General features: G+C 44.4%; 4 protein-coding genes and 1 long non-coding RNA gene across 21 annotated transcripts; 1 reads left to right on the top strand and 4 right to left on the bottom strand.

The window, feature by feature from the left end:
* Positions 1-18720: 18720 nt before the first annotated feature.
* Positions 18721-40446, bottom strand: LBHD2 (LBH domain containing 2). The gene is made up of 5 exons (XM_080593215.1): positions 40287-40446; positions 31025-31122; positions 26503-26593; positions 23096-23297; positions 18721-21985 (listed from the first exon to the last, which is right to left on the bottom strand). The coding sequence occupies exons 3-5, from the start codon at positions 26590-26592 to the stop codon at positions 21909-21911; spliced, it is 369 nt and encodes a 122-aa protein (XP_080449341.1). The 5' UTR covers position 26593; positions 31025-31122; positions 40287-40446; the 3' UTR covers positions 18721-21908.
* A 39042-nt stretch (positions 40447-79488) lies between these two features.
* LOC308195858 lies at positions 79489-80948 on the bottom strand. The gene is made up of 2 exons (XR_013951888.1): positions 80720-80948; positions 79489-80039 (listed from the first exon to the last, which is right to left on the bottom strand). It is a non-coding gene; the product is annotated as an uncharacterized lncRNA (long non-coding RNA).
* A 1147-nt stretch (positions 80949-82095) lies between these two features.
* On the top strand, positions 82096-177622 carry CDC42BPB (CDC42 binding protein kinase beta). Of its 3 annotated transcripts, none has more exons than XM_080593978.1 (37): positions 82096-82530; positions 110659-110750; positions 121951-122034; positions 125492-125587; positions 130381-130529; positions 133951-134044; positions 135383-135583; positions 137415-137663; positions 138978-139057; positions 140085-140251; positions 140353-140472; positions 142478-142611; positions 144303-144545; positions 146184-146294; positions 146771-147015; positions 147187-147292; positions 147873-147997; positions 149005-149110; positions 150615-150763; positions 151335-151429; positions 151517-151596; positions 154233-154322; positions 154740-154829; positions 155241-155346; positions 157779-157915; positions 158500-158639; positions 160188-160269; positions 163534-163750; positions 164133-164195; positions 167696-168292; positions 171425-171522; positions 171620-171704; positions 171847-171967; positions 172059-172176; positions 173314-173422; positions 173515-173585; positions 175868-177622. In XM_080593978.1, exons 1-37 carry the CDS (start codon positions 82353-82355, stop codon positions 175997-175999), a joined length of 5160 nt encoding a protein of 1719 aa, XP_080450104.1. In that variant the 5' UTR covers positions 82096-82352; the 3' UTR covers positions 176000-177622. The 3 variants fall into 3 exon arrangements, with proteins under 3 accessions (XP_080450104.1, XP_080450106.1, XP_080450105.1); XM_080593979.1 differs by having other exon boundaries at positions 82098-82530; positions 154755-154829; XM_080593980.1 differs by lacking the exon at positions 154740-154829 and having other exon boundaries at positions 82097-82530.
* A 4770-nt stretch (positions 177623-182392) lies between these two features.
* AMN (amnion associated transmembrane protein) lies at positions 182393-202109 on the bottom strand. Its single transcript, XM_080593981.1, has 13 exons — positions 201958-202109; positions 201566-201700; positions 198803-198921; positions 198630-198674; positions 189769-189856; positions 188621-188856; positions 187218-187355; positions 187005-187107; positions 186128-186210; positions 185605-185791; positions 184842-185016; positions 182826-182928; positions 182393-182691 (listed from the first exon to the last, which is right to left on the bottom strand). The coding sequence occupies exons 2-13, from the start codon at positions 201633-201635 to the stop codon at positions 182581-182583; spliced, it is 1458 nt and encodes a 485-aa protein (XP_080450107.1). The 5' UTR covers positions 201636-201700; positions 201958-202109; the 3' UTR covers positions 182393-182580.
* Positions 202110-208819: 6710 nt separating this feature from the next.
* Positions 208820-281097, bottom strand: TRAF3 (TNF receptor associated factor 3). 15 transcript variants are annotated; one of them, XM_080593946.1, is made up of 16 exons: positions 280670-280939; positions 280402-280493; positions 279696-279751; positions 264764-264905; positions 259749-259886; positions 258793-258935; positions 243011-243267; positions 240164-240215; positions 237778-237882; positions 236965-237132; positions 232595-232675; positions 229800-229874; positions 227922-228014; positions 223118-223258; positions 217899-218073; positions 208820-216669 (listed from the first exon to the last, which is right to left on the bottom strand). In XM_080593946.1, the coding sequence occupies exons 7-16, from the start codon at positions 243250-243252 to the stop codon at positions 216098-216100; spliced, it is 1704 nt and encodes a 567-aa protein (XP_080450072.1). In that variant the 5' UTR covers positions 243253-243267; positions 258793-258935; positions 259749-259886; positions 264764-264905; positions 279696-279751; positions 280402-280493; positions 280670-280939; the 3' UTR covers positions 208820-216097. The 15 variants fall into 15 exon arrangements, with proteins under 15 accessions (XP_080450072.1, XP_080450076.1, XP_080450073.1 ...); XM_080593950.1 differs by lacking the exons at positions 258793-258935; positions 259749-259886 and adding an exon at positions 263636-263690; XM_080593947.1 differs by lacking the exon at positions 258793-258935.
* Between the last annotated feature and the right edge of the window lie 7261 nt (positions 281098-288358).

Below are 288358 nucleotides of genomic sequence, written 5' to 3'. Positions count from 1 at the left end.
TATTATTTCCTGTGCAAGGTTTAACTCAGCCCGATTCTTGGCAGTCCTGATTGGTTTCTGAGCCATGATATTCAGGAATATCATCAGCAGCTGCACTTATTTTCCAGGCTGTTCCTGGGGCAGTAAAGCCGCCCATAGTGATATGACTCTTCTAGCACGTCTCTGCCCGGTATCATTGCAGCAATATTTGTCCATGACCAGATCAGAGCTCAGTAGGGTCCCAGTGCTGTTCCAGTAGACAATTGTTCCCCCAAAATAATATGACTCAACCAGTTTTCACTCAATTTTCATATTCTTCTGACTTACTTCTGTCACAGCATGCACAGAAGATGTGCCTTCATCTCCCGCAGCTTCTCTGTGGCTTCTCTGGGATACTGCCTTCCTTCAGTGCCCCTGTTGCAGTCAGAGCCACCATTTCTCCACACGCCTCAAGCAGGGAATCTTAACTCTGTGTTAAATGTTTCTGTCAAGAGATGTCTTGCACACAAAGCACCTGATTCGTTTCTGTTGCAGAGCGCAAGAGGGCCGTGCTGCGGTTCTGTGATTAACTGGCCCTAGCCCTCTGGCGCAAGTGCGACCACTGTGGTGGGCCTGCAGGGGCACGGAGAGCCTGCAGCTCCTCACACACCTCCCTGAGCTTTCCTGGTGGAAGTTTCCAAACCGAAGCCACAGCAACAGGTAGAAACCAAAGCCTGGATCACCCGTTTCCCTTCACCACGGCTGCAGTGTTCACAAAACCCTCATCAAAATGTGCCACCATCTCCCAGGCACAACCATTGCTGGCGCAGCAATCGCAATGCCCCGTACCCCAGATTTCCTCAATGTTCCCCCAGTGAGGCTTGCTTTAGTGAGCCCAGTCCTCAAAAACAGCTGGGAGAGGTGTAAATAGGGTTGTGCCAGGACAACAGTGGTATCTGAGCCTACGCTGCAGCTTGTCAGACATGCAAGATCACAGGCTGATTTTCTGACACTAAAAAACTCCATTTTCCACTATCTTTTTTCAGAGAGATTGACGGTTTTTATGGTAACTGTCAATAAACTTCAATAAACTTCTTTATGGGTCATTGGAAATGCCCCAATGATTTCTTCATGTCACTGTTAGAAGTGTTTTATTTTCCATTTCTGGGTAAGTGAGGAAAAAATGTGACTCACCCAACTCAGTTTTCAGGTTTGGTATAACACAGTTAATTACTGACACTCTTTGTGATACTCGGTAATTTCAGCCTAGCGTGCTGGAGACATTGCTTTCCAGCAGCTCTAAAAAGATGGATATAATAGAAAGACTGATCTGTTCTCAGCTAGATCGAGGTGAAAGCTTGGTGACAAAACAAAACTTTAAATGTGCTGCTTCGTGTAACTATCCTAGCAGCCATCTGTTTACCACGTGGAAAAACATTTGTAAGATTTCTTAAAGGTTTGTCCATTGTTTTGGGAGCATTTCTGTTTATTTTCATGCTGAATGAAGATCTCCCTCTCTCAGCTCTCGGCCTCATGTAGCTGGAGACTTGGCATAGGTGCTTCTGTAGTAGTTGCACAAGACAAAGTTGTCTGAGTAGCCTAAGGCACGGCGAGGTAGGTGACTGCAGATGCCTCTATCGCCTGCTATTAATTGGCACACCTGTTGCACAGACCTGTTGGTACCACGGGATGTAACAGTAAAAGATGAAATCATGGTAATTGCAATCCTCCTTCAAGCTATCATTTAATTTACATTTTAATTAATTTTATGTCTTGTACTTACAAAATATTGAGGCAATTAAAGGCATGAAGGAAGGAACATCGTGTCAGTTAAGGACAGGGAGTCGAAGAGGAGAATTTGGTTTGAGATAAAGTTCATGCAAACAAAAATGCTTTGCAATTTCTCGTTCAGCCTATGTGACATTTTCTAACCTCTTTGGAAACTTGAATAAAGTAAGACATAGCCTTAGTGTCTAAGACATTTTGAGAGAGAACTACTTTCCTTAGTTTTCAGGTAGGAAAACCAAAGTAGAGTTTGGAAACATCAGTTTCCCAAGCTCCTGTAGAAAGTCTGCAGGGGAGCTGGGAATCAAGCCCTGACCTATTGAGCCATCCAGGTAAGTATCTTTCTTACAAGAGCATCCTTCCTACCAACCCGCAAAAAGTAGTTACAGAAGACTTGTGTGCTTCTGTGAGTGGGGTGGTGCCTTCCTTACACAGAGCTCATCATCTGGCCTTTGGCTACCCAGCTACTTGGGGCGCTCAGAAAATGGCTGTTACTAAAGAGAGTGTTGCTAAGTTTTGTGATTTTCATATTTAGTTTTGTTGTTGTTGTTTGTTTTGTTTTAAAATAACCCACTCCTAGATGCAGAAGCTTCACTTCTGTTTAAATAAAAGTTTCCAGTTGTCACAGCTGTATAAAACATCAAGCACCACTCCTAGCAGCACGGAAACCAGAACATTACATTTCAAAGAACCTAAATGTATTTTTGTGTCACATCGATTGTATCGCACCTCTGCTTTTTTAAGCCACTTCCACAATTCTGTAGGACAGATTTAAGCCTTTTGGTGATGTTGTACATCACATGGGAGTGAGCCTGAAGGTGCGGAGCCGCTCTGAGCAGTGGAGGCCGTGCCAGAGCGCTTTGTCTGCAAGGAGTAGCTGTGGCCAAGGCGGGGGGAACAGCAATGTCAGCTTCTCCTCTTTGGATGGTGTATCAGTGCATAGTGCCAAGCTGAGGGAGGAAGGGAGCTGGGTTTGCTGCCCTGGGAAATGCAAGTCTCTGAGATTTGCCCCCGGGTAAGTCACACAATAGCAGCTAGCACAAGTAACTGCTGCAGCCTGGTGACAGGTCTCTGCCACCAGCAGGCATCGGGTTCAATACGCGCTGAGGTGCAGCAAAGATGTGACGTGATTTATGGGCTTTCCACAAGCAGTTGTCTGCTCCTATGCTAAATTCCCATAAAGCATGTAAGGAATGACACGGGGCAGAAAGCTTTCTTGGTCTGGCCTGGGTCTGGGCAGCTGTACCCCAAGAGAGCAGGGATGGCACAGTGCCTGGCTTGGAGGGGATGGAGGGGATGAAGACAGGTACTCCTCGCATAGATCTGATCTCAGGGTGACAAAAAGTGGCTCTTGAGTTTTACGTGGTTTAGATAGGAAGAAGGGCTAGGAGGGCCCCTTGAAGGTTCATCTGCCTTGAGGCTGGGCTTCCACAAGAGAGGCACCAGGGAGGACTGGGCTGGTTGGGGTGGCCAGGAGCCACATGAGCATCCACCTGCAGAGCCTGCACGGGCACTTCTATTATCAGCACATGCACTTGGGGCATGCTTGGCTGCCCCGTGCTGCACTGCTGCAGGCTTGCTGGGCACAGCACCAGGCCCATGGCGGAGGCTGGGTGCTCATGCTGTCACCAGGGAGGTTGCGGAGCTATTGCTGTAGGAGCTAGCCCACTTTTTCTGTTTTTCCTGACTGCAGTGTAACAGCGGGGAGTGTGTCTCCGTGCTTCCCTGCTGCTCCTTGTCCTGGGCAGGGCTGAGGCCACACTTGGGTGGCTCCACTGGCGCTTGCTCTCGGCTTCCTCCCAGGGATGCCCTCCGCCTGCATGGCCATTGCCTGGACCATGCTGCCCTTGCTGCTGTGACCCTCCCATTAGTCAGCATCTTCACACTATTATAACCAGAGGGATGTGGGGTCCCGGGTTGGGAAGGGGCCATCCTTCACCTCTGCCCCGAAACATTTCCTTCACACCACTGCAATGCAGAAAGCCGCTCACAACATGCGTCTGCGAGCGATGGGAACAGGCGCGAGCTTCCTGCGGGGTGTCAGGTTGTGTCCCACAGCTGGCTGAGTGCTGGAAAACCGGGGCTGTGGCGGCCGTGGCAGCTCCCAGGGACATGTGCGTGGCACCGGCGGCAGGGGTACAGCAGGGAGCAGCCAGAGAGACGTCTGTCTTTGTTCTGGAGGGAGGAGGCCGGGTGGAAAAAAGCGAGAGGTGGGATGAAAACCGAGCAGGAGAGCAAGTTCCGTGGGCCAAGTGTGCCGCAGCTGCCAATGTCATCAACTCCAGGCCCGCGATGCGGCGGGAGCCACCCTTTCCAAACACGGCGGAGGACGTTGGATGCTCTCCCAGAAACAGTGCTGCAAACCCACCCAGAAAGCTCCCAGCACAGGCAAAGAGAAATATTATTCTCCCATTAAAAAATAAAGAAAAGCCTGATAAGATATCCAGAAAGTATCTCCTCTTGGTGCCCGCTTTGAGGAAGGAAACTGGGGGTGGACCGAATGCATGCCCTGAGCTCCAGACACTATTATACTGAGACATAGACACTATTTGAGCAAGCACTGATGCTTGCTCAGATCTGACACTGCACATCATCAAAATGGGAGAGCAGTGTAGTGAGGAGAAGAGAAAATTAATAAATATTCTTTTCATGTTGAAACTATACTTCTGCTCTCCATAGGTTGAGTGATGAAAGAGAGCAGCTGTGTCAATAGCCCATTATGGGTGGGGGGGAAAAATGTTGTTTGCAGACATGTAAACTCACAGAGAGGGTTTAAAGGCTTTGTTTGAAGTTGTGTGTGGCTCCAGCATCAAAGCAGCAGGAGGGGCTGCAGGTGTGCTCAGAGCATCCCCTGACCACGGTGGAGCACGCATAAAAACTCCAAGCAGCAGAAGAACCCCGAGAAGCTAGAACTAAGTGCAGCAAAGGATCAGAGCTCAGGTGCCAACAAAGATTTCCCATCTAGGACTTGCATTGGAATATGAAATTTGCTGATTTATCCTGCTTGTAAAGTGCTGAAGAAGTGCAAAACAGGGCAGATGTCACTGAAGGGGGAAAGGCAAATGTATTGGGAAAGTTCAAGCAGGAGGATTTTGCTTGTGCTGACCAGAAGGTGCTGGGCCATGCATACCCTGCAGAGAATAGCAGTAGCTGCTTGATCCTACATGGACTGCAACCTGCAGAAGGGACCTCAGGCTGCTGACATCCGTCCTGTGCTGGGGAGATGTCTGGTGGAGGAGCAGCCTTCAGCGGGGGCTCCTCCAGGGAGCTGGGCTGTGTCTCTGGGTGGCCAAGCTCACACTGGAGCCCTGCTGCTGATCCATTCACCCATTTTTCACCTTGAACAGCTTTGCTGTAGCACTTCCTTGCTTGTTTACTCCTCCTGCAATCCCATGTGAATAAGAATTGCCTACCTTAGAGTTCACGTTATTTACCCACTGCTTGTCTTGGCAGACAAAGCCTTAGACACACTTGCGTAGGTAAAACTCTGAAGCTGCATATCTTAGGTACGTTGCCAACTGATGCAGAAAGTTTTATTCAGAGAGAGAGATGTCAAACTGAAAATGGCATCCCTCTGTCATCTAAATGAATGTTTTTTTTTCCATGTAATGCCCAAGGTGATTATTTTCAGTTCTCTTGGAAACCTCTCGAGACCCCTGAAGTCACAGGTGTTGCACATAGTTTTCTTTGTATCTTGTGTGGTGAGCCCGTTTCCCTTTATTTTAAACATCTACCTGAAAACAAGATGGACCATTCTCTAGAAGTGTATTTTTCTGTCAACTGCAATGGGAACCACTCGGTGCATGCAAACTGTTGAAGTTCATGTAGCCAAAAAAGCTCAGCAGCTTGGGTCCTTCTACATGCTGCACCACAGGGGCACCTGCCTGCCTGGCTGCTTGCCCTCTCTGGGCTCCTCTTTACGGGTTTTCCAAGGGCTTTCTTGACATCTGAACCACTGGTCTTACCAAATTCACTGAGGGGAAGTTGACTGCTTCACTCCGTGTGTGTATTTAGGGGTTGTTTCTCTTGGGAAATCATTGGGTTCGGAGATAAGAGGGCTCAATGCCTCCACCAGCCTATTTCTGTCGCTCCCTAGGCAGCTGCTGAAGGCACAGTTCTCCCCAGCTCATTATTTCCAGCTTTCCATGCACATCCCATCAGTTACTTCTGATTTTTTTTATTTTTTTTTTTTGTCCTGCCACCAGCACGATTTCAGGCAGCTCCTCGGAGGTGCTGAGCTATTTTTCTGGTAGCTAAGTTGCTCCGGCAGTTAAGTCGGGCTGGGAGAAAGGCAGGATGCCTTCAGAGCAGAATGGCAGAAATGAAGATTGTCTAAGATGGCACTTGATTAGCGGCATCCTTCATGTCCTACCCTCTGCATTTGGTGTGGGCAATCAGGAGAGGGTGTTGCCAAGGCTACAAGATCTTGTCAGTCTGCCTTCCAGGTCCTCTGTGGCTTCCCTCTTCCTTCTTCCCTCCCTAATTGTGCCCAGACTTTCTGTTTAAATACCATCTGCTTCAGCTGCAATTTGCACAAGTGTCCCGAAGGGCTTTGCTCTTGATTCTCTGTAATCTGCCCTTTGTATGCTAACCCTCTACGAGACGGTCTTGTCACACAGAAAATACACTTGTCTTTGAAGAATGATAAAACAGGGATGTGAAGGAACACAGGACAAGCAGGTCAAATCCGAGCTTGGTGCTGTCTGAGCCAGATTCTGCCGTAGATAATTTCCGAAGTCAACCTGCGATCACAGCAGTAAAACAAGGCTTTGTCATAACCAGGGGAAGGGTTAATGGAAGATCCTGTCTGTAACGAACTTTCTGCTGCATATTCCTGCTCATATTTTGCAAGCAAAATACTTATTGGTGTCAGCTGGGGGTTCAGGTGGGGAGCTATGACTTTGCCATGGTGATCCACATCACTGATGCGAATTAAACCAGGTTTAAAACTGGCTGAGTTTTGACGGTTAGAGCTCAGCCAAGCAGGCTGATTCCAACTCCATTGCAAACCAGCTAAAAAGCAGGATTAGTCCCTTCCCAACAGATCCACGGCAAGGCATTTTTCACAGTGTCTGACCAACAAATGTGCACTTCTTGGAGCATTACAAGAGGAATAAATAGAATTGTTAGAATTTATTAATATAACTGGCTTCCTCATTTTCACTGTTTCACATTCTTCCTACACCATTTTTCACAAAGTTTTGCTGCCAGCATCACCTTGGAAATGGCCATTGGCACTGTGCTGCAGGCTGTGCTGCTAGCGCTGCCTCCTAGGGAGGCTGCTGCCTGATGCTTCCCGTTACGAGACCCCTTTCCCACTTTTGTTTGTGGTCTTTCAATGTTTGGGCTGAAATATTAAGAACATTCTGACTGAGCCAGGTAATTCGGTATTTACTGTATGTGTGAAAATGTTAACCTAAAGCAGTGGTTTCTGAGAATAAAGCATAAAAAAAGCATTTTGTTCTGCCCATTTTAAGAAATGCTTTAAGGAATGACTTGAAATTTGATGGACGTGTTGTACCAAGGATGCCTTTCCCTGTGAAAATTCCCCTAAACGGAGCTAAATGTGTGAACCTTCGAAAAAAATCACAGTTTGCACAGGAAGGAGTTGCAGGATTTCACAGCTGAGTTCCCCCAGAGGCTCTCCCTTCCACGAGCTCTGTGCACTGCAGGGAAGACAACCCCGGAGCTGTCAAAGCATTGCGTTCACATCTCCCCACTGCCTGCACATCACCAGGGCTCGGGGACGAGCCCGTGTTGGCTGGAGCTTCTCTTAACACCCAACACTAGCAGATATTTTATCCAAGCCTGGCCAGCAAGGAGCTTTCCTTCTAATTTCCTGTCTTGCATCGTTTTGTCTCCTGCACCCCAAGCGGTATGCTTTGAGGCAAGGCGAGGCAGGGTGGTGAGGGAAATTTTGGAGCTGCATTTCCCAGGTTTTCTCTTCTGAGACCTCATCCCCCAGCATGATCCAGCCCTGCAGGGCCTCGCCTGCCTCCTGGACCTGCCCAGCAGTGGTCCCAGGGGTCAGGGCAGGAGGAGAGCCCGAAGAAGGAGCACATCTCCCCTTTTCTCTGGCTGTCACCTTCACTTGCTCCTGATGTCTCCATGTGTTCAGCCAGCTCCCTAATTTATGAGGTGCCTTCACTCCTGTGTGCTCTGGGATTTTTCTCTCAGCTAAGCAGGAGATGGGAGGAGAGTGAGAAGGAGAAAAGACAGACGGGAGACACTGCGAGGAGGAGCAGTAATGGGCAGGAGACACCTCTGTCACAGCCACCTGCAGGGCTGAGGAAGAGGGCTTTGGACTCGTGCAGGACTTCAAGTCCTCATCCTTTGAGTTGGGACTGTAGGTTTTGCTGTTTCAGCAGGCCTGGAAGCTGCACACCCTGCCCGAGCACAACTGGGAATTGTGCTTGAAATCTACTTTCTCCCACCTGGCATTCAGGCCTGTGTCTGCCTCCGTGTGTGGAGGAGGAAACCTTTCAAAAGACATGTACAGCTGTGCCTGGCTCTGGGACGGCTAAAAGGGTCACAGACATGGGGCAGGTGCTGGCACACACCCCTTTCCCTGGGGGAACAGCAAGTCTTCCCAGGGGGGCTGACACCGCAGCCCCCTCTGCATGAGGCCCGATGGGACTGAAAGCAAACAGCGCTGAACCCAAGCTTAACGCGGAAAAGATGAGAGGAAGGAGGTTTGCTCTGCACACCCAGAGCAAAGGGATTTCTGCCCTGGCCGTTTCTGCTGGGTGTGCTGGAAGGTCAGCAATATTTGAGGCCAGCCAGCCAATAGCTATTTTTGGCTCCTATTTTGCAAACACCACATCAGAAACAAAGAGCTATTTTTGTCCATCAGGATTTCTCTGATAACTTCGCTCGGTACAATGTTAAATAATCAAACCCTGCAGGAATAACAGCCCTGTATTATAATCCCCTATTATCAGATACATAGAGGCACACAAGGGTGTGTGTGTGGAGGAGAGAGCTCAAATCTCCCAGCAAATACAAAGGAATATTTATATTATTCATAACATCTGAGTCCACATATTGCAGTGATTTGGAGTATTGCGTGGGTGTGCATAGAGGTGTGGATTTTTTAAACAAGGGGTACTTGTCCCAACAGGAGAAAATAGTAATAGCTATCGTCCTCACTGCTTTTTAGCAATACCGGTGTAGAACGGGGCTGGTGTGACAAGGAGCAGCTGAGGCGCCTGCAGAGCCCGACTCCTACACATACACTGTCACACGGCTTCCTCCACATCTGTGCTGCGGAAACACCTCCTTTGCCCATGAAAAGCCTGGTGGAAGCGGAGCGTATTGATTTGTGAGTCACTGGTAGCACTGCTACAGCAACCACAACGGAGAGAAAGCCCCAGCTTCTGGCTTTCCATGGTTCATGTCACGCAGGGCACACATGGGACCGGAGCTGTCTTTTGCCAAACACTGTATAGACTCAGGAAAGACAACCCTTGCCCAAAAAAACCTGAAAATGTCCCTAGAGAAGACAGCTATAAGTAAGAGAAAGGGAGTTTTATGATATGTAATTCATGGCTGGAGGGGTTAAGCATGGAGACCTCACGGACCATCTGCTCTGCACCTACCACAAACAGCATTTTATTTTTTTTAATTCTATTTAGATGTCAAAGAAACACCTGTATTTTCAACATGGTCTTCATGGCAGGTGATCACCACATGGAGAAACCTGGCACAGGGATCTTCACTTTTGCCAGGGGCATTTGACCAAGCTTCCTGCCTCAGAGGCAATTGCTCTGTAAAGCTCTAGGGAGCAGTTAGGCTGCAACACCAAGCAGTCACTGGTCTGAGAAAGGAAGAGAGATGCAGCTTGAACCATCTCCTTCCTCTGGACGTCCTGCTGTGTAACCTGGGCTTCCCCACACATATCAGGCTGGATGAAATGAGCAATGCTGCCCAGGCACTAAGTCCTCCCAAGTGCTTTCTAGGGACCTGAGTGCCTCCTTTGGTGTGTCTTCTGGTCTGCAAGACACACAGGAATCTGGCCTGGGGCCCACATCCTTGTGTTTAGCCCAGCGACTGGCCCACCGTCAGGAAGTAGGTTTGATATGGTGGGGGAACGGGGACTTCCAAGGCAGTGTCACTTACTTACGGTTTATTACTCACTCGATCATGTTCTCACATTTCCAGTACCTGGAGTTGTGAGACTACCAGCAAATTTCAATTTGGGGATTTTCTAAAGGATGTTCACAGCCAATTGTGCTGCAAAGAAATGATTGAAAATGCAGTACCTCTCCTCTTCCCCGCTGCAAAGAGCAATCAGGGAGCCCAGATCTACTTCTTTTGAACCTTTCAATTTAAAGCCAGGATTAAACTACAGGATTTCTGAACACCTGGAGCTGACAGTCCTGCAGCCCAGAGGTCCCCGTGCCTGGACCACCCAGTTTTGCAGATATCTGCATAGATACACGTGTCTTCAATTTCTAATGCATTTTGCAAAAGCTGTTTCAATTTCTTTAAACAGGCCCTTGATACCTTGAACGTTCACATTCCTAAGCATCGTGCTCTCCTGGAGTATTCATGTGCTTTTTGTGTGTTTGATGGAGAGGCTGCTGTCACTCGGTCAGAAGGCAGGTAACATATGCAATTGCATATTTGGGTCACTCATCTTACGGAGTGCTGAACAGACTTCCTAAATGATGCCTCAGTCCTTTGTTCAAATTTCAAAATGAATATCACAGACAGGTCTGCATTCTCTGGCTCAGAAAGACTTTCAAGCACAATGAATCAAAAAGGGGATGATTTTTGGAGCACTTGTGTGGGAAATTTATGGGTTTGCTTCTTTCCAAGATGAAAAACCTGATGTAGGCTATAAATTTACTTAGAGGCTTACCTTTAAAACTGAGCTTGTGACTTCTCGTGGGAAACAGAGGACGGGTAGGTATAAATCAACCTGCACTAAATGGAATGGCTAAGACTTCAGAAAGAAAAACCAGGTCCAGAGGACATGCACTTTGTTGTGGAGTTCAGCAGAGCTCAAACCAAGTGTTAAACCAAGCTCAAACTCTGCCATGAGTTTTGTGGCACTTTTTGCCGGGTGAGCTGGCACGAGTAAAGAGCAGAGCCAGCTCGCAACAAGGATGCAGGCTAAAAAATCCTGCTTGGGCCTTCCTATAGTTTACCACCTGTACCAAGAAAGAGGGAGATGTTCTCCTAGTACAGGCAAGAGGAAAGAGCAAGGTAAGTTGGTTTGGGGCAGCACAAGGAGCTGCAGGATGTGTCCTTCAAAGCCCTGGGGTACGGTGCATTGGTGATGCCCAGCATGGCCCCTTGGAGCAGCTCTGCTTGGCCATCCCATGGACTCACCCCCAGCTGTGGCTGACCCCAAGTGCAGCCTGGTGGTCATCCAGCATAGCTGATGTGGCAGCAAATCCCAAACTGCTCTGCTGGGACAGAGAGCAAAAAAGTTAAGCTGCAACGGCAAACCAAACCCATGTTTAATCTTGATTAGTTTACATTGAACCATGGCTGCTGACAGGTTATTTCAGTTAAAAAAAAGCAAGAGCTCATTATGTCCCTCGTTCTGCTGCCTACTCCCTATGGGTGGAGTTTCACTGAAATCAGCTGGAGCCCTTCCACATACAGCACACGGCAGGATTAGCAGTGATGTTTTGCAAATATCCCTCTTACTCAAATAACCTATTAACTAAAATGCTCCATTGAGCTGCAATCACAAGTAGGGTTGTTTCAGTTTGTAGTTTCTATGGTGAGTTGTGTGTTTCTGGAAGCAGGGCTAGGTATTTTTTTTCCTCCGCTTGGAAACATTGTGTTGAAGAAAGAGGAGGTTAAAGGATTTGAAACACGTTCTTCTGCAAAATGTGTCCCTTTTGAATGTTTGGTAATACAACTTCATTTGCATGATGCTACAAGCTGTGGGCTAAATCGCTTGGCTGGATGATTGTTTAGCAAGATGCAGAGATGCCACAAAATTAGATGCACGTTCAGTAAACAACCAAGCAATGCCCAAGTTCGCAGTTCCAGTGAAGCATCACAGATGGAGATGCTTGTGGCGTCCCGCAGCGTGCCGGGCAGTGCTGGGGCAAATCCCACCATTACAGCACAGGATGCAGAGCTGGTTAGCCGTGCCAAAAAGTGTTTTTGTCTGTCCCTCCGCTCCGTAATCTGGGGAGGGCTCAGAGCAGCCCACGGCTCCTCAGCCCAGCTCCCTCTGGGCTGTTCGCATCCAGCAGAGGCAGCTGCATCCTGGAGAGGGGAGCTGGGTGTGTAGCAGCAATCGGGCAACTGCTGATAGGAATGTGGAATATTTGAACTATTCGTCTTGTCATGTAGAAAGCTCCGCATCAACACCAGAAATGCAACACAAAAGAAAATGTCAGAAAAGAGAAGAGGCAAGGACATAACAGCAACAGCTTTTGGTAACCACATTCACATTTCCACCCATTAATCTGAAGCTGTAATTCTTAATTCTTGCCAGTATGTTCTATGCAGACTGTTGCTGTCTCCAGGAGTTGCAAGTAAAAGCACGAGTGTTATACCCATGCTCTTATCTCGCGTATAATGACTCTTGTCCAATTTGCTAAGCAGCAGTGATCATTGTCACATTGTGTAGGCATTAGAAGCATTATTTGGTAGTCTTTTTAATTTTAAGTATTTCTGAAATGCTAGGCATATACATTGCTGCTTTAAGTTTGGGGTGGAAAGAGGGAAAATTGAGAGGAGTGTCACTGCTGTTAATCAGTACATCACCTCGATGCAGTGCCTCAGCAGCACCCCACCGGAGCTGCCCAGTTCTTTCAGAGCTGGCACAGCAGCTCGTGGCGTAGCACACATGCATTTCTTGCAGGTGAGTTTACATCTTATGTGCAAGGCAGCCACATGCCTTCATTGCCAGCCATGGCCCATGGGGAATTCAGAAGCTGTCTACTCAACAAAGCCCCACTGACGAGAAAGTTCATGAATCCCACAGGATTCATATGTGGCTGTGGGTGTTGGATGTAAAAATGCAGAGCGGTTGACTGAGGGAAGGTAGTTGGTCTCAGAAGAGCAAAGATGGAGGGGGTGAAAATTTGGGACTGAACATAAAAGCCTCCGTGAGTGACTTCAGCTCGGATGGGTATATTGGTTACATTGAAGTTTGTGGTGAAACCGGAACCAGAAAAGCAGTCTTGGGACACCTACAACCCAGCAAGCAACAAGCTTCCCCCCGGTTAATCTGTCTTCGTCTGAATCATTTATGGATGTTTGGGGACTGCTGATGAAGTTCAGAGGCATTAGGCTGGAGAAGAAAGCACGGAGAGGCGTTGTGTGTGCTGTCAGCCCCCGGCGGTGTGTCCATCTGCTCTCATGCGCTAACGAAGACCTGCTGCGCCGGGCCTTTGAGGGAGCCCCCATCTTTAAAGACTTTTGCATTAATCTTTAATACGCTCTTTGTGTGCTTGTCATGTAAGAATGCAAAGACTGAAAATAATCTTCTCGGCCAATATGGTGCATATTAGCTGGCTTCTACTTCAGGCTGTGGGACAAATCCACCAGAAGAGACCAGGTTGGGCTGGTGTGCCATTTTGCGATTTTTTTCCAAACAGGAGAGGGAAACCTGTCAGCACCATGAGGGATCTCATCCCGTGTTTTTTAATCCTTCCTTTGTTTGATCTCTCAAGTAAGACACAGTTCATGAGGAAAGTTCACAGTGGAGGCCCAGCAAAGTTGCTGAGAAATGTGTGCCAGGTGAACAAGGCCACGATCACTCCATGGTTTCAAATGTAGGCCCCGATAATGGTCCGAATGCCCCCATTCAGTGGGGGGCAATGCCCATCTTGAAGCAGGTCCACAGTCAAGGGAATTACCTCTATGCGTACCTGATCCCAGAGGAAAATGGAGCTGGAAGTTTGTGAGCATGGATGCACCAGGCCTGACCTAGCAGCACAGACACAGCTGGGGTTATTTTATGCCTTTGTGTTGAAAGATGAGTACCTGAATTAGCTGCTTTTATATAGCTTCATTAGCTGTTTTCATATAGTTTCATTAGCTGCCTTCATACATCAGAGATTCCTGCTCTTTCATGTATATTGTATCCAGAGCATCTTGCTCTGAGTTGGTAGTAATACATTACTCAGAGGGGAATGGTATCACCCTAGGAAAATAATAATAATAATAAGCCCACAAAGAGAAGATCTACCTTGATTACAGGATAATTCAGCACAGAGAGTAATATTTTTTCCTGGTAGACCGTGGGAAGACTGGCACACACACATTTTCTGAGTTAGTGCTGACGTATGCAGTCCTGATAAAACTCAGCTTGTGAATTCTAGTCATGGTCTTAAACTTTATTAAAATGCACTGAAAAGAAAGGTGACATGGTAAAGCAAAATAAATAGTGGTGCCTTGTAAAACCTGAAATATCAACATGAGTATTTGAGTGCAGTGCTATTCCAAGTAAATTTGGAGCAGAAATCAGCTCTTACAGTTTCTTCTGAAATCTTTCTCTGGAGGAGAGCCGATGGTCACTCTAGGAATGTTTAATACTTGATGTTTGGCATCATATGCTCTGTGTCTTTACGTCTCATTCTTTTTCTGTGTGTTTAACTTGTGTAAACTACTCAGCAGTGCTACAGTACTCACAAACCTCCCCACTGCCGTGCATTGCCTGTAGCAGATGTTACAGAAACTCTGGTGTCTATGAACACCCCAGGTGGGATCGCATTATAGTGACAGCCGTATTCTGCTCTGGTGTAAAACACGAGTCTTATCCTGCTTCCTGCATCATGCGTCTACTGAAAACTTGCTAGGAACTTACATCCTGTTGTGTTCAATGCATAAAGAAGCACAGTGTGTGGAAATTATCTTGTAAGTAGGAGTAACTCCATGGGCAGAGAGGTTTTGCCAAAATGCATCAGCATCTGGTTCTCATTCTGGGAATCAGTCATTTATCCAGCTTTACGAGGCTGAGACACAAGAGGTCATATAACTTCACTTCAGGCACCAAGTTGGTGGACCAGGTTGAGTTACACCTCAAGATGCTCTTCTCTTACTTGGACACTGGACTTTACAAAGTGATATGAAACACGGTTTCCAGAATTAATTAGGTATTGCTTGTTTCTTCTCCCATAACCTGTACACACCCGTATGTTAAGACTCTGTAAGATCACATCATGGTGTTTTCCCAAACCTTGTATGTTTTCCGATTAGATATGTGTGTTGGATTTAGCCAAATCCCCACTTAACTGGTGCACTCTGTGTATCTAGGTCATTTGCACACAACAGTTTTTATGTGGAATAACAAGCACAGCTCTTGGCAGAGTTCTGCATGGCAGAAACATTTTATATCTTCATAGAAATGCATGTGAACTTTTCTGGGAAAAAAAAAAAAAGAAAAAGGACAAATAACGTAACTAAGGTTTTCTTAGCAATGCAAGAATGTCTTTGATAGACAACTGCAGAGACTCTGGGCTGTTGCGTTTGCCTTGCTTTTGGGCAGCTCTTGGACCATTTCACCTGGACCCTCCGGCCTCAGCCTGGTCTCGGTTTGCAGTGGGGAAGGGAGCAAGAAAACAGCTGGGTTTGTCTCTTGCCAGGGCCAGCTCACTGTGCCGGCAGCCCTGGAGCTTCTGCAGCTGGTGCTGTGTGGGTATTTTGGGTACAGGGCAACCAGAAGGCAGGCACTGCCCCAAGGGATATGTATGGAGTCGCTTGGAGGGAAAGACTTGGGTCAGTTACATCAGCAGTCATCACGACTGGAGATGATGCTAGGAGCTGGCCCTGCCTGGGACAGGGGCTGAGCATGGTAACAGCCATCACTTGCCGTGCTTGTTTCAATATGTTATGGAGCACATCTATAGAGCAGGGTTTTAAAACACTCTCATTTTGTTCTTTCTTCCCCTTGGTGTTCAAAGGCATCTCTCAGCTGCAGTAGACCCAAAGCCATGCCACCAAATTTATGGGATTTCTTATCAGTGGATCTGCAGACATGGTTTGAGACCATGCATCAATACCTTGTAGCATTTTAATGACTGCTTTTTTCTCATAATGTATATGAAAATTGTACAGATGATTTCAGCTGGACAGCAGCTTGTGCCAAGCCAGCAAATAATTCTCTAGTCTTGGAACAAGACTGAGCTCTGCCTGTACAAACTAGGCCAAAAAAAAAAAAAAAATGGAATGGGGGAAAAGACACTAGGCCCTTTGTCCTCCCTGGAATTTGTTCAAAACCTCAGGGATGAATAAGCCACTTTATTTAACCCAGCCCAGCTATAAATAGGCAGCAGCACCTTAGCCTCTGTGTGAACTGGGAACTCAGATGTGTCACCTCAGTTACAATCAGGCTTGAGAGGTACAGCCTGAATTTGAGATGTGCTCCTATGCTAAAGGGTCGCTGAATATAACCAGGGCACCAGATGTGGTCCAAAGAGAGACCCTGAGCTAAAATGGAGGTACTGGGGCTGGCAGGGGCCAGAGGGCCGGTTTGCTTTTGCTCTTCTTTTCTTCCTTGTGTTTGCCAATTGTGTCTTAAGCATCAAGTTTTCATCCCATGACTAGTTTATTTTGTGCTGCCCCCATGTTTTTGTCACAAGACCTGATCAGACTGAAGGGCTAACCCTGGAGGGCACACGAGGGCTGCCAGCTAGGCTGGGGGAAGGCTGGGTTGATGGGACACATCCCTCTGCTATTCCTTCCTGCTCGAATCGTCACCAGTGAACAGTTAGCAGGGGCAATAATTTATTCTCAGGCTTCCAGCAGTGTGGTACCTGGAGCTTTCCACAGCTCCTGGGTCTGGCTGTCTGTCCAGGCAACATCCCAGTCCCTGGGGTTTTCGTGGCTGCGTCACCCACTGAATAGCGATGCGGGGGAGTGCAGCTGTCAGGGGTACGGAGGACACCTGAGTATGTGACAATATCCAACCCACGTTTCATAAATTAAATGACTAATTCATAAAGAGAGTCTGTCACACTCCGGGATTCTTGCTGAAGCGGAACGCTGGCGTGATTGCAAACATCCATTTAACGGCTGGACTCACCGCAATCACGGGAGCTTTAAACAGATTTCCTACGGAGGGTGTGTGCACGAACCGTCAGGCAGGACGAAAAGATCCTTGTCCTCTGTAGTGTAAAGTCTGGAGGCTGAGAGCGTGACCAGGATCGGAAGGTCTGTGTACCCACCTCCCCCGAGGCCCCCGCTCCCACCTGGGCTACGCAGAGCGGAGGTCTGCTAAGGCTCGGCACGAAGATTTTGGGTGCTTCATGGCAGAAATGTTGGGGAAAATGGAGGAAAGTGCTTTATCAGCATTCTTAAGGGAAAATTGCAGCTTTTTCATGTTTCAAGTTTATTTTTTTCAATGAAAACTTTGAAAAGAAAAAAAAAAGAAACGTTGTTAAAATCCTCATTTTAGAGAACTGCGTGAAATTAAACATTTAAACATTGGTTCACTGAAATAAAAGCCACAGTTTATTTTGAAAGATAAAATGAGGAAAGGTCTCCTGCTGTAATTTGTGGTGGAAGCAGTGCATGTGGGTAACAGCGTTTGTAACATGAACGTAAGGGATGTGCTGCCTGTTGTGGCAGACGCGGCTCCCTGTCACTGTCAGGGATCACCTCTCTCCAGAGAGGAATTCACACAAATACTAGATTAAAAACAAAAGCTGTCAAAAACACAGCTTAGGATGTGGTTTGATTTGGAAGTGAAACTTTTTAGTTTAACACCATAGAAGTCAGTTTCCAGCTCAGATGGTTTAAATACAGGCTAATTCCTCTGAAAAAGTTATTTGCTCCTTTAGACAGGAGCGTTAAGCAGGATACAGCTAAAAGAAAGAATTATTAAGCAGGCATCTGAATAAACTAAATTATCTGATAATATGTTAATGGGAAAACATTAAATGAACCTGAGAATGTCATTGATTGAAGTTTGAAATGTTAGGAGCAAGAGGACGGTGTTCCCATCAGCAGCCAGGGCTCGGCATGGATCTCTCAGCAACATAACATCAGCCCCGCTTGCAACTGTGTTCAGCCGCCAGGCAGCACCTGCTGCATGCTGCTGGGGCTGAACACCACGCAGGACGGCCCCAGAAGGAAGGGACGGCTCCTGCATGCCCCAGGTGTGGGCTCAGACACCCAGGAAGGTGCGAAGGAGGCAGGGTCAGTCTCCCTACCCCCCACCCCTGGGGAAATCTATGCCCGGACCGGAGATTTTCCATGCGTGGCACAAGTGTAACTCCAGTACGGAGTGACGCCAGGCATCAGGTTCGCAAGTGCCGCAGTGCCAAAGCTGGGCCCATCGCCTGCCCCTTGGGGTTCAGAGAATTTCCCTCCCCAGGCCAGTGCTGCCTGCAGGGCACCGCGGCTGGCAGGTCCCCAGCCTGGCTGCAGAGGGGCTGGCTGTGTCCCCAGGCAGCACCCTGTGCCGTGCTGGTGTACCCGTCCCAGCGAGCAGAGCTGCTTTTGCACTGAGCCTCTCGATAGTGGGAAGGGGCAGAGTCTCAGCCCCACTTACCCGATCCCCAGCTTTTTGTTAAGTTGGCATTTCTGGGGAAAAAAAAAATAAAAAATTGTTTGTTCAGCGCAGGCTATCTCTGCCTCTCATCTTCGCTGCCACATGACCCCGCTCCCCTTGCGCGGGTATAGGTTTCTAGTAATGTGAGTTCCTGCTGGGCTCCACAAAAGCCTTTCCAGAAAATGCTAAAAATGCGCATCGCATTAGGGGGGCGAGGGAAGGCGGCCAGCTGGCTCGCGGCACGCGGGGACCGGCTGCCACCCGGGGCGAGGGGCAGCCAGAAACACCCGAAAAGGAGAGGTGAGGTTCAAGCTGAGGGTCGAGGCAGGGCTCGACGGAAAGAAGTGGAAATGGCAAGTGGCGAGGGAGGGGATCTGAATTCAGCTGCGTGCCAGGGGCAAAGGCAGGCATGGGGCAGGCTGCCTTCCCTGCGCCAGCGGTGGGCCAGCAGCTGCCCAAGTGGATCTCTGTGCTTTTAAAGCAAGACGCTGCAGCTACACCACATCTTCCAATCGGTCCATTGTAGGCATTTAATAGGCTAAACGGTGTAATACATCTACAGGACATACATTAGTCGAGTATTATGTACAGGTGGCATTTTACAAAATTAGAAAGAACTGAAATAGAGCAAAATCCAACAATGTCTTACTCCATAAAACTTCCTTGCTGCACTACATGAAATATTCTACAAGCTAGACTAGAAAAATATGACTGAATGTCTTTTTTTTTTCATTTTTAGTTTCTACAAAGCTTTTCATCCAGAAAAAAATACAAAACAACTATTGAGTTTATCAGAGAGACAACACTTGCACACAGACAAAGTAAGTGGACATTCATAGACCTGCAAGTTGAATAAATAGGGCTTGTTTGTATAAAACAAGTTTCTCTCTATCTTGCTCTCCTACTTTGGGGCCTCTGGTCCATGTTCAGAAAAATAAAAATGGGAGGAGGAGTTTGGCTTTGCGTGGTGGTTAAACTGGGGCCACACAGCTTTAGTGGAAAGCTGAAGTTTGAAGCATCCATTTGCTTCAGCTGAAATACTGAGGGGGAGCTGCGTGAAAGAGGAAACAGGAAAGAGGGGAGTAATGAGGCTGGAAGGAGGAAATCTGGCATTTCTGCATGGGCTGCAGCGCTGTGTATTCCAACCCAAAAAAGTAGCGTCCTGAGGCGTATTTTCAGGGTGGATGTAGAATTTTGTTGTTTCTTTGGAAACTTATTTAGGGAAGTGCCATTGACCTCAGGTGGAAATGGGATAAGGGCCATCCAGAGCAGGAAGGGAGGGAGCGTCTGAAAGCAGATAGAGAGCGCATAAAATTGGGGGAAGTGTTCCAAACAACTGGTTTTCCTTTTATAAAGTGAAAAGCAAATCAAGCAACACGTCTAACGTCATTCCTCGCGGAGCTGGGCAGACGCAGGTTAAAGGAAATCACGCAGCCAAAAATACATCGTCATCCTTGCTGCTTCTCCCCAGAGCTTCGGAAAACTTCTCAGCAGCCGGTGCAGGGGCCGCGTTTAAAGAGCACCTCGCACCCGAGCTGCAGCCCCGTGTCACTTCTCAGTGCCTTACCCAGCTTGTTCTCGCTTCCTCGGCTTTGCAGGAAGGCTGCCACCAGCCGAGGGGGTGGCAGGGACAGCAGCCGGGTTTAGGAGGTCTGCTTGACACCCTCCACTGCTCTGTCAAGATCTGGTGCTCTGACCATTCATCCAACAGAATAGTTCTCTGACAGCGTGGGTAATAATGTCTACACCAAAAAGGCAAAACAGGTTGTTATATAGATTGAGAGAGCAAAGTTTAACTTAAGTTTCACGTTATACTACACTACACTGCTTATAAAAAGGGTCCTAGATCCCAAACACCCCAAATAATGAGCTATAATTTTGTACATAAGTTAATGTTGCTTTGAAGTAAAATAGTCTCTTTCCTTCGTATTAAACATTCATTGCACAGAATTCTTTGTAAGTAAATATATTAAATTTGGTTGCTAAGAAGGTATAAACTTATCTTATCAATACATCTGGCCAGTAAATTTTATCCATCATCACACAATTAAAAGTTTCCTTTAGAGAAAATTATTACTGGATAGAAGAATGCACTTGAAAGTCAACTCGGGAGTTAACGCTGGAAGAAATCCTGTTATTTCTTTCCACCCACAGCGAGCGGCTTCTTCCGGATGCAACATTAATTGGAAGTACAGACCCCATCCAGCCCTGCCGAGATGGAGAAATCCGACTTCGTAGCTTACAGGGCACTTGTCACCAAAACAGTCGAACCCTTTTCAGAACATGCATTATCTCCACCGACACTGTCCAAGGGGAAATGTTTTGGGCCGAGATCTTTGCTTCTCCTGGGACGGTGCCTGGCTGGAGGGAGTCTCTGGAAGGTCCCCGTGGAGGAGCAGGCTCACCCCTGTGAAAATGGCCCCCGGATCCATCTCCAGGCAGGGAGAGAAGGAGAATCCAGCGGAGACCTGATGCATGCAGAGACAGCTTGTCCCACCATGAGCTGTGGCCTACCAGAGGTGGCTGTGCAACCGCAGCCAAGGGGGCTGTGCCACAGGTGAGGACCCCCAAGCCATACGCGCTCCCGTGGGCAGCACTGCCAGGGCAGGACAGAGGCCGGTGTGCATCCCACCACCTTAGCCCTTTTCCACCCCTTCCCACCACAGATGGCTCGGAGGGGACCTGGCATCATGTGGAAAGGCTCCGAGAATGTAGAGGAGGTTTGGGCTGTGCCACGGAGCTCCCCTCACCTGCCCCAACCGCTGCCTAGCTTGGGCTGAGGGAGGAAGAGCTGAGACTCTGCACCTATTTTATACACAAAACATACCAAAAGAATAGTCACAACAACTTCTATTAACAAGGTGGGACAAATCCAGCCTTGGCAGAAGCAGGAGCCATTTCACTGGCTTCAGTAGCGAGCTGGACCTGGTCCCTGAAGTGCGCACAAACAGCACGAGCCACCCAACCAAATCTACAACGAATGGTCTCACTCCACGAACACCAGCGACTAGCTATTCCAGCTCGTCAATGTACAGCAAGAAAGCGTTTCTGAAGCTTCAGAGCCTTATCGAAAAGACGGTTAGTACAAGGCTGGTTCATCTCAATTTGCACAGGTTAGCCAAAGGGAGAGAACTGCTCTGATCCGCACCCGGGCGGCAGCCTGGAGATCCTGCGTAGCGATGGAGGCTAATCTTACACTTGCGTCTCTATACAAAAGTTACAAAATCAAATGGTGACATTATATTACATCTATTGTCCATAATATCACAGTGCTAGTTTTAAATGGCTAAAAACAAGAAAGGTTTTAGATTTAAGACATCCCTTCTGGAGAAATGTAACCCCTTGGTCCTGCTGTTGATACCTGAAAGCAGCCTTGCTTAAAAAAGGTAAATCCAATGAAATGTGCTAATTGAAATTAGGAGCATTTTTCCTTTGTAATCTCATGTCTGTGATGCATTTCCTAACATGTCCCTTTTTTTTTTCCCTAAGGAAAAATTAAACAAATAATATGAATCCCAGCCTGAAAAGCAAAATGTTAAAAAGAACAGTTCTAAAGCCCATACACTTCTTACCAGGTACTAACTAAATAAAACCCTTGCAGATTTAAATACAGATTAGTTTGACATGTCTTCAGAGTGTGTTAGCTTGTCAACAACATTCACAATGAAGTTTCACTTCTGAGGCCACGGAGTTCCTACTCATCCTTTTCAGTTCTGCTTTCGAGAGTATCTGTACTGTCTTCCACTTCTTGAGCTGGATGCGCTAAAGTATCTGCAAAGAAATTGTTTGTCAGTATTTTTTCCCCCACGCTGTACATCACCCTTCATTTGACTCCCTGCTGCACGAGGCAGATGATCCATCAGGGTGCTCAGCCTTGAAACTGGTAATTTACTGTACTTGCAGGCCAGCAGCTGAACCTGGAGTAGGGTACTCTGAGTGCATCACAGCCTGACTTCACAGGGACTTCAGACCTCAGGATGGGTATTAATGAGATGAGGTGATGACCCCTCTCATTAAAAGCAGGACAGCCGCCACCGTGGGAGGGCTACCTGCTGTCTTAGTGAATCTGCTCAAATGTTCAGCTCTGAAGACATAACAAGTCCCAGTGTCACTGCACAAACACAACACAGAGGCCGTAACGCACAGCCTGGAGCTCAGGCTGTACGTTTGGCTCATACGTCTTCTTGAGTGATACAACCCTGTGGTTGCCACCACCTAGAAATGGCTGCTGGAACAGCAGAGGATTTGACACTTCAAGATGAGACCTTGTGTCATTGTCCCCTGGAAGGCAAGGGAAGGTGCATCTTGCACCCCACCCTCACTGCTGTCTCTGGGCTTTTGCATGGCAAATGTTGGTGCACTGAAATGGAAACCGTGTCACTCTCTAAGGAAGAGCACTGAGATGAAAAAAAACAGAAACAGAGAACAAGCTACACTGACAAGCTCTTATCTCTAGCCATATTTACCCCACAGTGACACCATTAGTCATATCTACGTACTTGTGAGCTCCTGTTACATTAATGCACTCCTGGGACACCACGATCCTTTGAAAATGCAGAGCTATTAAATACTCTGCTTCTAGGCTAAGAGATGGGGAGGTAGATAGACACCATTGAACGGGGTTATTGTTTCCTAGAGTGAACTGCTGCTGTGCAGTGTGCTGCCTGATGGCCATGCGAGTGGCCAGCGCTGAACCTGATGCGATTGTAAACTCTGTGTCCTCGAAAGCCACAAGGACATTTTCAGCCCACAGGACTCCCTTTCCATTGCAGGTGTTTCTGCACCCACTGCTACTTGGTACTCTGTTGGCCTCAGTGCATGGCATAGCCTGAAACCGCTATTTTCCTAGGGGGAACAAGGATGAAAACTACTCATTCAGACCTTCCAGATCCATCTGCTGCTGCTGCTGCTGCACGCAGACTCTTTGGTCACCATGAAGACCCTTGTCTTCTGCTGATTTCAGGTCATCGGGAGGCCAGCGCAGCTCCCCGCTCTCCACCTCCCCGGACTCAGTTGGCTCCACCACGATCGATGGCAGTCTTTTGGACAGCTTGGGGTATTTCTCACGCGCGTCTGGGAAGGCCTGGGGAGAGATTTGGGGACACGCCTGTCAAAGCCTTGCCCAGGGATCCATGTTCAGAGCAAGCGGGGTACATGCTCCATCTTAGCATCCTTTCTACACCTGACATGCACAAAAATGTCCATCAAAAACCCCCTTCGATCTGGTGCAGACTGACCTGTGTGATCCACTGTGCACAGAGAAAATAGAGACTTTGGCAACAAAATTCACTGTGTTGCCAGACCACCGTGTTTCACTTCTGGTGGGTTTGCAGGACACGAAGGTCGTTGCTGTAATGGTAAGCTAAGAGGCTGCTCCAGCCCTTCTGGCTGTCATCCTTTTGCTCTGATATGATTTACTCATATTTTCATGCAGTAACAGTTTATTAAGAAGCTGCCATGCTGCAGAGCTCTTTTATGTTATGTGAAACTATATTTTATGGTGCATTCAAGCAGGTAGCCCCAGAGATCATCTTTACACAGAGGATAGCGCCAGCTATTATTACATTTGTCACACTGAATCTGCAGGTCAAATATTATGTAGGGATTAGAGTTTGAAGTTGAACTAGGTACTTGTAGTGAATGATATTATAACACATAAAAGTGCTTTCTTGTTTTCAATATAGCTGGCTCATTACAGTCCCTCAGGGTACTTTGTTTTGTTTTGCTTTGTGGTTGGTTTTTGTTTGTTTTGTTTGTTTGTTTTTGTTTGATTTTGTTTTTGTTTTTCCTGGACGAAAACTCATTCCAGGTCCTCCAGGAAGGGGCAGACGAGGGGACTGAACATCAGGGGCTGAGAAAAGAACCATCCCAATTAAACTCCAGGTGCTTCCATGTGTTGGCTGTGTGCTGGTGGAAACCTGCCCACATATTTGCAATGTGTTCACCACTGTATCAGGGTTTCTGGTTAGACCGAGCACTGCTGTTATGAGAGCCAGTCTCAACACAGCTCCTGCTACAAGCACAGGCAGAAACATGCAGATATTCCCCAACCACCATAAAACTGGGCATGTCCCCCAGGACATTGCCAGGGACCTGGGGACTGTAGCGTCATAACGCACTGGAGGTGTTTGCTCTGTGACTTTTGCAATCTCCCTTCATCCCGTGAGCTGCTCCTTTCTAAGAGTTCAAGACTCAGCTGTCCCCCTTGGCACCAGGGCTGGCATGGGGATGCACGCCTGTGGGAAGGGACAGTTCCCTTCCTATGTGTCTGGAAAGCAGCAAGCACATTTCTGTCTATCCAGGATAGTATTGTGGGGATTGATTCATCCCTGCAAATGTACAGGAAGATGAAAAATGTTTTATACTATTGTTAGTCTTGCAAATTGAGACACAGTTAAGGAGTCTTCTATAGGAGAACGTCCTTCAGTGCAGCTAGACCAAGGGAATCACTGAGGTTAAACCTTTTTAATGCTTCCCCGAGCTGCACTCACATGGGTGTAACTTGTCCTGATCAAGCAATGCTGCTCACGCTGCGTATCAGAAAAGTTCCCCCCAACTCCTCATTATACAGCCTCCTCCAGACCTGTTTATAATTTGAAAATAAATTGCCATGGCAGCTGTCTTGACTGGGAGGAATTCTTAAGAAGCTGCTAATATTTCCCAGCTATTTCCAAACATGCGCCACGGTGACAGCACCCTGGCCGGGGCAGGTCCAGAGACACCTCAGAGCAGCTGTGCACTCTTCTTCAGACCCATGGAGGAGCCTCCGCCTGTGATCCTCATGGCTCAGGTGACAGAAAATAGCCAGAAAATTGTGGTTAAATTGCCCTGTTGTCTCTCAGGGCTGCCCATACTGGGTACAGTGACCTGCTCAGTCTGCTTGGGTGGCAGAGGACTGTGAGAGTGCCACCTTGTCCCCAAGCTTGCCCATAATCCCTGGCAGGGGCGACCCAGTGCAAGAAAATTCCTCTTTTTTCCATCTTTCTGAAGACCTAAGAAATGAAACAAACCGGTCTAAAAATGTGCTGAAAGGTGATTGTTAAGGCTGTAACAAAATTTAGGAAAGGCACCTGTGCAGCTTCAGTTTGTCTGTTCTCATTTGTGCTGTTCTCCTGCGGCCTTTCCTCACACGAACCGCGTCATGTTTTTCCCCCGGTGCCCAGCATTTACCACGTCCCCCCAGGAATGAGTCAGGACCGGCAGGAAGCAGCGCGGTGTTTTTCTGCGGAAGCTGGAGTGTGCGACGAGTGGGCAGGAGACTGCAGGAAGAGAAGGACTGGTCTCCTGGCCAAAGGGCTTGGAAGTTGCTGGAAGAAAGCTAGCCTTCCTGCTGAGTCACTGGCTTTGCGTTACCTCTCGTTTCTTTTTGCTTTCTTGCGTCTGCTGGCCACCGCTAAAGTGGGGATTGGATCATCCTGCCCAGAGGTGGGGATAAGCCAGATGGAAAAAAACTCTGGAGCAGGTGAGCAGAGACACCTAGGAAAAAGACTTCATGGAGTTGTGGCTGGCACAGAGTCTGGACAGGGTACAATGACACACTGATGAAAACCAGGGACTGGGCACTCAGTGAAAAAAGAAAATACTGAAAACGTGCTCTGAGAGTGCGCAGGGTCTGTCCTGTGAGGTTGGTGAAGCCAGGGAAGGTCTATGGCGAGCTCTAGCTGCACACGGCCTTTCATTATACGCCCCAGTGGTCTGAAAGGAATTTGCAAATTTTCAGTTCTGACTTCCCCGACTTCGAAATGTTTGACTCTAACCTATAGCAGTTTTCTCCTACAGCAGTTACTCAGGTGCAGCACCGACTCCGCTTGCAATAATACATCTCGTGTTGAGAAGCAACCTGAATCCACCAGGACACGTTGAGGAGGTCGGTCCCCCAGCAGCCACACGCCAAGCCACGAGCACAACCACAGGAACCGAGCTGGGCCGAGGGGGCTGCCACAGGGGTGCCTCGGGACACTGGGGTCCCTCCTGTGGGAAACAGCACCACAAGTGGGCAGCTGTGTGGGTGTGGGACTGCCTGGGGACAGAAAATGTCCTGCGCCCGGCCAGTGCAACTGGAGCCATAGCTATCTGGGTGAATTCTGCAGTCATTTCAGATCATCTCTTTGCTAAAAGAGGGAGCTCCCGTCGAGCCTGGAGCTCATTGCACAGGTGCCTGTGTAAAAGCTGCGGGACAGTATTTGCGGGGTGTCTGCATCATATCTTCATATACACGTGCACAAAAGTTATTATTGCGTTACACTGCTTTTGAAAAGCAAATCAGGACATAGTTTTTCTAGCGGTACCTGGCTGGAAGGGCCTCCTTCTTCCTCAGGAGACTGGCTGAGCGTGAATTCCTCCATCACCGGTTCCCGTGTGTTCATCACCTCTGTCATGCTGCAAATATCAAAACAGAAATGGAAAACTCAGCTCTGTGCTTTGGCCCCATGGGTAGTTTAAAAACAGGCATTTTGTTCTAATAACTATGATGCAGACTGTCCTTTCTAAACAGCCCCCAAAATATTCCCTCGTCTCTTGGGCATGTGTTTGCTGCTGCACTGCTGTGGTCATCAGTGGAGTGACAGCTCCATTGTCCCGCTACCCCTTGTCTTAATCTGCTGCATCTTTTTCCCTAAAAAAGCGTAAATCACAGGTTCAAGCCAACGGCATCTAACGTGCTGCCATGCCGTGCAGGGAGCGTTGCTTGCATTTGGGGGCAAATCCAAGAGCAGCAGCAGCAGTGACGTCCCCCCTGAAATTGAATCTGTGGACAAAAACTAAAAGTTACTGTGCAAATATCAGCCTTGAATTAAATTCTCATTCTGGTTCTTCATAACGTCTTCAATATTTGCTCTTCCCAGATGTCTCTTCCATTTAGTCACGAGCCAGCACTTCTTTTTAAACTGTTAATTCCAGACACACCAGCTGTATCGGTGTCTAAGGGCCAGATTTTCAGTAGTCTTTATTTCCCTGAACGTTCAGAGAGGTGTTGAGTGGGATTTTCAAATGCATCAGGGAAGGTTTGGCACCTAAATTTCATTTAAATCAGGGACTTAAGAGCCTAAGCTGCTTATGTGCCCATTAACCATCCCCCTGTGCTGTTCGGCACCCGAGGCACTGCAGCTCCGGCCCTTGCACTCTCCTTGTCCCGCTGTCAGCATTTGGGCAGCCTGGAGCAGGGGGAGCTCTGGCATGGGCTGCTGGCACAGCCCAGCCCGTGGTTGGGTAGCTGCATCTCTGTGGAGCAAGGATTTTCCCCACATTTGAGATTTAGAGATACAGCAATTACCCTTTCTATTGAAAAACTCAAGTAGGATGCCCACAAACTTGATTAGGCGTAGCAGTGAGCAGAGGCTGAAGCACTCGGCGCGACCTACAGACCGAAGGGGCCACACTCCTTTCGGGTGGGAATACCTCGGCCCTGGGTGGGTTTGGCCCCACAAGTGCCACCGTCAGGGACAGCAGGGGCTCGCTGCCAGGCTGCTGCAGCAGGCAGAACGTATGCACCGGCAGCGAGCCCGCCCCGCAGCAAGCTCCCCTTTGGGCACGACTAAAGGCTGCCATTAATTCTGGTCCCGCTTCACACACAAAAGCCTCCTTTGTCAAGGCTGCTCCTACTGAGAAATGCAAACTAAAACATCTTAAGGATAGCTTGTTTCAGGCTTACATTACCAATTACCCCACAAAACTGAATTTTACAATATCTGCAATTACTACAAAACCCTTCACAATGACTTTAATTAGCCGTAGCACGGAGCAGCGTGATATCGCAGAGACTTTCACTCCCACTGCATCATATTTAAAAAGGAGCATGGCAGACCCAGGAGACACTTGAGCTCGGCTGTGAGCTAGGACCCGACCCCATAGGCATCTGCCAGCTTAGGGAAAAGCCCTGAAAAGCCAGCCTCAGGCCCAGCCAGTGCCGATTTAAGCAGCGTGCTTCCTGGGACACACACAACAGGAGAGAAGAACTGGGCTACAAAACTCAGCAAGAGGCTGGACTGGTCCCTGATCTGGGCATCCCCCAACCTAAACCCTCCCAGATCCACTGCACAGTAGCAGAGGGACAAATTCTGCCTGCTGGGAGGAAGTTTTGTGCTCACTGTCACCTGCAGCCCCTGCAACAGGGAGCACCAGGACACCACAAACCACCCAAACCAGTAAAATGCAGACTTTTTTATGGACACCTGCTTTTATTCCTGCAGCTCCAGCGTGCTGTACCATTGGGCACCTGTGGATTACAGAGCCACAGGATGGGGATCTGGAAGTAGAAGACCCTTTCCCAAAGCCATGCCCTTGGACCCTTCCCTGCCCCTTCCCTGCGCTGTCTCCTCCCTCTGATCACCCCCAGTGCTCCTGAGGCTCTTGCCTTCTTTTCCCATTCTGATCTCTGCCCTGGTACCAGAGGGACCCTTCTGTGTCCTTCCTGCTGCCCCTCCTGAGGCTATAGCTGAACTCTGCTCTCCCACCCCGACCCTCTGGTCATCACCCGCGGAGCTGGTCTGGGGGGGCTGACACACAGCCTGTTAGCCAGAGCCAGCCGTCAGCCTGGGGGAGCACTGGGACCACGGCTCTGACAGTGCCCAAGATGCAGGCCTCTCGTTTTGGCTCCTTTTCAGGGTTTGGTGCCCTATCCCCTCTCATCCTGGACAGAAGGGAAAGGGACTTGGATGAGAGAGCGTGTGTGTCTGCCTGGAAATAATCTCAGAGGCTTTGTGAGGGGCCGGGATTTATGAAGTCTTGGGCTTGGCCATCATGGAGAAGACACGTCCCACCGCTTGTGTCCTGGGGGTCAGTCCCTGCTAGCCAGGAGAAGATTGCTGCGGCTGCCCACAGCTTGCTGGTTTATTTTAGCAGGCTTTCAGTGCATACCGAGTGCGTAAATCACTTCTCTGTCCTTGTTCCATGGGACATCAGAGAGATACAGCCACACATGCACTTTCAAACGTGTCATACGAGCTCAAAGATGTTGTTAAGACCTCATGAAATTCTATTATTGAGCAATAACGGGCTCCGTGCTTCCCAAAGACCACATTACACCCCGCAGATTATTTCTAAATGACAAAGACAAATGGTTCTGGCTAGGAAAATGGTGACAGTCCTGCCAGTGTTCCAGCAGATGCCTCCGTGAATCAGCTCCCAAGCTGTTGAAGCCCAGGCCATTTGAAAAATCTGTGCAACTTAAGGGTTTGATTGAATAGGATGGCAGAAGCGATTGTACTTGATGCATTTCAGAAAAGAACAGGGGGGCATGCAATTGGCAGAAGAATTAGGCTTTAACGGGAACAGATTAATTGTTCTCGGTCTCCACTTAGAAACAGTAAAGGAAAGCAGAAGAAATCTATATGGGCTGGGAAAGCAGCGATGCCTCTAACAATCTTAACTAGGTGTTTAACACTAAAAATAACCAGAAATAAAACAGTTGTGAATGCCACTGCAAATCAGTTCATCTAAAACTTTGAAATCACTTGTAGGACATCATTGATTTTTTTTATAAAGCCACAGAATCTGAAAGGGGAGTTTAGTTGCTGCTTAGGGCTTTTTTTAACTGTGGTATGATTTATGTGCAGGAGAGATTTTACTTCTCAGCCAATTTTGATGGAAAAATATTGAGCCATTTTTACTGCAGCTTTTATGTGACAAGTTCTTACATACAACAGAAAAGTGGCTGATGCAAGCAAATTATTATAAGAACTGTATCTCTTTTAAACTGGGTTTTGCATTTATGTTATGTACGGTAGGTGCTGATATCACCAATGACATACAGTAGCCATAGTGATGCAAAACAAGGCAATAAATAGCATTTACAAACAAAGAATAAATTCTGTTCTGGTGGATGAGTCACCTACTCTGAACCTTAAAATTCTTCTAGCAGTGAATTAAGACATGCATTTACTTCCCCTAGGTTTAATTAAGCTTAAATATACCAATTAGGAAAAAAAGAGCAAAATCTATTCTTGCTTTTCTGTGAGAAAACTACATTCAGAGATGATTATTCTAAACGCAACCGCTACTGTCACAGGACCATGCTATTCTGATCTTTCTCCGGGAGCATGAAGCAAACGAACAGCCCACTTTCTGCTGTTTGTGATTGCACTAAGAAGGTCAATTCCATACAGAGCAATATATAGGTTGACAAGTGCTAAACCACCAACTGTGAGAAACAATGCATGCACTTTTATTTCGGTTTCTGAACAGAGGGCAAAACTGACCTGTGAAATTCCTGGTTGCAAAACGGTACTTAAATGAAGACCAGTTTCAAGACTCAAAACCATGTAGCACTTACTTGGAGAAGGAAAACAGGTGGGTTGCATGATGCAAGCAAAGATTTCCTTAAGAGAAACTAAACCACCTCTTCTCCAAAGCGAGGATCAGAGAGTGGACAAGTGAGCTCCTCTCTGCTAAGATACCCTGAGCAGCCTATTCAAATAGTCCTTTGAATGGAGCATTTGCAGCCTAAATAGTACCATCTCAGGACCTCTGACAATTTGCATGCTGCTCAGACTTTTCAGGGATAGAAACGTGCTATATGCTTGTGCTGACAATAGGCAAGTGCCTTCTGGCAGCAGGACCACATACTGCATGTCACGGCACACCAGCAACAAGCCTATGGCCAACGGGTTCCAGCTTTGGCTGGCTGGTGGGCTCCATGGCCATGTGTTATGTGCCCCAGCCTGGAGGATGCTCACATGCACACCGAACTGAGCCTTGATCCTGTGCTCACCTCCCAGAGCAGGAAAGGCAACAAAGAGGACGTCTGGCCAGAGCAAAAGACTCAGGGTGGGACAAATGACAAGTATGGGGCAATGACAGAAGAAAGCTCATTACCTTCAATCACATAAATGGGTGTCGTTTCCGGAAACTGCTGCAGATGTTCACTCCTGCTGATGAAATGTTCTGCAGACTCTGTCAAATCCTAAAAGTGTCTGAAAGAGACAATACGACAGAGTCAGAGCGTGCAACCACAATGGCAAAGCCAGCAGTGAACAGGGGGAAAGAGTACTGCGGTGAGCTCGCTGCTTCAGAAAGAGGCAGCAGAAACTCCTGCTTCAGAGGTCTGTGTAATTTTCTGTAACTAATGGGAACTGATCTTGCTAAGGATGTAGCTTGTAGCATACCCAGTGAATAGCCCAGGCAATTAATGTTCCAAAACCACACAAAGCTGCAATACCTTGCAATCTGACTCTTTTTTGTGATGATAAACCTTATTCCTTAGTGTAAGCTACATAAAAACTGCTGAAACTGGGACACTCTGCTATTTTCCCATGCAGGAATTTTAATGATATTTTTGAAAGTCGGAAAATAAAGATGTATCCCCTTGTTTGGCAGGATAAGTGTGCTTAGCGAGACGTGGTTCAAGACATATAAGAATGAGATTCTTGCTCTTGAAGTGGCTGGTCAACACACAAAGAAGACAAAATACACTGGAAGAAGGCTAACAGGATTACATTACTGCATGTTTCTCACAGATGTCACAGGAGAAATGATTTTTGCAAAGCTCTTCTCCAAACTGAAGGTACTACTTTGAGTGGTATCAGGACGGGGGAGCCTGGTGAGCAGAGGTGAGGATCCCAGCAGTTCAAAATGTGATTCATTAATTTCTTATGGCTTCCCTGGCGGAAAGTCTTAGCTGAAGAGCTTGAGAAGGTACAGTGCTGAAATATAGTCAGTATCTGGGCCAAAGATGATTTTCTGAGAAATTTGTTTAGCCCTACAGCTTGCCAAATATATATTCATGCCAACCACAGCTATTTCCTTGGATGGGAAAAAGGTGTTTTCAGTGAAATGAATGGCACTAGTGTATATATTTTATATCCTCCAGTGGTTTGGATACCAGCCCAAGTGATTAAACAAATCTACCTGCTCTGGAGGCCTTCCTACCAAGATTTATAACTCTGGATTAGCTGCACACTGATTTTTTTCAAAAACAGAGGAAAATTGTCCATTGCATTCTGGAGTTTCTCCTCATGCCACAGGCTGTGCTTATTGCAAATTAGGGAAGCAGGAAATCGCATCTCCATCCCCAGAATCCAATTCAGGAGGGTTTAATTCTTGTCTGGCAATTTTCCTTCCCAGTGATCAAACCAACTTCAGGGAGGCTAATGTCTGTCCCTTAAAAATTCATGACTACAGTCGGACTTGGTCTCTTGTATGGAAACCAGAGAGCATCCGATACCGTGTTATCCAATACTCTGGGAAGAAGATTTTTATCCCACTACCCATTACAAAACAGCTGCTATTAAACCCATGAAAATTCAGCAAGTACTCATCTACCTTAAATCTCTCCTTTAGAAAAGATTAGATGTCATACGAACAGTTATTGCACTGAGTCATCTCTCAGCGAAAAGACAAAATGGCATACGAGAGAACGAGCTGGGCACATCAAAGCCACCGGCTGGAAGCCATGCCAGGCCGGCTGCTACTTAGAGGTATCTGCGGATGCCTGGCTTTTGGTATTTGAGGATCCATGTGGGATTGAATGACCGAAAACAATGCCCATTGCTTTTCCACTCTCCGTAAAGAATTTCAGTGTTGAACTGACCCAGGACCAACCTCCCTTCCATGCGCTATGGGGCTTGCAATGTTTGAGAGGGGACGTCGGCCCCTGGGGCTCAGCTACTTGGAAGCTTTAATGGAAAGAAAGTCACTTGAGGACTCCCTTCTTCCACCCACACAGCCGTACTTCAAAACAGAGAAACTTCTGCCTAATCAATATTCTTGGAGAGTTCAGTGCTACCAGTGTATAAAGCCACCAGAATGCATTTATTCTCTGAAGAGTAAATACTCACTTTATCTACCTAATAGGTGTGATTATCGTCTTTGGCTGACACTAGAGGAAACATTATCTAATACCCTTCCTTCTACGATACTGCTTAATCTTTTAAAAACCAGGCACAGCTATTGAGGCCATGTGGTGAGCTGCTGGAAAACAACTCTGGGAAAGCCTTGCTCTGCTCCTCTTCTTGTCCCTTCCTACCTTCATACCCACACTTGCTGCTTTGCTGATCAGTCCAGCCCTGGCTACTTGGTGTACTCTGTCCCAACCACCCCTCTCCTGCCCCTCAAATTCACTTTAAAATCCTCATCTCTCCTTGGCCCCATCTTGCAAACCAGCTTCTTCTCTGACCCCAGCTGTGCAGCCTTGGAGGGGACGAGGAGGGGACTTCTCTGAGGAAAGCCCCACGCTGGGGCTGGGCTGGGAACGAGGAGCGTTTGTGCATGAGCCCAGCAGAAGTAATAACCTTTTTCACAAGGCCCTTGAGGTGTTGCTGAGCAGAGCTGTAGGACTGCCCGGCCATGCTATGCTGGGGACTGAAGAGCCCTGCTGCACTTCCCATTAATGAACAACTGAGTTAGGGACTGCTCCAACGAGCTTGTCACGTCCTGCCTCCTTAGTAGCCACAGCACCAAGGGAAGTGTGAGGAGACACAGCCTAGGGAATGACAGGAGAGCTGGTTCCACCTGTGTGACCAAGAAATACCTCCACAGCAGCCCCTTTACCCAGATGAAGGCCCCTCCTGCTTCCACCCCACAGAACGGGATGGATTTCCACAAAATAACAAGCGCTGAAAGGTGCTCTCCAGGCTTCTCTCTCACTTTGGAAAGCACCTAGGGCCCATTGCCTGTTTGGAGCTTCCACGCCACGAGGACACGGTCTGTCCCACAGTCTCATTACCCACAGGATGACAGCCAGGAGCAGAAGCAGGATTTTTCTCAGCTCTTCAGGGCAGCTGGGGTGTGTGGAAGGCCCAGCCCTGCTGTCGCTCCTGGGCCATGGGTGGTCTTGCAGTGGGGAGAGAGGAGACCACCCTGCACAGAAGTAGATGCCTTTCTGTGGGATAAATTCACTGTGAATCGCAAAGGAGACGTTTTTAAGGTGAACGTGCCTCGTCAGCGAAACAGAAGGAAGAACCAGACACCAGCTGCAATCCTAGTGGTGCGCAGCTAGGCCGCTTGATAACGGAGCCCTGCCTCTCGAAATGCTTCCTCGGGTGGGAGCAGCACCTCCAACATGGGGTCACTCGTGTTTGGAGGCGCACTCCACTCATCCCCCAGCTGCCCCATAGCTGGGGACAGCCGGGTGGCACAGGGACACGCCAGGGCAGGGCTGGTGCAAGATTAGCGGCCGCGGCGGGATGGCCTCCTCCCTCCTGCCCTCCCTGCTTCCCGAGTTAATCATTCCCCACGGAGCGTGAATGGAAATATTATGATAACAGCCTAACAATGTCGCATTGAAGGTTCACCTTGCAACAAATAAACGTAGATAGGCGGCAGAAATCGGCCCTGAACCACTGCTCTGTATGCAAGCATATCACTTCTCCCCTTCTTATTTCAATGGGGACATCCCAGGGGCTTTGCCAGCCCCCTATTTAAATTGTGCTGGAGATACAGACCCCCACCCTGCCCCTCGGTGATGGAGGGCATGGCTCCTGGTACTTGGGGGGGCTGTGAGCACCAGGGCCTGGGAGCTTGCCCACACCTCAAACAAATGGGGATCTCAGCCCTAGGCCTCCCCCCACACACGCACACCTCGCCCCCTTACAGGCTCTGGGTAAATGCAAACTTTTCTCCATTCAAGGAGTCTAGTCTTTGTGCTACAAAAAGAAAAGAAAAGAAAAAAAAATCCCCCCTATTGATTACAAGGAGAATTGCCACATGAGAATTATGTCAAACAAGAGAAGCTATGGCCTACTGCTTGATTCTTGCACACTGGAAAATTTTGACAAGTTACAATGAACCCTGCTCAGCAATTCTCAATAAACATGAGCATTTTCCACCCAGCAGAAGAAAGGGTGCTTTATTTGGGCCACTCTGCTGCAGCAGATCAGGCTGGCAGCTCAGCCAAAGTGGGTGTGTGGGTGATCTAGGACAGAGCTGCATTTGTGGACGATGGAGACACAAAGGGGCTGCTCTCACTGTGCCAGAAGGTGCACGCCCCTGCAAGGAAATGTCAGCATTTTCCAGGGCCAGGTGCTTCTGCAGATCCAACTCTTCTACGCCTTGGTCTTGTATCAGTATCCTACGAGGATGGAGTTATGGCTTAGTCCCTGCAATGCTTCAGGCCACATGGGTGGCCTGGACTATGCAGAGACAGGACCACGCGCAGTACATCTGCAGCGGGTGGGATGCTAGCTTCAGCATCTTGGCACAACCCAAACTATGCGCTTACCTCAGTGACACTCCACAGCCTCCAGTTTCCGCATGAGTGCCTACTGAGCTCAGCTCTTGGACCCCGCGGGTAGGAACTTGGACAGCATCTTTGTTTCCCCTGGTTGCACATTTGTAATGGATGTATTTTATGAAGTGTTGTGGGTTCCATGGGACTCGAGAAATGTAAATTACAGCATGGACCACTGAAGATAAATGTGCGTGTGTATGAACTCCTATTTAAACCTCCCACTTCTTTTTGGATGCAAATCTCTTTCCTAAGCAACTGAGAAAAGTGCGATATGTGTCAGAGTCTGGAGATTAGAGATCTGTTCTGTTCCCTCATTTCAGAAGCTCTTGTCTTCGGCCACCCACGCAGTACTTGAGTTCTGCTCTCCGCAGGCCAAAGCTGCCTTCCTCTCCTCGGCGGCGTGTGCTCTACAGAAGATGTCGATCTCTCTCAGGAAGCAGTGAGATGAAATGACTCTCGATGTGGAGGAGCAGGCATTTCAGCATGAGACACAGCACGTAGTTTGGGAGAGCGAAAAGGGGTAGGAGGCTGCTATTTCCAGACCGCGCTGCCTCCCTCCGCTAACTTCGCAGCAAGCTGCAGTTTTTGCTGTTCCTGCTCCAGAGAAGCTACTGGGGTAAATATCACCCTGGGGAATTTCTCAAACACTCGGCTGTGGACTACCAAATCTAGAAAACATGGGCTTGCAAAGGGCACCGTACTGGCAGATCACTCCAACTCAGCTTCTTCTTGTTGCGCAGCGAGGCTGAGGCTGCCTGTTGCTCTCCATACACCCCCAGCTCCCGGCGCGCTGTGACTGCACACAAATCCCAACCTTCAGGTTGTTGGAGCTGCTGAAGTTCCTACTGGCCCCGTTTACAAAGACGAGCTAGAAACTTGACTCATAAATGGCCAAAAAAAATAAAAAATAAAAAAAGAAGAAGGAAAAAGAACTAAAAGGTGCCCATTTTTAACTACCATATTTTTTCAAGTAATTGCATGATTCGAGGGTGAATTTACGGAAAGTTTTCAGCAAATGATGTTTGCAATGCTGCTAGCTACGGGTGCTTCCCTGGTGGGTTTTTCTTTTCCTTTTTCCTAGCTGCTCATTTGCTTCAGCTCTTTGATCTCAGCACTAAACTACCTGAGCTTCCCGGCGGAGGATGCCACCAGGGACAGGCAGAGCACAGGAGGGGAGCGGGGCTGCCAGCCAGGCTGCACGGGGCTGGGGACGAGGAGCAGCCAGCCAGGAAGCATGTGCGGAGCAGCGGAGGGAAGAAGAGGCAGAGCAGATGGGAAGAATGACTAAGCGAGCTCCTCTGAATGCTAGTAGACCTTGGTATCATGGAAATCTCCACAGAGTCCTCATGGAAGTGTATGCCAAGAGAAAGTTTGGATTTTTTTATATATATTTTTTTAACGTTGGATTCGGCAGCTGATTGATATGAGAGGACCTCATTAAGAAAACATCACCATCAAAATTAGAGCTAAGCCTCAACAAGCTACTAAGTGGTTTTAGAGGTATCTCTTCTGGTACTTGTGCAAATACTATCTCATCTGAGAACGTGCTTTTGGGATCCGAAAGTCTGTGCCAAACAGAGTGTTTCTGAGCTCTGCACAAGCAATGAACCTTGAATTGGCTTTAGCTCACGGAATTGGCTTCAGTCTCTCAAAACAACTTTATGAACCCTGCAGCTTAGGAATAAATATATCATTCCTTTTGATTCAGAGCAACCGTTGCTAAAGGGTCTCAGAAAGAAGTATCATCACTTGTGTTTCTGGGATCTTCCCAGGAAGATGGTGATTCTTTGTCCCTGATACTTCATACCACAATTGTCCCTCACCTTACAGCACCTGTGAGAATTAGTGATTGCTGAAATCTGCCTGTGCTATTCCTAAGTATTTCTGGATGGTCCTGAATTCAGGCCACGGTCCCACTAGCAGAAGATGAGTGGGGAAAAAGGTATCTGAGGACATCGACACAGAGCAGGTGATTGTTGGACGGAAACATCCTGGGAAATGGGGTGCGAAATGTCTGATGTCTTTCTGGCACTGTGGAAGAGTGCTCCGGCTAGTCTGTCATACTCTGGTTAGTCTATCACTTCTAGGTAACAGAATAGGATAAGAGGTTAGGTATATAAATGGTATTTACTTAAAAGATAAACTAGTTTTTTCCTTGTAACTTTAGGGAAATCAGAATATGGTGCCATATATTATAATATTGAGCCATTCAGTACAGAACTGAATACAGCCAAAACACCAAAAGAGTTAGAGGTTAATTTAAAAAATAAATAAATAAACAAAACAAAATAAATTAAAAAACCCACCAGCACAACGAGAAAAAAGCAGACACTCCTAAGAGAACAAAGACAATGAAGAGACTTTTAATGTTCCTTATTGGTAATTAACAGCAAAACTGCAGGTGTCACAACACCACAGGCTAACACCAGAGGTGTTTTTCTCTAGGAATTAAAGCTCTCTAACCTTAATTGAATTTCCAAAGTATGGAAAGTTGCCCCAGCCTGAGATGGAAGATAGGAGAACAGTGTGTGTTATCGCAGTAGGGTTGGGCATGACAGAGGGCAAGGACAACGCATAGATAAAAATAAATATATTATTTTAAAAATGCAGTATGGCTTTTTTTTGTTGTTTTTTTTTTTTGGAATGAGTCATTAACACTGAAAGCGTATGTGCATGGATAAGGCTACGTGTCTTTCTGCCAACCAATTAACATCCACCTGAAGCTAGAGGTCTCCTAAATATTTGCATACGGGTAGTTTATATGGGTGCATCTCAGAGAAGCAACTCAGCTGAAAAATCAGGTTGCGTGTTATAGAAGTTGCAAAGGAACTGGACTTGCACTATTCCATCATAGCCCTGTGAGGACATGGGCTCTACTGGGCAAAACGCTGTGGGATCGGCCAGCCCACCCTGACGGCAGCAGGGGCTTGTCCTGCCAGAGCCCAGTTTCCTCCAGCACTGGTGTCTGCTCTGCAGATGCCATTACTGATGGTGCTCTCTCCGAACAGCGAAGGACAGGTGATCGCAGCCCCTACACACTTGCAATCAAAGAGGGACAAAGGCTGGAGCAAGGGGCTGAGAGAAGGTTTTAAGGACCTGTTTGTATTAACTGGTCTTTCTCATTCCACCTGAGTTGTTATTGGCTGGTAGTTTTCCTAGGGCTTGCAATAAAGTCTTCCTTTGAAGAAGGAACATGCAGGAAACTGATTCACTTACAGCTTTTTCCAGAGAACGCACACACACACGTCTCGGAGCAAAGGGAAGGGGCACCGCAGAGAGGCAGATGCTGGGCTCCTTCAAGTCCCAGCAGGGCTCCTCCTGCCTGCCATGAGGCAGGATCTGCCCTGGACCAAGGCTGCTCCGTCTGACCCCTCCAAAATAGACAGATGTGTTTACAAAGGCTCAAACGCAGGGGCATAATTTCAGAAATGAGAGCGAAGTAGCAATTTCAGCCTGTGACACTGTGGGTTTGATACCTGATCTATGCAAAAGCCTGTTGCTTAACACAAAGAGATCATTGTGAGAAGGGAGGGAAAATAGCGACTATATTTGCACATTCATTTCTTCTGCTAAAGTAATGTACCAGAGAGGTTAGAGGAAATTCCACATGATTGACAAATTGTCAGGCCAGATCGGGAAAGCAGGGAAATCAGGTCAAGTCGCTCCCTGTTTGCTTGTTTTCTCTCTGCAATCATAATGTTGACTCTGAAAACATGTTCTTTAAATGGAATATTAATTATCAAAATCCTGAGCTGTGAGCTGGATTCTTTTCTGGGCACAAAATTTGTTGCTCATTAAATCTAAGAGATGGAAAACACTGGCTTGGGACTGGTGGTGTGTAGGCAGATTTCCCCGCTTCACCTTCATTTCCAGGCTTCCCGTAAGGAGGCATTGTGCACGGAGCCAGGCTGCAGGAGCACAAACTTCGGGGTCCTTCAGTACGACACGAACCTACAGCCAGGAGGGCTTCCTTCACTGCACAGCTGACCATAGGACTGCGGTAAAGATCTCGGTCAGGAAAAGGCTAATGGAAACTAATTTCTCTGTTTATTGCTTCTCGTGGCTTGAGGGGTTAATGCTGTACCCAGCCTAGCCTCGCTCCCCTCCGTGACTGCAGCCGTGTTCAGACACCGACAAACACACCTCTGTCCCGGATGAAAAGGGAATTTTTGTGGTACGTTCATTTGGCAGTGGGAAAATATTCACACCCCTTGCTCGGAGTGAAACATAGTCCTCATTTACAGCGGAAAGTAGGCTCTTTCTTTCTCTACAAGTAACCGCATGTGTGGCGCTCGCTACCTGTTGGGAAAGGCAGGGGTTTTGGGGTTCTTTCACCCTGCTCGGCAAGGCTGCGAGCAAAAGCATCATTGTCTTAAACTGGCATTTTGTTACCCACTTCCTCGCCTCGGAAAAAAAAAAAAAAGACAGACACACACCGAAATAAATGAACAGCTGAGGCGATCGCAGCCCAACAACTCCCTCAGTGCCACTCTCATTCATCAGGATTCCTTCACACAGCCTGCGCCTGCCAAGCAAGTTTTGCTTTAAAGGACAACCCATTCTTCGGCGAGTTCTCTCTAACATCCTTTACAAAACAAGCAAACATCTGGAGGGCTTGGAAATAAAGCCGAGCGGCAAGCAGAGGAGCAGCTCCTGCTCCTCCTGCCCCCGTCGCTCGCTCCGCACTCGCCCCCCCTGCACCGCACAAGCACCGGGCTGAGGCTGGGATCGGCTCCCCGGGGTGCCCCCGCCTGCTGAGGCTGGGATCGGCTCCCAGGGGGCTGCCCCAGCCCCTCTCAGCCCCGGGGCTTCTCGGGGTCCCCTCCCGCAGCCCTGCCCCGAGCATCCCGCTGCGGGCAGGGCACCGCCACCCGCCGCCCCCCTCCCTCTCCGCGGCCCGTCCCGGCTCACCGGCGAGGCGAGGCGAGGCGAGGGGAGGCCGGCAGCCTCCCGCCGGCCGTGCACGGAGCCGGCAGCTCCGTCAGGGTGTCCGCATCCTCCCGGGCCGGCCGCGGCACCTCCCCGCCCGCAGACCGGCCCCGCCGCTGCCGGCGAAGGGGAAACCACTCCCCCGGCAGCGCCGCGGGGCGGTGCGAGGCCCCGGCCCCCCCCCTCCTCGGCACCGGCACCGCGACGCCCCCCCACGGGGGTTCGCCCCCAGCACCTTCCGCGGAGCCGGCCCCACGCGTGGGGGGGCGCCTCCCCGAGTGGGGACCCCAACCCCCGTGTGGGGACACACACCCCATGTGGGAACACGCACCCAGGTGTGGACACACACCCCCAAGTGTGGACACCGCCCGCCACGCACACACACTACTGAGGGGTGTGGGGCTGGCACAGGGCCCCCATCTCCCCAAGGAAAGGTTGACTTGATGAGGCGCAAAGTTTCTTTTCCGGGGTTTCCTTTTGCCGGGGGGGGGGAATGTGTGCCCCCCCCCGGACATGCTCTGCTCTCATCCGGAGGTGTGACAAGGGGCAGCTCCCCGCTGGGGGTGTCAGCCCAGACCCTCTGGAGAGAATCATCGAATCACTGAGGTTGGAGAAGACCTCCAAGATCCTCTGGTCCCACCGACCCCCTACCACCAGTATCACCCACTAAACCGTGTCCCTAAGCACCAGCCCAAGAAAGAGGCTGTCAGGGGAGCGTGCACGGCCCTGCCTGTGTCTGTGGTGCCGTGGGGACAGGCCCAAAGCGTGGCAGCGAGGTGACAGTTATGGCAGGAGGCTGGGGAGTAGCAGCGGGGGTGAGGACCCAGGAGATCTGTGAAACCACCGGGGCATGGTCCTCCCGCAGCTCAAGGACAGGTGCTGAGGGCGGCCAGGACCCGCCTCAGTCCCTCTGCACACCCAGCAAATGGAGCTGTGGAGACCTCGGGGTCCGCTCTTTGCTTGGCCCTGGGGGGGTCAGCAGCTCTGTTTCCAGCACGAGGAGAGGAGATCATGACGGAGCACTGAGCAGGGGATGGGTTCTGACCAGGGGAGGCCATCCCGGCGCTTGGCTCGTGCGAGGCCCTGCCAGCAGCGGACACCGAATTGTCGGGAAGCAAGGAGCTCGGCCTCCACTTCAGGGTGATCCATGCCTGGCTGATGGGGAGCAAAACGTCGGCTGCTGCTGGTTCAAGGAGGACACCCGCCTGCTGCTGTGGGCCGAGCTGAAAGGTAACTGAGTTAGGCTGGTAGGGCAGCGCTGGCACAGCTGCGCTCAGCTCTTCATGCACCAAGGATGGCGGATGGAAGGGACCTGTGGCCATGCCCTCAAATCCATTTGGGAATATCCCAATGGATATAGACATACGTACGATTTCTATACAGCGTATCAGTCAGGGTATTGCCCAGATCCAGGGCTATGGGCATTGGCCCTGGCACAAAAGGCACCCAAGAAGTGCTGGAGCCTGCTCTCCTCTGGAGCTGCTCCGGAACTGTGAGCTTTTACACCCCGCCTGCTTTTTACACACTCCTTTTACAGGCATGTGTAAAATAAAGATATCGGTTTAAACCTAAACGTGCAATATTTGGTTTCGGTGTATAGAGACACTGTGTGCTGAGAATGAACTCGGCAGTGGCACAGGGCTGGCTGTTTGCTTGCAGCAGTTTTGTTCCCAGGCTCATAATAATGAGTTATTCTTGTCTGAGGACGGAACAGCTCTAAGGTTACATTTATAGGGTGGATGTTAAAACTGACCTCCCAGGAACATTGGGAATTGCAGAAAATCTTCAGGAAGGAGGTGTCGCTGTGACTACAACCCCAGAGAGATACTAGGCAACCTGTGTACCCCATCTGTGCACCCCAGGTACACTAGTGCAGTGCGGGTAGTGCCTGGGCCGTGGCAGGATCCAGCCGTGGGGCTGTGCAAGCTCCTCCGCTGGATGAACCTGCTGCTGCTGCCCTCCATCCCTTATGGCACCAAATGGAAATCCTCGAGCGGGCTCCTGGAAGCCCATGCTGGTGGCTCCTGAAGCCCAGTGCATTTTCTGAAGTAGGCTGAAGGGGGAAGGCTCTCTAGCTGACAAACAGGGGAAGTGCCTGTCAGCCAGTGGTATTCCTGTGGAATTGAGCTGAACACCGCATGGACTGAATTTAATTGCATGATTATGTCAGGAGACCCCCAGTCTTGGATAGGTGCCTTTATTAAATAAATATGGAAATAATTCTTGGCTTCAAGAGAAGGGTTTTGCATTCACAGAGCCAGAGCGAGCCTGGTGAGGGAAGGGCACTCATCCCACACACTATGTTGAGATGGAAAACCATGGTCCAGAGGCTCGGCAAGCCGTGTTGGTGCTGAGGTCCTGGGACATGTGCCACCTCCATCCTCCTGGAAGGAGACCACGTGTGGTCCCATGGTGCCAGCCCTGCTGCTTCAGAGACCCTCTGCCTTGGGTCTCTGCCAAAATCCGAAGTGTTATAATGGCCAAAGGCACACAGGTTAGACGGGCAATTTCCATGTTGTGGGTGTCCACAGCAGCACCCGCACATGCATGTGTTCATCCTTACTGCCCACAGAACTGTGGGACAAAGCAAGGTTTTTCCAGGGGTATCTGCCTCTTTTTGGTCTGACTTTATGGTGCTCCACTGCATGAGCCCCAAAGTAGGTCGTACAGATGTTATAAATGCTGCCCCAAGTCTTGGTAGACGTGGCCTCTCCTGCCATCTCTTTGTGTTTCTCATCTTGACCTGGAAGCAGCAGAGCTCAAGCTCATGTTGGACTTGGAGGCCAGAGTGTACAGTGGGGAAGCGGAGCCCAACCCAACTGTTTAAAAATGACTATATGCCTGTCTGCCTCCAGGTACAGCGGTGCTTCTCTAACCAGAATGGAGGAGCATCGTGGGGAGATGTGATGGGAAACTTGAGTCACAGTCTTGGAATAGAAATTACAGCTTTTAGCATCTGGGATCTGACTATAGGATTATTTTCTGTCTTTAATTGTTTACCTCCTATATCATCACAAGCTGCTTTTTCAGGCCAATTACTTTAATTGCCATGACAAAACAAGTCAAATCCAGGTTTGCGACAAAATTGGTCTTTCTTTCCCCAAATAAACCCTTGAATGATATTAATCTGCTGTTGGTCACCAAGCCCTACTACTTTAAGCTGCCTCCTCCCTTATTGCCAATACTAACAAATTAACACTAATAGTTACAAACATTAATTAGTAACAGCATTCAGATGCACACGAAGCCCAGACAAAACTCCCACCGTGGGCCATGTACTGTGATGAACATGGCCTCGGATCCCCTGCATCTGCAGAGGGCTGAGCCGGGGCTGCATCAGGTGCTGGTCCAACACAGGACCACGGAGCTGCAGAGATGCTGAGCCGGTCTCCTTGCAGCCCATGAGGATGCCCCAGTGCAGATCTCCCATGCCTGGCATCCTGATGGTGTGAGAGCTCCTGTGGCTCAAGGAGTTTTCTGCACTGAAGTATCCGCCACAAAGTATTATGCAGCTATCATCTTGCTTCCACACGGTGTGCATGCCGCTTTTTTCTCATGCCTGAACTGGTCAGTGCACCAGCTGAGCTGTGGCATCTGCATCTGTCCACATGCACAATGATGTGTCTTATAAACCTCCTTGCTATGGATGAAAAAAAGATAAATTTCTTTTGCTTCTGTTGCACAGTAGTCAGAAATGGGGACAGCCATGCTGGCAGGTGAAGTGAAAGAATTGGATAAATACGCACAATGCACGGCCCTATTAACCTTGTGAATTTTCTGTTGTAAATTCGATCTTTCTTCTCCCATCCCACTCTTCTCTGTGGATTGCTGCTGTCCTTCCTGATGCACCTCTTGTTCTGAATCGTGAGATGTCATACCTTGTTGTTAGATGTGCAGGTCACCTTGTAAGCGCTCCGAGACAATTAATCATCCCAGCCCCAAGATTGACGGAAAGTTCTCAGTCCTTCAATTTTCCAGTTACATTTGGCTGAGTAATGTTTTGCAGAGACAGGGGAGAGAAGAATTTCTAATTCATTTGCAGATATTTGGTTATTTTAAAAGGCATTGTTGTGAAGGATCTTGCAATACATGAAGTCACATTGGCTAAATATCCTGAAGGAAAGCCCAGGCAGCACAGCTGCTCGGTCCAAGCAGCCATGGGCTGAGCTGGCTCAGCTCTCACGTAAACCAGGCACCAGCAAAAGGGATCAGTTCCTGCCTGGTACTGAAGCTGTTGGGTTGGAAAATCTGGTCATGCCATGGTGCTACTTGGAGCAGGGCATGTAAGGTGTATACCCCATACATGGCTGTGTGCTGCTGCAGGGGTCATTCGTGGCATCCCTTATACCTGCAGGCGCTACCACAATGGGGTCCGCCGTAAAACACAACAGGTTCACTTAAATTATTATTGCTTAATGTTGCCGTGATAACAGGATACTGTGCATTACAATACTGGCTTCATTTCCTTCTCCAAATTTGTTCCCTTCTGGTGTCTGAGCAAGGTTGTACCCGTCTGAATCACTGCATTGCCAGGTGTGGTGTACAGGCACAGGACTCCCCTCGAACACCCCGTCTCTCCTGGAGCCCGTGGCTGTCAGTATGGTTGCCATGGTGGTAGCGAGACAATTAAAATGGCTTTATAACCAGCTGAAGGTGCTGACTGTTTCCTGGATACCATACATCCCAATCAATCTCAGCCCTGACAGACCTTGGAGCAAAGCCAGGTCCAATGACAGCAATTGGTGGCGTTTAATACTTTTTTTCTTTTTTTTTCCCTTCTTCAGCCCTCTAAAGTTAGCTTTCCTGCATGGGTTTGAAGTTGCAGTTCAAGGTAAAAAACCCTCATCCTTTCCGGATTTGGTATTTTTCAGTACTCACCCTTCAATTCGGGCAACGCAGCACAAAAATTTATGAAGTTTTCCACTCGCTCCTGATCTTTTGACCATTCAGCAAGAAACTGAATGGCTTCATTGCATTGAGTGATGTGGGTGCTGCCCTTTAGCTCAGCACAGGGAGCGAGGGATTTCTTTGTTGGAGACTCCTCCTACCCGGCTGTGCTGCTCCCCCTGCCAGGCCATTCCCCGTGGGTGGTGGGGGCTGGAAGCAATATGTTGGAAGTCACACTGTATCCCAACAGCTTGGGATTCGGAGCTGTCAAGCAGTGGCTCATTGTTAGCACAACTTCTTCCAGAACGCCAGGAAAAGAAAAGACGTCTTAAGGCTTTTTATGACCTGCTGACACATGAGTCTGGTAGGAATCCGACTGTCTGTGAATCCGAGGGAATGGCTGAGGGCTTCAGAGGTCTGCTGCTGCTGCTGCTAGTTGCAGGGTTGTTGGTCCCTGTAGGGGCGATGTGAGCAGGAGGGCTTCTTCAGCTTGCAGCTGGTTCCTCCAGATGACTAACACGGGTCTACTTTGTATTTTAGGCGTTCTCCTGGGCTGGGTCATCACTTCAGTGTGCAAACAGATGTCTTGCATTTTCCGAGGGCTTCTTGTATCTTTGCCATGATTCGAGAACTGTTGAATTCCCTTTTTGGAGAGTTTCTGACTTATATGTGAGCCTTGAGGTGACTGTAGTCCCAGGTCAGCAGCTGGGCCAGCCGTGTCCTTTAAGTCCAGCTGAGTTTGCAGTGAGGTTACAGCATCGCACAAAATGGAGCTCATGGTTGCTGTTATGCTTCCCCACATTTCTAGAGAACTTGGCTGAATGCAGGGCTCCTCTGTGGGGCACTGGACACTTCCCCAGTGCAGGTGGCACAGTGGGTTTCAGTTTTAGAGCTCTTCTGCCTTTCGTGGTCATGCTGTACGTCACAACGGTCTCAACTTTTCTATTTCTTGAATCCTCACTTACAGACAGAATGCTTAAAACAACCCCAGATATCAGCATTACAATGAAATTAACCTGAACCTATTTGAAGCTTATGGCCCTGCTTGAGCCTCCTAGGGTCATGAAACTATTTTGGAAGCTGCTGGCCTATGTCTTTGCAAGTAGCGTACGCTCAATCACTGCACTTCACTTTAGATTATCAAACCTTACACAAGTCTCCCGATTTTCTGGCTTGCCCGTATATTTGCAGGCTCTTCACTCTCTCTTTGGGTTTAGCTGATCCATCTGCAGCCAGCCTCCACCTTGCTGGAGGGACAAAGCATGAAGGCAGATGCTCCTGCCAGCAGCTGCAACAGCAGATTTGGAGTGGGCTAAGCCTCCAGGTCACACAGTCATCAAAAGTCACAAGGTAAATCAAAAACCTTGTCTGCGGGCTTCTTCTCAATTAGAAACCAGCTACCTTCAAGAATTCCTCAGTGACCAAAGAAAAAGCAGCCTAAAAAAGCACCAATTTTCTAAAAATAAGCAATTTAGCAGTGTAGATGGAAAGTTATGGGTTTGCTTAAAGGCTCTACCTGAAGATACTTTTTCCACGACTCCCCCTTGACACCAGTAGGTCTTCCTGGCTGCTCATTTGGGATGATTTTGTTTCAAAATCTGTTTAGAAGCTTAGGTTCTGACGAAGGACAATAATTACCCAAGTAACAATGAACTCAACCAACCACCCGAGGAGTCAGAATGATTTATGGCTTTCAGAGGAGTTGATGCTAGCTTGCCTTTTGTCTTTCCACTTAATGCCCCTCTAATATTCTTCTCTGGACACAATGACTTTCTGAACTGTTTTTTTTTTTCCTCCCTTTTATATTATTTTATTTTTCTTAAATAGAATACGGAGCCCCTCCACCACTTAATTCTCTGCACACAAAGGAAGATTTAATATCCTCTAAATGACTATAAAGTACAAACCTACCAGATGGCAGACTTAGATGCTCAAGGGGGATACAGGCTGCTTTTCTTGGAGAAGCATTTGAATGTGGTTTTGAAAGAGAGAGTCAGTAGATATGTATTAATATTTTCCTTAGTGGGGTGCTGTGATACAACTCAGGAGAGGTGCAAGGAGGAAATACGGTTCATGACCCAGCAGAGGAAACAAATGGAGCTATGCGAAGAACTGTTTTACTAATTTACTGGGTATCTTTGAGAAACGTGTTAACTATGACCTCGAGCACCTCTGCAGAAATTTTGAGGTGTTGCATTTGCATCCTAAGCATAACTTTTGAGACTCAAAGAAAGTAAAGATTTAAGAAAGTTGCTAACTTCCAAAGACTCCTCTACATGTAAACCAAGGATGTTGTTTACATATATTCAGTGCTCTTCAGCAAGAAACTGTTCTGCTTCATTTTCTTTCAGTTTTTCCTATGCCAGAAGCCAACTTCCTAACAAGATTAATTGATAAAAAGGAGGATTACTGTAAGAACAAATGTTTTGAATCGCAGTTATTTTCCAAGCCTTTGGTTGAATAATTCATCTGACACATAACTGAATAATTTTTCTTCGTAGATTATCTGAGAAGAGATCACAATATTTACATATGGACCTATTGTTCAGGCTTATTGGCTAAATAATTTATTGGAATAATCTGTGCTCTGTGTCTCATTTGTGGCCAGTTCCTTGGGAGATGTTGATATTCTGATGATGTGATATGTTTCTGTTCCCAAGTGGCTGAATGTAACTTTCTGGGATTATTTTGTGAAGTGGTTGTTATTATGAGTTTGAAATGTGTTTTCACGCTACATTCACACTTGTGAGTATTCCTACCAGAAAATGTGTTCCCTAGGATAACTGTAGAAAGCAAACACAAAAAAGGAAGGAATATAGTCAAAGCAAATCCATAAAAAGATTCAGATGAACACAAATGTGTTTGTAGGACACACTTATCTCCGTTGTGAAGCAACGCGATAAAGGAGAAGACCTCAGATTTATAAGGTAGAAATCTCTGTATGCCAACCAGCTCCATATGCCACATGAACAACTTGGAAGACCATCAGCTGCTAGACCTGTTACCAAACAAATATGACCCATAGCTGTTTGTGTGCTTTTGGGGATATAGGACACATAGCAACATGTCAAGCAAGGCAAAATGTGAAGTTACATATCAAATGAAGAGCAGTGAGAAAAGAAGAGAAGGGGGTGTGTCCATGGAATGGCAATGATCTCAGGATGAACAAAACAGAGTATTTTCTATGCCTCTGAACTAACACAACAGCCTGTAGTAGTGGTCACTACCTGACATTTTTAAAACAAGAGAATAATTTCCATCATGGTCTAGATATCAGCTTTCACCCTGAATTTGGAGATCAGATCCTCTTATCTTTGCAAGTGCTACAGGGAGACATGCTTGGAAACAAGGAAAGAACTTAACCTAACAACAGCCTATTCATCCTGGTGCTTCATCGGGCAAAAAGCAAGCATTTATCTGGAACATGAATTCTCTGCAGACCTTTACTTCAAGCCATGTTTGCCGTAAGTCAGTATGTATATTGAAATAGCCAGAGAGAGACTCTGCTCCCAGAAAGCCAACTGAACTCTGTGTTTCTCCCCACTATAAAAAAGTAGATTCAAGTGGAAAACCTGCCACAATATAGTCTTATAACTCAATGGTGAAAAACACCTCTTCCAGATTTAATCCCAGCTACTGATTGGGAAGACAGGTTGCAGTTTTCTCTCTCTCTCTCTAGTATTCACATCTTTCTCTGAATTTCAAAGCATGTCTTTGGACCAACTAGATCAAACACTGAATTTTTGAGTGCTTTGGCCATATCTTTACAGGTATATTTCTCTGTGTATACTTATATATCTATATATTGCCTGCGCTATATCAAACTTCTTTGTCCTCCCCCCTTGTAACACTATCATAATACTGTAAGGTGCTCCTCCTGCCATTCCTTGTGCACACACTGTTCAGTACTTTGGGAGTTGTCCTGAGGTCCAGTGGTCCCTTGCTCTGTTCCGTGCTCTACAGACTTACTGGCAGTACATCGTGGGGTGCCTATCAAACCACAGAAATACTGGTCTGGAGGGGTACGTGTATTAAATTGCCAAACTCCCGTGATTCACATCCTTTTCTGACATCCATTAATGTTCCTGGCACCATTTTCAAATTACTGTTGGGCAGCAGATGGAGGACATGCTGCTAAGTGCTATGATTATGAGATTCATTAATATGGATGGGATTAGGCACATGCATTTGTAGTTGGGCAAGCAGAAGAATTTGCATCTGGGGTTTCCTAAGGCATTTGATACTGAGGTAATACAGCTGCAGGAGATGATGCTACAGGATCGAATCTGGCAGAGCACATATTTAAAGAAGTTTTACTTGATAAAACTTTCTTTTCCAGACTCGGAATAGCAGCAATGACTGGTAAGACCCAGGTAATGGTGCAGAACTGGATGGCTGCTGCTAGTGGCAAAGCTTTTGGATGACAAAGCCCAACTGCAGATGTGAGCAGAGCCCAGGGCTACAAGAACACAGCCACAAGTGTGCCCAACCAAGTGAGCAACCACGCTGCCATTAACTCTGGCATTTTGCTGCTGATCAAGAGCTCACCAGCTGGGGTTGGGAGAAGAGTTAGAGAAAATGTTGTCACGGGGATTTGAAATGGGGAGGTTTCTCTTCTGTCACGTCACAAGCCTGGAAATGCGTAAGAGTTGGTGCTGGCTTTAAAGAGCTGTAAATGAGATAGGCACATAGGCCTAGTCTTTGCCAACACAAAAAAGGTATTTTCCACGGGTTAGCAGAGGCCAGCTGATCACTATGAAATACTCTCTGACATTAATGTGAAATGGAAACGTCTGTGATGCTTTGCAATTGCAAAAATCGGGACTGGTTGAAGGGATGGAGAAGGACTATTTGCTTCCAAAGAGGGTATGAGCGTTATGGTTCCTCTTCTTGTTCCGGGCATCTGGATTCAGTGTTTGCTGTTTGCCTGGCCAAGGAAGCTCTTTGTTGGTGGTTTCAGCAAGAAGGAAGAATTATTTGGCTTTGTGCAGAGTAGTTGCAGATGATCGCTGGCATGTACTTCAGGAAGATGGATAGGAGGGAGGTGGCACTTCATGAGAAGGGTAGGTGTTTCTCATCGTGATGTGCCTCATGTGATAAGTGCCTGCAGTTTTTTGCACATCCGTAAGAACAACAGAGACATCCTGAAGGAAATATTGGAGTGGGAACGTGGGTGGGAGCAGGAGGCAGAAATTTAATATTTTAGGCAGATGAGGAAAGTATCTCTGAGAAATGACCAGAATAGTCATGACCACAGCATAATGGATATTTGGTGTGCTGAGGACAGAGAGTGATTTTTGGCCTATGAATGCATTGTAACCAAGGAAATATCTTCCTCTCTGATGTATTGATGGTGTGTGGGCATGAGCTGTCATTTAGGGGTTGAGCTGGATCTACGTGACCTTTTCCAGTCAAATGCGCCAAACTGAATTTGAGTGGGGAAAGTGATACATGGCTTGTTGGGTAAAAAAACAGACCTCGGTGAGGAAACACACAAACACAACAGCTATGAAAGAGATGTCTGGTTGGAGTGAGGATGTGTAGGACCACTGGAAGGTCCAGAGAAGCTGTGGGTGCCCTGTCCCTGAGGGTGTTCAAGGCCAGGTTGGACGAGGCCCTAGGCAATGTGATCTGGTGGGAGGTGTCCCTGCCCATGGCAGGGGGTTGGAACTGGGTGATCTTTAAGATCCCTTCCAACCCGAGCTGTTCTATGTTTCTATGACTCTATGAAGGTGCCACAGCAGGGCTGGCAGTAACAAGAGCCCCAGGACAGTACATGCTCCAGGTTGCATGGGGCTCTCTGCTCAGCTCTTGTGCCAAACCCAGTGCCCCCCAGCTGTCTCCCTTTGCATTGCCCATACAATCCCCCTTTCCAGAGTCCCCATTCCTTCGCTTTAGGAGCCCCCCCGAAGTGCCATCTCCCCTGTGTCCGTGCAGCCCCTCTGCTGGGATGGATTCAACAGGCCCTGGCACAGATTCTCTCACGCATTTTTTCCCATTCAGGTATTTGTCAGTCTCCCTGCGTGTGATAACACTCCTCTTCACACAGGTTGTGTGTTACAAGTGCTAAGGGAAATGATAAAACCCCGGAGTACTTATTGTCCATTCCTAGTTTCCATGGCAACCTTGATTAAATGTTTCTTTTCCCACACTTCAGGCATGCCATTCACCTCCTCCCTTCCCACTCTCCAGCACCCTTCGGGAGGAGGCGATCTCACGGGGCACCTCCCCAGGCCGACCCCTACAGCAAATGCCCGGGCAGGAGAAGTTGGAGAGAATGAAGCAGCACTCAGTAGATGGGGGACATTACCTGGGTACAAACTCCAAATAGGTCTTGTCTGGAGAGGCTGTGGGCATGCCAGAACTAGCTGGATGCTGGTACCTTTTCTCACGGCTGCAGGAGTGGGAGCAGGTTTGCCTTGCAAGGACGTGCTGTGCCCTATGGACTTCAATTTCCTTCACTCAGGGCCTGTAGATCTGCAAAAATAAGCTGCAAAGTCACTGGGTCCTCCAGCAGTCTTCACAATACCTCGAAATCCACGTGTGCTTTGGCTAGCCCCTGTAGCTTGGTCAGGAGCTCACTGCTGGTACCTCACCTTTTAACCAGCAGACCCCTCTGAGACCTGGGGCACTTCTAAGGTCAAAAGTAATACTGGGGAGGGATAATTTTGTCTTGCTACTCAAAGGCAACAGGGTGGTTCTGGAAAAATGGTCAATTCCACCACTGCTCTACCTAGCAGCCTTATCTATACAGCACATCTGTAATACCAGGAATGGTGTCTGCAAAAATATAGTCCAGTTATGCAGGGGCCCCAGTAAGGAGCAGTATCACTTAGACAGTGTTTGGAAACCTACCAGAAATGCAGCATTGCTACCAGAGTGAGATGAATAGCAGAAGTACTGGTTCACAAAAAGTAACATTTCTCTGTTTCTGCTTTTTTTTCTTCAGAATTTCAGCAAATTAGAGCTGAAGACCCATAAATTCAAGGCTTAACAGACTTCTTAACAGACTTTCCAAGTACACCTTTCTGACCCCACAGTTTGCAATAACATCCTGGGGATGTCAGAAATACATAGGAAGGACTAGGTCCAGAGCCTGGCCTCAGATTTGGTCTGCTGAACCTAACAATACTCCCATTAAATATTCAAGATTTGAAGAGTGTACCTGTTGGGCTGAAACTTTGCTAGAAAGTTTCTGGCCAACCACAGTGTGAAATGAGCCTTCGTGATCCCTGGAGACCAAACAGCCTCACTGCAAAGCCACCCAGCACCCATCCACAGAGATTTCCTATGGGTCCATTGTGCCAGCAAATGAAAGGCCCCAGGTGCAGGCCACCATCCCTTGCTGTTTAATCATCTTGCTGCCTGGCCTGGCCCTGGCTGGTGGCAGCTCGTGCCCTGACATTCAGTGCCAGAGCATGGCCTGGAGGGCAGCGAGCCCCGAGGAACAGTCCCAAACCAGGCCTTGGCTCATCCTCCCGACTCACTCCTCCACCCGTGCCGTGCTTCTTCCACACTTCAGCGCATTCATACACGCCCTCATTTGCACTCTGAAAAATATCACCCTGATCAACTGCAATGCATTTGTAGCTCGTTTGAACAGGAAAAAAAATAAATAAATACTAAGAATATCACATTAGGACCACAGGAGCTGCACATGGGGACCAGATGAGCCCCAGAATCAGATGTGTTGTAGATTGGAAGAAGCTAAGCTGTGCCAGTTGGCTTCAGGGCCAGACAAAGGTCCCTGGCCTGAATTTATTCATTATTTCAGACCTACACTGACTGGCCAGCAAATTTGGTATAAAAGTGAGCAGCATGAGGACACCAGATACTTTTAAAGCAAACTAATTAAGTTACTCCAGTGTAATGTCTCCTTAATGGAGGTTTTCTGGAAGCACCTGGAAGTACAAATGTGTTGTTTTGCCTACCTAATAGGTTCATAAGTGTGCTCAGGATGAAGCACGCTACACTAGAGGTTCTTCAAATTACCAGGGTGACCAAAATACTCGGAGCTGCCCAGCTCTTCTGTATATATTGATTGTGATTTCAGTGGTGCTGTTTATAGACTGCCCGTAGTTTGCCAAATTCTTCACAGACCCATTATGGGACGGTTTCTTCTTGGATTTGCCCCCTACATGGTTGTTATACAGAATGGGAAATGGAGCTCATCCAAAGGTGGGGGTTATTAACTAACATTTCAGATTTTCCCTTCTCAGGTTTGTGAGTAGTTCTTTGTAAATAAACCTGGAATTCCTAGGTCTGTTGAAAGAAAGGTATAGGAAAGAAGGACTTGAGGAAGATGGCTAAAGAAGGGACTGGCTGCACATCTAGTTCTACGTCGTAGCCACGAGCATCTCATCCATCTCCCAGCCTTTCCCATTACATTTAAGTAGAGCTGTTATAATGAACCACTGAGAGGTGACAGAGGGGGTTAATGTACTACTCTGTTACTGCTGGAGATATCAATTCCAATTTGATGGAGGTCACATATGAAAATAAGTGTGGTTGTCTCCACTGATTCTTCATGGCACATCTGGTGGCTAATTTTCCTGAAATCTCTTGGTTTTGCATTAGTTAAGAATCTGCATGAGACTTTGAGAGAGGAGACTGTGTTCGTACCCTCTTGGTTTTATTTAACATTGTATTCCTTTTACCTAGAGTTTACTCCTCCGGTGTGATGCATTTTCCCCTTTCCAGGTAAAGCAAAGTAATAGCTATCCAGAGACCTGTAAAGCATACAAATGGGGCTGAGGTAGAAAGGTCAGCCCTACAGATATGTTGGAACATACCAAAGAGCAAGGCGAACAGATTAAGCTGTATAAATATTTAAAGAGCTGTAATTAGGACTAACATGGCCTCACTCCCAAGGTTCATTATTATACATGCACATGGCAGAAAAGTAAGTAATCATGACCTTTTTCCACTTGCATTTTGCATACATTTTTGGGCATTTTTCACACCTTAAGATGTTTCTGGCTGGCACTGACGTCTAGGGAGCGGACAAGACAGTTGTCACAGCTTTCTGGGAGGCCAGGAGAAAGCCCGGAAAGGTTTCTGAAGCCAGTAAGGGGGAGATATTGGCTTTCACCCAGGCATCACTGAGCTTCTGGGGGCTGAAGCAAGGAGGCAGAGGTTTCCCAGCACGGTGGGGGCTCATATCCAAAGCCCAGTGGGACTTGAGGAGCCCTAAGCTGCTAAGGACACCAGCTGTCCCATTGTCACACAGACAGAAACACCCTCCTCTTGGCTGGATGACTCCAGCTCATCCTTGGCCTCAAGACCATGTATTTGTTACTAGTAGACCGAGCTGTTACAACTTTCCTCAAGGCACGCAATCTCGCAAGCTAAAAAAGCCCTAGTTGGTACAAAGCACAATATCCTCTTTGCTTAGCAACACGTTTCCATGAACACCTCACGCCACGATGCTTGCTGCTGCCTCATCGCCCATCAGCTGTGCCTGATGGAAGGTCTCCAGCCTCGGACGGAGGTAACGGGTGGCACTGCCTCGCCCGGAGGGAGTACAAGGCTGCTCCCCCCTGCTACCACGGCCTGCAGCAGCAGCCACCTTCCTGTGACGCTGAAAGCAGTGGGACAGCCCAGGGGCACAGAGGCTGAGCCACCACCACCACGGCAGCTCTCGTGGGCTTTAGCTCCTTGAAGCACAATGGTGACTCCGCCCTGGTGCCACCACCTCCGGGCAGGGAGAGCACAGGGGACCAGTAGCTGAAGGGGAGTTGCTGGTTTGCAGAGCTCTGAGCTGTCTTCCTCGGAGAAGAGGGTGGGTGGAGGGTCAGAGGGGCTTTTTCTGAATTGCCCACAGACAGACCCATGTGCTGGGTGGGGGACAGACTCATAAATGCTCTCTGCAGCATCACGCAGGGGATGGTCCCAGCTGGGGCCAGCAGGGCTGCTGGTGCGGGTCAGGGCTCAAGTCATTCACCCACACAACAGTTTTAGACCTCCTGCCTTCCTAAACATGGTGTTTCGAGTCTGTCCCTTCCCACCACATCCATGGCTCAAGAGGAGAAGCCAGAACTACCAGCTCTCCGGCAAAACAAAAACAGGCTTACCTCTTTTAAAACCAAACCTGATTGTGTTGGACAACATCAGCTGGAGCAAAGGAAAACTTGTTATAGCTGTGGAGCAGTTTTGCTGACATTTCTGAAGGCTTGCTGGTCATTGCACCAAAATGAAAGTAAGAAAGAGAGGCAGGGCAAGGGAGGACTTGTCCCCAGAGAGCCTGGAAGCTTGCAAGCATACCTCTGCTGTGCAGGCCAGCAGCCCACACCCAGACGTACAGCTTTGCAAATGCCCAAGTAACAAGAAAATACACACACATGCACAGGAAAAATAAAAAAGGAAAGAAAAAATCGTGTTTGCTGCCCTACTCTTCCCTGCAGCAAAATTAATTGGGTCTTACTCCTGCCGTCTGTAAGCCGGCAGTACTCCCACAGCACTGACTTTAATAGGAGTGCAGATTGCAGGATCAGGCCCACGGTGTCTTGGAAAAGATGAATAATAATCACTATGTGGAGAAATACTGCAGTTTGCAACTCAAAGAACACTTTAAATCTGCTTAGCAATTTGTAACGCCCACAGAAGCACACTGTGTAAAGCTGCAGTTATGAGACAAATCACTTCTCCATTAAGTGTGGCTCCGGAATGTGCCTGGTGCCAGCCCGCACGCCGAGTGGGAGCGGTGGAGGGAAGGGGGAACAACACGCAGGGCAGTGCGAGAGGCAGAGAGGTTTGCCACGCACGGGTACAGTGGTGTAACCCAACAGCACCAGCTGCACCACCTGCAGACCCTACCCAAGCTGAACCGGGCTGGAAAAGCGTCGGGATACAGCAGGAGAGGAGCACCGGGAGTCCAGAGTGGGGAGTGAGGAGTATTTTTGGTAGTGAGTCTATTGGAGTTACACCTTGCAGCTGTCGTGGGAGGGCTGATTCTGGGGAGTGCGTGCGTCTTGCAAGTGAGGAAAGTCGCAGCAAAGGGAGCCAAAATTAAAGACGTAGCACTGAGAAAAGCCAAGAGGAGACAAAGGGAGACTGACCCTGATGTTCATCCTCCAAAGCAGGTAGACAGGATACCATGGCAAAAAGTCCTGATCAGTGGGACTGAAGCCTGAACACATTTTCCCCAATGACCAGCTTGCATCTCAGAGGTCCTCTCAGATTTGGGGTGCAGCAGTAAGGGGAGATCTTCCTTTCTAACCTGTGGAAAGGGAGCAGAGCTGCTAATCCTGGGCCCAGCAAGCCCTGCAGCTGAGCACCCATCACGGCTTTAACCCACCCTCACCAGCTCTGCCACCCCTTCCCCAAGCTCCACCAGGCACAAGGAGCCTCCACCACCCTCCGGTTGTGATTCAGCAGGTACCAGGTGACGACCACAAGCACCAGCAGTGGTGCCAACTGCCTGCAGCACAGTCAGCGGTGGCAGGAGACCTTCTACCAACAAATTCCTCACCGAAGGAATTGGTCCACTTCACCTGGCTGTGAAGCACAGAGTGGGCAGCTGAGGCTGCTGTCCTACCAAGCACCTCAATCACACCGGAGATTAAAGTGTGGATGAAATACAGGGAGAGGGAGGATGGTGAGCTATCACGAAGCATCTGCCGGAACCGTGCAATGACATTTAAGCCTGACAAGGCCGGTGAGGAGAGGCAGGCAGGCTGGGGAATCAGACAAAAGGGCCAGGGTTTGAGTGTAAGCCTTTATCTCGCTCCTGGGGAAGGTGTTCGGAAACCTTGAATGAGAAGAAAGGGTAGGAAGATAAACAGAGCCGACAGCTGAATCCCTTCAAGATTTTGAAACGATGATCAAAGGAAAATGCAAAGGAGGAACATGCCCTCAGAAAGTCGGAGGGAAAAGATTCATAGCTCAGTGGTGGGGAGCAGGTCTTAGAGGAGGCATTTCACCCTGCCCAGGGAATCCAGCCTGTTGTGGCCCAGGAAAGCGCATGCTACTGCTGCGGGGAGAGCGTGGGCAAGACTGAGCAGAAATGCCACATTTCTGGGATTACAGGAGGTGCTACAGGCCCTGAAAGCTGGATCTGGGATGACATGGGAATAGGTCACCTGCAAAGGCTGAGCAATCTCCACCCTTAGAGATTTTCACAGCTCAGCTGGGAAAGGCCCTGGCTTAATTTTGGAGTTACTTATGCTCTGCATGGGGGGTTGGACCAGATGGCTTCCAGCAGTCCCTTCCAACCCAAATTGTTCCACAACTCTGATCTGAAGTGATCTCCAGGTAATATTTTAAAGTTTTAAAATGGTTGCCTGCTGTACTGGAAACCCAGAGGCTCTGCAATACTTGTGCCTGGGGAGCTGGAAGGGAGCTTACAAGAAAACATAGGCCATCCACCAGCTCAGCAAAGTCTAAATGAGTCCTAAAGTGACAAGTGACTCTGACAACCAAAGTGGAACTTCTCCAGTTTTCTTTCAGACTGGGCTTGAATGCATGTCTGTGCTTTTGTTGTGAACGTGAGGGGTTTTATTAGCAGCATTTGCACTGGGTATTTGTGCATCTCCACTTGCAAAGGAGTAAAAGAGCATCTCTACTTCCTGCAAGCAGTCGGATATTTCTATTTCACATCCCATATCCTAAGACACATTTTGGTGCTGGGTTTGGGTGGTGCTGTGTTGATGGGAGCAGGAACATTTCATACACTCAAGGTCTCTGTGCCCTCACCCTGCCAGCCTCAGGAGACACCGTGTAGCTGTAACATGTCTCGATCAGCCTGCTGGAAAAGTAAACCACAGTTCATGAACCCTGTAGCTCTGACTCAGGGCAGGAGACAGAGGCTTGAAAAAAACAGGGAAAAGAAAAAATCTATCCCAAGGCACAGGTCACTTTTCAGTGACTCCAATGGCAAAATATGCTTTCAAGATGTTCACGCCCGGCATGTCATGTTGTGGCCAGGATGCCTTATCGTGCAGCTGTCACTCACCCAGGACCAAATACAGCAAACAGATCACATTTGATCATTATTTCCTCAGCAGCACTTCAAGACTTCACTACAGGATGCGCACCCTACAGAGCTGGGTATTATGCACACAAAGTACTCACCCCCTCCCTCACCATCATAGTGAAATTTCCAGTCCATTTTCTCCCTCGACCCACATTTTTGAAGCAGGTGCTTTTAAATGAAAGGAAGAAAATGAGAAGCAGCTGCTTGATGGCTGCTGAAGGGTCTGGGATAGTAGCAGCAGCCTGGGCTGAGGAGGATTAATAGGCAGTGTGCATGTGAGGAGGTCAGAGGTGGCGAATAAATGCAGTTTATCAGAGAGTTACAGAAATAAAGGAATGAATCACATTGCTCTCATCACCATAGATGAGGTATAAATAGAGTTAATCAGCACTGAATGAAAGCATATTAACTCAAGGAGAATTATTCATGCACTGCAGGTGTTTTCCCAATCCCTGTCCATGCAAGTAATGAGTGAGAGCAGTAATTGGTGTCCAGCCCATCTCTAGCCAGCAGCTATTGCCCCTTCTGGACTGAATTAATCTTCCAAATTGCTGTGCTGCTTTACAACACATATTTCAACATAATGATCTTTTACTTATTATTATTTTTGGTAGCTAGTGAGTTATCGAGATTGATAGCATCCTTTGCAAGAAAAAATAAAGCACCCTACGGGGAGCTGATAACTCATTGAACTTTTGAACTACCTCCAAGTCCCCTCTCTGGGACTTCAGCATTATGATGTATTATTTATCCAGCCCTGGCTGTGCCTCTCGCAGCGTGCTAGGAAGCTTCGGGAGAGTAATAACAACGCCGGCCCTGTATGCTTTCCCTGAACGCTCGCCGGAGAGAGCCTGCTACTAATTTCCCTTTCAATAAGGGCTGTATTTTTCCTTCGCAGCCACTTTTCCAAGCAGCCATGTCGATGCGGCAGGTTACCCGCGCGGCCTCGAGGGCCTCCCTGCCTCTGCCCAGCTGAGCCTCAGCCTCTGGGTGCCGCAGAGGCCTTCAGGTGCCACAGCGGCCTCCCAGGGCTGCTACCACTGACATCTCCCCGCAGTTTAGGCCACCACCACAGTTCCCTCAGCATGCTGCCCAGACGCCTGGGTGCATCTCCCCTGGGTGCAGGCCTCAAGGTGCTGGGCTCTGTGGCCCGGACTCAGCAAAGCACTTGACGGAGGCACACGGCACGTGCTCGCCCTCCTCGCTAGCTTAGAGCCCAGGGGGTCACCCAAAGCACCAAAATGAGGCAGATGTGCATTATTAACCCCCTGGGGGCCAAGCCCGGCACGGTGCGGGATGGGTGGAGGCCGGGATGGGTGCGAGGTGCCCGGGTCCCCCTGCGGAGCCCCGCAGGCGCCGGGGCGCGGCGGAGGCAGCGGCCTCGTTTCCTTTACTCCTGGCTCCCTCTCGTGGGCCTCCCCCAAAAGCACAGCTTCCTCGGCTGCTGCCCTGAGCCCCACGGCCCCCGGGATGCCCAGAGCCTCTCCTGGCTGTCCGCAGAGGGTGGGTAGGGAGTGGAAGTGCTGTTGGTGCCCAGCCGCAAGCATCCTTGACGCTGCAAGGTCAGGCACGGCAGCTTGAGTTTCCAGGGTGTGCTCGGCTCCACGGCTGTGCTCCTGCCCCCAGCTGAGGGCAGCTGCTCCATTAGTGCTCTTGCTTTCACGCCCTGCCATCTGGTATGGGGACAGATGTGCTTTTTCCCAAGGAAAAAGGTCACCCGTGATTGTCAGTTCTCTGCCCTTCCCTGCACGCCCTCATCCAAAAGTCTGCAGCACCGGTGTCCCTGGCAGTGTCACTGCGTTTCCATTTCCATTGTTGCCCGGAGAGGTTGTGGAGTCTCCTGCTCTGGAGATATTCACAACCCGCCTGGATGCCATCCTGTGCAATGTGCTCTAGGTGATCCGGTTTCGCAGGGGGGTTGGACTAGGTCATCTTCAGAGGTTCCTTCCAACCTCGGCCATGCTGTGACTCTGTGATTTCCTTCCTCTTCTGCTTCCCACTGCCCCATGCCTTTGGGCCCTCCTGCCTCTGCAGCATCCTCCACCTACCCCACGACCCGGCTGAAATCTTTACCCAAGCCTTCAGCTTACAGCTCTCATGGAGACCTGCTGCCTCCCCCCTTGTTCCCAGCCTGTCTGCCAGCTTTTCTGCCATTTCCTGACCCACGCCACCCCTGCCCTCACGTCCTCTCACCAGCGGTGGCCCTGTGTCTGCTTGGTGGCCCTCCTGCCCCTCTTCCTACTTGCTCTGTGCTCTTGTCAGCACTGCTGTCTGCCTCTGCTGCCTGACCTCTTCTTCCATCCCCGTCACCCCAAGTCACCTGAAAATGCGCTCATCCTCCTTCACTGCTTCCTTCTATTCTTTCCCCTCTTATGTTTTTATGTTTCGGCCCCAGCTGTGTCCCTTATTCCGGCTGTAACTCATTCTGAGATGCAAAGAGCGAGGAGGCATGCCTCAGAAACCTGCTCTGGGGACGCGGAACTGGCGCCAGGCTCAGGACGTGCCTGCAGCTGCGGGGCTATGAGTTTGGGTCTGGTGCTTTGTGGCATGAACTGAGGTGGGTGACTGAGCCTTCCTGTGCCTTTCTTTCCCTCTGTCATCTGTCCTCTGTACCGCAAACTGGAGCTGCCGAGTGCAGGGCTGCTGTTCTCGTGCAGCGAGGTGTCGGATTCAGAGACCCTAATTTGTGTGAGAGTGCAGAGCCTGATAACAACACAAATAATAGCAGCATCGTACAGCTTGTACAATAAACCACTGGCAAAAGGATATCTTGCAAGGGAAGTGATGCTTGCTACATTTTACACATTAAACACCCATGAGCCTGCAGCTACCTCTAGGATAATTTATTTCAATTCCACCTCATTTTCCACTTGTGAGATACTCCATAAGACCTGGTGACAGTATGTGAAAAAGGCACTAGAAAGCATTTCAGTGTAGAACAGTCGCTGAGCCATCCAAAATGCTTGATGTGCTTTATTCAGAAATATAATCCACCATTTAGTGAAAATGTATGGAGAGAGATACCACTGTGTTATTCGGTCTTGCCCTTCTCACTGGCAGGGTTTCTCTGGACACCCTCAGCAGCAAGGAGCGTACCCTGCTGCAACCTGGCCTTCCATGCCCCAGGTTCATTAATGTCACTTGCTCAGAAAATTTATCAAGGATCATGTGTGCTAGGAATGCCTGAAGTCTTTGAAAAGCAAGAGAAGGATATTTCTGAATGATATCGTTCAAACCGGTGGGTTCCCCCTGCAAGATGGAACTGTTGGATAACAAGAAGACGTGCTGCTGGGAGAGGAAATCATTTTTGCTCTGGCTGGTTCAGTGCCTTCCAGCCTGGTCATCCAGACCTCAGCAATGCCGGCTGCACATGGCTGGCATGGGGTTAGAAACGCCTTTGTGTTGACCTCATTCATTAACCATTGAAAGGCGCTGGAGGAAGCCTGAGCCCTGTTCTGCTCCAGCACACCCGGCATTCAGCGAAAGGCAGGATTTCCTCCGGGGCTACCTCGGGTGGGGGGAAACAAAAGTCCTTGTGCAGAAAATGTCAGAGACAGACATCGGTTGCTCGGCAGGAGAGCTCGCAAAGTGGCCACCCCCGCTCAGCCCAACATGCTGGGAACATCTGGTCCCTCTGCTCCAGGTGCCCTCAGTTTCGCACTTCGATGCCCAGCCATGCCAGAGACCACAGACCGACCCTGTGCAAGGCAGTGCTGAGCTTCCCCACCTAGCCCTGATCCAAATTCCTAAGCCTATGTAGTAGATGTGTGGAATAATTGCTGGAGATATGTCCACCTCTTAAGAGAAGGTACAGTGTTGAGGAAACATCCAGGGTGAGATGTGGCAGATATGCAAGGAATCTGTTCCACGATAGTCCCCGTGGCAACAAAACCTGCAGCCTTAGATGTTGGCAGCACCAGGGGAGCTTGGTGTGCTGACTCTGAGAGAAGTAGCACAGAGGGTGGAGGGGAGTGGAAACATTATTTATAATCCCAAAACACACCTCCATCCCAAAGGCTACCTGCCTCCAAGGTGCGACTACCCCTCACTGAACATGTGCTCTGAATTTCTCTAAGCCTATACATTCAAGGCAAGGTGAGAAGATTTTATACCAATCATAACAAAGGTATGTATGAGCAGAGTCACTCAAGCTCCACCTGAAAGTAAGAAAATAGTATAAAAATGTCTCAAGAGGGGAAGAATGTTAGGGAAGACATCATCACAGACCAGCTGGGAGGACATCGCTGACTTCGGGGATCAGTTGACGGACTGAACCTCTCTTCCCCCTCATTCAAACCCTTGGTTATACGGAGTGCTTCCCTGGGAAGCCTAACAGTCCCTGTGGAGTTCCTTCATAAGTTAACTCCTTTGCAGTCGGCTGTATTAGTCATATTCTTGGCACCTGCACGTGCTTCGCAGACAGGGCATTTATCACCGGCAGTCCAAAAGAACCTGTACTCCTGTTGCTTCAATAACCTGCACCAGTCATTAACCTACCGGACTGAAGATGGGTCGCGCTCGTTGTGCATCTGTAATCACGGTCGTTCACTATGCTGAATGAGACCAGAGTGCCAAATGTGGCATCACTTAGAATTTAAACCCAGCGGCCCCAGGCCCTCTGATATCTGAGGATAAGCTGGGGTGCAAGAAGGTTTAGGTCCTGCCAAGCTTCTTTCCCCTTTGACACAACAGGATGTCAAAGGCTTTATGTGCCTTTAGTCTTGAGCACCCTGTGGGACCCGCCAAAATCTGAGTGGTCAAATCTAAAGTAAAATTTGATTAAAATTCAAGATAAGCTTTATGGGGAGTAAAAGCACAAAGCAACGTGAATAGTAACATGCTAACATGATCGTAGCTTGTGTTCCCATCACATCTCAGCCTTGTCTCTCTCTCTGCCACATCTCTGGAGGATTGCTCCCAGCAGCTTCATGCCACCAGGCAGCCTCAGTCCGGAGGAGGCAGAGATTAAGAGAAGCTTTCCTTTCATACCCCTGCTCAGGCTTTTGCATGGCTTTAAGCCCTGGGCCTGCAGGCACCAGGAGCTAAGCACTGAGCACCAGGGGTGCAGAGAAAGCAGCTGCACCACCTGTGCCAGCACACCTGGGGGCAGGAAGGTGAGTGAGCTGATCCTGAGCCGGGGGCAGCAGCGTGCTGGGCAGCTGGTGGGAGATTCCCCTGCTGGACCCTGTGATGTCCTCCCACAGCACAAGCCGGTACTTGCACACAAAGGTACATAAGCATGAGGACTAGGGCACAGGGAAGGGCTGGGACTTGATTTCTGGATGGAGCCTGGGGTCTGCCTGCATGGCAGCTTCTGAGCGGAGAGGCAAGACAGCCTTGAGAGTATGGCGAGTTTGTGATGCAGCACAAAAGTTTCCTTTCCATCCTTTTTTTATTAATTTTATTAATTAAATATTAGTTTGTTGATATTTACTAATATTAATTAGCAAATTATTGCTAAATTGGTACTACTCTATTACAATCATTTTACAATAATTTACTCCTATATCTATGGTGGTAAGCTGGACTGCTGAATTTATAAACTGAGGAGCCCCTAGAAGAGCCCATGGCTGCAGGCTGGGTGCCCCACCAGTCCCCGCACTAGGGACACATTGGTTTGCGTGAAGCTAGGAGCAGCCCCATGGCTTCATTTGCAAAGGTGCTGAGCACGGGAAACTGATTAACTCAGATTAACGGGCTGCTTGTTTGGGAGAGCGTTTGCAGTTAGTCAGGCTGCAGAACTACTGTGGCATCTTATTGCTCAGCTCATTTGTCTTGCTCGTTTCTGTCAGAGAAGAAGACACGTCCTGGAAAGACGTAACGTAGCATGCAGAAAGGAGCCTTGTCTGCACAGATCCTTACTGTTGGGTTGTGCTTACGGTCCGGGGTTACGGTCACAGAGCCCATCCCGGTTACAGAGCCCATTGTGGTTTCCCACCGCAGGGAGCAGGATCTGCAGCAGCCACGGCGAACCGGCCTGTGCAGCATGGATGCTGAGCTGCCTGGCTTGCTCTGAGCACGTAGGTGAGGCAGTGTAAAGGCCACTGGATTTGGATTTAAGATAGGAAAAATAGCCCTCTAAATAGAGGGCTTGTCTGGAAATGATGGATAAATACTATCACGGGCTTTTGTCCCCTCTCCGGGATGCTGCCGGGGTGATTTATGAGCTGGTTTATGGGCACAGGCATGCAACAGTGATTGCCCTCTCCTCTCTGCAGCGCAAGGCAGGCTGCAGCTGGCAGCGTCCCAAGGGCTGGAGGCTCTGCTGAGGTCCCTATGGTGGGACTGCGACGGGGTGCTCCTCCAGGACAGCACCTGGCCCCATGGGCACAGGAGTCACGTCCTGGCCTCTCATGGGCAGCCAGGGCTTGAAAAATGGTATTCGCAAGGCAGCTGCAATGTTCCAGGCATCAGAGCTGCAGGGATGAGGTTTTATAAACCAAGTGCTGCTACTGGCTACAGCTTCACAATCAGAGGTCCTGGGGAAACAAGGGATTTCGTCTGGAATTAACATTTGGGGTTTGCTTTATGGTTGCAAGTCAATATGCTGAAATGCTTTGCAAAAGAGTGTCAGAAAAAAAAAAAAAAAAAAGCTCTGCAAACCAGTCATGCATTTAAAAAGCCTCATCCTTCAGCGGACTAAAGCCAAGTAATAATCCACTCAGCTCTCACTTAATTTAGGCTCGTTTTTAAAACAAAATGTGGAAAACCATCAGAATACTTGGATTGCATTGGATGATCCAAGACCTCTGACTGCACAGGTCGCAGCCTGCAGACTCTGCAGAGGCAGGGTTACGTGGCTGAACTTCTGGTCACCGCGTCAGTCCGTGCTCCGTTTCGGCCTAGGATGATCTGCTGTGACAAATGTAATTACAATCAGCACTACTACCCTGGTTATTTATTACTGTTATTTGAGTTGTTGTGATAATTTTCAGTCACATGAGAGCCTCTCTCTATTCCTCCCCTGACTTGTCCCTGTAAATGCATCCCCACGCTAAGGCAAGGAGCAGGTGGGCTCTTCGCTGGGGAACACACTGCGATGCTGCAAATGGAGGGAGGTGCCAGCATCCCGATGAAATATAAGAAGTTGCCCAGGACAGACGCGCTCCTCATGCAGGGAACAGAGCTGGCGAGGGTGGATCTCTGGCCATCAGCACTTAGTCTTCATTCAAAGGGGCTGCCAGTGACAGCGCCGCGAGGAACATTGGTCTGTCACTTTATAACTGGTTTCCATGGAAAATACTGCGTCGCGGGGGGGTATGGATTCCCGTCAGGAAAAAAAAAAAAAAAAAAAAAAAACGAAGGATCGGAGGGAGAAGCTGGATCCTGGGGGTGCTGCAGGGGAAGGAGCGGGGTTGGGGTGCGGGGTGCCTCAGTGGAGGTGGGCTTCCGCTTGCCGGCTGCCGGCACTCAGACGTAGCTGCCCCGGCACAGTACGGTGGCAGGGCTGTTGTTACCAACGCCCACCCTCGCAAAGGCCCGTCAGGGGTCTGCCTCACCCCCAGTTCCCCGCTTCCCTCAGCCCCCACCGCCCCAAGCCAGACCCGGCACCCGCGGGTCCCCCCAGAGCCGGGCACAGCCCCAAGCGCGTGTCACTAGAGGGCACTCGGGTTATTTTTTCCGGCGAGGCTGCGGTGTTGGTATTCCTGACACGCGCCGTGCTCCTGGGGCGGATCGGCGATGCCCTCCTGTGGGGCTGGGAGGACTTTCGGGGGGCTGCCACGGAGCGGGGCGGCGGTGCCAAGGGGTGCTGCTGGCGGATCCGGGAGGGCGGCGGGCCCTGCGTGCCACCAGCCCTGCTCCCGCATGCCAGCCCTCCGGCTGGCCCCGGGGGAGCCCGGGGGAAGGAGAGGGGCCCCAAGCCCGGGCTTTCAGCAGGCCACGGCTGCAGTGAGCTGAGCTTCAAGCAGAACAAGAGCACTGGCACCGCCAGCACTCGGTGCTGGGGCTGCAGGGGGCTGTGGGGCCGTGACGAATTCCCTGGTGGCTCCCCCAGCCCCGGAGCAGCCGTGTGGGAGAAGCACCCGCCGCAGCCTCGGCCTCACCGCCAGCCCCCAGCCCTCGCCAGGAGCAAAGCGCGCCTCCCTCCTCCGGCTGTGCACGTTTCCCTCTCGCAAATGACGTCTCATTAGCTATAATGCCTTGTAAGCTGTAACTGGTATTCAAATCAAGGAGAAGGAGCGTATTTTCCCTTATTTATTGCCACTTTATTTGTAGTGGAGTAGCAGCTAGGGGCTCTGATTGGGACCCCCGTGTGCAAGACGTAATGAAAAGATGGTCCCTGCCCCAAAGAGCTTCCGGCTTAATTACCAAACAAGAGACAACAGATGGATGCCCCATACAGACAGGGAGGAGCACAAGGTAACAGGGAGACAATTATGATTAGCTTAATAAGCCGCGGTCACAGTACAACAGCTGCCTGCCATTGTCACTAATTGTCACTCCACTTGCTATGAAAGAATTTTTTCAGTTTAATCAAGAAATGTGCTCCGTCACCCGAGGGGGAGAAAGCCCAGGTATTTCCCTCTGCCTCACATCTCACTTCTCTGTCCCCCTGAGCCCACAGATCCAGGACACGTTGCTTCGACAGCAGCACCGGTGCAGGGCTCTCCCTGCCCCTGCTGCCCCCAGCCTGGCCCTGGGACGTGGCACCAGTTCCTGCCCCTCTGCTCCGGTTCCCGCGTGGCCTCGCGGTGAGTTGCTGGAGGAGCTGGAAACCATCGTGCCAGCAGGACGAGGAGCGAGCAGCAGGAGCACGTACTGCTGCTGGAGGTCTGGTGCCGTTCCACCACAGCCTGGCGGCTGAGCCCAGCTCTCTTTGTCTCTGTCAGTCTCTTTCTCCTCGCTGCGGTTCAGCCACGCTGTAGGTATCCACTTCCAGCATCTTTCTTGTGCTCTGACACTGCGACTGTCCTAGCAAAAGACCAAATCGCTGGCCCTTTCATGGTTGAAGTAACCGTCAGGTTTTAAGTGGTGTTTAATTCAGTGCTGCTCCCAGCTGTAGCTTTCTGGAGTAGCCGTTTTCCATGTCTGCTTCTCCCGGGAGAGCTGCACTTTCTGCATGTCTACCCAGGCCGTGGTCTCGGATTAAGCCCAGGCTGCAGCAGGCACAAATGCCCTGTGCCCCCCATGTTGTGGCCATCGTCCCTTCCCCTCACTGTGAGGAGCCTGGGGTGACTCGGACCATCCCACCTCCCCTCTCCACATCACACACCCCACCTCAGCCTGGAAATAATGAGTCGTGCCCTGGAGCAGAGGCTCTGGAGCACCCCAAGAGTTTGCAGCCATGTGCTTGCAGGGCCGTGCCAGCCCTGGGTAGCATCTCTGCTTCACACCGGGCTTGCTCCTAGTGAGGGGACAGGGCTGTGAGCTGTTTCCCTTGCTGGCCACAGGCTATGGCCTTGCAGGGAGCTCAGCCCATCCTCCCACACCTCTGCACAGCCACGAAGCTGGAGGATCAGACTGTGCCTGCCCACACACCCACCAAATGCCGCAGGCAGCTGTGGGGTAGGTCTGGCTGTGTCCTGCCTAGAAAAGCTGTTTCGGGGCACTTTGGTTTGTTTGTAGCTTCTTAAGAGCAAGAATCAAGCCACTTCTGCCTCGCCCCTCAGATCACTCTGCATCTTTGGCTACTCTCATCCATGCAAGAGTGGACTAATTGTCCAGGCTGCTTGCCTAGATACATCACTTCTGTTAGAGCAGTAAGCTGCCAGGTTTATGAGCATTAATAGCTCCATATTTATTCCACTATCACAAAAAATATAATACAAACACTCAAAGATTTTATGGTAGCTGTTGCTGAATCATTGCAAAGTGGAATAACTTCTTCATTAAAAATTAGTCTGTCGTGTTTGCTTGCTTGGTTATCCAGGGTTGTATTTCTTTCCTTTTCCCAGCTGGTAAGTATCAACACGACAGGTACAAGCAAGACGCAGGATTAAGGGTGAGTGTAATTTTAAAATAAAACCTTCTGTGCTGAAAACTGACAACTGTATGGCAGTCAATCTGCTGCTGCTCCTTTCCTTCAGCTGAAGCGGGTATAAGTCACTAGAAAAGGAGGATGCCACAGGACATAGCAATGTGCTCAGTGCAGCCAAGGCCACTGAAGGAGGTCTCTTGGGGCCTCGTAGAACTTGATGGTTGGAAACGATTTCCCCATACACATTTTGCACCACGTGTCCTTGCAGTTGAAGTACCTACGAAGCGTGCCTAAGCAATGGTACTCTGCCAGGATGAAGGTTGGTGTTCCTCAGCCTTTCTGCAGCTCTGCTGAGGGGAATGGTTGCAGAAGCTCTGGAAATCTGTTGGTTTTCTACACCTTGGGAACGCAGAGCTCATTGCATTGCCAGCCAGCCCAGCAAAAAGGTGATAGGCATCGCGGGCAGCTAAAGGAGAGCCAGCGTAGATTTTGCAGAGTTCAGAAATGCTTGAACCAGTCCTGTCAGACAATATTCCCAAAAGACAAATACAGTCAAATATATCCCCCCCAAACCAACATAAACATGTATTAGAAAGAAAATACTGTTCTTTCTGAAGGATGCAGTAATCTATTTGAGACAGGGCTTGATAAAGCAGCGCTTCAGTGCCTTATTTACAATGATGAGACAGACGATGTGAAATGATGAGAAGTCTTGCATAACTAATTCACTGCAATGCTTCAAAGCTGTTAGTGGGATGATAGTAAGAGAAAATAGAGTGGATATTTTGTGCCAAGATTTTTAAAAAGCACTTCATAAGGAGAAAAGTTAAAGATTAATTAACTATTGGCTGTGTTATGATAGTGGAATAAAGCAGCCACTTAGATAGACAACTGGCTTAAAACAGCTTATGAGGGGAGGCTAGGACATGAGCAAACCAGTAAGCATTTGATTTTAAGACTTTAATAATCTGTAATGTCTTGTATTTTTAAATTACTAGGTTGGAATATGAAATATTAGTTACCAAAATTTGCAGGTTAAGACAACAGTCAGGGATTTAATAAGTAGGAAGGGAACTGGTCTGTGTGCAAGGCAGTTCTGTTCTGAAAGGCAGTTGTGAAAATTACAAACTGGAATTTTTTGCATGGTTATGTTTCATGTACAAGCAAGTGACATCTCTGTAACCACCTGCTTTGCAAACTGAACTGGAGATCCATGAGCATCAGTGGGAATATCTGTAGAGTCGGGTGCTTCTCAAAGTGAATCAGGGCATCAGTCCCTGACCCCAAGCCAATAAAGGAGAGATGTGCTTTAATGTTGATGACTAATGTGGAACGATAAATCAGGGAGAAATGCCAAGCTGCAAATAGCACTGTCATGCAATGCACTGCCAAGTATTTGGGAGTCCTATTCAGAAAAGTTTTGAGCTCATCAGCATTGTATGTAGCTGCAATAAAACTGGGAGAAATAAAGACATCACTGGTGGTATTGAATGCAGAATCTGCGCCATATGGTCAGTGGTAAGTGCATTTTGCTGATATTACAGCATGAAACAAGAGCAGTAGTTCCATAAATACTGTTTTAGGACTGGGCTAAATCTCATGAGCTATGGTAGGCTTATATGCTGCTCTTCCATTTAAGGGATCTTTAAGATGCAGTAAACATATGTTTCATATAGGGTAGGCTGCTCAGGAATTTGACTGTTCTGGCTAGCGTGGTTTTGTCTGGGTACTGTTTGAGGCTGAGTGACAGGGGTTGGGAGACAGAGAAGAAACTCACAGGCCATGCGGAAACAGGCACAAGAAGATACATTAAAAACACAGCTATTGCAGTGGGGGAGGAGAGCAGAGTGTATATCTCTCTCTGTGCCCAGCCTGAACCACAACAGCTGTGCTTTTGGATCAGGGCACTGCCTGAGGGTCCTTCAGGGCTGTAGGCAGCAAAATCATCTCAGGCTGTCTTGATTCCTGGGCTCTGGAAGGGCTGACTATGTCCCTAGTACTGGGGTCTGCCTCTCCTGGGTGTTGCAGTTAGATCTCGCAGTCCTTGAAGGGCAGGTTCCAGTGTTCTCACACTCTCATTTTTTTGCTTTCTCCAAACTGGGCATGCAATTTAGGTCACTGCCAACCCTTCCATTATTGTTTCAAACCTCCAAGCCAATAAAAATAGCTCGTAAAGGCTTTCATTTTATCTCCACCACCCATTTTTCAGTAATTCAGCAGGAACAGCCTGTGCCCTGCTGCTTTGCTGGTCCTAAGTTTCCCAAGTGTCTTTCACATCTTCTTCAAAATTTCTCAGCAAAGCAGGTTGGCTGTCTGGAAAACAGCTGCTCACTCTTCACCTTTGCCCATCTCTCTGTTGAGGAGCTCATTAAAGTCTTCCTTCTGTCTTTCTGCAGATGAATTCCTCATAACTAAAAGCTCCTGTTTTGTTCCTTATTGGGCATCTGCTATCTTCCCTTCACTGCCACTTTTGAAAATGCTCACATACTGCTAGGACTTCTACTCTGCCCTGTCATCTGCAGCAATCCACAAAATAAATGCTTGTGCTTTGTCCTATCAGACTTTTGCCCTCCCTTTTGGCTTTATCATGTTCCTCTGTCAGAGTCTGAACTGGATTTTGAATGCAAACTATCCATCGTGCTGCATGTTGATCTTCCATTGCTTTTGTGCCACCCTCACCAAACATTCCCTGTCTTGTTTATATCTGGAGATGCTAACATCCTTCATAACTCTCCTACAACACTCAGTCAAAACCCCAAGCTCTTCTTAGCATTTCTGTGATGTCCCTATCTAGAGTTGGGTTCCTCAAAGCCTCTGTGGTATTTCTACAGCTGTCCTTCATCTGGTTCTTCATCATGGAGGTATTTCTGTTATCAGCATTCCTACAAGCCACTGTCAGAGCTCTCCGACGCCTGGTGTTCTGGTTGTTTCTTTTGTCAGCCTGAGTTCCTTAGCAACCTGTCTTCTGGTTATATGTCAGTCGTTCCCCCTGCACCAGCAATTACTGAACTCCATTTCTACCAAATTTGGCAAAAGCACAGAAATAGCAAAGACGCTGTCTGCCTGCAAGTTCTGTGAAAATGGGTGATTTAGTAAAGGAGAGAGGTTCTGCTTTTGTACCTTCCCAGAGAGAGGGGCAGGACTGGCTCCAGCCCTCTCCTACCGCCTGGCAAGCAGCACGGCCTGCCCAGCTTGCCAGGATGAGAGCCCAAAACAGGTAGGTGGGAGACAGGAGGGGAGCTGGGAGTATTGTGACTAGCCAGGAGGAAGTGGTAAATGCTTTGGCACGTTGCAAGGCTGGAGGATACAGGCACGGGAAGGGTGGATACTCCAGCTGGAGTGCTGGAGGGGGGGCAGAGCTGGCTATGCTGCTGCGGAAATGCTATAGACGACAAGCAGAGGAACGAGCATTAGTGTGTGAATCCAGGCCACACATCCACTGGAAAATGTTTCCTGTGTTCTGCTGCTCCCGAATCCTTTCTATCTTGGATCAATATTGACTAACTGGTTGAGGTGATTAATAGCAACCTGGGCTCTGGAGTTGTGTACGGCCAGGCCACAGCTAGCTGGTCTGATTCCCTCATAGGTATTCATAGCACAAAGACTCTTTTACCATCTGATTGGTTTCTTCCTCTATTTTAGCACCGCAGTTCTCTTGCCCATTTCTTTCAACAACTTTGAGAAAGCTGTGATACGTCAGTACAGTTCATAGACTTCACAGACTGCTATTTTATCACTCACTTCAGCAGTGACTACTGACAAAGCAGATACCGTGCTCTCTTTTGTGTCCTGAAACAGCAAATTTATTTGCTGAGGGCTTCCAAACCAAGTGACTGCTAATAACCCAGGCTCACTATAACACATGCTCACACTGCATATTAGCTAACTTTCTTCTTCTGTAACACAGTGGGTTCGCTCATATTTAAAAGACAGACTTCCAGCTCCCTTACCTTTTGTATGGCTGGAATACTCCTCTAGTTGTGATGACTTGTTTTGGAGGCAACCTGACCTATATCAGATCAAAACAGTATATGTTCCAAGTATTTATTTCTTTTCTCATCATAAGCCACTTAATCACATTATAGCTAGTACCTTCCCAAGGTATATATGAGTTTCTTACAAATCACTTGTTTTATAAGAAAGAGATATTAAGCACATGCCCAGCCATAGTCTAAAGGACCACTAGATTGCTTCTTAGCTGGCACTGTCCTTCAGTATGACAGGGGAAGGAGTCTGCTAGCAAAACTCGGGGAAGTTTAGCTGTGTGCCCATGGGAACACAAAACCCTTTTGCATGGTCATGCAATAGCTAGAAAGGGCCATTTAAACACAATTACAGCTCATACTTTGTAATGAATGAGGCCCACAGCCCTGCCTCAAGGTAGTGAAAATGAAGTAAACATTCACTGAAGCCTAAGGAGTTATTCTCCAGGGGAAATCCAGTAGGCAGGAGGAGACGCAGGCAGAACAGGAAAAGGTGTTAACTTGCAAGACATCTGGGCTTAACCTGAGCCAACTGCATAAAAATGTCACATCCTGTCCCACGCAGACAGGACAGCTACTCACAGCAGCACCGACAAGCCAGAGGGACACGGCCAGTCTGACCAGGCCGTGCCTCGGCAGGTCAGGGCCTGCTGCAAAACGCCAGAGATACGTGAGGCTGCTGACGTGGTGCAGGTGTAAAAATCCTGGGATAGGTGTCCAGGGCTCAGCATGGCTCTGACTGGGGCTGCTGCCCTGCATCCCGGGTGTGTGGCATCACACAACGCTGTCCTTGTGCTTTGAGGGGGCTCCAGCAGGATCCCGCAAAGGAAACTGCGTGTTGCCTCATGCAGCAATGGCTGCTCCTCTAACAGGCTCTCTCAAGTCAGATGGTTTTGGAGTAACATAGATGGGTGTATATTGCCAGTGAGAGACTGACAAAGTGGTTAGCTTAGCACACTCTTCATTATATTCAGAGGAGAGGATGTTTCAGCCCTGCTGAGCAGTGGCTTATCTGGTTCTCTAACTCTGAAGCCTGGCTCCAGGGGTGACATCCTCTCTAGTCCCACAACAAAGCTGGTTTCTCCCAGAAAAGATGACAGATACATAGCCAACAATGTGCCCTTGCTGCAAAAAAGGGCTGCATTAGGCAAAGTATCACCAGCAGGTCAAGAGAGGTGACCCTTCCCTCTGCTCAGCACTGGTCAGGCCGCACCTGGGGTGCTGTGCCCGGTTCTGGGCCTCCAGTACAAGAGACCTGGGCACACTCCAGAGAGTGCAACAGGAGGCCCCAAGATGCTGGAGGGCCTGGAGCACCTCTCCTGTGAGGGGAGGCTGAGGGAGAAGAGGAGCCTTGGGGGGGGGGGGGGGGGGGGGCGCGGATCTTTTCCATGTGTATAAATACACATGGAAAGGGTGTAAAGAGGATGGAGCCAGGGTCCTTTTGGTGGTGTCCAGTGCCAGGAGAAGAGGCACTTGAACTCTGGAACACAAGAAGTTCTGTCTGAACATGGAGAGGCACATCTTTACTGTGCAGGTGATGGAACACTAGAATGGGTTGTCCAGAGAGGTTGTGCAGTCTCCCTCCTTGGAGATCTTCAAAAGCCGCCTGGACGTGGTCTTGGGCAGCCTGCTCTGGGTGGCCCTGCTTGAGCAGGGGTGGGACCAGGTGGCCTCCAGAGGTCCCTGCCAACCTCAGCCATTCTGTGGTTCTGTGGAACCACAGAAGATCATGCATAATACCCAGACTCCCAGCACTGTCAAAAAGGTGACCTCGACTTTCTATTATGACAATGAGTGATTACATTTGGAAGCCGTCCCTGAGATTCTGCTTGAGCTGAAGCCTGCTGTGAGTACTTTGCATTTACTCTTAGAAACTACACCCAGCTGGATGGTTCAGGGAAAAAATGTATTTAAATTAGGCTTGTGGATTTGCATCTTAATCGTGTTATCATGATTAAGTAGTACCTCGGTGTTACCTGAGGCAAACATAAGCTACACACCTAAATGAAACCTGAAACAGTCAACCCCCTTCTGCTTTACATATATTATGTCAGTTCAGATTTTCATATCCGCAGGGCAATTCATAGATTGGCAAGTGGCATCTCAACGATTGAAAGAGACAGCCTTGCCCAGGACAGGCACCAATTAATTGCAGTAGCGATGGATGCTTCGAAATAATGTGTCCTGTTCCTGGACTGCCACAAAATTAAATTTAGGCCTTGTCCTACTCCCAGCAAAATCAATAGCAGGGTCAGCTGGACATCAGTGGATTTCAATGAAGTTATGACAATTTCTACCAGCTGAAGATCAGCCCTGGGGAGTTTAGTTATTGACATCGTGAGCCTCTGCAGTTTGCTGCTGACTCCAATGAAGCCATGACAATTTATTGTAGCTGTGGATCTGTCCCCCTCCTACTTAACATCAGGAAGAGAAGAAGCCTCTGTTTAACCATTAATCCTCTTAGAAAGAGCAATCATGACTGCATGCTCTTCTGGGTTGTGCAGCCTGAGCACTCCGCCTGTGGCGATGGCCACTGAAGAGTCATCATTTCTGCACTTAGAAACGTCCCTGTTTCCCCATCACAGCTAACAGACTCGGAACAACAAGTAATAACCACAGCAGCTGCCTCCTCGGATGCTGTATGCCTGCCCATACATCTTGCATGGGGGAACAGCTCTCTGAACCCGTGACTGCTTGCAGAATCCCTCCCTCCTGCTCCTCCCATGGCCCCTGATGGCTGGAGGACCTCCAAGCCACGGATTTGGGTTCCTGGTACCATGTCGGATTTGGGTTCCTGGTACCATGTCGTAGTCATTACTTGCTCTTTTGTCACTGAAAACAGGGCTTTGGTAAAGTATGTGTGAAGCAGTAAAGCGTATGTGTGACATTGTCACACAGAGGATCAGATCAGACGCTGACTCAACCCCACGTTAGCAGGAATTGCACCCACACCCAAAATGGAGAGACTGCAACGCTGTGTTTAGTCATGTCTGCAAGTTAAAACCCCACAGACGCAGTTCCTTATGGCCTGTAGGTCGTTTCAACATTGTTCTGTACAGAGACAACTATACAGAGCATCTGAAAAGAAAAAAAGATAACGTGGGGACAGCAAGATGGCATTTTATTGTCGAGTGGTTGAGGGCTGATTACCACAGAGCCAGCTGGAGGCCAGTGCAGAACTAGAAGTTGTCCTTTCCTTCTCCTTCGCCAAAGTTAGCGAGCAAAGCTGGCTGCTGCTCCTTCTGAGAGGGGGTGAATGCACTCCCACAAGCACCACCAGCCACCACACAACCCCCAACCCGAATTAGCTGATGCATGTCCAGCTCTTCAGGGTCTCTCCTAGCTTTTTGTCTCTCCTTCCCCTCCATCCCTGCTGGCAGCGTGACCCCTACAGACCCCTGCGAAGTCCCACAGGGTGCCACCAGCATGTACCCGAGGATGAGCAGCTCATCGCCAGTCGCTGTGAGGAGGCAGCTGTGAGGAGGGCAGGCAGGCCAGGCCAGCACTCACATTCACCTGCAGTGCTGCGAAGCTTGGATCTCTTCTGAATCGCTGTCAATATTGCTGGAAATTGTGGAAACTGCTGGCATAATGTGTGAGATGGAGGGCTTCTGCACAGCTTTGTGAAGACCAGGTAAGCCAGAAGCCAAAGGTAGCAGTGTTGGTGTAAATCCAGCCGGAGTGCCTCTGGACGTGTAAGGGTGCTGCTAGGATCAGCCTACAGCTTGGGTGAACGCTTTGTTAGAGCAAATGAATAGGAGCAAAATGTCTTTTTCGCACATTGTCAGAAAAAAGTCATTTTGTTTTTGGAAGAGGCTCTATTGAACAGGAAAGTGAGAATTACCCAGAGATGCCTTTCAGGGTATTTGATACTGAAGATAGTACAGTTATTTTCTTCACTGCCCCAGGATACTGTGAATAAATTGAAGCCATTTTGGTCCCACCTCTGCCTTTCTGAACAGTGCCTGGAAATTCATAACAAAACACCAGCAGCCAAAGGTGGCTTGCCAGGTCACCATTACCGAAGAAGTAGAAGTGTTTTCCGCACAACATCTCCTGCTGCTTTTTGGACATTGTATAACTGTATTTTTTCCTGAATGCTGTTTATGCTCTGCCTCTTACAAGCAGATTGGAATATTTTCTGATTTCAACTTCTCATTACCAAAAAAATAAAAGATTATCTATGGATTCTCCATTGTGGAGAGGGAACCAGGGAAGAGAATGCAATAGAACTCACTTTTTATTATTATTATTATTATTATTTTGATTATACATTTTCTGAAAATCAAAGAGCACTCTGTCATAGAAGAATGAAGTATGTATTAAAGTAACGTTACTTAAAATGCAAAAATATTTCATTCAAAGCAGACTAGTTCTTTTCCTTGTAGGTAGATTTAGTTGTGCTTATCTCCATGGGAACACTGCTATTAAAGTCAGTGACATTTTTTTAAAGGTACAGAAGAGAAGACAGACTGAAGAAGTTTTTTCTTTTTTTTCTTCTCCAGCCATTCTTCTCAAGACATTAAGAAAAAATAAAATAATAAAATGCAGCATTAATTTAAAATGCAATATGAAAAACTCTGCTACTCTCAGCAACCCAAGGGAACTAATCCTATAGATTAGCTAAGAAAAAGGAACGTATTTCTTTTTTGCATATATCACCTAAAATTTCTCTTATTCTCCACAAGGAACAATACTGCTTTGTGCTTGGCTGAACCATGGTGCCAGCGTATCTAGCAAAATAAATCATTAAATAAAAATCCACAAAACAAAATAGGATAATCTTGGTACAGCATCTACTCAGGCGCAAAAAATTGCCTCTAGCAACACGATGCTTTTCACACTTTGAACAAAGATTGATCTGACTGAGTCTGGCAGATGTGAGGTTGCAGTAACACAATACTATTAAATGACAAAATGGCAACTATACAGATAGCAAAACATGGTGCTGCTACTTGCAAGATGTCGTAATTGTTGACAAGTACTTGTTGTTGTTGTTTTTTATCATCCCTACTGCTTCCACCTCCTTTGAAGATCCCTGAAGTAGCATGAGTCTAACTGGTTTTTGTTTTGTTTTGCCAGTCTTTCAACATTATCACGTGCCTAAACAGACTAGATCACGGAGCCAATGCTTTTCTTGGGATATTGTGGACTTGAAATCAGAACTGAAATAAAATTGAGCTGTTGTGTTGCCTAAATGTGGTGATGAAATTCTGTTCCAGATGTCCGCAACAATGACCTCATCTAAAACCGCAATTCCCTGACACTTCAGTCATTTTCAGTCAAATTCTGAAAAAAGAAAAAAAGAAAGAAGAAAAAAAAAAAGAACAAGTGGCCTCATAATGATTTTGATGGAAACAGCTGCCCACTTCAGTTAATGCTACTCTCAAGACGTGAATGGAATGAGAAGCCAGTTAATTTGATGTTATCCATTTCAGGCTCCTTGTATTAAACTGCCTGTAATCAGGAAACATACTGATCAATACCCATGATGGTTTCCTGAAATAGCAGCAGGGAGGCAAGTTCCCTTCTTTCAGGTGAACTTTAAATAGACATAAATTACTGAGAAAGAAAACAATATGAGTAAGAAAAAATATTGAGGAGGAAACAATGTGTTTGGGAACCTGCTGCATCTAGACTGGAAGAAGTGACAGGTTTGTATGGTTTCTGAGCCTGTGACAGCTTCTTGCTCATTAAATCCATCAAAGCAAACCAGGCAGAAGTGACATATCCCTAAAAGAATCTACCAATACATCTAAGGATTTTTTTCTTCTTTATTTTTTTTTCTCTTTAAGAAAGCACCCACCAAGTGCAAAATCTTTTCATATCCTAGTATACCTCACCTTCACTTCAAAATATTGTGTTATACTATGACTGAATTCTAGGTACGTACAAGAGCAAAGCAGAAGCACTGCCAGCAAATGCACTTAATGGCAGAATGCACTTAGTAGAAGGTGGCCTGCCAAATGGCTTTGCTGCTATTTTTTTTCTTATTATTGTTATGAGAAAGCATTTTAGTGAAAATTGGAAACGAACAGACTCTCAGCTCTTCCCAGCACTTCTTCATGAACAACTTCCCTTTCTTTCCTCCCACTTCACTCATCATCATGTGCAAAAGACAAGAGCATCTGTGAAATCCCCTTGCTAAACTAGTCCATTAGCAGTGAGCTGAAGCAGACAGAGCTCCCTGGAAGATGAAGCAGAGTTCTAGCATCCGTCATCCTACCAAGAGACGTTGTCTTGAGAAATCTTGTGCTCACTTCTCACCATTGCTAACCCCACACAGTCTCCAGTGGCGACTTAGCTGTTGTATTTAATATTGACTATCTTACCTCAGTGCTCAGGCTTACATGATGAAATGTCATCAAATACAGCCCCCACTGATAGATTATTTTTGGCACCCAGTCTGGATGACAGCTGTAGATTCACACTGCTTTTGGCAATACGGAATTTTTTAGAGTATTGCCAAATACAAACAGTGATGGAAAGGTGACAGTTTCCTAAAAAATAATTCCAGGAAGGAAACTCTATGATAACAAGAAGAAATAAACCAGTCATGTTGTTCTTAGCTAGATTTAACTCCTTATATTCTACTTTTGGAATTTTATTACTATGAGCTTTCTCTGATTTCAATTTAATTATATTTTGTATTCTGAATCCTTGGAAAACTCCCTTGCCTCACATTAGTGAGCTTCTCTCTCAGCGAGAAATTCCATCTAATTTCCTTAATGAGTAGAATATATTTACGTCTTCTAGCTAGGTTTTCTAGCTGTTCAGAGTCTCCCCTTTGCTTATTAATGTAAAAACAATTGAAACAAAAAGCAAATAAAGTTTGCAACTTGGTATTTTTTACTCTTTATCTAGAATTCTGTCTCAATGTGAGAAAGTAGGTATTTGTGATGCCTTCACTTTTTTTTTTTTTTTTTAGCATGAAGGCCTTAATTTTTAATGAGCAATATTTGCAATTTCTGTCCATAGACTTCCCTATTTCTTTATTCTTCTCAATTCCAAACTGATCTGTGGGTGGATTTTCCTGAAGTCATAAAGCAGTGACACAGCTATTTCCTGTTGCCATCAAAATTCTGTAACAGAATTTCTCCCTCTAGTAGTTACTAAGTTACCTGGAGAACAGCCAAAAAGAAAAAAAGAAAAAAAAAAAAAAAAGAAAAAAAAAAGGAGAGGAAAGAGACTTAAGTTGATTAGTTCTGAAGGAACTTTTCGGTAGCCATATGGACTTTTTGCCTTCAGTTCTGCAAATCTGCAATGATTTCAGAAAATGTATGTGAGAACCCTTTTGCTTACATTTTGTCTCACAAAAAAAAAAAAAAAGAGGATTTTTAAAATCAGAACAGTCCCAGAAAAGGGGGCTGTATTTTTCCACTGAAATATACCACAGGAAAAAGGAACCAGTAAGATGGATCATTTAATTCATTTTAGCCAGATCACATTTATTTTTAGTATATGGAGTTGGCACACATGAGTAACAGAAGTAGAATACCTTCAGCTACGTTTTCAAGCTTACATACATTTTTTAATAAATATACCAAATGTCACTTTTCAGCTAGGTAGTTTTTTTTTTTTTTTAACTGGAAACCTTGCTGTGAAAATCCAGCTTTATTTACAATACACAAAACTTGTAACCCTTCACAAGATTTTTTGAAATCTTTCAGCTAATTCTGAAATAACTACAGAACGACTCATATACCTTTTCACATGCGGGTTCGATACACTAAACCTTCCCTAGTTGTTAAAGCAGGCTTCAATATCATCTGCCATCCATCTGCTGTCTTCCCAGCATAGGACCTGATTCTCCAGTGATCGGTGTAAGTCAGCAATAGCTCTTGAAATCCCTGAACCCTACTAATGTAGAACAGACCAAGGAGACTGGTAGGCAGAAAACGGCTCTGCCTTCATCGAGCTGCAGTTTCCTTTATACTCTCTTCCTTGCTGAAGGAGGTTGTGATAATCACCATCTGCAGGAACAGATAAGAAGGGGAAAGATAGATATTATAACTTTCTCTTCTACTATTGTAACAAACTACTGTACCTTTAGAACCCTGCTTCATTGCCCTGATCAGCTGTTCAAAAATGAGTCTCCAAAGTGGTAATAAGTGGAAAATGTTAAACTCTCATTTTAAATAAAGCAGTAACACCAGGGGAAAAAAATGGGATTGTTAAAATGCTAAGAATGCTGAAAATTAATGCATCTATGATATTAAACAGTTTGAGGTCAGGTGAAACAACTGTCACCAGGGAGAAACAGAGAGGGAGAACAATGAAAACTTGTGAAAGAATATGCTGTGAAATATTTTTTTTCAAGTAGATTTTTGCAGAAGGAAGTACAAAGATACAGAAGTAATTTGGAAAAAAAAATAAAAGTTAATCCACTGTGGCTTTTCTTTGTTTTAAAATTATATGTTCTCAGTAAAAAAAAACAACTGTGATTCACAGTATCCTCTTCTGAACTGCATTTTTTAGAATTAACAAGCCCCAACATGCCTATACCTTTTTGATCCAGGTAGTAGGTCCAAATGCACAGCATGCTGTTGTTATGACCCGAATAGCTTTCAGATACAATAGGTATTTGGTGTCAAAGAAATATCAGACATGCCTGAGGGGCAACGGCTCCTAAAAACAGTATTTCTGTAATCACTTGCTGGACCTCCGTCATGTTGGGAGCAATACCTTCTGCTCCATAATGCCCCGTCTAGCTCTGTCTGGCTGTGCTCCTGACCTCTTGAAAAGGGCAGCTCCCTGTCTGCAGCATTGGCTGGGTCTGACCCTCAAGGTGATGGTCGAGATCATTCAGGTCTTTCAACAACTTCACACATCACTTTCTGACCATGAAGGACCCCAGCAACTGCAACTACTGCCACGCAAACCCCTGCCTAGCTCCAGCTCCTGGAGGCAGGAGGTTTCCTAGCTCTGACAGACCCAGCGCTGAGCTGCCTCCCATCTCCATGCGATGATTTCAGGATGGAAATGAGGAGACATTTCTCCTCAGAAAGAGCAGTCAGGCATTGGAATGGGTTGGCCAGGGAGGTGGTGGAGTCACCGTCCCTGGGGGTGTTCAAGGAGAGGTTGGATGCGGTGCTTAGGGACATGGTTTAGTGGGTGGCATTGGTGGTAGGGGGGTGGTTGGACCAGATGATCTTGGAGGGCTTTTCCAACCTTAATGATTCTGTGATTTTCAGCACACCTCACTCCATCTAATCACCTGGGGAGATGAGGAAGGAAAAGGCATCCTTCCCAGTACAGTTTTGCATCGGGACCTGACTGGCTGCATTCCTAGAGAGGTAAACTCCCATCACGCTATTCAGCATCTTGCCTTAAGGTGCTGCAATCTCCAGAGAGAACAGTTCTCAGAATAAATTGAAATGCAAAAAAAAATAATATATATATATATATTTAAAAAAAGGCACTGCAGAAAGCTTGAGAGCCTTGCACCCAGCTCCTCCAGGTGAGCGTGGAGAACAGCTGCTAAGGCACAGGTCTGCCTCAACCACCGGCAAGGCAGGGGGCTGCCAGAGGTGCCAGTTCCTGGTGACACCAGGGATGGACAAGAGGGAGTGACACCAGGGGGTGACAAGAGAGGTGACAACGGGGGGAGACAACGGGGGTGACACCAGGGATGGACACCAGGGGTGACCCCAGGGGGGGACCCCATGGGGTGACACCAGCCCAGGGGGAAAACTGCTGTCCCTCGGGGGAAGCCGTGGCCTGGCAGAGCCCAGGTCACCCCCCCAGAGCACCGCACCCCGCCAGCAGTGCGGGGACCCCCTCCACAAAGCCCTACAACGGCAGGCCACGGGGCGACGAAAGTGCTGACGAGAACGCGCAGCCCCCCATCCCCGTGGCGAATCTGCGGGGACGGTTCCACAGACCGAACAACCCCCTCCTCCCCCCCGCAGCTACGGCGCGGCGCAGGGACCAGTCCCCCCTCCCCCCTCCCCGCGCCGCTCTCGCGGCGTTCGGGGCGTGCCCGGGGAGGAGCCGAGCGCCGCCGAACGCAGCCGAGCGCCGCCGGAGGTTGCCGAGCGGAGCCGAGCGGGCGCGGCCCTTCCCGCCGCCGGGGCGAGGCCGGAGCGGGAGCGGCCGGGGCGCGGCCCATGGAGCGGCCGCGCCTGAGGCGGAGCCTGCGGAAGGAGCCGCTCGGCCCCGGCGCGGCCGGGAGGAGGCGGCGGGGCTGAGGGGGGGGGAGCCCCGTGTGTGTGGGGGGGGTGGTGCCGGTACCGGTGGTGGTGGTGGTGGTGGTGGTGGTGGTGGTGCCCGGGCTGCTCGGCACCATGTCGGCCAAGGTGCGGCTGAAGCGCCTGGAGCAGCTGGTGCTGGACGGGCCGCAGCGCAACGACAGCGTGCTGAGCGTGGAGACCCTGCTCGACCTCCTGGTCGGCGTCTACGCCGAGTGCAGCCGCGACTCGCCGCTCCGCAGGGACCGATACGTCTCCGACTTCCTCGAGTGGGGTGAGCCCGGCGCCGGGGGGCGGCTGGGGGAGGCGAGGGGAGGGCCCCCCGGGGGGGTGCTGGGCCTCCTCTGCCCCTCAGGGGGGTGCTGGGCCTCGCCCCTTACATCCCCCCCCCCCCCCCCCCCGCGTTCCCCGTGTCCTGCTGTAAGGGGCTCTGCCTCCCCCCAAACGCCAGGGCATTGCCTCCCGGCCCTCCAGGGCTGCTGGAGGTCCTCGGGGCTGTGTGTGTGCCCCTCCGAGGGCCGGCGGGTGCTCCTGGCCCAGCGCTCCGTAATTCGGGCATGCCCCCGCAGGCCGGCGGGGCTGCAGGCGGCCCTCGTGTGACACCTTTGTGTGGTGGCGTCGGGGCTCTGGGGTAGCAGGAACCCGCAGCAGAGCGGGGCGTGCTGACAAAAGGAGACGTGGGCACCCGGGGTGAGGCTGAGGATGAAAGTTGGCTGTCCTGCGTGGCGCGCGGACTGCGGAGAGCCTCCCCCGGTGCGTGCTTAAACGAATTTATGTTCAAACGGCCCGTGGTGGCCGACTGGTTTATTCAGCTGAGTAAGTTATGAATAATAATTCACGGTGAAGGTGACTTAACTTCTCCGTGGAGTGGGAACTGGCGTGAAGGAAGGAGAGAGCGTTGCTCACGAGGATGTTGTCCCGTTCGTCAGCTGTTCCGTGCGTGTACAGTTAATTGGGCTCTTAAAGATATCTGTTAATAAGAAAAAGAAAAAAAAACCAACAAAAAACACAAAGGATTTCCTGAGGGAGGGGGAAGGGCGATTTACTTCAGGAGATGCAAATGTGTGTCTTGGTCCTGCCGGCCACAGCACTAAAAGGGAGGGAGGGAGGGACAGCTGGTTCTCCTTAATTTCTGTGGGGACCACCACTCTTTGTCATACACTAACAAACTAAGAGGATTCACTTCCTGGACTCTTCTATTGACGTCAGTAATGCGATTGCCAACTGAATAATTAACCACTCTATCACATCTGCCCTGCAAGGCTGCAGCCAGGGGAACATCGATTATTTGTTTTGTTGGGGGAGCTTTGTATGTCTCCTGCAAAGTGCAGGCTGGTTTTGAACTTGTTTTCAAGCTGGTGGCTTGGATAAGTGAGCATCTACGGGCTGTGGAGTGTGGTGGAGCAGGGTACGGTGCTACTTCTAGGGTAAAACTCAAGGGCAGGATTTGGGGCAGGCCAAAGAGTAATATGCTTTTCCTATAGCACTGTTGGTGGTGTGTCTTACAGCACGATTCCCATGTTGTCATTTTCCGTGTGATGGAGAGTCCAATTATCTAATTGTTTATAAAATTGCTTTTCCAAATCCTATTTATTGTGTTCATTGAATGTGAAAAGGTTACTGACTTGATGAAAAGTATATCTCGCAATAAAAACAGTGTGCAGCTCTCTCTGCAGTGTGGGATTACCCTAGTATAACAAAGTGCCTATTCAATAAATAATTGAAATGTATGTGAGCTACCATCTGGTGCTGCAGAGTGGGGATAAAAGTTTATAATCCAGTCTCTCCAAGGTAAGGGGATGGGCCTAAATCTGGACTGCTGTGTGTTCCGGTTCCATCAGTAAGGAATGCCCTGAAAAGCAATTAAAGTCCATCCCGTGTGTTCCTCCCTTTCCTTCAAGCTGTTAAAAGCAAGTCAATGCCAAGGAGGAGACACCTTTTATCTGTGTCCTGATGCCCTCACAGTATGGTTCCACTGACAAGGAACTTGTTTCTGCCTCCAGCTAATAAGGAAGCTATCATGCCAAACACGCTAATCTTCCTCATGTCATGATGTGCAGTCTTAATTACAGCCTGCTTCTCTGTTAGGAGACATTCCGGATTGATGTGCACAGGTTCTGCGCGCTGTTATGTGTCTGTGGCAGCATGAGAGTGGAGCTAAATATTTGGCAAATACTTTGAAGATTAGCGTGTTTCTTTATCGACTGGAGACAGGAGGAATTTCCTTTTGACAAAATGGAGACTTATCGCCGACAATGGAAATCAGCCGCGTAGGTATGAAGGGTAAACCAAACCGAGCCGTATAACAGGCAGTCCTGTGCTATTTTGGGTTTAAAACTGGGCACGAGGTATCAGACGCGCAGAATTCCCTCCAAATGGTTAAGTGGAATTGTTTGCACTCCTGACTGCCAAGAGGAAGCCGAGTTCAAGCACGGGTAGATGAGGCAGAGTTGTTTTTTTTTTTTTTGTCCTGGCTGTGGGAATGCAGAGGAGATGTTACAGCGCGGAGCGTGGCTGCTGGGCGTGGGGATCACTCTTCTCCGACAGCAGCACACCGCTGCTCGGCTTCTGGAGCTGGTGGCTGGGAATGGGGAGTCAGGAATCAAGCCCCACGTTCATCCCGTGAGCCTTGTGCCGGCTTCTAGTCAACACCTGCAGCAGCTTTGCACCTCGTGCAGAGCCTGGGGAGCCCTGGGTGATCGATCTCATCGGTTCTGTCCTATAAACCTGGCTGCTGCTCCCTGCCACGGGCTTGTTTCTTCCAAATCTTCTTCCTGTTTGCTAACCATAGAAGAGCGCAGGGCGTGGCCGATTGCCCAGGGGCAGCTTGTGGCTTCCATCTCTTCAGAAATGTAGGAAGAATCTGCCATTTTAACCTTGGCAGTTGTTGCTTTCCCATGGTGAGCGGAGCTTTGAATATCCTCGATTTTTTTTTTCCCTGTACCAGAAGTATAATGCACATATTTTTATGCCGCATGTCTTGGAAGAAGAGCTAGCTGAGCTACAAGTGAGGATTTTGAAAGTCGTTTTCTTCCAGTTCCTCGTATTTATAACTCCTGTTGAATAAGGCCTCGCCGCTGTATTGTTTATATAATAGATACTGAAATACCGCTCAGCGTTCTTGCTGGGAGCTGACTCCAAGTCTGTAACACAGCAGACCCGTGTCTTACATGTTCAGCAAGAATTTGCCAAATCTGTGCTTAGTGTCATTTAAGCTGTTGCTGCATATGCTGCTTCTGGAGTGAGAACTAATGAGGAATCCACACAGCCAGCCCTGTTTATTCTAGCTCTGCTTCCTCGTTCCCCTCTGAAAGTCCTCGGTGAAGCTGGCCTGCTGCTGCCCTCGTGCCTCTGGGGCCAAATTCCTTGACCATCTCTGCTGGCCCTCGTAGCTCAGTGGGACTGGCATCCCGTGAGGCGCTGGGCTGGGCAGGCTCCCGGTGCCCTGGGAAGCCCATAAAGCAGCCTGCATGGCCCTACAAGCCTGTGGCCCTACTTCCTTGCTGAAGCTGCCCAGTGCCGCTGGTGAGGACTACCTGAGGCTGCCAGCAAGCACAGAGGAGGGTTTGTGTGGCCTTTGGACTCCCCTGGTGGATCACACTGCGCGCTGGAGCTCGGGAGCTGCAGGTGGTGCGGTCCGTGTGCTGCGGAGAGCCCTCCTGAGGGACTCTTCCTGCAGCCAGCGCACCCCTCTCCCTGTTGTGCATGGCGAGGAGAGCTGCAGGGGTGGTGAGCTGGCACAGCTCAGGTCTCCTGCATCTCCTCGGGTCTCTCAGGACATCCATCCCCTGTCCTTTGGCTTTCAGGCACAGCGTGTTCTTCTGCACAGAGCCCGTGCTTCCCTCGTGCTGAGGGATCTCAGTCTTTCCTAATCCAACGCCAGCTGTACGGGAGCCCTGGGATGGCTGCTCCCAGGGCGCTCAGCACCGCGTTGGTGCTCATCTGACATCACCTTGTTTTTCAGGAGTTATCTCAGCGGGCTGTGGCTGCCGCTCGCTGCCCCTTGCTCCCAGCCAGCAGGGACTGGCACAACCGGCTGCTCCGTTCTTCAGCAGCTTCTGTCACGGTTTGGAGCTGGTAGGCAAGCGTGTTCGGCGGAGAGTCTGACAGGAACGGGCCTTATTTGTATTCAGAGAGCTCTTGGTGCTGCACGGCCTCTCGCTCCAGCCTTTGTTTCCCCTGGCTGTGTTCCGTGCCGCTGGCGCACCGCGCTGGGCAGGACGGCGCACATCCCCACGTGGCTCGCCCGGCCTTGTCTCACTCCTGGACTATGCACCGGCTAGCTTTCCCTGCGAGATCACCTCCAAGCCCGTGTCGGAATAGTCTGATGTGAAACGCAGTGTGTGTTTTCCCCAAAGCGGGCACACAGGGTACCCCCGTGGGCTGCTCCTGCTGCGAAGTCAGGAGCTGTTTGCACGCTGGCCTTCCGTAGCGCCGCTTCGTGCGAGGTCTGCTGCCCTCTGAGGCTGGTGTGCTGCTTTTGTCTTTTTTCTGTGTTGCTGCTGTTGGTTTGGTTTTGTTTTGCTTGTTGTTTGTTTGTTTTTCCCCAGAAGAACTGACTTGGAGGGGGCCTGAAGCTGTGGGGGAAACAAAGAGGACTGCAGGCGATTAGCACAAGGAGGCCAGCTGGGCACCTGCTGCCAAGCCCTTGAAGACAGCCTGGTGTAATAGGCAGGCGGTGGGTGCTGCTGTAACAGCTGTGTGCTCCTGCTCTGGGGGAAAAACGTGTGTGCAGAGCGCTCAGAGCAGCTTCTCTAGCCCAGCCTCAAGCTGCTGCTTCTGGGTGCGTGTCTCTTACGTTTGGGGCTGGGCCACAGGTGGAAAACTCACGGGAAGGATGACCAGAAAGGCGCTGCCGTGCTGCTAGTGCCGTGATTCACAGCTTCGGGTCGCTGCAGGGACTGGTGCGTCGAGTTCTGCACCTCGCTGCTGGTGGGGGCTAAACCAGGAGGCTGTGACTGGGCTTTCCTTCTACTCCCAGCCCTACTTTCTTCTCCTTCCAGCTCTCCTTAAGGAGGCATGTTAGCATTTAATGGGTGAAGTGAGAGTCTTGTGGAGTGGCCTTTATGTCAGCGGAGGTTAGAGCCTGTTCTTTCAGCTTGAAAGCGGTTGTATTCAGATGTGTGGATGTGAACCTGAGGAAAAGTCACACTTCCTCAGCCTACATTAGAGCAGCTTCGAAGCTTGCTGCGGGGTAGACGTAGTCCTCTGACTGCCACAGACACTGATGTACTAGAAAATGCTCTGGGTAAGGGTGAGGACACAACGTGTGGCTGATGTGGTGCTAGTATAGGAGGCAGAAACTGTCCTGAAGTGTTTTGAGATGACCTTATTAGAGCTGTCAGACTTTGAGCACTGCTTATGAGGATCTTCTCTATGGCCTGTTTGGTTTACACCAGGAAAAAGTATCACTTAATAACACGGCCTGCTTCTTGGTGTGAGGTTTGTTGGTTTAAATTCCTCTCTCGTCCTCTTTACCAATTCTCCCCATGCAGCAAAAGCAGAAAGAAGGAAGCCAGGAAGTGACGTGACCCCAGCCTCTCCTAACATGAGCGATGTCCTCCTCTGCCAGCAGGAGCTGCGCAGCGCCTGATAAGCCTCTTGGGCACAAGAAAGAGACAGCTTGCTTGGGTAGGAAGACAGCTGATGGCCGAGAAGTCTGGATTTCAGTCTCTGGCCCGAGTCCCTCTTCTTCCATCTGACCGATAAAGCCGTTGTGGTCCGTTGTGCTGGAGGTAGCAGCACGAGGGTGTGGGTGAGGGCCCGTTGGGGCAGAGTGAAGCTACAGGTGCCTTGCAGAGGTTCTGGAAAGGCCAGTGGTGGTGGTGGCCACGGTTTCTTTGTGCACACTGCAGTGTGGATGCAGCTGGAACCCTTTCCTGTTCCCTGAAGGCTTTCCTGTGGTCGGAGATGGGGCGCTGTAGCCTGGATCGCCTGGGTAAGGAAGCCTTTGACGGTCAGCTGGCAGGCACGCGCTGGCATGATTGCCGAGCCCAGATTTCCAGCGGTCTCTGCTGTCGAGTAAACGGTTTCTGTTCTTTTAGAAAATAGATGTTAGGATTAGTTTGTGGTGGAGCAGCAAAAACTGCCACGTTAGCTTTGATAGCGTTGTAGTCAGGGCTAGTGATCTGAAGGCATGAGGTTCAAAGCTTGCTGCTATGTGCATGATGGACCCTTTACAGTGCATCTCTTCTGATCTGCAATTTTTAGATTGAGTAGAAGATCTTTAGAATATCTGTCAGTGACTTTTTCTGTCCTATTTTGTTCTGTGAAACACTGGCATTGGATGCTGAAGTCATGTTTTAACAGCGTGAAAGTAGTGTTGTTTGGGGGATGAGATGCACATTGGCATGAGCTGTTGAAATGACAGCCATCCTGGGCAAAGCTGCTCTTTTGTCCCATAGAAGGAAGTCAGCATTGCTTTTGTCCTGTGCGTAGATAAAGTTGCTAATAATGAGCAGCCGTCTACCGAGGGCTTGAGGAATTGTTGTTTGTTAAAGGCTGTGACCTATTTTCTAGTTAAGTTTTGTTGAAAAGTCAGGATGAGGTAGGTAAGTCGTTGCTAAATTTGTCTTCATATAGAGGATGTGCAGCCAGTACTTTCTCACTCGTGGCACTTGATAACATACAGAATGCAGAAGTCAGGTTTCGTAAGCATCCTTAAATTTAATATTTCTCAGTATTGTTTCATTTAGAAACAAGAAAATCATTTGAAATTCCTTTTTGCAGGTAATATTAAGCTAAAATATTTTGCCAAGAAATATTTCATTTGCATCATTAAAACTTCTGTGGTTGGCACCAGTTTTGTGCTCTCAGTGCAGAGAAACTGCTTGGATGGTGGTTTAGTCAGCACATTCAGTGCAACGAGCCCTTATCATCTGAAGCTGAACTAACCTTTTTTCTTCCAAATAATTCACATGGGAGAGTGAGTCAGTTTCTTTTACACCTACGAGAAACAAATGGCTTCAACTGTGAGTCAGAACTGAAGAGACTCGTTTCGTTGGCTTTTTTTAGCAAGTTGATTCTGCTTTATGGTTATATATTTTCATGTATTGGTTTTCAGAAGTGCTGATCTCTAGCCGAGATCAGTTGGGAATGTGAAACTACTGTAGGTCCTTCAAACTTAGGAAGCTTGCATTTTGCTCCTTGCTTACAACTTGAGGTGGTTCTTGGATGGGTGTTACCAAAAGGAAGAATTGTAAGACTTACCTAAGCAGTTGCAAATGTATCAGAGCCATTACTCGCGTATAGTGCCCGGGATTCAGAGTAACTTACCCGTGTCTGAAAAGATGAATAGGGTGATGAACCACGAGCAAATTTGTTTGGGAAAGTGGAAAGGACTTATTAAAGCTTTTTATTAGATTCTTGCCTTGATAATGCTTCAAACGGAGGTGAGGTTTGTTTTCTAAGTCTTTTGCAAGGTACACTTGAGAATTCCAATCTAGTCTTGATGTAGCTGCCAAAGAGCTTGTATCACACTTACTAATACATCTGACTGAAGCTTTAGCATTAAAAAAAAAAGTAACTTGATTTAAAAAGCTTTTTGAGGTCTAAGAATTTCTAAGTGCATTTGGTCTGTGGTTCGACGTGATCTGTTCTTTTTAACTGTCTCCTAACACTAAAATCTTCCACTCAATTTTTTCACCAGCGTATGCAGATCGCCAGAGTGCAGGCTTTTATTTATAAAGACCTTTGTTCCCTACAATGAATATAGCTTCCTTCAGTAGGAAACTGCACGCTGTTTTCTTAAGCCCTGATTTTGCATAGAGCTCAGTAATCGTGTCTGTAGATATACTTAGGGTGCACTCAGCTTAATGCGTGCATCCCTCGTTGCCAGCTGAGGCCTTAGGCACCCTCAAGTGCCTGAGATCTTAATTTCTGCCGTTCGTGTCATCAGGGTCTTAGCGCTGAAACCTGTGGTTACTTAACCATGGCCTAAAGCTGCAGATGTGATAGTGCCTCTGGATGCCCAGCCTGAGACCTCTCTGAACGTCTGAGCTTTGGGAAGCGGTGGGGGTGTCTTCGCTGAGTACTGGGTATTAAAAATGTGTGGAGTTCGTTAATCAGGTGTGCGTTAATGAAGGCTGAGTGCTGTCCTTACCTTGCTCTTGTGCAGTGCCACTACGGACCAAATATATTTAGCTGCCTTTCCCAAAACAGCCAGGAAGAGAAATGCTCAGAAGCAGGGTCAGTTCCAGATATATTCCAAATTCTTTTCACATTTATAACCGTTCTCCCACCTAAAAATAAGCAGCAATAATTGCTTTGTGAAGTCCAACTTGAAATGTATTTATGCCAGTTTAGAGAGAGATGCATATTCGGCATTTTTAGAAAAGTCTATAAAAAAAGATCTGTCTGGATATTTAATCCAACTTAAACATGGGTTATTTTGTTCCAGTTCCCATCACAAATTTCAATGAAAGATAAAGTAATAACTACGATGAAACCAGTATTAAACTCACTTAAGTTTATATGTGGAAGTCAGCCTCCTGGTAGTATTAGGACTTTGTATGTCAAGGGACGTGGATCCATGCTTTTTATAGAAGGTGTAACTTTACCTAAAGTACAGCAGCCATGACAGGAGTATGTTTTTATTCTTTTGTTATTTTTTCTGAGTATATTATGATTTCCTGACTAGTAGCAGTCCCTTAGCCCAGGAACCAAGCTGTATGGCTACCCTGCATAGGTGAGACTTGTGGAAAAGCGTTGGGTCTCTAGAGGTTCTCTGAAGGTGCATAAGAAGAGTTTATGCTCTAAATTGGTTTAAAACATGGAGTACTGGAAAAAAGACAACAAATATTCTCCGCTACCAAAAAACCCTTTTGTTTTGTTGTAGTTGAAGGTGTTACAAACTTGAACCATTTTTAGAGCTGTGCCAAGTGTATGTGTGTGAGGGAAATGGAAGCAAGGCAGAGGTTTCCAGTGACTTGGTAACGCTTCCTGGGCATCTCAAACCTTTTTTCCTGCTCTTTTCTGATTTTTCCAGGAATCCCTCTGCCCTTGGTTTGCCCTTCCTTCCAGAGACCCCTTGGGGTGGATGGGGATCTTCTCTGTTACCTGTACAGCTTTGAATTTGCCCTGCTGTTACACCATGACTTCTCCTATCTTAATTTTGCACATTCTTTCCCCAAAGTTGGCTTCTTCGTGGAGCTTTTCCGTGTGCCCCTGGTTCTCTTGCTGCCCGTGTGACTGGGATTATCAGTGCTGAGAGCCGGAGCGCTCTGAGTGTCCTTTATTTTCCTGTAATTAAGGCAGACTAGAAACAGCAGGAGGGTGACTTTAGGCACGGAGATCCTATTAGCTTTTTGAAATATGTTCCCAAGGGTTTGCTTTTTAGGATGCATGGGTAGGCTTTAAGTTGAGCTCTTCTTGTGGCAGGGTCAGTCGTTCTGCACCAGCCCCAAATTTAGTGCCTGATGGCGGTACTCTCCTTGTCTGGCATTGCGCTAGGGGACGGGCACGTATGGTGTGTGCTCTGCAGGCTTGGTTCTGCGGGCTTCTGGCTGCTCTGGGACTGGATCCAAAGAGAAGTAGCATAGGCCTTTTTTTTTGTGTATTCCTGAGACAGATGTATGTATCGAAGACTTTAAATAAAGGAATTGGGTTGCTGTTACCTAGTGTGCCATCTTTTGAACTGTGTCCATGAGTAAGATGGGAGTGTAATTTCTGTTTGGATTCTGTCTTTTTAGCTCGCAGTTCTTTAAGGCAAGGGTGGGATCTCACCGTGCCCTATCAGTGGTTCCTTTTAGGATGACTTTGCTGCCCCGGAGCCCTCTCAAGTTACTCACCCAAAAAAGGAAGCTCTGTTGTTGTGATTCAGAACCTCACCCGATTTGACTTATTACAGGGGGCAGGGAGGAGAGCAAATTACATGTGCAAATGGCTAACAGTGATCTAAAGGTCCTAAAGAAATGACTGCTAGCTGGCAACCACTGGCTGTTGGGTTATAAAGCGGGGGCAAAGGCTAGAGTTCGTGGTAGGTGATCTTTCCATCTTTTTATGACTAATATGGTATTTTTCCTGAATTCACAACATATCATCTTTCGGAGGAGACTTCCTGGGAAGTTGCGGATAAGTTGGCCTCTTGTGTCACAGGGAAGAAGTACAAAACCTTTCCTTCCAGACCAGCCTTAACTAGCAAAATGTCTCAGTGGTTTGCTGTGGAATTGCTGCACAGAGGAGTTCAGTTTGACTTCTCTTACGTAAGTGAAGATTTGCATTGCTAGTAAGTTCAGCCTTGGGTTTCTCGGACACTTAGTCCAAATTTAAGTTTGGAATGCTGACAATATCAAATTGTTTTCAAACTGTGGTTTCTGCTGCCTGGGTACTTCAGATAAAATAATACAAGGCAGTGTGCAGTGGAGATACCTGACCAGAGACTCTGTCAGGCCCACGGACTCTTTATCTCGCTCTTAGAAGCTTTTCCTGGTTATTAAGGCAACTGAGCTGTGGCTGTGGCTCTGTGCTTGTTCTTGAGAACCAGCAGGATTTACTGGGCTGGGCGTAGCGCTGTGCCAGCAAGGCTCGACCCAGTCATGTCTATACCCATGGCTGGAAATAAGCAGTCCGTGTGCATCCTGAAATTGACTGCGTGTGATGTGAATTCTTAAGGGGGAAAAAAAAAAAAAGGCTCATGCCTGGAGTAGAAGTGTCCTGGTAGACTTGGACAGAATCAGAGCTGCAGGTACTGCAGTTACAAACTTCCTGTTCTTGCAGGTAGCATTAAACATGGCAAAGGTTTTGTTTAATGGTTCAGGCCCTTCTGGAGGGTGGGGATAGCAGAGATTACATTCTCTATACTTCGCCTTTTGCATACCAGCATTATTTTTCCTTTACCCTGTGAACCTCACAAAGTTCAGCACAAGCACAAAGTCTCACGCTGCGGAACTGTAAAAGCTGGGGAATGACCAGCCGGGGAGCAGCCTTGCAGAAAAGGTCTGGGGATCCTGGTAAACACCGAGCTGAGAAAGAGGCAGTGGTGCATCGCTGCAGAAACGGGGGCTGCCTGCGTGCTGGACTGTGCCAGCAGCTTGAGGGAAGTGGTTGTTCCCTTTGCAGCACTTGTGAGGCCAGCTGGGGAGTGCTGCGTCCAGTTCTGGGCTTCCCAGCACAGAAAACACATGAGCAAACTGGAGTCTTGGAGAAAGCTGGGGCTCAAAACACATGATGTGCGTGGAGAGGCTGCGAGACCTGGGCTGGGCGAGCCCAGAGAAGGGACAGCCAGCCACTGTCTCCAGCTGCCGGGCAGGAGGGAGGATGAGGAGGCAGACCCCTGGGAGCACAGCGGGTGGACAGGGCGTTCCCCCACCAGCTGCCTGGGCTCTGGACAGGGACCCAGAGAGCTGGCAGAGCCCCCATCATACAAGGTCCCCAACCCACAGCTGGACCAGGCTCTGAGCAACCCGGCTGAACTTTGACGTTACCTCGCTTCTGAGTAGGGGGCTGGACTCTGTGCTCTCCAGAGGGCCCTTCTGAGCTAAAATTATCCCGATTCTGTATTACTGATTTATTTTTTCCCCCGCATTAGTAAATTTATTTAACATCGTGGCTGCTTGAACACAAAAGAGTTGTTCTTCAGGCCTTTCAGAATGAAAACAGAAATAAATGAAATCTTTTTTTGTTGTTGTTGGCAGATAAAGTAGTTCAAACAACTTGTATGAATGTACCATTCATTTTTTTTTTTGTAATTTAAAGTGTTTACCATGATGGGTTGGCATTTTACCATGTAGACTGAATGTAAGTATTGACAAACTTTTAACTAAATTTTAGGCTTGTAAATGATGAGAAACTGAACTAATTTTTGTCTGTGGTGTTCTGCCATTTACTTAATAAAAGCAAGAGCTTCCTTGTTCCTGGAACAGAGTTACCAGAACAGGTTTTAAGAACTTTGAACCTATGTTTTATGTCGATTGCTTTTCTGCGAGTATGGTTTCCTTATGTCTAGCTGTTAGTCTTGATAGCAGCTGAAGTATTTTAAAGCCTTGTAGCGTGTAGCTGTGAGAAGCCTGCAAGCCCTACGTGGGCATGAAGATTACAGGTTTAGCTGTTTTGCTGGCTGTGAGAGCTGTATCTAAGGGATCTATATGTCGTATTCCTATATCTGACCAAGCTAGCAACAGGGTGAAATCTTACCTCAAAGCTGTAAAGATCTAATGGGAGATGTCCCCTTGTTTCAGTTTTCCTCTGTAAAATAAAAACCTGTAAAACTTGCATGAAGTTGGACTTAAAATATGTTTTTTAGTGCTGATACTCTCAGTGGTGGTGCATCAGCAAACCCAAACCCACAATAACAGTTTCAGTGTTAAAATCGTATCACTGTATTGAAAATAGCACAGTAAGTACTGTCGGTGGGAAGGATAACAATGTATAAATAGGCCAGAAAACAAGAATGGATTCCTTTATTAGTGATGTGGTGTTGGAGTATACTAAGTGGTGCTTCACTTTCCATACAGTGAATTTATATCCGTGTTTGTGAGTTAGTTGCTTACCGCTGAGCATGTATGGACAAAGGAAATCTCCCCCAGCTCACAGGAACATGATCGGATTTCTCAAAATACGCGTGATTCCTGAATGCCTGGGAGCCTGGTAGGCGTCCTGATCAGCGAATGTGTGCTGTCGTGTATGTCGGGGGGCATTCCCTGACAGCACTGCGTGATGCGACGTGATGCTCCATTACCCTTCTGGGGCAAGGGCTGCGTATGTATGTGAGCAATTTATGCTGTGTGTTAATCTTTCAGAAGAACCTTTTAAAAAAGTATTGTGTGGCTGTTTCAGATGCTGTGGTTCAGAGTTCTCAGCTGTGCTTGTGTTTGAAGCACAGAAGTGGTCCACGCTGTTTTAGTTTCAATGTACAGCTTCTGTGCTGGGATGTACCTGCACGCTGTGCAGATACCCTGGGGAAAAACGTGAGTGAAGTGATGATAATAACATTTCTTGTGCCAAGTCTTGCTGCATAAAACTGCTGAGAAATGTCATCTTCCTCCCCTCGTGCCCTTGATTTCCTCTTCTGTTTCATTGCTGGGAATTTGTATTTCTTGTTTACTCTTTGCAGTTAGAGCAGCCGCCGTGCAGGGATGTCTATAAGACAGCCCCACATGCTCGCGTACACACGGCTGCGATCGTGCTTGGCCTCGCTGATCGTAACGTATCATCGCACGCGTTGGTGCTGATAGCTGTTACTTGGAGTGCGTGCATGGTAGCCACAGAGAAAATAATACAAAGACTTCGCTGGCAAATGTGCCCCAGTAATTCATCTTCAGAGCTCTCTGTGGAGCTCTAAAATGGGTGACAGCTGGTGAGAGATAATGGATTATCTTTCTGCAAGATAGAAGCATGGGCAAGACCTACTTCTTACTTCAATCTCCTTGCCCTCATCTCTCCCTTCCCCCTCGTGTCCCGTATAACAGTTAAGAAGCCATCCACTACATTTTCTGAGGGGTTTAGGTGGGGAGCGTTGTTATTGCTTTTGTGTAAATGATTTGTTGGCAAGGAAATAAATTTAGCTGTGTGTAACAATTCATGGAAGAGGAAATCAACGCTGTCTACTTGCAATCTTTTAACACTTGTCCAGAAATAGATTGCCGAGGAGTCGGAGTATTTGAATGAAAAATTGCAGTGTTTGGATTAAAATAAGCAGGTACCTCAATTAGAAAGGGCTGGGGAAAGCACACTCAGTCTGTGGATCAATACACTGGGAACAGTGGTCAGTCCAACCATCTTTATCACTTTGGGAAGTACCACGTAGTCTGGACTTTAAGGAAAATCTTAAATTGGGATGATGTACTAAAATATCTGTTAAATGAGACTTTGAAGGAGTGAGATGAGACCGGTGATACTCAAAAATAGATAATGACTGAAAGATTGTTACTAGGCTTCCGAGATTTTTTGGTGTGCTAAGATTTGTTCATGTAACAAGGCTGAGACTCCAAAATGACTTCTTATTTCTTTGAAATTTTTTTTTATAGGGCAGTCCTTCAGAAAAGACCAACTTCTTAGATTTTAATTTCATGCAGTAGAGCTGTAAATGTTCCTGGCGTCTCTTCCTCCCTCAAAGTACATCTGAACAGGCAGGGGTGAACTGCTGACAGCAACTGCACAAACTTCTCAGCTCTTAGGAAATAGTTCGCGGAACAGTTCAACACATAGCTGCTCCTGGTACTTGTTTTTAAAGATTTCATAGAGCTAGATTTTTTTAAATGATGCTGATAGGAACTTGTTTTTAAAATTCAAGTCATATAGGAAAAAGATTTAAGCTTCAAGAAGCTATGATAAAAGTGAAAATTGCCAGGCTGCTAGGGTATAAGCTTTACCAGAAGAATAGTCCTCAAGACTTGAAGTCCTTTACAGAGGGTTTGAACAACAAAAATGTGAGCTTTAGAAATGCATTCTTCCGCTCAGTGTGCCATGGTATCTCTTTAGAGATCAATGTCATAGCCTTGTGGTATGTACCTGTCTGTAAGAACTAGCTTAGAGCTTTCATGTTATTTCAAAAGCCATGAAACTGTCAACAGGTTGAAAACAGTGTTGGTAATATTCATGTCCTTGCTGGATTCGCAGTGGCAACCTGAAGGTGGAATGGTGTGTTGCCAGATAAGCAGTTCCATGCATCTCTTTCACGTAGGTTAAAAAAGGAGATGGTAACTGGTATAAATACCGAGAATCGCAGAGTTGGAAAAACTTAAAATCATACCTCTTCCAGATCTCTTTCCATTAGAAACTTCCAGATATGTTTACGGAACAAAAGGGTTATGTAGCCTCAGCTCCACAGTGCTAGCATCAAAAATGAGAGTCTGAGCTACAGTATCAGGGATGAAAAGTTTGAAAATCTTTAAAAGATTGTGGTTTGGGACTGAATGTTTTTTTGAAGTGAGTCAATACAAGTGGAAAAAATTACTTAAGAACTAAAACAATCACTGAATGGGCAAAGTAGCCAGGGTTTATTTAGATGACATTGGAGATAAATTAGCAAAGGAAAATATTAAATTCCGTGTGGAAAACAGAGGAGAAAGGAATGGGGTATTGCTAAAATGTCATATAAAGAAGGAGAAAGCCAACCATTTGGTTTTTCTCTGCGTAAACAGTTGACTTCAGTGTCTATACTAGTTTGTTCTTCCTTCACAACATCTTAAAATATTTTGAAGATTGGCTGAAATCCCTTCTTGTTCTTCTGCTTGTGGTCTTGTCTTCTGCTTATGTTCTCCTCGGAGCCCGCATTCTTTGTCAGATTTCTGGGAGGAAGTTAATGCGTCTGTGCTGTTTCCTACTGTGGAAATATTTCTATGAGCACGGCTACACGGGTAGGGTTTCCCAACTGCCTCTGTACTGACCTGCAGGTGCTCACCCTGCTTTTGCACTGGAGCACGCAAGGTTTGGGTTGTTATTTTCAGCTATTTGTAAATGAAGAGGTTGGAAGCCACCAAAATAAAGACTGCAGTGTACATAAAGATTTGAGATTACCAGCCTAGCACAAGCTTGTTCTGGACATCCGGTACCTGATTTCGAATTTTCCAGATCAAACCCAAGTCCAGATGGGTTGTAAGTGGGGATGGAAAGGCAATTCCCTACTTAAATGTGTGGAAATAAATCTTAGGACAAAAGGATTTAGGATGCAGTGCTTGCTAAACAAAGATGCCGTGAGAATAATCTTTTAAATTCAAGTAAAGGGAAGGGTTGAAAACCGAAAAGTGGCATTTGAAAAGATAAGCTAGAAGCAGAATGTTCTTTCAGATGCTATGTCTGTCATAAAAGCTTCTGGGGCTGATCCTTAATTGATAGGTCTGCCCTGAAAAGCTGAGGAGCAGGGCATAAAGGATGGCATAAGTGATATTTACAACTGTGAGTGTGATGATTGAAATTCTTTTCCTTTTTTAATGGATGTAACTTTGGTATCAGCTAAGGACAACAAACAGATTTTTGTTTCCTACTTGCTTCAAGCATACACAAGAAAGAGGGAGATCCTAGAAGCCAGCTGCTGGGGCGTGCAGCGATGGGAGGTCCCTTTTGGTTTGGAATGGCAGCAAGGAGCACGTAAGCTTCCAGGAGCCTACGGGGAGTTTGGGAAAGCCTGGAAAGATGTCCATGAACCAGCGTGCTGTGTGGGCAGACAGTCTGCTCAGAAATTATCCGAAATCATGAAACTGATTTTAAGAATTTCTGAAAGATAACACAGCAAAGATGTTAAGAAAAGACGGGGGTAAAAACATTAAACAAATGCAAAAGCTTGTGTTTTTTGGCACATGCAATATAAAAGGAAAGTTTATTCAGCGTATTGTATGTAAATTGTGAAAAAGAAAGTTGTGTAGGAGTAGGTGCCAGAAATGCACAACGTGGGGTAGAGAAGAAAGAAAATCTTCTCGACTCTACTAGAGAGAGCTAAACTTAGAAGGCCTGGAGACTCTGAAATGTCTCTTGAAAAAGGCATGGTGTTCTTCTGTTTTTAGATCCTTGTTCTGTATGCTTTGCACATGTATGATATGTTAAAGCTCTTCAGTTCTAGAACAGATTTGAAAAATTCACTTTAACTCCAGGATTTGACTTCTCTGTGGGTGACTATCTGGGTTAAAGGACACTGAGAAGTTTTGAGCTTGTGTAAAATGGTATGTGTCTAATGTTCCAGGTTCTTGTTCATCGAAAATGTTTTCTTTCAGAGCTCTTTAACAAGTATTCAGAAACAAACAAACAAAACCTCCAATTCTGCAGGTTTCTCAGTTTTCTGTTGTCAATTTTTGGCTTTTTTGAGCCATGAGCACTTAACGAAAAAACCCTGTTCTCTTAGTGGTCCACCTCCATTCCTGGAGATCAAGACCTAAAGCCAGATGTAGCATCTCCTTATATGTTTCCAGTAGTTATTTTTCCCCGCGATATCCAGATTTCTCAATTCCAGTTTTCACTGTAGCATATGGAATGCCTGCGGATAGCTGTAGACAAACTTGAAAATGTGCTGAGTCAGATTTGGGCATTAAGGAAAAGTTGCTTAGTGAAATCAGAAGTGGTGCTCTTCCTAAGTAGCTTTTGTAAATAATATGAATTATTTACATAAGATAAATATTGTCGTCTTTGGGGGAGAGTAGGATTGGGGAGAGGACATAGGAGTGTTGTGTCAGAGGAATGCATTTGTAAGGCTTAAAAGATGCAGAGGTTTTCATTGTGCCTTGCAAGTCTAGAAGAGTTTTGCTCATCCCTTTCTGCTGCTGTTACTGGTGCTCTTCACCATGTCCAGCCAGAGGTGTTGGAAGCGGTAGAGCGAGGCAGAGAGCCTGGGGTTTGTGTAGCTCTGCAACCAGCTAGACATTACAGTCTGATGAGTTTAAATACTCGCCATTTATGCTTCAGAGCAAGAATAGCTCTGGCTGTAGAGTTCCTGCCCCAGAGAGGGCATGTTGGGCTGTGGGGTTAGTGTAAAAAGGAGATGAAGAAAAGCTACCTATACATAGTAAAAAAAAAAACAAAAAAACAAAAAACAAACAACAAAAAAAAAAACACCTCTCTGAACCTTTCATTATAATGCAAAGCAAGTCTTAGCACGAGACTTTTTAGTATTCTCTGCAGATTTAAAGGTAATCCCCCTCTTCTCTGCTTCGGAGAAACTTCAGGTACTCATCCCTGGCTCCAGCAATTGCTTGGCACGCGTCTTCGTCGCCTTTGCGTGCGGCAAAAGTTTGACTTCCATTGACCTCTTAATGAGATCTGGGGCTCTAAGGACATCCTGATCTAGGGTGAGTAATGTTGGAGAAAATGTCCTGTACGTTGCTGCCGTGTAGAAGGAAGTGATAGGAACAGAAAGCTGTGCCACACCTGTGCTTCACGGAGGTGTTGTCGTCCGCACTCTTTGTATTGGAAAGCACTTCAGGGTGGTTATGTGATAGCACTGCAGCCATGAGCCATCAAAAACAAAACCAGCCCAAACCAGGTGCAGCTCTGTAGCACTGTGAGCTGGATCTGATGCCTCATCCCCTTGGTCTTTTATTTCCCTGATGCTTGTGTTGGTCTGGATGAGAGCTGAAGCGTGGCAAAAAGGGTCACTGTGATCCCTCTGCTCCCTCAACCAGCCTAGCATGCAGCACCAAGGCTGCAGCCAGGGCTGCTGGACGGACGATTCATCTCATCTCAATCTGTGCCATATAAGATGATGACCTCAGGGAAAAAAAAAAAAACCTTTAACCCTTCCCTTTTCTTGCTTGTGCTGCTGTAGCAACCCAGACCCCTCAGCGGTGACGACTCAGTTCGCTCAACTACCTGGAAATGGTTGCGCTGAGTTTCTCGGGAGCTTAGCTTTCTGCTGGGTTAGTGAGCAGAATCGGATGGGTGAGGTGCGACCTGCCAAATTTGTTACAGCTAACACGAGGAGGAGCAGGCTTGTGCAACTGCCCTCTGGTTGCAGGGCTCTGTGATCGCCTCACTTGTTTCACTGAGCTACATCTGAAATTCACTCTAAATTTATAGGCATGGAAAAGTGGTACCTGGTAAGGTGGATTTCTCTCCTGTTACTGTAAGTGTGTGCGTGTGGGTGCTTTGTCAAGGAGAGCTTATTAATAGAAACATCAAACCTTTATAATAAGAGAGGTGGCATGTGGTAGATACAGAACCGAAGTATGAATTTTGCTGTTACGTAATGTCTATATGAAGTTTTCGGTTACTTGGAAGAGCATCTTGTGTATATCTGGAGAAAAAAGATAAGTATTTTACTTGTAAGTAATAAGTGGTAAAATGCTGCTTGTCTTGGTAGGGTTTCCCTTTAAGATGAAATAAAGCATGCAGTTGGAAAGCTCAAACTTTGCTTGTATGATGATGTAAGTGGTAGTTTCTTAACGTGAATGTGTAAGCTTATATCACAGTGTGGTCATCAGGTTGGAATTTTTATTTCTTAGGAGGGTGTGTGAGAGACTGGGTTCTGATGCAATTTAGTTAGAATCACTGTTGAAATTTGGGCGAGCTCAAATTTGAGATGTTCTTAATCTTTAGTTTGAAACCATCAGAAAAATAAGTGAAAATTTCCAAGGGTTTTTCTGAGTAGTCATAACCTACTAAGTATTCTACAAAACTTACTCTTAACTGGTATTTAGATCATTCATCATGCAGGAAAATCAGTGGATTTTAAAAATATTTGCAACTTTGTTATGGAATGAGGGAGATTGAATCACTAATATTTTACTGTTTGGAACTAGTTACTTGCATTGAAGCATGAAACATTTTTTTCCATTACTGATGTGCTTCAGTATGCAATCTCAATCTGCTGTGGCTTAAATCGCCTCTCCCAGCACCTGCAAAATCCGGCCTTGGACTTGGAGCACAGCACCGTTCAGGTACCCAAACAAATAAAGCTATATTAAGCCGAGGTTGTGTTCCGTAGTGTTTGTTGTCACCCGTTTCTTACAGCGTTTTGACGTGCATCTTGGAAGATCCCGTCCTCGTGCGCTGTAGGTTGGCTGGGAGCAGCCTTGTGTACCAGATCGGAGCTCTCCGCGGTCGGAGGCAGATGCCATCGCTTCCAAAAAAGGCCATTTTGTCCTCTGCAGCCTCTTCCTGCAGCCTGCCGCGGGCTGGTGCTCCAGCGCTGCAGCTGCGCGTGAGTCACAGGGGGCGAGCGGTGCGGTGGGAGGGGATGGATGGACAAGTTAGCTTTCGCCTGGAAACGTTTCCTGGTCCGACGTGCCACGTGAGCACTAGCGATGAGCCAGGCAATAAAAGCAGAGCGCTGGTGGGAAGGAGGGACTCCTCCGGCAGCAGAATGGATTTCCTGGATTAAAGCGGTCGTGCGACTCCCCCGTCAGTTGTCTCAAATGTCTGGGAGGTCAGAGAGTTAGTCTCTGGGAAAGTATCTAATTCAGAGAGCTTGTATATGACTCAGTGTGCATGTGTTTTCTGCGCTGAATCTGATCCTCCTGAGGAAAACAAAGTGAAGATGAAGCTTAAGAAGGTGTTGGTATTAACAGCTGTTTAAGAGCAGAACAGATACTTTATTGTGGAATAGTTATCTTTTCCTCGTATTTCTTTGTAATGTTTAAAAGGAAGGAAAACACCATGCTTGAAAACCTCATGAAATTCAAGTACGAAGCAAAATCTAGTCTTTCATTCTCAGAAAAGCACAGCGTGCAGACGTTACTGGGCTCCTGCACAGCAGATCAGTCGGTGAAGTCTCTAAGGCTGAGGAGGCCGATAGACTGCCAGGACAGACTCCCATCTGTCCGCTGGGAGAGCTGGGAACCTCAGGGAAAGGTTAGGGAGGCAGCGGGGCTTCCCTTCTCCCCAACTGCGGTAGCTTGGAAATAGGTATGAAAGACTGGAAACTGCAGTTGGGAACATGATTTCTCTAGGAGCTTTAAAGTTCTCATAAGAGAGTTGGGATAGAACTTAATCTCTTACGCTACTGACTGTTTTTTTTGTTTGTTTTGTTTTGAAGTGCCCTGGTTATTACTCATAAAGGTGCAGGTTTCCTTGCTTGGAATGTGTCACCCTGTGTAGAAAGGTCTGTCTGTGTCCTGGTACATGTCACGCACTGTGCAGCTGCACCAAGCTTTTGTGGATGTTAAGTCTCTACTAGGTTTCCCAAACTAAATGCTCTGCACAACCATATTTTTCTTCAGTCTTTACACTGGCAGGTAGAACTGTTAGTGTTAACCTTAGCACTAGAAAGACCCCTGCCTGATTTGTAGCATTAGTGTATGCCATTACCTTTAGGTCTGATTTGCATGTGGCTTTTGTTTCACCTGACCATTATTCTGTAGGTAAGCAACTGTCTTTCTCTCTCTTTATATATATACATATACATGTATATATGTAGCAAACGGTCACTAGGTGTTTGCTCTTGCACGTGTAAGCCAGAGCGTGTTTCCCCTCTAGCCTGCGAGAGCTCAGGTGCTGCCTGGCTCTCCGCGGAGCACGGCTGCGCTGGCAGGAGTTGTGCTGGCAATGCCTTCTGTCACTTGGACCTCTCAGAAGGATCGGTGTGCTCCTCAGTGCTCGTCTGTACAAACCTCAAGTGTTATCCTTGGTGTCCTTTCAGTGTAAGCATGAAAGGCGGTGGATGGGCCAGTCGGGCAGCGAGCCAGCTCTGAAGTGCTCCTGGTAACATTCAGCAGCGAGCTGGCAATGGGAGCGGGGTGCTGCCCGTGGAGTCCTTCTGTGTGGTGCTTGCTTTTGGGGCTTGCCACACAAAAACTGTGCTGAATGAATAGCAGTGACCACAGATGAGGTTTCAAGGTAAATGCCTGGCTCTTCTGCCAGCAAATGTAGTGACACTAATAGGGTCGGAACCAGTGCTGCTACTCCTTTTTTTCCCCTTCAGAACACTTCCTGATGCCATTATCCTTTAGCATGGAGGATAAAGCAAAAACCTTTACATCTTTCATGTAGATAGTTATCCCAAACTAGTATACGAACCCTAAATGCCAAGATTAGTTCTGTGACTGATGAAGCCACTCCTGGAGCATCCTGCAGAAGCTCTGGTACACACAGTTTTGGTTCATGCCCCAAAGTAATGACTGCTTTGTCCATTTAAGTCTTTGAGGATTTTGCATGTGATTATGTAATCCAGATCGGTCTAAATGCCACCAAGGTATCTGACTGAAACTGTTCAAGCACCCTGTTTTATGTACGTTGGAAGCCTTTCATAAAACAAAGCAAACTCCATAATTACAGCTCTGTAACTTCGTGTACTCCATCTTCAGGAAAGAGTTTCTTTTGTATGCTAGTTTTGAGTTTCATAACACAATCTTAAATTCCTTAATAAACTCACCGCTTATTAATTCTCATGAAAAGTACTGGCAGTTGGCCTCAAGGAGATTCGGGCTTCCTTGGTGTTATATTAGCACACGCACTTATTACGAAGTGCTGACCAGCCAGGCTCGCCAAGTCCTGGTGGCCTTGCGGGGGGACCGAGGGGGCTGTGGCAGCGTGCGAAGCAGCAGGAGGCTGTCCTGCGAGGGCTGCGAACGCCCTGCCGTGGGTAACCAGCTTTGCTTCGCAGGTGTTCAATCCAGTGGAGCTTGTGTTCGTTGATAACCCAAGTCTTGCACCACTGGATTTGTTTGTCTAATGAATGTTGAGTGAGCGATGAAGAATCAGATCACCGAGCAGGAGCCAGGCAGGATAAGCGATGTATGTGTGTGTATACAGCGCGCGTTAGAGACGTGGGAGGGAGGGCATGGCAGGGGTGAAACACCCAGCAGAAAATGGCAGAGAACACAAAATGTGCCGCCTTTGTAAGTAGAAGTTTGGCTTCCCGTCTCTTTGGGATCTGCTCCTTTATGAGGCTGGGTGGAACAAGCCCTTGCCCTTCCCGCTGTGCTGCCTTCCCTTTCCTGATGCGCCTTTCCTTCTTCCCTCCAACGTTTCAGTGTCATCCTGCTGTACCTATAGCTCCCTCCGTGACCGGGCACAGCAAGGTATGTCTGCTCTGCGGCTCAGTGTGTGCTCGTTGCCCAGCTGTACGCCTGTGGCAGCCTTTCCCATCGTGGGGTGACGCTGTGGGCGTCTTTCCTATCACCATCGGTTTTTATAGAACTTGGTGTCTTTGGACAAGTTAATATCCCCTTTACCAAACCTCATTAAGTGTCTTAACAGGGATCAAAAGTTGCTGAGGAGGAGGACTGGACTCCGATTGCCGAGCAGTGTGCTCACATACCTTATTTCCTTAGGAAACCAGGCTGACAAAAGGCACTCACAGGGCTGGCTGATAAGAGGAAACACTGCACAGGAAAAGGGAGGCAAGGATCTGCAACTGGAAGAAATTAAGGCTGGAGTCAACAAAGGATGGAGGAATTAGCAAAAATTTACACTTGTGAAATAGAGGGAAAATCGCACAATCAAGCGTCGAGAGGATGGTACTTCTTTAAAAGGCGAAAGTGTGGGTTGTGGCAGGTATTTATCAGCCCCGGTAAGCTGGTTGGGGCTACCTGGGTGTGGGTATCTCTCAAGACAGGTATACGAGCGCTAACTTGTTGAACCTGTCAGCCTGCTGTTTTAGCAGCAATATCACAGGAATGCTGCTGCTTTGAGGAGGGTGCACAAAGGGCAAACAAGTTGCTTGCTTTCTAGAACGTAAGTTAGGAGGTGGTGGAGGGAAACGGTAAAACTCGCTTCTCTTTCGTGTTCTTCCTCCAAAGAAAACATCATCTTAAGTGAAATATTGGATCTGTCTGGTGGGAGTGGGGCTCCACAGACAATTATCTGCGACACCTTGTTGTTTCCTTGACATTAATATTTTGCAATTCACACGGTTTCCACCGTAACGTTTTGCGCAGGGAGTGAATAGATAAAGGGAGTGTGATGGCAGATGAATTTCTGTGTAACAGATGGTTTGGACGTGCCTTCTAGGCAGGTCTACCTGAATGCTATCATCTCATTATATAATGGCTTAAAACCCAAATCACTCACAAGATCAGTTCTGACCTATGAAGCTCTGGTGCAGGGCAGTCGGGTATATGGATAGGCTGTCCAGAGAGGTTGTGGGATCTCCGTCCTTGGAAGTGTTTGAGACCTGACCAGAAAAAAAAAAAAACAACATACCCTGCTCTGAAGTAAACAGAGAGTGACATGAGCAAGGAGGTTGGTCTAGAGACCTCCCGAGGTCCCTTTCAACCTGAGTTGTCCTATGTTTCTGTCTGTTAGTTTCTTACAGTTGTCACATTTATTTAAAGCTTGAAGTTGCCAATGATAACAAAACATCAGATGTTCCTGAACGTTTGGCAGCTTCTACTCGGTGATTTTTGTGAGTCTGGATTTCTGGGATCTTGCACTGCCAAACAAAATATGCACGAGTCCTCAAACTGGAGCTGCTGGACTACTCCACCGCTGAAGCAGGAGTTATCACAAACCCAGGGTAGTTTTTTGTCCACTCCAATGTAAAGGTGCAAGCCTCTCTGTTTCCAGAGAGTAAATTATTAACACAATCTACACAGTTCAGAATCTGAGCAGAAAGTACAAATCCAAAACATATGTCAACACTTTTCATTCTTAACCACGTTCTAGCTTGGAGAAAGTAGCCCTATTATTTTTGAGCAGGATGTTGACAGTACTACCATCCTTCCCCAAACCTCCATTTGGAAATGAAATCTTTGTGCTTCTGAGCTTGGTGGCGGTAGCAGAGCAGAGGGCACCTCACCTGTCACATCGGATCATCTCTCCTGTCCTTTCCTGCAGCTTCTGGTCCTTCAGAAACAGTTCCACCTGGAAACGTCTCCTATCAGGTGGCATAATACAAAGTGACTGCGGTATAGATGTACATAAGAGACCTAAATCACAAACCTATTTACCTATGACTGGGCTTCAAATTATATTTTCAAATTATTCAAATTGATGTTTTCTTTCTGTGCAAACAAAACATCTTAGTCCCATCTATCAGGCAAAGAGGAGAATGATTGGAATATAATTTGTTTGTGCGTGGAGAATTTATGCCTTTTGTACACACCTTGGTTTTCAATGAAGAAATAGATGTTGGCATTTCACTTCCATTTGTGAATATTGATCAAAACATAGACCGTTAATGTTTGGTATTACGTTCTTGAAAGCAGACGTTTCTTGGCTCCTTAAAAATTAGTTTTTTTCTTCCTGTGTGGCCTTATGGAGAACACCCTTCTTCCAAGCAAGTGCAAATACAATAATGCAAAATCAGCTTGAGAGAAAAGACGGTGCTGCATACAGATATGCAGAACGCCTGTCCCAAATGTTGATTAGAGTCTCAGTCGTGAATAAACAAACTCATGCAATTACTCAGAGCTAGTGTTGCCCTGACAACAGTGTATATATAACAAAATTTAGTAGTGGCTGCCAGTAAAACCCCCAGTACAGTTAATGCTTCTGTTTGCCCAGATGAAATACTTTCATTAAGTTTTATATCAGTTCCAAATCATAAGTCCTGCTGTTAATATTGGGATCAGAACTAATCAGTAAAATGTAATTATTCCAGTACATGGGGAGATCTTTGCTTTGAGTTCACTATTTATAAAATAGTGATGTATAAAAAGAAAAGCTTGAGCCCTTAACCGGTGTTATATAGCAGTGGGTGCATCACTTGGCATCATTTTGGCAAAGACAGCATATGGGGCTCTTACACACTTTCTGGAGCAAGTTTCTGTTCCCTCAGTTTTGCCAGTTGTGTGCATGCTGCTAATCTGGGTATTGGATGGGTAAGGAACAACAGGAGGCCTGAGGGGAAGCAGGAAAGCAGATTGGAAGCATTTTGTGATTTCACTTACTAAGAGGTAAAAATTGTACAATCCAGTACTTGAAAGCAGCAGGCTACATGCTGGTACAAACAAGGTTCTTCTCCCAAATGTCAATGAAGTAAGTATCAGTTTGACAATTACTGGTTCATTGCCTCCTCTGGGCTCTGATTTGCTGCCTAAACTCCCTTTTGGCCTCTGTGATGATGAGATTCTGTGGAAATTAGGTTCTATTTTCAAATTTTGTTTCCTTTTCAGAAACCTTAGATGCCTTGACAAAGACCTGAATTTGTCCTTTTTGGGGGAAGTGCTATCCAGTTTATCATCTTACTGTACATTCAGTTGTTCATGTCTGGTGCTAAACTTTCCAAGACAGTTGCTGCTGAAGTGGCTGCGTTTCTTAACGCCAACATTTGCTAAATAGTAAAAGTCAACATTGATGAAGTGCACAAATACTCTGAAAAATAGTAACTTTGTTTTAGGAAGAAAACCTTCTTTTCATTTGCATATGTTAAATTAATTTTGTTATGCAGGACTTCCACTGACAAATGGAGATGAAGCAGTAGGACTGAGCTGGGACTGGTGGTCTTTGAGTTGAGGTGGAGGTGCAGGGGGTGAGGTCTGCTTGTACTGCCGGCTTGAAGGATCCATCGCCTAGAAAGACAGGAGTAGTGCTTTTCCTTTGCAGACACTATTTCTTCTTTTTGTGTGAATTTAAGTCCAGTTTATGCTTGATACGTCATTAATATTTATTTTAAAATAGAAAGCTAATTGAATTCACTTGCTTTAGTACAATTTAATGCATTTCTAAACTGAATCCCAATTTTTAGCAAGATGAAATTTGGAGTATTTCAAAGCAAGGGAAACTGTAGAAAATAACAGCATCACCAGTTGACAAAGTAATGAAAATGTAAGAAATAAATAAGATTTTTTTAATGTACAAGACAGTAAGCTGAAACTTGTGTAGGCTTGTCATTCTGCTTTGAAAATTACTTGCAATTGATTTGCAGTGGCAAGGTTTTTTTAATAAGTACTTGCACCAATTATGTTGGTTTTCTGTTTAGTGACTAGAATTTTCACTAAAATTGGATATTTAAAAAAAAAAAAGTATTGGCTTAGTATCTTCCACGAATAAAACTACTTGATTTCATTCCTACTTCCGTTGAATTGTAATAAAAACCAGAAGGTGGTGTTCTGCTCAGTTCGTGTAATGACCTGCGTTCTGCAGTAGCAGTCCCGAACTTGTGTATGAAATGTTGACACTTATTTTGGATCTGTAACTGCATTTCTTCAGTCCCTCCTGATTTGATGGGGGGAGGAAGGAGGCAGAACCACCTTGCAAATAATTAATGTATAACATGATCGTTGGTAGTGGTGCTTCGTTGTACAGATGTCAGATTGGACCAGTTTGGTGGGTTTGGGATGATAGTCTCAGTTGTCCCGTGGGAGAGACTGGTGGGCATCTCTGCCCTAAGGAAGTGGAGGATCGAGTAGATTCCCCATTAAACTTCACACTTTGGAGAAACGTGAAGCTATCCAGTGAGAGGGGAATTGCTTTTGGATGAAACCTTTTCTATAGCAGTTCTGTCAAGAACAGTGAAGAAACGTGGCTGTTCCTTAGTCCAGGTATTTCTTCATTGTATTGGCTGCTGCAAGTTTCTGCTGACAAGTTTTCAGGCTTTCTTGCTTTGACTTCCTATAGAATCCGCAATTGAGTTCAGACTTCTGCATCTCCTGTGTGTTTGTAAGGTTTGGTTTGTTTGTTGTTTGTGTCTGAAATACACTGTCCCTCTTTTATAGGAGTTCTGTTTGGTTTTAAACTCATTGGTCTATAATCATAATGCACGGGGAGGTAACGTGGAAGTCTGGGTGGATTTACAAGTAGTAGTTCTGTGATATTTTACTCTGCTGCAAATGGAAAATATGTGTTTTAAAAACTTCAGTTGTCTTGGTCTGGGAATGTTTGTGATGAGGTGGAAAAGAGCAATTTTTTGTGCTTAGTTAGATGTGTAAGCATTCCCTTTGTAGACACCATACTTGCTTTTGTGCAATTTAGCTTGCACCACTGTTTTTTCTTACTCATTTGGTCTCACAATTCACTATTTATTCTGATTATTAATGATTATTGTAGCAAGTGTTGTATCTAAACAGTAATACGCTTTGCATAATACACTAGAAATAATTAAAATTTTATGAATTGGGGCTAGAGAGGAGAAGATGGATGGCATCTGCAAGTACAGCGGAATTTATTGGCTAAATGCTTTGAGAAATGTGTGGAGTCCAGCAGGACCGCTATTGCAAAGTAAATGTAGGTCAGTTAATTGCTGGACACCTTTCAGGCTGCAGCCCTTCAAGACTTGTTCTAGCTGAGATCTGGCAAATGCGATTTTTGTTTTTCTGTTTTTAAGAGGAAAAAATAGTTCAAAGTAACAGATCTTGTAGAACATGGATTCATTGGTATTGAGCAGAGACCTGTCTACTGAAAGTGAGCTGTTAAGACTTCAGTTGGTAGTAACTGAAGAAATAAAGCAATGAAAGCTGAACGCTGCTTAAGAGGAGAGTTACTCCAGTGGCTGAAGGATAACACAATTTTTTTCTTTGGGGTTCGCCCATAATGAATGAGCTCTATCCCAGTTTTATGGTCCTTTGCTGACTTATGAAACCCTAAAGAAAGGCGGGGTGGCAGATCAAAACCTCTTTCTGAAGGTCTTTGCTCTTTATTTGATGGCAGAATCCTAGACTGAGGTTGATATTGGCCATCCATATGTTAGGGTGATTTAGTAATGGAATCTATAGCTTTCTGCTCACAAAATAAGGGAACATCAGCTTATTTGTCTGTTTATCTCATGCACAGTCCTCCTTGACTGCAGCTCTAGAAATTTCAAGTCTGTGTGGCCATGTAATCACTGCTAGAGTACTTGGGTTGTGGCTCACAGCACAGTTCTTGGTGGTGGATAAATACGGCAGATAAGTTAACTGATAACAGAAGGTGGAACCTACTAATCTATACAGTCATAAAAATACAGCCAAAAGTTTCAGTATTCATAGGATTAAACTTTTTTAATTCTAAGTGCTAATTGCATACTGTAATGAATGTTTTTCTACTATTTGTACATTCTAGCAGTAGTTGAAAAAGTGCACTAGATAATGCTGCAAGTACTTCAGACTTCTGTTTTATGGATTAGTTTGATTTATTGGATTTCTGTTAATAGAGTTTTCCTTCTTTTCTTTTCCCTAAACAGCAAGACCATTTACGAAGTTGGTAAAGGAGATGCAACTTCATCGCGATGACTTTGAAATTATAAAAGTGATTGGAAGAGGTGCATTTGGTGAGGTAAGATAATTTTGCTCCCAGTTGTAGTAATATAACTTTCATTGCTTGTGCATCTGATTTCTTGGTGCAGTTGAATTTGTATTTGTCCTAAAGACAGAAGATTCACACAGATATATTAAAATACTTGCAAATGTAGGATGCTAGCAAGGTACTGCTAAAGGGGGGTCCCTTTGAAGCAGGGTTTCTAGTGTCCAGTTCTGCCATCTATGTGACTAGCTAATTTTGACTTCAGAGTAGCAAAACAAGTGTCTCTTCAATATGTGTATGAGCAGGGTGGTCCCACCTAGCAGCTGCACAGCTGAATTTGGGATCTCTTCTCCCACTTGCCATATGTACTCTTCTGTACTGCTATAATTTAACACAGAGCTGGGCTGCTTCGATGGTAGGAACGCGGAGGCTGCTCCACCCATCTGCCTGTCTCTGTAGCAATCTGGTAATGCAGAAAGACGCATTTGGCTGCCTCAGAGGCTGTTCCTTGTCATCTTTGAAGATCAAAGGCTGCTGGATCTGTTTTTTGGACAGCAAGTTGAATCATGCTGGGATGATAGGAACGCCTTGTGTTTTGAGGACTCGCCAGGCCCAGGACCCTGGACTGAAGCTTTACTTCTTAATATGCTTAATGAAAGTCTCATCGGTCACACAAGTCTGAGAGGGCTTGCCACTAGCGAAACCGTTCACGAGCGTGCCCCCTGTAGGAGGCGTAGGACGCTCCTGGAGAACCTCAAAGGCAACCTCTCAGCATTTAAGTACACATAAGTAAAGCTGTAGCTGTCAGCAAAAGAGGTGATTAAGTAGAGGATTTCTGGAAGCAAGGAATTTAGATTTCTTTCAGGAAGCTTCTTTTAAGTAATACCACACTAAAGTCAAATGCAGTGACAGCCATTAAAGGCTCACTTGGGCCCATTAGCACTTGATTACAACTTTGCTGCCGGTGGCAAAGGCTAGGCTTCCTTGTCTTCATCTGGTGTCAGGAACAGGAGGATGTGCTGTGCAGGGCTTTCGTTCCAAGCACGGTGTGCCCATGACATGTCAAACTTTCTTTCGCAGAGGGTTTGATTGTGGAAGGGGTATTGTAGTTTGATTGTGGGACAGTGGTATGGTAGGCAGACCAGAAGCTGACCTAGAAAAATGCCAGGCCCCTACTCAGCCTGGGTTCAGAAAGCAGTGACGTTTCTGTGCATTGTGAGATGAATGGATAGAACAGATCCACATAATTTTAAGCTACTTCAGGGACTGCTTTTGAAGAAAGTGGACACCTAAGGTAGGCAGAAACAAATGTTTCAGGAACATCTCCTAATCTGTACCAGCCTCTAACAATGTGATGAAATAGTTCGTGTGTAGTCACTGTGGACATAGCTACTCAAAGAACTTGGGAGTTTTAAGTAAAATGTCCAGATAAATCCTAAGGTCTTGACCTGTAAAACAACAGTCCACTTTCTAGTGGATGTTGAACTCCATGAGTTGCAACATTCGTTACAAAAAAAAAAAAAAAGGAAGTGTTATCTTAGGGTAGTAGAAATACTGCATGACAATCGGTTGTTTCATTTAAGTGTTGTGTTTTATCTGGAATATGTTATTTGAACATGGCTTTTAGGCAAGAATAGTTCTGCAAAGAGTTCACAGGAAAAAACAGAAATGGGAAACAAAATTTGATAAGTCCAAGGCAGGGCTGAAAGCTACAAATTAAGTCTAGAAAAGAGGTCTGAGCAAAAAGTTTTATGGCCAAATAAAGGGCCTAGAAAATCAAGGCAGTAATAGGTAACTGTCTACATCGCTATTAGTGCTTTGATTCAAAGCAGTAGCATAGCATACTTGAAGGCAGTGCCCCCAGTTACTGCAGAATGTTTTTGCTGTGTGTAAGTTGGATTTCTTTTGGAGGAAGTTAAATTAGAACCTGTGTTCCAGGTGTGCACCAAATGTGCTTCTGGCCCCAGTGAGTATATAAGAATCAATCATTGTTTTCAACTCTTCTAGCAGCTTCAAAGCGTGTTTAGTCCAGGAGACCAGACTAGATACCCTCTGAAACAAAATTCCTGAACCGCGTACAGTATAGATTGTAAGGCTCAGCACAGGCTACTTTGATGTGTTGTTCTGGTCCTGCTGTGCCAAATTACTAGCTATAAGTGGCTGCGACCGCTGATATCTAAAGAATTTTAGATTAGTGTTTTGGCAGTTTGTCTTTCGGTGGGATTAGAAGTGGTTTCTGGATCTTTTCAGAACTAGACTTGTGAATGCTATAGCTATCAAAATGATTTCAGGACAAGGGAACCCTTTATAGTGGCTTGCATATGGAGCCAGTATTAGGAATGCCTTTGCCAGAATATTCCTCTTAATCCTAAAATCAATGAATCTGTAACAGTAAGCTCTTTTCATATTGCCCTGTAACTTGGACACAGAAATGGGACACATTTCCTGATGCTTATTGAAGGTTGAGAGGAGTTTTGATCTCTAGCAGGAGATGGACTGCGTCTCAGAGTGTTTCTGCAGACAGCCTTGGACTTAATTTTTAGACAAAATGCTCGTACAAATGTTGATAACTTACCTGATTTCCTTCAGCATCTCACAACAGTTTATTTTTAAATTATCTCTTCACTTATCTTTCTTTTTTGGGGTGTTTGCAGTGGCTTACGGCTTTTGGGTACAGAGGTCAATGCCTCATGTGATGATCTAAAGTTTTGAAGCCTTGTTACAACATTAAGGGAGGACAGTTTTTTATAGTACTTAAATCTGTTCTCTTCATAAAGATGCTCTTCTTCACTTAGGGATTTCCCCAGCTGGAAATCTCAGTACAGCAGCAGATGAAGCGTTTGTATGAACTTTTCAGAGATTTCTGTTTATACTTGTTAGGGGCTTTAGGGTGACCTTTCTTAGCTTTGGATCAAGAGTTTTAGGGTATATATAAATTTAGAAATTCTGGGTGGAAACTCAAGTTAATGCTGTTTGGGGTGCCTGAATCAACAACATCTTTCATATTCTTTCATTTGGAAAAGCATGAAATGATCAAAGCAACTGGTAAATTCTACACCCCCCACCCTCCACCCCAGTGGAAATGAAATTTCACAGAAGGGAAATGATAAAAAATCTTAATTTCATCCTTCTGTCACAGCTATGAGTAGTTACAAAGTCAGAAGAGTTGGTTATCTGTCGATATTGCATTGTCATTTTCATCTTTTACTTAACAGGTTTGTGTTTGTGCCAGCTTGAAACTTTTTGATCAGTTTAAATTATGCAGGATCATTGATTTTAAGTTCACTGTACTTTAATCCCACTTGCCAGAGAATATTTCACGCTTTTTGCTTATGAATGAATCCTTTGACCCTTGTGTATACTACGGTGCTATAACTGTTAAATATAGGCATTATAAAATAGTAAATATGTGAAGGTTGATATTCCATAAGTAAGAAAATAAAATCTAGGTTCTTTAGAGGGCCTTGTGGCATCTGACTTGTGTAAAGCAACACTTCAAAACACTGAATGGGGGTGCTGTAAATAATTTTGCTATGGTATGTTCATACACATATAAGAACTGTTATAAATTAGTTGATGAGATTTTAGTGTTATTTATAAGGTTACTCTTTCAATCTTGATTAAAACAAAACCAACATCAAAAACTATACTTACAACATATTTGTTGAAGTGCATAAAGAATTTAATCAGAATTAAACTAAGCATATTCCTCATAGAAATAAGTAGTTTAAATTAAAAAGCTGAACAGCTAAACAAGCCAGACTTCAAAAAGATTGAAAACGACATTCCATTCTCCTGAATGTGTATAGCAGCTATATCCACAGTTTAGCTACTTTAGACTTCTTTGAGAACCCCAGGGGCTTTAGTCTTACCGAAGAACTTTTGCATAAATCAGTAGCTTTGAAGAAAGATGGCTTAAACAAAATGAAGACATTGTATTAGACAGGATCGGTGATTGATTTTGCCACACAACACATAAGACACATGCTCCTTGACCAGAAAGTGGATTGAGATGGCATGTGAGTGTGTCCTTATGAATACACCAGCATCTAATTTAAGGCAGATTGATATAATCCCCAGTGTGTAACTTTACTGTGAGTGCCTTTTTCTTTCCTTTTCCTTTTCAAACCAGCAGAACTCAGCCTGATTCTTTACACTTTTTCCAGCAATATGAGAAGAAGAAAACAACTGGTAATCCAAAACCACCTGAGTGAAAGTTCTTAGAGCAAAGGAGAACTGAGAAAGCAAGAGAAAAAATATTTCTTAAAGTTCTCATTATTATGCTAAGACAAAAATAGCCTAGCTCAGGACCTAGAGATTTCTTCTGTAGCCACCTGCCAAAACATGCAGTTCTCCTTTTCTCATAAACTTAGCCAGCTACTTTGCATGCATGGTAAACTGAATGTCTGAATATCCTTTACAGGAATATTTAAGGCTCTGAGTCCTGGAGTCACTGGCTTGAGAACATCATTACATTTTTTTCAGAAGTTTCGTAGTTATGAAGAGAAGTTTCAAACGTTCTTTGAATGCATACTATTCTTATGAAGAGTATTATAATTTGAAATGTTAGCTATGAGAAGAATAAACTACTAATGGTTCTTGCCCATCCCCTACAGTGTACACACCTGGGTGTACACCCAGGTGGCTGGAACGTTGTCATGAGTGCCCACACATTGCTTTCACTCTGTTTTTTGGGATCATGTAGGCAGATGGCTCAAGTGCAGAGGGGCAACCTCCATAAGGAATAAAATAATAGTAGCAATAATAAAAAACACTCCGAATTAAAATTGTAACTAAAATGAATTTCTGTAATCTTAATTCTGGGTTCTATTAACAAAATGAATGTGGTGTCCTGTCTTGATGAGCAAGAATGAGTATGCTCTGTAGGGTGAAGTTTTTGTTACCCACTGAAAACACACCTTTCCTAGGAGAAAATCTAAATAATACAAGAACAGAATGGAAAACTCCCCCAGTTTTTAGACTTGTAAAAATGCATTATATCTGTGGCTTGAGATTTGCATGTGGCTGGCTATTCCTTCTGTCTAGAAACACTGCAGGCCATTATTTGAAAGGAAATCACATCCTGAGATACTGGGCTTCGTGGCATTGTGCCTACCTGAGAAACTCAGGGCAGCCTTAGATCTGCTTTCCGTGTGCTTGGCTTGTATAATGTGGCTGACACCTCCTGGAAATTTGGCAGTACGGGACTGAAACAATCGCTTTCCTTCCCTTGTTTATTAGTAAGGACTTGTTTCAGTGAGCAGCACTGCAGCGGAAGGGTGGAACCCTTTGGTCTCGCTTAGCACAAAAATAGCTAATATTCTTAAAGTGCCCTGCTTCAGTAGGATTTAGCTACTGATAGGTTAGAAATACCTTTCCTATAAATGTTGCTGCGTGTAGACTTGATCCATACAGTGTTCAGTAATAGTACTTGTTACCTCTACTCACTGTGCTTAGTCAGAGTCTTAGCTGGAAGCGAGACCTGTAAAAGTGTTGCCAAAAGAAAATAATTCATTGCTGAGAGAAGAGGATAGGAGCGATCCCGTGTACCACAGGTTTCTGATGAATTACGTGATTCCTAGTGGGAAATGCACTGGCTAAGAGCGCAGTTAGGCTCAGAAGTGAACAGGGAAGAACTGACCTTCCTGTTGACAATTATCCTTGGCAGCGAGACGCTGTGCTGTTAGGGCCTTGTCCATGTCGTAGTCACAGATTTAGGGTACTAAGTGTAATGTTTTTGTCTACATCTAGAAATTAGCGTGGGACATGGTGAGGCTGCAGCTGAGGCTGTCTCGTCTCTTCAGATGCTTTGGTAACTGACATTGGGAACCCACGAGGACTGTGCCTTCCTAAATTGTAGATTAACTGACCTCATAAGCATAGGACACAACGTATGACACTTCTCACCTAGCTGCTCAGACTCCAAGCATTTAACACACGATGTAGAAGAAATGTTTAATGAGCTTTTCCTCTTCCGTGCCGTGCTCTTCACAAGCTATTTTCTGAAGTGGAAATGGACAAAGAAGCTGCTTGGTTTTGAAAATGCTTCTGAAAAAGGCTGCTGCTCTTTGTGAGCCTCTCCAGCTGGGCGGCTGTGTGGTGGCAGCACCCGGCTGCTGTGACAGAAAGCTGGCTGCAGGGAGCTGGACGGACAGACCGGACAGACAGACCTGCCTTGGGCCGCTGTGCTTGTGTGCCTGCTGGCCGCTAAGGAGCGAGCCTGGGTGTTGCTCAGGGCCACCTTTTGCAGAATCTTTCTTGCTGGCACTTATTTCTTCTCTGTACAGCGTGAAGATCTATTCTTGGTGATAAAAACATTACTTAGTTTGGGAAATGTGAACTGTGGAATATGAACCCTGCAAAGATACTGCTGCTCATTTAAAATGTAAAATAGACATAAAAAACCTGATAAAGCGGTCCAGACCAGTTTTTCTCCGTGATAACTGTTAACTAATGAGCTATGTATCAAAGACTTCTCCTGTCCAAGAGTATTGGAAAGATAAAGCAGTTCCTGCAGTGTGTTTTCAGTAGGTATCATCCAAGGTATCAATTGCATGAGGCAGAAATAGGAGTGTAAAAGTGGTGTCTACGAGCTTTAACTGAGGGAAATGTCTATAATATTCAATTACGAGTCTGGTAATAAGACATTACAGGTAAATTGTTTACATCTGAAATGACATTTTGTCTCTTCTGGTTGAAAGGCTTGTCTAAAATCCCCACTCAAATTTCTAAAGACATTCCAAGTTCCTGCCAAAGGTTAATTCGTGCAATTTTACATCACTTTATCCATGTAATTTTATTGTCCATTAGCCTAAGCAGATCTCTCATCATCCTTGTTAGCGGTGTCCTTCCTTCCAATTTTATTGGTAGGTAGCAATCATAGCCACTTTTTGCCTTCCTTATTTTTTTTTGAACAAGCAAAGCTTTTTCTATTCCTGTGTTAGTATGAGATGCTCTAAATATCCCTCCTTCATACCTGCTGCATGTGAAGTTTCTCTGGGTTGTGGCTGTGCGTGGAGTTTCCAATGATTTTGTATTTCTACAAGGCAGTAACGTTTACCTGTCGCTATACCTGTCATTACGAGCTTGCAGAAGGACTGTTAGCTGTATGTCTGGGTCTGTCTCCTTTTCAGGTGAGAGCTTTTTGTATTTGAATTTCACCTTGTCCTCAAGGGCTGAAATTTTAGGATTAAGTTTTACATGGAAGTTTAACACGCCATGAGCATAAGTAGTGTTAGGTAGCTTTTTTATGTTTGTCTTGAAATTAACGCCAGCATGGTTTCCAAGAAGATGAGCATCAAACAATCCATAGGTTCCCAGTCGAAAGTCTTTTTGTTAACTATCTTAATTGCTTTCTGGAAATTCAGCCTTGCATTTAAATGATTTCTGCAGTTTCTTACATCATGCTTGCTGTTTACATAAAATTTGTAATTTGATGCTGTTTGCTAATGTTGGTTATGTCACTCGGAGGTCAGAGTACAGGACTAGGAAGTCTCATGTTTGTTGAGGCTGATTTGGCTCGGATTCCCACCCTATAGGCTTCGTCGGGGCAGAAGAAAAGCTTTGGATAGCTTTGCACATTACAGTCGTAAATGTCAGTATCAAATGGCTTTGGAAGATCAGAATGCAGCAAAAGGCTTTTATGAAACAATTTGAGAAGCAAAATTCTAGCTCTTGCCAAAGTCTAAAAAGGTTATTTCAGCTATATTGGTTCAGTTTTGATTTTATTACAGTACAAGGGAAGCAGAGCTTTGAGGCAAAAAGTCCTGGAAGAAAAGGGATGGCAGAAATTAATACAAATCTGATGAGCTGTTGTGGCATGTGGTTATCGTGCTGGGCTCTTGCTTACACTTTAGCTCCAATTCTCATACTTTTTTTTCATAAATGTCTTAAGAATACTTAAAAGAAAAAAGGTTGTACTAGCCGTGGAAATAAAGGGTAAGAATCAAAATTAAATCCAATTTCTTTACAGTGTGTGCACGAAGTAAGCACTTGTTTGGCCAGTAAAGTTCTAAACCTATGCTTAAGGTAGCAGCAATGCGTTTGTTGTTAAAGGAGGCGTTTGTACAAATCTGTGTCCTTCGGAATACCTCTGAACATACCTCTGAAGATTTCTCTTATGATGTAGTGAATTGGTGTGTACTACAGAAGCACTCATATTTCAAATTTGACATCTTGCATGGTTCGCACAATTGCAGTGTAAGGGATTTTTGTTTGCTCATGCAGAGTAGTCATTGTGGTTATTTTAACTGCATTTTAGATATGCCAGAGAAAGAAGTTATTAGAAAAGCAAGAAAAAATATATGCTGCAGCATCTCTGTAGCAACCGAAGTATTGTATCATGAATACAATCTTAGAAATACGAATACAGTCTTAGAAATATTGCTACCTGATGACCAAAGTAAAAGCTTTTCCTCAAGTTAACTTCGTGCTTTATGGAGCAAAGGCTATAAGTTTGTTTTTGTGTGTGTGTGTGCAATATTATTTTCAGACAGCAGTGAGGTTTTGGTGTCCTAGTGGTAGTGTTTTTTATCTTAAAAGGTAAATAAATCCTAATGATTTGAATGAACTGCAGAGTCAGGTCTAGTCAGGCCAAAAATCTGTTGCTTCTCTGAGGTATCTTCTTTACCTTTCAGGTTCCTTTTCCTTGTAAAAACACCTGCTACTTTTTCATTTTCTTGGGGATTTACCCATTTTGCTGCATAGTTCAACAATTTTTTTCTGCAGGCACAAGAAGCTTCTTGTCCCACTGCTCCCTTACAACTACAGCATCAGCGTGTTTACTGATGCCATCATCTGATAACCACTTCGAGTGAAAATGTGAGAGTCAACTCTCCTTTTATTAATTCCACTTCTTCTTCCACAGAAAACAATTCTCCTCCTCCTGAAACTTTAGTCAGGCTGTTTTAAGCAGTCCTTTCAGTTGAAAATGATGGCACTGATAGAGATGGCAAATGGGGAATTGCTGAGTAGATCATACAGATTTGACTCCCTTTTCTTTTTTCTTTTTCCAGGCTTGTTCTCACTTACTGCTTTGTTTTAATGTTTGCACAGCTTCTCAGTGCCCTCTGCGATGCCAGGCTCGCGTCACACCTTACCACTTCAGCCCAGATCAGTCTCTAAGCTTCCGCTGCCCCGCAGTGCTTGCAGACAGCGATGGCCTTAGATAAAACGCAATAGATGTGTATCTGTCTTCTGCTTGCTGCTTTGTACATAGATGCCTGAGCGATTCGAGCGTTGTGGTTTAATGAAACTTGAATATTGCTTCTTCAGGGCTTGCAAAGCTCAACTTGTAAATCGCTTCTGCCCCAGAGCTTTTGTTCTTTGCAGCAGCTGGTCGCGTTCTGCTCTGCTCTTCTCCTCCGGTGCAGACAGGGGTATTTCCCAAATGGAGACTGGGGTATTTCCCAAACTATCGTGTTCTGTATGAAACAGAATTTAATGTCTATAGAGACTATGTCAGCATCTTGCAGTTTCTCAGAGCTTTTAATGTGTAGTTTAACTTACACCGTATCTTTAGCTGTGTCAGGCAAATGATTCAGTTCATTGTAGTTGGAGAGACTGTCACAATAGGTTTGAACTAGAAGGCTGTGACAAGGCTGGGAATAAAGCTAAACATCTTAGGCCATTACCAGCATTGCAGGTCAGCACCGAACCCCTTTATATGTGCCCAAGGAGTCTCATGTTCAGGCAAGACTCTCATTTGTACTCCCCCATCCCCTGCTGTAGGAGCGGTGTCTGCGGGAGGTGTTTGCAGACCAGGAGAGGTTGAGGTGCTGTGTGGCTGGGGATAGTTTACATGCTGTACAGAAGGATTCCTCTTAGCACTGTATTTAGGGCTAAATTCCCATGTCTTCCCTGTCATAGATACCTGCTGGTCCTTCCATAACAGATTTCCATTGCGTGACTGTGCAGCTGTGTACTAGATGGAGCTCATCTGTCAGCGTGAGCTGGTGAGAGGAGCCTCACGCACCGAGGGGTGGGAGGCTCAGGTATCCACCTGCAGAGCCGAGCGTCTAAATGAGGGTATCTCATCCCTCTGTTACTGGAAGGGCAGTCTCCCACTGTCCTTCATCTGGAGTTATTTTAGGGTAAGTGGCAGGGAGGAACTCTTCCCTCCTCAGGTTTTGTGTCGATCTGCTCGGTGCACTATTCCAACCTTGTTTTATAGTTAGCATCTTGTTGGAGTCTCTGCATCTCCTGAATCCCTTACAGATAATGGTTATAAAGCAACAGAAGAGGAGAGCACGACATGACTCTTGTTACTTCTCCCACTGCTACTCAGAGCTCTGATGGAAGCAATGAAAGCCGACTGCTTTTATGCTTCTGAAATAGACAAAACAAGTAGCAGCAGAAATACTCAAGCAGTCCCCGTACAGTCTTGTGGAAACGTTGCTGTCCTAGTTGTCAGTCTTGCTTTTCTTTGCCAAATGTAAGAATTTTATTGAAATAATAGCTTTACTGCAAGAAGAATTAGTTTGTTCTTGCTCTAAATACAGTCTCTGCATTCCTAAGCCTTGAAGTTTTTGTATTCTTCAGTTTTTCTTCCACTGTTCAGCCATATGAACAACTGTTTGTAGTAGGCTGGTCTAAGAAGTGACTAATACACAGGATGCATAGCAAAATGCTTCAAGCAAAATGATGATTAAGTAAATGAATGCTGTTTCTTTGCTTCTTTTAAAATATCTTCATATAGTACACAAAAGCATGTTAATTTATAAATATCTTTCAAGTTTCTGAAAACAGCAATGTGAAAACAAATGAGTCAAATGTAGTGTATTTCTATTGACAGCGGCCTTTCTTGTTTTCTAATGTTGCCCTTTTAAATGTTTCCTGGTTGGCTGAAGGCACAGTGTTAGGAGCATTCCCTGTTCGTGGTCAACAATGCAAAACAATTTATGATGCATCTTCCTAGAAAAAGCTTCATACCCCTCCTGTATCATCCCCAATGTACTTGCTTGTGAACGGTTGACCACACAGGGTGTGTTGTGCATCAAGTCCGTAGTATTAATGGGAGAGGAACGTGGAGGGAGCACAGAATCAAGCTGTAATTTGTTGGTGTGAATTGATTGCTGATGGCTCTTTAGTAATTTACTTCATTAACACTGTGTGAACGTTAAGCTGTTTAAATACTGTATTTCTCTGACAGTGCTTTTGTGTGAAAATTAAGCTGTTTAAATATTGTATTTCTCTGACCATGCTTTTGTTAAATGAGGATATCTTATTATTGCAGGTTGCAGTTGTTAAAATGAAGTGTACGGAGCGCATTTATGCCATGAAAATTCTCAATAAATGGGAAATGCTTAAAAGGGCAGAGGTAAGTAATACGATTCTCTAAAGCAGAGAATTTTAAAAATGTCATCAGGAAAATTACACTGAAGCTCTTCCAGATTAGGAAGAATTATTTTGTGAGCCTAGGAGCTTCATACTTTTTTTTTTTCTTAAGCTGTTTTAATGCAATCAAGTCTGACGGTCCCTTCCAGGCATCTGTTGTTCTCAGCATTACCGTGTATTCGTTTACCAGACAGTCTGCCCTAGTTCTTACCCTGAATTTATTGGCCAGATTTTTGTTTACAGTAAAGGCAAGTTAAAGACTACATGAAAGCTGAGATCGGTGCTACTGTGACATTCACAGCTGTATACAAATACATTATGAAAGGATCTTTTTTTTTCCTCTTGTATTCAGAAAGCATATATTAAGGAGCTTTGCATCCTGCAGTTTGTAACAGGATTTATGTAACTGGTAAAACTGTAACTAAATACTTTGAAACCACAGATTCAAATTGTAAAACAAATGTGTTAAGAGGGTAAGTCTGTTTAAAAAGGGTGTTTTTGATGAAAGGAGATGTAAGTTGTCACAACAAATTATGTAAATGCGAATGTGTACTTCACAGATTAGGCAAGGACCTACTGGGAATGCGCCATAACTGGCGTATTCCTAGAATACCTACTCTTGCATTGTAGTAGGCAAATGTAACGTTATATAAATCAGCAGTTAAATGAGCAATAGATCTGAGGGGAAAATACGTATATTGCATCACTCCTTGTAGCAGTTTTATTGAGGGACAAAGGCTAGCTGCTTGCTGAGGACTAAGCCTGCTGACACTTCCCTATCCTATTCTTCGGTCCCCTTCCTGACACCTCCTCCCCCTCCCCAGCCTTCCCTTCCTCGTCTCTCCCTTCCTTTCAATGAGTCAGTTCCACCTCTTTTCCTGTGAATTAATCTCTTGGCTCTTGTTAAGCCCTGTTCGCCACTGCATTTGGCTGATTTAGTCACAGTCCGTCCATCAGCCCGTCCTCTCCTCGCAAGCAGCGCAGCCGCTGCTGTTGGGCTGTTCTTTGAGCTGTCAGGAGTATTCACGCTCCTGGCTGTGCTGCATCAGTGGTTCTGTATTAAGTCTTTGCCTGCACCGGGGAAATCCGGTGCCATTTCAACGTAGATTTTAGTTGGGCTAATTCATTGCTCAGTCTAGAATCAGTTTAAATCCTAAGGTGCTTTTAGGGGGTTCCCAAACTCTGATGGAGATGCAACTAATGCTGGCTTACTTCTGTCATTTTTAAAGTGTCATTTTTTAATTAAAAGGTTTAGTTAAATAGCTGAAACTTTATGTAGAGATGTTCTGAGGAGAGAGCTCTTTCTTTACAAATTGTTCTCTTCAAATTATGTGACTAACTCCTCTTACCTTGTCAGGCAGGCTAGGAGCTGGAAGAGTGTTATCTACCAAGAAAGAGCTGTAATGAGCAATAGTTTTCCCAATGCACAGTTAGGATAAGTAACAGTCCAGCTAAGTCCTTTTCCTGCTGATTTCCCCATCTACAAAGAACAGCAAAGGCAGCTGTCTGCTTTGCTGTGCCCCTTTGACATTTCCTGTTCAGTTTGTTGGCTTTTTTTGGCTTTCCTGGGTAAGCAAGAGCTTATAACCTGCATATCAAGTTCATAAAATGTTTGGGAAACTAAAATTTCACGGATGTGGTAGAACTTGTTAGTTTTTAAAATGAAACCTGCAAGTATACAATGGCATCTTAAGCGGGCAGTTCCACTCAAAAGCAGGCTTGAGGTGTTTTATTATCCGCTGTGTGAGTGGTCTAAGAAACGCGATGTTATGCTGGTTTATGTAATATGAAGCATTGTATGACATTAAACATAGCAAAAAGTTATCTAAATACTGGGGATTTGTGTACTGGCTGCAAGAAAAAGCATATGGTTGGAAGCTACTGAAGTACAGGAGAGATTAGCGAATATCAACTGACATCCGTAAATGGGCTGCAAGCAAAAAATAGCATGCCATTTATGTTGATGAGGTGGGCCATTTGTATTCATTGTTCTGACAACAAAATGCATAGTCATTAGTCTGTTACCGCTCACAGTTCCAAATAAATCCTGACTAGCTAATTAGGTAGCCTGTCATGCTTTCTCGAGGCATGTCTCAAGGCATTTTAAGCCAGTGTAAGCTGAAAAGGATAGTTTTATACTTTGAATTCAGGATGCAGAGTGCTCAGAAGCATTACTGGTTTTGAAGTGTTCATAACATTCCCTCACTATTTGAGGTTGCGCAGTGAACTGGATCAAGGAACTGATGTCTTTGAAAATAAATAAACTAGCTTTCTGCGTTGGCAGCCTCCCCAAAGAGCGGTGCCAGAACAACTGAGAACTGCTGTGCCGTGGTGCTGAGGGCAGGGGATTGGATTACTTTGAGCTGCTGTTGCTGCCAAACTTTTTTTTTTTAATGATACTTTGACCTTGCATTCGTAAACCTTAAAATCACTCTCAGTTAACATTTAATTATAATACACATCTCTTTGCACCAATAATTACTAACTTCACAACATGACCCCAGCATGACCTCGTTCAGTAGAAACGTAAATTGACTTTTGCTTCCTTAAGGGGAAAAAATGGTTAAAATAACTTTTTAAGATGCAATTGATATATGGTGAGGCTTCGGCTTCCCAAGAATGTTCCTTACATAGTGCGTTTTCTATGACATCTAGACAATTGGCAATGACAAAAAATGAATTCTCATCTAAAACCCGAACACCTGAATCTGCAACTACTGGTTGTCATAATAATGGCTTTCTGAATCGACAGTACTGAAAGAATCCCAAGGTCTGCTTCTTGATAATACTGATCTGATCCAATAAAAACATTATTTTTATTAAGGAAGACTCTCTTGAAGGTTATGAAAGGTGGTTTTATGTAAAGATGCTGAGAAAACACATTACACTTGCTTCCCTGAACTGTTGCAGTATGCTATTCGAAGTAGAGGAAATATTCTTGGAATTGGAAATGTATTATACTAGGCAAAGATAAGGTAGTAAACTTTGCTTATTTCCTGTAGTGTTTGCAGTGTCTATAGCTGGAACTGCAATCTAAGAAAATTAAGATTTTGATATATTTCCATATAATAACATTGTGATATATTTTCACAAAGGTCTTTTTCAGAAGAATCAGATTTGCAGTGACAAGTTATCATATTTTCTAGCTTTTAAAAATATCTTATGGAACAAAGATTTAGTGTTGGCTTCGATTGGTTTGTGGGTTTTCTTTTTGGTGTTTTTCTTTTTTTTTTAAGGTCGCAGTCAGAATTAGAATGACTGAATGCATAACTACAAGCCTGCAGAGTTTCCTTGGCTTGTCACTTGTGCAGACTAAATTCAAATGAATTGAGACCTCTGTTCAGTAATTTTAGATAATCTCATAAAGCATCCATATATATTCATCCTGTGAAAACTACTTGTTGATGTTGACAATGGCTTTTTCTCCTTTCTTCCTTTAGACAGCCTGTTTCCGAGAAGAGAGAAACGTCTTGGTGAATGGAGATTGTCAGTGGATCACTACATTGCACTATGCCTTTCAAGATGAGAACTATTTGGTAGGTTTGATTCATCAGCAAATAAAAGCTTTATGTTATGAAAGAACTTTATTTTTGGTACAGTTAAGGGTATTGCAATAAATCAGTCTACCTCATGCCTTCCAGCAGTATTTTGGCGTTTTCTTCTTGAAGAAAGACTTCAAAGGACTGACTGTAACTGTAACAGAGTGAGAAAGTCATGTACTGTGGTCTACAGGAGTTTAGCTAAGCAGCCTTTTAATTAACCTACCCTTGCATAAAATGTATCATGTTTAAGTTTATATTTTTGGATAACTTTTTAAAACTTTTTTTAATAATTTTTTGCAATTAACTAATTTAAGAGAGATGTTAACTCTGTGAAGGTAAGAAGGATCTTTGTTTTATTGTTTATTTTTACTTTCAAAATCATGGTTTTGTTTAAAAATGGCAAAAGTAATTTAACATTTTTTTTTTAAAAGCTGTGATATCTTAAAAGCCTCAGGAAACGAAAAGTAGCCAATTTCATAAAAGTATTTAAATGTTTTTGAAATCAGTAGATTGGTCATCTCTCTATAGTTTGAGAGATTATGGCAACCCTTTGTAAAGAAAGTAATTGCTCTTATTACATGTAGTAATGATTACTGCATAACTCTTGGTCACTAGAACTGTAACGTAGAAGCTATATTTCACTTTGTCACAGAAATCAGGAAAGTGCTGGTCAGTGAAGCTCCTACACACTGGAATATAGTGAAACATCCAGCTTCCCTGTGGTAACTGAGGCTGCGTTAGAGAATCTGCTATTTCTGTAGCAAAGAACATAGTTGTAATGCGAAGGTTTTCAGCATCTTAATGCTTTCTAGATGGCACAACTATCAAGTCATGACTATAAATAAGAAAAAAGCTTACCAATGAAAACCTGCCAGGGAGTTCAGGAATGAAGTGTAAGAAAGAGTTAAATACCCAACAGTTTTCAGAGGTGCTGAAACAAAAAAAAATTATTTTGATTATCGTCTTACACGTAATTTCACAATGTCAAGCACATTTTAAGCACACTGGGTCTCTGTACCCTCATTTACAGTCTATTTCCATTTAATAAATACTTCGATAGATGCGGATTTTTCAACCTCTCAAAATTTAGTTCTCTGACACTTTCCCAGAAAGATTGCTCATAATTTCAAATTCCTTCAGAACCAAACAGCCTTCAGACTTTTATAACAATAACCTACAGCACCCTATGTGCTATTTCCACTTACCATCTGAGAATGGAGCTACCTAAGAAAAAAATGTTACCTGTAGTAATAGCTAGTAATAGAAATGACAGTACAGAGAGGGATAGAGTGTTGCTAATACCATTTCATGAAAATCTGTTCCAAGTAAGCTATAGCAGTATAATATGTTTCTTTTCCCCACGTTCTCAAAGGCATGGAGAACAAAGATGTGGAAGTTTCACTTGACAGCAGAATTTAGACAGCTAGCATCTAATTAAAGATCCAGAACTTAGAAAGCAACAGCTCGGTGTGGCAGCCAAAGTCAGCAGCTTGCCAGCTTGCCTGAGGTCTGGTACCGCATGTGCTGAGCTGCTGCCTTCCAATTCAGTCTGTTACTCAGCATCCACCTCATGTAAATGTCTGGTACTAACAGATGAAGTGTATGTGCATCTCAGTCGCTCTATTGTAAATGATGCATGAAGAAAAAGTGAAGTTGACAAAACACATCAGGAAGTGGCTTTCATCCAGAAACCTGGGCTGTGGTCCAGGTTCTCTTCCATACCGTCTTAGTGGTTTATTTGTCCAGGGACTAAAAGATCTCTGTTCAGTCCTCTGCTCGGCTTGAACAAGTTTATAGCCGCATTTTTCCACATCTCAGGAGAGTGCTGTCATGTTACAGAACCTGGACAGGTTGGGCTTACTTTTTGACTTTGCTGCTTACCCTTGATCTTGTAAAATGGAACGCAAAGCTAAGAAGAAAATGAGAACAGACAACAGAGCTTGGTTTCCCAACCTGGAGTGGACATCGGTCCTCTGAAAGGGAAATCTCTAGCTTCTTTGTATCTGCTCCCAGTGATGTTTGTGCATTATAGCTCATGATTCTTAAATGCAAAACCACATAAGGTTAACCCTAACACAGAGAGAGAATGTTGGTGTCTTCCCCACACCTAGGGCTTTGCACACCTAGGACTTTGCCATCCTCTTCTGGCTGCATGAAGAGAGACTTTACAATGAGAGAGAAGATGTTGAGATAGCAAAGCAGTAGCTGCTCTTGGAGAATCTAGAAATACTTGGGGCTGTATTCTGTCTGATGTTCGTAGAGCACTTAATGATGCAGAACATAAATATAAGCATGAAACAAATTCAACAAAAAGTACATGTTCTGAGTTTCATTTTCTGGTTCTGCTCCTCTAGTTTTACATGTTTGAGGCAAATGTATCACATTGTAGTGTGTTCTGAACAGTCAAGTCTTAAATGACAGTGTGTTGAAATGCTAGCATGGCTTTTTCTGGTTCGTAGAAAGATTTTTGCAGAGACAGTTTGAGACAAGATGGATTAAGTAAGCCTTTGGTGATTCTACTGAAATAGATAGGGGGTAGGTAAGACGTAGTCCATGCATATTTTAAACACGCATGAGACCTGAAGTTCATAATCTATCCCAGACTGAAATCTGTGAGTTTTCCTGCGATTTACCAGAAATTCTATCAAGAGGGAAATTTTTATTTCCCAATCTCGTTCCTGAGTATTCATAAGAGTATTTAGATGCCTTTTTTTTTCACCGCTGATTTCTAACTACTCTTCCTGTTTGATACAACTTCTTCCCAGGAAGAAAAATATGTGTAAATGTAAGTGTCATAATACCCTTCATTTTAACCCAATGTGAAGAGCGAAGTGCCACTGGGCAAGAAGGGGAAGATGTGGAGGATGAATAAAACTTGATATTTGTTATAGAATAGGTTCACTGTGTTCCCCTGATCCAGGCTCCTCGTTTCACGGGTCGGCTGAGTTCTCACTGCATTACGAATGCTGTGGGAGCTGAGAAGCAGGCAATGATGCCTCTTTGACAGGCATTCTATTTCAGATCCCACAGAAGGCTCTATAAGCTCTCTTAGCCTTGAATTTAAGAGAAAATAGTGTAATACAATATCCCTCTTAAAACATTTCTGGTTCCTGTCTGTAGCCTTTCCTTCCCAAACATAATTGTTGTGTGCATGCAGTGTTCCAACAAACGTTTAAAATTCTTTGTGGCGTTGTGCAATACAGGCTGGTTGGTTTCAACATAAATCATGAAATTTGCCTGTCAAATTAAGCTGTAATGATATGCAGAACAATATCAAAGCGTAGGCCTTTTGGAGTCACTCTTGTAAGGCACAGCATCGTAAGGAAATGGATAGTGGTGCACTTACTGTTACTTCGGATTCTTATCTTCTTTATTGTGCTTCTCTGGTGGAAGAAGAATCAGTAGCAGCAACACTAGATTCTAAGCTGTTTTACTTTGATGAGAAAAATCAGATGACTGCTTTGGAAAGTTATTTCCAGAATAAGTAAAGTTACTCCTAAAATCATATATCAAGGAGTGGGAAGCATGGAACAAAAAGGCTCAAGACTGCTGGTACTAAATGTAGTCAATATATGCTGAGTGATGGTCTGGATTTAGGTGCGTTTTGCTAGGAAATAACTGAGCCTAATCCCTGTTTTGTGGTATGAAAACCAAATAGCAAGTCCAAGCCCGTTTCTTTCACTTGTTAACTGTATCTGTGTTGGTTCTTTCAATAGACAGAATAATGGTTGGTTGGCCTTGGAGGCTATTTCCTTTTTCATTGAAATACAGTCACAAGAACCCAAATGTTTGATTCTTAAATTTCATGCTGCTGTAGTGCCTCTGGCTTGTCATGAGCCTCCCTGCCACAGTGTCATGAAGTTCCTGCCAGCTCTGTTACGCATCCGTGGTGTGGCATGTGCCAAGATGAATGTTAGAGGATGGTGGTGTGATAAATCGTACTTTTGGAACCTCAAGTAGTATTGAAATGGTACCAAAGCTAAAAGTAGTAATGAGATGTTTATTTTAGACTGAGCTGCATCGATCTAATGAGCGCTAATACTTTCCAGAGAAGTTTTTAGTGAAATTTTAATCAAAATAATGTGTGGAGGAAGAGTGCGTATTGTTTATTGCTTCTATAAAGAGTTTGCCTCAGCAGATGCTTATATTATAAAATATTATATCTTAAGATAAATATCCTATGTTCAGTTGCATGCTGCTTCTCACATTCTAACACCTGATAATAAATGTGCAAGTCAGGCAAAAAGCCACTTGCATAAATTAAACTTCAAAATATTAATCCTTATTGTTTCCCATTCAAAAATCGTTCTATTTTCTAAGTGGTATTATTATTTTCTGTTCATGTTAAGTGTAATACTAATATTCTTTCACTTTTTTTAACTATCGTTTTTAATTATTTTTTCTTACTATCCCCTCTGGAAATTTTTCAGTTTGTGTTGATGACCTACGTTAATTTCTGGTGATACTGGATTTTTTTGGTAACATTGTAGTTAATACAGAGATAAACTCACCCTGATTTACTTGATTGTAGTTGCTTTCTCTCTCTATAAATTTATGATAAGGGTAGAATGCTGATGTATCATTATTACTGTAATTATTAAAGGAATATGGTATGTTTTTACACTGAACAAACGTAACACAGAGGATTACTAATTTTAACTTCATTTCATATGGATAGAAAAAAATAGTGAAAAGGTTTGTTTTCCTAGCAGTTAACTGATAAACTTTATTTTTTTCCCTTAACAGCTGTGTCTCAGTACATAACTGCTTTCTTTCTCCCTTTCCAGTATCTAGTGATGGACTACTATGTTGGTGGTGACTTGCTGACGCTTCTCAGTAAGTTTGAAGACAAACTTCCTGAAGATATGGCAAGGTTCTACATTGGTGAAATGGTGCTTGCTATACATTCCATACACGAGCTGCATTATGTGCACAGGTAAAGTGTCATCTCGCTTGAGAAAAAAACACATTTACATCTATATGAAATTAATCTTAAAGCTATTACTACAAATACAAATGGGCACCGTAGCCACAGGCAAGCTGCTGTGGGCACATGCTGACTACAAACTATATTATAACTGCTATAAGACTTTAAATACCAAATTCTGATGGACTGGTATTAAAAGCAGTGGTATTTATCTGACTAACCTTTTACTAAAACTTTTAGTTTGAATCAGACTTCTTGACTTACTCTCAGTTCTCTTCATGAAATCTACCTGTCATAAGGCCATGGTAACAGTGAATCTGTTTACCTCAGCTTATCCTCAAATTGATGAATTTTGTGATGAGGGGGCATGTGCCTGTCTAATTGTTTCTACAACACAGGATGCATATTCCAGATCAGTACCTACAATTGTGGTAACTTAGGTTGTGTTCTGAAGCAGTTAAAAATATAACATTCCTTATTCTGAGTAAGAGAAAATGGGTCAGGCAGGTAAAGCACACTTCTTTTTTGGGTCATCTCTCGGGCTGACTGTCTCAGAAGAGCTATTAGTAGTGCAGGGGAGATGTTTGATAAATATTGTGTCATTTCAAGAATCTTGAACAAGTGAGAATTTCTATCCTTGGTTTTGTTTTCAGATTTAGACACTGTGTGTGATATATCAATTAGAAAGCAAAATTTTAATAATACTGGAAATCTTTGTCGTTGTATCTTTATACACTGACCTTACAGCTTAATTTCAGTAACAAAGAAGTTAGAAAATATTAAGCGTGAGAGTAGTGGTGTTTTTTGTCTGTGTGAAGTCTGCTTATGGCCATACGAGCAGGTTCCTGAAGTCCTGTCTCAGGAGAAGTGGGCTTCATACTATTTACTTAGCAGGTAGATCTTGACCACCAAGTCCCTTTACCTCTTTATGCCTTAATTTGTAACTCCATAAATTGTAACTCCATAAAATACAGACAGTAATACTCCTGTGGGTAAATGTGGACAATATGTGAGGATGTTAAAATGGTACGGATTTGGAGAAGTTCACCAGAGGCACTATTGCACCCATTTCCGAGGAGTGGAACCTGACCAACTGCAACTTTGCATGGGTTGAATGAATGTCTCTTGTGGCAATAGGAATGAACGGTTCCAAGGCCAAAGCATAGGATGAATGGGAGATGTATGAATGCCCAAGAAGTTACTGCTTGGCAACTGCAGTGGATTAGGAAGAAGCATGATTGCTCTGGGGAGGATTTCAAGGACCCTTTAAAGGCTTATATGACCTGTTAGCTGTAGATAGGAAACAGTGGGGCTCAGAGATGAGGCATTAAGCCTTTCTCAACAGAAACAGTGTTCCCTTAGGCAAGCGAGACCTGAATGCAAAGCAGAAAAGCAGAGATGTGGTGGATGAGATTGGCTCATGCTTCGAAAGGCACTGTGAATGGTGTTATTTAAACAACAACAACAACAAAAAATCCTTGCATAGTTGTGTATGTTTTAATAGTCCTCTGCTCCTACTGAGCTCAACTCTAATTTGTGGGACTATAAGGGAAATCTGTACAGGCCTTAGAACTGAAATGCATGAAATAAATTTAACAATAGAAAATTACTAATAAGTTTATTGGGAAACTGTAGTTGAAGTGGTCTAGTTTTCTGGGTTAACAAATACTTTTCTGTCCTGTAACAAGTAAATATGCATTTAATTTATGTTGATAGGCATACATTAGCACTGATATTTTGTCTTAATACTGCTATTAGTAGCAGTATTGGTGAAGTTTCGATAATAAATTTCAAAGCATTAGCCCTTGGTTAAAAAGTAGCAATTCAATTTTGTGTTGGAAAAATGTATCAGGATTTTTAAACATATGAGGACCCTTTGTTAAACCCATTTTGATTTTTTTCATGTCTGCCCAAGTGTGAAATAGTAGAATTCAGCAGCTGAAAAAGCAGACATACATTGTCAGTATCCACCTCTATGCAGCAGGGTGTTTTAGAGCATGTTTTTTATCTTGTTCCTACTAATTCAAGTCTCTTCCCCTCAAATTAAGCTTAAGCTAGCGTACAATTCTAAAGTTTTTGGGCGGGTGTGCTGACATTTGGAACTTCCCATTTGAAAAGAAATTCCGCATTCAGTGATGCAACAGGATTGGTGGGTTTAACGTAAAGCACATGTTCTATTTATTAATAATACACATTATTATTGGAATATATATGGTATCTAAAACAAAAAACACAGATTTATTGGTTTGGTTATCTTTTTCTTGGCTAGCTCAGTTAATATTTCAAAATGGCATGGTGAAATGCTGGCATGTTGTGAGCTGATCCAGGGTGGTGTTGGCTAAGGAAAGGGAAGGACACTGGTGCAAGTTAGATTGCAAGGCTTGAATATTCTCATTCTTAGCCTGCAGAATTGGTGTGTAGCTGGGTTAGTTCTACTTTCTCCACTTGCTCATCTCTCTTCCTTTCTCAACATATTGACTTGGTGCTCTGAAAATAATGCTGGATATTTTGAGGCTATCAATTAAAATTATGTGGTGGGCATCAAGACTGTCATATTAAATTTGGATGTCTGTCCATCTTTTAGTTTTGAGCACAAAGAAGTGAGAGAAAACGTAGTTGGTGGACTAAATTTAGTTTACATGCTCTAAATCTTTTTCGGCTGCCTTCTTGGTATCAAAAATAATATTAAGTAATGAGCTGCAATGAAATGGAAATCTTAGTTCCATGTCATGTAGTAGCTTTAGCATGCTGAATGCCATCTATAACTCGCTGTGTACATGTATGAATAGGAATGAAGTGGTTGATCCAGGAGACTTTCTCCCATTACTGTATCCTGTTGAAATGGCATTGCCTTGATCCTAGAGCTAGGGGAATTCAGCGCTTTGTAGAGTAACTGCTGTATGTACACAGGATGCAAGTGTCTTTAGGTACCCATAGAAGCAAATGTGTTATGCGGTAGTATATAGAAAGATGGTCTTGAACAGCAATTGAAAAATACTGGACAAAATTTAGAGAAACAATGAAAAATCTTTCTGGATAAGAAGCTGTAAGTTAGTTATAAATCTTAGCCAAAAAAAAATCAAATTAAAAAATTGCCTTTTATCTTTCTTGCCCCTCCAAAAGCGTATTAGGATGCATATAATCTTGAAAGGAGGTTGATAAGGTAAACTACCTATCTGTTAGTTGTATCATTCTGTGTAACTGTTCTGTTTGATTATGGGAGCAGAGCTCAGCTTTGATGAGCTGAAAATTTGATGTAATCTGAAGCTTCAATATTGCAGGCAAAGTTTTAAGTTCATCAGGAAGAAAGGGTCAAAATAATGAGTTTGCATCAGTGGGTATCCAATGTAAAACTGTAATTTTGATGCAATTTGTACAAGTGCAGCTCGTACTTTGTATTTAAATTTTTCACTTCTTTCTGTTATGACAGGGACATAAAGCCTGATAATGTTCTTTTGGACATGAATGGCCACATACGACTGGCAGACTTTGGGTCCTGTCTGAAAATGAGTGAAGATGGCACGGTATGTATGAAGCAAAATTAAATTGCATTGTTGGTAGTGGTACCATTTATGTGAGTTTCTGATCTTAAATTTATTACATGTTATCAGTGTGCACCAAGGAGGTGATAGATTGCAAACTTTATGACATGCTAAAAATTGAGGGAAATGTGCAACACGTTTATATAAAACATTTTTTCACTCTTCTTGTTTTACAGGCTGCATTTAAAGTTATTCTTTGCTATGTTTTTCTGTCTTTCACCTTTTCTCCTACTACTCATTGAGTTCTCATGAGATTTTTATGAACTGTCCAAAGAGCCTGTGCTAAAAAAGGATAAAAGTCTGATGTTATTTATGCACTAGAATCATGGGTGACCAGGAACCTAACGGTCATGACAGATTTAAAGTAAAAGTAATCCAAAATGAGGACATACTTTCTAAGCAGTTTATTTCACATGCCTTTTACAAAAGAAACAGCAATACTGTGGTAATTTGCCATCTTGTGTACCAGATAGGATACACCCCTAAGAGTTAAATTGCTCGTGAGGTTTTCTGCTCTCCCTAGTTTGAGGTGCTTCTAGGAGTGTCAATTCTGCCAAAATACGGCATGCGATATTCGCCGGATGTGGCACAGACTCCAGGTTTTGGTGACATTCTGCAGTCATAGAATGCCTGTTAAGGATTTACCTTATTAAAAAACAGAATAAATTGGATGGAGCCATTGTAATTCCGTTAACCCTTAGAATGTATTCCTAGAGATTACTTTTCTGCCACTGCCCTGATGGTCAAGGCTTCCCTACTACTTGGACACAACAAAGCTAATTACCTTAATTCCTGTATTTTATCCACAATTAGGCTATATAAGTGTTAAACCACTGTTGTGAACATAGTAAAAATAGGGCACTACTTGCCCTGGAACCTTGTTTTGCTATCTTCAAATGAAACTGTAAAACTCAAGCATAGAGCGTGAACTTCCTGCTTTTTAATTTTTCATTTCAACTTCTGTCAACCAATTGCAATTTTTAAGTACAAAAATACACACACACACATAAATATATATATATATATATATAAAGGGAAAACGTTTTCCTGTCTGTCTGAATTCTGAAAAAAGCTATGACTATTTTGAGTTTTTACTGTTTGCAGAATAAAATGTACTGATGTCATGCAGAAGTGGACTGAATTATAGTCTGTTACTTTCTGAATATCATCTTTATTTTGTTGCTGTCATTTTTTTAATAAATCTCTTCCCTTCCCAGAATAATGTACTGATGTATCTGTTTGCAAAAGTACTAGTGTATGAGTAAATGTTGCTGAGAGAACCTGAAAACTAACCAGAACGATGTTTGCCTTATTTTTAAGGTGCAGTCCTCAGTAGCAGTGGGTACACCTGACTACATCTCCCCTGAGATACTGCAAGCAATGGAGGATGGAATGGGAAAATATGGACCTGAATGTGACTGGTGGTCACTGGGTGTCTGCATGTATGAAATGCTTTATGGTGAAACACCCTTTTATGCAGAGTCCTTAGTGGAAACCTACGGGAAGATTATGAATCATGAAGTAAGAAATAAATACATTTATATTGATTTTTAACATTTACGGAGAGACTGCTGTCACTGCAAAATACTGATGTGGGTGGTAGTCTATTGCTTTTTTCATGATGGTTTAGAACAATATCTAACTATGTAGATCTGTTAGTTCAGTTTTTAGGAAAATTGGCATCTCTGAACTGCAGAAATCGAATTCTTTGTTAATTTGATTTTTTTCCTAAGTGGTGATGTTCTTGAAAAATCTTAAACCATGTTCATGAAACAAAAATTAAAAACAACTCTTATTTTAGGCCGATTGAAAGTTTCTTCTGGACTGTGCAGGAGAAATGAAGTAATACATTATATACGCAGCTGTGCACGTTTTGTCACACTGCTAATCAGTACAAAAAATGGAAACAGACAAGTCAACCAGTGTGGACATGAGCTGCATGAAGAACATGAGGCCAGGGGAGAGTTGCTCAGAATAGAAGTGGCAGAAAAACATGAGCTTTTGAGCTGCATGAAGAACGTGAGGTCAGGGGATTTTGTCCAAAGTCAAAGTAGTAGAAAAGTTTTGAAACTTCTGTGTGCCTTGTGAACATTAGAGAGTAAGAATTAACCAGTTAATGGTGTCCTTTTGAGAGGTGTGGTAGGAGTATGTGATTTATGGACGTCCTCATCTTATCTAGCCAGAAGCTGTTGTACAGGGAGCGCTGTTGCATTTTCTTCTTCCCAGGTTGAATGTACTGGTGTTTACAACGCTGTGCTCTCATAGTGAAGCAGTGATGGATAAGACATGAAATCCTTCTTAGAGCTGACACCCTTGCAGTAGTCAACATTAATCTCTCTTTTGCTTTAATTTCTTCAATGAACTAATTGGTGGCAAACTTTTCTGTATTATGTTAGAAATATGTAACCAGCTTGTGGGTAACTGCTGGCTACCTAGCTGTTAACCTGCTTTCAAGGATGTTTAAAGCTGTTGTCCTGCAGATTTAATATTGCAATATTATTTGGACACAAAATCAATGTGATGTTATGTTTTTCAATGGGCATTTTAAATTTTAATTTGAGTTATGCTATTTTGGACCCTAACAGTCTCATTCTGCCCTTGAAAAGATGTATTGTAAAACGTTAAATATTCTATAGTCCTTTATTGAAAAAAAGACAAACAAGAACCTTCAATATTTTAGCTTACTACTACTTCCACTATATAGTCAAGAAGTTTTCCCAATTTTATTTAGAGTAACATTATGTGTTAGTGGTAAGTACATTTTTAGATTTTCTGTTTATGCTAATATAAATCTTAGTGAAATTATATTTTAATAGGAAAATTATAGTAATATTAGTAATTATTTTGATAGGGAAAATGTATATATTAGAAAAATACATCCTTAATTATAACAGTGTTTTGTGGGGGATTGACTAATATTGTGGGCCATTAAGAGCTGAAATAAATAAAATCTCAAGGAGTAGATCTTCAACAGATCAGTGGATGTATGTCTAAGAATACCAGTGAGTGTATGTCCTTATTGCATGATCTTTAATGTACTGTAGTGTGTCAAAACTTCTGTCTGGCTTCCAAAAAAGCCTGATTTTCATAGGAGTTACTGTACTCACAGCTAGTTTCAAACAGGTCTGTATGAAAGGAATCAAGAAGTGATTACTTGGCCTCAAAATCCATTTTAAGACAACAAGTCTATTAATGAACGTATAGTACTGTGCTGCTGCTCACTGGGGCTGGAACAATGTCTGCCTATTCGTTTCCAGTTTTATTGGAGTGATTTAGCACTTCCTTTTTGAAATCACTGTTGAAAACTGTGGAACGGATTCTCTTTAAAATTTCTCAATTTGTTTTTTTGTAGGAAAGATTTCAGTTTCCATCCCATGTTACAGATGTATCTGAAGAAGCAAAAGATCTTATTCAGCGACTTATCTGCAGCAGAGAACGTAGACTGGGACAGAATGGAATAGAGGATTTTAAGTCTCATGCATTTTTTGAAGGACTTAATTGGGACAACATCCGAAACCTAGAAGCACCTTATATTCCAGAAGTTAGCAGTCCATCTGACACCTCAAACTTTGATGTAGATGATGATGTTTTAAGAAATCCAGTGAGTCTTTTATTTTAACATTGCTACTGCAAGTATGCAACTTTGCTGCACTGTAAGGTAGTAGTGAGAACTTAATTTCCAAATTGATGCGTGCTTTTTGTTTGTAATTTTTTAAGTAAAAGGAGCAAATAGTCTGTTAATAAGCTGTGCAAATGAAATAAGATATCTTATTATTTTGTTCTAAATTCTAAAAAGCCATGAAACAGGTTCCTGAGTCTAGCAAATTTAGTTGTACTTTCTTATGGATATGCACTGTGGTACAATCTTACAGGAACGGGTAGTATTCTTATTGCAGTTGTAGTGACATGAATGGTCAAATGAAAATCCACAAGCAGGACTGCTCTGAGAAATTTCAGAAGAACGAAATCCCACTAAACTGTTGTTATTTATATCAGAACTGACCCAGTTTGTCAAGTGTTACCGTTTAGAAAAGAAGCTCACAATTTCTGAAAACCCAGAATGACAAAGGGATGAAATTTTTTTAATATTTTTTTTTTCACGTTTGGAATGACTTATTCAATGCTAAAACAAGAAAAATAGCACGGTCAGCCAAAATTAAAACGTTTAGGTAGGAAAAAAAATCTTGTCTTTTTACCTTTATAAGAATTTTAGATTTATTTATTTATTTACAAGTATTTTGTTTTATTTGTTATCAAATATGAATGTCTGTCTTAAAATACGCATATATTCTTCGTGCAGCTTGTCATAGCAGCTGTCCAAGTGAGAGAACTCAAATTGCTGCTACTTAAGTCACTTAAGAACCAGGAGGCTGTTTGGGTGTGGGGGCATTGATGTTCTGCTCCTCCATTTCTGTTGTGTTAGTAGTTTACAAACTCCTATCAGGAAGAGTAGGGAGCTTTCGTGTTAATTTGTTCATCAGCTTGCGTTCCAAAAAATGAAGAGCTTTTTTGGCTTGGGTTTTGATTACCTGTCTAGCAGTAACAAGAACACTAAAGAAAACAGCATGCGTTTTCAAGCCAGGTCACTTTTAATTAGGAACTTGGAAGTTTCGGGTTTTCTTTTAATGGTTGTATTGTGCTTTGAACTTGTTGAAACGCTGCCCTTTCAAGTGCCAGTTCACAAAAAGGAGGCTCCTAAATTCAGGTCATTATATTAAGTGACCTAATCTGAAATAAAGTTCATACAAGGACAATGGAAGGCTGTGCAATGAAGCATAATCGCCAGTTGGGAATTGGTGTGCTCTAAGAAAAGGCTTTCCATCAGCTGTTTCTTCTAAACTATGTGACTAAATCAAATACCTTTAGTTCTGTATGGGTTCTTTTTTGGTTTTTCATGCCTGTTGTTTTTATGCAGGAAGTGGTGCCACCAAGTTCTCATACAGGCTTCTCTGGATTGCATTTACCATTTGTTGGGTTTACGTACACAACCGATAGGTAAGCAAAGGATATGTTGTTCATTAAACTTGTTTCCCAAATACAGCTGATTCTAGGAAGATGTCATTTTTATAAACAAGTAGAAAGATTGATGTCTATGTGTCAGTGGATAAATCTTTATCCCATTTTTTTCAAGTGTCTGAACATGTTTTGATCATGCTTGCCAAGATTAAGTGCTTTAGTATTTAATTTCCTTTATTTGAAACAAATGAAATTTAAGGGACTAGATTTGTCATGTTAGGTGGCAAACTTGCTCTTAAAACTTGCTCTTCCTGCCTTGAGAGGCTAAAAGCAAGTTCTTGTCCATGTTGCGTGTCCGCCAGAAACAATTCAGGATTAGTTTATTGCTCCTAAACCTTGTTGACAGGCAAAGTTAACATAATTTAGTGTTACTCCAGTGCAGGTTCCTGATTTTCAGATGGTTCTGAGCACAGACTAAGATAGCTCACTCTTGCCAATCTTTGAAATGGAAGTAAGCCTCCATCTGTCTTCAGAGATCCCTCAAATATATACTTGTGCCTCTGATTGTGAGGTTATTCTGTCCTTTTTGTTATTCCCATGTTTCTGTTTGCTGAGATTTATCTCCACGATACTGTTGCAGAAAGGACCCAGTGCACTCATCTTTTTCAGGGTAAAATCACATGGCTTAACTAAATCTATCCAACTTCTGGTTTTCTTTCTCAGTTGTTTCAGTGCAGGTACACATTCTATTCTGCTTCCTTTGCTGTCAGGCAGTAAAGTTTGGCAGAGGAAGTTAATATTTTTAATCATTCAAGTAGTTTGTAAAGTGAACATAAATCAGCATCTTTAAGGTCATGAACGCAAATATCTTAATTCTACACCAGCATACACAGTAGCTAGGGAGTAATCACAGTATCTACCCTGACTGTTATCTCAACAGTAACAACTACTGTGCTAATTGTTCTTGTAAATTTAAGGTGCGTATTTGGTGGAATCCCAGCGTTTTGCTGCTGTAGACTACTGTGAGTATTTATTAGAATATTCTAACTTACGTATTTGTTTTCAGCTCTTTATCTGACAGAGGCACTTTAAAGAGTGCAATGCAATCTGACGCTGTATCCAAAGATGTGGATGTACAGCGTGACTTAAAGAACACTTCACAAATAGAAGGTTATGAAAAGAAAATAAGGAAATTAGAGCAAGAAAAGCAGGATTTGAACCGAAAACTGCAAGGTTAGTGGCTTACGTTTCTTTGGGTTCTTAGTTCTTCTCATTAGGAAGAATTGGATTGTATTTTATTGAACAACTTTTTTCCTTCCTTTTCTGATTTTAAGAATCTACGCAGACAATGCAGAGCCTCCAAGGTCCAGTGTGTGTTACAGTAAATACGAACCGTGATAAGGAAATAAAAAAATTAAATGAAGAAATTGAACGGTTGAAGAACAAATTAACAGGTAAGACTCTAGCATGATTAGTGGTAATTATAGCAATGCAGCTTAATGTTAACAGTAGTAGCAAAATATATCCTTTGGTTTTGCAATAATTACAATTAATGTTATTGGGGTATTTAAAAAAAAAAAAAAAAGGTTTTAAAAGCCTTGTTCAAAACTAAGAGGCATTTCCATTTTTCCAGGCAGGCACTTAACTTTTTCTTCCACTTCCTTGTCCTGATAGCATATACTAGTGTGGGGAGTCTAGAGTACAATGTTAATTTCCGTAAAAATGTTGGGAGATCCTCTTCCCTTTCTTTTTTTTTTTTTTTTGGGGGGGGGGGTACACTTTTGGAGCAGTTTTACTGGAGGCATATGTAAGAGAGAACAGGGAAAAATGATTAGCTGCCCTTTAGTAACATAGGGGGATAGGTTGGGGTGGGGGGTTGTATGATAATTCACATTTAAATATTTCTGAGCTCCTGCTCCCTTTGTGTTTCTGTCTGGTGATGCACTAATTAGGAAGTGTTGCAGAAAAACAAATACTGGCATCTGTCCTGAGAGAAGGCTGACTCATCCATATCACTGAAAATCTGTTGCTTGACAATGCTATTAGTTTATGCATACAAACCTCCTGTTAGTGTCTGATTTTTTTTTAAGAGGGAATCAGTCATAAACTAAATGGTAGTTTTGAATCCTGATGACTTGGCTGAGAGGTTTATAGGGGCCTGTAGTATGTAGTGAGTGAGTTCAGATGCCAAGTTGCTGATGCCCAAAACCTCCAACTGTTGTCTTCCATTCAGGAGGACTTGGGTTTTTTTGTTTATCAGTCTTTTTTTTTTTCTTGCTTCAAATTCCTAATACAATCTTAATTCATTATCTTGTTTTGTGTGTCAGTTCATTGTCTGTCACAACTGATTCTTTTTCTTACAGTTTGGCAATATATACTCCCCTTTGTAAGTACATCTGCTGTGAAATCCGTGTTGCTCTGAGTGCTTCCCCCCCCCCCCCCCCCAAAAAAAAAAACAACAACAAAGCACCATCAAAAATCTATTCTTATGTATTCTGTAATAGGTTTGTCAAAATGGTTAGATTAAGGTGCTGCTTCTGCAGCTGGGTTAGGTTTTTCCAGTTCTTCAGCCTATTGTGTGCTGTTAAATACTGAAAACTAGCAGTGCAGTCTGGTTTAAAAAGAAATAGCATTGGTTCATGCAGAGTGGGAGGGAGGTTAGCACAGCTTTGTACTAAAATCAGAAAATGAATACTACTTTAATCATTACAGCAGTGCTTGGGATCTCTGAATATGTAGGTCTAATTTCCTGTTCTGCCACAGATATCAATGAAACTTAAGTGATACAGTTATTCCCTGTGCAACTTCTTATTTATTTGTTTAAAAGAAGTAGTAATTAAAACCAAATGGAGAATGGCAGTTCAATTTCTTACCAGTTCTAAGACTGAGCAGAAATATAAAAAGGTGGTTAGTCTTCTGTGCTTAAAGGTGATAATTTCAAATCAAATTTGTTTAATTATTTTGAGACTAAAGGGAGAACTGCCAGGAGAATATACTGGTAGGAATGTGGACAGTTAGGTCTCAAATCTGCCTCATGCTGGATGGTATTGCCTTCCCAGATCGTTAGCTCTTATCTACTCTCGGAAATAAATAGTCTTTTCCTGTCTTGCTGGATGCACTAATAACTGTAGTCTTACTTGTCATACAATGAAAACTATTTAGGAGACAAATTACTAGGACTGGAATTCCAACAACTGAAAAAAAAAGCCTTAGCAGAGGGCTTTTTCACCTCAAGAGATAACTGTCTTTGGGTGGTGTGGTTTTGTTTTTTTTTGTTGATTTTTATTTTAATATGCTGAGAAAATTACGTGGAGCTGACAATGCACTGAAATTACCTTAAGCTGTCTAAAAATGGAATGGAGAAGTTAATTTTCCAAGCAAAGTTATGCCATTTATTTAAGTAATGTTTCTTACTTGGTATAAATTTAGGACCAGTTGTCTTTATTTATTACTCTGCAGATATAAGTAAACTGGAAGGGCAGCTTGCAGATGCAGTGGCTTTTCGACAAGAACACGAAGACTCTATACATAAGTTGAAAGGACTGGAAAAACAGTGCAGAGTACTGCGGCAAGAAAAGGAGGACCTTCATAAGGTGAAGGATGAATATGTTTGGAAATGGTCATGTAAAATAGTTATAGAACAACTTTGATTACGGTTTCTCAACATTTGTAATGTTGCTTTTTAAAAATATATTGAGATGTTAGTGAGCCTGTTAATCTCGTTAGCAATACAGTTGTTTTCCCAGGTGGCACGCTTTTTGAAAGTTGATTGACATCTTATTAATTTTAATTAAGGATATTCTCTTAGATGGGAATAACACCTTTTAATACTGACTTGTTCACTATGTTTATATCTTTGAAGACACTGCAGGTTACGTACCCAGGTAGTCACACAAAAGCTAACAGACTAATCACAAAGCTCAATGGGATCTGGTTTGCCCAAGAAATACTTCCGTTAAGTTTGAAACTGCTTGGGGATGGGAGGGAATTTTCTAAAGAATGGCTTTAGTTTAACTATTTTTTTCTCGAGATACTTCAGTATACTCAGGAGTTAAATTCACAGATCTATGGCTTGTTGTCAGTTTTATAGATGCTGAAATATATGAACGAGTAAATAGAGCTAAGTCACTGTGCCAGCTTGAGCCCACTTATTCTTTGTAATACCAAAAGGTTAATTATTGCTTGAGGATGACTTCAGTATCATTGCTAAGTATACTTACTGTTGTGTAAATTACACCTATATTTGCTTCCTAAAATCTAACAGTATGCTATGTTAGGTCACCAAAATATTTTACAGTAAAGTAAAAAGGAGCTTTGCATATACTACCTACTGCTTTCAGTAAAGCCAAAAAAAAAAAAAAAGCTACCTGTATTCAAATACCTGGTTTTTAAAAGATAGAGCAGCCATATTGCTCATGTGGCATTTAGGCAGACCAAAAATAATCCATGGGCCAAAACCTATGGGGTTTTTGTCCACTAGAATTTAACAGTCTCTCTTCTGTTTGTTACCACTGGTGAGGGTTGTTTTCCAGAGCATATGAGTAGCAGAGAAGGCAAATCTGTTCCTCCTGGGTTGTCCACATGCCTTTTTGGAAGTCAATGAACGCTTCTGCAAGACTCCTACTAATGGCAATTTTTTTTATGTCTCTTGGCCTGTATACCTTTCTTCTGTTGTCTAGTTTCATGCTTTTTTTTATTTTCACTGGCAAATAATTTTATGTAAAGCATTTAATTTGTATTTTAATCTCGTTAACTTATGTTAACTATTTGCTGTAAAAAGAAAAAGCTTTTATACTTTAATTGAAAGTATTAGAGCTTCGCAGTTTGTTCTGAGGAATCTTCAGTTTCCTTAAGAACTTCACAAGATTTTCTGCAGCATCTCAATGCTGGTAACTGTTCGACAGTTCCCCTGAACGTGTTGTCTCCTAAAACATTCCTTTAAGAAATACTACTATTGTGCAGGTACATGGTGGTAACCTGAAATTACATTTCTTAAGAGTTGAGAGGGGTTTGTGAAGAGAGATTTGTATCACAGACTTGTGGAATAGCAAAGGTCCTCTTGGAACTGCCATCCTAGAAGCAGAATAATTGCTATCCTGGTATGCTATTGCAGCTGTCTAGCCAGAAGAAATTTGTGTAAATTAACTATTAAAAATCATATTTAGAAGTTATCTGAGAGGCTTGAATTTTCAAGTTGTGCTTAATGTAGGTTCACGTCCTTTCTTCTTGGAAAGAATATATAGAGTGCAATTTTTTTATATATGTATTTATTTATTTAAACCAGCAACTTGTAGAAACCTCAGAGAGATTAAAGACACAATCCAAAGAATTGAGGGATGCCCACCAACAAAGAAAGCTAGCTGTTCAGGAATTCTCCGAGCTCAGCGAGAGGATGGGAGACTTGCGGTCGCAAAAGCAGAAGCTGTCCCGGCAACTTCGCGACAAAGAGGAGGAGGTGGAAGTGAGCATGCAGAAAATTGATGCTATGCGACAGGACATCCGTAAATTGGAGAAAATCAGAAAAGAGGTAGCTTGATTAAAATAGCTAAGAACAACATGTTTCACCTGCTGCTTGTCTGGTATCTCATCTGTGATTGGATTGAGAAATCGGAATCATAAACAGTAATTTACTTTGTCTATAAGAAATTGCTCTGGTAACTCTTCCATATCACTTCACTAAAGTTCACAAAATACATCTTGAATTTGTTGCTGGATGTTTGGCTAATACATCGGGAAATGAACTGAATCTTCTATTTTGTTTGCACTCAGGGTGATTTTAATCTGGAGGAAACTATTCTTGCTACATGCCCAGCTTCTTACTACTTTACTTGTGTTTTGCTCCTTGCAGGCTACAAGTCATAGCTTGAAACCTAGAAAGCTTAATGCCTTGATGGACTTTACTTTGGAGTATTCTGACTTCCTTTTTATTTTTTCAGATGACTTTTTCTCTTTAGCTGAAAGGAAGAAAGGTGATACAGCCTACATAGGTGTTTTTTCTTACTCTTTTAGTCAGTGTAGAGAGTATCTGGTTAATATCTTGTAAGCAAGTAAATTTCTGATTACTATTCCAGGCAATTTATGGTTTTAAATAATCTGAAGTGGATAACTAGAAGAATGCATAAGAAACAACTATCATGGTTAACATAAGGTTTTGATCACTTAAAAACTGTCAAATTTTACATGTTCTATGAATGAACTTTTGAAAAGGAACTTGAGCTTTATAAACACTACTAGAAATTTACTAGCAAATTGAAGGGCAGACTATGAAAATGTAGTAAGAGGTGAAGTTTCTCAGACCTATCTGTGAATAAGAAGTGGTACTTAACCAGAAAAGGCATAGGGCTGCAGCACCATATTGGATGCTGCATTCTGCCCTTCTGTCTAGAGCCTATTCAAGTGTTGTTGCTTATTCAGTTAAATGAAATGTTTCCATGAAGGACTTGATAATGTCTCTATCCCCCCTTTCCTAACGTATGTATCAATCTTCTATTCAGAATATAACCTATAAGTTCATTTTCTTGGTCTACAATTCTACATATGGTGCTTTTAAAAACAACTTTCTTAGTTGAGTTTGAATGCAGAAAAACAGACTTTATTCTGCCTTGGCTGCATAGTTGCCACTAAATTGTCTTTCTGATACAATAAGCTTTTTGAAGTGGATAAATGGATGATCAAGCTTATTTTGTTCTGTAATTGCAAGGTACAAGTGTTCAATGTCCAGATTTGAAGTATTTCACAATAATTTGGCTCAAAGGTCAAGATTTTTAAATCTGCTGCCTTAGCAGATACTGAAGCGTGGAGCTGATCTGTAAATGTGGGAGGTTTTCTTCTTTCACAACTGCAGTGACTTCCTAGTGCTGTTTCCTTCTCTTAACATTGATGGAAGCTGTGCAGTTATCCCTACATATAGCCGGTATGGTTTATATCAATACAAAAAGCCATTTGGAAGTAGTTCCACTCTGAGACAGATGGATGCCTGGATCACTGAAAACAAAACATGACATTCTGAAATCATTGTTATAGCGGTGTAATGTAAGATACAAATAAGAAAAAATTTGATGTTTTCAAGGCCCCTGAAAGTTCATTCCTATGAGGAGATTAAATGAATGATACAGATAGCAGTATGTTGTGTTGAAATGACTTAAAAATGACTTTGATTTTATAGCTAGAAGCCCAACTTGAAGAAGTTGCAGCAGAAGCATCAAAAGAACGCAAACTTCGTGAACACAGTGAGGCCTTCTCCAAACAACTGGAAAATGAACTGGAAGCTCTGAAGGTTACTTAGGGGCTTGGGAGGGATGGGACATTTTTACTCGTGACATAGGAGCTGCAATATTTTTGCTCCAACTGTTGATACCTGTGGGACAACTACAGCATTACTAGAAACCTGACCTACCTAACCTAATTAGATTTATTTGCTTTTTTTCCTTGGAATACTTTAATATTGTTTAATATCTTGCTAATGTCTTCAAAATGTCCAGTTCTTATAAATTCTAAGCAGCTATTAAATCAACACGGTCCAAATTTGTTATCTCTGCAACAGTATTTAATCTCCCTTTCATGACCCTAAGGGTCATGAAAGCAGAGCAGTTACTTAGAGGGCTAAATGCTTGAAGAACCTTTTAGACCACTCAGACTCCAAGCAAAATTTTTCCCAAGTGCTACCAATTGGATAGTTCTATTTAAAATAATGATCCTAAAATATAAAGATTGTAGTATTTTCCTGATGGTTTCTCTCCTCCTTCTCTTCAGCTGAAGCAGGGAGGCCGGGCAGCAGGTGCCACACTAGAACATCAGCAGGAGCTTTCCAAAATGAAGTCTGAGTTGGAAAAGAAAATCTTATTTTATGAAGAGGAGTTGGTCCGGCGAGAGGCATCACACGTTTTGGAAGTAAAAAATGTGAAAAAGGAAGTACATGATTCAGAGAGCCATCAGCTTGCACTGCAGAAAGAGATCATGATATTAAAGGATAAATTAGAGAAAACAAAGCGAGAGAGGTATGTTTTGGGATGGGATTGTTTAATTGAGGATTTTTTTTGTGTGTACTGTGTCGCATGGGTAACTGTACAGGATGATATTTCACCTTAATTCTGTTTATTCCTCTGAAAATCCCTGTCTACGGGTTCAGCAGTGTTACAATATATGTTTCTATTTCTTGTTGTCCTTAGGCACAGTGAAATGGAGGAAGCAGTAGGAACAATGAAAGAGAAATACGAGCGTGAAAGATCTATGCTTTTGGAAGATAACAAAAAACTAACAACAGAAAATGAGAGGGTAATTATTTCAGGAAACACTTTAGCAAAATATAATTCTTGCTTTGCTACTTTCTGATGTTGAAAGTGTACTTATTGATCACAACAGGATCAGTGAATCTTCAGGCAATATCTGAGTAAAACAAATGTGGTTCTGGCCATATAAATGTCAGAGATCTGGCTAAATAGTAGCTTTGTTCTTTGCAGAATTGATTCACACAACTCAGAGGGCACCAGGAAGTGGGCACTTCCAATTTCTGTGAGGGCTTCACGAAGAGGGAGGCATTTACAGTAACTGTCTGTCATTCTGATGGCTTACAGTTAAGCCTTATTCCTCACAACAGCCTCTATGCCTTTTCTTTTTCCCTCTCCTTTGTTTTGGATTGTTTTGTGTGAGCTGGCAATATGTTCTTCTGTGCTCTGGAGCTAGTCTCCAGTTCTACAAAAAAAAAGAATTATTTCCTGTTCTTGGTCTGTGTTACAACTTCCACATAGCCCAGCACAGTGTTATTTGTTCAGATTCTGCATGTGTGTAGACATACACATATGAAAAAACTGTGAAACTGACATAAGACACAGGTGAAATTAATGTTTTGTTTCAGCTTTGCTCCTTTGTGGACAAATTAACAGCACAGAACAGGCAGCTAGAAGATGAGCTCCAAGACCTAGCAGCGAAGAAGGAGTCTGTTGCTCACTGGGAAGCTCAGATTGCAGAAATTATTCAATGGTATGTACTGTTTAGAGATCCAGATGGCCACTTCCAACTTTTGAAGTATTGATTGGGCTTTTTTATGTTTTGCCAGGCACTTTCTGTGTGTCTGGGATCAACAAAAGCATGGTGCTTCTGAGTGATGATGATGCTGTTTCTCTTTTTGCTTTGCAATATAGCTGAGTATATTTAAAGCATTTAGTCTTAACTTCTAAATGAAATTGTCAGATACTGTTAAGTGCAAAGGAGATGGTTTTGGTATGAACTTGCTTCAGGCTCTTAAGTGATTATTAAATTGCAAAGTTTGGAATATTTCGATAGGCCTAATCAGGAATGTGATTATGATTTTTATGATTTAAAAGGTCCATGTTAACATATAGAACCTCACTAGCTGTACAAAACAGGCATTTGCATTTAATTCACAGGTCAGTTTTTCCCTCTTATTTTCTGAGTTAGCAAGCTGTATGCAAGTGTTTTCAGCATGCAAGACGTGGTCGTCTGTATGTGTTTTCTGCTAGATGAAGTTGAATATTGTAGGCTGGGCTTTGGAGAACAGTGATTTTTAATGAGATGAGTTATTACTTGCTGGCTAATACTTGTGTGGAAAGGCATTTCAGCTACTGAGTAGAGAGGAGCAAGGTGCAGAGATTGATAGGGTACATGTGCTTGCCCTTCCAGCTGTTAAAGGAGGTCTTGATGGTAGCCACTATAAAAACTGAGCAAGTGATATACAGATCGTTTTCCAAAGAATAACAGTGAATCTCTCTAGAACTCTTGCTGATGACAGGAGGAAAGCTTCAGTTTCCCTGGCAACTGCCACAATCAAGAGAATTGGATAAGAGAGAAAAACTAAAGCAGGCCATCTAAGCTGTATTCAGTTTTCTCTGCTGGGAAAGTTTTTCCTGCTCTGTCCATATCTGCTATGTTCCTAAATCCTGTGCAAATGCTAATTATTTGTTGGCATGGTATTTGTTGCTGTGAACCATGAAACTGTTCGCTAACAATTTTTTGTAATTGCACAATAGGGTAAGTGATGAGAAAGATGCTCGTGGCTATCTCCAAGCATTAGCTTCCAAGATGACAGAAGAACTAGAATCTTTGAGAAGTTCCAGTTTAGGATCACGAACACTGGTAAGAAAATAGCAAGCATTTGGGCTTTTCTGGGTATATCTAAGCAGCTATATTTTCAGTGTCAGCTACGTTCTCATCAATATCTGTTCATAATCAGAATTTGTTTCTAATAAATCCTCTCTGCTATGAGTTATTAGTTTTATCTATTGCATGTGAAAGCCATTTGGGTCATATAATCAGAATGTGATATTTACAGCAGTGTTTCCTACTAGCATCTGCTATCACAAACTGCTTTACACAGTACAGAGAAGAAACAATAGATTAAACGCTTAGAGGGGAGTGTAGAAATGTACTTCACCACATTAGATGCAAGTAAATATTTTTAATCACCATTACAGTGAGATTAAAAAATACCTTATTTTGTACAATTATTTTTGTACAAGTTTTAACTGGTTAGTATTGTTACAAACTAGTGACATGAGACATTGTAGCTTTATGTGCATGTAGAACACTGAGACCTTCTGCCATAGTTTTTTCCCACATAGTAGTAACATGGTTTCCCAAAATTCTGTAAAAGAAGAGAGGCGAAGCCCTCACAAAGTATGGCTTCAAAGACAAAACTGTTTTGCCTTGGCAGGCATTAAATACCTGCAGAGCCACTTGCAGCTAGGCTCAGAAGCCCACATTCCTAAGCAGTGTCAGTCAGCACAGTCAAACTGCCATGCAAAAAGTCAACTTGCTGCTGGTTTATATAGATAAAAGTTATTCATCACTTCCAAACATATGAATAAGAGAAAATAAGAGAAGATTGGCTTCTTATGAACTTTCTGTACATCTTAGAGAGACGATCATTATGTTGATAGGTTTAATAGGAAGAAAGATTGGATCAAATGCAGTTGGCCCAGAATAAAGAATGTTTTCTGTTCTTTGTATTACAACTGGTTTTGTAACTTCAGCAGAACCTGATCTAAGGTAATTATTTCTTAACATAAAAAGTGGCTCTCATTTTCATGAGTGTTGCTTGCAATTTCATGTGTGACTAGAGAGAATATCCATTAGAAAACACTGAAAATGTAGTCCACATTGAAAAATGCTTGGGAAAGCTTGGAAAATTAGCTTGTGGTGGAGAGGAATTGCGTAGTGTATGCAGAAGCATAGTGCATGCTGCTTAACAAGTGTGTGAACTGTTTAGTTAAATGTTCTAGATTCTTAAGACCCAGGTTACTTCATTTTCTTTACTTTTTTGCCACTCTTGTTATGTTTTAGGTTAGTGTGTTTGACATTAACTATTTACATTCATCTCAAATTTGAAAGTCCAGTATGTCACCATGCAGATTTTATACTCTTTTTAGCATAACTAAAATTAGCCATTTTCAGTGAGTTCTCTGTTTGACAGTCACACTTGCTGATCCTCCGTTTGGATTTCAAGCATATTGTTTTGGTGGCTTAACTGTTTAAAAAAAAAAAAACTGTTTATTAATTTTTGTGAAATAAAATCTGACGATTGAGTTACATGTATCAGGAATGATGTTCATAATTAATATTCAATAACTTATTGCAACAGGATCCACTTTGGAAAGTGCGACGCAGTCAGAAGTTGGATATGTCAGCTAGGCTGGAATTACAGTCTGCCCTAGATGCTGAAATTCGTGCCAAACAACTAGTTCAAGAAGAGCTACGAAAAGTGAAAGATGCAAACATATCTTTTGAAAGGTAATCAGGGCTTTGGTTCTGTTTGAGTTTTAATACGCTGCTCTAGACTGCTGGTTAGAATAGTAACAACTTTTTTCCAATAACCCCCTTGTGCCTGGGATTTGGACTTTTCCGGAAAGACCCTACTCTATAGACTACACATTTCTTACATAGTCAAGTGAGAACTCTAACAATTTATTTACATAAAGATTACACTGCTCTGAATATCTTGGGAATAAAATATGGATCTTCAGCACCTGAGGTAAAAATTATGGCTAAGAGATATTTTTTTGTAGACTAACTGGAGAGTAGAGATATCCTTGGGAAGAAAAGACCAAACTAGTATTAGAATAATTTTGTTTGGCAAATATCTGCAGTGTTAACAGGAATCTTAAGTGCAGTTTGCACTATCTAGCCACATACTGAGGTGCCTTACTAGTGAGATGAAGAGGGGAGAAATAAAATTAGAATAAAAGAAAAATATTTAGCCCTTCACGCACCTCCAAAAAAGGTGTTTCCTAAAACTCTGAGACTGACATTTCTGCGTTTGAAATGTTTGAGATTGTATTTTGATCACGTTATGTTGCTTTAGTAAATTAAAGGAATCGGAAGCAAAGAACAGGGAACTGTTGGAAGAGATGGAAGGTTTAAGGAAAAAAATAGAAGAAAAATACAGAACAGATTCAGGTAATTGAAGTTACTGTATTTCAACAGAATTCTGACACAGCCTGTGGTGTTGCATTTTAGCTAAGTCTGTTATGTTTTGGGTTTTAGGTCTTAAACTTCCAGACTTCCAAGATTCCATTTTTGAATATTTCAACACATCTCCTCTTGCACGTGATCTGACTTTCAGAGTGAGTTATTACACAAATTAACTACAAAAATGTGATAGCCGAGTTAAATTTTTATTACCGAAAAGTAACTCTTGGGCTCTATGTGGCAAATTTGTATCTGGCCTGTTAGCCAAATTAGTGGGACGTAGAGTTGGATGTCCAGTAGATGCTGGATTGATTGGCATTTTGAAGAGAAGCTAGCACCTTTGGGAAATACTCCCAAAAGCTCACATTGATTATCTCTTATTCTACTTTCTTTCTTTGTTAAACTCAAACCTTTAGCTGAGAAATACACATTCAGCTTGTTTTGGAAGGGCTGGCACACCCTATTACAAATAAGGGATTAAGCGCTTTACTGTTGGAAAATACTAGTTAATATAAAGAAAAGTATTCACTCAGTTCAAAGGGCATTTAAACAGATATGTAAAATTGTTGGCTCCAGATCTTAATGGAGTGGTTAGAGTAGAAGGGACTGGAAAGAGAAATCAGAGGACCCACAGATGTTGGTATTGTAAGTGTATTGTGACACACCCTCTGATCCTTGGAAAACTAATCATACAAATTGCAGCTCCAACTGGGTGTTTCACTTAGAAAAGTTTGTGCATTCCCTGAGGAAGCAGCTGTTAGATGCAGCATTGAATCACATTTCCTTACTTCATGAACTCTTGATCCTTGAGGATTTTCTGGGATTTTTTTTTCTTCAAAACACATGGACAGCTCAGGGTAAAACCAAGAGCTGGAACTGGAAAGAATAATCTTTTATGTTTATGGAGCTGAGTCAAAGGAGCTGAGGTTAAAACCTCATCAGTCTGGTTAGATACTCTATCTGAAATGTGTGCTTTCTGTGTCTCTTTTCAAATTGTTATTGGTGCCAAAAAGAAAGCCTATGGACATGCTGTGGTATTTGCATATGCATACTTCGTGTATGCACTGTTCCCAGTTACAAAACATCCACGCTGTTTTTTTTGCTGAAGCAGCAAGATGAGCTATGCGGATGAGGTGGAAGGAGAGAGAGAAACATGATATATACTACTGTCTGGATAATAGCTTTTATCTACAAACCTTAATAGTTTAAAACATTGTTTTAAAAAGCACCAAATACTCTTCAAATAGTAACATGTAGAATATCAAGCCCATAACTAATCAAGATTCCATTCTACAGATCCAGCAATAAATACATAGTCTGTGGGAACACAGGTGGCGTTTTCTGATGAATTGCATTAAAATTCATGATACTGTATTTAGTGATATCCACTAACAGTTTTTTCACATGTACATGTAAAGATAATGTCATGTGATCTGGGTTCATTTAGTTTGAATGAATATCATTGGGCCATATAAAACATTTTCTTTAGCTAGCCTACTAATATTCCATCTGAAGTTTTTCTGTGGGTGATAAGTGATCGTTTTTATCCCTCATATCTGTTACAACAAAGGATTCTGTTTCTTCTTCGTCTACATCTTCTCTGCTAGCCTTTTGGGAAGAAGTAAGTTCTTGCTGGTAGTTTTGTCTCCTTATTTTGTTGTGACCTGTCATAGTAAAAATGGCCTTCTAAAACTAGACATTTTGCTTCATTAGTTTCTCTATAACTTAATCCACTAAATAGAGCTAGTTTAGTTCTCTTTTAATACTTTTCTACAGGCTTATTATTTTAGAATCTGTTTATATGACTAAAGCTAAATCACGCCTTGCATTTTTAAATTGTTCATATTACATAATGGTATAATTTGATCTTCATGGCCCAGCCCTACCAATCAATTCATAACAAAAAACAAACAACAAATATCTGAATCCATTTAGTGAGCTAACCGAATTCGAGCCATCTTCCTGTCGAAACTGGCTGGGAAGTGAGTGATTCATTACTCATTGCCTTTAGTGCTAATTACATCATTTATGTGAAGTCTAATCTGATGTTTGTTAATCATGATTTTCACGATGTCCTCAGAGTACAGTAATACAGTACCCTGCTTCCACACCCAGCTTCTTCAGCTGTGGAATTGTAGCATGCTTCCCCCTTGTGCTGGCAATTAGTAGTTGCTAATGTAAGTGTGAAATTAAAGCTTGTAATGGATGCTAGTCTTAAATTCTAGTGAAATGTAAGACAATATGATTAAGACAACGTGGTTATTTTTAATGATACAGGTGATAATAAAATTAGTGGCCATTTTCAAAAAAAAAATATTAAATTTAAAAAGATTGTATGGTGTTACTTGAAGAATTTTTCCTGTGGTGAAATTGGTAGCTGCTGTCTGCCAGAAAAATCCTAGAGTGGTACCAAGCTACCAAGAGAAATGAGCTATTTTATGGATTATTGCCAAGCTTCTCAGACATCATTCCATACCCTCATGCAAGAAGATAGACATAGTCTTTCTGAGAAAAGAAGGCTGTTAAAGGATTTATGCTGCCTACTACTGGGTTTTGCATTTCAGTGCTTCCAGCTTTACAGCTTTTCCATCAGGTGGCAGGGTTTGTTTTAAGGAAAGGTTTTTTTCAGAGTGGAAAGTTGTTAGATGTGTGCATATAGATATATTTTCTCGATGTATTTTTTACAGTGAGCTGTTCATAGTAGCTACCCTGAAATTCTAATCTGTTGGCATGAGAACACTTCATCTAATCTGTGGTATCTAATTTATCATGTTTGATGTCACTTTTGCAGACGAGTTCTATTAGTGAGCAGGAAACACAGGGTCCCAAATCAGAAGTTTCACCATCTACTTCAGTTGTAACTGCAGAGCAACAACAAGAAGTAAGGGAACCATTATTTTACCCTGAAGAGTAATTCGGTAGAAAGTCTCTGTCTTGTTCATTATAAATATATATTGCAGCATTCATTTTGAAGAGGCAGAATTGAATGTTGTTTATGTGTAACTTGTCAGTGTTAATTGCATCTGCTTTAAGGACGGTTGCAAATGAAACCTTTTTGTTGGCTCTGTGTATGTTGATGTACCTCATTTTCATATGTTTTCTGTAATGCTGCTTGTTTGTTAGTGTGCAGGCTTTCCTGTGAGTGCTTTAAAACACAATCTGTTTGTGCTAAATCAGAATGGCAATGTTTATGACAATTAAATTTCCAATAATTTTTGAAAAAAAAATCAGAAAATGATAAGCTTTGCCACCCCAAGATTAAAACAAATTCTTGAAGCCTCGTTTTGCTCAATTACAGTTTTTTGTGATTCAGGAACCAATTCCGCTTCAGAGGATGCCTGCAGCTCCTTCCCCCACCATTCAATCCATTTCTCTAGCTGTACCAAAGGTAGGGGGACTGTACTAACCTTACTCTGAAGAACTAAGGAAAAATTACCATTTGTAAATTAGCCATCTGTGTTTGTCCTGTTTGGGTTTGTCATATGTTGTTTCTTTGTTAGGTCTCTGGTTTTACTCAAGTGTTACCAAATGCAAGTTGAAGGGGTTTGATTTGTCAAAAGGGATGACAGAAAAAATACTTGGTTGTAGGATTTGGTTTTAGTGTCTTCTGCAATTTGAAATAATAAATACTGCTGTTGTCTTGCAGCACCTTTTACGAGCTACAATTATTTAAAAGCCCCAGTTTCATAATATGCGCTCTGATACATTGGAGGGTGGAGGGTGAATGGAGATGCTTGCATTGTATAAGTACAGAAGTTGAACGGTTGTTTTTCTTGTTTGTCCTGAATGTATCTTTCAGCCTAAAGCTCACCAGCTCAATATCAAGTCATTCACAAGCCCTACTCAGTGTAGTCATTGCACCTCTCTCATGGTGGGATTAGTTCGTCAAGGTTATGCCTGTGACGGTGAGTCAGTTAAACTTTCTGCTTTTTCTGCAAGTTGTCCACCCAGACCCACAAAATTGTCCCAAAACACTAATGTATTTTAAGGCAATCATTTCCTTGGAGAGGGAGTGAAAGAGAAGGGGTGGCTATCACTGAATGTTTCTCATTTTCTTTTTCTCCTTTTTCTCTTTTTTTCTTTTTCTTCTATCATTCCTTTTTTCTTTTTCTCCTTTTCTTTCTTTCTTCTATCATCGTCAAAGAATTAGCTTAAGCTCTCATGGTTCCCTTTCTATCAATCCTGCTACCATTAGTGATGTAGTGTGAGTTGAGCAGGTAGGTGGGAGTGTTTTCTGTCTGTATAGTGAAGCAAAAAGATAACAGGAATGCTGTGGTAAGGTATGCATCCTGATCATAAACCCTGTGTGCTGGGAAGAGTATTTGCTAGGCTTTTTGGTCTATAGCCAGCCTTACTGTCCATTAGGTTTATTTAAAGTGCTTTCTCTGATGCGTGTGTCACTATTGAATTCCATGTTTTAGTATACGGAGGTATTGTTATTTGAAAATGCTTCTCTGAATCATGATGAGACACATGAAGTCAGTGAGAATTCCACATATCTGTTCAAAATACTGTGAATAGTTTTACTGTATTTCTTTCCCCAGCTTTGTTCTTGCTATGACACCCCCTCCACTGACACTTGCAGCATCATATTCAGATTGTATCGTCTGCCCTAAGGTGCTTCTTTCCTGGCAGGTCTTCGGGCAGTTCTTCCCCAGAAGCACCTACTGCTCTGCTAGCACTTGCCCTGGGGCTGCCTTTTCTCTCCTGCTGACAGTTCTGAATTCTTGTTTTGCACCTTTTCCTTCTTTTTTCCCCCCCTTAGTGTATCTATCAATTTCACTCTTCGATTCTCGTGTGTTTTGACTAAGCAGTGCATCATTAGTTTCTCGTTTGCCTCCTCTGTTCCAGGTCTTGATAGCTACAGAAAAAACTAGAATCACCTTGACATAAGAATAGAGATGACTCCAACAGAACAAAACTTTTGCCATGTTCCATTCCCAATCACTTGCTTTTCCCAATTCCTCCTCTTTTCTATTGCTGGAGAGTGCAGTAAAATACAGCTGTACTTTAAGAGCCTTTCCCTGTTCTTCAACTACTGTGCCTTGGCTTGCACAGTCCCAATAATTATGATGCCTCCTGAGAGAGCTGAATTTATTATCTGGTCATGAGCAGCACCTACAGTGCTTTGTGTGCTTGACATTATGGTAACCCTCGGAAGGCAGTGCTCTCCCTGGGAGCAGGCTGCATCTCAAAGAACAAGCCAAGCAGCCTGCCCTGCCCTGGGCTACCTGCACTCCTGCCTATTCCCAGTGGCATCATGAGCTGGTTTGTAGGCCAGTCTGGTTCCTGCAGAAGCACGTTGTTTCCGGCTGCCATATTTTTCTGGAGTCTTTTGACCCTTGGTAATTACAGGACTAGAAGTGCACAGGGTATTTGACGTACTCACTTCTGAGAAGGTGGTTAGGAGGAAGCACAGAGAGGATAACAGCGCCGTGCTGCTGTCCTCCTGCCTTCCATGCCTACAGGGAGAAGCACAGTCGTTGGGGCAAAACAGATGAAATATCTGTAGAAAGACCTGGCCCGTAAACTGTGGGTCAGGTGCCTTGCTCTAACATGTTAACTCATCCGACAGTTCCGAAAGTCTGCCTTAAGTGTCATATGTGCTGGGCTTTTTTTATGTAGTCCTTCCAGGTGAGGTACTGTATAGACAGGAGTCCGTTGTCCCTTGCTGGTGTAGCACAAAGTGGTGTCAATGGCAAGAAAGGATGCAAGATTAGTATAGCGTACATTTGCTCCTCATTTGAACTCTGAAATGTATATATGCCCCTTTCATCATACAGTATTTTAGTTGTTGCCCCTTGGTTTTTTCTTTGGTATGCATTCAAGGCTGTTGCCTGTTTAATTCTTTAATGATTTCTATTGTTTGTCAGTTTAGTTTTACTTTATTTTTGTATGAGTAGACTCTCTTGCATACTTATATCCAGTTAAACACCTACTATGTTTATCTTGTCTCTTACCACTGTTCAATCATTTTTATTCCTCCTTTATTAATATATATTCTCTTCTGCAACTGGGTCGATTGCTTCTTAGCACCACTGATGCTAACCAACTCCTTTTCCTTCTGGAAAATGCTTTTATAAGTGACATTGGGGTGCGAAGTCACTTTCTGCCCAAGGAAGTATCAGGTTTAAAAGGGAAAATAAAAGCACCTTGGAGCGTCTCCTACAATATCTAGGTGTGTTCACTCCTTTAGCATAGTGGGTTCCTGCTATGTTTGACTGGCAATTTCAGTGTAATTAATTAATTTGCTGCTTGTAAGGGTAGACTATGTTAATCTCCTGTTATGATTCACTCATACATGCGTTTCACTGTGGATTTTCTCTTTTGTACTTAGTGTGTTCATTTGCATGCCATGTTTCCTGCAAGGATAGCGCGCCTCAGGTCTGCCCTATACCCCCTGAGCAAGCCAAAAGGCCTCTTGGAGTAGATGTGCAAAGAGGAATAGGAACTGCCTATAAAGGTTATGTCAAGGTAATAGCCTTTTTGGTCTTGGGGAAGAGAACAATACCACACTTCACTTACGCAGCTTGGAACCTCTGAAGTATATTTAAACATATCTCCTAAACTGGGCTAAAGCCTTAAGGCTTTATGTGCCATCTTTGTAACTTATTTAACATTAGTTGCATTAGATGTGGAAAAAAACAGTTGATTTTACTACAGGAGCTAAAGGTTAGTAGCTAACCTGTTCCTAAGTCCCGGGGGGTGTAGGGAGGAGGAATTTTAAGGAAAAATTTCTGTCATAGTTGATGTAAACATAACATAAAAGCTAAACTGCCCTACAATTTTGGCATTTGTGTAATACACAGGCCACATTGTTTATCCTAAAGCTACATAATATATTTATTAAACTGTAACAGAGGATGTTTGAGCTTAAGGGGAAAAAAACGATTGCTTGATTATTTGATGTTTTTCACTCCATTTTGAAGGGCAAGTAAAATGTGTTCAGCTTCCATTGATCAAAATATTGGCTTTTTGAAATGTCCCTGTTTTCTGTGTCTACTGCATGTGCTTAACTTTAATAAACAAGTAGCTATTTATTATTTATTTATACACAGGTTCCAAAGCCTACAGGAGTTAAGAAGGGGTGGCAGAGGGCTTATGCAGTTGTCTGTGACTGTAAACTCTTCTTATATGATGTGCCTGAAGGAAAATCCACCCAGCCTGGAGTTGTTGCAAGTCAAGTCCTGGATCTCAGGTTTGTATTTTTCTGATAGGGTAGAAACCCTCTTTATTTTTTCTCTTACAAGAATATTTATCTTTGGTATGCAATAAACTTTTGGATCATGGAGCTCTGGTCTGAGAAAACTCTGTGTTCTGGGTATAGATGCCAGCTAAATTTAGGCTGAAAGAATTGGCTCAGCAACAGTAAGTCACTTAAGTGCTTTATAAGAAGTCACTTGTACAGGCACTAATACTTACAGTATTAGCATGCTTCCTCCTAGAATTCCATATTTCCAAATGGAAAACAAATAGGCTTTGGTGGATTGGTTCTTCCCCTGCACTCAGACCTAAACAGTGAGTCACAGATCGTCCCATAGTCAGTAATTTCATGAACATTAGAAAAGCTGAAGCAGCCTGCAGAAAGCATCAATTAATTTATAATGCAAGTGGCTTTGACCCCGCCTTCTCACAGGAGTCATTTTTTCATGGTGAGCCATTTGTAACACTGCCTACAAAAGATCTGAGGCTTTCATTCATCAGAGTAACAAAGTTTTTAAATTTTAATTTATGGAAATATTAAGTATATTACCTTGTATTACAACACACTGTCTCTGATTATAAAGTTTACATTCATAAGCACATTGATTTTTATTTTTTTTTCCAGACAGCAGTACCATGGGGTTGCACCAGTACTGCTGTTCTGTTCTCATGTTTATTCTCTGAGAACTGTCAGCATCAGTTCTCTGACATGCTGGCGGCAGGAGCAGAAGTGTGGATCTATTGAAAATAACAGCATTCACATCAGTACATTGCTTGAAGCGACTCAGCCAGATATTATACCAACTGTCCTGTGCTTTATCTGTTCATTGTAGCTGCCTCTTTGAGGCTGTCTTCTGAAGGTTCTTAGATGTTTTAACAGATGCTAACTACCATGACTAGGAATTCTAGCATGGGCAAGTTTCAGCCATTAGTGTCATCTTTACAATAAAATTGGCAATTATGGTGATCAACTTGGTCTTGGCACTTTAAAAAGGCTTGTGTAGACAGGCTCTCTGGGGTGGAGCACTCTGAAATGCAGAAGTTGTTCTGTTGTCTGTTTATTTTACTGTAATAGAGAATAAAATCTAGCTGTTTTGAAAATCCTTATTTGAATCCCACAAACTATAATTATGTTGCCAAGAGCTTTTTATGTGATTTTTCTTTTTTTCCAAAGGCCCCTCTCTTGCTACACATTGAGGTATGAATTATTCATTTCTAATGTGTCTGCTGGGCTGGAAAAGCAATATTCTTGCTGCTAATTGTAGAGTAGGTGTGGTTTGTAAACCAAAACTACCCAAGGCCAGCCCACTTCACTTCAGGTGGACTGAGTTACATGTACTGAATGTTGTAGAATCCTAACTAAAGCTTGCAAGTTGTTTAGGTTGAGGACAGTTATAGCATAACAAAGCAGTGCTCCCAGTTGTGACCTCTGTGCAGTGTTAAGAAATTGCATCCCATTGAAACGGTTGTGATGCCAGTTAGATTTTGCTGAATATTGTTAGTGGGTGCATATATGTGATTCTCTTGTTCTCTTTCTTACTAGAGATGAAGATTTTTGCGTCAGCTCTGTCCTCGCGTCAGATGTAATACATGCAACTCGTAAAGACATCCCTTGTATATTCAGGGTATGGCTATCAATTTTTACTATTAAAGACAATACAAATTAAACACCAGTATTCTCTTTTTATAGTGAAGTATGAAGTATTCTCTTTTTATAGTGAACACATTTAATGTTTATTAAGTTATGCAAATTCTGATTTTCCTGATTGCAGAAGTATAAGGATGTATAGGAATGTGTACAAAACAACATGATACTCCTATTATAACTGAATTGCAAAGAACAAAGTTCTGCTTTTAGTACTTCCTTGTGTATAAAGTTTGACATCGTTTCTTTTTACTTAATTATAATTCAGTTGCTTTAGTATATTCATGTATCATATTCCATTGGTATTACTGGATCCTGTTTTTTTTCTTATTAGATTTGAGGGACTCTAGCTTTGGGAATTGATGTTGTAACAAAGTAGGCTGAAGCTGGGTAGTGCTTGCTGATTTTATTTTACAATGTATTATATTAAAAAAAAAATCCAAAACTTTTTTCTTTAATTTCATTTTTAAGTATAGTAGGGAAGTACTAAAATAAGAGGAAAGAATTCACTTAGATAAACTAATTGTTGACGTACATTCACTCTGAATGCTATATTTATTTTTAAACAACAGGAACTTTTTTCTAATTTGTATGTGAATTATACTCAGTCTGGAATCTTAAAATATAGGGAAAAGTATGTTAATAGCCAATATCTATAATCCCTTGCATTTGAGTACAGAAACTCTCACTGTTTTCAGCATCTCTAAACCTCAGTCATTTGGAATCCAATCAGAGGAACATGCAAGCCAGTTACTTGGTCCTGTAGAGTTTTATTTAGGAAATATCTTGGCTACTTGAATGCTACAGTGGTTTTGCTTTTTTTTTGGCCTTTTTTTTTTTTGCACAAATACTTTCTGCAGTGGATTTTTCATCCTTTAGTTTACAACCACTTGTACCTTCCTTTTCCTAGTTTCTAAATGTTCTGTTTTTATTCATGTCTGCCTGCTGTCTTTTCAAATTGCAGAACAGTGCAATCATTTTAAGAAAAAGGTTTCCATACAGCTTAGCTTGCCTGACTTGCTGCTCTATTTTCTGCTTGTACTTTTTCTTAAATATCATTCCAGCTAAAAAGCTTTTGTCAAGTAGTCCCTGTATAAGAATACTTGTGTGGATGGACATGATGAAATGTCTCTGGAGTTTGATCAGATTATCTCCTACTAGAGAGATTTGAGGAATTAACTAAAAGCCTGCTGGATATGCAGGATATGTATCAATTTAGATATCCTGTTGACAGAGACCGGAGAAGATGCTGACAATGTCCACCTCTTTTCTCAGTTTTATTGCCTTCAAAAGAGGGAATTCCTACAACTGAAAACCATTGATACCTACTGCAAGAGAGACACGTTTTCTTAATTTCATTTAATTCACCCTAAACATTATGTCTCTTAGACTTGCATCAGACAAAATGTCATAGAATATTATTTCATGTGAGACACGGTGATATTGGTGGCTCACCAGAAACACAGACTTTTGTTTTCTGTTGGTGGACAACCCAAAAAAAAATAACAGATTGCTGCCAAGCAATAAAATATTGCCACCTCTAACCCCCCACGAAATCAAGAAGAGAAAGAACACATCTCAAACTCCAACCATCTGTCCTTGGTAACTGGTTTTAAAGCTAGATGCTAGGCCATCCCAGCATCCAGACATTGCAGTAGAAGTGCCTTCCATCATCAAGAATTTTATAACTTAAATAATAGTGTCTCTAGTGGAGTTCTTTTATAAGTTAGTGGCTTGAGTTGAGAAGACTTGAGTTACAGAGCAGCTACTGGATTTTTGTATCATGAATAATGCTAGGGGTAACTTCTATTTTTTACATTTGACTGCATGAAAGATGCCACCTTGAAAAAATTGAGGAGTGTTACATGACGGTATTTCAAAGAGAAATCCTAGCTAAGTCTGGTGTGGGTTGTTTTTTCTTCAAATTTAGAAATATTGTCCACTATGTCTACGTCCATCTTTAAAATAGCCTGAACTGTACTTAAACAAATGTGTACAGTTTGCATGTTCATCAAGCTGTTGAGCAAATGCAAACTAGTCATTTCTTTACCTACTGCTCTTCACTTTTACCTTACTTTTGGAGTTCTGTCTTTGACATCCAATTATCCCAAGCGTGCTTTCGGATGATTTTCTTTACAGTGAATGTTCTTGCTTAATCTACTCTTCCAGGAGGTGTATGTTACCTAGCTCTACCACATCATCCGTGTTTTTTTGAATTTTCTCATCAAGGCATGTAGGCCAGAGGTGTTTTATTCCGTGTATGCATAACCTTCTGTTTGGCTCTTTTTAATCTTTTGCTGCTTTTTTTCTGTTTAACCATTGTTATTCTACAAGTCTGTTGTGAGGACTGGTACTGGCTGATGCCCTCTTTGTGACTGAAAGCATAGTTCCATGCTCTCACAGTTCATATGATGTCTTCATAACAGACACAAAACTAATATTAAGAATGAGTAAGTGCGTACTTTCTTCAACAGAAAGTTCCTGGATAGTTCTCATATTCAGGATAAATTCTGCTTAGAGATCTATAGGATGGTTTCCCTGAAAATTAGGTGAAGCCATGGTGATTTTTGTTTAACTTGGTACTTCTGAAATACTGAGAATGAAGTACTTGTGCAGTACTTCGTTCTGAGAAAAAGTATGTTTTCCTTCACAGCCTTTAAGGACGGTAAATACTTGAATACTTGTCTCTGGATAAGTATTTTGAAAATTAAATGGCAAAATCAAAATCTAGAACTGATCATAACAATGTCATTGGGTTTAAATGCCTCTGACTCAGAAAGCATGTGTTTCATGTTTGATAAGTTATTAAAAGATGATGGGGAAAGGGTATGGGACAAATGGTATGCATCTAAAAGTCCATTTCAGAGAAGGAAGGAGCCTTTTGCTTGCATCCGTTGGTCGATGTGGTAAAGGAATGTAGAATTCCTTGCCTGTATTTTAGGGTTCAGAATGATTAAGCAAGACTGAGTGTTTTTAAACAAAACCACTGAAGCTTGTGTATTTTTTCAAAGTGCTGTGGCCATGTTAGGTATGTGCTGGGCTGCATATTGCTTAGGTACATTATGGCATTGTTATAAGTGTACTTTACTTGCATGGTTCTGGGAAGCAAATAATACTGACCAAGCAGTTACCATATAGGTCAGAGTAATAGTGACAAAGTTTATGTATCAATTTATGTATGAAGTATATAATAATGACAAAAAGGACTCATTACTGTTATTAATTTTTCTTTGTCTGTTTAAAGGTGACAGCTTCTCTCTTAGGTTTGCCATCAAAGTCTTGTTCTCTACTGATCCTGACAGAAAATGAGAATGAGAAAAGAAAGTGGGTTGGAATCCTAGAAGGGTTGCAGTCTATCCTGCACAAAAACAGACTGAAAAACCAGGTCGTGCATATTCCACAAGAAGCCTATGACAGTACACTGCCTCTTATTAAAGCAAGTTTAGCTGCTGCTATTGTAGGTATGTTTGTCTTAACTTTTATAAGTGTGTGAGAGTAGCTGAAGCTTTTAGGTGGGCTTCTGTAATTAGAGCACTGATACCTTGAATTCCTCAGCTGAATACTTTCATAGGGAGGTATGGGGAAAAGTGCTAATCTTGCACTGATTATTCAAATTTTTCCATCCACTTGGGGGTAAATAGTGATTGCTGAACAGATTGTTTTAGCAGTATATATCTTGTACAGCATACTTCTGACAGACTACATAAACTAAAGCAAAATTGATTTGCTGTTGAAAATCTTTGTCCATAAATGTTTCCAGCTGTTCAAACAAAGCAGTCTACTTTAAAGATATGATTAAATATAGCTGAATTAATAGCCTTTTTCCCCCTTTTCCTCATTTAGATCGAGATAGAATAGCAATTGGTTCAGAAGAAGGACTGTATGTGATAGAGGTGACCCGTGACGGTAAGTTAGGCCATAATGCATGCAGTAATTATATACAGAATAATGAGCTCCATAACTTTTAGTGCAGTTTTAATATAGGTTACACAACAGCCCTTCAAGTACGGTAAGTATTAAGCACTGAGTTAATTGATGAGAATCAAAAGTGAATGTGAGATATAAACACTAATTTGGTCATTATCATTATATTCAGTTGACTGGCTGAAGTTAAAGAGACAGGTTAGTGGTAATATTCTGACACATTCTCACCTTAACTGTGTTTCCACAGCAGGTAGTGAAATGCTTCAATACTCAGAGCACACAGCAGCAGTTGATGGACAGTGAATTATCAGTCACTTACTAAATAGAATTTGAATCGAGTGAGAGAAGTTTGGTTTGGAAACTTGTCCTAATGTGCACTATCAGACAGCTTAAACTGACATGACGTAGAAGCTAAGCAGTTAGTGCAAGCAACCCAAGAGAGTTTAAGACTTTGGCCATTACAAGATGTTATCCGTGCCCATGGAAGGGGGGTTGGAAGTAGACGATCTTTAAGGTCCCTTCCAACCCAAACCATTCTATGATTCATTAAAGCCACTGTGTATCATCTCTTTCTTCCAGCTAGAAATTTGACAACTGCTCACACTATGTTTCTGACCAGTGATGGTCAAAGTAAATTCCTTGCATGTCTTTCCATGATCCATTTTGTTCCCTCACCACATGCTTCTTGCTGAACCTGCTCTTTTCCTTTCTGTTCTTAATAGACTGCCCTCTACTTTGGGAAAAAAACAGTATCACTTTTTGCCTGTTTTATCTGAAGGCTTGCCATGTCCATTCCAGAAATTCACACAGATGTGTTCCAGTTGCCACAGTGGAGTGAATGCTGCTTAGTCACTGGTCAGCACAGGCTTACCCCTCCAACACTGAATTACCAAGAATCACGGATAGGGAGTAAGGGAAGCGTTTTTCCCTTTAGCCTGATATACTGAGCACAAACACAGATAACTGGGAGACATGCCTTGGTATGGTGCGGAAAGCGAAGAGGACTACTAACAAATGAGCATGGGGATGGTTAGGTGTTAATCCACATAAAATGTGATTTTAAATTTGGAAAAGTAAAGAATGTCTGGTTAATTTTGCAGTGCATTTTCTTAACAAAACAAGACACTCAGTGACTTCTTACTGCAGTATAAAACGAACAAACTATTTGAGTCAAACTGAATATATAGAAGTTATATTTCTAACAAGCAATGCAGATTTAAATCAATCTACTGCTATGCTATCTATCTTCTTCTAAGTTACCATTGGAAATATTTGTTATTTCTTTCTCTTTGCCTTCAAAAGCAGCCAAACATACCTTGTGATATCCATACTTCCTTGTGATTGCTGACACATTCTAAATTCAGACAGTACTCTAAATCCTTGCTTTTAGTGATATAAGAACTTAAACAGCCTTGGCTAACTGGTAGGATTGTCTCTAACAAAACGCCTAATGCTTTCTTCACCTATATTTATAGCCTCTGATCTTAGGTTCTTCTGTTATCTTTAACCTTCTGGGAGTTAATGATGGTGAGGTTGGTGATACAGATTTGTAAAATGAAAACTTTGCAGCTCTGGAAAAATGACTGTGAAACTTCTGAAATATCCCTTTGACTGTTTTTAATCATTGTCTTTCAAATCCCCAAAAACATAGTTCTTTACATTTTGACTTGATGGAAGAATGTGATTTTCCTTTTTCGATGCAATTTAGTTTGGCTTGCGGTCATGTGAAAACTTGCATTTCAATGTGAAATACAGCAGTGAATATGGGTTTCTAAAGTCTTACTTGACTTTCAAAATAAAATGAACTAAAAAAAAAGCCAGAGATGTGGTTTTGAGGCAAAAAGGCAAACTGTTATTGCTTCCTCTTGCTTAGAATAAGCCATTGCCCAATTCTAGGAGAAACTGCTTTGCACATGGAGACAACAGATATTTGAAATTCTTTTTAGCAGTAATAAATGCCATTCCTTTGAGTAAATTTCCAGTGGTCACCATTCTGTAAGTACTTAGATATAAACATAACTTAAGATGCAAGTAATTCCAGAGATTCCAGTCTAGCTTCTTGCACAAAAGAAAAGTATACATTTAATTTGAAAGGTCATTTCATAAAGAAACAATTATCCGCATCACCATGCCATATGTAAATATGAATTGCCGATTTTGTTTTTAAGTTAAAAGCTGTTTTCCATGAGTTTTCTGTGGCCAGTTCCTGCCTGTAATGGCATTTTTATAAATAGTAGTATCTTCGTCCGGTTATAGCGATTGAAATTTTCAGTGTTAATTAACTGCCAGCTGCTTATATCGAAGGTCTTTGGTCAGGATATCACTTAGCTTTTGACAAATAATCTAAACTGTAAGTTGGAGTTTGAACTAGGGAAAAAGAACTTTCTCCATGGCAAAGTTCCAGCAGTGGGTTATTTCATAGAGCATTTCTTCAGACATATCTGTTTGTGCAAGTGTGGGGGGAAGCCACACAGCATGAGGGTTTGTAATCTAAACAGCCGAAGCCTTGCTGTAAATTTACAGAATTCAGTAATTCAGCTAGGCTACTCGACTAATACTGGGAAAAAAATGGAAATAGTTTCCAATTAATATTTATTTTTTATTACCGCTCACAAAGATTTTGAATTCATTCAGCTAACAGAAGAATAAAAGTGATACTTTGATATAATTGACTTAGGCATGTTATGTAGTATGCTTCGTAGTTTGGATTTTTTTCTGTTCTGTTTGTACCCCATGAAATGCTCACTGCTTTCTTGAATATGACGATAGACCTGTGATCCCAAAAGCAGAACAAGTTGTACCCAACCCCCTTAGATGCTACTAACCCAATCTTAAAGTGTGCAAACAATGAAAACTCCCCAGCCCCAAAAGGTAACCTAACCAGTCTCGATGGTGAGAAAGCTTTTCCTAGTGCCTGTCCTAAACCTTTCTTGCTACAGTTTATTGCTTGTCCTTTCTGCAGCACACGCATTTTTTGCCTTTCCCTATAGGTATTTAACACCGATAACTGTATGGCTTTTGTATTTGGATGAGGCATTTGCCAACACTACAGCATTCTGTATCCCAAGGTCTCACCATTCAATACTTTATATTTCTTCTGTTTGTGTTCTGCTAATTTAGTTTTACTCCCTAATTTACTCAAGACACTGATGTTTTTCCTGAATGTGGAACCAGTTCCAGAAGATGTACTGCCTTGCAATGAGTAGACAGTACAGATATATACTTTTTCTGAAATTTTCCTATATTTTAAGCAGCCTTTTCCTGCAAAGTGTTACTGAGACTGTATATCAATAAAGAGAGTTACAGGAACACTTTCGTTCAATGTTTGTTCTGAGAATTAACAACAGAGCATCAAATGTGTATAATAAGTGCTCTTTCTTATCTGTTGTGTGTCTCTGTTTAGATTTGTTTTCAGGCAGCAGTGCGTAATGGTGCGGTATTTCCAGGCCTGATAGTTTTATTGTTTCTCGTTTCCTTTGCAGTGATAGTCCGAGCTGCTGACTGTAAGAAGGTGTACCAGATCGAGCTTGCTCCCAAAGAGAAAATCATCATCCTCATCTGTGGTCGGAACCATCACGTTCACCTCTACCCCTGGGCCTCTCTGGACGGATCAGAAGGAAACTTCGACATCAAGCTTGCGGAAACTAAAGGCTGCCAATTGATTACAACTGGAACACTAAAGAAGAGTTCTGCAACTTGTTTGTTTGTGGCTATCAAGCGACAGGTTTTTTGCTATGAAATTCACAGAACTAAACCTTTCCACAAAAAATTCAGTGAAATTCAGGCTCCAGGAACTGTACAGTGGATGGCAGTGTTCAAGGACAAGCTCTGTGTTGGCTACCAGTCTGGGTTCTCTCTGTTGACCATCCAGGGAGATGGACAATCTATAAACCTGGTAAATCCTAATGACCCCTCGCTTATGTTCCTCTCACAGCAGTCTTTTGATGCCCTTTGTGCTGTGGAGCTCAGTAATGAGGAATACCTGCTTTGCTTCAGCCATATGGGAGTATACGTCGATTCGCAAGGTCGAAGGTCACGCATGCAGGAACTAATGTGGCCTGCAACTCCTGTTGCCTGTAGTATGTATATGTTTTTCTGTTGCCATATCCCTGTTGCTGCTTTACTTGTCTAAAAATAATCAGCATGTATTCTATTTTGCTTTGGTTTGTCTTTAAATACCTACAGTTTAAGTTTTGAGTTAACGGGACACGTATCCTGATGGTAGCTTTGGACTTGGCAGTCTCTTGGGCTGAGATCCTGGAAGCTGCAAGAAAACGAGCTCTGTCTTGGTACTGGACACAGAAGAACTAATAATGGCATGCAAAATAACTTTTACAGAGAATAGTCCTGGATGCAGGGCAGTGTAAGACTGCTGCTTCTGTGAAATTCTGTAAAGGTTTTTGCTCTAGAAAGCATAAATGTTTAGTCGTCTTTAGGACGTCTTCTGTGTCCTGTATTCAAAGTATAATAGAAAGTTGATAGATCAAATGTGACTGCGACTCTAAATGTTCGTAAGGATAACAAAACAGGAGGTGAAGATACTGCTTGTGGCAGCTGGTTGCAATTTTCTTTTTTTTTGTTGTATTTTGAGGGGGGAGAATTTCCAAAAATAATATAGGCAAGTGAAGGGTAATTTTTCACCTGCTCTGTTCTTTTCAGGAGCATTGGTTTATCAGCTAGTCAGGACAGAAGCACATGTGGAACATTTCTCAGTAGTCAGAGGCAGGTCATGATAAAACCCAGCTTTCTGTTTGGAGCACAAATAATAATTAAAGTGGTATGGGATGATTGAAGGCAAGAAATATCTTTTTGTTTAAATAGTACACAGAGCAATTAGGTGTTCATTGGTTTGATTAGGTCAGGTCCAAATAGCAGTTTGTTTAATTTTAATTGTCTTGAACTGAAATTGTTTGCTTGCTTTACTCTGACCTAGTTCTGTACAGAAGTCTGAAGCGAAGGCCCAAGGAAACAATGCAGTTGCAGATTTACTTTAAAACACCATTAGCCAAAGCTAATGTTTCCTTTTCCTTTATCAGCTTTACAGTTTTTTGTATTTCAGCAGACTAGCTGTGCTAGTTAATTGTTTTGTCTGTTATTATTAGAAGCTGGTCTTACTGTAAACTATTTTATAGCATTCTTGTATGCACAGTCCCAAGTGGCATTGGCCTAGGGTGTTGTTTTTTTTTAAATAGAAGTAGCAACGTTGTCCACTGCCAAAGGAAACTGGATTATTTCCCTTTTCATCAGCCTTGTCCTCCTTCTTCAGTTCTGGTGTCTGTCACTAGTGATGGTGATTCTTTAATCACAGAATTGCTCGGGTTGGAAGCGGCCTTATAGATCATCTAACTCCAACCCCCTGCCGTGGGTAGGGATGCCACGCACTAGATCAGGTTGGCCAAGGCCCCATCCAGCCTGGCCTTGAACACCTCCAGGGATGGGGCACCCACAGCTTCTCTGGGCAGCCTGTGCCAGTGCCTCACCGCCCTTACAGTGGACAACAGGAAGAAATTCTTCAATCTAAATCTCCCCTCTTTTAGTTTAAGACCATTCTCCCTTGTTCTACCATTATCTACCAGAGTAAAGGGTCCTCCTCGGTCTTTTTTTATAAGCCCCCTTTAAGTACCAAAAGGTTACAGCTAGGTCTCCCCGAAGCCCTCTCTTCTCCAGGCTGAACATCCCCAGCTGAACATCAGCCTTGCTTCATAGGAGAGGGGCTCCAGCCCTCTGGTCGTCTTTGTAGCCCTCCTCTGGACTCGCTCTAACAGCTCCACATCTTTCTTGTGCTGAAAGCACAATAATAAATACGAATAATAATAATAAATTTTATTTATTTTAAACTGTCCCATCAGCTCATCAGAGTGGCGGCAGTTCTTTCCTTGCTGCAGCTTCTGCTGTAACAAAAGGACCGTGTTGTAGAGAGCTTTCAGGATGTGCTGGAGAACGTGGCTGTAGGGCATTCGGTCACGTGTTAGGGGAGGCTGAGGTCTGTGTTAGCCCAGTCGGCTCCGTTCTTTTGGGCAGCCAGCTAAATGTGCTGGGTTTAGGCGCGCGGGGCTTGTTAGCTGGAGGGTGGTGCAGCACAAATGCTCAGCGCCAGCTCAGGTCTCGAAGCTGCAGCCCAGTGCGGTCAGGAGGTGCCAGGTCTCGCTGGGAACCAGCTGAGGACTGGTCAAGCCTACCGGCGGCGGGCTGCCCGCTGGCCTTGGATGCGAGCTGGCCAGGCAGGTGTTTCCATCGGATGCTCTGTGGTCTACCTTTTTTTTGGACATCCAAGCCACCCGTCGCCCCATATAGCGAGCAGCTGACCCTAAGTCCCTTCTGGGATACATATATGTGATAGCTGTTCAAAAACTTCTGTGAATGAGTTTTAAAAGCAGCACTAAAACATCATTTCAGTTCTTGTAAGGAGATTCTCAGATGCGCTGTGTCCTATTTGGGTTATTTTCCCTTTGTTTATTGAAGCAGCTCTTGGTATATCTTTTCTCTACTAAGTCCCATAAATTCCTAGTAACTGTTCTTTATATCAGGACACGGTCATTACATGAGCAAAAGCATTTGATATGAAGCTGTAGGGATCTCTGCTTTTGTTTGACCTAAAGTAAACTTGTCTGCGGATGCCTTTTATGCTTAAAAAAAAAAAAAAAAAGACATGGAGTGTGAGCTTTAAGCATTGTGACATTTTTATGTTAACCTGATGAAAGCAACTCATACATGAATATCTAAAGCTAGATAATTGTTAGCAAAAGAGGAAGGAAGTTCAGAATAGAACTGCATCATGACTTCATGACCCACCTCACAGATGGTGACCCTCTTTTCCCCTGCGCACAGCAGATGTATGGTTAGTTTGTTGCTTCCGAAATGAAGTAATCTGCCTCTATAGAAAATCTGGCCTCTATCCTACCACGTAACAAATATATATGCATCTGAAAACTTCAGATGGCATTCTGCAATTTCATGAAATCATAATTTGAAGATTAAAAATACTGCAAGGGTCAAACTTAAATCTTCCTGTGATGCTGGCGGTTGTTGTTAGCAAAGCTGTTATTGCAAAAATAACTGTTCGAAAGTGGGCCTGAGAAAAAGAATGATGTTTTTAAAATGTATCTCACAAATAGTGGAAACTTTTGACTGTTAAAATTTGTGTAAATACATGTCAGGTATGGACTTCTGAAACCACATTAGGGTTTTCTGTTTGTTTTTAATCTATGCAGGTTGCAATTCCTCATATGTAACAGTGTATAGCGAGTACGGTGTTGATGTATTTGATGTTAACACTATGGAATGGGTTCAGACTATTGGACTGCGAAGGGTAAGTACTTTCCTGTGAATACAGAACTTTAAACGAGATGTTTCTTCGCAGTGTATGCTAGGCTGGAGATAACTTTCTGCCTCCTTCCTCGAAACAGATCAGGCCGTTAAACGTGGACGGCACTCTGAACCTCCTGAACTGCGAGCCACCGAGACTTATATATTTCAAGAACAAGTTTGCAGGTGAGTACTGAGCAAGGGGAGAAGTGGGAAAATCCATCCGTCTGGATAATTTTAAGCAACGTCACCTTTGCATGAGATGAAACTGGGATACTTCTGGATCAACATGACTCTAAGTATATAAAATTGCTTTGTGATATTACAGCTGGAGCTGTTCTCAGTGTACCAGAAACGTCTGACAATAGCAAAAAGCAAATGCTTCGAACCAGGAGCAAAAGAAGATTTGTATTTAAGGTTCCCGAGGAAGAGCGATTACAACAGAGGCGGTAAGAATTCAGTCTTCGTGTATAACAGGTTGTATATGATGACATGCAAAGATTGGGAGTGCTAATAGTAAAAATCACTCTGCCCTTTTAGGGAAATGCTTAGAGACCCTGAGTTAAGGTCAAAGATGATTTCTAACCCAACGAATTTCAACCACGTGGCACATATGGGACCAGGAGATGGAATGCAGGTTCTCATGGATCTCCCACTGGTAATGCACGTTTGAAGGGGTGGGAGATGTATGTGCATTTGTAATTGCTCGGGAAAAAATACAAAAATGAGCTGTGTAGGGTTCAAGTATTAATCTGTGTACCAAATTCTTCTAATCATTTTGAGAAGGGTAAACCTTCCTTATGTATCCTTTAGATGTTTCTAATTCCTGTGCAGAGAGATGCTATTAGCTAACTTAAGAATGAGACACCGAAAGAAACAGATATCGCTGCCAGGAACTTATTAGTCGTTTTATAAATAATCAGTCTCTCCTCCTTCCTTTTTCTTGTTTGTCATCTTAAAATAACAGAGTGAATTTCCTCCCCTCTCATCCTCTCGGCATTCTGGTCTGGTATCACCTCCAACAGGCTTTGAGCACATCTTTCACGAGCCCTGTCCCTGCTGATATCCTTCTCCGGAGTCACCATTCCTCACTGCAAGGCTTCCCTCTGCTTTCTTCCTCTTCCTGTCCCTCCCCCGCTTCCTTAGTGAGGGTAGGAGTAGCTGCACACTGTTAGAAACTGGATGGTGTGCTTGTGGCACTTGGACAATTCTAGAAGAAAAACAAGGAGGGGGGTGAATGCTTTGGAAGACAACCAAAACACGTGTAAGCCGTGGCATTTTATAGCATTAGTTTTTGGTTTGCATTTAACAAATAGAGCATTTTGTGAGCTATTTGAGAGCTAAATCCACAAGAGGAAGGTGCAAAGGTACGCTTTTATGCTGTGTACCTTTCATTTTATAGCTGCTAGTCAGGCTTTTTCTTGTCCTCCTCGGCTAGCTCTGATGAGGATAATGCATTCATCTTTCAGCAGGAGGAGGAAGGAAAGCAGAGCTATTGGCACGGTCACTGCCCCTTCGTGCCAGGGTTTGCTGGCTGACAGGTTCCGGTGGCTCCTGTCTCCAGCAGGTGGGAGGAGTGTCCAGTGGCTGCTGCGGGGCTTAGTTCTTTCTCTGTCTTTCTCAGGGTTTGTGTCTGTTTCTGAAAATATGTGGATGTAGTCAAGTAAGTTCAGAGTTTTTTCTGCCAATACTGGGTTGTAATAGCATCAAACGCACAGTAGAGTTTTTATGAGTAACAGCCCCTAGTTGGATAGCTTTGGTTGTTGGCTAACAAGGTGTTTCATTTCGTCTGTAGAGTGTCTTACCCGCTGCACAGGACGAAAAACCATGTCCATCTACAGCCAACCTCTCACGGCAGCAGCAGCAGCAGAGAAGCAAAACCTATATTTCTTGGCCCTCATCAAGTAAGGCTGGGAGCAATCTTGTCAGCTCTAGGCTGTAATTGGTGGCTTCAACAGGAGATGTAAAACTGCCATTTTTGCTCCTTTCTCTGCAGGTGGCAGTGATGTGGGAGGAGCCATGCCTTCCCGAAGCATGTCCGATCCTGACCAGGAGTTTGACAAAGAGGTAACGTAGCTTTTATTAAATGGAGACTGACAATATCCTGTTGCTGTAGATTTTCTTCTCCCAATAAATTAAATAGCTCAGAAAATACTTCAGGAAGACTGTGTTCTTTATGGAGATATATTCCCTCTGCAAATGTTTTCTCCAGCATGTAATAGCTGATTTTATGCTAGATAAGCCAGCACTAAAGCAAAGCTGTGAAAAAATCTTTTTATGGTGATATTTTAAGATGTATTGTGTCCTGTATTAAGCTTTGTAGACAAGGCAATTTTGACTAATTGATAAAATGTCCTCGAAGCTCCTAGAAATGTTCTCTGGGCTATTAGCATAGAATGGGAAAGTAATACCACTCGTTAAATGGTTTTCTGTGCTCCCTTAAGGAAGACTTTTTGTCTTGTAACTTGAAAAGGAATAATATTTTAAAATATTACGTAATCTGTTTTTAGCAAGTGTGAAAGTGTGCGCTGGTTGGTAGTCAGCAGCCTGAAGATGTTCTGGCTGCACAGAGCTGGTGTCCCTAAATCTGTATGATGTTTTTCCCCTTGGTTTATCGTGGGTGTAGCTTCTTGTAAGCTTTGTTTAAGTACTGTCTGTGCAAGATAAGTGTTAGGAAGTAACACTGGCAAACTCCTGGATCAAGATCTTCCTTTTTTTTAGTGTTCTTTGGTGCCCAACTACAGCCCTCTGTAATGTTCTGGAAGTGTGGCTACCTAGCCTTTTCCTGACACCAGACCTTTACAGAATGCCTTCATACATCCCAAGTCAAAGTGTTTGCCCAGACTTCTGAGCCACGCTCTGACTTCCTTTGTCAGAGCATTAAAAGAACGCTTTTCACCATTAAAGCAAGCATGTTAAAATGGGAATCTCTAAATATGGGCATTTTTAAAACTCTCTTGATTTTCAAAGGTGCTTATGACAGACCCTGTCAGTTGATTTTGTTGTTCTGTGGCATCCTTCCCAAAGTCTGTTACATTTTGCATTCTAATCGCTGTTTGTAGGCACCAGCAGTGGTAGATGGAAAGGTTTTTTACATTTTCTTTTTTAGTAAACCTTAAAATTTCTTGGGACATCTTAAATTTCAAAAATAGTAGTCTATAACTTGGAGGATCTAATACCAACTTCTAGTTTATACTGCTTTTCCCAATGGTTTGTGACTTGGTCATAGCATGAGCTGGTTCGTGTTAAGATAATCTCGTTATAAATGGTCTTACTATTGCTTGAGGCGTGCAAAACCTTGTAAGCAGCGTTCTTGTAGGATGTTGCCTTTCAGTATATTTGCTGTATATATGTTTCCTTTTTAAAAAATAACTTGCTGTAGTGGTACCGTTTTTTCCTGTGCGTAAGCTGTGAATTTGTTCACTGCTCAGTGTTGTAACTCCTCAAAATAGTGGGAAACTTGCCAGCCATGTTGTTGAAGTGAGACCAGCCTGTGAAGGCAAATATCCAACATCCAATCTAATGCTGGGAAAATAACAGTGGATAGAGTGCCTTTGTTAGATATTGACGTAGGGCAGCTCCAGTAAGTATATTCTGTTTCTGGATCTCCAGCCTGATATTTGGCAACCTTCACTCTTTTGTCAGGCACTGCACATGCTTGCCTTTGTTGCTGGTACTGTTTTGTAAACAGTTTGTGTGCTTGCTTCCTTCCTTCTCACCAAGCTGAAGATGATTTGACTGTAATTGTTTACACGTCTATATGGGCAGACAAATGTACTCCTTTGCTATAAAAATTGCTTGAAAAAATCAGGCTGGTAAACGCAAACTAACAATGCACAGATGGATGCGTTCTATCAGGAAAGTTTTCACAGAATCACAGAACTGTAGGGGTTGGAAGGGACCTCAAGAGATCATCGGGTCCAACCCCCCTGCCAAAGCAGGTTCCTTAGAGCAGGCTGCCCAGGTAGGCGTCCAGAAGGGCCTTGAGTATCTCCAGAGAAGGAGACTCCACAACCTGCCTGGGCAGCCCGTCCCAGTGCTCCGTCACCCTCACCGTGAAGAAGTTCTTTTGCATGTTTTGCAGTGGCTGAAGTAGAGGAGCCTGGATTTTAACAATTCCCACATACTTTGCCATAATTCGTGTTAGGTCAGAAGGTCACCTTCAAGACTGCACTAAGACCCGTTGAAGATAATGAAAGTATTTGCATTAGTGTTTAGCTATGAAATGAATATAATGTGTGCTGCTTTGTAGGCCTTGCTCTCCCTAATTTTTCGAGTGCTTTGAAAGCTTTTGAGTGTAAGGAATTGATTTTAAAGAAGTGTAATTTTTTAATGTTTCTCGTTAACAGCCTGATTCAGACTCCACCAAACACTCTACTCCATCCAACAGCTCAAATCCAAGTGGTCCCCCAAGTCCCAACTCTCCTCATAGGAATCAGCTGACGTTAGACGGACTGGACCAGTCAACTTGTGATGCATAACACTACAGCTCTCACCGTTCTGGCTTCGACCATCTACTACTCCATGGAGCATTCAAGAGCAGGGCAAAGCTGTCTCAGATGCTAGTGCCAAGACTGACACTGAATCTCTAGTGTTGTACAAGAATAATTATATATCCAGATTGTAGATACAAACTATTGAAATGAAGAAAATTCTTTACTAAATAGCGATCAAGCTTTTTATGCAGAATTGTTCACTGTTACGGTTGATTCCTTTCTGCACAGCTGTGACACAGTTGTATTGCATAGGAGCATTTAAGGCCACCAGTAAATAGTCTTATTCTTATGCTGAAAAAGAAATAGAGAGAGATACTGATAATGTTGCTACAATATCAGGAATATTATTTTTCTATAGAATGATGTAATGTCTCATTAGCAGGAAATCCTTTTAGACACAGTTTGGACCTCTGAATAGGAAATGCGAGCAGGTCTAGTTACATCCTCAGAAAAAATACACTTTTCCCTTTTTCCCATAACAGCTGGTTTCGTAAATCTTAAGGAGAATGCTAGGAAGCTGTAGGTTGTTCCCAACATCGGTAAGAATCACCAGGAAGTCCAATAAAAGCTGGTTATAGTTTTGTGGCCTTTTAATTCATTTAGCCATTACATATTCAGCTGCATAACAGTCTTTCTACCTTTCTACCGACTTTTTAGTCTTGTACATAGGACTACTACCAGTTATCTTTTACCCACACCCTGCTTTTTAGTCCTCATCAGTCAGCCATTAGTCAGGGCTTTTAAAATATTGGTAATTACTGCTGTGAAGAAAATTTTACTCCTAGTTCCTGCCTATCTCCTCCTGAGAAGTTGTTTCTCTTGTTTTTTTGGTGTAAGGACGCACTACATTGTTTAGCTAGCAAGCCTTCTTGCGGACACACTGCCCTTGAAGTCTGCTTGACCTAAGGGACTCTATCACACTAAAACGTCAGTCTGTTTATTGGTTACCAAAGTGGAATGTGAAGGATGTGTAACTGGGGGTGCTGCTTTTCTCATTAATTGTATCCTCACCTGCATGAAGACCCCATGATTATTAATCAAGTATTGATCATGTAGAAAAATGCACAACACACTCCTGTATATTTTGCTATGGCCCACGTGCAGTGGTGATGTTTTGCGTGTATATTTAATCTCATGCTTCCATGTATTATACATTTAGTAATCAAAGGTTTGTGACCATGTTTCATTAAAAGCTTGTAATTAATTCAGTGGCTGGCATATCCAGTTTGTCATTGTCACACTAGTGTGCCTTCTGTGCCAATTTTATGACAGTTGGATGTCACTTATTTAAAATTTGGTTTAAATGGGCTAATGATATACCAATGGCTAATGTTCTTTTCTGAAACACTGTATAGGACGTGCACTTATCTTTAGTTTAAACTGAGTGTTCTAGTCAACATTTAATCCTGTTACGTTAAGTGTTCGACAGTACTTGCTCTTTTTCTCAGATTATTGATAAAGGGGCTCAGTTAGAGCTGGACACTACTGCTTTGGGGGTTTTCTGGTTTTTACTTTTTTAATGTAAGTCTAAGTCTTTGTAATTATTGAATTGTGAGAACATTTTTGAACAATTTACCTGTCAATAAAGCAGAAGAGGGAGGTTTTAAAGTTCATAGTCGTCTGTCTTGACATCTGAAAACAGCCCCACTGGCACTTGCTGTCGTCTTGTGGTAAGTTTGCTTCCTCTACGTGAAAGTTTTATGAAAGTTTCTGAACTGAAAAATACCTTGAAGCTCCATTCCTGAATGGATTCTTCCTCTCCTACAAGAAAAGTGTGTTTCTGCATGCAAACACATGTTCAGGAGCAATGGCAGGCCTTTTGGAGGATTGCAGTGTTGAAATCGTGCCCCCAGTTTGTGCTGGAGTTGCCATTTCATCAAGGCAGTGGCCCTGTTGATTCATTTTCAGTGATTCAGGTCATTATTTCCTTACGGCCAAAGCACAGTGAGGAGGCTGCAGGATCCCAGAGCAGCACTTCGGAACATTTCAAGGACTGATGTACAAACGGTGCCCCACACACAACACAGAGGGTTTGGGAAGCTCCCCGCGTGCTCTATAATTGAGCACTGTGGAGCTCACTGCAGCTAGATCAGAGCCAACATCTCCCCTAGTGTGACCTGGGTGAGTGTCCCCTTCCCCTTACAGGCTGCCCAGGTGCCTCCTGGACGGACTCTTGGTGTCACCCATCTTACTTCAGGTGCACAGAGAAGGCCTAGCCGAATATTTCGGACATCGCTGCTCCTTGTTGGCCAGACCTGGGCAAGGCCGGCGGGCCCGTTGGCTGGGGAAGCGGTGCTGGCACTTTGCTCCGGGGAGGTGGGGGGAGAGCTGGCAGCAGGCTCGAGGTCTGTGTGCCAGAAGCCTTCCCACAAGCATTCATGCTAATCAGCCTTTGACTTTTAAAAAACGTTTCTACTGCTCTTGAGCTGATTTTTCTCCGCACAGTGAGGACTTCAGATGACAACAAAGTCTTTAATTATGGGAGTATTAAATCATAGCACTCAGCAGTGCCAGGGCTTGGTTATAATTTAAGCAGGAGAACGTTTCTAGAAAAATAAATGAATTGCTCAGTATGAATACATTATTCTTTTTTTTTTTTCCCCTCAAATCTGTCTGAGCAGATTCCTCTCTGAGGCCCCCACCACAGCCCTTTTCACATCTCCCGTTCCCTCAGGGCTCCTGGTTCTGGTTACCTTAAGAGTCCTCCTGAGCCCTCAGGAGAACTTTTAGTAACGTGGAAATTCAAGACTCGATCTGAAACGTTCCTCTGACGGTGCACTTTCTTCTCCCTGGAGGCTGCCAGTCTTGGTATCACAAGTAAGGAATTCAGTTATGCAAGGAATGAGGATAATTCGGTCTCTGCCTGTTCCTCTGCCAATTCCAGTTTCCCGGCGGCATTACATCAGGTCCTGCTGGAGGCGGTGACGGACCTGGCCCTCACCAGGACACTTTGGTCACTTCTAGCACAGGCCCTTGACACACGAGGCTGTGTCTTTTGGCACACCTTCTGGTGTCACTTGCAACCCGGAGCTAAACGAACCTGCCAACACCTCTACAGCACAGCTGTGCTGAGAGCAAACAGCTTCCTAAATGGGTGCAATCTGCTGGGGTGTGTGTTTGTAAACACTTGGTGTTTGCGTGCTGCGTGCCTCGCACAGCTAAGTCACAGGGAGGGGACTTCAGCAGGGAAGCGAACATCTCGCTGCTTTCCTCAGAGCCAGGTCGGGCAGCCCTGGCAGGAATCAGGCGCACAGAAATCTTTGAGAGCTGGCAGCGGCAGCCTACAGCGCTGGGAAGCAGGGAAGCCTTGGAGGGAAGGGAAGAGCGTGGGAACTGAACTGCACCCTGAGGAGAGCCAAGCAAGTAAGTTAGGGGAAGGTGTCACGGTGTGACCCCACGCCCTGTGCTGGTGCTGAGTTTAGCCTGTTTTCAGGAGCAAAGAAAGAAAGAGCTGGTGTTCTTGAGTCAGAAAGTAGCGCTCACCTGCCTGGGTCTGGCCTTGTGTAGAGGTGGTCTCCTGGTCCACTTTCTCCTGTCTGCTCATGTACCCATAAACGTGGCTCCCCTCTCCCTTTCCCCTCGCCTCCCTGTGCAGCACCCTCTTGCTCTTTGCCTCGCAGCCAAAAGCTCGGGCTCGGTGCCGGCTGCCGTGCAGGAGGCAGCACGCGGCTCCCAGCACGGAGCAGCCCTTTTCCGAAGGCCGGAGAGCTCCTGCCCCACGGCCTTGTGCTCAGAGCCGGCAGCGCGGCGCCGCCTCGGTGTGCCAACCTGCTGCAGGTGTTCGTGGGGCCCTGGGGTGACAGCAGGAGCAGCCGCCGCTGCGTGACGGCCGCGGGACGATGGCGATGTGCTGGTTGTGAGGGATGCTCGGCCTGCCCGTGCCGGCGGGGTGAGCTGAGGACAGCGTGGAGCACCGCGGGACGTGCTCCACAAACGGCAGCTGCAGTGCTGCAGCCAGCCAGGGGAGGAACACGAACTCAGAAATCAGCCCTTCCCCGGCCTTGCAGTAAATATTTTCCCTGCTCCCCAATAAGACGCAGCACTTTTTTTTGTCACCTGACAGCACGGGGGAGGCAGCTTTATTGGTCGGTTTACCACAGCCGAAGCCCCCAGGTTTTTGCGGCACCGCCTGCTTCCCAGTCCCTTACGCAGCCCCTGCTCTGTATTCCTGGGAGGAAGAGCAGGAAGACCCCTGAATGCTGATGAGAGATGTCCATCGCGCTGCCGGCCACGGCAGCTTCGCCTGCTCCTTCCCTCCAGGGGTGCCAAATCACACCCCTTTAGCTGCTGCTACCCCCTACTAAATAAAATAAAATAATAAAATTAAAACAGTGCATTGGGTCTGGACTGTTTGCGTGCTCTATGACATCTTGAGAACCAGCGCCTGAACCCAGAGCTGCACAGCTTTTGGGGGCTCCTGCAGCAAACCAGAGGTGGGCACAGCCAGACGAGTTGGTGTCCGTCAGCACTGTGCGAGCTGCTTTTTCTTCTAAAACCCCGGGGACCAACGACTCGTGAGCTCCCACCACTACCACTAATGCGTTCTGCATTAACATGTCACAGCGGGGACCCGGCCTCTCAGGACTGAGCACAACAAAGCCGTCAGGTACTCAGCTGTGCGGCGCACAGCCTCGGCAGCAGAAACCACGGACCTAAGGCGCTGGCGGCCGAAGATGCCTGCAAATTAAATTCCGTGTGTATGCAGGGTCCCAGGAGGGACTCCCACATACCGAAGCCTCTGCGTTCCCCCGCCGGGGCTGCGTGCGTGTGCCGGTGCGGAGGACGACGAGTCGTGACAACACCTGGCTTTGCAGCCCCGCTGGCCCCCGGCGTGGCAGCGCGAGCGGCGCTTCGTGCTCTGCAGAGCTCCCCCTCCCCGCAGCGATTCCGCGCGAGCACGCGGACGTCTCTCCTGAAGGAAAAGTACAGGATGTGCTCGGCTCGCGCACTGACAAAAATTGATCTCTGCTTTAATTAAAGCCTCTGTTGTAAGTGACCTCGAGCTGCTAATGCGTTTTAAGAATGAAGCCTGGCAAGTAGCAAATCCATGCGCCCAAAAACAGAGGGCCGAAGGGGCGCAGGTCTGTGCTGAGGGCAGAGCCCTGCACAATTTCCGTTCTGTGGCATCTCTGAGACCCTGCCACCTCGCTGTGAACGCCTGCCCAGGGCTCCTGTCGGGATTCCCGCAGGCACCGGCAGGACACGGAGTTAAAATGCCCCCGCCACCATCTTGTGCAGCGCTCCCTATGGCTGCTGGGTTGTCGCTTCCCTCCCTAGTGCATGGCCACTGGGGCGCCTGCCGCTCACCTTCAGCTCACGTCCCGGGAGATGCAGCCACCAAAAGCCCTTGAGATGCTGGAGTGAGGGGGCCCCAAAACAGCAAGGCCAGGGGGGCTGCCTTGGGACGGTCCCTAGTCCCTGCAGAACAGGGCAGGGGCAAGGGGCTGCCTGGTGCAGCGCTGCACTGACCTCAGCTGGGGAAAAACCCAGCTAGAAGAGCTTCATTCACTTGCAATGAACTGATGTGAAAGGGGAAAAGAGCACAAAAACACTCCGAAGCACAGCAAACGCCCCCCCCCCAGCAGCGAGAACAGCCGCGGTGCACGGGCCGGCAGATGCTGCGGGCGCTCTCCAGGCACCATGGTAACATCGCAGCCACAAACCAGCACCGGGGCTGGCTGTGGTGTGCCGTGTCCCCACTGCCCCCCCTCTGCAGGGCAAGGATTTGAGTCAGGGGTGGTATCTGAGGGACCTGCGTGTGCCCAGCCTGCCGGTGGCAGCCACCACAGGCAGCAGGCGATGGCTTCATCAGAGCCAGCTGCAGCGTGTTTCATCGCCTGTCACCCCATGTCAGGGCTCCAGTACCTCTCATGATGCCTTCCCAGGCCTTTGAGAAGGGATTATGTCTTCCAGAGACTTGAAGAAAATATAATAAACTTAAAATAGCTACTTCCTTATGGAATATGCCAACAAGCCCTACTGAAAACCCAGCAGAGTGCAAATTTGCATAAATCTGCATCTATTTCCATAATTTCAGGCTCACTCAGTAGACCCGCTCTGGAAGGAACAGGTGCCTGACGCTGTGGACACCTGAGGGTACGCGGCACACCGCAAACACCACCAAGGCTCCCCCCGTGCCACCGCTGCCCCGACCCATGCTAGCGAAGGGCCCCGTCCCCTCGTCCCTCCTGCAGCAGGCCATGTGCCCCGGGCCACATCCAGCGTGGGGCTGGCCCAGGCACAGGGCACTCAGCACCCTGCAGAGTCAGACCCACCTCGCCAGGTGCCACACAAGACCCAGAGCCCAACGCTGACCAGCGTCATGGCACCAACAAAACGTGTGTCATGTGAACAGAGGTGACACCAGGAGGCCGTGCCTGCGTGGCCGAGCACTCACGGTGAAGGTTTGCTGCCATTTCCTTCACCACACGGATGTTTTTATTCAGGTGGGCTCCGCTGCTTGTGGTTTAGATCCCACCAGGAGCCGTGTGAGGGGCGGAGGGGTGGCGGTGTCCCCCAGGAGGCTGCGGCTGCCCTCCTGGCTGCCTGGGCACCGGGCCTCGCCGTCAGGTCTCGGTCTCGCTTGGGTCGTACAGGGGGTTGAGGTAGAACATCGGCGGGGCTTTGGGAGCCAGCTCCTGCGGCGCCTCCTCCACAGAGCCGGCGTCCAGCGGTTCCTGCAGCAGCAGGGGAAGGAAAATCAAAGGATGGGGAAAAGGAAGCAACACCCCCAGCAAAACCCACCCAGCGCAGAGCCCTGAGCACCCCCACGTCCCCAAGCACCCCGTGTCCCCGGGCAGGGGCCACTCACCACGTCGAACATGGGGTTGTCGAAGCCTTTGTCACTCGCTGGCTCGGGGGAGGCCGGGTCCTCCTCTTGGTCCCAGAGGCGGGGGAGGCGCAGGGGACACGGCCTGGGGACAGACATGGTGTCACCCTCTGCACCCCAGCCCTACAGCACCCTCCCTGCGCACCCCCAGCCAAAACGCTGCCGATACAAGAGGTGGGTGGGAAAGAGGGGCCAAAGGTTTGGGTGATGGTTGAAATGGGACATTCGTGCCCCTTCCTCGAGGAAAGCTGCATGTCGATGAGCAGAAAGCAGTGGGCCTGCCGCTCCGGGACCTGTACCCTGCCAGCCCGCAGAGAACCACGTGGTGCTCATCGCCTCAGAGCCATCGCTCGCCTTTCCCAGGCTAAAATGAATTGCCACAGAGCTGCCACCTGTTCCCACTGCAATCTCAACAAGCACTAATTACTTTTTATCATTACTTTTACCATGTTATCATTTCATCACCTTAATCACTACCATTGCTTTCATTAGCTTCCTCATTACTCTTATCCTAAGGGTCCCGGTCCCGAGCAGTGTCCCCGTGCCAGGTACGAGGCTCCACACGTGTCACCGCAGCCCCCGAGCACCCCCAGCGTGCTCACATACACAATGCAAGAGTGCTGGGGTCTTTCTGGTGGGAACAAGGTGAATTTGTTGGTTTGCTGGTGGCCGGGACGGCTCCGCTGCATGGAGCCAGACGTGTGCAGCCTGTCCAGCAAATAACGCCCTCACGGGGACTCGGTGGCTGCTGGAAGAAGACATCCAGGGCCAGGCTGATCATTAACCCACAAGCGTAGCAAACCCAACCAAAAACACGACGTCTCTGTGGCCCTGCCTCCAAATTCACCACAGCCCAGCAGGGCAGCCTGGGGGAGAGCAACCCTGGGGTCACCCCACCCTGGGGGGAGCACCCCTGGGTCACTGGGGGAGCACCCCCGGGTCACCCCCTCCCCAAAACCCCACCGGTGGGTGTTCCCCGTCCCGGAGCCGCTCAGGGACATGCCGCAGGAGCAGGGCGGCTGGGGACACGGGCTCAGCCCATCTCTGGTAGCTGCACACCCTTCCCTCCCGCTGCTGACAGAGCGGGTTTCAAAGGCCTGTCCAGCGTCCAAGGAAGTGTCAGTGGAATATAAATCATCAAGTAGCAATTACGGGGCTGGGAGTTTTATTTAGAAATTAAACGGAGGCTCTGGTTTATGGCTGGGAAGCGTTATGCCAGCACGTGCCACGCGGCAGGGGAAGCGTCCCCGGCCACCTGCTCCGCTGTCAGCCCATGACACAGCCAGCAGCAGCCCTGGCTCCGCGTCCCCTGGCGGGTACCAGCGCACCAGGCACACAGAGATGCTCTCGATGCCCTCAGCATTATAACATGTTTGGGGTCAATCCCTGCTGCCTGCAGTCAGGGCGGTGGGGCGAGCCATACCGATAAACCTGCAAATCACCCCTTGCCTCTTCTAATCCACGGGGATGAAATGGGGGTGCCTCTCTCCCTGGGGCAGCAGGGATTTGGATGCTGCTGGCCAAGGCTCTGCAGGCAGCCAGAGCCTGCTGTGGGCACTGCCCCGTGCCCACCCCGCTGCCGAGTGTCGTGGGGAAGGGGATGGAGACCCAGGTGGTGCCCAGCACGCTGCGCAGCGTGCAGGATGAGGGCACTGGGGGAGAGCCGTGGCTGCTTCCTGACGCTGCTGTCCCCTCTCAGGGCTGTTTCAGAGCTGTTTTGCACGGCTTTGATGGGGCTCTATTTAGAAGCTGGCAGCTGCAGCTCTCCATCCCCTGGCAGGCTGCAGGCAGAAGGCTACAAGGACTGGGAGATCTCCCCAGGCAGCAAGGGCAGCTGTGCCCAGCAGATCCCTCCTGGCTGCGGAGGAGGCTGGGGCCATGAAGCTGCCCTTCGGCCACCTCAGACCTTCCCAGCGGCCCTGGCTGGAAGCCAGCAGAGCAGGACACAGCCTGCAGGTTACCATTAGCTGTACGCTGCTGCAGAAGCCCTGTCCCTACCTCAGCTTTCCCTTTCGGTAGAGAAAGAGGACCCCTCCCAGCACCAGGAGACCGGAGAGCAGCCCCAGGACCGTCCCCGCTGCGATCCTCCTCGCTGCGCGGCTTCCTGCCTGCCCGCTGAGGGTGCTGCCGGTGGCCACCTCCATTCTGCTGCTTGAAATGCCGAGTGCTTCACCTGGGAGGGAGCAGAAAGAAACGGGTGCGGGCTGGAGAGGGCAAGATACCTGCACACCGCCCCGTTGTGCACATGGAAGAGGGGATCGGCAATTGGGCCTGGCACAATAGGGTCACCCATTTTAGCCCCATTCCCCGAGGATGGGGTGGGATAAACATCTGGGTGGACTCAGCCAGGATGGGTCTGTGTGGGTCTGGACCCACAGGGCTGGGTGTGTGGTGCCCCAGCTGTGATCGACACACTTTCCTGCCTCTTGCAGGGCTGCATTCACTCACAGCATTCTGGCCAGAAAGCAGCTCTGCAGAGAGGGACCTGGGTCCTGCGGGCACCAGGCTGCCCACGGCCAGGTAGGTGCCCTCGGGGCAAGGATGGGCACAGGTTGAAGCACAGGAAACAGGAAAAAATAAGTTTCATTTCATGGTGCTCCACTCGCACTGCTATGATTAAAACAGTGAAACTTTGGGATAAGCAAGGCTCCCTAATGAAATGGTGAGAAAAGCAGTGTGTGTGTGTGTGTGTTAGGCCCTGGTGGGGGTGAGGCAGTTTGTGAGTGCCTCGGGGAAGTGTCCTAGAGGATGGCAGAGTTACCGTGCTGTGCTATGTCGCCCACGAGGTCTGCGGCCAGCTGCTGTGCCGCGGTGCCAGCCTGCTCTCCAGCCCCGCCGTCGACCAGCACGATTTGGATGACAGGCGTGGAGCCCCGCGGGAGGAGTCCCAGGAAGGTCTGAGCTCTGTGCACCTTGGAGATGGCCATCTGAACGCCTTCGTACTTGGGCTTTCCAAAACACAAAAGTCACATAAAGCCCGTGAGAGCGGTGGGCAGAAACAAATCCCGTCCGCAGACAGCCCTGATGGACGTACCGGTGAGGACCACCACCAAATCTGCACGTGAGCCCCAGCACAGAGCTGCCATCCCTGCTGCTGCCTTCCCAGAGGGAAACCCCCTCCAGCCAGCCTGCAGCTGAGGACGCAGCTCAGTGTAGCACCCCATGGGATGGGACCTCAGCCGCACCAGCCCCCAGGGCAAGTTGGCACGCCTGAGAGGCCGAATCTGGGAGGAGAAGCCTCCCAAACGGTGGGGACCGAGACACCCCACACCCCTGGGACGTACCAGGCTGAGCCAGGCTCGCACCACTCTGTCCTGGTACTTCTGCAGGTCAAAATCGGGTGTGAAATCCAGGGTGACAACAGCTCCTGCGGTCCAAAAGCAGACAGACAAGCAGTCACAGCCCAAAAAGAGCAGAGTGCTGCAGCAGAGGCACGCCTCCGATCGCCCCAGATGGCACCCAGGGACCCCAACACCTCCAGACAGCTGGGTCACACTGGGCCTGGGGAGTGGAGCAGCATCTGAGCAGCGCTGCCTGGAGAAACCATGCCTCCTTCGCTGTCCTTTTCAGCAGCTGCTTCGAGTGAAAGGCTTTTGTTTGGTGTTGTATTTCCAGCGGGAAGCTCTCCCCTGAAAGCTTTCTCCCGCATACACCCGCGGGAAGCTCTGCATTTAGCGGGGTCTCAAGGCTGCGGTGCAGCAATGCTGCCGTGCCGTTGGAGGAGAGGCACAAAGGAGCGGGTACTCGTGTGCCCTCTGTCGCTGCCCTGCATTCATCGATTCAGGTATTTTCCTCGGAAACAATGCAAGCAAACATTTGGTGAAATATGAAATTCCCCTAATGGCTTTAAAAGGCTGTGCTTTTAGGAGTATATCAGAGAAACATATGGTGCCTTTTTAATGAATTCGGTGCGACGTACCAAATATCCAGGTACAGGCACATATGAAAAATTGCCCTAAACAGACTGCCAGGTAGATTAACAAATATGTGCCCACAGCCAAGGGAACGCTCTCACTCTGCAAGTTTTTATCTTAAATGATGCAAAACGAACTTGCTGTTGGAAAGGTGCAAAAAAGGCACATTTCCCTTGCTTGTTTTGCACTGCACAAGTTTTCCTGCCGCGCTGTGACCCCCGCCAGGACACTCCGGGCCCCCACTCACCGCAGACCCCGCAGCAGTGGCCGAGGGGCCGCAGGGGGCTCTGGCAGGGCAGCGCCGGGCACCCCGCTGCCCCGAGCAGGGACGCGCAGATGCGGTGTCCGTCCTAGAGGAGAGCAGGGCAGCGTCAGTCCCTCGTCCCCCAGCTCCTTTCGATGGGGAGGAATCGCCCCTCGCTCCCAGAGCGCTTCCCCAAATTTCCCCGGGGGGACTCACCTGGGTGTTCCCACAGGCGCAGCCGGAGCTGTGGGGACAGCGGGTGCCTGTCACCTGCAGGGTGCCATTGCCGTGGAACTGCCGCGGGGCCGAGGGGCCCCCCAGGTACTCGGCCCAAGCCTCGGCGCTGCTCAGCTCCTGCCCGGGAGGAGAGCAAGAGGACGATGAGCACCTCCATCACCGCCTCCAGCAGGCAGCCTGCGGCAGCCACACAGCAGGAAAACCCTGCAAATCGCCCGCTCCGGCTTTTCCACGGGGCCAACAGAAAAGTCTTTTCCAATTTATTTGTTTTTTTTAAAAGACCACAAATAAATCATGGGAATTTTCTTGTTCTGCCTCTTTCTGCTGGGCCAGGGACTCAGTTTATGTGGTTTTAATTAGAGGGGGAAGGGACTGGGTATGAGGTGTTTGCCTTCAAGCTGGGGAACATGTCAGTGGGCTCGGCTCAGCACATGCAGAGCTGGACTTCCCAGCCTCGTCCTGCACAGCCACCTACACCCTGCACCCGCCGCCTTCCCCGGGAGGCCCTTCCTGACACATCAAGAGGATTTCTTGGTCCTTGGGGTGAAAATACCCTGCAGGCAGCAAGGAGTGGGCTGGATAGAAAGGGACAGAGTTGTCTTTCATTACAAGGTTGGATTTTGAGAAATATGAGATATACACAAAAATACAAAGCGTTTTCTCTTTCCAGCTCATCACTCAGCAGCTGCCTCCACTCCACAGCACTGCAGCCATCAGGGGGGTTTGGTGGTGCAGGATTGCGCCCCTCAGTGCTGGGGGGGATCCCAGGCATCAGCAGGACCGGCACCACTCCAGCACCCAGGACCATCCACCTCAGCATCCCCTGGACCCCACAGGTGAGCTCCATCGGGGTGCTGGAGCTGCCAGCGTGCTTGTTTCCTGACGCCTGGCCCCGAAATGGCTGATCCCAGGCAGCACAGCAGCAGAAATAATAAATCACTTGTGAGATGTCTACCGCATCTCCCGCTTCTGGAGGCAGCGCCTGTATGCTGCCGCAGAGGCTGTGATCTTCAGCTCTTCCGACCGCGAGGGACGGGGATTGGCATCTGCCTGGCCCGAAGCGCAGCAGGCTGCGAGCGTTCCTATAATTATCCCCCCGATCAATTAGAGAGCGGTACGGAGCCAAAGCCGGGAGACAACTGTCAGCCCGCGGGGCACATCCAGGCTGCGGGTGGGAGGCAGGCGTCCCGGGGGGGCCCTGAGCACAGCGGTGGCAGACACGTGCCTGGGACAGGGGCAGCCCCTTGGTGGCACAGAGGGTGCTGGTGGGGAGAAAAAATTCTCCAAATCTCTGGATCGTCGTCTGCCTGATGCTGCACCTCCCTGGGGATGCAGTGAGGAGGTGCTGAGGAGGTTTCCCCCTCCCCCCGGCTCCTCGTTACCTGTCCCATGAGCGAGATGCTCCGGAGACGGATCGCTTGCCGCGATGAGTCGAGGTTCACACGGAAGGAGGTTTCGGGCTGGAAGATAACATCGTCGTACTGGCACGGGACTCGCTCCTCATCCACGGAGAAGATGTGCCCGGCTGGCTCCTGGTCCCCAGCGGGGGACACGTCCTGCCACAGCGCAGGGTCGAACCAGGAGCGCTGCTCGGCATCAGCAAACCTCAGCACCGTGCCTGGGACAAGCGAGAGGAGAGGTGGAGAGGGAGCTGGACCCGACCCGCAGCCTCTGGGCGGGTAAAAGAGGTGGCCACTTGGCCACAGGGCTGGGGCGAGGAGCCTGCTGGCATCGCCTCCCCCTGCAGGGCTTCCTGCCAAGGGCGGGTGGCAGCAGCAAAACCCAGCTTCTGGCTGCAGACCCCCGGACCCAGACCCCAGGGGATTTTTTTCCCCATTCTTTAAAGCTGAACCTTAAGGTTAAGGGGGGAAAACAGCCCAGTGCTGCAGGCCCCTCCAGCAGCCCCACGCGTGCTGTTGTAGCCGACACTGTCCTGCGGCTGGACTACACCACCACGTGCCACCAGACGTGTTATTTGGCTCCAGGACAGCAAAAGTACATCTCCGGGGCAAGCAGCGTTGGGGCAAACAAGTGGCACTGCCCAAACCAAACCGCTGCCTCGCTCGCTGCGGTCTGAGAGCCGCGGGAGGCAGCGGGATGTGCCGAGACACCCGTGCACACGGACGCCCGCGGGGCCGAAGGGCAGCGCTCCCAAACGGCTGCAGCTCGGTGCTGGGAGGCCCGGGTGTGCAATTTGTAACCAGTTTTCTTTAGAAACACCGTGGCAAAGCAAAACGAGGGCTTTGATGTGGCTGCATGCTTAATAGGCAGGGTGAAACACAAACAACATTTACCTCGCCGCTCCGACTTCAAAGAGCCCCCTGGTATAATTACTGTTTTAGAAGACAGGTGATGGGGCGGGAGAAACGAGACGCGACGTGGGGGAAGCCATCAAAGAGTGGGCAGGGATTCAGAGGGGCTGAGTCACCCCGCGACGAGGGGGGAGAGCAGAGGCCTTGGTAGCGCTGCCGCTGCTGAATTCGTGCGGCTGAGCGCGTGGCGTTTGGGCGGCCAGCCCCGCACGAGGTACCTGAGCCGCATCCCGCGTCCCAGCTGCCGTCGAAAGCCGCGAATCCAGCGCCAGGTGCCAGGAGGAGCTCTCCGTTCAGGGGGAGGAACTGGAGGAAGGGATTAAGAGCGTTACTGTGGCCCCGCTGCCAGCCACCCAGGCTTGTCATCAAATAACGCCGCTAATTATCAGGATGCCGATTGCGCTCCCCATCTCCGAGGCACTCTGCAGTCATTAGGAGCTACCCTCACTGTGCCCTGCCTGATGGGAAGGCATCGTCGCCTCGTTTTACGGACGGGGATGCTGTGATGGGGTTTCACTTGGTCTTGTAGCAGCACAGAAAAGCACGAAGCATTCAGGGAAACAAGAAAAGCAGAAAAGCCAGGTAAGCTCTTCCCACGGCTCCCTCCTCCTCTGCCATACACAAACACTCCCAGGGGCTCCAAAATGGCTCCATAAATTCCTGGGCCATGCAAAACCCAATTCCTGTCTGCAAGCGCCCAGAGGTGGCAGAGCAGTGGGCTCCCAATGGCTGCCGGCTGGGCAGCGGGTTTATTAAAGGTTAAAAAAAAAAACAAAACAAAACACAGTGGGTTTATTAAAGGATGAGAATTTATAAGGATGCCCTACACTGGCCCACAGACTAGGACATGCCTCTGTGCAGGCATTGCCCGGTGGGTGAGCATCTCACCGTGCTGGCTCCTGCCACACCGACTGTGTTTGCCCCTCAGCGGCAGATCAGCAGAAATCAACCAGGGAGCCCAAGCAGGTGTCAGATGGAGTGGGTTTGTGCGGGGGGCGAGCCGTGGAAAGCAGGCAGCAGCACTCAGCACCGCTTGCCGCAGCCAGACCGCCTCCTCGCACCCCCTCGGGCAAACAGCCCGGCCAGGCCAAGCTGGTGGCACCAAACTTGCCTGGTTTGAGAGGGGTCTGCGGGACAAACCCTGCCCAGCCTGGAGAGCACAGCACTGCCCCATTTCAGCGGGGAGCCGCAGCCTCCAGCCGGCGCTGCCCACCCCGGGGCGGCCTGCAGCAAGCGGCCGACTCACTCACAGCGCGCCGCTTATTCAGCCCGGCTCGCCTCATTTTCCACGTGCAGCTTGCCAAAGGAAAAGCTGGGTTTTCCCCCAGTATTTCCACGCGCCAAGGGGTGAGTCATGCGCGAGGCTCCTCCAGCTCAGTCCATCGGGGGCACAGCCCCGCTCCCACCGGCTGCTGGGAGCCCTCGGGTCCGCGCTGGGCCCGTGCAGCTCGGAGAGAGGCACGCTCGATGAGCTGGTGAGGTTTCGTCTACTTAATTGGCCTTTAAATATGCATGAGGGTTGGAGAAAGCGAGACCTGGGACTGGCGGCAGCGGGTGGCTGCGACAGCTCTCTGTCCCGGGGGAGGCCTCGCCTGCGGGTGCTCGGTCCCACCGGCGGCCCCGCTGCACAGACGGAGCGAGGAGGCCGATGCCTGGGCTCTGGGCTCCTCCTGCCCCGAGGCACGGCGCCTCCCCACCGCCCAGAAGGAGACATTTGCCCACGGGTGCTGCTTCACGAGACCGCAGGACGTGCAGTGCCTAACTGGGAACCGCACCATCATGTCCTCCAAACCTCTTTGCTCCTGAGTAAAGCCAATTTTTCCAACACGGAGAGAGGCTGAAAGGTCTGCCAGGATGAGAATGGCAACGTGCCCTCTGCCTGCAGATGCAGAAGCCACGTCTAGTGACATTTTGAGGCTCGGGACTTGGCCTGCTTTGAGCTGGCCAAGCTCTATGCTACCAGCCTCCTTTACCAAGCGAAGCACTGTGGCTCGTTTTCGACAAGCCTGCGGGCTGCAGCCCTGTGTGCCTGCGCCGAGCAGGGAGGGAGGTGTCTGACCCCCCGTGGCTTGTCACCAGCTGGCCCCTGGTCGCTTTCCCAGGCTGCAGAAGGTGCTGGTGGTGAGTTTTGTTGCTAGGTTGAGACCACCAGGTTGGGAAGTCCCATCTCTGCCCCCTGCCTGACGGACATCTCTCTCCCCAGTGAGGTTACCTAGCCCTTTGGCTGCGGCTGTGGATCAGAGCACCCCAAACACCCCGAGGCCATGCAGCGAGCTTTTCTGTCCAGGGGTTTGTTTGTTCAGAGCTTCACAAATTAATGAGGGGGAGAAAAAAGCTGCAAAGGCAGCACTCAGACAAGTGTGTCCGTACATTTGTAATCCGCATTACTCACACTGCTCCCGGGAGCAATGCAAGAGCATTTTGTACATGCGTTACGCCCGGAGCAAAGGAAGGCAGCCAGGTAAGGACCTTGGCTGGTTGCAGATCCACACACAGATACACAAATCCAGTGACCCAGCAGGTTCAACGTCACAGCCCCCTTGCACATGAGGTGAGCAGCATCTGGACAGGGTCTGGAGCAGCTGCAGGGTCAGCAGCATGCTCTGCTCACGTATGGCACCACTCGTGCCCACGGGAGAGGTGGAAGAATGTGCCCCTTAGCCTCAAACCCAGCCTGCCCCACACCTGCAGAGCCTGTGTGCCGGCTGGGGTTGGTCTGCAGCCGCCGGCCCCAGGGCTCTCCGGAGAAGATGCAGCTCCTCCAGCAAGCACAAAATGCAAGAAAAGCCCTGCACTTTTGCTTCCCAGCAGGAGTTTCCGAGGCTGGCCCCCACACCAGCAGCTGCATCTACAGCTCGCTGCCCACCACTGCAGAGGTGCTGTACACCCACCACTGCCAGCCTCGTGGGGAGGCAGCGGTGGGGCCTCTGCTGTCGGCAGCAGAGCTGGGCAGACCCTCCCGAAGTGCACACGCTGGTGTCCGGGTTTGTAAACGATTTGCACTTTGTCTTTTCCTAGCAGAGCAAAGAGTTAAGCAGCTCGGCTCACTGCAGAGGACGAGTGGAGACGCTGGTTGGGCAGTGGCTTTCTGCATTTGGGAGTTTGTATAGGAATTACATATAGGCTGGGACCCTCTCCAAGTACATTTTGAACTGAGCAATGACATGTACCAAAGGACCAGAGCCAAAAAGCTGGCAGTTTCATCTGTTTTCCTCGGCTCCTGCCAACCCGTACTCCAGGGCCATTAATACCATGAGCTTGGAGTCCCACTAGTGACTTCCCACCCCTGACACTGCTAAATGACTTATCTCCTTGGTCTTCATTATCAAATGTAACGACAACTGAAACGCAGCCATAATTTTTCTAATCAAAGTCAGAAAAAAAGACCCAAAAAGACGACAGGAAAGATCCCACCTCGCTCTCAGCCATGACACGTGCCACGCCAGCACTGTGCCGCGGCACGAGGTGCAGTCCTGCTGCCCCAACACGTCGGTGAGAACAACACCAACTGCAGAGGTACAAAAGGAAGTAGAGGGGAAGGCAGGGCCGGAGCCACCTCCTGCATTTCTTTCCTGCAGAATGACCTGCAACTATCCTAGCCCAAAGGCAAAGGCCTGAGAGGGCAGCTTTTGAGATGGGTTGCACCCAGCCTCTGGCACATCCCGGCACTGCTCTGGCAAAGGTTTGAGGTGAGCAACAGGAGCAGTGCCACATCCATCAGCACAGGGAAAATGCGATGCATCTGCCAGGGGGAAAGGCAGGAGGCGGGCAGGAGAACAGGCAGCCTCTGGTCCCTTCCTGCTGCTGCCTGTGGATGGGAAATACGGGGGTTTTCCCCCTGCCCTCGGGGGCTCTGAGTGCCGCCAGGTGTGCGGGCTCTTGGGTGGGATCCAGCAGCAAGGCACGGGGCCAGATTCATCCACAGGTAAATCCCTGCGACGGCTCTGGAGCGCTGCCAGGGCTCTGCTTGCCGTGGGGTTGCTTTGGTTTGTTAGGGGCTTCCTTTGCGCTCTCTCCTGCCCGGATGAAGCTCACACCTGCATCCTCCAGCTCGCTTCCAAGCCCAGTGCTGCTGGCTCCATCCTGACCCCGCTCCTCCCCCTGCCCCTGCACCTGGAGCATCCCAGCACCACTGGGCGAACGGCTGGAAACTGCAGAGACCTCGCTGCTGAGGGAGCAGGGGCGGGAAGGTGCCACGGCCACGGTTAGCCTGACATCCCTCCGTGAGACATGCCCCCCGGGAGGAGCTGGGCTTCGCCATCCCAAGGAAAAAGGGTGAGATGTGCACTTTTTTTCCCCATGAGAACGCTGCTCAACGAAGATGCACTCCAGCCCTCATCGGCTCCCTCGAGTACCTCGCCCTTCTGCTTTCACCCAGGGCAGCAGCAGGGGCACGGGTGGCGGAGCAGCGTGCCGGCGGGACGTCACCACTCCGGCATCGTCCCCTGCACGTTATCGAGGCACTTGGCTGCTCTCCCCTGCCTGCACCCCTGCTGCCCCCCTGCAAGGCAGGGTGATTTGGCAACTGTGCTCTCATTAACACAGGATCAGGTTCCCCTGCTGTGCCCACCGAGCTGGCCTCGGCACCTCGGGGTCCCAAAACGTAGCGTGAGGGTGATGGAGTGGCGAGGCTGTGCTCAGGGGGCAGCTGAGCCCCTCTTGGCTGACCCGCAGCTCCACCTGACTCGAAACACTCTGCTGGGGTGCACTTTATCTGCAGCACCGTGATAAAATGCAAACCAACAGCTTTTCCTGGCCCTGGGGGGAAGGAGGTCCTGACAAAATCCTCCTGAGGTCAGCAGGCTGCCAGCCTTCCCCCAGGGGACCAAAGCCCTCCCAAAGTCCTGCTGCACCAAGCAGCTCCTGGGCCATGTGTGGGTGCTGCCTGGGGGCTCAGAGCCTCCCTGGGCAGAAATTGGGTGTCCTGGTGCCTGGGCAGAGGGACGAGGGAACGTCGGGAGCATCCTCACTGTTTTGCCCAAGAAGTGAGAGCAGGGACACAGCTCCCGCACCGAGCAGCCGGTACGTGAAACGTTCGCACCTGCGGGAGTGCAAATCAGGCTAAGGCACTTGAGCTATGGATGCAAACTGCAAACAGAGGCTTAGAGCTATTTACAAATCTACTCGGGATTAGTTCAGCTCATTTTTCTGAACTCCTCTCTGTGCCCAAGGTCAGAGAGAGACGGAAGGTGGCTGGAGGTGCTCGCCGAGGGACGGAGGCACAGAGCCAGAGCTGCCCCAGCACCCGCCCCAGCCCGCGAGCCCCCAGGGTGCTGGCACGCTGCTCTGCTCACCACGGGCTTTGCAGCTCCCTCCTGCTGCAAACGAGTCTGCAAGGATCAAATAAAGGCAGGGAGGTGTCAGCATGGACGGCTGCAAAAAGCTGCTTCGCTGCACCCCTTCCTCAGGCAGGCGAGCTGCCGGAGAACAGCCCGCAGGATCTGGGCTGGTAATTATGTGTCGTCACACACACGCACACGCGCGCACACACTCCCGTAAAATTTTTACCTTCATCTCGGGAAAAGAGAAACTATTCCCTTGCCTGGGTCTCGTTAACCTGCGTCGCCGCGATTTCGGAAGCAGGGGGAGGGGAGCGGCGGTGTGTGGGCCGAGCACAAACCATTGCAATTCATTAGAGCCAGCGCCCCTGGAGAGCAATTGGCATTTCGAGATCAATCTCTGCCAGGAACCAAGCAGGAGCATCCTGCAGCAAAGCCGAGTACATTCTGCTCTCACAATTAGGCAGCTAAAAATAAAACGCCGAGAGATGAGGACCCGCTTGGACCCCAGCTCCTGACCCTCCCTGGGGCTTAGGGCCCCGCAGCGGGTGGGCAGGGACAAGGTTTGGGCAGCTGGACCTCAGTGAGGGTGGGATGGGCGCTGGGCACAGCTCGGTCCAGCGGGCAGTGAGGTCCCCAGGGGACAATCCCACCCCGTCACTTCCCGGACACCTCGGGGTGGGGACGGGGAGAAAATTGGGTGTGATGAGCGGCCACCAGCTCGGTGCAGGTGGCAGCGCCACCAGCCATTAGGCGTTGTGCAAACTGGGCAGGGGGCTCCGGGGGCTGAAGGCACCCGAGATGCCCAGGACATCGGTGTTTTCCCCCCAAGCAGGGAGCAGCAGAGAGCAGAAGGTGATGCTTGTGCTGTGCCCTGACCCCGAGACCACACGAGGCTGCGCTGCCCACGTGGCTAAACCTGACTCCTGCCCCCCCAGAAATAGCAAGTGGCATCATCCCTGACCCCGCGGGCCGTCCCTGGCCCCGGCTGGGGCACGCACTGCTCGAGGGCCCGTGCGGGCTGGGGGACGCCGTGCCCGGCTTTCCCGCGGGGAACGGCTGCATTGCAGAGCCTGCAGCCCTTCAGGGCCACGAACAGGGCGAGCACCCAGGGGTGCAGCTGGACCCGGGTCACGGCACCCAGCACAAGACACAGGAGCAGCCCCGCAGCCGCGAGCAGGGTACGGGGGTGCTGGGTCTGGGTCCCCTGCCCCTAGCCAGGTCCTGGGTTTTCGCTGCCTTGCTGGCACATCAGGCACTGCCGCGCCGAGCACCTCCATCCTTTTTTTGCAGATTTACCCTCAGGCACCTCTGGAAGCCTGCTAAATACTTATCTGCATCTTTAGGCAGCTAAAGACCATAGAAAATCCAGCCTAATAGTGATGGTTACGCTTCAAAGTCACTTACGCTTAAGCTGGATTTGGATTTAGCGTGTAGCTGAATTAGAGACCCGCTCTAACCTTCAGAGCAGACAAGTGACAAATCGGACAATGAAGGTGCTTCCCTTGAAGCAGGGGAGGTGGGTTTTGTGGGTTCGTGCCCCTGCAGCCCCGACCTGATCCCGACAGCTCCGGGGGGCTGCGGGGCGCTGGGCAGGGGCCGGGGGCTGCGGCTCGCCCTGGAGAAGAGGAGCAGCGAGCGGGCGCTGAGTGCGCAGCGGCATGCAGGAGGGGAAAACAAGAGGGAGGGGAAAACAGAAACGAGAGGAGGGTCTTGTAACAACGGGATCGGGTCTGATCTTGCCGCTATCCATGGGCACACACACACAGGGGCAGGGGACGAGCAGTGGGAGCGCAGCAAACAGCCTGTTTGGGGGTGAGCACGGGCATTTTGGTGTTTCTCACACAGGGGGCATGGGGGGGAACAAGAGTCCTCGCACCACCTCTCCGCCAGCCCTGCACCAGCCCCAGCATCTCCTCCCCTGCGCAGTCAGCACCGTCCTCATGAAAGTCAATGAGAGCCGAGCCCCTTCCCTGGCCACAAATTCCCTTCTGTGATGCTATAGCAAGCATCGCGCGCCTGTTTTTTTATTTTATTTATTTTTTTTTCTGGCCAAAGGCTGTATAGCATCTCCATGGCGACTCCAAAGCTTAATGTATTCCTGCTGATTTGAGTGATTAATTCTGCGGCGCGGCGAGGCCAGCATCCGAACAGGTGCAGCCCTGCCTCACTGCAGAAAGCCTCAGAACCAATTTGCCTCCGAACGACCCCGTTGCCAAATTTCACGCCGTCCCCAGCTCAGGTGCTGGATTTCGTTCTTTTAAAATCCCTCGTCTTGGCAATCCCCTTATCACCTGGTGACCACAGAGCACGGCAGCGCACGGCAGGGAGAGGGAGATGGTGGAGGTGAAATTAGGAAATTGATTAGCCAGGTTTGGGAACTCAATGGGACAGCGCACTGCAAACGGTGATGATCTGAGGAGGAGGGAGCTGCGTGCTGGGAAGTCAGCTGCAAAGGGCTCGAAACCCCCACCAGAGCCTGACCTGGTGCTGGGGAGGATTTTGGGGCCACTCGGGCACCCTGACTCTACCACCCGTGGTGGAAACCTACAGCTGAGCGCCCAGAAGAGGTCGGCGGGGCTCTGCTGCCGCAGGTGGGGTCGTTGGCGTGACGCTGGCCTCTCGCCTTTGTTCCCAGCGCATGGCCAGCCCTGGGTCTTTTTAATTTCGGCTCTTTAGCTTGTTTTTGAAAGGCTAATGCTGTAATGAATAATGCTGCTTTGCAATTATGCACTTCGCAGTCCTCTGATGAAAGTACTTTAGAAATATTATACATTCATCTGTAAGTAAAATAAAATCTACTGGAGTGATATTTTGCTCTTTTCTTCTCTGGGTAAATTCCACCTCATTTATTACATTATATTTGTACGTATTTCCCAAGTACATTCTTTCCTTCCAACATTCATATTTAAAATGCCACGTAAATAAAGTAACTCCTCCAAATATTTGTAGAGGGATTAAATGCGGCGCATGGCGTTATTAAAGCATCAAAATTATTAGCGGGGTAGACAGCCCGCACAAATCATACGACGTAAATTTCAAGGGCCCGTTCAGACTTAATGGCTGATAAAAGAGCCAAACCCCACCTCTGACTTTTTTGCTGAGCCTAAAGCCCAGAGAGAAAACTCTGCCGCGGCCACATCCCGTTTGGTGGGATGCCCCAGCTCAGCTCGCTGTCGGTGTCAGGATGGGCTTCTCCTCCCCATCCCCTCCTCGACGGTGTTTTTGCAGCTCGAGCCCCCAGCCAGGACCTCCCGTTGCCCCCCCCAGCCCCCAGCCTGCGCTCGCCCCTCGGGGGCATCACAGCTCCGTGCTGTGCCCGTCTCACCGCCTCTGGGATAAGAGCGCCCGAGAAAAATACGGAAAGCAATGGCATTTGAAAGGAAATTTCTTGAGCAACATTTTGGGATTTCCCCGAATGGTTTGTTTTCATTTCAAAGTGTTTTCCTGTCAGCTTCACTTAGCCTCAGCCCAGGGCTAGTATCTGTTCTGCACCAGCCGCGCCGTGAGCTGGTGCTTCCCGAGCAGGCTGCTGCAAAGAGCTCAGTGGACAGGGGTTTTTTTCCTTCCTTTTGGGAAGAAAATTTAATTTCTTCCAATGGGCTTTTGGGATGTTTCACCCCCTACTCCCCCAAGTGAAAATAAATAAATAAATAAAACATGGCAATGGGCTTTTTGCTCCAGGCTGCTTTCTGCACGGAGCAGCACAGGATGCTCGAGCAGCTGCCCCAGCTGAGGTTTCTCCGCAGGTTGCACCAGACCGGTGCCGCCCACCCGCCCACCCGTGGCACGTTGCTCACCATGTCTGTCACTGCGTGGGGAGACCTGACGAAGACCGAGAGCACCTGGAAGGAAAGCGAGAATAAAAAAAAAAAAAGTCTCAGGGCGCTTTCCATGGGCAGGTAAAGGGCTTGCCAAATGCCCAATGTCATTTTGAAAAAAAAGAAAAAAATAAGAAACTCAGCACTGATACCTTGTTCTTCTCAAAATGAATCACGTCGCTGGCACACGGGACCCGCTCTTTATCCCAGTTGGACGCGGTTTCAAAATTGGTGTTGGGAATCCACTGCTTGTACGCAGCCATGGCAGCAGCTGGGAGGAACAGGGAAGCAAATGTAACCCAGGACTCTGGGGAGATGTCCCAGCGTGGGCCAGGCCCTCAGAGGGCATCGCAGCCTCTGGTTCTCCTCAGGTGGCCGCAGGGATGGGTTTTGCAGCCCGGACCTCCGCACCCTTGAAAGCCAGCCCTGCGTGCCGCACCAGCTCACCACCGCCAGCCTGGGGCCCGGGGCTGTGACTTCGCTTTCCTCTCCCCACCCTGCCCATGCCGCTGCGGTGGCACCATTCGTGCTCACCCCAGCAGCGGTGGGGTGATCTACCAGGCTCTGAGGGACACGAAGGAAGGACGTTACCCTAGCACTGGCCATCACAAGGGTCGTCGGTTCCAGCTCCTTGCTCCGAAAAGGACCGCCCCAAAATCAGCCCCTGTGTCTGAGAGCGGTGTCCAAACACTTCTTGAGCTCCACCAGGCTCGGTGCCGTGACCACTGCCCTGGGGAGCCTGTCCCAGTGCCCAACACCATGGGATGCTCTATGGGATTCTTCGACCTTTCCAAGCTGGATCTGGGGATTTTCTGCCCAGGATCAGCCTCTGTGTGACTGCAGTTCCACAGCCCCCATCCTCCTGCCCCTGCCTCCTCTGCAAAAGGGATTTTTTGGCTGAGTGATATTTTTTTACCCAGCCAGGAAGAAATACAAATAAGAGACAGATACTTTACACAAGAGACAAGGCAGTAAAGGCCTGCAGGCAGTGGGTAAGAATGATATATACAACCCGGTACCTAACCATTAAATTCCTTGTTTTCTGGTGCCGTTAGGGCCCCAACCCATGAGGCATTAGTAAAATACAGAGCCCCTGCCCTTGGTGGTTCCAGGAGGTAGGAGGTGAGCACGCGGAGCCAGCAGTGCCAGGAGGAGAGGGCAAGAGGAGAAAGGGGATTTGGTATGGCGTGTAGCACAAAATATTGACCGGCATCACATGTTTGGGGCTCAATAGTGGGGATTTGCTTGCGTCCTAGTGCCTGAGGTCCCACCAGGCTGGGTGTCCCCCAGCAGCTGTCCCCATGGGCTGCCAGGACCCCGATGGTGCCGTGGTGGTACCCGCTCGTGACACCCCCAGTGATGGCCCCGCTCGCTGAGCAGCAGCCGTGGCGGAGGCTGGTTTCCACCCTAATCCCCTCTGTTTGTACAAGAGCTCCGGGAGCATCTGCCTGCGAGCCTGACATTTCCCAGGCTTGGCTGGGAAATTCGCATTCACCTGGAGATGATTCTCAACAGCCTGAATTAAATGGCTTCGGGAAAGTGATTTATGAGACAGAAAGGAGGGGGGAAAAAAGGTAAAATAAAAAACCTTTGCTCTTAATAGGGTTCATCTTTTCCTTAGGAAAGGAGAAAAAATAACAACACTACAGAGTACATTCAAAGTAGGTGGTGGAGAGGAGTGGGCAGAGGAGGGGCAGGAGCATGACTTGGGGGCTGGAGGTGGGGTGGAGAGGTACAGAGGGGCCATGGGGACCCCAGCTCGGAGGGAAGGGGTCTGGATGGCTGTGGCTGGTGGGGAAGGTGTGCTGCAGAGCGCCTGGGACCTGCTAGTCCCAATGACCGGGAGGAGAGCTGGCTGGTTGTGCTAAGTAGGCTCTGCAGAGGCTTTATCAATGTGTAATGATCGCCTTCGGAGCATAATTGCAGACTTGCACTGGCTGGCTCTGCCAGGGGCTCTGCTGAGACCATTTATTGTACATAACCATGGCCGGATGAAGAGGAAAAAACATGGTTTTAACCTGAATGAAAGTCATAATGCACTAGCAGGCTCCGGAGCGTGGCCACGAGCAGCTGGGGCAGGAGGGGAGCAGAGGGGCTGGAGACACAACTTTCAGCTGCCTCAGGATGGGTGGGAAATGTCCCAAGAAACAGCAAGAAAACTTTCCATTCCTAGCTGTCAAAGGAAGAACAGGGCAGATCTGAGGTCCTCACTGGCTTGGAGTCAAAAAGGGCTTAAGAAAGGAAAAAGCTCCCAAATAGCCATTGCAAGCTGCTCTGTCCATGCTAGGGACCCGTGTCCTTCCCACCCCAAAAAGCCGGGTTAAAGCCGTGGCAGGAAGGCTCTGCCAGCCCCACTGTACACACACCTCATGTTCCCACAGCTGCGAGGTGTTTTGTGGAGCGAGCCCACGCTGTGTGCCTGCCCGGCACGCTGCCCGCCACGGGGCTGGGGCTCAGGGGCCGCAGAGGTTAACCTGCTCCTGCACAACCCTCTTTTCCCCATACAGCTGTGCTGACGCATTCCTGCACCCTCCGCAGCCCGGGAAATATCAGCGTGGTATTTAATCAGCCTTGTCTCCAGGGAAGCGCAGTCCTTGAACATCAAAGCGACATGCATATTCAACAGAAAATGGATCCTGCAGTGCAGAGCTGCTGGCTTCGAGCGAGAGCAGGAAAACCTGAGCTGCAGAGGTGCGGCGAGTGCCACACACAAATTGGAGCCTGGCCTCCCAGGCTCGTTCTCCTTCCTTCTCTTTGTCCATCTGGAAACGCATTTTGCTGTTCGCATTACGAACACACCGCAAGTGACACTGCAGCTCTGCTCCGAAACAGGATTGCTAAAGGACACTTGAAATGGGGAAATCATCCCTCGGCCAGCCCTTCTCTGCACGCAGCCAGGCCCTGGGCGTACTCACCAAGGAGCTGCAGCACACTGAGGAGGAAAATCAGGCCATCCATGTCACTGCAGGCTTCTGGTGCTTGCATCCACAGCCCTGCCCGGCCGGACCTTGGACTGTCCCGGGCACGTGATGGGCTCAGCCCGCGGGAGGCTGCAGGGAGCGCAGCGGTGCGGGAGGCAGCCTTCCCCCAGCACTGACCACAGCCTCGGCCAGCCCTGGGAGCCAGTTTGCTCTCAGCTCCTCTCCCAGGCTCCTCATTTTCTTGGCATCCCCGGGGAGCCTGGAAGAGCCATTGGGGAGTGAGGCGAGGAGCTGAGAGCAGTGGTGGTGGCTTCTGGAGCGGGGGCGAGAGCAAACTCACCCCATGCGCTTCCAGTTCCCCCCCTCCCGCAGAACCCCGTCATTACCATAATGGTCTCCGTGTATTTTCAATTAGCTCCCTTGGAAGAGAGCAGCTTCCAGCAACAACTTGTAATTGTACTTTGGCCACCAGCTGACTCGCTCATTACCTGGCGCGCGCCGCGCAGCCCCACGCTGCTTTTGTTGAGGCTGCTGGGGGTCGAAGGTGGCAGCGGCGCCAGCACAGGAGGAGGATGAGGACAAAGGTCCCCACCATACGCAGTGCCCCTACTGACCCTGAGCAACTGTCATTTTAAGGAGCCACAAAGCCTGTGGATGGGTTTCTCCTCCAGCCTTGCTGCCAGCCATCCCCGCTGATGGGGGTAATTTGGTGAAGCCACTCACCACTCCCTGGAAATATCCTCTTTTCCCCCAAACCCGTAACCCTGTGAGCGGAGGATTGAGAAGAGCGGCAGGCTTCCCACTCCCCAGGTGCCCCAGCTGATGCACTGTGCCCGGGGAGGACGGCACTGCTGTCCCCACGTCCCCGTCCCCACCGGTGCCACAAGCACGGCCCGCTGACTCGCCGAGCGAAGCAGCTATGGAGCAGCAGCTCCCAGCCTGGGCATCAGCCCAAACGCAGTCAGCACTTTCCACGTAGGGAGCTGGATGCCAAGAGATGTCCTCGAGGTGAAAGGCTCCCACACTCATTACCGCTCACAAATCACTCCCTGGGGATCTCTGGGTGATTGCTGGCTGCGCTGAAATCTGTACTCTAACAGGCAAAAAAAAAAATTTAATCAGCGATGCTCAGCAGGAACAGCTTGAAGGAAGGTCCACAGTGCGCAGAGGGCAGGGCGCACGCTCGTCCATGGCCTCAGCATCCCACAGCATGTCTGAGGCAGGTGGGAGAGGAGAAACCACTCAGTCCCCATGCCCGAGAGGTGCCGCAAGACATCAAGGCAGGGTGGGGTGAGCCTCCCCTCGCACACAGTCTGGGTTCACACACCCCTGTTTTTGCTTTTTTGTGCCCTGTTTTCACCCAGCAATCAGGCAGAGGTCTAACATACCCAACCTGTCCTGCGCTCATCAATGGGAAATCTTGCCCACAAAGGGACAGGCCCCGTTCCTGCTGCTCTGATAGGATGGGACAGGGCAGTTACAGGAATCCACGTGAATCCCCTGGTATCGGGACAGCTGCAATGTGGCTGGGAGCAGGGGGACAGAACAGCCTAGGACAGGACAACCCAGCTTTTGCTCTGTGTTTCTCCTGGGACTGGAGCGTGCCCCCCTCTGCCCCAGCTCGTGCTTCTGCTGTAGCACCACAACGCAGCTGCTCCCAAGGAGCAGGCAGTGCAACAGGAGGCTGAACGAGGGCGAGGCTGGGGTCAGGCAAAGGCACAGAGAGAGAAACAAAGATGAAAGGATGCAGAAATCGATCTCCAGAAATGAAAGCTGCTGCCCCAGCCCAGAGATTAGCACATTTACTCCTTGCTGCCTGCCAGTGCAAGCGCTAACTGCCTGTGATCATCGGTGCTCTCATGAGACCCCACCTGGAGCACTGTGCTCGGCTCAGGGGCCCCAGCGTAAGAAAGACATCGACCTGTTAGAGCAGGTCCAGAGGAGGCCACAAGGATGATCGGGGGCTGGAGCACCTCTTCTAAAGAGAGGCTGAGAGGGCTGGGATTGTTTAGCCTGGAGAAAAGAAGGCTCCAGGGAGACCTTATAGCTGCCTTCCAGTACCTAAAGGAGGCCTACAGGAAAGCTGGGGAGGGACTCTTTGTCAGGGAGCGGAGTGACAGGACAAAGGGGAACGGCTTTAAATTTAAAGAGGGTTGGTTTAGATTAGATATAAGGAAGAAATTCCTCACTCAGTGGGTGGTGAGGCACTGGAAGAGATTGCCCAGAGAAGCTGTGGATGCCCCATCCCTGGGGGCGTTCAAGGCCAGGCTGGATGGGGCTTTGAGCAACCTGGTCTGGTGGGAGGTGTCCCTGCCCATGGCAGGGGGTTAGAACTGGGTGGTCTTTAAGGTCCTTTCCAACCCAAACCACTCTGTGATTCTGTGACGCTGCAGGGAGGCCAAGCACATCAGCACTGCAGAATGGCAAGCCACACACAGCAGAGGCTTGACTTACCCAGCACTGAATTATAAACTGGTATCAGAGCCAGAGGTACTATTCACTTTAGTCATTCAACCCAGTGCCTCTCTGAATTCCCCTGCTGGACAACCACATCTCTTCTTGCAGTCTACAAGTCGCAGCCTGTAGCAGAAATAAGAAACACAGGGAGCTTCTCCTCCCACAGCAGTCCTCAGCAGGCACTTCTGGCCTGGGAAGGGAGCCCAATGATTGCTGAGGTGGCACGAAACACCGATGGTTGTGACCATTGATCCCTGAGGTGGGTGATGTGGCCCCGACTCCCTGCAGCCCTCCAAATGGCCAAGCTGCAATAACAACATCCCCAGAAAACCATTTAGGACAGAGGAAAATTACTCTGTGATAAAAATAATAGCGGGGGCAGATGGCACAGGATGAGACACCATGTGAGATTCTCATTTATCTGAGAAAACATTAATGTCACAGGTGTGACAGCACAATCTGCATCGCCACAGCCCATCCCTGGTGGCAGAGGAGCTGTGCAGCAGCCAGCCAGGGAGCTGAGGCTGGACATTTGGCCAGCCCTGGAGCCCAGGCGCTGTGGAGCTCAGCTGGCTGGTGTGTGCCTCCAGCAGCCCCATGGCCGCCTTCCCTGTGAGGTGCGGGCAGGAGGAGCCAGCCAGAAACAACGTGCTCTCTGATGGTGTCGAATGAAGAGGAACCATCCAGCGCTTCGTGTGTAATCACAGAACATCCCAAGCTGGAAGGGACCCACAAGGGTCATCGAGTCCAACTCCTGGCTGTGCACAGGACCACTGATTTTTATCAGCCCACATGCCTGAGCGTGGTGTCCAAACGCTGCTTGCACTCTGACAGGTTCGGTGCTGTGACCACTGCCCTGGGGAGCCTGTCCCAGTGCCCGACCACCCTCTGGGTGCAGAACCTTTCCCTAACCCCCCGCCTGACCCTCCCCTGTCCCAGCTCCATGCCGTTCCCTCGGGTCCTGTCGCTGTCCCCAGAGAGCAGAGCTCAGCGCCTGCCCCCCCGCTCCCCTCGTGAGGGAGCTGCAGGCCGCCATGAGGCCTCCCCTCGGCCTGCTCTGCTTGGGGCTGAACAAACCGAGGGACCTCAGCTGCTCCTCGTACATCCTCCCCTCCAGACCCCTCACTATCTTTGTAGCCCTCCTTTGGACACTCTCTAATAGTTTTATGTCCTTCTTATATTGTGGTGCCCCAGACTGCCCACAGTGCTGGAGGTGAGGCCTCACCAGCTCAGAGCAGGCCGATCCCTCCCCTCGCCCGGCCAGCAGTGCCGTGCCTGACGCACCCCAGGGTACAGTTGGCCCTTCTGGCTGCCAGGGCACGCTGCTGGCTCACGTTCAACTTGCTGTCGACCAGAACCCCCAGATCTCTTTTCATGGGGCTGCTCTCCAGCCTCTTGTACCCCTGTCTGTACAGATATCCAGGGGTGCCCCTTTCCAAGTGCAGAATCTGGCACTTGTTTTTGTTAAATGTCATACTCCTGGTGATTACCCAGCCCTCTAATTTGTCAGGCTTTCTCTGCAAGGCCTCTTTACCCTTGACAGAGTCAACAGCTTCTCCCAATTTAGTGTCATCCACAAACTTATGGATGGCACTAGGTAGACAGCTTGTACATGATGCACAGAGACAAGAAGCCTGAGGTGAGCAAAGGAGGAGGCTGGCACCTTCCCCAGGGACGTGGTGGAGCATTGTGCTCCACTGGGGGAGTTAGAGGGGCACAGACTCTTCCAAATGTCACTGCGGGGAGAGCAACACCGGAATGTGGGTGATGATGGATCAGCTATTTCACGAGGAGGAAGGACAGGTGGGATGCCAATGACCATCTGAACTCAGAAGTTGCACATGCTTATCTTGGAGCCTCAAGCAGGAGATCAAATGCTCTCTGCACATGGGCAAGGAGCAGCTACAGAGCTACATCATGCGTGGATTTGGGATCTGAGCAACCTGGCTTGTTTTTCAAGTCCTGAGCCAATGCTCTGCCAGACACTTTAACCAGCCCACTTCATCCCCCTGCACTCAGAAAAGATTTCTTTTTAAACCCTGATGTTACAAGCCTCTACCTTCTGCCCTGGGACACGAGCTAAGGGGGCAATAGCTGGGGACCAGCTCAGGCCTTGCCTGCTGGCAGTGACAGGGGCACGCTGAGAAGCACCTCACCAACCGCCCTCAGACAGATGCTGTTTTTACCAGCCAGGGCTGATTGAAACAATCTCCTCTGCAGGAACTGCTGTTTTGGCACAAAGCAGCAGTCGAGTGTCCATAGCAATGTCTGCAAACAACTCCTGCCTCTAATCAGCTCAGCCATGCTGTCAAAACACAGGTTTCCACCAGCTGTAGCTGGTACCACAAGTTGTGGCCAAACACCTCTTAATCCAATTTGCAGTCCCTGTGGCGAAATCCATTCTCATGGAGTCTCATCCACATTTGTCAGCCTGGCCCATGGGCACTCAGCTCTCCCACTGTCTCCCAGTTTGAGCCATTTTCCATTTTCATGAGCCCATGGGACACACAAGAGCAGGAAGCATGTTCCAGCATCAGCTACTGACAGACCCAGCCCTGGTGGCCACGCCAATGGACCAAAGAGCTTGGGTGGACTTGCCCTCTCTAGGTGCCACTGTGACCTTACAGTTTGCCTGATCAAGGGTATTTCTACATCGTGATTTCTCCCAGGGTGCTTTCCATGCCCAGCTTCTGGAAAATTAACAGCCACAGCAAAACTGTTTTGCCAGTTTGCTTGGTTGAGTCACCCCAAGGCTCCAGTTTTGGTAGTTCTGGCAAACTTCCTTCTGGCAAACTTCCCAAAGAAGCAGGTGATCACAAAGGGTGGCAAGAGAGGACATGGGCCGTTGCCTGTTTAGGCAAAGAGCAGAAGTTTGGCACCACACAGGGACAAACCAGGAGCTATGCGACAGTGACAGCCTTCAGGCCTCAACCCAGCTGCGCAGGAAGCAACCACACAGCTGACTCATGGAACAACAGCTTTGGGGAAGGAAGGGGGTGATCACCTCTTTCACCACTTCTTTTGACCACTGGCTATTTCAGCCTTCCTCAAACAATTCCAGGACTTTGACACAGCAAAGCAGACAATCCTGGTGAGCTGGGGAGTTTTCAAAACCTTCCGCAGGGCCAGGAAGTCAGAGGCTTTGAAAACATTTATCTTTACCAAACAGTAAGCAAACCCAAGGCTTGAAATGCTAGAAAACTTATTAAATTACATTAAAAAATAATAATTCCCCTGCGGTTCTTGCAAGTGATGACCCCAGCACCCTGTCCGGGTCCAGGAGATGTACACGACTGCACAGCACCCTCTGTAGACAACACCAGGAGCTCTTCACTCCGCTGTCACCAGCTGCTTCATGCTTCAAGAGCTGGCACACCACTGCTGTCACCCGAGGCAACGCATCACCTTCCCGGGGAAAGCACGCTACAGAGCTGGAAGTTGCCTTCCGTGACCTGTTGTGCAACAGAAAGCACCTATAAAACCTTATTCTTGCCAGGAACAGGGTAGCATATCACTTCGATTATAATTCATGGCTGGAGGAAGGAGGAGGAGGGAGACGAGGAGAGGATCGGTGTTTGCTTTTGTGTTTAAAGCAATTCGCTGCTTCTCCACCTATCCTGCTGCACTGTAACAACATCAGGGTCAAGTCTGAACAGCACCAAACAAAAAATTTGGAAAAAGAATGAGCTCTGGGGTAGCAAAGATTGCTCTTCCTTATGAAGGCTCTGCTTGAAGGTAACACACTAAGTTAAAAGACGAGGAGTCTCGCCCTCTTTTTGTGCTCCACAGCAAGGTAAGAGCTTTTACTCAGTGTGGCCTCGAGTGCTGGCCATGGGAGCAGGAGTGGCAAATGCGATGTGCAGGGCAGGGCACGCCAGAGCATCCAGTCACTTACAAGTGACTTCTTTCAGCAGCAGAAGGGAATGTACACTTCAGTCCCGCTGTGCGCAGCCAGAATTGCATTTCTTAGCCGCCCTCCCCTCTCACCCTGTCCACCTTCCTGTGTTCGCCTTTTGCTTGTTGTCCCTATTTAAAAAAAAAAAAAAAAATCTCAAAAAGAGCACCCTGGTGCTCCAGGCTTTCCATCACATTTAAACTACCTGCCACCAATGGGGGTAGCTGCTGGGTGCGAAGACAGACCAGCGTAACACACAGTAGAGATGACGCGCTTCATGCACTACCCCTGGGAATCTGCTTCCACCACCATGCTGAATGTGAAACGTGGTGGAAATATTATTGCTTCAGCCACTTCAAACCACCATTGTACTTTTGCAGACTGCACTGTTACCCATGATTTCATATAAACCCACCCCCACCCCCCTTCGTTAAATACATTTGATGAAAAAAAGAAAAAAACACTAATGACACGGGAGAAGAATAAAAATCTATGTTTTAGGACATTCAAGCCACACCATCTCTCCCTTCACTCGTCTATTTGGGAAAGCAAAAGGCACAAGGGCATGAAAAGCCATTTCAATTATTTCTACTCCATTTGCTTGAGGACTCTTGACATTGATGTTAGAATGAACACCATCGCCTGACTTACTCTAACCGAGTTATCGCATGGAAAGTAGGACTCTGATAACATTTATGGCAAATTTCCTGCAAAGAGGAAGGGAAATGTCATAAGGCTGATCAGGTGTGCAAAGCACTGAACAGCCACGGTATCAGTGGGTACACAGAGGAGAAATGATGTGTCTTTAGACCCTGTCTGCAAGGCAACACCAATCATTCAAATTCAACACACCAGTTTTTTTAAAAAATATGATTTCCTACTTAGATTTATTTTTCCTTTAATAACACAGTTTAGCATTTCAGAGTTTGGCATTCTATACTCTTACACACTGTCCTTGTTTATTAGCATTTAAACACAAAAAGACATAGCAAGACCTCCAAACACAAATAAATACAAAAACACAATATACAGTAAACTGAAATACAACATAGAATAATGCTATTGGGAAATTAAGACATGTTGCTAATTCTCTTTTTTTTTATTATTATTATCTTAACAACATGGTTATTGCTGAGCAATAAATTATACATTTTAAAGTTGTTTTTCCCCCTAAAAGAAAAGGACGAGAACCACTGGTTACCAGATCACTTGCACTGTATCCTTACAGCTATTGATAATTAAGACAGGCAGAATATACACAATCAAATGAGGTTGGCCTTCTTTGGTCTTTGTTTTTGATCATAAAACTGAACACAAGTGTACCGTTCACTGAAGAGTATGAGATTAAAGAAATGGTTACACAAGTTTTAAACACGTTAATTTGTACATTGTTCTTGATCACTGATGTCTTTTCCATAGATATTTCTTACAGAATTTCTTGGAAACAAATGTCAGCTTTAGTTTTCCCGATTACTATGTTGTTCCATGCATCTTAAAGGTTATCCTACTTGTTTAAGAGAAATGGACCTATGTCTAGTCCACCGTCTCCTAATAGGGTATTTTTCACAGCTCTCTAGTCACAACTAAATCATTGGAGTTTTATAGCTTGTAGAAAAAATCCTGAACTTTGCTTTTTTTTTTTCTATAAAACTGAAAAAATATATTAACTGAACAACAGCTATAAGAAAAACAAAATAGGTGGATCACATGATGCATCAGCAACAATGGAAGCTTGTACCTTCCCATTCCACAAGTACAGATTATACAACTCTCTGCCAGTGACGCAGGTCATAGTTGGAAGATGTGTCCTTTCAAAGGTGAGCTATTTTCAAATCCAAAGCTCAGAACACTACGCAAGAAAATGACCCTTACGGATGGATAATGCTGGTTTATCTCAGTAACCCTTAGACAGAGTCAAATTTTATCACTACGCATCGCACTGCCAGCAATGGAGCGTGTGAACACCGGCATCGCTAAGAAGTTAAAAAGTCCTTGCAGAACTGGCAACCAAATTAAAAGCTTAGTTCCAAAGGACCAGAAACACAAACACCACACAGAGACGACAAACCCTTCCCTGAATGGGTAGGTAAGTAAGCCACAGAGTTGGGATCCAGATCTGAATTTCACATCAAGTATGGGATGTTTGGATCCAGGATTTTGGTTCAGGTGCTCCTCTGTGAAATTTAGAACTTATTTGAACCCTAAGGAACTAATCCTAACTTGGAGGGAAAAAAGATAAAATAAAACAAAACACAGCCTAGTATCTACACTAAGATCATGAAATGGAAGACAGAAGCTGCAGTCTTGCCTATAAATTAGAAGAGAAATAGGAATAGTCAGATCCCTTATGTCTCATGTATCTCTAACTCTTCCAAATCTTAAGAGGATGTCCCTGAATTGGTATTCCAAAGTTTTCCACAACCTTCATTATCTGGTGCTTCTCAGCAAAGGCCTAGATTAAGAGGCAGGAAAGATCAACTAAGCCCTCCGTAATTTGGTTTAAAGAAAAACAAGAAACCACAAGAAAGAAATGGTCAGTCACACTACAGGCTGGCAGAACAAAGATGAATCCACTTTCAAATGGTATTGTTCTCCCTCCTCAGCTGAGCGTCAACTGAGGCTTTGCTGGGCGATTCTGAACAACCAGAGCAGGACACACGTTTGCTGCTGTTACTCACACGTTGTGCTGGCCTTCCCCTCTGCAAAGCAGTCAGGTCACTAGCAATGTCTGGGCTGCCATACACACACAACCCCAAATCATGACAGCTTGTATGTTTAATTCTAGCCCTTACTGTCTTGATGTGGGCCTTTAAGGTACATCGACTTGTTTTTCTGTTCCTTTGAGGGGCAAATGCATTAATAATTAAACCCACTGATTTGAAGATGACACCAAGGAACTGGAACCTCTCATTTAGCACTGGCTCCAGGAGATCCCTTTCGTCACATCTCATCCTCAATTTCCTTTTTCCAGAAGAGGAACAGTACTTGCTAAAAGAGGAAAACGTTTGCAGATGCAGAATACTTACTACCCCTGTACAGAGCACTAGAAGCTACTCTCAGACAGACTGAATTCCAGAACTGAGCAGTTTTATTGCAGTAGCTAAGATTCCTAGGTCAACCAGAACATAGAGGCATTGACCGAACAGGATAGGAATTTGAAGAAGAGATCCAGCTTTTTTATTATCTTTTGTTCCCAAATTAAAAAGAAAAATTGAGTTTGCAATTAACAAGTTGCCCATCTCTCTGCTAGTTTAAAAAACAGGAATCTCCTAATTAGCTGAGTATGAGGAAGGACGTGTCCTAGATGACATTCCAAGGTCTCCAGAAAGGCTAAGCAAATCGCTCATTTTCCCAGTCAACAAATGGTTTGTTTGCTATGCGCAAGCCTTCAAACCTGAAAGATGGGAATCCAAAGTTTGCCCTTAGCCCAGACCCTCCCTTAGCAGCAGCAAGTTATATTTGCACCACTTGATCAAGTATAAACCGGGGGAAAAGGGTTTTGTTTCATCACTTCTACATAAAGAAAAGACTTTGCATATATATGTGCATGCATGTCTGTACGCATATGTATGTACCTACACATGTATTTTAAAGAGCAAGAACTAAGAGATTAGGTATACAACCCAAGAATTTTTCCCCCTCACCTATTTGTATATTTGCATAGTTAAATCATAACAAGGCATCAATACTGCAGTAACGTTTTTCATTCTTTTGCGGTGCAGGCAACTTTTCTTGTCACTCCCTACACGCTTCTGTCTTGGACCAAACAGCACCAGTGTTTTAAAAACAGAACAAAAAGAAAAAATAAAATTAAAAAAAGTATCACACAACAGAAACCTTGCATTGTTGGTGAACTGCCTATTACGTGTGATGGAATACAAATAGGTGGTACCTTTTAAACTCAACAAGCCAAAATCGTGGCAAGCCGAGAAACACGAGCGATACAATCACAACCTAACACTCATGGGTTCAACACTTAAATTACACCTAACACAAATCTCTATTATCTTTGCATTTGAGAAATTCACCAGGCACAGAAACAGGCACATATCTTCAACTTTCCTTTTCCAAGTAGGAGAACCCACTGGAAAAGGACATAAACCGTTTTTCATATTTATAAGAAAGCTAGCATGTTACCCACATTTTTCGTCAAAATTACGCCACCTTTCCCATTTTCCTATTGCACATTCTCTTTGTGAAGAACATTTACAGTACAAGGCTGAAATCCACATTGCATATTGTAAGTCAGCAGTTGAAGGTGTACCATGTAGACAGTAACTGAAACAAGACCCCTTTAGTCAGATCAGAGAAGTAATGCAGACACGGTCAATCATAATAATTGCGGATTGGTCTTTGAACCAAAATAGTTTCATCCTGTTTAGAATTCGAGACTTTCTAAATAACAGATGCGTGCCCCCGTGCTGAACAGTGCACAGGAAGGGCAACATCCAGATTCTCACTGGCATCTCCCTAGAGAAAGCTGGAAATGAAAGGAAAGAGGCTTGCACATCACCTGGAGCGTCATCATTAAGAAAGAACACTAGCAAGAGACTTCGGTTGTGCACTGCTAAGAACTACTAAGCAGAGGGAAAAAAAGGTTCCACTGCAGAAACACTGTTCATAGTAATGGAAATACTCTGGGACCCCTTTATGCAATAATGGCACACCACACGAGTTGCCACACAACTTGCCAGGGGTTCAAGAGTAGTCTGGGGGCAGACTGTTGCCTTATGAACCATTTTGAATAGACCTTCCCTAAAAACCTTTGGATATCTGGGTCAGAAACACATAGGAAAAAGGATAAAGGGCATTTCAATGATAGGAAAAAAAAAAGATAAATAATTTAAAGTGTTGAGTAAAGCACCAGGTATCTTTCCTTCCAATTTAGAGAATATACAGCGGCCCTGTTTTCACAAAATGCTACATACTCCTTGCTGGAAAGCAGAGGAAACTGATTTCTATGTACACAGTAAGAACTCTGCAGAGATGGCCTGTGAGTTCTGCGGACAGAGGGGTGTTACGGTCAAGGCTTTGGGTATTCCACAGCAGGCGGTGTTTACATTTGTGTAGCAAGATCCCGGATTTCACAGTACGCAGGGTTGGCAAACTGGAAATTCTCTGGCAGCTTCATGTAGTTTTAAAAAGTAAGTGCAGTAGGCCTCCGTTTTATTAACTGTGATAAAAAGCATATATGCAAAAATATTTTTATATTGATAGCACATTACTGCATTATAAAAGCTGCCCAAGTGAAGCTGAAGACTCTGGCAGCTGGTGCTTTTGGCACTTGGGAGATGTGGAAAGCAGCATAGAGATCTGTGAAATAACAACAGTGACTGATGTTTCTGCTACAGTGATCGGCATTAATAGAGTTAGCAGTGTTCATATTTGAACTTCTCTATGAAGTTTCTGAGTCAATATCCCGCTAAGAGGAGATATTCAGATCTCTTAAAGCTACTAGTTTAGGCTGTGTGCAGACTCAGGAAGACTTCCCTATTAGTTTACACTTTTCACATGTTTCAAAGTCCTCTTTCAATCATAAAGGCTGGAAACTCTTTTTTTTTCCTCCTCTTTTAGAGCCTGGATTTAGAAGCGCAATTCTGTCACAGGAGCTGGAAACTTTAGTCACAAATCTGCAGAATATGCTGGGCCCTGCTTACACCAGAAATCTCCTCCAAGTCCCAGATTGCAACAGGATATAAACTGTTTTGAGATGGCCAAACGTTTTCATTTAAGTTTGCAAGACATGCATTAGCAATGGGAGGAGAGTCCTTTGGACATTTCCACTTGGGAATCCTGTTTTCAGTAAAATTCTGTGATGCACAAACACAAAAGCTCAGCTGCCTACATTCACAATTATTAAAATGACACGAGTTGAGCGAACCTCCGCCCGAAAGCGTAAGTGATGGGTTTGCTTGTGCAGCCTGCATAAAACTGCAAGTGCCATGTAATTATATCTACAGATATAGATGCAGGTATATCTATAGATATTTATCTCTTGTGCAGAACGTCCTCCTTCTGTGCTAGAAATTCAATGCTAGCACGTGCCTCCATATTTTAGCTTGCACCTGTTGACAGCTGTGTACCATAACGGGAATACAGTACCGGGACAATGGAAGGCAAGAAAAGGAAGACAAATTGCCACTGACGGTCGTGACTGTCAGCAGCAGGCAGTATTCTAGCAGGTGCCTGGAAAACCCATGAAGACCACTTAGCATGCATTGTATATTCATAAATACTTCTTGCAGGCACTGTGTGTGAAGGCACAGCCAAAAAAGACAAGAGCAAAGACAAGCTGAAATACAAAGGCATGAATTCAACTGCACCTTAGACAAAAATTGTGACTATGCCTCAAAAAGCAGAAAGCTGATACGACCTGACGTTAAAGACTAAGATGCACCATCTTCTTTCAACAAGCCCATGAAGGCTTAACACAGCGGTGCAAGCCCGCTCTGCTGAAGCGGTTCTTGGATTTTAAAAAGCACCACGGTCAGGCTATGTCACTAGACTTGCTTGTCACAGGCTATTAAATAGAAGCAGATGAACACAGCAGGTTGCAATCAGCATGTTTCAGTGCTAGCAAATGCTTTCCACTAAAGTTCAGGCTGTTAGAGTAAAGAAGCCTGGGCATTCCCTGTTAGGATGCTCGTCTACCATGAAAAGCTGCCATGAGCATATATATTCACAGCCCCACAGAGTTCTCGGATGAGTCTGTTTAAAGTGATGCCACCTTACGACCACAGGCATTAGAGGAAAAAATGTCGCCTTCCTTCACGCTGGCCATGGAGACTGTCTAGTCCGAGCTCCATAGGAGCACTGGGCATAACGTTTTGGCACCTGAGTACGGTGGATTCTGCAATGGCCAAGTCATAGAAGCTCCAGAAGCCAGAGAAATCGGTTTTGGCTTCGATTTTGCACATCACAAGGTGCCTACGGGCTCTGAAGACAAGGCTAAACATTATGCCTGAAGTCCAATTAAACTACCATTTCAGATATCAGAATTAATCTGAATAAAAAGCTATGGTTTATAAGCAGCACAGCACACCTAAGGCACATGTATGCATGCAAGCCACCATCACTGTATTAAGACATGGCTGATTTGTCCTTAAGAAGCAATGGCTGCTAGTACGGAACAAACATACAGGCTTTTTTCAGCACTAATCCTCCTCCCCAATACTGAATATACTATATACTGCTGACAGCATAATGTGCAACATATATAGCTTGATTGGAAAGCATGGGGCAGAACTTTAAAAAATGTACAGGATTCCGTTTAGAACTCCAAAGTTCAACAAATGCCCTATTTTAGGGTGAAAACAATTATAAATCTGATAATGATGCACAGCATCCATGAGTGATTTTTCCTTAATTTTGAAATAGTGTCATTAACTACGACATATATTGTAGGTTTACATTTCTAAAGAGAAATAACAGAATTGAATAGTTTTTTTTCCTATCACAAGTGATAACCAGTGTTTGATTTCTTCTATTTTTCTTCCAAGAAATATCAGTCTATCAACAGTTTTAAAATAAAATGTTTTCTGTAACAATAGAACTTTAAATAAAAATATGATTTTGATTCAGATACTTTTGAGAAGACATGGATACTTTTCCAAGATCTTCTGACAAAGTAATTATTAAAACAGAGACCAGATGAGGCCTTAAAAAGACAATATACTATATTTCAGACAAGATTGCACCTCAGTTTTTCAAATAATATAATTGCAACATTACTTCATTTCTTCTTTTAACATGCTGACAATTTCCAGCTAGCCCACATGTGAATGTTTTTTTTTTTGTATTCTAGCTTAAAGAAATAAAAGTCAGTAATTTATTCAGCACATACTGTATATGTCTTTTCACCTCCAATTGACTAGATCATTAATAAGTTAAAAACAAAAACAAAAACCCTCTCTGACCATAATCATTATCCTCATGAGGGATAAATGATTCTTCAGAGTTTAAGTGTCGCTAGTTCTATTAAAAAATACACCATGGTATGATTTCTTAATGTGTTGCTACTTTCGCAATTGGACCCTATGCAGTTATGCCTTCAAACTCTTCCGTCTGTTCCACAAGGTGGTTCTGTGAGCTTTAGGACCTCTGATTGAAGACAAACTGATACAAAACCCCCAAACGGAGTTGTCTTCTGTTTAATCTGCCTCCCCCATCGTATGTCAGGGGTCTGGTAGATCCGATGTATCCACTATGACTTTAATAAAAATAGTATCATCTTTAATATACGTTCCATTCTCTAGAACAGTTTGAGCCACAAAGACTGGGCAGCCAGACGCAATGTTCATTTCTCCAGTTGGCTTCTTGAAACTGCTGCTGTTGGGATCTGGCTTGAAAGCATCTCCTAAGTGGCGTCGGGACGGTCCCTGATCCATTAGCATTAGAGTCACTTTCTGCTTAAATGGCCAAGGAAGCAATGCATCATATTCTCCACGCATTATGACGAAAAACAGTGACAAGTGCGTCCCCTTTCCCATGCCATCTCCGTTAAGGTAAACTCTGGCACACATCTTGTAGCCAAAGTATCCAGTATAAAAGGGTTGGCTGTACAAGGACAGAGTCTTCCCCATGACTGCCTCTTGCTTCCGACGTTTATAATCTCGAATTTTCCAAATTAGTACTCCGTTGTAACTGGCAGTTTCTAGAACTTGGAATCGGAGGTCCATGTCAGCCAGCCGAATATCATGAACACTCAGCATCTGATCATGCCTGTTCAGCTGTGTCTCTAGCAGGCCTGTTAGAAAATGGAGAGGACTGGGGTAAGAGAAGAGTTTTTTCTCAAGATTATAAAAATCTATCACCAATACTGCTATCGTATATGCAAACGTTTTCTTCCCCAAGAACCAAACCACATTTGGTCACTTTTGGAACAATTTCCACAGCCAACAGTTTGCCAGCCAGAAACCAGGTTAATTGGGATTTTTACATCCATGGGTATTAATGATGCATGCAGTGAAAGTCCAATCATCTAACAAATTTTGTCAGGTCAGTGAGCAATGTAACTACAGAGGCTTCCATTTTTTTGGAGAAAAGACCTGGTAGCATTATCTGTAGGTTATTATTGGCAGTGAAGGCCTTGGAAGGAGTCACAGATCCTACATAATCCCTCTGAAATTCAGAAGCACCACTGATTACTCAAAATGTTCTTCTCACACACTACTCAACTGAGAAGTGTAGTGCCTTTACCTTGTCTCAAGTTCATCATAATAGAACAGAAAATTCAAGCTTAGCTCTGCATTATATAGTCAGTCACTTCAGAGGAAGGGCTATTTTTAATGTCTCCTTTCCCCTGCATGAGAAGTAACATTACTCATTCTCTCTGCATACTGGCAAAATTGACCGACACGAAATACTGAGAAGCAGATGCATTTGTAAGGTAGGTTTTGTTTCATACACATGTGTTTAAATGTCAAGTTGCTTGCCCTTATCATTTAAAACCTTATGAATGTTCTATGCTATCTTCATAAACTCCAGGTTTTCACTTCATTCAACAAGTATGGCAATAACCTTGTTACTCAAGCACATCCCGCAGTATTCTTTGGGATACAAACAGACCTCTGTAATAGACAGCAGAACAGGTGATTTCAAGTGGGTAACAGTAATGTTGATCTATTCATGGGTAAGAACAGTAATAAGAGACGACTTGTCAATACAGATACAGCATTCAAAGAAGCTGCTGAAAGCTATTAGCTTTCAAAGATCAGCTGAAGAAGCATTTATAATGAACTGAAATTATAATCAAGGCAAGGGTCAAGAAAAAATAAAAAACAAGAATCAAGCCTAAAAAACGTCATGGAAGCAATGCCACATCATTAACAAACCAACTAGTTTCCTATTCATGAATCAGAAGGATCAGCATTTTTGATGCTCTATAAGGAAATGGCAATGGGAGTGGCATTCAAACTGTACCATTTCTCCTTTGACAACGCGCTGAGTGCTTCAGTCCCTTCTGCTTACACTTACTTGTATTTCGAGCTCCTTGCCCTGCAGTTTTGTCAACACTTTCCAGCTCAGTCACTCTGTTCTGAAGGGATTCTACACTGCTCTTCATGCTGTCAGCCTCCTCCCAGTTCTGTCGGAAGGGACGGATTTCCTTGTCCAGTTCTTTCAGTTTCTCTGCTTGACTGTCTATCACTCGCTTCATGAAACAGTAAGTTGGAGTTAAAAGAAAAAACTCAACACAACAAAAAGACATAATTTATTCAAGATAAACAAGGATAATATATCCATAGTAAGATGCATTTCCGATATAAAAGTGTTTCACTTAGGTCAAATACTGAAGTAAAACAGAAAGTCCTGAAAATTCAGAGGAATAGCCCAAGTATTTGCAAAACACCTCAAAAGCCTTTCGTGCTGCGTAGATACTAATATTAGAGCACTATTAGAATTGTCAACACAATCACTTAAAAACAAAATTGTTAGAGTGCTCTTGTCTAAAGATTTCTTTTTTAAAAGCCTTTTGATGCAAGTACAATATTCTGAATGCCTCCATATCGGTCTTACGGGCTGGAATTTGTTGGGTTTCATTTTAGAGTACTTAAGCAACATAGTATGGGCACAACAACAACTTACCATGGTGTGAATCAAGTGGCTGTTAGCGTGCATGCTTTTATCATTGGGTAAAACCAATGTAACTTACCCCTCATCAGCACTCCTGCACTCCACACGGAGCAGGACTATGAATATGTGCAGATACAGTGGCATCAGCAAGCTACAAGCTTCTATAAACCAGCTATCAATGCCTAAGTTATTTTGTGCCCATATCATTAGGAGCAAAAGCCCTAAAGCGCATAAGCAGAACTAGCACTTCTGACCCCTTAAGCACCTTTGAAATTCCCACCCTCACTTCCTAAATTGAATAAACCACATGTCCTGAAGGTGCTTGCTAGTCAAATCTTTTCAAGAAAACAAAGGAAAAAAACATAGTTGATTTTGGAAAGCCATTAAAAGCCACAGTCAAGAAAAAACATATACAGAAAGACTGTTTTTCCCAGAAAGAGGAATATTGCAAGCACCTCAGTAAATATAAAGGACAACATACTCCCCAGTCTACCTCGTATCTGGTGTACGAAATACATAGTACTTTGTTGTCACAGCTAATTTAAACTAGCAGGAATTTTAGCCAGAACCCCATATTCAGATGTAAAGTTCAAATGATAATAGAAACATTTGAGACAAGAAACTACTTTTGCTACCACCTACAGTTAAAAGTCCAAGTCTAACTTTAGAATTTATTATCATATAATGCCAACACATGTAAAAATGACTTTTCATTTATTTAAAAACAACAAAAAAACAACAAAAAACAGTAGTGGCATTTGAGAACAAACCAAGAAAAAGTTATTTTGCATTTGCCTTCTGGTTAGCCATGTGGATTCAATGTTCCCCACTGATGGGGAAAAACCTTCTGCCTCATGCAACCTTCATTTCCCTTTTTAGGCATTTGCTTTTTTTTTTTTTTTTTTTAAATCATGTGGTTTCGGTTATACTGGAAGTCTGTAATGCTTAATTGAAGGTTGTCAATTTGACAAGCCAGTTAGCAAAATCATGTTCTAGGAGTGTTTTATTTTGTTATGTCCCAAAACCACGAAGTAATCCAACATATTTCAAGATTAATTACTTATTTCTATGTTGGTGTTTTTAAAACAAGCTTATATAAACTTATATATATTGCAAGATTAGGACTTTGTGAAGGAAATCTGTGTCTTAATCTTAAACCAATGGGCTATGGTTCCATTAAATAGAACAAGCAACTTTTCTGGACACGCTAATCATCAGCTACCGACACAGTCGCATCCTCTCTTTTAGACTGACAGTAATCAGAAAATAAAACAGGGAACAGCTGTTTGCTATACATACAAAAAGAAACACACCAAGGAATGGCCTGAATGAACACTGTGACAGCAGAGCTACAGGACTTGGCCATTAAGTTTACTACAAACTACGGCGTGCCTAAGTCTAACATTTTTCCAGTACTCACACAAAACAAACTCTCCAATGCAAGGACAATTAACATGCTTTTGGCTTTGTACAGTGTCTCACACAGAGATGCTCTCATTTCCTGTTGGGACCTCTTGGCACTAACACAGCATCACTCAAAATAAATAAATTTTTAGATGAATTGGGAGAGCGTCAAAGATGCAGAAGAGTGATAAGCTATTTTCCTTTTAGAAGAAAGCTTTCTCAAAGTTGTTACCAGGGACCAACTTCCCTCCATCAACCTGTCTGCAATGTTCTGCTTTTGTACGTGTACCACCAATTTGGGGTTTTAGCTTCTTTTTAAGAAATGTGTAGCCTTTAATCTCCTGCACCTCCTCATGTGATTTCAAGATACAAAATCATCTGAAATAAACTTGTATCCCATTTTTAAAAAAGCAGTGGGATCTCTATGTTTTTCACCCTACAGGGAGTCAAGTCTCCCTCATGCTGGGAGATACTGATGTACTAAATCTGAACTTAATGCAGCAGTTGAGAATCTTACTCTCTCTAATTATGCCATTAGAAAGCACACAGATGTCTCATACTGTACTCATAAATTTTCAAGTAGATATCAATTTTCTGCATGAACTTTTTATTCCAGCAACTGACCTCTCCAGATCATTAATCTACAGAGCTATATACCTGAAAAACTACTCTTCTAGACATGGATTTTCATTTAAAGTTTTGGTTTGTGTAAGTTATTTTCTGAATTTTAGCACTATTATTATTAAAAGAATTCAGCAAATTTCATGAGGAGCTGACAAAACTGTATTTGCAGTTTGCTCTCTTTAAGATGTTCCTAGTGGACCCTTCCATTGCAACTGATAGAGCAAAACTGAACAACAAAAGAACACACCAGAAAAGGAACCAAAGGTACTACTTTACTGGGAAACAAATTACATATCCTTCCTCCTTTGAAGGGATGTATTATCTACCAAAAAAATTATGTTCATAAGATCGTTGTCTTTTGTCTTACATATTTCATGTCCACACTCAGTTTAAGACTTCGCTTACTAGTACGGTTCTGTATGCTCATAAAGAAACTGGATACTGGATGTGAATGCTCCTTTCCACTAGATACAAGTTGAAAAAATATCATATATCCTCTTGGTAAAGCTAGTGGAACTGCGCTAGAAAAAGCAGCAATTCTTTCCCTAGACACTAGTATATAGAAAATTAATGTGAATCAAAACATCCTAAGGCCATGTACGAACCCATTTTAAGAATCCATTTATTGGTTCATTTCAGTGCCCATAAACTTTTGATGCTTTTCCAGTAGTTGTGCTAAAATGCTTCACAGTGCAGATGATGCCAGTTTTGCTCAACAAAACAGTTCTTGCCGTGCCACAGAAGATTAAATGACAATACTGAATTTCTACTGGCAGTTACTAGCATGCATAGGATGTGGGGGACTACTCATGTAACAATTCTCCAGACCTAAATTTGTTAGCTCTATTCTGGAGCTATCTGTGGCTCTGCTACAGTCATGGCTGCTCAATGCAATTCAGAATATTGTTCACACCAGGTAACCAATTCCTTCATCTCCTAGTAGGCAATAGAAGGAGGCCAATCAAGTTGTTCAGGGAACAGGAAATTGAGGTGAATTTCCAGGATGGCTTTAACAACCTGACTGAACCAGGAAGTTCCAATAAGTGGAAGGAATCAGGCAGAAAACGCTGTAAAATACAGCTTGGCTTAAAATAACTAAACTAAAATAACTGGCAAAAAACAAGTAAAGAGGAGGAGGCAGGAAAAAAAAAAGCAAAAAACCCACACCCTCTCCAGTACCTATTACCCATCAAAAACACCTGTTGCAATCTGCCAACTATATTTGTTTTGTTTTTCTAAACATAAACCATTTGAAAATTGATTTTTGTTAACACTCTTATGGCTTGGGGAAATCAAAGACATTGCAATCAGTCATCAAGACAATCAAGAAAAACTGTGCTATGTTTTCTACATTTCCCTCCTCATCACTGGTTATTGAGACAGCATGTGTAAAAACCCAGGCTTACAAATTAACTTACCTCCAGGCAGATTCAATCAGAAATATCAATACACACATGGATTAGCTTCTCAATGTCAGAACAATACTGTAAGCATGCAGCCACATCCCAAACTATCATCAGACCAAGTAACAAGAACTAAGGCAGGCTAGACTGGTTACCATGTGGGCAGAACATGGCAAGAGTAAGTGCTATAAGGAGAAAAGTTGCTGTTGCTGGACTTACACTATAATTTGGAGACTTAGATCTGTCCTGAGTATGAACTTCTCTAGTTCAATATAGGAAGAGAACAGTAAGTGAAAACAGTAAGTGAAAAAGCTACTTTTATTTATGTTCCTTTTAAATGGATGATAAAGCAGATATTTGATATTCTGGCAGCAGATGTGCTAAAATAATGTGTAAACAATATGTTCACAATAGCTTGCTAACCCACCTCCTGAAGTTCCCCTACTAGTGGGTAACATCACGCATGCTAACACAAACTCCCGGCATCCACATTCCAAGTTAGGTCTGAACACAGAGCAAAGTATTTCAACTTGGGCTAAGCACCATGCTACTGTACCCAGAGGGCTTCTACTCTGACAATGTTTTGTGGCCAGGTGATTCAGACCACAGAATAAGAAACTCAGACCTACTGGCAAAGGAATATATAAACGTATTTTTCTCAGAAGGGTCAAAGGACAAGAGAAAGAGGGATTTTTTTTATTTATTTTAAGTATTCAAATACATCGTACTATCTTTGGATTAATTCTACCCCAGACTGATCTCACTCATGATTAATACTTTTTAAAATACCAGCAAGTAGAAAAGAAATATACATTAAGTTTATGGCAGTTTTAAGGTGCTAAGCTTTTCCTCTAGTTTGACAGTAGTTCCTCAAGCAAATATTTTTCACAGAGTAAAAAATAATTATGATTGTTCTTCAGATATTTTTAACTTTGTTTTTAATCATTTTCCTTTTAAAATGGGGCTTTGTTTTAACATAGGCTCATCAACTGTGGTGTTCTAGTGAAGTGTCTTCCTCCAACAAACACAACAAACCAGCTGCTGACCAGAAGAAAAAAAATTTAGAATACCTTTAAAATAAGGTAAACTCTCCCCCCATTTTAATTAGAACACCTCACTTCACAAGTGTAAAGGTACAGTACAGAAGCTACTACCATTTCTGCTTTAATGGGGATATTCTAAGTTTCTTACCTGTAAATGAAGTATTTTAGATTCATTATTCCGCAGCATTTCCTTCTGTCTTTCAATTTCTATTTCAAAGCTACAAATCTGATTATGTAAAGTTTGTATACTCTTGTTCTTTTCCAAACTTTCATTCTGGAGCAAGGCCACCTGGAAAAAATTCTACAATTACTCCTGCCAGAGTTTATTAAGAATACCTGTAACTTTATTATTTTTAAACTGTCTCGCATACATGAAAGGGAGAAAGATTTTACTAGGATCTCCTCTACGTCTTGCCAAAAAGTAAATATAAAAAACAAAACAAAACCAACATAACAACCTTCTAGTAGCTACTTTTCCACTTCCACAGAGTGGTACTGGTACAACTTTGGCTAATAAAAGTACAGATGGGATACACAAACAGCAATAGAACTTGTGTCTAAGCATAATCTTTCCTTTAGTTTGTAATTTCAGGGCTTGGTTTCCCAGTTTCCACTAACCAGGTAGTGGAACCATGACTACCTTGTTAGTGCAACAACCATTGACTTGGTAGTGGCTTGGAGCTGGAAGAAACAACCTGAGCCCTCACAGACAGGGATACCAAAGAGAAGTTGGACAGATGAAAATCTAGTTAGGAAGGGGAAACATCAATCTTATTCCACTTATTCCAATCTATTCTGATATATAGCAAATTTAAGTAAAAATGGCATCTGAATGGGATTGGCTTGGCTTCACAGAATGCGATGGTGATGAAGACTCCTTTGATGAACAAATATAGAAGGGATCCATATATCTGAAGGAAAATCCAATGGTGTCTACTAGCAAAAAAAAAGAATAAAGAGCTACAGAGACAGACTGATGATTATATTCTCTCTCTGTATTGACATTTTATGAATTCATTCATTAGTGCCTCATTCTGATTTTAAAACATGAGCCTTGTTACAAGAATCATATAATGTATCTCCTTGGAGATGAAAGTAATACAGTAAATATTCTCTGTTACTGCAGGTACACACTATTTTGTGTTCTGTTCATTAATGTGGTTTGGAGAAGGGTGGTGATAGGGTGCCTTTTTTTTCCCCCTAATCTCATTTTCCCTAGGTATGATTATTCAACAACAAAAACATAGAAAACAAACCACCAACCCAAAATAACATTTGGACATGGACATTTAGGTGGATGGTTGGACTAGATGATCTTAGAGGTCTTTTCCAACCTTAATGATTCTATACCCCAACTAATTCCACAATTAGATTTTTAATGTGGATGAGAAGCAGCACTGTTTTCGACCTGCCAAAATCTTTTGATAAACATTCCACATTAAGACCAATTACTTAGATGCTTCATGTTCGCCCCAAAACCTAACCCCCGCCTCAACAAATACAGTTTGGGGTCACACCATTTTTACCTCTGATGTGGATACCACTGTAAAATTCCACTACCTTAGCTGCCCTCTAACCAGACACAGCTGAATTACTTAAGCATCACTGTGTTCCCAGACTCAAGAAGCTAGCCTGTTTAAAAAGGTAAATAATTCTCATCTCTGTGCAAGCCTAAACTGCGCAAAAAAGGACTGCCAGAGTCCAAAGGCATTCAGCATGTTCATTGAACGCAGACCCAAAAATATACAGAGATCATACTTCGTATTGTAGGTTGGTATCTACCTTTCCATATAGCATAGCATGTGTATATGGAAACACAATAGCTCCACCTTTTATATATGGAACACTAGCACAAGAGGGTTGCTCACCAGCAATGAGACAAAGCTAATTTCACCAGTGCAGAGAAACAATCCTGAGGCTACAGGAATGCATTGCCTAGGTGTCAGAAAATTTTCAAGAACAAGTGCAAATTTAAACTAGCTCCCCTGCCTCCCACTTATTTCAGATCTGCTGGGGTAGCCATTTTTACATCCTCCTTTTCCTTAATGAATCAGAGTTCTTCAGTTAATTGTGATCTTTACATTCCCTCTCACTTTTTCCTGCTCAGGCCTCCCAGTCGTAAGGCAGTAACACTGTCACTAGCATTACATTTCCATTTTTGTACAAGCCATAATACGTGGGTTTATCTTGTACCAAGATTTTCCACGCAGTTTTACAGATCGTAAGAGAAACAGAATTATGTCCTGCAGTCTTTAATCATAAAGAGCTGTCGATGCTAACTCAGTAAGTGTACTTAGGTGCCAATTTGTGAATAAGAAATCTTTTAACACTAAATACAGTTTCATAATTACATTTGGCATAAGTCTTTGGAACTTAGGTTAATTAAATGAAAAACAGGGTAAAGGAAACAAGGCATCCATTTACAAACTGCATCAACCACCAGCTTCCTTTACTTTTTGGTCATATTTGAAAAACTGCTAGGATAAAGCGTGTTCTTATTTGGCAGTTTTTCAAATAAAGCTATTCTTACAGCTATTGATTAGTTAAAAAAAAAAAAGAATGGAAGTAACCCTCATGCCACAAAGAATGGGATTAGAACAGACAGGTCCCATATTTAAGTCACACATTCAAAATAAACTGTTTCTACCAGATTTCTTTAAGTACGGGACAAAGCCACAAAATCGTGTTCAAATCATTACTTCCAGCACCATAAAACCTATAGGAGTTCAGTCTGCAAGTCTGTCCCGTAACAGAGCAAATAGAACACTGAATTTTAATTCATCCCACAAAGCTGTGATTCAAGATTTTAAGTCTGACCTCCTCTTATCTATTTTTTGCTAATAAGACCATTCAAATACCTAAGTCGTAACTCAGCACAACCTTTGCAGCTATGAAGGCTTTCAGCTCGCATACTCCACATCTCTGTTAAAGAACACAGTGACTGGGAGAAGGCAACATTTCCTACCCCCTACCATAAATTTCAGTATCCCTAATGAGATCTTTACCCTCCAGAAACCAGTGACAAGACTTCCACTGACTTCAGTGGGACCAGGATTTCTGTGATATTCATCAGCCAAGTTAACTTTGCACTGTCTGTCTTCAGTGCAGAGCATTTTTTTTCTCAGAGGACAACAAGGAAGTTACAAATTTTATTACCCTTCTCTAGAATAAAGTCACTAACATATGATATGTGGTTAGCTATTCTGGTAACTTGGCAATGTCTTGGGATTTCCAGTGATTCAACTCTTTATTATGAATAGGAAGAAGTCTACAAAGCAGGAAGTGAAAAAGAAAAAGGACAAATAAAAAAAAGGACAAACAATGATAAGCAGTTATGTCCTAAATGGAAATTAAAAGAACTACCAACACATTAAAAAAAACATAGTAAAGTGTATATTGTCTTAGCTCTAAAAGAGACAGACACAGAACTGCTGAGCATTTTGTAAATGATGAAGCACCTCTCAGGACACTGACAAAAGGCAGGAAGTGATCTATTCTGGAAGTCACAGGGAACGCTTTTTCTTCCCCAATGATGCAAAATAAATTGCATAGTTTTGATCAGACTAATGAAAAACAAAACTAAGGATATGAATTGGTATCTGTTAAAACCAAAAATGCACAGTTCCTACATTAACAAAAAGATTCAAGTGCAAAAGCAAACTTAAGTATTGTTATTGACCAACAAACTAAAATTTACACACTTAGTAAAAATTGTATGTGAAAAAAAATAAACACTGAGCTAGACCTCTCCCAGGCTCAATAGTTTTCCTTATAGGGCTTCAAGTTCAAAAAATTGCAATCCATGGACTAACGTGCTAGGGACAAAACTGTATTTTGCTGCTCCTGTTAACTTCTGCTTTATAACTGCATTTCCTGTGGCTGCAGGACCTTGCTGGAAACCCACGCATGACAGAGCACTGTGCTAGACCAGCAGAGGAAAGCGCTTTCTAGACAGAGCTTGCTAAACCATTGCTAGCAGTCTGCTGGGAGATGACAGAAGTCACAAGCCACACATATCCAAGTGCCACTGAGCTTACGCTGGGATCACTACTCTCATTTAACTCACTCTAGAAAAATCTGAAGGGGCTCCTGATTCTTCTGCCTGCGTTTCTAGAACAGTTCTGATAGTTCTGGGGTCCCCACTACCACCAAAAAAAGCAACAGTTATTTTAATGGTTACGTAGAACCGTAAGAAAAGTAACCTTTTCCAAAAGATGCAAAAAACCAGCAACTTGTTCTGAAATTTTGCATTTCAAAAAAAAAAATCAAAAGCTTAACCATCTGCTCTCCAAATAAAAATTAAGTCATTTAAACTATTCACAAGATCATGGCTGTTCGTGTGATTTCCAAAATCTCCCAAATCCCAAACGTTCTAAAATACTAGGAAACTCAAGGATGCACTGCAACAAGAACTTCACTCTGGTCCAACACTAAAGAAGAAGTCATCATGCCCAAGAGTAACAGGATGTTTAATTTAATTAACCCTTGCAGGTCATTAAGTTTGGAGAGCAAGAACAAAAATAAATGAAACGCAGTTTATTACACGCTATTTCTAATACTGTTACCCCTTGAAAAATACTGAGGTAGCAAAAATACCGCTCATAGTACTGCCATAGCTTTCAGAACCCTCTTTTTTGTAAGAAGGCAGCTCAGAGAGGATATTTAATATTGGATATTATATTAAATATTAATGTAGTTTATCTAAGTGAACGGAGTGTTTTAACTAAAGCTACCAATGAGGAAAATTGTACATGGAGTTGCGAAGCCAAGTTTCTTATAACATTCTATTATAATACAGGTACAGTTACACTATGTGGCTTGAATGCTTTTGGAGCCTACTAGTGCTTTAGCTGTACTGTTGAACAGCTGTTAAACAGAAAAAAGTGCTTCTTCCAGTACTTTTAGATGATTTAAAGAAATCAATGAAAATTAGAAGTGAGTAGAAGATATACCTTATTTTCTAGAGCATTGCTCCACTCTTTCAATAAGTTAACATGCTGCACTGCTGAGCTGGCTTCGTGTGCTTTAATTTGTTGGTTTGTTCCCTGTGACAACAAAGAATTTATACATTTTAGCCAATTCCACTTCTTTTAAACCTACAAAGAAAGAGTATATCAAGACATCGAACCAACACTATGTATTTTGGTTCACGGATGCGTGTTGCAGAACTGTAGAGAGAAGGGAAATCTACTTGAGAATTTACAAAAGTCAGGAAAACATTTAATATAGCAAGTGTTTTATACAACTGCCATATATCTCCATCCAATAAACTCTATACGTCAGAGACAATAAAGGCGAGCAAGATTTACAAAATGAATTGTATTTCAGAGTCTTCTGTGTAGCTTTACACTAAATAAAGCATAATAAAACTCTCGAGGCATACAAAACCTAAAACGTCCAATTCCCCGAAGTGTAATTTAAACTTGTGTTGTATTTCATAAGCAGCTTCAAAAGCACTAAATTTACCCTCAGTTGAGTATTAAAGACAGATATTTAAGACAAATTCATCACTGGAAACTGCCAGCTTTATAAACTACTTTGAGAGATATTCCAATGACTAGTTTGTCATCCTAAGATGTTATCGTGATAGCTCTATGATATTCAAATATGCTGCCTCTGCACAACCTGTAAATGCTGTTACAAATAATCACTATAGAAAAAGTTTACAGAACACACATAGATCATATACAGAGTACATAAGATGCGGACCATATTACTTTGTTTGTATTGTGTTGCATTACACCTACTTCAGTAAGTGTTTTGCAATGCAGAGTGTATTCGCATCGATGGCAGATAAGCTCCAAAGAAACTGAAGAGGTTTCAATGATCCTCAAAGTATGTACTCTATATAAAGTATTAAAAATATATATGTGGATATATGTACATATATGCACACATATACATACATAAAATGAATGGCAATACATACGACATAACAGTGGGCAGGATTATAGCATTGATCAATTCTACAGCTAAGAGCATTACTGTTAACACTTAAAATGATGAATGCTCATTATTTAAAAAACTGGAAATACCTGCTGGAAGTAGTTTATTGAGAAGTGTTGCTACTTACAGTTCTTGTCTCTTTAAGCTATCATGGACTAACAAACGAACGACACTATCTGATAAACTCAATTTTTTCCTGTCAGCAGTTTCTGAAATTTCCTGAATAATCCTTTCATTATATAAGCATACAAAATCGCTACGATATATGCTATAGGGAGCAGAACATTACAAGTGATTGGAATACTACTTCTGAATCCAGTGTTGGATTTTATTTTTATCAACATCACAGGGAGTGCTAAGATTAAAATCTAGAACATTTTTTAAAATAGATTTCAGCTATACTTTGATTATACACCTATGTGCACACAGACATATGAATGCACATAATACATGTTTTAAATGAGCTCATCTATGTTTAAACTTAATAAAAATGCTAAGACAAACAAATGAAAGAAAATATAAACATACCTAGGTTAAGAAAATACTTTCATAGAAACAAGTGAAGTTACTGGTTTACTTTCTGAAGAACAGAAGTGACATTACTCTTATTCTAACTTACTAAGTTCTTCAAATATGTCAACCTCCCTGTTTCAACAAAGATGTACCTAACAACTGAACTCTCAAAGCATTACAGGAATGTACGGGTTTTTTATATCATTTACTTTTAAAATGGAAAAAAACAATCATGTGATGCTTAGTCATTTGGTGCAACTGGATGACTTTTTCTTAACCAAGACTAGAGAAGTCCAGAACTTTCACGTCAAAGAGTTAAGTTCTACTTGCAGACTTTCATCAATTGGGAAGTATAATTGTTATATACTGACCTGAAATGTGCAGCCATAACGCTTAAAACTACAGGTACTTGGGGCATTAATACATTCTGACAAATGTGCATTCAACTGCAATAGGAAAAAAATGTGAGTTTTGGCAAAAGACGTTTGCATGATAATGCTCAAAACATAAAGGGCACAGGTTATCAGATTTGTAGTGTGCCATTTGCAGAACATACAATACACGTGTGTATATTTTCTCCAGTCTGAACTAAAGTGCAAATACTTTATATACACATGTAAACCACACGCACATGCCAATACAGTATACAGTGTGATACATTTAGTATACAGTGAAACTTCTACTAAAGACTATTTCAATAAGCAACCCAATTAAAAAAGCAAACAAGAACAGTCTACAATTATTCATATTATTTCATTTGACTTTAATGAATGACTAATCTTTGCTCACCAAGTGATTTTTACTGGTGTTCTGGTTAAGTCTTAAGATCAGTTTCACTGTAGCAAAGTACATCTTTTCTAACTCTAATTGCACGAGGAACCAATTTTTCAAAACATAACATGCAATTCTCAGTGCCAAAATTAATGGTTATATTACACAAAAAAAGACTAAACAAGTACTGCATGAAACAGACAGTTTTATAATAGGTACAGTTAAGTAACTTTTTAAAATGCAGTACACGGGACTAAAACTGATTAGTAAAATGCCTGCATTTTTCACAGATTGAGATTTATTCCAGTATTTTGGATTATTATGAACACAGACCACTTTTCATTTCAAAATAAATCAATTCACAGAAGCATATGCATACATACAGACAACAGCCATTGCAGCACAGAGGGCAGCAGCTGGATGCAAACTGCCTAAAAGTTGGAGCAAAGAGCCATTTTTGCAAAGGATAGAGCAACAAACACCCTCTCTTCAAAAAGAGGATCTGCAATTTGTATTTCCCACAAAGCAGACAGGAGCTAGAGTCTAGCTCCTCAGCTGGTACCACTCTTTTGGCTTTCAAGATGTCATGTGAAATTCCCACACAATAAGTCCCATATGACTCAGCTCATCCACCTCCAAGGAAAGAAGGGGTGAACCAATTCTGCTTTGAACCTGTAGCTCTGGAACAGACAGGACAGGCTTTACAGTCTGATACCGAGATGCAGTCAGTCACTCATCTCTGATATACACCTATTACGTTTCACTATGTGTAGAAATTCATACTGTAGTTTCAAAAGAAACACACGGTTCAGAAAAAAGACTAAATAAGAACGAGACATGTGGTATAACAGGCTTACTAGAATGCCACATTTTCAATTTCTCCAAACTAGAAGTCTGCCAAAGAGTTATGAATTAAACATGAAAAGCTGCCATTTATTCTACAGTTAGATAGTCACTTTTTGTACACTACAGAATTTTCTCAAACTGTTAGGCAGGCATTTTTCCATTTTCGGCATTAGAATTGTTGTCCCTAACCATGCAGCTAAGTTATATATACACACATATATATATACACTGACGGCATCAGAAAAAAATTAAGCAACATGTAACAACGGATGATGCAGGGCAAGATTCAAGTTCTAATTCTACCAATGGTTTCAGAACTAATTTCTGGCTATATGTGCAATGAAGTGATAAAGCCTGGGTTATGTCATGCAAATTAGTGGGACAATTCTCTTTAGCAGTAAGATATACCTCTTCACAAAATAACTGCTCAAGATTTAGCTATGCATGAGTGCTCTAGAACCAGGGTCTAAACTCAGAAGTGTTTAATTCAGAAACTTGCTGACAGAATTGGCCCGGGATATATACTTTCTCTTTTCTTAGCAGTTTAATTTCTGTTAATCTAACATACATGTTAGATTTATTTATCCTAAGGGAAAATGCTGCTCATGTTTGGGAGGCACCTTGGGTACTGTGATATATGATTAATAATTTACAAGTGTAACTGAAGAAAAAATCCAACCGAGGAGGTATAAGTAGAAAGAGATAAACTGACATCCTCAGATCAGAAACTTGACTTTCTTTAAATGAGGTTTACAGAGTGCTGAAGACTTAAATAAGCTCTTCCCCATCCTCAAAGTTCTATCTGAGGAAAAAAATTAACGTACATCTACTGACAGAAGCTACTTATGCCTGCTTATTTATAAGAACACAGATCTGTTCGAAGAAGACCCTTCATGTGTTTGGGTTTTTATTTTGTTTGCTTCCTTTAATCTGGTCTATATTATCACTGTAAGTCTCTATGCATTAAGAGAAATTTTTATGCATTGTTGCATCTGGCTGTAGGCGTGTTGTATTCATGTTACCTTGTACGTCATGCTAATTCTCCAAGCATTTGTTATTTTTTCCCCAAATTTGATAACCTTACTTTACATTTTTCCATAGAATGATTCTGCTTTCTAGCAATTCACTTATATTTTTCTAGCCTTTATTAACTCTTGTCAATGTGCACTAAAGTTTCATTCACTCATTCTATTTTAGTACAGACAAACTATCACTACCCTGAGATGCTGCTCTGTTGTGCTCAACAAATGCTTTAGACTAGGGTAGGGTGGAGGGGGGATGCTGTTAAAAAAAAAAGCAGGAGAGACATGCGCTAGCCTTGAGTAAGCCAAGTGTAATATAGACACAAAACTAAGAAATTATTTTTTAAGTAGTTTTTCAATAAATCATTAAAGATACTTGAGTGTTATCACACTTAACTGTGTGGTAGAAAAAGCTTTTCTTTAGATCTCACATTTTAATAAAGGAAATGGCTTCTGGCAAAATTCTTGCGAGATCTTACTAAAAAGATATTTGATTTTCCAGCACAACACTGGGCAAGACTTCTTACCTCGCTCCTCATGAGTGTCTTAACACTACATTTATGAGGACATGAAACCATGACACATGGGCAGTCTGTATCTTCATGTTTCTACAGAGGAAAAAGCAAACAAACCACAAATCAGCTTGTACTCTGAAGTTAATGAGCACTTACCTGCAAAGAAAAGCATCCTACAATAATTAAATATGCACTTTTTTTCCCCAACATTAATCCTAATTGTGCAGAGTTACTGAACTGCTATTGCCGAAACATCCTTTTATGCTTTTGATAGATTCTGAACCAAAAATAAACATTTTCTTGTTTTTTTCATTAGAGTAAATCTACTTGCTTACTATTTTGTTTTTACTCAGGAGCAATGAAACAATAATAAAAATCAAGTTTTCTCCCCCAAGAATTACTCACAAAAATCAAGCACCTTTACAAGTGAATAGAACCACTGCAGATGTCTTTTTTTTTTTTTTAAGAATATACAGTGCATGGAAAAGCTCTCCAACAACATGCATTGCACCATCTCAGATAAGCTTTCCTTCCTATATAAGGATATTTCCCTTCCAATGTTTTCTAACTTTTATTCCCAAACATCTGATACTGAGTCTCATTGCTATACATCCAAAGTTCAAAGAGATGAAATTTATCACAATGCTAGGCAGGCATTTTGATCTGAACCTAGCTGATGACAGATACCTTAGTATAGCTGTCAAACCAAAACACCATAGAAAGGGAAGAAAATCAGGCCCAGTCTAAATGAATTTGCATTTCTTCTCAGTTTTTCTCAGCAAAATGAAAAATCTGGAAAAAAAGTTTTCATTTTGTGTCAAGGAAAGGTCCCATTCAACTTGAAACACACTGTTTCATTTCTGGTACTTAAGAAAAGCAAAGGAAACAAAGGTTTAGATTTATAAGCCCACTAGAAAAGTAAGATGATGTAGCATGCCACTTTTGCCCAGTACAGACGTCTATCTTTGAAACAAAACCAAGACAATGGAGACGCAAGCTCTGAGATGTGAAAGGTCTTGGTTCAGAGCTCAGTCATAAATCTGTGAGCATCGGAGAACGTATACGTCCTCGGTTTTAAAAGCAGATCGGGCATGCCGTTCTGCGTGAAGCAAGTCCATCCTGCGATCCCTCTGACACGCACTAACTCAACTTGGTGTAGCACACACAGAGACAGAAAGCAAGAAAGCCTAGGTTGCTTCTTAGCCAGACAGCCGGGACAGCCTCCTGAAACGTGGAAGGAGCTAGGTTCAGGCCTACCCCAGCAGGACATGGCTACCCAAACAGGCTCGGTGCTGGCACAGTCTGAAAACACCTCTCCCCAGAATAACTTCTGTCACAGCGACTGCAGTATTCTTCTGATAAAGAACAGCTTTAGGACCTTATCTTCTGACAGACTTAAGAACTGGACCTGGACCCCACTCATCCTGAGCACACCATGTCGCTGTGTTGAAGAGACATCACACACTACCATGCAGCTCTGGGAGCCTACTGTGCTACAGACTTGTCCAATTGTTCGGCAAATACAAAATTTAATATATATATATATATATACACACACAAACACACACACTCCCTTCTACCATCCTTTCCCTAATTTTAGCTCTCTTTAACCTACCTAAGCTTTCTGACAAAGGTCATGAAATAAATGCTGAAAGTTCCCTCACAGCTGATAACAAAGGCCCTGTGCAACTCACTGACAGCCCTCTCTCCAGCTCCTCTCCCAAGGCCCACCCAGTGAAACCAGTGACCTCAGGATACACCAGACTAATCTCATTCCCGTGGCAGAACCTCTTCCCACCAACCAGCTACGTTCACATGCTGCCAAGCACACAAAACCTAAAACCAAGGCAGCACATCACTTGGGTAGCACCACAATGGGGAGCATCGAGCACAGGTGAGGGAAGGCAGGATATTAACACGGCTCTCTAGAGAAGCTGAGGCCACATTAGGGACATATGTAGCCCCAAGAGCAGCAACAAGGGAGCAAGGTCTCATGCCTAGCCCAGTGGCCGGCCCAGCCAGCTCAGCTCTATTTCCAACTACTGACTGAAGTTCAGATTGCCTTGGCAGGGGCAGGGAGGTAGCAAAGAGCCTAGGCACCAAGTAATGCTGTCCTTCCAAATCTATATCATAATACTACCCAACTATAAATTTTATAGGACAAACATTCAACTAACTTTGTGGATTATCCATTAAAAAAAGTATAGTAATTCAGAAGGATGTCAGGTTACTAGTTTGTTTTAAATTACAGTACGGAAAAGGTAGATTTGTGACAAGAAAAAAAACTAATTTCTTTCATTTGAACCATATGCAAAAAGTTAACTCACCTAGCAACAGTACAGGCAAGACAAATGCAATCTAAAAAAAGTGAACTAACTTTGTTAACTAGAGAGTCTGCCTTCAACAACGGGGATTTCCTACCCCCCAAGATCATGGGATTCTATGAAGACACGAACCATATGTACTCCGGTAAAATTATTTTTGTTTCCATTTGCATACCTTTTTTCTCAGTACGCTCCCTCTATCTCCATTTTCAGTTCAAGTCACTGAGACCTGCTTCAGTCATTATTACATTAAAAAAAATTAGGCTACAGAAGCTAGAGATGAACTCAGCCTCTGGATGACAAAACTCTAATAGGTCAAAAGGAGCCTTTCGTTCAAATGTTCAGTCTCATTAAGCTTCTAATTCTTCTCATTACCAAAGTACAATGAGGTAACACAATCAGGTCATAAAAAAACCAACAACAGCAGCATTTCTATAATCACTGAATTTTTGAAAATCTAGGCAAGGATCTGGAGAAGATTTTGGAGGAGAAGAACAATTACTTGATTTACAACTATTCTTTTCTGTACTTCAGTGTAATATGTCATTCTTGTTTCCAACATGAATACATTAAAGGTGAATCATTGAGTTAAAAACCGGTAGAAAAACTAGTCTCAGCTTCTGAATATCTTGAAAGCTACCACTTGTTCAAAGATTTCGTAAGTGTTAAATCCACCAATATCTGGTGAAAGAGATTTCTGAAACCAAAAGAGTTTTATGTTCCTCAAAAGGTAAGGATGATTTCAGACTCAAAAATTTAACAATGATAACTACATTGCCCCAATAAAAATCAGTTGTTCACAAGGAACCCATGAGTATGTTGGTTAGATATGGAAAACCAGTTGCATAACAAGATACATCTAATACTCACTGATTTTGTCCATTAAGACTGAACACATTTTTTAGTGTCATTCTTTGTCTATTATCAATTCCCAACCTAAAGAAAATTCTGGGAGAATACCAGCCATAATGTAACTAAACACACTTTCACATTTGCATGTGCAAGAATAAAAAAGGTACATACAATATTCTTTGCCTTTTTTTTTTTTTTTTTTTTTACATCTCAACCACCTAATGCTAGGTAATTGCACAATTACTAATTGTACCGAACCTTGCAAATATATACTGAAATATGTTAAAGACAGATACTTCCAAACTTGGCAAACTTCTGTCTATGCTTTTTTGTAACAACATATCTGAGCAAAGAATGCGTCTCATCACTGTGAGGATTCACTTAACAATATACAAGAACATAGGTATCTATAGATACGACCACTCTTAGTATACTAAGACGGCTGAAATCTGAGACTGTCAAATTATAGAAACTATCAAATTATAGAAATTATGTAAATAAAATGAGCTATCATAATTACAGCTAGAGAGATTCAGCATAAAATATGGGAAATAACGCACACACTCAGCTTACAATTCTATGTGTAAAAAAAAGTATGGCGCTCTCATTCTCTGCTCTGTACTTAGTAATTCACAACAGGCTGCTTATCAGGCAAGCTACTTATATGCCAGAACAGCAAGAATTTGGCCTAGGCCTGTCCTGTACCATTAGTGGTCACACTAAGACATTCTGTTACCACGTTGCTGCCTTCCTTCCTCTCCTAACAGTTCACACTGTACCCAAGAAGGGTTAGACAAAAAAGATGTTATTTCTCCAGTCAATAGCTAATGCATATGTATTTCCAGTATAACATTTAACTGTTGTGATAGGAGTTTGATTTATTATATCAATTTAAGCAAAAGAGAAAAGGAAGGCAGAAGTTACTGTAGTATCATTATCAGGCAGTGAATCTAATTTACTTATTTATTTTTTAAAGTGCAGTATCTGAACATCAGAACTAACACAGAATACATTTCCCAGTCACTGTAGTAGCTGGTGCCTTCACAGCAAAAAAAAAAAAAAAAAAAGGTGTTCTGAAAGACAGCCTATTTTCTGTTTTGAGTTACTAAGTCTGAGAGGACAATACTGCATTGGCAGTTAAACATAACATGAAGAGTTATTCCTCCATATTAACATATGGAATCTTGAAACAAGAAAATACCGCACCTGCAACATAATCATTGGGACTTGGCTTTTACAGTATTTACAAGTTGTCTCCCGGTATTTACAGGTCTTCTCTACATGGTCTGGCAAATCTTTTCTTAGTATTTTTTCTTTGCAATCAGCACGAGGACATGCAAGTTCTTCAAATTGACAATCAGTTTTCAAATGCATCTGGAAGATGAAAAAAAGTCAAGCCGACTAAGTTTTGTGCATTTCTTCTCTCCTTTGAAGAGATCCCATGTTAAACAACTTCAGAACCAAAGTAACCTTAGGATCAAAGTAAGCAAAGTTACCTTGTGCACTTTAAATACCCACACAGCTCACTGCAGACTGCTCTATAACCATTCCTTCTGACTTAAATTACTAGATTACTGTTATGCCTTTGTGAGACAAAGCTGCAAGTTCTATATGAGTCTGGTGAAGCCAAAGGTTACACAACTCCATGCATAAACCACCACTTATGTCAGAGGATTAGCATTGGTAATAAAAATAAAAGAAACACACCAAAAAAATTCACATTTTTAAGGTATACATTAGGATTTTTCCCGATTTTTTTTTTTTAGTTCTCTCTCTAGTTCCTGTTTTGCACTTTTACATTTCAGAGCTTTAGTGTCACACAACCACATTATTTTTTACCACAATCCCTCACAGCATATCAAAAAGATGAATTCCAAAACAATCTAACTCTGTTCCAACTTTATAAATAAGCAAATTAATCACCAGTGTGAGCAAGACACTGGCCAGGGTTTTCATTTGCAAGATTTCTTCTCATTCTTTAACTCAAAAGAAGGCTTATGACTATGTTTGATTACTTACCAGTAATTGACCCAGAGACAGTTGTTCTTTGCAGCCCTTGTTTTCATTTCTGCAGTATATCTGAAGGGCAAGAAGTTCTCTCCTGCAACAATTATCCTTAAACACCTGAAGGGAAAAAATGAAATAAGATCAAAGGCCATTTCGTCTTAGAAACTTAAAACCTTTCAAGAATATGCAAGTTCAAAGAAAGAAGTCGCGCAATTCAGCTACAGCAATGTCATTTAATTTTAACCTTATGTGGCAAAAATAAAACGCTACCATTCAATTCTTCATGTGCACATCACAGATTTCTCCCCTGTGAAGCAGCCCAGTGACAGAAGATATTTGGACAGATGCTCTACTACTATTCCACCTTTACTATAAATACAATAAAGGGGAAAGGTAAAAGAAAAGATTATGATTTTTGCTATTTGTTTGTCTATAGAAGGTGTAAACTAGAACTCTTCATGTTATTTGGGAAGCTAGTATATTAGATACAATACCATAAGACCAAAAAAAAAAAGAGTTGAAACAGTGGTTTAAAGAGAGGATTTCAAGAAAGGCAGTCACACAACAACCAGCCTGGTTTGTCTGAACACCTATTTACACCTCTTAGAATTTCTGTAAGTATGTATTATCAGAGGTCTTAGTTCAGAGGAGGTTTACTATTTCACTGATAAGAAGGCTTTAACCATCTCTCCATTTTGATGTTTGTAAGCCTTTCCGGCATTTTTGTCTATAATAGAACTGCAAGAAGTTAGAAGTAGAGAGCTAAGGGGGTTAGACTTTGTACCTTTCACACATGATATCCCATTTAAAAAAAAAAAAAAATCTGTTTCAGAGACAATGTAATGACGCTACCAAGAAGCCCTATTGCTAGGGGCAGACACTGGGAAAGAGGACTTGATGCCGTTATGGCTGTCCTTTGCTGTTCTTAAGTGCAAACTGAATGGATAGAAACTTCTAGTTAGTTGAAACTGCATCCATGGCCATTTAGAAATACCAAAGACCAAGTCCAACCATGACTACTTCACTGAAAATGGGGTTTTGTGAAACGTATCCCTACAGCTTACGCAGTAACTACGGAACTGTTCTGCATGCCAGCATTTAATAACAACAACAGCACTGTCCACAGTGTCTATGAACCCATCCCCAGTAAAGACAAAACTACTGCAACCAATCTGACACAGGTCACTGATTTTTATTTACTTTTCAGATGCACATGTGAAGTTTAATGAATCAGCAAATCTCATTTAAATAACCAATTTTCAGCACTGCAGGTCATCCCCCCCCTTAAGTAATACACAGTGCTACTAGGCACAGCTTTGCCAACTGAAGTTAAGATAAGAAGATGATTCTTGAAGTTTTGCCAAGACTGTCTAAAAGCTCTTTAATGATTTTGGACACCAACATTCTGTGGGAAGAGACAGGTTTCCAGTTTCATGAAAATCACCATCTGACTTGCACACTTTGTCTAACATATTTAATATATGCTGCCCTTCGTGTCATCCTCCTATTTTAAAGATATTTGAACTTTCATCATAAATGTACATATTTATGTGTATTGGGAGCTAGAAAGGCAGAGCTGAAATGATGAATAAAGTAGACATCGTGATTACTGGTTTGAGCTCCTCAAAAGCCCATCCATGTCAAAACTGAATTAAGCACTGTTCAGAGAACTACTCTGTGTTAAGACAAGAAGAGACTAATGTACCCACTAGCATATTCTTGAAAATCGTTACTATTAGAAGCATTTATTCAGGCAGTAAAGACTACTGACACAAAGAATTTACTAAACACTTCAGGAAAGTCTAATGTAAAAAACGCATAAAGTCAAAAAGAATTTTCTCTACCCTCAACCCTTCAGAGGCAACACAAAGTTTTCTTGTGAAATACAATAGAGAGATTATCAGTGAAGTAACTTATCCAAATAAAGTCTCCGATTCTATTACACTTACTGTAACTCCACACTGTTTTGTTTCCAGTGTGGTTCACAGAATACCACCATGTAAAACAGAATTAGTCAACAAGCAGACATGATCTAGAGCCAAATCAGGAGTAAGGTTTGCTTAGACCTGTCACAGCCTCTGCATACCTACAGTAGATGCAATATTTGTTACCATCATCCCAGCTGATGAGAGAACTGCAGTATGTTGCTGCAGCTTCCAGCTATGAAACAACACCTGGATAGAGCATTAGGAATGAAGCCAGCACAGTTTTCTGCCATGTAGTTAACAGCAAAAATAAGCTGTCTTCCTAGATAAAATACATAGCTCAGATTCTAGAACAAAACTATGTTCTGTAAATAGCTTATTAGGCTTATGAAGTAATTGCCACAAAGCACTTAACACATCTTATGTACGCTATGCAATCTGATACTTTGAAGAAGAAATAATTTTAACAATACCTTGTCTTTCACTATGCTTTCTTGACAGGCTGTACATTTTGGACTCGAAGAACTGCAGAGAAAAGAAAAAAGCTGTATTTTAACTCAACTGAATTTTACAGTATAAGAACTTCAGACTAGTTAACTACTTAGTTAAGGTTGTTCAATGCTTTTTTTTAACTGTTAAAAGTGAATACAGTTTATTATAATGAGATAACATGATGTTACTTCAAAAATTTGGACAGTCTGGCATTTCCAAGGCAATAAGACCACCATGATGCCTCTGGACACCTGCACAGTGGTTTTCTTCAAGTCATCAAAATTCATCCCCTATTTTACAAGCCTGCAACTGATCCACAATTCTTGTTCCTTCTCTATCACTGCAAACAGGCAAAATATTGCATCTTTCAATTACCCAGATATTTTTCAAACAACACACAATTAAACTTTACTCTCTCTGACAGAATTTTAAATATTTTTTACCGTAAAAGGATACGTGTCCATCTCTCTCAAATCTGTTCTGGTTTTAGTAGCTGTTACAGTTCCCTGCTCCCTTTATCTAGTACAAATCCCTTTATTTCTTTGCAGCTACTTCTCCCCCAAGTAAAATGGGGATAACCATACTGATCTCCCTCATAAAGCACTGAGATCTGTGGATGAAAAGCACTGTTTAACAGCTAGGTACGTTTTTCTGTAAAGCATCTCACCGACAGACTGTGCAAATTGCTGCTGTTTGCAGCATTGCAGATCAATGTAGAAGACTGAATTGATTTGATTATTTTATACAATCAGTATAGTTCAGTATAGTTATTTCAAATCACCTCACTGGCTTCTACTCATTGAAGTGACCATTCTATATGTCTTAACGTACTTCAGAGCATCTTCACTGTCTCGTAGCTTAAATATCTGTGATATTTTTCTTAGGCAGAAACAAAAAGAAAGGAAGGGAGGGAAACTAATCTACTTGAGGGCATAGTGTTTAATACAATGTCATCCTTTCCTCGCTTTTACTGAATTCACTCAAGCATCCTACTTGCTCTTTTAAGCTACAGCTGCATATTGAGCAGACTTTTTTTTTTTGTTATCTACACTGACTCCCAGTTCTTTGTCCTCAAATAACCCTGGAAAGGAACCTGCTAGCATGTAATCAGTGTGCACAGCAGCATACCAACACTGAACGAAAAAAATTGGTGCCAGATACAGGAACAATTTAAACTTATTTTGCTTCCTGTTTTATGGCACACTTTTTATTTCTTAAAAAAACTATAAATTTAATTTTAAAGGATTTGTTTGCAACAGGCACTTAAATATGGTGAAGTAACTACAATGACAGAGTAGCGTGGTAGATGGCCCTACCCATGTGTTCTTTTCAATAACAGACTGGTTAAAAAACAGGAAGGTAAAATTACACACATTCTAGCTGCACTGTAATAAGCACATGTGCATGTCTCGCAGCAGGGAAGGAAAACTGCCCAGATTCCAGCAGTGCCAGAATCCTTACTGCTTAGATTGTTAAGGGTCTGCTCTGTCCATCTGTACACATCCAAGCATGCCAGGTGTTTGCTTTTCTGCAGTCACTGCTATTAACCATGTAAGAGCCTTCCAAAACATACATTCAGAAAGAAATAACTGCATTTCTTAAAACAAGCTACACCTTAACTGAAACTGTGTATTGAAAGAAAAGCTTTTTTCCCACCACCCTCCTCAATTTGGCATGCTGCAGCATAAAACCTACAGGAGCTGATCAGTGCGCTGCAGGCACCAGTATTTCCCCTGTACAGATCTTATTCTTTAACACATGACAGGGTAACGTAGTGTCCTATAACCTCTTTTGCCATATTGCATGTATTCTTAATTTGCACCTTCCCAAGCTTACAATATCTCCAAGTGAAATATAGCCTACTGCCTAGAATTAAAATGGTTACAAGAAGTAAATGGGAGATCACCAAAAGCTTCCAAAGACAAATCCTCTCTAGATTAGTAGTCCTATGTGTAATGTCCAGCGAGCTCATTTTGTTCTGTACCTCTGCTTTCGCAGGAGTAAATGGAAGTATTGACTGCTTAGTTACACCAGGAGATTAAAGCTTGGACAATGGTCTTCAAATATCAGACCAAGTGTCAAAATCACACTGCTGAATACAATCCCTGGCAATGTACCAAAGTTGAGAGGCAAAGAAATATACTTCCGTTGATGCATAGATATTTCTTAAAAGCTAGATACTCCTTCTTCAATAGCCACACTTTTATTCTTACCTACACTGGGAAAGATTGCATCTCTCAACGTTTATTTTATGTCTGCAACATACACTCACATATTCTACACTCTGGACCAAACATCTCAGCAACAGAGCAGCCAGCATCCACAAAACAAAAAGCCCCAGGCCACAGATGTAGAATGCTTGTGGAGCTTCATTTCCCCATAAGACATGACATTTACCCAAGGGTCCCACCACTCAATTGCAAAGACAGGTCCACAGGTAGGTCAGGTACTATCACCAATGAGCCTCTGCAAGGCTCACTTCCTCACACAGCCACAGCTCCAGATTATTAAATGGGTTCTAGACCGAAATAGCTACCCAGTCTGCACTCCAGGCAATGCAATTTTTACTTAATTTAACACTGCATGGAATTAAAACACATTACCAATAGTTTCAACAATATTTATGGAAAGTTTAATTCATCTTCACCCAGCGGAGAACACAAATTACTGTGCCAGCATATAGATAAGAAATAAGCAAGCAAGCGACAAGATGAAGTCTACTTCCAGCCCCGGGCATTAGCTTAATGTATGCATAGAACTATGGTGGTGTTCATCCTGTTTTCAGCAGTTCACAAGTTTTAAATATGTTTCAGTACAAGAAGAGTTACCTTAGCAAGACATTCATGCAGGTCTCACAGAATCTGTGTCCACATTCAGTCTGTTTAGGATTGCATAAGATGAGGTGACATTTTTCACATTTATACTTATCCTCCACAGCATTTACGAATTTCTCTTTGTAGCCGCCTTGCTCTGGAACATAAATTGATGCTGAAGGACTGCGATCGGGATTGGCCCTTTGTTGTACCATTTCTACAGATAAAGGAGGTTCTGTCTTCTTACTGGCATCCATGCTCTAAGATAATTTCTGTGAAGAAATAAAATAAGAAAACCTCTGAGAAATGAAGGCTTTTTCCATTTAAATAAAACAAAACATATCCAGCATCTGACAGACTATGTAAAAACAGAAAGCGCTAAGAAAGGTGTCTCCACACATCACGCACACAATACACATATAAAGTAAATATATCCGCACAGGTGTATTAAGCTTAACAACTCTGTAAAGTATTCTACATTTTAAAGGCTCTAGAAGGTGAAGAATTAAGCCCTATTCCTGAAAGGATAGCCTTAGTTATCTGTGGGCATTGCTCTGGGAACAAGGAGGAAGAGTTCTTTTTATTCTTCTATCCCTGTCACTGAAAAACGTCAGTAATATTGAAGTCATACCATTAGAGGAAGCAGCAGGGTGTGCGGACGACAAGGCGTGCTGGTACAGTGCCATGCTCAACTTTGCTTACATGCTACTGCAAAAAGCACACGACCACTACTGTCCTATACGGGGTATCTGGAACCTACACAGCTCCATTGCAAGCTCCTCCTGTCTATCTCATGCAACAGCAATGTGTAAGACGCACCGTTCTAAGCCTGTTTTAGAACAAAACATCAGGTTTTTACTCATTAAACAGCTTTCCAACCTCTTCATCATACATTCCCACATGAAGAGAGCAGGTGACACAACTCTAATTGGCAGATGAGATACGTCGACATAACATGGCCACTTGATTAATTCACTAGGATGAAGCACAACTGACAGGCAGCTGAGAAAATAATTAATGCAGTTGAAGACTGAATTACAATAGCTATTATCCTGGACTGTGATACCTCTAGGTCAGCACGCAATGAATTAGCAGAGCAACAGAGGAAGAACACTGCATATTAAATCTGAAAACCTGCTTTGAATAACTTCCTTGCTTATAGAATCTTAGAACAGAAACACAGAATCGTTTCAGCTGGAAAAGACCTTTAAGACCACCAAGCCCAGCCATCACCTAACACTACTAAGTCTACCATTAAACCATGTCCTTAAGGAGCCACATCCACGTCTCTTACATACAGCTCCAGGCATGGTGACTCCACCAGTTCCCTGGGCAGCCCGTCACAATGCCTAACCACCCCTTCTGTGAAGGGATTCTTCCTGATACCCAATTTAAACCTCCCCAGCGCAACCTGAGGCCACTTCCTCGCATCCTGTCATTTGTCACCTTATCCTGCAGTCAAAAAATCTACGGATTCTTAAATACAAAAACAAAACAAAAACCCGTCACCTCAGCACATGAAGGATCAAGCATATTTGGAGGATAAAACCCCTATTTACATAAGAGAAATACTTCACTATTTACAAGAGAAAGGCCTTCTTCAGCTCTCTCTCCATGTTAACCGACATTTAAGGCATAAGCCTATTCCACTGCTCCAGTTGCTCCCTAACCACTAAAGCTATAATTCAGCTTTAAGAAGCAGAAAGAAGAAATGAGGCCCAGTTCATTTCTCAGTTATGAAAGAACATCCACAAACACTACAAAGGGAGTCAAGTACCTGACCTCCCAAATACACAAACTTACACTTCCATCACGTACACACTTTGTAATCTCTTAGTTTCCCTTGCCAAGCTCAAAACAAGTACTTGTAATTAAATGTATTTTCTTGTAGATCATTTCTGAATCTGTACTTTAGGTATAGAATTCTCCACAGAGACTAAACAGACAAGGAAATTTCATTCATCTCTGATACCAACTGTTTTTCTTAAAAGACAAAATCACCGATACCACTTCGTATCTTTACCAACACCAGCTAAACACGAGCAAAGGTGTTCAGTGAAGAATCCACACTTCAGTGCCCTCCCATCCCAGGGGAAAGCCTCTCCGTATCTCCATCAAATACAGAGAAAGCCTGAGGAAAGCCATCCTCATAACTTGAGTATATAGATTCAATGATTGTGTTGTACTCAAAGCAACAATAAAAAACACATTTTCTACAGTAATCAGAAATATAAAGTCTGGTCCATAATTTGAGTTAATGTCTGCCTGCTCCTTATCTAGTCTTCAAAGACTGTTCTGCCAAGGCATTAAACTCTGCAGTCTGAAGCAGAGAAAGATCAGTGCTGAACTGAAAGCAATTTGCACTTCTCTTTAATGAAGAAATTCAGATTAATTTAGACGAGGGAAGCAAGCAAAGCCTGAACTAAAGTTTCAGCAGCAAGCATAAAAGCGGACTACGACCGCACTGAAGAGGCAATTCAAGAGGTTGCAACCAGTACACAAGAGACAAGACATGATGCTGAGAACAAGAGTCTTGGAGGCAAGAAGGTTAAGAGAACTGCCATGAGTGAGAAAGGAAAGCAGCTAATGAAAGTAGTTTAGCATTAGAGATTGCCCAACTCCACTGGCATTGCTGAACATCCATGGCTGGGCAGAGGTGACCCCATCATAAGCTTAGGACTTGGCTCTTTGTTGAAGGGTGCAAGGCAAAAGGAGATTAGAAAAAGAGGAAAAGTGTTATTCCATAAGCAGCTGAACTGGTAAAACTTAACTACCTATGGATTTGTTTCTTGTGCATGATTGCAGGAAAAGCTAAAATTCAGTTTCCTGTTGGTTTAAAACATGCAGATACTAATTTCTCTTTTCCCTCTGCAACTCCATATTCTTTTGTCATATTTGAGACTTCTACCATTCGGTCAACTTTTGAAGTCAACAACCAGCTTCAAGCACACTGATGGGTGAGAACAACAAATACAGGGAACGTGATTTTCCTTAGAGTGCCAGAATAAAACAAGACACGGCCTGATTCTGACCCACAAAACAAACAAAAAGAGGCACTAAAAGAGGTGCTGCAGGGAGAATTGGCAAGTCAAGACAGCACAAAGTGCCTGAACTTATGCACCATACAAAACAACTATACTGAATGTTTGCTTCCTCATCCTGTTTCTTCAAAACAAAAAGGAGCTAAATATCAGATATTTAAAGTCTTTCAAAAGCATTATTTCTTCATGGAAACTGAGTAATTGGTCACAAGGAGGCAGGGGTGAAAAGAAGAATACTCAAGATTCAGTTGAGAAAGAGTACTGAATGCCAAATGAACAGCAGGTGAGAGTTTCACAGAGATATGAAACTGCTCAGTGGCTGAACTGTCAGCTGGAAAAAGAGATTTCATACCAAAATAAGCTGCACAGTGCTCCACATGACTCCCCTTTTGGAATTGGTATATTGAATATCATGTCACAGAAAACAACCAGAAAGCACACCGATAAATAAAGTTTACTATGCAATATGCTTAACAGTGAGATTTGTGCGCTTCAGCTTTTTTGGTTTTGTTTCATGAAGAAGTATGTCAGACAAGAAAAGCTAAACAAGTGCAGCACTACAGCAGCCAGCTTGGTGAGGAATTCTCTTCCGCAGCGCTCTGAACAGCCAGCATTTTCTTAGGCAGCAAAACCAGGAAGCCATTCATAAAGTGCTGCAATAAAAATACAACAGAGAACTGAGCTTAAAAGAACACTAAAACCTCTTTATTACAACCCAAAAGCTGCATTTAACAAGGAGGTGGGGAGACTTGATGTTCATCGCAAACTGCACACACAAATTAAACTACTGTATGCACAGAGCTACATCCTCAGGCATGAGTTACGTGCTATTACACACGTATATGAGATCAATGGTGAACACAAGTGCAAATACTACAATTCAGCTGCCATCCCTTTGCAAACAGCTTTCTATTACGGTTTACATACCACTACAGGGTGACATCTGCAACGTCGTCTTTTCCTTTCCAGGACTCTCAACAGTGGGACTCAGATTATACCCCCATAATCAGGTTTTAAACTGCCAACAAGAGGCACTTTTGAAGTCACACCTCAGTAAGATACTACGTGCTTACAGTAGTAAAGATAACCACTTCTAGAAAGCAGGGAGGTGAGCCTGGCTAGAACATTCAAGATATGTCAGTTCTGGTGGGAGCTGCCGACTCCTAAAGGCATGGCAAGCTGCCATCAAGTCAAAGACTTCAGTCCTTGTTCAGCAAGCTAAATCTGAACTCCTGATTCACCACTAGCTGCTTCCTTAAGCTCCAGCTTTCTTATCCCTGGGAAAAGTGATCACAATAACAAGAATCAATTTTAGACGTCTTAAAACTCAGTCTGTTGGACAAACTGTTAAATCTTGGACAATCATCATTCAGGACAGATCAACACAGAAAAAGAGGCACAATCTCCAAGGTTGGTTCTGTCCACTATTGATTACAATTCTTTCAGCCGTTTCTCATGCAGTCAGCATACGCTTACAGTCACGCTTCTTCAGAGTAACAAAAGTGGAGATTCTCTGGTCATCGTGTCTGTGACAACGCTTGCTCCCCCAAAGTCGGTCACGTCTTGCTGAGCTCTATTTTGTCATTCCTCTTAATACAAGTGAGGTCCAGCCTCAGATACTAAAGTGTCAAGTAGTATTTCAGGCCGCACATACTGCAACAAAGGTCAGTACAATTTCTTCTTTCTCAACTCATACTAATATTAGAAACTGGAAGCAAAAGTAAGTTTACCGACTTGACTTAAGATGTTCCAAGAATTAGACAGCATGGAAGTTACCAAAACAGCATTTTTCTCTTTCCTTGTTTAAGCAAGAACGCTGCTCTCGTTGCAGAGAGGGCAGACATCCTAGAAATCTGCGCTAAAGTTTTTGAATTATGCCACATAGTTGGCTTTTGTTGTTCGGTTTATTTGCTCCTTAGGAATAAAACTCATTTGCAACTTAGAAATACAATAAAGCTTCTAAAAAATTTTAAAATAAATTTACATCTGAAATAAAAAAAGACAAAAACAATCCGTAACTCTTACTGAATCCCCAAAAAGCTCATTTAGAATTGGAACGCAGTATTTACTACTTAGCAAGCTCTGCATGAAGACAGTTTCAATACATTGGCAATATAAAGCAAATAAGCTTTTACCAAAACTTTAAAATCAAAAAAGGTCAACAAGTTATTTCAATAAAATGTTTATGTTATGAAGATAACAAAAGATACAATCTACTTTTGTTTTACTTAGGACAGAAAAGCTTTTCCATCAAATTGCAAGCTACACTAACAACAGAAGTTACCCAAAGAGAACGGTGCTGCACACACAATACCTAAATTAAGCTCTGAAAGAAGAAACCTGAAGTTGGATGGGAGCTAAAGATCACAACAGAACAGTGACCAATTAAGATGATCCGACCTTTCTTCTTCAAAGAGCAGCATTTATATTTTTATTTAAGAAGTGTAAGAAAACACAAACTTTAGTGTCCTATCCTAACTAGGCCATTTTTGGTAATATGGAGTGTTTTCTTCTTAAACCTAGTTTTTACTGAAATAGGGCTCCTTGTTTTCTATCCATCCTTCCATTCATGTATCAGCCTCTCGAAAAAAATACAACACAACCAACTGGGAACCAACTGTACAGACAGGTCTCATGAAAATGGGCAGCTCTGTGGGGAACAGAAAGAGAAACTTAATGTAGCATCCCAGTGAGTAAAAGGCTAGGAAAGTGCAACCTCAAACACCACCGCCTCTGTGTGGTCTATCAGCTGGCCAGTCTGCATAAGCTACATCTAAACCACCAGCTCCCCCTTGTCTAGGCAAACTGGGTGGTCTTCATCCTCTCTATTACTGTAATGGGAAGGTAGGGTGTTTGAAGGCCTTTTTTTTTAATTATTGAGGAAGGGGGAGAATTGGGTCAAGAAGGGGATATAGTGCACAGATTTGTAGGAAACCAGACACCAGACTTCTTCAGTTTCAGTCTTCACAGAATTTTCTTTTGTAATTTACAGGATACCCTCAGAGAACCAAATAATTGTTTACTTGCAGTGGTATTTCTAGTTCTTCAGTCTTCCTAGCCTACGTGTTTCTATCACAAAGTTATTGCTTCAAGTTATCGCACAGAATTACTTTAAACGATGAAAAAATTAACTTTGTCTTTCAGCATTTTATAGCTTCTAATAAATTCCTAGTACATACCTATTGAAAAGAACATACACCTCTCTTTTACTATCTTTTAGACAGTCTTCCGACTCAATTTTGCTTGCACTTCTGAATTCAATTATAATATACAACATACTGCCATAACACGATGACTGGTTAAAACAATAATGCAAGCTGAAAGGAGTATATCAGTGACAACATATTATCAATTTATCCAATGCAACAAATGTCAAAAAAAATTAAAGCTGAGCAGGAAGACTGCCATGGGTATTTTGACTCCAGAGCTCCTGAGCATGAGGTATCTCACTGCATAGGCCTGGTCTCACAGCATCCAGGCACCACCTTGGCCTGATGTTCAGGCCAAAGCCCCACAGTTGTTGAGTCTGAGCAGGGGCACAGAAGAAGAACTGAGAAATAAAATGTAAGTAGTTTAACTCTCACCACAGAAGTATCTAGGTAGTGACCAAAGCAGCACTGGAGCGGCAGGTTTGAAAGCACAGGATCATCCATTGATTTTGCCTCGTACCAAGTTCAAAAGTCACTTCCCTCTTCTTGTTTGTACAGGGAAGTTAATGATTTTTCCCCTCCGTGCGCTTGTTCTGTTTGATGCACTGTTTACTGTCTCTGTACAACACGTACAGGATCAACCACCAGTGCTTCGGTGTTTCTAGTGTATGCTTTGTGGGGAAGTTCTGAGGGGCACCAAGGGGGGACAGGGGAGGGTTGCAGTCACCAACTTCAGGTATAACTTTACACGGTGAAAAGCATGAGACCATCCCTCACGTTTTTTCGTGCAACACATTCAAATACTAATTCCTATACAAAAATAAAAGCAGCACTGGCATGTAAAAACTTTTTCATGTAGTAAAAAGAACTGGGTATTTTAACTGCTATAACCTTCATCTTACACTTGTGTAAGCATCCACCTTCCTTGCATAAACTAATACAAACCAACTTTGAACATGACCTTGATGTAACATACAAAATAGAAAAAAAAATCAACAGGGAGTTGGGAGAAAAGAATCACTACTTGGATATAAGCACATAAGATACAAGCATCTGAATGCACACGGGAAAGACTGAGTACTCTCTGCATGAGAAGCTTTGGCCATTCACTAGCTCTTCAGTCAGTTATTAGGTACAGTACCCTGGAATCATTCAGCTTGGAAGAGACCTCTGGAGGTTATCTAGCCCAACCTCCTGTTCAGAACAAGGCTAACTTCAAAGACTGGGCTGCTCAAGGCCTTGCCCAGCTGAGTTTTCAAAACCTTGAAGACTGACAATACCACAGCCTCCCCGAGTAACCTGCTCCAGTGCTCAAAACTCCCGCTGTGAAGAAGTTATTTTATAGCTATTACAATACGATCTGGTACAGAGAAAAGGCCTATCCTTATACATGAACTGCTATGCTCTCAAGCAACTAAAGCAGGTTTCACCATGTTTAAGGGCTCTACGCACTAAAAATTACTGAACCAATAGCAAAACTGGATTTGGGTTGAATGGTATAGACTATTCCTTCTTTTCCTAGGTGAACTGGGAAACCGTAAGTATAAAAAAAGATCTGGTATCTTGAAGTACTTTCAAAAGAATAACCATGTATGTCGCTTGAACCACAGATATTACAACACTGGGTCCTTCCTGTGTTCCAGTTTGCAAGATTACTGAATAGCAGAAAATGAGTGGTAAGTTAGTTTCATATTTTATTCTTTTAACTTTTTAACACTTTCTTTGTCTCCATGTCTTTCAACTACATATTCACGTGAAGTGACTTACAGCATTAAACAAGACAGCACCTCAATACAACAAGCTCAATTTAGCAAGCCTGCTAGACTGTACTTTCATGGAAACAGTTCTAATATGCTTGTTACACTGAGCAGTAATTATATCACTATTAAGAGTTCAGAATAGGAATATTTGTAAGTAATAATGTAGTATTCATTCTTTTTGGAATCCAAGAGCCCAGAGACTGACAATTTTAATAACTACTCAGTGTTGAGTAGGATAATTAACAGCCAGTCTAATATAAACTGCAGCAAGGGGTGGGAGTAACAACTCAAAGAGAGTTTTGATTTTAGGTTATTGAAAAAAAAGGCAGCAGAAAAGTAATTCAGTGTAATTTAGTACTGCTTAAAAAGTCAGCTTTTCTATGTATAACTTAATTTTTTGAAAGTTAACATCATTTCTTTCCAATCGTGACATATGAGATAGCAAAACAACCAAGATTCAGTTTGAGGCAGTAGTAAAAAGTGCTTGTATTTCAGCTTGCACTTGCTATCTACAGCTCTTAATAATTACTTCATAATCTCAGTGGGCTACCAAAACACAGTATAAAATCATCTGAAGTACAAGAAATCAAAAGCCTCTTTCAGAAATCAAAGATCTCTCAAGCTTTGAAAGCCTGGTTCACAGGACAACAGATGAGAGACATTCTGTCCAACCTCACCACACATAGGTCAGAAAAAGAAAACTTACCAGGCTACTGCATGTCATCTATGAAATTAACTCCCAGCTGGGACCCACAGCCCTATATGAGGTTTTTAGTAGAAGCATGTAAAGAACAGGAAAGATCAAGAGACAACCAGATAACCACAGGACAAAGTGCAATTCTTCCTCTGCTGCTTTGGGGAAGTCCGCAATTGAGATATGCCAGTCACACGTCAAGGAAGTGGATCAACACCCTGTATTTTCATAACTTCTGGCTCTGTTTCCAAAGGAAAGACACTCACCTATCGCAAAAGATTAAGATTGAATACTCTGGGAATGCCATAAGAATCTGTTTCAAGTTAAAGGTAGTTTCATTTTACAGAACTGTTTTATCTATGCTCTGAAGAGAGCGCTAGCAAAACCTGTTTATATTTGCATCCTGAATACTCCGTCTTTATGGAAATCTATTTTCATCAGACCAGATTTCCTCCACTTCAGAGCAAGTCTAACATTTCTTTTACCTTTATTGTGCAGCATAGCAGTCATTCCTCCAAATGTTACAAGTAGTAATGAAAAATCACATGTATCCAGATGAGAAGATGTATGCTGCTTCCCAGTTATGCCTATTATGATGAGGAAACAGATTTGAATGACCTGTGACAAATCCTAACGAAGATCAACAAGGATTAAAGTGGATGTCCTGTCCAAATCACTTTGGCCAAAGTCCTAGAAAAAGATGTCTCATTACCAAGCGACCTAAAAAGTCACTTTTCCTACTGAGATATGACTCAAGAAAAAAAAAAAGCCTGCTGCGTGATTTAATCAGAAACATCTTTATTTTAAACTACATCAGCTCAAGACACCAACATCTTTTAATCTGACATCACCAAATAAGAATCAAAAAGTCTTGCTGTCTTTTAGTCTTTTTTTTTTTAAATATGCACACAGCAAAAAAAACACTATCAATGGATGCTATTCTTTTCCACTGTTAATCATACAGACCCTCAGTTTCAAGCCTCATGAATACTCTTCAAATCACAGTCTATCTACTCTGCTGACTGGCAAGTACATGAAGAATACTTTCTGCATTGACAGTTCCTGGCAGAATACATCTGTGCTGACTCTAAATGAAACCATCCTTGAAATCTACGCAGCAGTACTACCTATCTTAAAATCCCTTACCTCATCTTCTGCTGTTGTTTCCAGAAGCAAAGATGTCAGAGACCAGCAAGTAAATAAATAGAAACGCTGCATGTCTTATAGTAAATAACTATAAGAATGCCGCTTTTTCTCAAGAATCACAAAAATATTAGTTAATCTAATTTTAAAATGCAATTGATGTTTAACAAAATAACATTCCCAGGAAATTCTGAACACAGCAGAGTACATGGGAAGCTGGGAAATGAAATAAATGCAACTTCTAGTATGGCTCTGCACTTTCTGAATTCAATGCTGAAATTAAGTACTGCCGAACTAGAAAACAGGCATCTAAGAACACCGAGATGACAGCATCTCATGTACACAAGAAATACTTTCCAGTCTAACTGAATTAAGTTTTCTAAACCTACATCCAAAGCTCAAAAATCTATTCACCTATAGGCCCACATAAAACATTTCCCATTCTTCCAATCCAACTGACTACTGCATGCCTATGCTACAAAATACAGGTAAAAATTACTTTCTCATTGGAAAAGCCCTAAATATTAATCAAATTCCAGAACCTAACAACAAATGACATCAGAATACGTAACACCGAATAGCCTGGAAGACATTCATTTAAGCACAGATTGCTCTCTTACTGATCTTAGGCGCATTTTTTCCCCATTCTAGGTAACAACCTGTAGTGGGTTTATGTGACAAGGTTTTGGTAGCAGGGGGCCAAAGGGGTGGCTTCTGTGAGAAGGATCTAGAAGCTGCCCCATGTTTGATAAGGGCCTCACGGCTGACCAGAGCTGAGCCAGTAAGTGATGTTGTTTTGCGCCTCTGTGAGAGCATATTTAAGACAGGGAAAAAAAATGCTGCACCACACTGCAGCTGGGAGAGTGAGAGGAGCGAGGAACAGCCTTGCAGGCACCAAGGTCAATGAAGAAGGAGGGGGAGAGGTGCTCCAGACGCCGGAGCAGAAGTCCCCTGCGGCCTGTGGTGAGGACCATGGTGAAGCAGGCTGTCCCCCTGCAGCCCATGGAGTACCACAGTGGAGCAGGGTTACATGCTGCAGCCCGTGGAGGAGACCACGGTGGAGCAGGTGGACCTGCTCCGACGGAGGCTGCAGCCTGTGGAAGACCCCTGCCGGAGCAGATTCTGGGCCAGACCTGCAGCCTGTGGAGAGGAGCCCACGCAGGAGCAGGTGACCTGGCAGGAGCTGCTGCCCGTGGGGGATCCAGGTTGGAGCAGTTCGCTCCTGAGGGATGGACCCCGTGGTACGGACCCATATCTGGAACAGTTCTTGAAGAGCTGCTGCCTGTGGGCAGCCCACGCCGGCTCAGTTCAGCAAGGACTGCATCCCCTGGGAGGGACCCCACAGCACAGGGGATGAGAGTGACTGAGAAGGAGCAGCAGAGAAGAAGCGCTACAGACTGACCATAACCCCCATTCCCCTGTTCCCCGGCGCCGCTCAAGGGGAGGAGGTGGAAGAGGGTGGACGGGGGGGAAGGTGCTTTTGGTTTCTTTCCTTTGTTTCTCACTTCTCTAGCTTGTTAGTAATAAGCAATAAATCTTACTATCTCCCTATGCTGAGTCTGTTTTGCCCATCACAATAATTACTGTGCAATCTCCCTGTCCTTATCTCAACCCTTGAGCCCTTTCATATCTTCTCCCCGTTCCTCTTTGAGGAGGGGGAGTGAGAGAGCAGTTGTGGAGCTCAGCCGCCCACCTGAGTAAAATCACCACACAACCTCAGCTTTGTCTAACGTCAGTGATTCTTATTCAGGAAGAAAGGGGAGGGAGAGGGGGACATAAGGGCAACTCCCTCTTCAACTGTATTTTATTATTCATCAAAAAGTGGGGGAAAACAAAAACATTGTCCACTCATTCAATGACACGACCGCAGGTTTATCAGTGTTTATATTGCCTACTTCAGTGTTGGCACTATATTCTTCATGACCACCATCTTGAATTTTAGGAAGAGAGGTTTTTTGTTGTGAATATTATTGTAGTAGAGAAAAATCCAATCAAAATACATTTCAAAATGGAATCTGAACAGAACATTTATGCTAGTATTTCTAGTTATATTGAAGCATACTCCAGCTTCTACATCTCTAGTAAAAATGTATTACTGAAGTTCAGTTTTCAAGAGCAAAAAAACACTTGGAGAAAGTCCTAAGTCAGGCCCGTCAGAATCTGAAGTCATAACTTTCTAAACAGAATTTCACATTCATTGCTTTCTAAAGAGCTTATCTTTTTAAACATGCTCACGTAAGAAGCTGAGTTTTTTTTGTAAATGAAGACTCAGACTCACAAAACATGTTTTCCCATCAATGCAAGAAAGAACTAACTTGTTGCTTTCTCTTGCAGTAAACTTAGGCTTTGGGAATGTGCTATTTGAAGGCCAAGTCTATACAGGAGAAAGATATGAGTTCCTTCTGGTGTTATGACAGTATTTGTTCTACCAGCTGCAAAGTCCTATTAAAAGATTCTTCTGCCTGGAACCTGATGCAATTTCCTACTTTCAACATTCAGATTGTGATTACTTTCGCAAACTATTTTATTATTTTGTGCTGTCTACCTTAACTCTTGTATTTGCTGCCTGCAGGTGTATATCAAGTTATCCTGGAGGTTTCAGATCAGTAGATGTTGTTGACATCTTGAGAATAAGCCATCTTTACGGTATCAGTTTAGACAGGGTAATATACCAAGGACAAAAAAAAACAGGTCCTTTTGAACATTTGTCTCTGGCGCTGGATTTTGAGAATTAATAGAAGTTGATGAGGATTTTGTCCTCTATGATACACTTAAAGTGAAGATTGTAAGACTACTTTACTAATTTTTTTCCCCACTAGATTTCACATCACTACCCCAAAGTAAGTGCTATCCACTGTTAGCCAAAAAAAGTTTATAACAAAAGAAATAAGCAAACTTGCAAGCATACTTCTGGTAGAATTGTACAGTATTGCTTCTTTGTAAGAGAGGCATTAAAAACTTGCAACTTCCACTTTATCCACAAGGTCTTAGAAAGATTTTTGTTAACATGAGGCTGCCAGTTTTAGCCGGAAATTCTTTTTCCAGAAGGCTCCAGCCAGAGGGCTCCTCTGGTTAATATTAATAAAATCATGTTCATCTCCACCAAACTAATACTGAAAAGAGTAATTGTTTAATATATTAATGGCAGTCTAATATTTAACTATGATTTTTTACTTGTGAAAAAGCAAATCTGAAGGCCTCCAGGTGCTGCAGTAGGAACTAGAAGAATAGCACTCAGATTCCTTGTAGAATTTATGCTGATAAAGACTATCTGCTTGCATTGTAAGGATCCATGCAGGCACAGTCGAAATATTCAAAATGCAAAGAACAGCTTCCAACTGGCACAAATGCTAAGTTTAGAAGTATGCAAAGGATATTCACTGTTATACCAAGCAGCTTAAATCCTAAGATTAGAGTTTAAAGGATGCTGCATCAGCAGTGAGTATTCAGAGGACAGACAGCTGTAATTTCCCACTTTTTTGCAAATAACTTGAACCCAGGGATGATGCTTTATTATAGCAGTAGTTTGGATTTTTTTTCCCCCACCAATTCTACTGAATGGCTACATGATTTTAAGACTTCACACTTTGTTTTTCCTTCCTCTACCACAAAATAAGCTTACCTTTTATAGCCTCCCTGGCCTGAAGTGTTCTACGTCAGCAGAAAGTATTATTTTCAGACTCTTCTTCAACTAAAATTTAAGAGTCACTAGTCTAAATCCTCCCTGAAGACTTAAAAGTCTCATCTCCAATACTGTCCAATAAAATTGCAGCCCAGTGTTTTATATGAAGCAATTTCAGAATCTGGAAACACTAACACCAGATATATCATAGACAAATAGCCATTAAGTCAGGGCACAAGCATCTCTATACATAAGCAGAACTACTGCCATATCATTATAAAGCCTTCTGTGAAGAACCCTTTCTTCTAATGGCTTTACATTCTTCCGGCAGCTCTTACACTGTTACCTTTAAAAGATCTCAAAAAAGGCATGAAATTTAATCCAATTAAAAACATATAAAAATGCGCCTCCTACACTACAGAAAAGTCCCCAAATAGTTGAAAATTCTAAAACATGCATCCATGGAGCCAGGCTCAATACAGCTCCTGGGATCTTTTCCCATCATTAAATAACCTCTACAACACACTAGGTAGAAGCTCATAGCCTCCATTACAGATAGGCATCCCACCATAATTTAGTTCAAGCCTACAGAACAGGAGCATTTGCTTTCAGTAGACATAGCTGGAAATTTTCTGGCAAAATACAACACTTGGAGAAAAAAACAAAAACATCTCCAAAGCATCTGTTAAGCATGCTTTGCATTTCCCCTATCCCTCTGCTAACCTTAGAAGCAATTACTTTGAGGCCAAGTGCAGAAAATTCCTAACATTAGTTCATATCAGTAAATTTTGTAGACAAAAAAAAGTTTGTGGTTTATATCTTCTAATTTTCAAGACAGTTATTCAGGAAAAAAAAAGTGACAAAACTAGGTATTCACAAGTACACACTATATATACATAATTTATAAAGCTCTGGTATTTTTTTCTCCTGAGTATTGACTGCACCGGGGTTTTACTAAATCATAGCTATCACCAGCACAGCTGTCAGCAAATAACATAAGTGAAGGTTATCCTGCTTTGGAACACGGACACATTTTGTTACGAGTCCAAACAGCTACTGTGCCTCACTGAATTAATGGATTTTGTAAGTGCATTTACAGAGGACAAAGGGCTAATAACAGCTTTAATTAGGGCAAATACACAGTATCCAAGTTCAGCTGAAATGAAGCTAATCCCAACTTTCTCTCTACCCATATAAAAACTTTAAATATTTAATGTCATCACATAATTTTTACATCTGTAGATGGATCAAAAATGTGGTCAAAACTGAATATAAAAAGCAAATGAGAGCTCGCCTCTATTAACACAAACTTTTTGTAGTGAAATACTACCCTTTACACAGCCCCCTTTTCTCTTATCTGCTGTGTTTTGACCAGTAGCTTCGTTCAACTACCACAAAGTTTTACCTTGAAGTACAACATTAAAATCTGCAACACAGATTTTTAGAACGTATTTTTCTGATGTCCGTGTTCCATAATAGCACCAGTGTAATGGAAACTAAGCGTTGGACATGGAAATCCAGACCAAAGTCATCAAAATGAACACTACTCGCTCTCACAACAGGTTGTATTGCATTTTTGATGTCCACAAGGAGGAAATGTGTACAACTAGATGCTGAAACAAAAACAAGGCAAAAAAGGAGACTTCCAGTGAAGTTTGAAATGGCACATAAGCCGAAAACTACTCAAGAGCCCTAACAATCTACATCGATCCAGTGAAAAGACTGCTCAGATGGAATGCTCTCCCAAGAATATCCTTCTCCTTTGAAGTTTATCCAATGCTATCCAATTTTTATGCTTGGCAAACAAGGTTTGTCTTAGCAGCCAAAAAAAAGTTTTATTAAAAACAACATCAAGAAAGGATTTGACACGAATGTGAATATAGTGTCAAGCTACCCTCGGTCAAGTCACAAGCATTAGAAGATTAAAGGTGAGCCTCCAAAGAGACAAAAAATGTATTTTCTTGGAATCTGCTCTTTAGCAGAGGTCCTTTGCAAGAGAAGGTTACAAAACCCGTCTTCATTTAAATGCCACAGCAGTATCACTGCTGCTATCAGAATGGCTTAATGGTTGAAATCCTTGATAGTTCTTGCCCTCTTCCCAGCCCAGCCTTTGCTCTTAACTCGCTGCCTCTGCTAACCTCTTCACTAGCTATCCTGAATACACAGGTAAACTGCACATCCCTCTGGAAATCACATACTCCTCATGTAAGTTCCCCCATGAAAGACAACTGAAGATACTACAACATTAAAAGGGAACTTGTTAGTTTTAAAAGCTCTTTATTTCCAAAGCTCCTGGAACAGCTTTCTTGATGAAATTTCTATCCTCCTTTTCTTGACACACTAACATCCCCTCCCTTCTCCCAGATTTGGAGCAGTCTCTTTGCTTACATTTCCTTTGTTTTATTTGAATCTCATTTGATCTGCAGCTTCAGGTGAGAGCAGGAAAATGAGATTTTCCCTCAATGCTCTGAAAGGGTTCTCCTTACTCTTGCCAATAAGAACAGCTTTGCTAGTCTGCCACGTTTCTTTCTCTAGGGTAAAGAAAGAAAAGTTATGTCACCTTCATTCAAAAATGCTGTATAGGTTTTTCAGCATCTATAAAGTCAGTCTAATGAAGTTGAGTATCAAACTAATTTAATAACAAATTTTAAAAAGAACATAGATAAAGAACAGTATAGTTAACATACAAATGCACGATTTTTAAACTGTTCTTTTCCCCTCCACTATCACTCACAGCAGATTTTTCAACAAAACATGCTAAAAGGACATGCACAAAGTTATGGTTAATTTTTCTTGCCCTCACACACGTACAAGCTTATCCACCCTGATAGGTTAGTTTTCATCATAGACTTAAAAAACACACACACACACTTCAAAGTCATGCAGTTTTCTTTAAACACTGAATTCCATTTGGAAACATTATTCTGGAAAAGCAGCTATGCGTTTTACAAAGCATTTCTTCAAAAAATGATTCACGCCATGACAATATTCAAACCTGTATTAGAAGAAAGCAACCTGTTTGGGGTCAAACTTGTTTGATCTTAACATTTTTACAGGCACAGACAAAGAGGAAGAGTCTGAAAGCATTATTAATGGAAGTGTCCATCAACCTCTATGTCCGTTCCTAAAAGTTGGCAGTCAAGTTCAGACAACAAATGCCCCAATGCTTATGCAACCAATACACTAATCTGAAGTCCCCGGAGCTCTCATGCTACGAGGACAACACTGTGTGACCGTGTTGTAGAAACCTCACTTAACCATTTATACTACACACAAATCAAACCACACTTGTGCAATACTTTCAATTTCTCAATTCTTGGCAGTGAAGTCCTGCAGCCACCTACCACAAAGCCTAACAGTGTCAGCGAGCTCTGAGAAGCCTGACCAGCTATTCCGTGGTGCCAGCGCAACGATGTTCCCAGATGACACTAAGCAGGGCGGCACCGAGGGCCCAGCTCGGCAGCGTGTTCCCAGCTGTCATCCTGCAAAGATGGATCAACCTCAGCAGTTACACAGAACGGGTTACAGAAACGTAGACAGTCACAGAATCGTATCTGCCACTCAGCGTGCTGGGCTCTCATTCTCATAATCACGTCTCATGTAAGTAACTCTGCACCACGAGACCAAGGGAACATTTATTTTGTTAGGAGAGGTGCTACAGACTTTCAGAGCTATTAAATGAGTCCTTTTGGGGGCTTTCTTTCTTATCTTTGTCACATGCTCCAATTCACCTTTGGTCCTCAGGAGGTAGAGAAAGGCAAGGCTACCGCTTCTAACGGAGCAGCAGCCATGCTGCACTTTTGGACCAAAATCCTATTAATTAAGGCTAATGAGCGGTTTCAGACTCTGGAAGAGGAAATGCATTGACCGACAAAAGCCCAGTCTGACCCATTCTAGAAACTAAGCTGGAAAAATAGCCCAGTTCTAAAATCCATACCAACAAACTCTTACTCACGTGAAGATTCACAATCTTACACTTCCCTACCAAAATAGTACATACACTCCAAATCAGTCGATAATGCTTACAGATGTCACAGATTTCAGTACTAAATTTTTTATATAGTAACTCAGCAAAAAATGTAAGTTCTAAAGCTCTTTTAAAGCTCCCATCCAGAATTTAGACACCAATTACGATTGCCCTGGTCACTGTCCATTTACATTCTCAGCTATAAAGCTTAATTTAGCGCAGCGATTTTTGAGCTTCCAGCCCCTCCTGCCTCTCCCTGCACATAATTCCTTCCAATTCAGAGAATTTAGGAGCCTCCACATTTTCTTTCTTACTAAATGAGCGCACTTCACAGCTAAATAGCAGTAGTATGACAATGCTATAACCTTAAAACTCTTACATTTTAAAAAAAATCATCCAGAGACAAGAATAAGACAGAAAGGCCTGATTTTTAGTTCTTAAGATTAACATAAAGAGGACGAACAGTCCCAAAACGCTGTTCTTGAAAATAACTTTTTCATTGTTACATTGGAATATCAGAGTTAAACATGACCAAAAAAATCTTTTAATTCATCTTAATTAAAGGAACTGTTCGCCAACTTGGGTACACTAGATAATCCAAGGAATTTATTACAGCGAATTTCAATGAGTTGCAAGCAATAAGGTGATCAAAACTTTGACTCTCCAGCGGAACACAGTCATTGTTGCATGCTACAACATGCAGAAGTTACTTCCATTAACCTTCAAATGTTAGGCAACAAAAAGTACCTTACCTTGCTCTCCACTGTCTGAGCACAGAGGATTAGAAACAAAGCATTAGGCAGAAACTGCAAGCAGTTCATATCACAAAACAAACAAACCACTGCATCAATAAACTTAATGGCTCTCTGCCATGACATGCACACACGAGGGGCACAATGAAGACTTGTCCACATCCTCCTTCGCAAGCAGCCCGACCTCCGAATCTGGAACCCGAAGGCATCCAGGCATTACCTCCCGCTCCCAAACACGGATCTCAGTAACGCAACACTGCAAGAGGAGTCACCACAGCTTGATTTTCCCTCCTAGTAATTCCCTCCTTGCCAATGACTGCACTGCAGTCTTTCTGATGGCTACGCAAAACGCAGGCAGGAGAGGACTGAAAGAGCCCAGGAAAGAAATAGTCACAGTAAAGTTTGTTCAAATCATCTCCTGCCACATCAGATGTGGGCTTAAGGGAATAAACTGCAGAGTTTGGTGGAATCTCTAGGATTTTCTCTACTGTCCCTCTCACGTTCCTGCATCTCTTCATCTCCTTTTTCCTCTCCTTTTCATTGAATAATTTTTGAGGCGTACTTTGTGGCAAACTTACAGGGAATCAGGGGAAAAAAAGGTAAATGATAAAAAATATTTTTGATAAATATTCTAGTGACTTCACTATTTATATTAAAACTATCTTTTATGTTCATAGCCACTAATATTTTAAGGTGTTAAAATAAAGCAAAAAGTCTCTTAATGTTTTGAAGGTGATAGCATTTTCTTGGGGGAGGAGGGAAGAGGGTTCTTGTTTAGTTTGTGGTTTTTCGGGTTTGGGTTTTTTTTTTTGCTTATGCTGTTTAAATAGGGCAGTCTAGTTAATTAACTATTTTAACACTTGGATGCTTTCCCCATACAATTAAAATTGCCATGATTACACAGCAGCAGCATTTGCAAGACAAATGCCCAGCAGCAGCATTTGTAATTATTTCCCAAGTATTCTGCAACAGCAGCTAAAGTATACGTTAGAAAAAAAAAAAACTAAAGAAGCTTTCACAGACTGCCTGAGGTTGGAAGGCACCTCTGGAGCTGATCTCATCCAATCCACCCACCCAAGCAGGGTCACTACTGCAGGCTGCCCAGAACAGTGTCCCACTGGGTTTTGAGCATCCCCTACAAGAGACTCTCCAACCCCACCTTGGGCAACCTGCTGCAGCATTTGAGCACCCTCAAAAAGGTTTTCTTGTGTTTAGATGTAATTTCTTAGTGTTTATTTATTTGTGCCCCCTGCCTCTTCAGACACTAGGTCTAATTTATACTTGTTTTAACAGAGAAGTTTAGTCTAGCTTGTTTTCCCCTTTCCCCCCCTCTCTTCTTCACTCTTCACAGCTGCATTTAAGAGCAGAGGGAGCAGCATGAGAGCCCCAGTACCAATCAGCCAGTTAGCTCATTTGCAACAATAGGCTCATCACACTGCTTTTCACCCCTCCTTCCCTCTGCATCCTGCAGAGCAAGGCTCAAGGCCAGATCTTTTAGTCCACAGCAGCCCAGCTGCCTACCATCAGCAAGCTATTATTCCTCAAGATCCATCCACCTCCTCCTTGGGTGAGCATCCTGCCCAGACTTATCTGTTTTGGCACCACTGGAACATCAGGTGGGGCTGAACAAATGCTGACAGTGGCACCGAAAGCTCAGCAACCTCCAGTAACTCTTCAGCACTCCCTATCTCACCTCCCTACCTTCTTCTGCAACCCCAGGAGAAGGGGCAGGAGCCAGCATTCAGACTACGTTATTTGGGGATAAGCAGAAAGGAAACAGGAAAGAATTAGGAGGTGCATGCATCCTCTTGGCTTCTGGCTCACAGCAGTGAAAAGACTGCTTGTTTTTAGTGGCAAGCTTCAACAGGGTTTACATTGACCTTTTAAAGAAGGTGGTAATGGGCAACACAGGTACAGACTCTCAGATAAAACCGAAATATCTGCCTCCCACTCCCCCACCCACAGATGGGAGAAAGATTACTTTCTCACAGCTGGGTACAAGTGCTTCACTTACTTTTCACAGGGGTTCCTGAGATCCCATGCACTGATACAGCAGCTTTATTTTTTGTTGTCGTTGTTTTTTTGTCTTGTGGGGTTGTGTGCGTTTGTTTTTCTCATTTTCCAATATGGCTTAGTTAGTTCTTATAATGGACAATGTGTACTCAAGTTTAGGCTCCCATACAAAGTTTTAGTTATTTTAAGCTTGCTTCTACTAATAAAGATTTTATTCAGTGCCAAAGGTCATCTTCAGTTTAGAATCTCTTCCCTGGCTTGTACGCCAAACATTAAGTGCCACATAAAAAAATAACAGATTTTGAACGGGGAAAGGACTGTTGGCTTTGGAACAGGAAAAAAATAATCAGAACTATTAAGAGACTTTCTGCATGACTTGGAGCACTTCTGCACATTTCCATTCCCATTCATCAAGGAACAGATATAATGCCTCCTTTCTCTCCTCTTACCTGGACACCTACCAAGATCCCACCTCTTCACATACTTGTATATGTATTACCTTGTATAATAGGACTTCAGTCTTAAGCTGGGAACTGCCAAAAGTCAAAAAATAACTAGAAATAAGGAACACAAAAACATAATTATATCTTGGTAAAGCTGGGGGGGCAGACCAGCAATATCCCCTTTCCCCTAAAAAGGGAACATAAATGGTAAAGTAAGATTTGTAAGTAGTTTTCAGTTTCTGCATTTAGTCTAAAACTAGCACCTTAACACTTTTTAACCTGTTTTGCTTTGGGACACTGGGAATGACTTCAAGACAGAGACATGCAGCCTAGCTGCTTTCTGGCTGGGATTCACACACTATCAGGGATGCACACAGCATTTCCTAAGAAATAACATCTAGCGTTAAGTTAGATGCTAGGGCCAAGGGAAAAATTCTTACAGAAAGATAACAAGCCTGCATCACAAATTGTTCAAAATCCCTTGTATTTGGGGGGAAGGGTAAGAGAAAAAAAGGTCAAGACAGTATCCAACCATTCCGGCAGGGCATTTCCTGCTGGATTTTCTCCTCTCACAACTAAGGTATAATGCAGTTTCCCAAATTAGGCAGAGCTGACTAAGGAAGTTGGCTACCATCTGACTTCTTATAACATTTCTAAACTATTTGTTAAAAAAAAATCTTTCCCTCTGGTGTTCAATGAAATAGAGATAATAATTTGCTTACCTTGCTTGCAAATGAAATAAAACTGATAAAACAGCCCAAAATTTATTAACAAACCTCCACATACTATCGGGCAACATAACTCCATCAGGCAGAGAGTGCAGAAGAACTTGCCAAATAATCCACTGATTGTGTGGAAAACACAAAAGACACTACCAGAGGGCTGGCTTACAGAAACAAGAAAGAAACTTGCTTGAGTTTTGAGCTATCACCCTGATTCATACCTAAAGCAACTCGGAGCACTGAAGCCGATTTGTAAAATTAATACCATGAACTTAAAGATGTGAAAACACAAAGGAGAATAAGGTACTTTACAGTTTCATGCAATGACAGAAATACTACCACTACCCCTCCCGCCAAAAAAAGGAAAAAAAAGAAAACCACCTCACACTACTGTCACGAGGTTTCTAAATGTACGCATTACAAAAACAATGTATGCAGCAGAGAAAAAATTTCGCAACCTACCTGTTTACATGAGAAAAATTCGCAACACAAACCGCAGTGATACACAAGATTGCAGTCTGTACTTCCAATGGATTAATACAGTCTCCCACTGCTGAGAGCTGGTCTTGATTCAGTTAAAGCCCAAAGCACTCAGGCTTTCCTGCTGGGAAACAAACGAGTAAAGTCGGTTTCAAGTGTCTCCTATTAATATACAGAAACAATTCTCTCAAGCTTGAAGGCACAAACAAGAAATAGTAGGTTAGAGCTCCATGAAACCACACAAACTACAGCAAATCAGAAAGCTACACTGAGATTTATTAGTTGACTAGGAAATTCATTGCAAAAGTGTATTTACTTCATGGAGGAAGTCACCACTGCCACCACCGAGTGAGTCAAGCTAATCTGCAAGAATGTTTTACATAATGGGAAAATTTTTATTGGCCAGAGGTTCACAGTGTTCTTAAATTTCCAGAAACTGCAGATGTAAAGATACTTCTGTTAACCTGAACCAAAACCAAGAAAAGAAACTATCTGAGATGCATGCTCCATTTCTCAACACGGGTCTAATTTTACTAGCTACTGTACTTGAACCTATTCAGCGTAGGAAAAATTTACACTCAGATAAAAAAGGGAGGAAATACGAAGATTGAAAACACAGGTAGTTTTAATACTGCCACCAAACAGTATTAAAACATACTGGCTAGACCATCGTGGCCATTTCTAAACTGCGATACTGAGAACTGAACATAGCTTAAGTTACCAGTTTATTCATGTAAAAAAATTACCGCTAGTGAAACAATCGGAATGGATTTACAAGAAAGGATTTACGAGAAAGCACGATATCATCTTAATCCTTCCATTTTCACTTTACAGTGACATAAAAGCTAATAGAAGAGCCAAGAATCCCTACAGACAGTCAGTAACAAACTGAAAGGTGTTCTTTTCTTTTACCAATGAAAACATGCTGCAACACAACTACAACATAAGAGCCAGTTCACTCAAAACAGAGTAACTGGAATGAAGGGAGCTTTCCTCAGTCTTCCAAAGGCTGAGAACAGCTTGAAGACTATATTTGATGTCAGGAAACTCAAAGATAAAATCAGAGTAAATTCAATACATTCACTGCTTAAATTTATTCCCTCTTATTCTGCTAAAAATACAATAAATTTGAAAATTCAGATTGTATAGATTATCGCTTATGGTTTAGTTACTGCTTTTACTTTTTTTTTTAATACTAAAGACTACGTCTTTTTTAAAAAAATACAACTTTTGCAAAGTTGCAAATTAAGTAAATATTTTGAATTAATATAATGGATCTTAAATTCCAAAGTATTAGGATTTGAATTCTAAAATATTTCAAACTGCAAAACTGATCATAAGTTAAATCTGTGAAAAGTCTCAAAAGCACAAAGACCAGTTGTTTCAGTAGTGAAGAGGTACAACTCTGTTACTGTGGCAGTGTAATACAACTTTACCAACAAGCCACAAAGCGTTCAGGAAAGAAGGAATAAAAACACCACACACTTAGAAGCCCAAATTCAGAGTTCAGCATCTTTTGCCATCTCCTGCAAGAGAACTCCACAATGCAATATATGAAAAACCTGTTCCTACGGCCCTTTTGTAATCTATTTAACTCTTGCAATGAAATTCTTTATAAAGAGTTCTGTCCTACCAAAGCATCCTTTCCACCCCACTACACGTTAAGACCTCACAGCTCTCCTTTCTTCTCACAGATGATTTACTTTACTGACATTTCTGCCAGTAAAAGCCACACTTGAGTAAAAGCCACAATTGCGAGTAGCCCTGAGGAGGAGGACCTGGGGGTGTTGGTTAACAAGAAGCTCGACATGAGCTGGCAACATGCGCCTGAAGCCCAGAAGTCCAGCCGTGTCCTGGGCTGCATCAAAAGAAGGCCACCAGGGTGAGGCAGGTGATTGTCCCCTCTGCTCTTGTGAGACCCCACCTGGAGCTCTGCAATCAGCTCTGGTGCCCCAGCAGAAGGACATGGGCCTATTCAAATGAGTCCAGAGGAGGGCCACAAGGATGATCAAGGGGCTGGAGCACCTCTACTATGAGGACAGGCTGAGGGAGCTGGGGTTGCTCAGCCTGGAGAAGAGAAGGCTCCAGAAAGGCCTTATAGTGGCCTTCCAGTGCCTAAAGGGGGCCTACAGGAAAGCTGGGGAGGGACTCTTTGTCAAGGAGTGAAGTGCTAAGACAAGGGGGTATGGTTTTCAACTTAAAAAGGATAGATTTAGATTAGATATAAGGAAGAAATTCTTTACTCAGAGGGTGGTGAGGCCCTGGAACAGGCTGCCCAGCGAAGCTGTGGATGCCCCATCCCTGGAACTGTTTAAGGCCAGGTTGGATGGATCAACAAAAAAAGTGACTGAAAAAGGCCATCTGAGTCCAGTAACTACATGCTCCTTTCCTAGTTTCAATGTACAAAAAGGGTCTGCCTCCACTGCAGGATAGAACTGACCTGTAATCACGCAAAATTGTTGCATATATAAATATGCACACACATAATAAAGTAACCAAAACAGAAAATAGAAAGCATATTCCTGTCTGTTATCTCGCGATGAATGCACTCGTTTTGAAGGCCCAAATTCTACCCCCAGAACATACAGGCCGAGACCAGCGATACAGCTGCACTGACGAGGTGAAATACAACATCTCTACCACGCAGTGGCCAAAGCAAGCTGTTGGAATGGCCCTGAGGCCCCAAAGGTGCCCACCAGTTCACGTAGAAAGCTCCTCACCTGCACCTATACTGCCAGCTTTCCTGTCAGGCTCAACAGCATCACGCTTCCGCTGGCTTCATCATCTTTATCCACATACCAACTCTGTCCTCCCTCTCCACAAACTGGCAGACTGCACTCCCTGTATGCCTTATCAAAAAACCACAACCAGAACAATATTGGTTTTGTGGTCTGCCTAAGGTTTTCCACCTAAGGCGATCGCTGCACTTCATACTGTAAGTGTGAGCGTAGCTGTTCCTACGGCGTTACACATCTGGAAGTCATGCTGGAGCGAGCTTAACCTGCTCTTTTGCTAGACAGCCCTACGAAAGTCAGAAGCCTCTGAGCTACTGCCATAAATGAGGGCCATGCCATGAAAGCATCTTTCCTTTATTCTGACAGGGATACAATGCTACAGAGGGTTCAGTAAGTCTTGTCAAGCAACGTATTTCCATGTGTTTCAGGGACAGGCCTCAGTACAGCAGTCCAGATCTGCACAGTGAGAGCGCACAGTACTAGCAGACTAAACAAGGGGCAAAGGATGCACTAAAAAAAAATGAAATCCTTGCAGCAGCAGCAAGCATGGATTCCAGCCCATATTCCAGCCCATGATGTAATCCTCTACTGAAAGGAAGAACAGAGAGGATGAAGGCAAACAACACCACCACACAACTTAGACTTCTTTCTTCCCATAATAGAGACTTCTGTCCTTCTAAAGCACTCAAATCATGGACAGAATAACAGGATAACAGAAAAGCCACCTGCATCACTACTTAAAAACAGCAGAGAGTTCTCTACTGACAGACTGACTGCTCAGACCTTATACCTCCAGTCCAGCTATTCCCTGTCAGAGTAAGGACTGGAGACAACTCTGAAGCCTCCTGTGTCTGTGCAACCACCAGAAGCAGTTATGTCTTGGCAAATTCCAGGCAACGGTATTACTGATTTAAGATGTGTAACATTCCAAGATCTGTTTTCCCCTATGCACTTTTGCCAAGCTCAGTATTGACAGGAAGTTAGTTTTAATCGACTGACATAATCCTGAGAAGTCATTAGCCTGGCTTCAATTCTCATCCTGCCTGTTTGTCCAAAGTTGGTTAATTTGGGCTGTCTTCTTAACTCGTTATGCCGCAATCATGGCAAAGCTGTAACACTGTCACGATGAGGACTGACCGCTCTGAGTATTAGCAGAAAGAATGACCCAGTCACCACTTAGTCTCATCCTGGTTATTGAGAACAGATGAATATTCTACCTTAGCCTAGAACAGGAGCCACACTAATTTACAATCATTATATGTTAACCTCTTTATTTAAGCACCAAACATCTCAATACACAGGGAGGTTTAATTGGAGGCTGTATAGAGTCTCTCAGACATGCAAACATTGAAGGCTTCTTAAAAACATTTTTATTTACAGGAGGAATAGTAGAGATCAGAAGAACAAAGAGACAACACCAGTTTAAGAAGAGTCATCATAAGGGCTCAGGGAGCTCTACCAAGACGATCAGGCCATACAGACACATGTGAATTATTAAACACTCTCTAAATGCTTTTGCTCCTATTGTTCTTATCATATGTAATATTTAGCAATAGGCTCTGATGTCTGAGCCCTAGTGACTAATTACAGCCATTAGGATAGTGCTACATCTTTATATGGCCTTTCCATCTTTCCCTTTGCATTTGCTATACTTGTGGTAGTTAAAAAAAAACTTAAAAAACAGCTCCTTCATTTTACAGTTCACTTCACAGCTTCATATAACAAAACTCATGTTCACTGATCATTTAAACATTGCCCACGGTATAAAGTGAGTTCTAGCACGCTGCAGCTCTGAGTCTACTCTACAAATGGGGGAAAGATGCAATTTCATTTCAGTGCTGGTAATGGCATCAGGACTGACATGTTGCATTTAGTCTTAACTTCAGATTCAGGCATCTCATTTAAGATGAGGCTGTAGGACAAGTACTTGGAAGCTCAATGACATCTTGAATTGGATTCAGTATTGAAATTCGGGAGATCAAGAGAAATTGAGGCTGCACCCTTGCTGCAAGAAAAACGTAAGCTATATAAAAACTTAAGGAGCAGTGAGCTACCCAAAGCCAACAACCAAGACTGCTCATTCTGAATTGGAATTCTGTTCTCCAGAATACTTGCAGGTATTCCCAATTTGGTATCCATCTTTGAATGTAATAGATTCTCTGTTATTCAATCCGTTACATCACTGTTGAAAATTATAACCATCCCAAAAATAGATACTTAGGCAACATATCCCAGGATGATCACAGCTACCAGCATTTTTCCTCTCTTCTCCACTCCATTCCATGCTACTCCTGCAGCTATCCTTTTTAAAACGGCATGGTTCTCCCCAGTCCCCCTAAATCCCTAATCGTGACACAGAAAGAACTGCAATAGAAATACTATGGAGAAGTTTCTAATAACCCTTAGGATCATTCTGCTATCTTGCAGATGTTTACAAACAAAATATTTTTTTCAGTTTCTCTGGTAAATAAAATTATATTACGCAGTTTCACACCACTCTTGTTACAGAAGTCACAAAATCAAATATGGAAAACATCTGGAATTGCATTTAACCTCCATGAATTACCATAAATATGCTGAAGAGTTAACAGCTAATTGGGTTATGCATTATAATATTTCATTCTTACATAGAAAAAGGCAGCATTAATCACTTCATTTCTCTTGGCATCAACTGTTGTTACTTTTTCCTTCATATTGACTATTGGAACAATACCCTCTTAACTGTTCAAGACCGCATGAAAGAGTAACGAGAATATATTTTTATCTCCCTCATTAGTTTGATATTGTTCTTTGCCTCAAACACTCCAATTTTTTTCCCTACATGCCTGTGCCATTCTGTCTTGCTTATCTTTAACGCTGTCACCTAATTTCATAGTTTCTTCTTCGATTTCAGATCATTAGCAGTGTACTGATTTAGCCAAAGCAGTCTGTTGCTATGTGTCAGTGCAAAAGAAGTACAAATCAGTAATTCACACTTACCTGCTCTTTAAGGAACAACTTCACTGAATTCCTTACTCTTAGTCATGCTTCCTAAGTCATCTCCTATGGCATCTTACCTACAAGTTTTCTGAATTCTAGCTATTCTATCATACAGCTGGATGACATGATAATCTTTTAACTGCCCTTACAAGGGTTGTTATTATGAGAAAGCTGCACGTTACTATTAGCAAAGTGGTAAGATAATTATGGCAAAGTTCTCATTCTCAACAGCTTGTCCATTTTCCCAGTTACCTCATAACTTGTACCTTTTCCTGTTTGAGTTTTCCCGCAAATGGATCATTAATACCAGCAAAGAGAACCATCCCTCTGCCTTATTACTCCAACTTGCCAGATTTTGGGGGAATTAACAGCACCTTGCAGTCACACCTTCTAACCCCAGGTAAGGTCAGAAAGTAAACCAAGAATCTGCAAGCTGCTCACTTCTCTTGAAAACAGAAAATTACATATGAAATCCACTGGCTGCTCCTCACCAGCTTTCAAAGGCTGTTAAACTCTGGCCAAGTCTGTTATGTTAGGCTTCCTGCTGCTGAGTACAAAATTATTTAAGATTTCCAACCCCAAGAAGTAGAGTTTTGCTAAGCCATTTCTGCTAGCCAGCCTTCGTGAATGCTTTTCAATAAAAAACCTTCCCAAAAGAAAAAAAAAATCTCAGTTTCTTAAAAAAGATTTCATCTACATTTCTTGCCAAGTGTTATTTCATACTATAAAACTCTTTTGCTGACTAGTCACAATCATCTCTATTTGTTAAATCATACTAAAAATACTTCTACCTGTAATGAGAAAAGGGCTGTGGCTTCATGAACCCAACCTAGAATCACAGAGTAGTCTGGGTTGGAAGAGACCTTAAAGATCAGCTAGTTCTAGCCCCCGACCAATTTCTATTTCTCTTGTCCAACACCAATTCTAAAAACTAGTTATTTTTCTACTTGCAGCCTTTGTGGCACTGAAGAATTCAAAGACTTCAGCAACCCAGCCTTACCATCTTTGAAGCAGTCCTAACAGCATGGATACACTTGATAATGCACATTTTCAATTAATACGTATGAAGAGTCATGTGACCAATCATGAGTTTTTAGTGCAATTTTAGATGCCCTAAAGCATCCAAGATGTGCAGGACTGAAGATACAGGCTTGGACATATGGAGCACAGTTTTGGAGCAGTAACTTGAGACTGTCTGGGATAACCTACAGCATTTAAGATGGTACCATGTTCCTACACGTAAGCACCATCTCTGTTCCTGTAGGTTTTTCTAAAACTTGCTAGTCAGCCATGGTTCAGGCAAATGAATGCTATCGCTACACATTTAATTAGCAGTATTTGTTTCAACTTATAAAAGGAACACAGGTGGACAGGGAGCAGCAAGAAGACAGGAACTCAAATTCACCAGGGTGTTAATGCTGCAATGGTCAGCCTAATTCACTTGGGGATTTTAAAATCAAGTATTTCTTGACACTGAATTTCTTTAATGCTGTAGCATCCCAATCCACATGATAGCAGTGTATGAAGGTAACACAGAGTCATCATTTAAACAGATGAGGGATACAACAAAAGAGGCAGCTGCTAGAATTGAAATCATCCATGCGAAAAGCATATGCTTTACTTCTTCCATACCTCCTTCCCATGGAGACAGCCTGTCTTTTCAGTATCTTACCTATTCATTTCAAACTAAGAAAAAACATCTTTGCAAGTATCACTGCCTTTGGAAAGTATTTTATTAAAAAGAAGTCCTTTAAAAAAATGTAAAAACAGTTCTAGGCAGAAACCTGCTTCTATTAGGTATCTAAATATTTCAATACCAGCAGCACCATCTAATGGAGAGCTCACCAATTTTTCCCCCTTCTTTAACATGACAAACATTTTATTTTGGAGATGATAACAACTGATATTTTAACACAAAGCCTATCTAATACTCTACAAAAACTGATTAGCTACAAAAGAAGCCAAATCATTTCTCCATAAACAGTCAGACAGTCCATTTTCACAGATATGACGTAAGTACAACGGGAGTTTGTTTAACCAGGAGATAAGATTTTAGTTCAAGTATTTAAATATGTATTCGTGGAAAAAAGCAATGCCAGTTTACAAATACCTTAATGTTTAAGCTTTCCGTCCAAAAGTCAAATAGAGATGCCAGTGCCTCTGAAGTCTAAGGAATATGGACAACCCTGGATCTTAACCATAGCAACCCAAGTGACTACCTGCACCTGCTCAAAATGAAGTTAAGCACTCCAAGACGTCCTTAAGGTTGCTCTTCTGGCACAAAACATGCTACAGGAGATGGACAGCGAATCAAGAAAAAGCATCAATAAAGCATGTAGCACAATAAATAGCAGGAACTGCCAATAGTCATCTCATTAACAACATTTTCTCATGAAAACATGACAGGAAAGTATATCGTTACATATGTAATTGACCTTCACGAACTTTCTTCCTCACGTCATTTTGTCTTCCTTGTTCTTTGGATGGTTTGTTAAATCACAGCATTTCAAGGAAAGGTTCAACTACTTTGAACTTTGCCAGTTAACTCAGCACACTGACACTCTTGTTCTGGAATAACTGCCTTTTTATGTACAGCTCAAAGGACTTTCGAAGACTGTCTGCCCCAACTCACCTCAGAACAGTTGACTGGTACATTGAGAGTTTGTATTAGAAGACAAACAACTCTTAGTAAACAAGTCTGCAAAGCTACACTACACATCATACTTCAGCTACATGTGCTACAGGTTTTACATTCACAAAGAGGACAATTCTGAACTCCCTTCCTCACTTAATTTAGGAAAATGTCCTCAGCAAAGATACACAGAATGTAGTAGGCGGATATTTGTTTGCTTATCCTAACAATTTAAAAAAAAAAAGAACACACAAAACAAACTGCCAAGAGAGTAAATCCCCCAAAACTCCCTCAAAAAGTTACTGGCTGGAGTACTGAAAGTTACATATCTAAATAATCCTTTCCAAAATGAAAGTGAAGCTTTCAGGAATTTGCAAGAAGGAAAGAGGAAGAAGGGGAATTTACGGGCCAAGGTATTGAAAAATCGCTGACAAAGTACAGCACACAAACAGCAATAAACTTGCTCTATGTTCCTGAATACTGCCAAGAACATTCTTCTGCACATGCTCCAAGGAAGTGTGAAAATATCTCACTATAACATAGATTAAAACAAAAAAACCCTGCCAAACAGTAAGGACAACACAACAGCAATGTCTGCTACTCTAACTACAACAGGAGATCCATTGCCATTTCCATTACTCACCAACACCACCAGTGAGAAGTAAGGCATACTTACTAATATGAAAAATATACCAAAGGCATATTTACTAATCTGAAATGTTGCACGCTCAGGTTCTGCAGATAGAAGAACGGTTCAGCTCCTAACAGAAGACAGAGAAGATACTGACACTCAAAATCAGCATTAGGTATTATGAACTGCAAAGTAAGTTAGGTCAAATCCTTTTTTTTTTTCCCAAAAAAAGTTGAGTTCTGGAAGGCAACGGGAATACTACTGCATGAGACCGTCTCAAAACCGCTAGATACACACATACACATATCAACAGCACTCACTTAAGTATGCAACCTCCTTCCACTTAAACTAATGACAACATTCTGAGAATCTGTAGCTTTACAACCACATGCACTTTACCTCTGGCACCTGTTGAACGCAGAACTGGTACCCTTGTCACATGCAGCTACAACAGTCAGAACTAAAACGTTCCCAGGTTAAAAGCACAATGCTCCTCTTTCAAGGAAAACAGAAAAGGGGAGAGTGAAAAGGATGGAAAGAGAGCATTTGTAGATCTAAGGACATATATACTTCAGACAATAGGAGGGTACATTGTAGATCCATCTTTAGTGGCATGGAAGAGCTTGTTAATTCACCTTGGGTTGGGGGAAATGAAAGAAACAGGTAGCTACAGAGAGGTCAAAGAAAAGCTGATTTACAGATAAAGATTATTAGCCAGAAGCATGAAAATAAGTACAAACCTGGAAGCAAGTATTTCAAGAGAAAAGTGATGCAAATGGGAAGAAGAGTGAATGGGAAAATGAAGTCAGTCATTTTGGTCAAGTAAAAGGATGAGACCACCTTGGAATAAGTCATCCCTTCACAACTTAAAATTACAGGAGATATGGAACAACTGAAAGCAGTTCAAAATAAGCCACTTCTAAGAATCAGAAGAACCAACTTAAGAAAGTAAGAGCGTTTACACTGTTTGGCCAAACAACTTAAGATGGAACAGAAACACAGTGGTAAGAGTATTTCATTGGTAGCTGAAGAGCATAAAATGCAGAAAGACGAGTGACTTAGGATGGTTTAAAGGAGTTTAAAACAAGCGGAAGATGAATGGAAATTTTAAGGCAGTACTTCCTAAGCAAAAAAAAAAAAAAAATCAAGATAGATACAATTCCTTAAAGCTGCAAGTCAATAAATAAATGGTCAGAAGACATCACTCAAGGAAACTTACTCTTGGAAGGTTCTTCTCTGTAGAAAGACAGAGATAGGCGATAGGTATAAACTGATAGAGTACAAAACGCATCCATAATAGAAACCCCTAACAACTGTTCTAATATCTCTCACAAGTACATAGATGAGCTTACAAAATGAATTTTATTCACATTGCCAAAATTTGGTTCATGAGCTGGGCTTTGCCGTTAAAAAGTTATTTTAGGCACTTCTATTGTGCGAGTAAGCTGGTTCCATAGAATAAGGAAAGACTATGACTATTCTAGAGCGTCCAAGGCAGAAAGCTGGGAACACATTGAGCACCAGAACAGGTACCACTTTGAGAAATTATGTCATGGACACTCAGGTTCATGGAGCCCTGCATGTTTGCTGTACGCAACAGTGCAAGAGCCGTGAAGCAAATACTGTTTCCTGTCCCATAATGCTGACGGTGCAGAAAGGCACAGCACTGTGGAGAAGACAAAACAGGATGCCTCTACACAAATGTTGCAATTCATGTCATTTATCAATGGATAAAGCTTATACTGCCCTGCTGTGCCTCAGCACCTCATCATCTTTGATGTCCTCAGAGGGCAGGAAAGCACCACTATTTCCATTTTACAGAGCAGGAAAAGCCGAGACCATGGGGCCAGCAGACAGACATAAGCCACAAGCTGTACGACAAGTATTCTCAGAAGTCCCAGCCAGCTCTCACCTAACCCTAGAGGCACCTAAGTACCAGTTCTCTCGCCCCCCATAGCACCTTGAAGGCATCTTCTGTGCTGCAAGAACAGTCTGTCTTGACAAGGTTGGTAACCTCAGCAAGCACCTCAGTATCAGGTTCAAACGCACCAGAAGACAAGAAACAAGACATCAGTGGAGAGAAGCATCAGCAGACTGCATGCCTTTCCTCATCTCGGTAATCGTCCTAACCACCCTTCTAAGCCATCGCGCTTCCTCTTGCTCCGTTTCACAGGCACAGCGAGTTTTGATTATTCCTGGCATAGCAGAAGAGTTTCAAGAGAAGGAAGTGACACTATGCTTAACTGGCCTGTGAGCCGATTATGAGAATGCTCCCCAGGGAAGTAGAAAAGTTGGATTGGAATCCCCCTTCTGCCCCGGGGACGTGAGCATGATGTCACACCGCTCAGCACCACAACATCAAAGGCCCTCGGCGCTTTGGCCTTCCAATGACTTCATTACATGCATCTACAGGAACAAAACAACAGCCTGCAGGTCTCCCAGATCTTACAATGGTATCTTCAACAGGCCAGCTTCTTGTTCTCAAGAGATGTCAGAGCTCGTGGGAACAGAGTGGCAGCCAGGAAGGCAGTGCTTCTTCTAAAAGCAGCATCTGTAACGTGCTTTTCAAGACCAACCAAATCAAAATAATTCATTTTGCTAGACACCCAAGAACACTGAAGACTCATGGCATTCCAAGCTTGTCTCGAATGGGCGTATCTTACTTGATTTACCAAAAGATGTTTTTTGTTTTAATGCAGAAATCAAGTCAGACAAGTTCAATATTACTCCAAATGTTAAACTTCTGCAATCACGAGCCTCCATGCAGCCATCATTAGAGCATGTAAAAGAGAAGTTTCATGACTTCTTTCACTGGAGCACTTTCTATACATACTGTATGTGAAAGGGTATACTCACTTCAGAGCACTTACACTATATTAGAGAATTATCTGTGATTTTATCATGGAAAATAACCTAGAGAATGTTTCCTCTACACATCAGCTAAACCTATTTCGTAAGCGAGCATTTTATGACAGCATATAAAGTAATACCGGAACTATAAAATGCTCCAACCTAAAGAATTTCTGCTATGGCCAACGCAGTTCCAATGCTTGCAGTTTGCAATAGTCAATCATGATGTCAGAGTACACAACGACCCAGTTTGAAGTACAAGGAGGGAGCCAGGAATGGAGGCCATCCCACACGTCCTACATGGAACTTCTGCACCATGAGCACCGTGAGCCTTCCCTTCCCGTGCTGCCCTTTACCAGATAGACTGCAGGATTCTACTAAAAATCACACTTACATGTGCAGAGTAAATCAGCATGGAAGAACAACAGCATGGAAATCAAAGGCTTAACATTTTGGGGGTGTGGAAAGGATTAGTGACCTACAGTTGTCGTATATAATTTTAGAGACACTCGCCCTGTTAACCTAGTTACAAAGCCAACAGTCAGAAGCAATTGAAGTCGTAGGGGCAACAATGTTTTGCTGTCAGTGCCAAAGTAGAAAAAAATCCAGGAAGAAAAAAATTCTCAGACCCCACTACGTAAGATGTATATATCACAATTTCCAAAATCAAATCATCTTTTGCCTCATTTTCTTCTTATGCTCTCGGATCTTTCTACCGACGCTTTCCTTGCTCATTTTCTAGGGGTGGAGGGAGTAGTCTTTATTTTCTCTTCTCTCCCATTAGCACAGATCAAGAGAGCACCTCTTCCTAATCTGCAGACACCTAATCATCTTCCCTTGCAAGCTGCCACCCCTTTCCTCTGAATTCTCTAGTCCTTTTTCTTTCTGTCTGAAACAAACAAACAAAAGAAAAAAAACTTAAAGACATAATTAAATGTTTTGTTATTTGTCAAAACAAACATATACTGACTTCAATCTATCTGCTTATGATGGCAGGGGCTTCCAGCAGGCAGACCAGCTCTATTTTCTTTGCCAGCCCTTTGCTGCTGTGGTTTCTATGTCACTACTTCACCACTGCAGGTTTAAAAGTGTAAGATAAAACCCTGCAAAGCTACAGCTCTCTTTCTTGTGCTACAATCACACCTTTATATTGTTGCACAAACCCACGCAACCCTCCCTCCCTTGGCTTCTCTACCCCATACCACATCTTGAAATCTCCAATTTCACTCTCTGCCACCACTTTTGGTGTTCCTGAGCCACAGGCCAAAAATGCCAGGAGGTTTTAAATACAAGCATCATATGCAGAAAGTACCCACCCACAAGAATCAAAAAAAAAAAAATAAAAAAATAAAAAGCCTTGGCAATTCTTTAAAGGAACGGTGCACAAGAACACAGACATCTGAAACCAACGTGTAATGAGCAGTCTTCAGACATCATAGGATTCAGCACCTCCAATTAAGAAACACTATTATGCTAAAGAACATGAAATCCAGTTATTGCATCATCTTGGATATCTGAGATCAAAACGTGTTATTCTTGCAATATCTATTCATACAGAGCCAATTTAGGATATTGGATTAGATTTAAGTCATGCCTATTTTTAAATTGCCTTACTTTTCATCTGCAGAACTGTGATTGTCTACTTACCAATGTATTTACATACTGGTGGTTTAACAACAAAAGTTAAAAATTAGGACCGCTGACTTTTCTTGCTTTCAGTATTGCCATAGCCACTAATACAGCATTGGAAAACACGTTCCCCTTCCATCACTTAAACTTCTCATTATGAACAAGAGCAATGCAAAGATCTGAAATGCAGCAGGCTGTTGAAATCATTTAGAAACAAACCGCATTAGCATGGACTGGTAAGACCTCATTAAGAATTTTCTGTTACTGATGTTAACTACTGCCATCTTACAGTTTTCTCAGATACCAACAGTAAATATGCTTACGTGACGCTCAAATTCTCTGAATCCATAATAGAACTGCATCTCAAAACTGGGATCATCACAGCTAACTGCAGGAGGACTTCAGGCAAGCCTAAGGACTCAGTCATTTAGTATCCTCTTTCCATTACAATTAATTTGCTTCGATACTGAATGCACTGTACCCTTCTGCATCTTCGATCCAGCTGCTAGCGGAAGCGTTGAATCAAGTCAAATTTCAGTAAAACACCTACCATTTTCACGTTGTACCAAAGCAACTTCTATAACCTCATAGCGCTGTCTGCTTGTGATGCCCCAACTCATGATACATCAATGTTTCCGCTATCAAGCCCTATTACAAGGGGTTTCCCAGTCCAGCCATAAAAAACCGATTCAGTCCAAATATTCAAATATTTCTTGTCTTAAAATAAAAATCCTCTCCCTAAGCTAAATAAACAACATGTACATCCACGTTACTCATACACTTCAGCATGTAGAGATTGCCTTTTATAGGCACTTCCAGCCAAATAGCTCATTTTAAAGGACAACATACATGATGTTATCATCCTTTTAGTCCTAACTCTAGTGCTCAGTGTATCCTTTAAATCCAGGCTTCTACGCGAGTCAGTAGCTATTTTAAACACTGACTTTTACTATTTCGTATTAAACTATTTCATTCGTCTGAGCTACATACGGTTAACACGCCCTGACATCACACGCTAAGCTCCCTTTCGGTCTATGAATGCGAGTTCAGAGTAGTACACAACAACCCTACATGAATCCTGCGGGACAGACGTACAGCGAGGAACACACAGCTCCATCAGAGAGATAAAAACACTGGGATCATGATACACAAGACTCTGTCGGATCTCAACGAGGTAGAGAAGGCAGGCACCCAAGCAGCCTGCAAATTTCACATTGTATCACTGGAACTTCCCACATTTTACTACTACAGAAACAGAAAACGACAGAAAGACGTTCCAGTGCGCGGTGAAGATCCACCTAGAGGTGCACGTACAGCCTTTCATGTCACACACAAGCTCAGACTGGCAGCGGGCGAGATTACGCCGCTCAGCATTAATACGGTTTCACTCGTTCCTCCGCATGTAATTCGGATCTCAGACACTTCGGATACAAATAAATCAAGACGTAAATGCCTTACCTTCCTATTTCACAAGCCGCTGCAGTTCTCAGATTATGAGTCAGTCATAGGTTCATCTGCAGAGGAATGACTCAGTATAAACTTTTAAACACTCGTTGTTTTTTTTTTTTTCCTAACCCGCACCGCGGTCATTAATTTAAACGGGCGAAAACGCGATGCTGCGAAAACAGCGCACGAAAATGAATGGCGTTAAAAATAAATAAATAAATAAGAAGAAAAAAAAAACAACAACACGCGAAGCCCCTCTCCCGGCTCCAGCCAGCCGGCCGGGCTGCAGACGGGGATTAAAAAAAAAAAAATAAGATAAAATAAAGCCAAGTCCAAGCCCGGGGGCAGCTCGGTGGCACGGCCACGGGTTTCCCCCCCCCTCCCCCGGGGACAGCCGGAGCTCGCCCGGCGAGCTAAAGCGGGCCGGGGCGAGCCAAAGGGAGCCAAAGGGAGCCGAGCCGAGCCAGGCAGCCCGGGGAAGGCGCTGAGGTGCCCGGGAGCCCCCCGGAGCAGCCCTGCTCGGCGGCTGCGGGCAGGCAGCGCCTCTTTAAAGGCCGCCGGCCCGCCCCCAGCGCCGCACACGGAGGGAGCCAGGAGCGCAGCGAGGCTCCCGCATTCAAACGCCGCAAGGCAGCGGGGAGAGGAGGGAGCGGGGGTGGGAAGGGAAAGGGGGGGGGGGGGGCGCGGGGGGGCGAAAATAAGTAAGAAAACGGGGCACCTGCAAAATACCGAGCGCCTCCGGGCAGGCAGAGTCCGCGCTGGTCCGTCCCCGGCCGCTGCCGCCGCCGAGGTCCCGGCACCGGGCGCCGCCTGCCAGCAGATGCCCCGTATCAGCGCCGTGCCCCCCCCTCCGCCCCGCGTGTCCCCCCCCACAACGGCTCCGGGGAGCCCCGAGCAGCCCGGCCGGAGCCCGGAGCAGCGGCAGCGGCGGCAGCAGCGGAGCCCCAACCGCCCCGGGGCGCGCCGAGCCCCGCGGCCGCCCCTACCTGCGAGCGGGCACGGCGGCGGCTGGAGCCCGGCGAAAGGCGCCCGCCAAGCCCGGCGGAAAGTCCCGGCCGCCCTGCGCCGTCTCCCCCCCGCCCCGCACTTCCTCTCCCGCCCGCTCAGGCTGGAAATCCCCGGCGAAGCCCGCTGCGCGCCCGGCTCCTCCCCGCACACACAGGGGCGGGCCCGGCTCAACGCGCAGGCGGCAGCCGGGGGCTGGGCTTTGCCCTGCCCGCCTGCACCTGATGCCGCTGTGCCCCCCCCCCCCCCCCCCCCGTCCGTTGTTGTCCACCCCCCCAGCAGCACCACACCGCACCACAGCACCCCGGGCTGAGGGGTTGGGGGGTCCCGGGGGCTCGCCCTGAAGGGTTTGGGGCTGAGGGAGGCGGGGGACCGTGAGGGGACGCGGAGGAGAGGAGCCGGCGCAAAGGGTCGCTGTGGAAGGCGGTCGGCTTTATTTAAAAAACGCCACTGGGGGGGGGGGGGGGAAGGGGAGGGGAAAAGAAACAAAAAAAAATAAAAAAAAAACACCACACACACACACACAAGAGAGGGGGGAGGGGAGGGGGAGAAGAGTCTGGAAAAGCTGAGGAAGGAGCCGGGGGCAGGGCGGCTCGACCACCCCCCTCAGGGGGGCTCCCCTCAGAGGGGCTGAGGGGAGGAGGAGATGCTGCCGTCCCCTGCGGGCGGCCGGCCTCGACAGGCGGCCGCACCGCGCTGGTGTCGCGCCATGTCGCGACGTGGGCAGGTGCCTGCTGTGAGGAGGGGGAGCGGGCAGGGGGGCGGCCGCCGTGAGGAGCCGTGCGGGGCTGGGGGGGCTCGGGGACGGAGCCGGGGCGCGGAGAACCGCGCGGTGCGGGGCTGGTTTCGCCGGGGTGAGGCCAGCGTCCCTTTCGGACGTTGTTTATCGGGGGAGGATCGGCCGGCTGCGGGATCCGGAGCGGGCAGGCTCCGCCACCGGCAGCATCCCCCTGCCCGCGTCCCCCGGAGCCGTCCCCGCCGACCCGCTGCCATCCGCATCCCCCCTCAGCGGTGCAACGCCCACGCCAACCTGCCCGGCGAACCACACGCCTCCAGCTCCGGCTGTGTCCTCACCAGACCCTAAACAACGAAGCTCGGCTAATTCCCTCCTTGCGCGCCGCTTCCCTCCTCGTCCCACTTGTCCGCCTTCTCTCCCCCCTCCTCGCTCCCTCCCTCCTCTTGCTGCTGTCCCCAGTAAGGGGCTGGCGTTGCTGTCGAGACAGCTGCGCCTGCCGAAACGCTGCCGTGAACCTGCGAGCAGAAAGGCAAGCCGAGACCGAGGTCTTAAATGTTCCCGTCACTTGCTCGAGACTGCCTAGCTCTGGGAAGGCTGCTAGGACCGAGCCTGGATTTCTCCAGCAGCGGGGCTGCGAATAAGTTTCTATCAGAGACAAACCTGCAATTTCCTTCCTTGCCACTCTTTTTGCTGTTGTATGTGTGTCCTCTTGTTTTGCCCTAGAAAAAGAAAGGAAAAAACATAACAGGATTCCAGTGCCGGTAGCTCCAGCAGCTGTACTAACGTGTTCTTCCTAAAAAAGAGACTGAAAACAAAGTCTTACACCATCTAAGAGATGTCGAACAGAGGCCTTCCATATTTAAAAATGTCAGTAGTGAAGGGAGAAAGCATTGATCTGATGAAATACCTCCCATTCCAAGTGCTTGGTTGCTATTTTTCTTCTTCCTTATCACGATTACAATATTCCAAAGATTTCGAACGCGACTATTACAGTGATGTATGTCCCCTGTGCCTGGCCTATAAGGGCTCTGGGATTTCATGGCATACACGACATTTTCAGTCAAAGCAGCGCCTGTCAACGCTGCTGCGGCACGCTGCACGTCCCTGCCACGCAGCGCTGCTGGCAGCAGTGCTCGGAATACGGTCCCGGAGGGGCAGCTGCTTGGAGCGACAGAAATGGTGGTAAAGTGACCCTGCATTTTAGTAAAACGGTTCCAAGAAGTAAAATGAGAGGGCATTGATTCGGGAAATTGTATGTGAGAAGAATTAAAAAAAAAATTCCATACAAATAGCGGTGGTCATCCGTTAGAAACTTGAATAGGGACAGTGATCTGTAAAAACTATGGGGAAAATGCGGACGAGTCGATATCGTGTGATTAAGGGAAACCATAATTTCTCAGGTACAGGCTGGAAAATATCACTGGGAAGAGGCAGGGCTTAAATATTCTGGAGGGTGATGGGAGCTAGACTTGTCAAGCAAGCAGGGGGTCCGTGGACGAGGATGCTGTCTTAGGCCTCGTATTAATAAGCGACAAGGGCCTTGTAGAAGGCCGTAGCATTGAAACTGAGCAATCACGGACTAATTCAGCTCCTGTTACACTGCAAGAGGGACAAATTGTCCACAGCTCGGGGGTGACAGAACATGGAGAAACAAAGGATGCTCATGACGGGACTGAGGAGCCCAAAGCTGAGTTTTACCCACAGATACCAAAAGAAACTGGCAAATGAAATTACAATTTCAAAAACAATTTGTTCAAGGTTAGAAGTAGTGAATGGAGGAAGGCAGTGATGCTGGTGGCGTTACGCCTGCCCGCCTGGCCTTCTTACGGGGGTGTACCTCTGAGAAAATGACTGCGAGTTGCCAGCATGCAGAGCTGTGGAAAAGGCTTATGTGAGCCTATGATGCACCAGCTGGGGTATTTTTAGAAGAGATAGGGAAGTATTAACATGGCTTTACGCGGCACTGCTGAGGACCCTCCCCTCATTTGGAAAATTATGTACAGTTCTGGTGACTTACGATCAGAAATGGTTGACTCAGGTTGCAGCAGGTGCAGAGGAGGAGCAGCGGGGTGACGGGGAATGGGGCTTCTGTGTTCTCGGACCGGAGCTACAAGCATGCAAGCTTGGCTTCCTTAGCTAGGCAAATGAAGGCTGCAAAAAGGCGTGGTGATTCACTGTAAATACATTCAAAGAGTAAATATCAAGGAAGGAGAATTATTTAAATTAATGAAAGAATTATGCAAGCACAAGGATGTATGGTTACGAATTGCTCGTGAGCTTGGACTCGGACTGGAAAGCTTTCTGACCATGCCAGGAGTGAACAAACTAAGCACAAGCACCTAAAAGGTTTTAAATCGTGGCATGGTACTGTGATATGTCCGAGGGGAATTTAAACGGGACCAAGCTGCTGACCTTTTCCATTGTACCTCTACGCTTCCCAAACTTCAGGGCTGCTTCTGGTCCTCTACCCCAGCTGCATTTGGCTTCTCAGGGTTTTCTCAACTGCCTCTGAAGCACTGGAAATTAGTCAGAAACAGGATGTAGAAAGGACACTGGTGACATGAAATCGTCAGGTGGTTTGTGGTGCATCTTGCTCATAGGCGTATAGCTGAGCTGATTGACAGATCTGGGTCACAAAGAAATCTTCTCCCTCAGGTGAGGCTGGCAGGGGACTGCTTCCCCTTTGCCCCCGCCCCTGCCGATTTCTCAGAACCTTCTGGGAAATTTACTTGGCAGATATCCTCTTGCAGGGATTCTGGCGTCACCTCCTGCCACAGTCCTCTGTGATACTGTGCGTGTGAGGTCTGGTCTTTTGCTGCAGCTCTGAAGTTTATTATCCAATACTCAGAAGTGTTTTGTGACCCTGGATGAATGGGGTTTGCAGAAAAGGTGTTCTGTGAGACGTCCTAAACAAAACCTCCATTGTGTTGTTGCTCACCATTGTAGGGAGAGATCATTTCCAGTCCTATCTTTCTGAAAGCAGCATCAACAGATTATTTCTAATGCTGGAGGTGAACCTGGGAGAAGGATAGAGAGAGGACAGCAAACCATTGTTTCTCGTGTGAAGCGGTTTCCTGCAATTAACGGTCATTCAGCTGAACTATTGTAACTGGTGATGATACAGTACATCCTTATTAGCCCCGCTGTTTCAGGTGCATTTTGGCACTGCTTCTGTACATAATGCTACCTCTAACGTTGTGAGGCGTGTGCATTGTGCCTACCCTCTCCACAGTTTCTGCAGCGTGTTTTCAGAAGGCGGTTATGTCACGTTCCTAATCGATACCTATTGTGCATTTGAGCAGGACTTAGCACAAAACAGCTTCTGCATCTGGCACTGGGGAAGCTTCTTGACTTGCAGCTTCCTCATCTTACGCTATGGACTGGAGGTGCTAATTAACAGAACAATAAAATCATTAAATTTATATTCCTTTGTATTGCTGAAGAGAACCTGTATCATGGGAATACACATTCATTTATTGCATCCTATATATGAGATAAAGATTCCCCTGAGTTTATTTCAACTGCTGCTAAGCAGGAAGTCTAATGCGATAGCCCTCTTGCTTAAGGAAAAAAAGATTTCCCCTGCCCAAGCAGTGATTTGTACTTTAAATTCCTAGAAAGTGATGGCTTTTTAAATGACAAGCATTTGAGGTGAAACATTCCCTAAGTCTTCCAGAAGTTTAGGAGTATGCTATGTGACATTTTTCCTTTCTTTCAAACTAGTTGTAATTCTCAAGTCAGCTTATACACATCCTTCACGATTGACAAGAAATATTAGTATGACATATCACAACTGTGTCTCAGTAATCTTAGGGCTTTCTTATTCTCTTGCTGAGACCATCAAAAAAATAAACACTGAAATCCCCAGGCTCCCCCACCACCAAGACTGCCATTGTGCCTGTGTCAAATTCGCTTTGGAGTCAAATGAAAATTTTGAGTGGATGTCCAAAGAGGCCTGTAGAGTGGGCCACATAACCTCTAAGTTGTACCTGGAAGAAAAGACAAGTTACTACAGCAGGGAATTACTAGAGCAGAGCAATTCTTCAGCTACACGTCTGCGCCACAGTACATCTCCAGATCCAGAGCTGTGGTGGGAAGAGTGCAGACTCAGCAAGGCCTGCTCTCCACCATATGGAGATTTCCCTGTGACAGCTGAATCCGAATATAACCAGTAAAAGCATCTTAAAGGCTGCTTTGTGCCTTTTGAGCAGCGTGAAGCAGCTTTATCGGGATCAAGGATTTGGTCCAAAAGTTTTCCCCAGACATAAGATGTCTGTTATGATACTAGCTTGTAACTAACAAGTGCAAGGATTCTATTAAATGCCTGGCAAAGTAAAAGGCTGAGATGAATATAACAGCTGTATTGACTTATCCAGAAGCCCTCATTTTCTGGGTGATACACCCATCTCTGAAAATATCTTTGGGATCTTTTCTCCATCAAGAATCTCAGAATGTAATCACAAGAAAGAAAAAAAGCCTCTCCCAATATTGGCAGAAAGACCAGATGAGTATTCTTTCAATGCTGAGAATTGCTCATTATTGTAGAAATTGTTACTGGCTCTTCACGGTAATCAATAATAGCTGTTTCTTCAGGGTGACACAACTATTTTTACTTTCACCTTTTCTACATGTAGTCATGGGAACACAAACCAACCTGCGAGAATTAGACTTGGGAACAATTTGAGCATTTGAGGTGACGGGGAGGTGGTCATTGAGTCTCGTCGCTTCCCTGGCTTCCAGCTTAGCTGTGTGCCTCATCTCCAGCACCATGAGGGCATCACAACAGGTTGGGTTCCAGTCATGCCAGCTAAGAGGCATGTTTTTCCCCTATTATTGACACTGCTCTAGCAAGTTCTAAAGGGGGATTTCAGAGTGTTCTTGAAGATTGTTTGAGCCCCTGGGTGCTCTTCTGTCATAAGCAAATTGTCTGCAAAAGGTGCGTTTCCAAACCCTGAAAACCCAACTTCATCAACAGCCTGATCTAGGCAGACCAGCTGGCCTTGGTACCAAAGAGGTTACTGCAAGATGGAACCTCAGCGTTTGCTGCACGGTAATGCCAGAAGATTCCTGGACAGAATCCAGCCAGTAGCAATAATCATGTAAAGAATAGTTGTTCTAGAAGCCTAGGGGAAAATAAAACTTCCCTTGTCAACGTTGTTCCGTTGGGAGCTATAGCTTTTCATCGTGGAGCCCTGATTCCCTATGTTAAATCACGTGAAGCTTACCCTATGTGTATGACAGATACTATCGTCTTATTGAAGGATGTTCTGTCCCGGATCCAGGTCTTACAGATACAGTTTTGGGACTTGCTTCATGACATTAACAATTCCCTGCCAGCATTTGTCTAATATGTATCCAGCAATCTAGTGGATCCACAAGTGTTGGATCCAAGACTTATATCACTCCAATACGAAGGTATCACGTCCTTCTGTCTCTCTGGCTTTTAGCATACAGCTTGTAGTTTCCTGACGGTCTGCCTCTTGCTACTCAACATTTTTTTTCCCCGCTATTCTTGGCAGTTTTCTCACCTTGTATAATAAATAGCAATTCAGATTTACAGTTTCGCAGCTACCATTCATTCTGCCTCATGATAATATGTGGAAAATATGGTAGCTCTAGGGGAAAAAATTATCCAGCTGTTTGTCAGAAGATACTTCTTACCTGGGATTCTGCTTATCCGCCCGAGTCTTCAGAATTAGGAGAGGAAAGAAGATCATCCTACTTGCTGACTGATATTTAGGATAATTTCACTTTCACCTGTATTTTTTATCACAGGGTTTTGGGAGGTCTCTGCTCTCTGAATTTGAAGAGAATGACAAAAAGCCTCCGAGTGGTATCAAGATGAGGGTGGCTGTCTTGTGATGCAAACAACTAACTATCTTAGCAACCACAACACACTGCACAGGTGAGATCCAAGACCATCTACTTAAAATGTATCTTCAGGGATGCATGATGATATTCAAATACTTTCCGTGTTGAGCTTCAGTATTCTCTGATTCTCTGTATCAAATACGTTCAGTTTTCAAGTAAAAAAATAAATCTAAATGCTCTCAAGACAAATTCAGCCTAGCCCCTAAGAATCAAGCTTCTCTTCTTCTCACCTCTCACCAGCTATGATGAATGCTCTGCAAGCCACATTACACCCTAATCAACATTTGCATAATCTTTACTATCTCTATGATTACAGTATGAGGGGGTTATATATAAGCTAGACAGTAATTAAACAGAGCTAGAAAGAATCCAGCTCCAGTGATTAGCATAAAGAAGCAATGACTCAAGAGCAGATAGACTGGGGAGAAAAGCTGAGAAGGAAAAATGTGAGCTGGCTATCAGGATAAGGCTTCTGGTGAGCCTGAGAACTGGAGAGCTGTGGGACGGCTCGTACCAGCACGGGGACAAGGAAGGAGGAGGCCTCGTGGCCTGAGGAAGGCCAGTGCCACATAGCTGCAGTGAGTTGTGGTGTTGGGGGTACGGGTAACCCCTCCTTTAGCCCGAGTTGCTTTGTCATGCAGGATTATTCAGGCCTCTGGTGCAGACCCGCACCAAGGCCTGAGCAGCAGGAAGAAGCCAGACAGAGCTGTTGAACATTAGGGTACCAAACAGCCTCAACTGCTCAGCTGTAGAGGCTCCTGTTTTGAAACTGGAGGGATAACAAATGAGTTCTGTTGGCACCAATGCACACAAGAGCCATGTCCACTGGAGAAGAAGCCCTTCCTGTTGTGCCCGATATTGAAAGACCTGTTGTGGAAATGGTGAAATATTAGCTCAGACCCTGCAAAGGTATGAACTAGGAGTATTAGAAAAATTCCTTTGGAACCTTCAGATGACTGGAAAGAAATGTGCCTGACAAAACTGTCCTGAAGTTGTAAAGAAACCCATCTTTTTCTACAAGAAATGAATGACCTACTGCTGTTGGTGGTTGTCATCTCCCATA

This window comes from Anser brachyrhynchus (genome assembly GCF_964034855.1).
Source record: "Anser brachyrhynchus genome assembly, chromosome: 5".
NCBI lineage: Eukaryota > Metazoa > Chordata > Aves > Anseriformes > Anatidae > Anser > Anser brachyrhynchus.
Note: the sequence above shows the minus strand (reverse complement) of the source record. Positions and strands in the feature narration are given on the sequence as shown.

Coding starts and splice junctions, on each gene's coding strand:
- LBHD2 (XM_080593215.1), bottom strand. CDS start 26,592: ATGACAGAGGTGATGAACACACGGGAACCGGTGATGGAGGAATTCACG. Junction 23,298..26,502: donor AAGGAGGCCCTTCCAGCCAG/GTACCGCTAGAA, acceptor ATCTCTCCCCAG/GCCTTCCCAGACGCGCGTGA. Junction 21,986..23,095: donor GCAGCAGATGGATCTGGAAG/GTCTGAATGAGT, acceptor ATTTCTTTGCAG/ATACTTTAGCGCATCCAGCT.
- CDC42BPB (XM_080593978.1), top strand. CDS start 82,353: ATGTCGGCCAAGGTGCGGCTGAAGCGCCTGGAGCAGCTGGTGCTGGAC. Junction 163,751..164,132: donor TTTAGCTGCTGCTATTGTAG/GTATGTTTGTCT, acceptor TTCCTCATTTAG/ATCGAGATAGAATAGCAATT. Junction 171,968..172,058: donor GAGCGATTACAACAGAGGCG/GTAAGAATTCAG, acceptor CTGCCCTTTTAG/GGAAATGCTTAGAGACCCTG.
- AMN (XM_080593981.1), bottom strand. CDS start 201,635: ATGCAAGCACCAGAAGCCTGCAGTGACATGGATGGCCTGATTTTCCTC. Junction 188,857..189,768: donor GGACGCGGGATGCGGCTCAG/GTACCTCGTGCG, acceptor CGCTTGTCCCAG/GCACGGTGCTGAGGTTTGCT. Junction 187,356..188,620: donor GCATCTCGCTCATGGGACAG/GTAACGAGGAGC, acceptor CCTCCCGGGCAG/GAGCTGAGCAGCGCCGAGGC.
- TRAF3 (XM_080593948.1), bottom strand. CDS start 243,252: ATGGATGCCAGTAAGAAGACAGAACCTCCTTTATCTGTAGAAATGGTA. Junction 237,883..240,163: donor AAAGCATAGTGAAAGACAAG/GTATTGTTAAAA, acceptor TTTTCCCTTCAG/GTGTTTAAGGATAATTGTTG. Junction 232,676..236,964: donor TCCCAATGATTATGTTGCAG/GTGCGGTATTTT, acceptor TTTCCTCTGTAG/AAACATGAAGATACAGACTG.